This window comes from Barbus barbus, assembly GCF_936440315.1.
Source record: "Barbus barbus genome assembly, chromosome: 42".
Lineage (NCBI taxonomy): Eukaryota > Metazoa > Chordata > Actinopteri > Cypriniformes > Cyprinidae > Barbus > Barbus barbus.
Genome location: NC_136720.1, coordinates 2,214,701 through 2,503,058, shown reverse-complemented (window position 1 = coordinate 2,503,058; position 288,358 = coordinate 2,214,701). Strand labels below are relative to the sequence as shown.

General features: G+C 41.3%; 7 protein-coding genes across 9 annotated transcripts; 5 read left to right on the top strand and 2 right to left on the bottom strand.

Annotated features, from left to right (window-relative positions):
* Window positions 1-33,980: 33,980 nt before the first annotated feature.
* On the bottom strand, window positions 33,981-38,362 carry LOC306861453 (trypsin-like; the record flags this gene model as incomplete). Its single annotated transcript, XM_079403704.1, has 6 exons — window positions 33,981-34,262; window positions 34,766-34,917; window positions 35,017-35,285; window positions 35,365-35,542; window positions 35,624-35,644; window positions 38,308-38,362. 6 exons carry the CDS (start codon window positions 38,360-38,362, stop codon window positions 33,981-33,983), a joined length of 957 nt encoding a protein of 318 aa, XP_079259830.1.
* A 67,786-nt stretch (window positions 38,363-106,148) lies between these two features.
* Window positions 106,149-213,740, top strand: LOC306861604 (protein NLRC3-like). 2 transcript variants are annotated; one of them, XM_079403979.1, is made up of 9 exons: window positions 106,149-106,219; window positions 127,213-127,346; window positions 128,343-128,462; window positions 128,721-130,622; window positions 132,481-132,654; window positions 191,962-192,135; window positions 199,250-199,423; window positions 199,505-199,551; window positions 212,630-213,740. In XM_079403979.1, exons 2-9 carry the CDS (start codon window positions 127,234-127,236, stop codon window positions 213,166-213,168), a joined length of 3,243 nt encoding a protein of 1,080 aa, XP_079260105.1. In that variant the 5' UTR covers window positions 106,149-106,219; window positions 127,213-127,233; the 3' UTR covers window positions 213,169-213,740. The 2 variants fall into 2 exon arrangements, with proteins under 2 accessions (XP_079260105.1, XP_079260106.1); XM_079403980.1 differs by lacking the exons at window positions 191,962-192,135; window positions 199,250-199,423; window positions 199,505-199,551; window positions 212,630-213,740 and adding exons at window positions 133,533-133,706; window positions 136,179-136,352; window positions 137,650-137,823; window positions 138,224-141,548.
* On the bottom strand, window positions 115,772-116,927 carry LOC306861451 (piggyBac transposable element-derived protein 4-like; the record flags this gene model as incomplete). The annotated part of the gene is made up of 2 exons (XM_079403696.1): window positions 115,772-116,320; window positions 116,448-116,927. The coding sequence occupies 2 exons, from the start codon at window positions 116,925-116,927 to the stop codon at window positions 115,772-115,774; spliced, it is 1,029 nt and encodes a 342-aa protein (XP_079259822.1).
* On the top strand, window positions 172,420-181,719 carry LOC306861609 (NLR family CARD domain-containing protein 3-like; the record flags this gene model as incomplete). Its single annotated transcript, XM_079403986.1, has 4 exons — window positions 172,420-172,472; window positions 173,615-173,748; window positions 179,436-179,555; window positions 179,814-181,719. Exons 2-4 carry the CDS (start codon window positions 173,636-173,638, stop codon window positions 181,717-181,719), a joined length of 2,139 nt encoding a protein of 712 aa, XP_079260112.1. The 5' UTR covers window positions 172,420-172,472; window positions 173,615-173,635.
* Window positions 213,741-228,455: 14,715 nt separating the features above from the next.
* LOC306861653 (uncharacterized protein) lies at window positions 228,456-233,152 on the top strand. 2 transcript variants are annotated; one of them, XR_013783491.1, is made up of 15 exons: window positions 228,456-228,660; window positions 228,758-228,885; window positions 229,022-229,057; window positions 229,183-229,260; window positions 229,349-229,423; window positions 230,222-230,287; window positions 230,429-230,482; window positions 230,565-230,615; window positions 230,710-230,758; window positions 230,896-231,176; window positions 231,348-231,389; window positions 231,737-231,897; window positions 232,017-232,061; window positions 232,362-232,462; window positions 232,686-233,150. XR_013783491.1 is itself a non-coding variant. In XM_079404053.1 (14 exons), exons 3-14 carry the CDS (start codon window positions 229,245-229,247, stop codon window positions 232,808-232,810), a joined length of 1,086 nt encoding a protein of 361 aa, XP_079260179.1. In that variant the 5' UTR covers window positions 228,794-228,885; window positions 229,022-229,057; window positions 229,183-229,244; the 3' UTR covers window positions 232,811-233,152. The 2 variants fall into 2 exon arrangements, 1 of the variants encoding a protein (XP_079260179.1); XM_079404053.1 differs by lacking the exon at window positions 228,456-228,660 and having other exon boundaries at window positions 228,794-228,885; window positions 232,017-232,081; window positions 232,686-233,152.
* Window positions 233,153-243,392: 10,240 nt separating this feature from the next.
* Window positions 243,393-245,345, top strand: LOC306861614 (NLR family CARD domain-containing protein 3-like; the record flags this gene model as incomplete). The annotated part of the gene is made up of 1 exon (XM_079403993.1): window positions 243,393-245,345. The coding sequence occupies exon 1, from the start codon at window positions 243,402-243,404 to the stop codon at window positions 245,343-245,345; it is 1,944 nt and encodes a 647-aa protein (XP_079260119.1). The 5' UTR covers window positions 243,393-243,401.
* A 21,686-nt stretch (window positions 245,346-267,031) lies between these two features.
* LOC306861450 (stonustoxin subunit beta-like) lies at window positions 267,032-274,960 on the top strand (the record flags this gene model as incomplete). The annotated part of the gene is made up of 5 exons (XM_079403695.1): window positions 267,032-267,096; window positions 268,418-268,509; window positions 268,681-268,858; window positions 268,943-268,989; window positions 274,386-274,960. The coding sequence occupies 5 exons, from the start codon at window positions 267,032-267,034 to the stop codon at window positions 274,958-274,960; spliced, it is 957 nt and encodes a 318-aa protein (XP_079259821.1).
* Window positions 274,961-288,358: the final 13,398 nt, after the last annotated feature.

The window sequence follows — 288,358 nt, the reverse complement described above, 5'->3', positions numbered from 1 at the left end:
AACTTTCGCATGCCACTGTAAGAGGTGTCTGCAGCGCAGGGTTTAACAAACTCAAACACACTGGATAAAAGACATTTTGTTTAACTGATAGTTGTTGTCACTCTGTTGTGCATGATAGCTATAAACGCCAAACGTGTCAAAAGTGGAACAAAATAGCCGAATTCGTTTGAACCGCGCGCCACACTGACCTTTTATCCGCACGCCTCAAGCGCGAGCTATGCATTTATTACAGTGACCAGTCGCGATCACGCGCTAAACAACGCTGTGAAATCCAGTAAGAAGCACTTGAGTTCAGCGCACAGTTCTCCAGAACAAATCACCTCTCTTTCATTTAAACTAGTTTAAAGCCAAATAAATCAGAGCTGTCATTCTCATCAACACTGATGCAGAAACAGTGCAACAACGATCCAGAAGACGTTTCAATCCACAAATCACCCACATTTACTATAGTTTTACTGTAGTAACACTAACGCGAACAGTGGTACGGTGGCATAAAAGTAGGATATTCATATTGAATATTATTAATATACTAAATACACGCTAAAAAACTCTGGGTTAAAAACAACCCAAATTGGGTTGTTTTTAACCCAAGGGCTGGGTAAATATGTTAAAGGAGTAATGGAATATAATTACTTTATTTTGTTAATTCTATCAGTTGATGTGGATTTGTAATTGACTGAATGTCTTTAGGCTACTGTTTTTCAATGGAAACACCATAGAAACCATATAGTTAGGCTACTTTTTTACCATGGTAATGAGGTGCTGTACTTTTGGTTATGTATAAAAGATGAGGCTGTTACAGTTTTCACATCGATACTGTCAAATGTACATCTGCATCCCAACTCAAGCTCCTGCTCCTCTGAACTCAAGCTCCTGAGCTAATGTGCATTTCTAAGAGACCAAACTTGTAATATTACATGTTCAGTGCTACCAAATCAGGTGCTGGTGCAACTGCTCTTGAATGTTAGTCCAGAGCCCTGATAATATTAATTGCACTGTAAAATGTTACTGTAATTTGAAATTTTGTCTGTTTAATTGTAAATTAAATATACAGTATATAGCTTTAGTAAACCATTTTTTCTTATCTTTTTTCTTTTAGTTTTAGTATAACATTATTATACCATGCATCATTTTTTTTTTAACCTTTTTTTTGTTTAAAGAAGAAACCAATCCAATGTATAGTTGACATTTGAGCCTCAATGCTATAGAAAAACCATAAAAGTTCAGGAAGAGTTTTCAGACTTTTTTTTTTAAATATATATTTAATATAAATATATGGTATGTAGCTTCATACAATGGCATAAATCTGTTCAAAATAATTGTTATTAATAATCACAATTACAATCTCAAGGGAATAATCAACAATTATGATTTTTGTCATAATTGTGCAGCCCTACATCAAAGTACCGAGAGAGCGATAAGAAAGCAGATGGATCCTATGCATTCGAATTGCTCTCGCTGTACTTTTGTCATACAGTGATCATTCTGCGCAGCGCTACTTCCAAGTCAAACGTACCTGTTACATCACTGCATAGCTGCCGTTAGAAGCTCCGGTTCCTATAGAAACAGGCAGCGTTCGCAAATTTGCGCTCATGACTGCGCATTGGCTCCTCTATAGTCTCGCTTAGCCAGACCTTCAGACTGACCGCTGAAGGTTTGGAATGTATGGTAGCTTTCATTGGCCAAGGCCCGCCTATGAGGCCGTTTGAGCGACATGTCAAACAACCAATCACAGTTCGTTTCGTTTCAGTGTCACGTTTCGGGGTGTGGAAATGCCGTCATGCAAACCGTTGTGTAAAACTCTCGGACGCATTTTAAAAATTCTATTCTATGAACTTTAAATGTTTCACATACTTTTGAAAATCCAGCATTTATTTGATGCTGATAAGCGTTTGTCGTCACAGTTGTAAACACGACGGCTTTCTTCTTTCGTGAGGGGGTTTGGCACCCCAGCATCTTTGTTTGCAGGCGGAACTTTAAAGAACGCGACACACGTCTCCCAGAAATCCTGTATAATTCAACCAATCCGATGAAGACTTCGAAACTCCTGAAGTGTTTCCAGATAAGTGTGCCATATGCATCAGATATTTAGCTAACGTTCCGTGGGCGTGACGTCTGAGGCTGAGACTATGGCTCCTCTAGCCTAAAAAATAAATATTTTTTTTAAATCCTAATTTCAGCATAAGAATCAACAATTATGAGAGAGTTGTTGTCAGATTTCTTTGGTGATTTCCAGTGATGGCGTCATAAATAAACAGCGTTACTAACGGCGTTATTTTTTTCAGTAGCAAGTAATCAAACAAATGACTGTTTCCCCCATTGCAACAATGTTACCGTTACTGACATAAAAATGTGGTGTTGCTATAATTATAATATTATGATTTTTATTTAGTCCCCCCCTTCTTTTTTTTATAAAAACACTAACTCAGTGGCACCTGCAGGTGTATGGCTGTACGCACTGTACGTTAGGGATGGGCGATATGGCCTAAAAAATTTATCACGGTAATTTCAGGTATTTATTGCGATAACGATACAAATGACGATAATATATTTATATATTATAAATTATTTTCTTCTGTAAAATAGCAGATTATGTTATGTTTAAGTTGTGTTCCAGTGACTGTGCTGAAAAACATCACAACAACAATTACACAATAATTCAAATCAATTAGAAGTTTAAAATGTATTAAATGTGTAAAACACAGATTCTGTATTTCTTTATACTCTCATGGTGCAAACAGTGGCAAAAATAGTGCAAACAGCAAAAGTAACAATCACCAATCATGTCTTCAGTTGTTTCAAAATTACAACAGAGTACAACTGCAAATAAATCCTGATAAAGTAATAAACATGTTAAAGTAACCTGATAAAGTAAAGAAGTTCAGTGTGAAACAGTCAATGACACACTCTTAGAATGTAAATATAATACGTATGAATAATTCCATGCAAATGTCAACCTTACCATGAAAAAATTAAGTTTTTACCAAAAGAACAAAACCCTCTTTGAGTTGTGCGTTTAGGTCTGTATTTTACTGCATTAACGTGCTTCAATAGAAATCTGAAGGAAATCGCTATGTTTATCCACCACATATGAGGGGTGCACCTATAGTAAAAATACATTTTCATTCGACTGTATTTCATGTTTTGAAATGAGATATCAAAGACTGTCCATTTTTAAATTTATGTCAACAGTAAGTATTTTGTAGAAAGATGGAGGCCTGTCTGAAAAGTAAATACACTCACTTGGTCTAAACGGCGATGATTTTTGGATTTATAAGGGCTAGATTTATGATGTCAGGACGCTTCAGCGCTGTGTCACGTCCGTAACGTTTTAAAGCTTAAGTTTATTTCATAGAGTAATTAATGCAATTAAATTTAAACTTTCTGTACAAAGCCAACTTATGGCCATGCTAATTATGATCAACAGCTGATCTCCATTAATTGCTCTTATCAACCATAATAATGCGTTACGGACGCTTCATATTAAATCATATGCATACAGGCACGCATGTTTACCACGTTGCTGATGACTGAAAGCCTGTGTATGGCTATACTGCTGTGATCTGTTTCAGGCTTTCCATATCATAACATTTTAGAAATTAATTCATTGTAATATCTCAGAAATGGCATATTTAACGAGAACATCGCAGAGATTTAGACTGCTTTGCTGTTTGGGTCAGAAATGCACAGGCGGACTGAAGGAAAAATCGCCAAAACTATTTTAAATGTCATATAATGTTCATTGTTAATATTATTATCTTATTTAAACTTATGTGTTTCAAACAAACTTGTGTCACTATCTGCGTTGCATTCATGCAGAGAGCAAGATTTTGCGTGTTCGGCTCGCGCATGCTGAGTGCGACGCTCAAGAGATGTGGGCTACATCATTCTTATTTGTCTACATTTTCTTTTCTTCATTGCATATCTTGTTTGGTTTTATTTTGTATCATTGCATGTTAAAAATAATTCACTATGTTATGCAGATGCAAAATGCTAGACTGCGAATAAGATTCGCTACAGTTTCACATTTTATAAATATGAACAATATATTCAGCATATTTAACAACCTGTTTTGTATCTATATTTAATGCATAAGCGATTTATTAAAACAAGTTTATGAGGCTATGCTCTAGAGTCTAGACTAATATTCATATGCAAGTGTTTGTGCGGAAAAGAATGCGCATGCATGACAGTGAGGTGCTTGCGCGGATCACTTGCATTTTTTCCTGATAATTAAACAACTTAATAATAATAATAATAAAAAAAGAAAACTTAAAATTGGGGCTCCTCACATACATGAGAAATATATCTCAGGGCTCTACACTTACTTTTCTTTTTAGGAGCGCTTGTGCTCCTAATTTAAAATATTTAGGAGCACGGTCAAAAATTTAGCAGCACCTTCAAATCAATAATCAACAATTCTGATCAAAAATGAACCTTCCCATTACTAGGTGATATTTCACTCCTTAAAGTGATTTACAGGGAATTTTGTTTTTACCTTTGTAATGGCATTTTTCTAACTTTATTAAAAGTATGGCATCTTTTAAGTCAAATTCAAATTGGACGTGTTTGCAAACTTTTCATATTACGGTAGTTTGCTCCTCATCTGATTTTCTGTAACCAAACCAGTTCCAAATTGTGGAGGTAGCTCCTCGCTTAACAACAAGCTCCTCCTCCTTAGCCTTCCGCCATGCTTGTTTTCACTCCGCACGTGAACAGTGAATCGGGCGCACACAAAACTACGTCATCAACTAGACTTATCGTTATTATCGTGAGGAGACAAATGTTTATCGTGAGCAGAATTTTCAACGGTATATCGCAAACGATAAGATATCGCCCATCGGTTTCGTTGCTCGGTTAAAGTCGTGCAGGAAAAAGTCGCAGGTCTTTACACTCGTAGGGCTTCACATGAGGAGGCTGAACACGAGGGCTGGACGCTTCCGACTACATTTAAATACACAACTAACCCACTTCAGTGAAAACAGCTGTCAACGCCTTTCTAATTATCACAGCAAAGCCTATAGCACGCAAATGGCTCGAATCAAAACTAAGTGCGGTACAGTTTGTCAGTACTTAAGTGCAAATTAACAGGTAGCAAACAGTCTTTTTGTAATTTCTAGTTACAGCTAAGGGCAAACAACATGCACACTCAGCATAAACATTTTAAATAAAACAAGCAGTAAACTAATTCATCTTCCCACCTAGCAGATATTTACTTCAAAATAGACAGAAAAGTTGTATTAAGCAAAACACTTACGCACACTTGGTAGTATTTGATCACAAACTGTCGTCATCTGCCTTGTGAAGTTTGGATTTACTTTAATCAAAATGATCTGAAAAAATGTAATTACTTCTGATCAAATGAATTAGTGAAACTGATTTATCATAATATCACCACCACAATGAGAAATCATGTCAGCTGAGGAAAGATAGCTGTTCATCACTGCATTCACGACTGCAGGTAAGCGCAGCTGTACTCGAGTGAGCCGAGAAGAGACATCTGATAGTGAAATGATCTTGAGACATATGTAATGTTTCCTCGAGGGAGAGTAATAGAGTACACTAAGAAACTGTTCGCACACGTTATCTTTGTCAGCACGTAGTCTTATTGTTATCAGACTGAGGAACAAACTTTCACCCGAGCATGTGGATATTATTGTTTCTCTCAGAATTAACATGTGAAACAATGTGGTCTCATTTATCAATCTAACGTAGAAACGAGCGCACAAATCAATTTACGACAGAGTACACGTGTGAACGTGCAGAAATGTTTATTTCGGCACTGCACACTGATTTTACAGTGGACCTTGTAAATTGAGCAGTGTAACTTCTATGTTTGGTTGATTGCATTTTAGTTTGATTAATGGCTGAAATGTCAAGTTAGTAATGCTGAAATGTTGTGTGCTGCAGGTGCGTGATACGACGATGTGTGATTCCTCATGATCTGTTGTTTATGCTGCTATTTGCGCATATAAAGCTAAAGCACTGAAAGGGAAAAAAAAGCTTTGTTTGTCGGTTTAGGAAAATAATCTAAATGAACAAAATGCTGTCATTATACAATTGTCCGAAATTCTGTATGCTGCACGCAAGTTCAGGCTAACTCAAAATTTGCGTACACAAGCTCAGACCTGACGTGTGATTTGATCGTAGCCACTGCTCGTGCCCATATTGATAAATTCCAAGTTTTGCATAGAAACAACCGTATGCCCAATTTTAGGTCGTACGTTCGTTTCGTAAATGAGGCCCAATATATATTGTCTGACTCGAGTATATGTACGTTCTGTACTGTAATTGGCAGAGTCTGCTTGATTTTTCAGTTTGCTCTGCTTGATCTTGAATGCTTTTGTTTTTTTATATGCATTTTTTTTTTTTTTTTTGATTTACACGTTTTCAGGCAAAATAAACCTTGAGATATAGCGTAACATTCAGTCCCTCCAGGATTTCAAGGGACTTCTTTCTGATTTTTGCGGCCTAAAATGACTGATTTTGCTGCAGCTTTTCTCAAAATTTGCGGTGAGATTTGCTGCATTTCTTATTGTTTTGCAGTGAAAATATATCATGGACAACATTCTTCTAACATTGTTGTAACTTTTCTGACTCCGAGAACCATCGTAGGGCTCCAGACTAATATTTGAGGACACCAGTGCCGTTAAGTTACTACAGAAGGTGGCACCAGCACCTAACAGTAAAGCACTCACCCTAATCGCACATGTACATCTCGGAGATGTCTATTTGTTGTCTGCATTGACATATATGCAAGATGTATTTTTTAGGGTGTTTGCTTATCTGTAATACGTCTCTAAGACGTTTCCTGTCAGATGTTAAATACAAATTTATTAGAATGCATGTAAAACTGCTTCTGAGACGTTCATCAGATTACAAGGCAGATGTTTCCCAGATCTTTAGCAGACGTATTACAGATTTACTTGTGCTGTCTGGGTAGTTGAGATGCAGATAAAATTAACTTTTATTACTGTCATTCATAATGTCTAAATATAATTTGATAAATAAATTGAAAAATTAAGCAATTAAAAATATCTGCAAAAAAAATATTTGTGGTGTTTGTTCTGATATCCATAGCTTTAACAGAATTCTGAATGATTCTCACAAGATTTGACAGAGATGTTATTGATTCTGCTTTGAATTCGACTACTTTCTTCACTTTATAGCCCAGCGTTGTGACTAACGGTGTCGCGTGATCAAGAGCAGTACGCGGCTCCGGCCCGAGCAGTAAACGGTCTGCGCCATGTAGCCCAAACGAGTAGAGTGGATTCGTTCTGCTTTCGGTTCGTTTGTCCAATGTAGCTCTTATAAATCGGTCGTGATGAGAACGCAAAGCTGTTCATTCCATTTTTGGAATGGAGAAACAAGCTTGACATCACGTCACGGGACACGTCTAAGCCCAAATTCTGCGGCAATTATGAAAGTTTGTGAGCTCTTGCGAAAATTGCGGAGTTTGCTCGATTTTGAGATAAATTCAGCAATCGCAAAATCCTGGAGGGACTGAACATTGTTGTATAACATTGTTGTGTATAACTAATCATAAGCTTGTTCAGAAATCGTGACACAAACTTGATAATTAAAAATATCGTCCTTCTCATTAAACTTCATTTAAATAAACACATATCTGAATATAAATTTTTTATGAGCCCAAATATTCAAACGCATTATTTTTGGAAAAAGTCCATCCCTAGTTCGCACAAGTCATCTCTTGATGCGTCCTTGATAAAAGGGGCGGAGCAAGAACACAGATTTAGATTTAGTTGGTTGTAATAGAAGCAATCTTTAGTGCTGTTGAATAATATAGGTGGAGCAGCGAATAATAAGAGACACTTTTTTTCAACAAAATGTATGTTGGATAATAGTGTAGTTTATCAAACACATTTTGAAGATTTTAATGTACCTCGTTCATGAAACGTTTCAGGGAAGTATCAAAAAGAACAAAAGTTTGTATAGAAATGGTCTTTATTACACAAGGGTTCACTTCTATGTACTTTCACATTTCTGTTTTTTTGTTGTTGTTTTTTCAAGTAACTAAAATAAAAGCAAAAACAGTTTTTGTCAGTTTATTGAAGAAAGTGAGGCGAAAGAAGAATTGAGTGAAGATGAGGAGAAACATCATGTCTAAACTGGTGAAAAACCTTCGAGTTGCTCTCAAACCAAAGAGAAAGATTTAAAGAAAGGAGGAGCCAAGAAATATTTTACCTGCACTCAGTGTGGAAAGAGTTTGACAAGCAAATATAGTCTTAATGTTCATATGAGAGTTCATACTGGAGAGAAACCGTTCACTTGTTATCAGTGCGGGAACAGTTTCACACGATTGTTAAGCCTTAAGGTACACATGAACATCCACACTGGAGAGAAACCTTACAAGTGTTCACACTGTGACGAGATTAATTCGGTCAGGAGACCTGAAGAAACACAAGGTAGTCCACACTGGAGAGAAACCACACACGTGTGATCAGTGCGGGAAGAGTTTCACACAAAAAGAAAGCCTAATGGCACATAGGAGAGTTAATACTGGAGAGAAACCGTTCACATGTAATCAATGTGGAAAGAGTTTTGCACAATCGTCAAATCTTAAGGTACACATGAACAGCCACGCTGGAGAGAAACCTTATAAGTGTTCACACTGTGACAAGCGATTCAGTTAGTCATCAGCTCTGAAAACACATGAGAGGATCCACACTGGAGAGAAACCTTATAAGTGTTCACACTGTGACAAGCGATTCAGTTAGTCATCAGCTCTGAAAACACATGAGAGGATCCACACTGGAGAGAAACCATGTGGGAAGCATTTCACTCATTTATCTGCTCTAGTTTTCAAGATTCAGCTGAGATTCTGATCAAATCAAAGATGTCAAAATATTTTATTATTGTGCTTTATTTTACTAATTCTTCCACTTAAGATGTATTTAGAAAATGCTAATGCAAGATCTCCTGTCATGTACCTTTGCAACTAATCCTTATTTGCTCCTATTATAAGAAGGCATGGATGGGTACCAGAACCCAGTATTTAATGGACCATTTTTTTAGTGAGGAAAAGAATACCATTAAAGAACTGTACTGATGTGCAGTATTGTAAGAATAGTAATACCGTTAAAATCTTAACTTAACTTGCAGGTGAAGTGACATTCAGCCAAGTATGGTGACCCATACTCGGAATTTGTGCTCTGCATTTAACCCATCCAACGTGCACACACACAGCAGTAAACACACACACACAGCAGTGAACACACACACACACACACCATGAACATACACCCGGAGCAGTGGGCAGCCAACAAACAAAACACAATGTATATCAAAATATAGTTTTGTGGTAAACAAACACTTGCAAAATAAAAATTTAAATTACCACTGTAACCGGTAGATGGCAGCAGGTGAGCACTTATTGGCTTATTAGTCATTAATTTCTACTTTTTGCTCTATATATTGAAATTCTAAAATCACTATTATAAAATATCAAATCATCTAGAAATCAATATTATATACAATATTGCACTTTTTTGTGTATGTAGTAAAAAAGTCACAAAACACCAAACTTTTCTTCACTTCGCAACTGAATCGCTCTTCAATTATAATCACTGAAGTTGTTAGTATGTTCTGTATAATACTATAGAACAATAATGGTACATTTAGTAAGAGTAGAATCTATCAATTTTTCTATAAGAAAATGAGATTTTGCACATTACTGATATTAATAAAAATAAATTTTGTATGCCTCCAAACTCCAAACTTTACTGTCAAATGTGTATTACCAAGAAATAAACATGTAATATTATTTGCAACTGCACTATTAATGCAAACGGTAGTAATTTTATGATTAAACTATCTTTAATTTTGATACCCTACACACCAGCTCTCAGCGCTACCAAATCTGCTTCTGGCGCCATCGTCTGTAAAAGTTAGTGGCACTGCTCCCAAATGTTAAGTCTGGAGCCCTGCACTGTTACTTCAGGTTTCACTTTTATGTGCACATTTCTCAGCTTTTTACAAGACTTTTTTTTACTTTTATTTCAGAGTTGATTGAAGAAAACAAGGAGAATAAAGAATCGGATGAAGTTGAGGAGAAAAATCATGTCAAAACTGGAGAAAAACCTTCAAGTTGCTCTCAAACCAAACAGAAAGATTTAAAGAAAAGTAGAGCCAAGAAATCTTTCACCTGCACTCAGTGTGGAAAGAATTTCACGCTCAAAATAAGTCTTGAGCGTCACGTGAGAGTTCATACTGGAGAGAAATCATTCAGTGCGGGAAGAGTTTCACACAATCAGCAAACCTTAAGGATCACATGAACATCCACGCTGAAGAGAAGCTGCACACATGCGATCAATGTGGTAAAATGTTTTTATGGGCTTCAGTTCTAAAGAAACACCTGAAACTTCATTCAAAGGAGAAGCCACATTCATGCCATTTGTGTGGTAAGAGTTTTATCCATCTACAAAATTTGAAAGAACATCAGAAAATAAATAATGCTGTGAGAAAGTACATGTGCTTGGAGTGTGAAAAGACTTTTACTTCAGTAAAGTGTTTAAAACACACGAGAGGATTCACACTGGAGAGAAACCTTTTAAGTGTTCACACTGTGACAAGAGATTCAATCAGTCATCAAATCAGACAACACATGAGAGGATCCACACTGGAGAATAACCGTATCACTGCACTGCATGTGCGAAGCGCTTCAATCCTTCATCTGCTCTACACAGTCATACAAAAACCAATCACAGTAAGGCCCTGTACACACGGAGACGTGTTTATATGTAAAAATTGTGTATCATATTGGCATTTCGTCCAGACGGATCGGAAATTTTGGGAGCCTGAAAACGCTATTTTTTTGAAACCGGGTCCCAGAGTGGTTAAATCTGAAAACGACACTTTTGCGTTTTGTGTGTACAGCCAATCCTTATATATTTTGTGAAACGATGATGTCATCACCCCAAGTCTTTACCCTAGTCAGACACTCGCTACGTCACATAACAGCAAAAACAATGGCGGACTACATGCTTGTGTTCACGCTGCAGAAGCCTAATAGCTTTACTAGCTTTTCTTGTTGTGTTGGGTTTGTATACAGCGTGCAAGGTTTATGCACATGCTCCAAGTCCTCTTCTCTGTTTTTAGTGTATCTCTGTGGCAGAATTACAGCGCCACATTGCTGGTCTGGCATGAAGACTACTACATTTTGAGTCAGTTTCAGTGATTTTGTGTGTACGCAGATATTTCTTGAGAAAACGCTGTGTTTACGGAAGAACGAGAAAATAAAAGATTGGACAGGGACTCATCCACTCTAGCTTCGTGTGGATGAGTCCTAAGTAGATCCAGCATTTTCAGATCTGATGCTGCCTTCTCATCTAATGCTACACAATAATGCATCAAGCAGTAAAATATCATCTGGATAAATCTGTCCTGACCATAACAAGCGACATGACAAAGAAACATTGTCTAAAGTTCATCTTCATCTTCTAACTGTGAGATTCAGATCAACTCAAAGATGGACTTCCTTCCTATAGAACAATATCAAAAAGTTTTATTCTTGTATGCCATTTTGCTTCATGATAGAAACGATGATATTGTGTTTTCTTATGAATTTCATATTATGTTCAATTGTCTTACAATGTAAGTGTATCACTTGTAGTTGCTTTTTACAAACTGGTCACTTTTTTAATATTGTTCTTTGCTGTTGTTTTTAAAATGAGTTATTCTTCCACATAAGATGCATTTAGGAAATGCATATGCTAGATACACTGTCATGAAACTTTGCAACTGATCCTTCTGTGCTTCTCTTGTAAGTAGGAATGAATACCTGAACCTGGTATTAAATGAGCTCTGGGGCTAAATTACGAAAGAGTGTAGCATCAAAAAGCGAATGATAACTGTTCTTTTGGTGCTGGGTAAATTAAGGAAATACACTTACAGTTTATTCTTGCTACATAAGTATTATAAAGCTAACTGTATCTTGCCAACCGTTTCTACATGTAATAATAAACATTCATTACTGATGCGTTTTTGTTATTTTGCAATCCAGAAACGAGGTCTCTCTTGTACTTTAGGGCTGTGAGATTAATCAAATTTTTATTTTCGATTGTGTTTGACTTACAAGGATTATGAAAACAAGACTTAAAGCGATATATTAGAGAAAATATGATGTGTCGTGATGACTTTATGGCCGCTGCATGCATGTCTGTATTTACATTATATCACTACATTTTCTGATTTGCTGTTGATGAAATGATGCACAGAACATACAGGGCGTCATAATTTAATTTCAAAAGTTCTCACAAAAACGAGCACGTAGAGGGCAAGAACAATTCATTCTCTAACGAAATTCTGCATTAGAACGCTTCCTGATATTTTATTATGGAAATATGACCCACAGAACATGCCTTCCCAGGCAACTGTATTTGCTGACAAGTATAATGGGTGTCATAATTTGAGACTGTCCTCAAAGAAAATACGTCAACCTTATAGTCTTATATGACTATAGTCACCTTATACGACGTATTTTTACGTTTTAATGTTAAGCGCCCTCTAGCGGATAATTTTATTATTTCAAAAGGTCTGAAAAAATGAGATGGTGCGAAATAAGCACAGACATAGATGGCGCCAAAGGTTTTTCTATATAAGCAGTAGCCTAATATTTTCCTAAATCACACATATCCAACTTAATTACACTTAATGTCAATTTTCTGCAAACTCTTAGGTTCCATATTAATATAATTTACAAAATGACAGTCAAAGAAGATGGGATCATCTCTTTAAAGGTGCCATAGAATGCATTGATACAGTATTTTAAATTGTTCTCTGATATCTACACAGAAGGTATGTGGCTTAGGTAAGGGCAAAAAATCTCCAGAAACGATTTTACATGTCCATTTACAACCCTAGGATTTCTCCCTAGAATGAAACGGTCTGTTATTGGCTTATTTGGCAGGGTCATGAATAATAATGAGCTCTGCTCTGATTGGCTGTTTCACAGTACGGCTCATCAGCAAGAAGGAAGCACAGGGAGGAACATATATATTTAAATACTTTCTCTCGCAGTTATATCGTCGGGTAATTATTCTGTATATAAAACGCAGGCATCAGGGAGCCGTTATTAATATGCGAGGCATTGAAACTGCTTTTGAACGATCCATCGATCGCGTTATAGTTTCACTTTCAAGAGACGCGATCACACAAACTATGTTTACATTATGGAGCAACAGTACTTACCACACATTTCACAAGATCAGATGCTTGTCAGTGGTGCTCAGGATCTGTAAGTCATTCGCCATCATCCTCATCTCTCCTTACTGAGAGTGAAATCGTATGTACTGTACTGTACGTTATGTCCCCACTTTTCACAAAAACGAACGTGTGTGTGTGTAATAAAAATTTACTATATTGTAATATAGCTATTATTGGGGTGGTGATGGCGCAGTGGATAAGACACATGCCTTTGGTGTGAGAGACCCGGGTTCGAATCCACTGTGAGACACCAATGTGTCCCTGAGCAAGACACTTAACCCCTAGTTGCTCCAGAGGCGTGCGATCTCTGACATATATAGCAATTGTAAGTCGCTTTGGATAAAAGTGTCAGCTAAATGAATAAATGTAATATATATATATATATATTTATACTACGGGGCCGTTGAATGCTTGAATCTGATTGGCTGACGAACGTTCTGAGGTGTGCAATTATTTTCAGGGAAACGCACGGCGAACGTAGTTCCAGGCAGCTTTCTTGACCGCATTACAGTTCCATATCACTTCGCATCGTTGTCAGCGCTGCCCTGACGATTTTATCAGTTAGCCTAGTGTAGCAACTTAAAGGCTACACATGACATTTCTCACTAGCGAGGTAATAACAGCGCTGCATCTTAAAGCAGACTTACAGTTTAGAGACGGTGCTTCAGAACACTGTTGAGGGACACACAGAGGTAGCCTAATTCATACAAGCTCTCTCTCTCTCTCTCTCTCTGTGTCTCTGTCTCTCTCGCTCTCTTTCTAATAACTTCATTATTAACTGCATTAGTCTGCTATCAACGGCTCAAGCCTCCATTGCCAGCTTTAAAATGACGTTTTGGATGAGATGCGGAAGAAATAATCCTACTCACAATAGCGATTTAAGTAGAAAAACCGGACGAATCCCTTGAAATATATAATCTGATCGATGTCTTGAGGTGTGGCAACCGTAGTATAAGCGGAATAATTGACGACGGACCGTTGAATTATTAGAAAAATAATGCACACCCGAGGTGTAACGGCCACTCCACTTCGCGTCGTGGCCGCATCACCACCTCGGGTGTGCATTATTTTTCTAATAATTCAACGGCCCGTCGTCAATTATTCCTTACATATATATATATATATAAATAAATATATTGTTACAGGTACAAAGTATTTGGGAATGTAAGTACAATTCTTAATAGCATCACAGACACATATATAGATATTCATATATATTGATATTTTAAATGTTTATATATATATAATCATGTCTATATAAGTGTCATGACATTTTTTATATATATATATATATATTGTCACGAATCTGGTCCATGCTCTCCCTGTCAACCACCACTAGAGGTCACCCGTTCACCACAGTGACTTTTACACTCACAGCACATTGGACTCCATTTCCCACAATCCATTGCACAGATCACAGCTGTCACCATTCACACATCACACACACCTGATCACCATTTTCCAATCACCACCACACACCATATAAGCCTGGGACTTGCTCTTGCTCAGGGCCGAGTATTGTTAGCGTATATCACTCCCCAAGCGATAGCAACTCTACAGAGCCATTATCCTAGTCCTAGTCTTGCCTTGTTTTCCTGCCGTGTCTGACCCTGCCCGTGTTTCCTGGATTAACCCTTCGCCTTGCCGTCTGGACTCTGTTCGCTCCCCGTTTGGATTATTGCTCTCGACTCTGGATTCTCTCTCTCTGCCTTGCCCCTTTGGATACTGTTCGCTCATCGTTGACCCACGCTTGCTCCACGGATTGCTCTGTCTTGCCCTTGCCATACCTGTTTGCCGATCTCTGACCCTGCCTGTTGTCTGACCTTGTTTTTTAATAAAGCTTTGCACATGGATCCGCACGTCTCACGTCTCGTCAGCCCCGTAACAGAATACTCGGCCACACAAGGATCCAGCGGCTTTTCAAGAGAACACTGGCCAGGTATGGACTCTGCACGGCTGTTATTAACCCTCGAGCAGGGCTCGCGACCGCTCGAGGATTATATTCAGGAGTATTTAGACCTTGCCTATTTTTCTGATCTGCCGGACTACGCACTCATAGACTTTTTCTGTGAGGGCATTAATCAGCCGCTCAAGACTCAGTTAATCCGCGAGGGTCCCCGTTCATCTCTCAGTCAATTTATGGACTATGCCTTGCTGTGTGTGGGCTCTCCGTTCACTGTGGGTGTCGCGGAGGAATACAACACTGCACTCACTCACAAAATGGCGGCAACAACAACACCCCTTCACGTCGTCGCTGCCAAGCCAGTGTCTGCTCACGTCATGCCTGCCAAGCCAGTGTCTGCTCACGTCGCCGCTGTCAAGCCAGAGTCTGCTCACGTCGCCGCTGTCAAGCCAGAGTCTGCTCACGTCGTCGCTGTCAAGCCAGAGTCACACCACGTCACAGTGCTCCAGCCAGAGTCTGTCACACCCAAGGATTTAAGGTCAGTCCTTCAAGTTCCCTGTCTGATATCCAGTGTGATGGACCCACCACTGATGTCAGTGCGAGTAGCTGGCATTCCCAGGGCCTCAACCCTGTCTGTTACAGAGACTGTTCCCCTGACCTCAGTACTTCCCGTTATGGCGGTTGCCATTTTGAGTGTGTGGGCTGCACACTGTGCTCCTGAGGCCTCTCCTGTCCACGAGTCTGCTCCTGAGGCCTCTTCAGTCCACGAGTCTGCCCCAGAACTTCCAGAGGAGGCGGCGTCCACTGCAGAACCACCAGAGGTGGCAGCTTCCGCTGCAGAACCTCCCGAGGTGGTGGCGCCCACTCATGAACTCACTGTTTGCCCTGTCACGGCCACGGAGGCCGTCCCTGAACTCGCTGTTTGCCCTGTCACGGCCACGGAGGCCGTTCCTGTACTCCCTGTCTGCCCTGTCATGGCCACGGAGGCCGTTCCTGACCTCATGGTCTGCCCTGTCATGGCCACGGAGGCCGTTCCTGAACTTACGGTCTGCCCTGTCACGGCCACGGAGGCCGTTCCTGAACTCACTGTCTGCCCCGTCACGGCCATGGAGGCCGTTCCTGAATTCACTGTCTGCCCTGTCACGGCCATGGAGGCCGTTCCTGAATTCACTGTCTGCCCTGTCATGGCCATGGAGACCGTTCCTGAACTCACTGTCTGCCCTGTCACGGTCATGAAGGCCGCCCCTGAACTCACTGTCTGTCCTGTCACGGCCAAAGAGGCCGTCTGTGAGCTCACGCCCTGTTCTGTCACGGCCAAAGAGGCCGTCTGTGAGCTCACGCCCTGTTCTGTCACGGCCAAAGAGGCCGTCTGTGAGCTCTCGCCCTGTCCTGTCACGGCTAAAGAGGCCGTCTGTGAGCTCTCGCCCTGTCCTGTCACGGCTAAAGAGGCCGTCTGTGAGCTCTCGCCCTGTCCTGTCACGGCTAAAGAGGCCGTCTGTGAGCTCTCGCCCTGTCCTGTCACGGCTAAAGATGCCGTCTATGAATCCTCGTCCTGCCCTGCCACGCCCCCTGAGATCATGAATGCTCTCCCTGTATTGTCTGTCTCTGCTCTCCCTGTGTTGTCTGTCTCTGTTTCCCCCAGATCTCAGACTCTGCCATGGTTTCCTGCCCAGTCTGCTTCCTGGCGAGGGTCTTCTGCTCAGGTCTGGTGGTCCTCTGCCCCGCCATGGTGGTCTTCTGCTCGGGTCTGGTGGTCGTCTGCTCCGCCGTGGTGGTCTTCTACTCCGGTCTGGTGGGCTCCTGGTCCGTCTACTCCGCCCTGGTGGGCTCTAGCTCGGGTCTGGTGGTCGTCTGCCCCGCCATGGTGGTCTTCTGCTCGGGTCTGGTGGTCGTCTGCTCCGCCGTGGGGGTCTTCTGCTCGGGTCTGGTGGTCGTCTGCTCCGCCGTGGTGGTCTTCTACTCCGGTCTGGTGGTCATCTACTCCGCCCTGGTGGGCTCCTGGTCTGTCTGCTCCGCCCTGGTGGGCTCTTGCTCTGTCCTGGTCTCCGGTTCCGCCTGGGTGTCCTGCTCTGCCGGTTCTGCCTCAGTCCCCGGTCTTCCCACTTCCTCATGGACCTGGCCCTCCGTCCCTCCCCCTGTTCCGCCTCCGCTCCACCGCCCTCCTGGACTATATAAGAGCGTCTGGAAGCCGCTCCTTGGGGGGGGGCTATGTCACGAATCTGGTCCATGCTCTCCCTGTCAACCACCACTAGAGGTCACCCGTTCACCACAGTGACTTTTACACTCACAGCACATTGGACTCCATTTCCCACAATCCATTGCACAGATCACAGCTGTCACCATTCACACATCACACACACCTGATCACCATTTTCCAATCACCACCACACACCATATAAGCCTGGGACTTGCTCTTGCTCAGGGCCGAGTATTGTTAGCGTATATCACTCCCCAAGCGATAGCAACTCTACAGAGCCATTATCCTAGTCCTAGTCTTGCCTTGTTTTCCTGCCGTGTCTGACCCTGCCCGTGTTTCCTGGATTAACCCTTCGCCTTGCCGTCTGGACTCTGTTCGCTCCCCGTTTGGATTATTGCTCTCGACTCTGGATTCTCTCTCTCTGCCTTGCCCCTTTGGATACTGTTCGCTCATCGTTGACCCACGCTTGCTCCACGGATTGCTCTGTCTTGCCCTTGCCATACCTGTTTGCCGATCTCTGACCCTGCCTGTTGTCTGACCTTGTTTTTTAATAAAGCTTTGCACATGGATCCGCACGTCTCACGTCTCGTCAGCCCCGTAACAGAGATATATATATATATATATATATATATATATATATATATATATATATATAAATTTTGTAATATAATTTTTTTTTTACAGACTTTTTACAGACTGTTCGGTGCATAAATTTACAGGCTATATCTAGGCAAATTTTACATTTACAGTCTAAAGGAAAATGTATAAAAGAGTCCTATTACAGACACGAGTCATGGGGACTGTTATGTGCATCTCTGTCTGTACCAAACACAAGAAATAACAGAAGAAAGCTTCACCTAATAAATGCAAAACGTATTCAGGTAAACTCAAAGAAACACAAACACCAAGTCCCTTTTTAATACCTCTGAATTATGAATGCCATTAAAACTACTTTTTTAAAAAGTGTATACATTTAATCAAAGGGTGATTTAAAATTTGATTTGTAATGTCATATTATGTGGTAATTTTACAGGGAGAAACGTTGCCTGTAATAAGCACCACTGAAAATGAGGTTTGTTTTAATTGATTCATTCATTCATTCATTACAAAGAAATTTTGGTCCTTTCAGACAATTTTCAGTATAAAATATTCCTGGCAAATTTCATGTTCTGTGTGTCCTTTGTTTACTGCAGAAGGTTATTTAAGTTATATAAATTGCTTAAAAAAAACATAGTTATATGCTAATACTTAAACACAAACTCATATTTTTATTGGCATTTATTTAAGAATTTAGTCATTAACTTTTGTCCAAATTAAATGATTACTTTTCAAGGAAAAGTCTAATGAAGTACAAGGTGAATTAGAAGATAATGACACAACACAAGCAAAGGTAAGTGAGAGACCTGTGAGTATATACATTAAATATACAAGTATTTATGTAAAATAAAAAAAATAAAAATTTCATGGTTACTTTAAGAAACAATGTTGAAATGTCATGCTATGTTTACATTACAATACAGGGTCCACCATCCAGTGACTCCAGTGATGAGAAGGATGAGCAGCGTTATTGTGTCTGCAGACAGCCCAATAGCCCAGAAAAGCCCATGGCACAGTGCAGTCAATGCAAAGACTGGTTTCATCCCACATGTGTGGGATGTAAGGACATTGAGGACATTGCTGTCATTTCACCCTGGTTCTGTCCAAACTGCACAACGCGACAGACAGAAAAAACAACTGAAAAAGACTAAACTGTCTTTTATACAAAGAAACAATGATGGTGAACAAACAGGCCAAGACAATGTTGACAAAACACAACAAGTAACTGAGAATGAAGACACTCACCAAACAAAGCAATGTGATGAGCCTGAACACAAGCCCTTTCAATCTGTTTACAATAACACTAACCAGAAAGGAGTGGGAAATGATAAAGCCTAATGTAAGACAAGGGTTTAAGCGTCTTAGTCAAGGATGGACAGACATAATTTCTGAGAAAGAAGGTGAAAAAATGCCCTGTGTTTTGTCATTTAAAAACAACAGGGTAAGACCAGAAATATCCAGAAAGCAGAGGTCACTGTTCTGGCACGGAAAGGCGCATTGTAAGTTCCATGGTTGTGTATCCTTCAAGTTTTACATATGAAACCAACAACAGAACAACCCACAATATCAGTCTCTGTCATTGTGTCTGGAACAATTGATCATTCAGGTGCAGCATTTTTAAGGAGGCACACAAGTACTTTGGAGAGGGAAAACCTCAAACAGATGCTTGGTGAGCACACACCTATGCATTTACACACTAAAAAAAATGGCAGATGCAGATGAGGAAAAGCTGCTAATGGGCAATTCAAATGAGGTTCCCCCTGTTTCCGTTCTACAGAAAATTTCAAGCCAAAAAAACTTGGAAAATAGAATGGATATCAACCCATTCCTGGATTGTCAAAAAATTCAAGAATCGCAGGACTTAGACCAAACGTTTGAACCTCCGAAACACCAATATCTGCAGTACATTGCAATTTCACCTTTTACAAACACATGTACACCAATGAGCAGCTCCAACTCATGAAAGATTTACAAAAGGACCAAAACCTTTTATTGTACCTTGACGCCACTGGAAGTGTTGTTACAAAACCTCCAAGTTGTAAAATTGTTTTGTATTATGCACTTTGCTGCCCAGTTCGGTCCAATTCTGCAACAACTATTCCTGTAGCAGAAATGATGTCAACAGATCAGAGCACAGCAACAATTCAGAACTGGTTAACCTGCCTCTCCCGGGATTTCATGTACATGTACAAACATAGCCTCCAACCCCTGAAAGTAGAAGCTGATTTCAGCTGGGCAATCATACATGCAACCTTACATACGTTCTGTCAGTGTAACATACACATGTACCTGCAGAAATGTGTTAAGGTATGCCTGGAAGCAAAACAATGTACATTTACTGTTGTGCATGTATGTGCTGCACACATGATGAAATTGTTGAGCAGTAAAATCGCAAAGGTTAAGTGCACCAAAGAAACAAAAGCCTTGTTTCAGCATTCGTTTGCACTAGTGCAAAATGCCACCACACTGGCTGAAATCCAGTCTTTGTTGCAAGACATGTGCACAGTTTTTACCCAAAGAGATGCTTTGTCCATACTTGATGGTCTAAAGGTACTGCAGACACAAATACAAAACCAGCCTGTCTTTGCTGATGTTGATGCTGATTTCAGTGAAACCCCTCTGAAAGAACTAATTCCAGAAACAACTCCAAAGACAATTATTCATGACTCCCCATTTGCTAAACTGTTTGAGAAAACATTACTGGAGGCACAGAATGGACAAGACACTGGGGCAGCTCAAGTGAATCCCTATTACTGTCCAACCTTGATTGATATTTTCAAGCCATACTTGGCAACATTGCCATTATGGACTGGCATTATGTTAAGACATTTAGGAAACAAGAGATACAAATTCTCTGGTAGAAAATTGGTTCCGAACCACAAAGAGAATTATTCTCAGAAACAAACTCCACAGAAGAGCTGGAGATTTTGTACAAATTATGTATAAATTCATTTACGGGAGAATGCGTGGTGTGCGTGTTTATGCAGCACGCCAAAAGAGAATCATTGAAAATAAAACGGAAACCAGCAAGTCTGATCTACCCCTGAGCCAGGAGGAGAAATGGAACAAAGGCAGACAGAAAAAAAAGCAAAATACTACAACCCACCATCAAACATATCTGGCCTAGAAACCATTTACACTTCCCCGCCATGGTCTGGAAAGGGACAGATAGTGAGAAGAATCATAGCACTATCAAACACATGCACAATTGACAACCTGCTATATTTAATTTTTCTAGCTATGAAAAACAGACCTTCACTCTTGAGTGAAATTGAGAACAAACAGGCCCTTGATAAATGCTTCAAAGCATTACTGAAAGTGTATCAGCATTTCCTGCTACGACAGTGGTCCCAAGGAAAAATTTCTTGGCTGTGGGAAACATCTACATGTTTCCGTGAAAAACAGCAGCAGTGGGATCTGTATGGAACGGAAGCCGAGTTCATTACATCCCATGTGAAGTACTTACACAACACAACAAAACAGTTCATATGTGATGACCCTGACTGTCCCAACCCTGTAAAGGAGTACCAAGATGACACCGTTGCTGTCCTGTAAAGTGTCTACTTCAATTAAATTGTAAATGTACTGTTTACATTACTGTATCAACGGTTCTCGTTTAATAATTTATTTTCTTATTACAGCTGCAGTGACTTCTCCAAATTTCAAGAGTCCATAGAAAATTGGTGTTGGACAAGTCAGAGTTTTCCTTGCACAGAAATGAGGTAATATAAACTGAATTTTAGCTGTATAATTTTAAATAAAATATCATTCATTATTGTTTAGGAAACTCTAAATAATTCCTGTCAACATAAATGTGGTGAAAATAATATCTAGGAACATTTTCACAGGCAACACTCATTATGTCCAGGGAAAAGGACATACACACAGCGAATATTTAAAAATGGAACCCCTGCCTTCATGATTGTGGCTATAGATTGCACAGTGTTCTGTCATGACCATACAGAAATGCAGCCAACAGCGATACCATCAACCGTGTGTGTCAATGATAAATGGTAAGTCAGTATTTTCGGAAAATGCCAGTCTTTGGTGACCTTGATTTCCAATTTCTTCTAATTAGTAGTAAAATGTTCTACAAGCCGTTTTAGAAATGTTAATAGTTAAAGTTGCTGACCAAGGTTCTGAAACGCCATTTAGCCCACCAAGATTAGCTCAATAGGTTTGTAATTGTTTATAACTGTTTTATTATATATAATTGTTTATTATACATAATTTGTTTAATTCCAAAATCAAAAATGCTTCAGACCAGACAGATAGATGATAGATAGATAGATAGACAGATAGATAGATAGACAGACAGACACACAGATAGATAGACAGATAGATAGATAGACAGATAGATGATAGATAGACAGACAGATAGATAGATAGATAGATAGATAGATAGATAGATAGATAGATAACACACATTAAACGAATAAATAATTTTTTTGCACAGGTACAATCCTGTTGCTGTCACGTACCATCAGGCACAAAAAAGTCATTTTGTTGGGTTCCATCGACTCACTGATGGTAACTGGAGATTCTATGATGGAATAAACAAAAAATTCCATCCAGGCTCTGGTGATCAGATGCAACTGTGCAAGTAATGAGTACAATTGTTACGGGGCTGACGAGACGCGAGATGTGCGGATCCATATGCAAAGCTTTATTTTGAAACATGGTCAGAAAACAGGCAGGGTCAGAGATCGGCAAACAGGTATGGCAAGGGCAACACAGAGCAATCCGTGGAGCAAGCGTGGGTCGACGAACGGCGAACAGTATCCAAAGGGGCAAGGCAGAGAGATAATCCAGAGACGAGAGCAATAATCCAAACGGGGAGCGAACAGAGTCCAAACGGCAGAGGCTAAGGGTAAATCCAGGAAACACGGGCAGGGTCAGACACGGCAGGAAAACAAGGCAAGACTAAGGCTAAGAAAATGGCTCTGTAAAGTGCTATCGCTAGGTGGGTGATAAACGCTAACAATACTCGGCCCTGAGCAAGAGCAAGTCCCAGGCTTATATGGTGTGTGGTGGTGATTGAAATGATGATCAGGTGTGGGCGAGATAGTGAACATCTGTGCGTGTCGTCAGTGCAATGTATTGTGGGAACTGTAGTCCAGTGTGCTGTACGAGTCCATGTGGTGAGTGAGTGACATCTGGTGGCGAGTTAACGGAAGAGCATGGCCAGGATTCGTGACAACAATGTTCTCAACAGAACTTTGAAAATACAGCATTAAAAATGGTGTCATGTTGTACGTAAAATGTATACAAACTTATTGTGTTTATTGTATTTTGGAGAGTATATCAATCTATTTTTTTCAGCCCTGTCCAGATGAAGAACCATGTGGAACAGTCATGATGGTAAATTTTTCAAGTCAATAATTAAGGATCACAATTCAGTGCATGAACACATGCATATTTCAATATTTCACATGCATAAGTGGATTCGGCAGCTATGTAGCCACTGTTTGTGGCTGCTGCCACAGACTTTATATCTTATTATAAATATATACTTAAGCTCCCACTTGCCAATTCCTGTTGTTACACAATTCAAGGTATATTGTTTTTACTGTTGCTGGACCTTCCACGCAGTTTGTATCAGCTGGATGCTGACCCGTTACATTAAATACAACTAGATAAAAAAGTTCGTCAAGACAAACTTTAGGTTGGCTTGAGAAAGCCTAGCCTTAAAGTTTAAAAGTCTAAAAGCAGTTGTAAAAGCTTGAAGTTTGAAAATTTAGATGGATGGATTACATCGATATTGTTGCTAGCATGTTTTAGCATGATTTATCTTGAAACAGTTTAAAAGTTTAGATAGATAGTTACACAGATAGATAGATAGACAGATAGACAGTTACAGACATGATGTAAGTAAGATATTAATTTATAATTATTTTGTTTGTCATGTTACTATAATACATGTGTCTGTGTTGTGTAATGCGTAAGAAGCAATGAACTAATTCATGAGTGGTTAAACTGTGCATGCATGCAAGAATGAACTTAACATGATTAATGCATTATTTTGTTTCATTATTACAATACCATGAGCAATAATCAACAATAATTATCTTTTTTTTGTTGTTGTTGTAATATTGAAGTCTGTACTCTGTAATGAATTCTATTTTTAAATTTAATATTTTGTATATTTTTTGTAAACGTTTTAGGTTTCGTTAAATTTAACTCTTTGACAGAAAGGACAAACTTTAATTAGGTAATTATAAAAAATAAAAATAAAATATACCCTTAAAGCTGGAAAATTTGCCCGTCATTATCGCACGCTAATTTAGGCTGTTAAATTAGATGTAAGATGTAAGCCATCTTGTAAGATGTACAAGATGGCGCCGGTGAGATCGGCTGCCGTCACGACTGCTCCGACCAAACCTTGTCGTCTTTTGTTATTTTTTCGTATTGTAAACTATAAACACCGGTTTCTTTTTGTAAGATGGCCATTCTTACATACGACAGGGCTACTCTTATTTCTATTGGTGCACAATGCACTAACCTTTCGCCGTTTTTGAACCCGGACCCATCCTGGCCGAGCGAGATCCTGAGGATGAACAAAGGACGCGACCCGTACCGGCGTCCTCGAGGGAAACAAGCCGGCGTCAGGAACAGGCTGAGGGCACGCGCACACCGCGCTCCCTTACCAAGTGTCCTGCTCGCCAATGTCCAGTCGCTGGATAACAAACTCGATGACCTCAGGGCAAGAGTCAAATTCCAGAGGGACATTCGGGACTGCAACCTTCTCTGCTTCACCGAGACATGGCTGAACCCAGCGGTACCAGACCACACCATCCAGCCGGCCGAGTTCTTCTCGGTTTACCGCATGGACAGAACGCTGGACTCGGGGAAGACTAGGGGAGGTGGAGTATGTCTGATGGTGAACAAACACTGGTGCGACAGCGCGAGCATTGTTCCCCTCTCACGCTCCTGCACACCGAATCTTGAACTTCTGACCATCAAATGTCGCCCTTTTTATCTCCCTCGGGAATTTAGCTCGGTCATCGTCAGTGCCGTTTATATTCCACCTCAAGCGGACACGGACACTGCGATATGGGATTTACACGAAACACTACACCTTCACCAGACACAGCACCGGGATGCCGCATTCATTGTTTTGGGAGATTTCAACAGTGCCAACCTCAAGCGTGCACTGCCGAACTTCCATCAGCACATCGGCTGCCACACCAGGGGCAAAAGGACATTAGATCACTGTTACACCCCATACAAGAACAGCTACAAGGCACAGTCACAACCACCGTTTGGGAAATCGGACCATGCCGCCATCTTCCTCATGCCTGTTTACAAACAGAGGCTGAAACAGGAAGCCCCGGTGCAGAGGGAGGTCCAACGCTGGACGGACCAATCGGTGGCCGCTCTGCAGGACGCGCTAGATGACGCAGACTGGGACATGTTCCGGCGCAGCTCTGATGACGTCAGCTTGTTTACGGAAGCGGTTGTGGGATTTATAGAGAAACTAATGGATGATACGGTGCAGAAAACCATCATCAGGACGTTTCCCAACCAGAAGCCGTGGGTGGATAAAACCATCCGCGACGCCCTGAGATCCCGCTCCGCTGCCTACAACACAGGGCTCATCACCGGGAACATGGATGACTACAAGGCTGCATCTTACAGCGCGCGCAGAGCGGTGAAGGAGGCGAAGCAGCGCTACGGGAGGAAACTAGAGTCGCAATTCCAACATGGCGGTTCTAGGAGCCTGTGGCAGGGACTTAGAACCATCACGGACTATAAAACACCACCCTCCAGATCGGGGGAATGCGGACGCTTCTCTGGCTGACGAGCTGAACACTTTTTATGCTCGCTTCGAGGCTGCAGCTAATCATGCTAGCGGCGCTAGCAGTGCTAACTGCATGCACGCTGAGGAAGCCGGTGAGGACAACGTGTTCACCATCACAGAGCATGACGTGAGGAGGGCATTCAGGAGAGTGAACATCAGGAAGGCAGCAGGACCAGATGGCATCACAGGTCGGGTTCTGAAGGCCTGCGCTGACCAGCTAGCACCGGTGTTCACTGAGATCTTCAACCTCTCCCTGGAACAGTCCATAGTCCCCTCATGCTTTAAGCAGTCCACCATTGTTCCTGTCCCCAAGAAACCCCAGCCCACCTGCCTAAACGACTATCGCCCTGTAGCCCTCACATCAGTGGTGATGAAGTGCTTTGAGAGACTGGTCAGAGACTTCATCATTGCATCACTACCAGACACACTGGATCCACTACAGTTTGCATACAGGCATAACCGCTCCACGGAGGATGCCATCTCACACCTCCTCCACACCACAACAAGTCACCTGGACTGCAGAAAAGGGAATTATGTAAAAATGCTGTTTGTGGACTACAGTTCAGCGTTTAACACCATAATTCCCTCCACACTCACCTCCAAGTTGGATGTCCTTGGTCTCAGCACATACTTGTGCCAATGGATCTCCAGCTTCCTGAAGGACAGACAGCAAGCCGTACGGATGGGTAAACACACCTCATCCTCCATCACCCTAAGTACTGGAGCCCCTCAAGGTTGTGTTCTGAGCCCCCTGCTGTACTCACTGTACACTTATGACTGTGTGGCCACTTCCAACTCCACCACCATCATCAAGTTTGCTGATGACACTGTTGTGTTGGGCCTGATCTCAGACAACGACGAGACGGCCTACATACAGGAGATTAAGAACCTGGAGAGTTGGTGCCAGGTGAATAGTCTACACCTGAACATCAGCAAAACTAAGGAGCTGGTAGTGGACTTCAGTACGAAGCAGGAGCGGTCATACCAGCCGATCACGATCAACGGGACTCCAGTGGAGTCATCACGCAGGACTTGACTTGGTCCTGTCATACCAGCACCCTGGTGAAGAAGGCCAGGCAGCGTCTGTACCATCTGAGACGCTTAAGGGACTTTAGACTTCCCTTTTGGGTGCTTAAGACTTTTTACACCTGCACCATCGAGAGCGTCCTGACGGGCAGCATCACTTCCTGGTTCGGGAACTGCACTATGCAGGACAGACGAGCCCTCCAGAGGGTGGTGCGTTCAGCGGAACGTACCATCCACACCGAGCTCCCTGACCTGCAGGAGATCTACAGCAAGCGGTGCCTGACCAGGGCCAGGAAGATAGCGAAGGACCTCAGCCATCCCAACAATGGACTCTTTTCTCTGCTGCGTTCAGGGAGGCGCTTCCGCTCCATGAAGGCGAACACAGAGAGAATGAGGAGGAGCTTCTTCCCGCAGGCCATTCGGACTCTTAACCTCTCTCCACTCTAATCACATCACCCCACACTTCCTCTTTGCACATTTTCATTACAATCTGCACTAAATTGTAGAAGGTTACGTAAGGATAATATGAGTGGGATTTACATACCACTTGTCTTTAGTATTCCTTTTACTCACTTATACACTTTACTGCACTGCACAGCACACGGACACTTTATCACTGACATACACTTTACTTTTTATAGAATCTATATAGAATCATATTCTATTTTTATTCTTCATATCTATTTTTATTCTCATATCTATTTGTTATTTTATTTTATTGCTAGTTTATTTCTATATATATATATATATATATATATATATATATATATATATATATATATATATATATATGTTTACTGTACTTTTTCTATTTGTATTTTTGTAAACTTGAGGTTTTTCTTAATTTTGTTGGACAGTCGTACAATACATTTCACTACATGTCGTACTATGTATGTATATGTATGTGACAAATAAAATTTGAATTGAATTGAAATGGCACATTCTTGTTTTTGACCACCAGGTGTCACCAGCGCTTCTCTTTATTTAGAGAATTTTACGTGACAAGTATGAAATAAAAATGTGTGTGTGTGTGTAAATATATAAGTACACGTATTCTCTATATAGGTATTATGTGAATTTACAATAACTGTTATAATGTATTCTACATTAGTTAATGTTATGTAATGAATTACTGTAATAACACACTCATACACAATTATAATGTATTTGTTGAAATAAGATATTACAATTAAATATTTGTTTATAAAAAAAACACCCTAGCAACCACCCTGATTACCTTATAGCAACACCCTAGCAACCACCCTGGGGACCCTAGCAACGGCCCTAGCAACCATTCTGGGTACCCTAGCAACCGCATAGCAACACCCTAGCAACCACCCTGATTACCTTAGCAACCACATAGAAAAACCCTAGCAACCATCCTGGGTACCCTAGATATTCAGAATGGAAGATAGCCCTCTTTGGATTTTGGTTGCTAGGGTACTCTGTTTGGTTGCTAGGGAGTGGCTTGGCAGCTGCCAATGATGAAACTCCAAAGGCTGCTTGTCAGTATGAATGATATAATCCAACTCCCATGCCTCTGTGACATTCAGAATGGAAGATATCCCTCTTTGGATTTTGGTTGCTAGGGTACTCTGTTTGGTTGCTATGGAGTTGCATGATGAAACTGCAAAGGCTTCTTGTCACTATGAATGATATAAACCAACTCCCATGCCTCTGTGACATTCAGAATGGAAGATATCCCCCTTTGGATTTTGGTTGCTAGGGTACTCTGTTTGGTTGCTATGGAGTTGCATGATGAAACTGCAAAGGCTTCTTGTCACTATGAATGATATAAACCAACTCCCATGCCTCTGTGACATTCAGAATGGAAGATATCCCTCTTTGGATTTTGGTTGCTAGGGTACTCTATTTGATTGCTATGGAGTTGCTTGGCAGGATGAAATTCCAAAGGCTTCTTGTCAGTATGAATGATATAAGTAAAATGAGCCCGCCCCCTTGTCTCTATGACACTGTGATCCAGAGCTATGTTCAATACAAAATCCCTATGCAAGTTACCATAGTAGGTTAAACGCATGCATTTCATGGGCCGTCCTGCTCCATAGTAAGTCAATGGGGCAACTTTGGGGGGCTCTTGTGCCCCAGGGGTGCAACTTTTACCACATTGTGAGGTATGTTCTTACAGAGCCTGCCAGCCTCTTCAAATGTGGCAAATCACAAGTTTCTGCGAAATCCTCGCTCTGAGCTATGATTCGTCAAAGTTTGTCGCAATGTTAAGTCAATGGCATTTTTGGGCCAATTTTTCGCCCCTGGGGCGAACACCGTACCCCCGATCGCTTATAAAAGTCATAGCACACCATTCCCGAATAATCCGCACGATTTGACACCTCATTCATGGGTCTGTGACAAAAGCTGCGGGAGGAGTAGCCGCGCCGAAATAACGGCGGAATAAAGAAGAAGAAAATAATAATAAGTATGCCGAATGACAATAGTGAGTGCTTCAAAAAAGCACCCACTAATAATAATAAGTTTAAATAGAATTTCAGTAAGTTGGCTTTCCCAAGCCAACTTAATTAGCTTAAGTAGAAGATCAGTAGGTTGGCTTTCTCAAGCCGACCTAATTACAGTCTCGTTCAATAATTATTCAATAATGAATTTAAAACTCAATTTGGAGTTCAAAAAGCAACAGCAACAATAGCTCACCGTATAGAGACGGGTTCTTCCTGGCAGCCTGTAAAAGAGAGAGAAACAAGGCGAAAAAGCAGTTAGGACTTCTCTATAATAATCCGCTTTAATATTTCCCCTCAGAGAAACTGCTGGAAACGCATTAAGGTGTTAACATTCATTTTAAAAATCGCTAGCGTGACCGTTAGCTAAACAAGTTAGATGGAAATGAGGCACAGTCTCTTCACCTGTGCTGTAGCACACCGAGTGCCTTACTAGTACCCTTTAAGTGTCACAGAATTAACAAAATGGTATTTTTTTGTAATTTAGCTGAAGTGAAATCTTACCTGAAAGCCCCAGATTTCGCCGGGATGAGTCTCTTCTCTCTGTGGGTTTCTAAAGAAACCAATACTGGGCTCCAGCAAACAGATTAGCGCGGCATCTGCCTGCAGTCGGGAACCGACTCGGAGCCGATGATTGCAGAGCTGAGAAACAGAGCACTGACCGAATTATACCAGCCTACTCCTGGCCGATGATTTTTAGATGTTTCAGGTAGCGAGGCCGACGTTTCGATATTGGGCCGACGTCGGCCAGACGTACGTGTGCTGTCTGGGTACCTACCCAATTTTCCAAAAGGAGAGAATGCTGAAAGCTTGGAAAAACAAAGATTGCAAATAGTTGAGGAAGTGTCTAAGACAGAAAGAAACCATGGGCTGATAGAGAGATGCAAAGTACCTCATGCAAAGTACCTTTGCTCTGCATCGCAAACAAATAGTGGTTGATAACCCATCACAACCAGTGAAGTCATTTTTGGAAAAGTGGCCTGCTCTTCGTTTGGAATCTCAGGTAATTTTCTCAGTTACTTTTTTTCCATTCCATATTCCTTTTTTTTTGGTATGTGTGTTACTTTTGTTTTCTTGTTAAACATTAATGTTATGTGTTTGTATGTTTTCTTTCAGATTGCTGCAGAATTCCACAGAATTACTAATATCAGTTTGAAGAACAAGTTCTATGCAGAGCTGGACAAACATACCCCTCAATTGTTGAATGTTTACAGGCAGAAGGCTGCATGCACTGGCAAGGCAGCAGAAGCACTGAGAAGAATCTTTAGTGCCTATGATCGTCTGGTAAATTTTATGTTATTACATTTATAGTATAAGTTAATTGTTTAATGTGCATAAGTTTTATTTCATGAGCAGACACCGCTATCTGTGAATGGTTTAAAGCTGGGTTTGAATTCTCTCGTTTTAAATGTCTTTCCCTCTGTCATCGTTCCTTTATCTCGATTTGTTTCTCCTTTCTCATGCACCACTAAAACAGTTCTGTCTTTTTTCAGGACCCAAATGATATTAACAACAGAAACACCATCTCCTGGTTCTGGAGGGATCCACCACTGATTTGATTCTTGGGCGTCCATGGTTTGTGAAACACGATCCCATCATCTCCTGGAGTACTGGTGAGGTCCTGAAGTGGGGCGATAAATGTTTTCCTGACTGTTTCCCTCATGTCCCTCAGCCATCGTCTCTCCACTCCAAGACCCTTATCAACTCCACATCCATCAAAAGTCCTCTGGAAAAACAGTCAGTCGATATTCCATCCTGTTACGCCCCCCTTCAGCGACGTCTTCTGCCCGAAGAAAACCTCCCAGTTACCTCCACACCGGCCATGGGACTGTGCAATAGATATGATACCAGGTGAGTCAGTGCCCTGTGGAAAGATTTATCCACTTTCACTGGCCATGTATATAGAAGAGTCTTTATAACAAGGTTACAGCCGCCCTTCAACGTCCCCTGCTGCTTCGAGCTTCTTCTTCGTGGCAAAGAAGGATGGAGGCTTGCTGCCTTGTATCGATTTAACGGCACTCAACAAGATCACAGTGAAAATCCGTTATCCTCTCTCGTCCCAGCAGCACTTGAATATTTTCGCGGAGCCACTGTCTTCACCAAGTTGAACCTCCGCTGCTCATATAACCTCATCCGGATACGTGAGGGGGACGAGTGGAAGACAGCCTTTGTGACCCCAACTGGCCACTATGAATATCTGGTCATGCCTTATGGTCTAGTCAATACCCCTTCCGTATTCCAGGACTTTATGCATGAGGTTCTCTGGGAGTATCTCCATCGATTTGTCCCCGTCTATATTGATGATATTCTCATCTACTCCCGGTGCATGGCCGAACATCGCCACCATGTTGCGGAGGTCCTGAAACGCCTGCGAGTACCATCTGTTCCTCAAAGCTGAAAAATGCTCCTTCCATCAATCCTCAGTGCAGTTCCTTGGATTTAACATCGACAGCGGTGGCATCCAGATGGATGAGGGGAAGGTGGAAGCCATGAAGAACTGGCCCATTCCTACCACCATCAAGGAACTTCTACAGACGATTCATCCCTAATTACAGTACTATCACCAGTCCACTAACCAACCTGTTAAGAAACAAGCCCAAGTCTCTGTCCTGGACACCTGCTGCTACTGAAGTGTTCAACACTCAAGGAAGCATTCACCAGCGCTCCTCTCCTCATTCATCAGACCCAAATAAACCTTTCATTGTGGAAGTAGACACTTCAACCTCGGGAATAGGAGCAGTACTGTCTCAGCAGCAGGGGACTCTAGCTAAACTCCATCCATGTGCCATCTAATTGGCCTTGGAAGAGTGGAGGCATTGGTTGGAGTGTGCTCAACATCCATTTGTTGTACTCACTGTTCACAAAAAACTGCAGTATCTACGAGATGTCAAGAGACTCAATCCTCGCCAGGCTCAGTGGGCGCTCTTTTTCACTCGATTTAACTTTACCATCTCCTATCGTCCAGGCCCCAAGAACATGAAGGCTGATGCTCTGTCTTGATTTTATGCTCCTGAAGAGGTCCGTGAGGAACCAGAAACCATCATCCCTGAAAAAATAATTTTAAGCCCTATCCAGTGGAACCCCAATTAAGATACCTCCTCCAATGCTTCCACAGCCACTCCGCCGGGCTGTCCACCCGGTTTGCAATATGTCACTAGAACTCAACATACTCCTCTTATCCACTCTGTACACACATCTCTGGGCACTGACCACCCTGGGGCCAACAGCACCCTCTCGTTGCTGAAGGATCGCTTCTGGTGGCCCAGTATGGCCAGGGATGCGAGAAGGTTCGTCCAAGGCTGCGCAGACTGCGCCATCTCCAAGAACCCACGTCACTTACCACTCTTTCCGCTGCCCGTTCCCAACTGTCCCTGGTCACACCTAGGAGTTGATTTCATCACGGATTTGCCTGCCTCTGACGGTAACACGTGTTCTAGTGATCATTAATCGATTTTCCAAATCCTGTTGTCTTCTCCCCCTCAAGGGATTGCCTAGTGCAATGGAGAATGCTGAACTGATGTTCAATAACATATTCAGATACTATGGAATTCCTGAAGACATAGTCTCAGATCGAGGACCACAGTTCATCTCAAGGGTATGGAAAGCCTTTTTCTCTCTCCTAGGTGTGACCATAAGCCTGTTGTCTGGATACCATGCATCCAGACGTTGTGCTTCATCCATCAGATCCACGAGTTCCTGTAAAGTCAAGATTACTTTCATTACAACCATCATCTATCAACTGAACTGCATATCTGAACTGAATACTCACCTGCATCAGTTTCCCGTTGACTCAGCTGTTCTAATAAATTTACCTGTTGAAATCTTAATCCTCTGTTTGAGTCTGTTTCCATAACATTATGTACGTGTTTTGTTTAATTTTTAATAAATCTGCAAAGATTTCAAACTAATTTCTTTCATGTTGTCATTATGGGGTATTGTTTGTAGAATTGAGAAAAATAATGAATCCATTTTGGAATAAGACCGTAATATAACAAAATGTGGAAAAAGTGAAGTGCAAAAATATTAAGACAGAATGAAGAGGGAGACCGCGAGAGAACATTCCACAAGTCTGTTCCTTCTTTTGTGTTTATTCTGTTTAGATAATGACTAAAACATAGTAATTAATTACATTTTGAACAACCAGTATCCATGATTTCATTGCAGATCTCCAGACCCTATATCAGTTATGCTGGTTATCAGGTATATAAACCAAAATAATCTGTATTTATATATAAACATCAATATCAGTCCATCTCTACAGTATTTATGCAAAGACTGAAGCATGCTGAAATCTATTATGATATTGTAATGTCAATAAGTGAACTTTTCAAGAATAGTACATTTTAAAATGATGAAAAATGTCAACAAAAGTAAAAATGGTTGAGCTACAAATAGGAAAAAAGTCATTTTACTTCAGGTGCACAGAGCCAAATGAATGAAAAAGTAATTTTATAAGTATTTTTTTTATAAACGGCATCATGCAAAAATTGCTGGGTGCATGTGAATTAAAACCAGACAAACAAATAGTCTGTTTTTTTTATTCCCATGCACCCTGCACTTTTTGATTGATGCAATTAAAAAAATAATAATTACAAAAAGTCAGTGTGTGGCTAGCAACCTTTTTGCTCATTAGAAAAAGATAAAGAATGAATACAACGACAATAAAAGACAATATAACTGCTCTTTTGTCATATTTATGAGAGCATTGACAACACAACTGTCCTCTTCATCAAACAATCCTAAGAATTACTTTTCAAACAGTATTTAGGAAGTGAGAAAGAGGGCGAAAGGAATGAAGTAGAAAGTGAGAGAAAGGGGAAATAAGAGGAGGTTGGGAACGCTTCTGAAGTTGGAGGATGCTGCATTGAATGCAATAAATCCAGGTGGGTTGCTGCCCGTGTAAGACTTGATCCAGTCCTGGTACGGAGAGACTCTTGCGAACACAGTGGGAAATGTGGGGTCAGCACATTGCATACCAAAACTCACAATGCCGGACTGAATCCACAGGGAGCCTTTCCTACTGACCATTGGACCTCCAGAGTCTCCCTGTATTGACAGACATTCAGCAGTTATATCTCTGACAGTATCCAGTGAACAACTGTTATATATAGAAGTATGCAACTGTGTAGCCCTATGGTAAAAGTATGCCGGCCGTGTGTCTCTCAAAAGGTTTTGTTTGTTTGTTTGTTTGCTTGTTTTTTCTGTGGCCGGTAGTCGCAAGACTATTTTTGTGACTTAAATGAGAGTCCATTCAAGCAAGTGTGAACTCGACCAATCTAGCAAATCAGTCTTACTTTTTGTATGTAGCTGACTTTAAAAAGTGAATAGTCTTGAAACAAAACATTAGATGACTAAGCCGTTGCAGCAGGCTACATGTAGTGTATCAAAGAGCAGTCATAGAGTCAAGTTCATGATCAGTGCAGTAAAGACAGGGATTAATGGAGCAACTACACTGGAAGTGTAAAGTCTGTAGGTGACAAAACTGGTGAGTAATTTTTTGCAAATTGATTTGGATTAAAAAGGGTTCAAATGAATGACTGATTTCTTACCTGACATGCACCCTTTCCTCCCTGATTTAACAGTCCAGCACAAATCATATTGTTTGTGATGCTTATGTTGACCCCTCCATAAGCATTATTACAGTCGCTGTCTTTCACAACTGGTATCATCACCTCCTGCAGTACCTCAGGCAACTCTGTGCCTACGACACAAGTCAGAGGACAAATTTATGGCTTGTAAAAACATTTCTAGGTGAATTCTTGAGGTTTACAGTATAACTGGCAAGGAAATGTTCACTCACCATTAGGTTGCAGTCTGCCCCATCCAGTGACCCAGCTCTCTGTACCTGCAGCAAATGTACTATTAACAGCACCCAGACAGACTGGCCGAATGTAATCAGAGAAAGGCACAGAGGAGGAGAGCTGGATCAGTGCTATGTCATTGTCAAAAGTAGAAAAGTTAAAGTTAGGATGGTTGATGATTTGACTTGCTGTCCTGTTTGTCTCATAAGGGTTAGAGCCGGATTGGTTCAGACGCCCAAAGTACATCACAATGTAAGATGCATTGAACCTGTAAATAAAGTCTGCTTTAATTTCATTATTATCAATTTACAAAGATATCTTAAGCTTTATTTAAGCTTTCAACATACCACTGGAAGCAGTGAGCTGCAGACAAAACCCAGTCTTTAGTGATGAGAGTCCCGCCACAGAAATGGCCCAAGTCGAAGCCCTGAAAGGTAAGATGAATGCTGACCTGCCACGGCCAAACACCTGCCGTCGCATTCTCCCCTCCAACAATCCTGTTGCTGAGAGGGGCTCGACCACATACTGATGAGAGAAAGCAAGATTTCTTTCTTAAACTGCATCACTGACACACAAGAAACATTCTGAGTCATTGTGACAACTCACCATCTAACTGACAGAGGGAACCTGTGTGCACAGACAAAGACAAAGACACAGTAAGCAGAGTCATCCAGACAGAGCTGATAGACTGGTTTGTGTAGCCCACAATCACTGTTTCACCCGTTACATCAGTGCTGGTTTAAAATTACATGAAAACATGACCTTAATAAAAATGTTTATGGATTTTAGCCAACATACCTGTTAAATGATTTCATGTTCATGACGTGAATAAAGTAACTAACCTAAATAGTTACTTTAGTTACCATAGTTAACACTGTGCACGGCACAGCTGCGAACCACGTCCAGGTGGTTGTATTTGTTTTGAGTTTTGTGTGAACAAAAGAAGTATGTTTTTCTGTATGGCTGAAGGCATGCATACACTTTTGTGGATTACATTTTTTTGTTGTGGGGACTGTGGCAGCAAGTATAACGGACAGGTGGCGAGGTCGATATGACTCAGCGTCTCGGGGACACCTGCGCTGCAGTTGTGTATAGCAGAGGAGCCTTGCTTGAAATGAGACACACTCAGGGGCTCATAAAGGAGGGTGACTTAGATTTGGCACCAGGACTCCTAAACCAAATCCCCCGAGAGCTCATGCCGGCGAAAGAAGCGAGGAAGGAGAGGAGGAGTCCAGAGGTATACAAAGCCACCGCTTCCATCTAAAATCCTCACAAATTTGAGGTCAATAAAGAACAAAGTGGACGAGATCCGAGCCTATACAAAGTACTGTTCAGATTTTCGAGAGGCATCATTGTTATGTGTGACGGAAACCTGGTTACGTTCTTCAGTACCGGACTCCGCCTGTGAAATTGACGGCTTTACTATGGTGAGAGCGGACCGAGATCAGAGCTCTGGTAAAAGTAAAGGCGGTGGGATCTGTGTCTATATAAATGACCGGTGGTGTCGCCAGTTTAAAATGAATGGGAAGATTTGTGACACAGACGTTGAGATCGTGTATTTGACTTTGAGACCTTTCTACCTGCCCAGGGAATTTGGATGTGTACTGTTGGTGGCTGTTTATGTACCTCCCAGTGGCAAGGCAACGAGAGCTGCAGCTGCTGTAGCGAACTGTGTTCATCTGATGAAGCAGCAGCATCCAGAGGCCCCAGTTATTGTTGTTGGAGACATGTTGAACAATATTGTTGTTGGAGACATAAGTGTGCCTTTTATTTTGAGATCACAGATTAATTTTATGGTTTCAATTGCTATATGATTACTTTGCTTGTTTTGTAAGAGGATGGGTAAAAACCAGGAGATGCATTTTGCAACGTGAGCAGAATGGAACTTCTAGTTAACCCGAGCTTAGGGTGTTGTTCACACCTACTATAGGTGTGATATTGCGGTTTAAACATATATGCTCATAGCTCGCTTATGTTTTGTAAGGTTGTAACGCGCTGAGTTAGGTTGAATGTAAAGGATAGCTCGCCTAACTCAAGTTGCAGAAAATCAGTCGAAGCTCACACGGGTCACATTCCACATCCTGAGCTTTATTCCTCTGACAACAGTGTCACTTATTTGAAGGAAAACTTAAAATGAGCAACAGAAATGAAAATAAAACCATCGGACCCGCACACATGCGGTTCTCGTGGCACATGCGTCTGCAGACTACTCACAGAATGACGCACAGCTCTTAAAGGAGCCACATCTTATTTCACTCGTTACAAGGTGTTGCAATTTTTCTTATATTTTAAAATAGCAATAGGCATGCTTGCTATCTAGAGATGTTACAATTTTCCCTTCTGAACTTTTGACACTGTCTTGTGTAGCCTCTGTGACAAAAGTTGCGTTTCCTGCCTGCACAGGAGGGGGGGGGGGGCAGACACAGACAGGGGCAGAAGATAGGAGGTTTTTAATAAGATTAATGCAAATTATATGCAAGGCTATAAAATGCTTATGAAATGGACGAACGAGGCCGACATTCGTGGTGAAGATTTTTACTCGGTTATTTTTGCTATTTACTTGTGAGTTATTGTTTTTAATAAAACGAAACCATTTTAATGGTGATTCGTTAAACTTTTAAAACAAGTCTCTGAGTGATTAATCAATAGTAACCAGTTTTCAGAACCTGAATGAAATCTTGTTTCGAGCTTCAAGTTGTCTAAACTCGACTGAGCTAGGACAGACACCGGGAGAAAGGACTTGGAACTTTTGCCAACATCTATTTGTCTAAAAGGTAAACATATATCTGTTGATTATGAATTATTCATGGGTGTTATAGATGTGAATCATAGGTTTTAGCCCTTTAATCCGGTATACCAATACAACAGTGTGTGTGTGTGTGTGTGTGTGTGTGTGTGTGTGTGTGTCTTTGTGTGCATTTTCAAACAATGTTTGAGTAATTTGCTGATGGATTTGACAGTATATTACAAGTATTTTAAACATCGGGTTCTTCAAAGTCACTCAACTGCAGTCTGATTCTTGACATCCTGGAATTTACATGAATTACTCATCCATTGAAATACATAAATTCTGCGTTTGTAAAGAATTCCATACAACTGCAGAATTTGCTTATCTACAAAACCAATTTCAAGCAAGTCTTTAGATGACAACAACTCATGATTGTAAAAACCTTTGCAAGTGTGTTTGCAAAATTGAGTTAAATGCCTGGTCATTTAATACACAATTGAAACAAACATTATTAAATGTACGTCTAATTTTGTCACGATGTAGGCTTTTTGTAAGCTCTTACCTGCTATGTAGAGAAGTGTGACACCAGCAACACTCAAAGCGCTGTTGAACTTCATCCTTCTGTTCTGCTCTGTGATCTGACTGCTGTTTCTCCACTGTCAGGTATCTAATGAGATTGAAACCAAGTACCACTGCTTTTATCAAGAGTTCTCTGTCTCCACCCCCCTACTACATTAAACTCTGACACATTTTCAGAGAAATAAGCTTATCCTGAGCTTTTAATTTGTGTCTCTTGTGGATGTAGGTGGGATGTTATCACCACCTTTGGTCACACTTTATATTAGGTGGCCTTAACTACTATGTACTTACATCAAAAAAATAAGTACAATGTACTTATTGTGTTCATACAAAACACTTTTGCTGCTATTGAAGTGGGATATAATTTTTTTATTTCTGTTTTTTTATTTTTATTTTATTTACTACTATTATGTCTGTGGTGGGTCTGTGCTTTTTTTAATCGAGAATTTGTTCAAATTACTTTAATTTATTATTTTTCTTTAAGTTTCATAAATACCAATATCTGCTTAAATGCACAAAGTAGTGAAATTGTTTAAATTTCACCTGTGTTAACTTAATTTGGATATTGTGATAAAAAACACTGACTGAAATAAAATCTTGAATAAACTAAAAAAAAGATATACAGTATATATATATCTCAGATGCTATGCACTGACACTGTATTGAACTGTTTATTAGATAGCTGATGATGTGTTATATAATCAGAAAAAAAGACCTGCATGTACTTTAACCTACTTACAAAAGCACCTGCATATATATGGCCAAAAATGTGAGAAAACCAGTTTGTACAGTCAACCTTATTCATACTTACAATAGTAGAACAGTCCAACATGTTTAACGATTCTTTTGTTATCTGGACTTCAGGCCTGGAGGTATGCAGAAACAATAGAGGCATACAAATGAACTACATTATCAAGTCAACTTTATACAGCGTTTTAATACAATACAGATTGTCAAAGCAGATTTTCAGTGTTAAACAGGAAACTCAATTCCCCAAATCGTTCGGTTGGGGAATACTGTCAGAGTAGAAGGAATACATTTTTCTTTCAGGATAATCTTGTACGTGGCTTCACAAAGACAGATCTGCCTGACTTGGTTTTCAGCTTTGCCCAACACCTGCTCCTCTAATGGTTAGACAGAAATCTCATTTATAAAAGATGCATACACACAGATTTGATCTTAGTGTTTGCGCTAAAATCCATGCCAAAGTTCAGATTTAAAAACCCAGTCTTTGATGTATGAAAAGTGTTTAGTGCCACATCAGGGTCTGAGTAGACACACATTTCAGTGTTCGAGTACTGCAAGTATTTGGAAATTTAAGCAATTATTGCTGATTTGGACATTGACTGTTAATAAAATGTTAAAAATAAATATATATTATAGCACCAAAGTTCGGGAGGAGCACGTCAGATATTTAGCGTAATTTAACATAAGTGGCACGCAATGAAGTCAATCAACACACGGATATAAATACAGCTGACATACCTCCACTCATTCGACGGTCTATCAGCATTCGGTCCGCACCTCTTGCCATTACATCACAGACTCATCTTCTCCCATCCAAACAACGATCCTCCGGCCAATCTGCCGGCCCCAGGATCGGTCTTTCTCCACCAGACACGGCCGCCGAGCTCCAGGCTTCGTCGCGGCCACTGCTCTCTGCTCAACCAGCCACACGCTCTCCTCCACCGGCGTCTTATCATTCGGATAACAACCAACAATTCCTCCGATGGGAAAGTAGATCGTATTTAAGCCTGAGGCAAACGCTGATTAATTCCGACGCACCGTCCTCATGGAGGGTAAACAAAGCAGATTTACACAATCTTCCGTCACCCTGCAAACCAGAAACCCTCACTACTGTATTAATTTTAGAACTATTATTTTAATTTTAGCTCTTGGATGTCGGGTCGTATTGATTAGATATTTATGATTAATTGATATTAATCAAACGTCCAACTTATACCTTATTAACAATACCTTACGCCTTGTCCAGCAAGCATTAAAACCATATGTCTTAACAATTCAGATTATTCCCATGGCCACAGTAATACAGAATTGATTAGGTAATTTTCGAGCATAGGTAACGCAATCTTTTGGCAAATAGTTTCAGACTTGAAAATCACATAGCACCAGACAAAAGATCTCTTTATAAATCAAAGTTTATTTGCTACTCTATAATACTACTAAGCAACAATAGCACAAAACAGAATACGTACACACACAAACATTGCAGGCAATGAACTTGAAGAAAGCTTAAACTAGCACTCTTTTGCCAGTTACTGAAACTTGCCCTGAGGAAGTTTCAAGCAGAGAACTTGTCTATCTTTGCTCTTAAATTACTTCAACCAGTTTCCAGCAGAATTATGGAGAATTGTTTGATTACTTGCTTTAAGTTGAGTCTGACAGCTGGTCAGGTGTTTCCACACGGTCTCCGAGGGAACCTCCGACTGATTGGCTGCTGATGTGTCGTGGTCTGACGCGTTTCAACAGTGGTTGGTTGGCTTTTTTTGTAACGTGATGACGCTCGAAGTTCTTCCTTGAGTTCCTTTCGCGTTGCTTCAGACTTTCAAGGGTTTCTTCAGAAGTTTGACTAAGTATTGATGGTTGTTCAATGCTCGGCCAGATGTTAATGACTGGGAGTGCTTTGGCACGACTCAATGAGACGAAGACAAGGTTTTCAAACAGCACGCGAGCAAGCACTAGCAAAGCTGGGCGTCTGTCTTTAACGGGCTGATTTCAGTCCGCCCCTTTTGCTGTTTGATCCAATCACAAGTGTTTCTGTAGGGCGGAGCCCCGCCCCGCATGACTCAGTTTTCTGTGCGTAAATTAAGAATATATCCTAGCAGATCCCTATAAGTGTAATCATACATTATAATGAGAAAAGTCAACTTTCATCCACACCAAATGATTGCTGACGCACCTAGCCTTGTTATTCAAAATCAAACAACAGGTATTTAGTATACACAAAGTACATACCTTAATTTTATATACTACCTGGGTTAATGCATCGATTAACATCCTACCTTCTAAATAATCACACCAAGTATATGAAAGACATAAAATAAACATACAACCTCAATATATATTGTCTATATATATATATATATATATATATATATATATATATATATAGCTTTCTGTAGCAGCAGCAATTATTATTTGTCTTTCGGAACACCCATAAAGGTCCAATTTTCAATAAGAAGAAAAGGCGCGTTTCTCTGCTGGGGAGAAACGGGAGGTCATGGGAATGTCACTCCGAATGGAGATCTGGTGATTTTCTTAGCTCGGACGTCTGTTGTAAAACCATCATCTTTGTTGATACCATCATTGAATTACTGCATTAAACGATCAAGAGATATCAGGGAGGGTCTGTGCTGGAGCCTTTCCAGATGCCACATGCTTTGTACTGTTGATAATACAACTTTTATTTGTGGTAAACCGATCAGGAACAACATTGAAGGTTCTGTTCTAAATACATTCCAGATGTTCCCTCAAATTTATCCTGGTTTTTAGAGGCCTCCTGAGATAAGGAGATTTAGGGCAGGAAATCGGCCAGCCAGTCAAATGCAGATGCTGGGAGTGGAAGTCTTAACTCCTGCTAAGGAATGTGCTGTCTTGAAATTATTTTGTGTGTGTGCAAAATACAGAAAAACACCCAGCTATCTCAGAAAGTGCAATGGCACACTGACAATCCATATGCAAGAAGAAGAAATAGGATTGTTAATCAGTAATTCCATCCTTACGAAATTCATGAAACAGCGCCATGACATGACCAAAATGGATGCTCAAGACATTGAGGAATTCCTGATCACAGCAGGCCCTATCTCAATAGAGTACACCGAAGAAAACCAAATTACCAACCTTTCCAAAAGCAGCAACCCACAGTCAGATCACAACAGTGACGAAGAATTATGGTCAGCTACAACTGAACACATACCTGTTTGTTCAACAGCCATGGAACAAAGCAGTCCACAAGCACTGAAACACTTGGCATAAGAAAAGCTGCCGAACACAATGTGCGAACTGCCAGATAAACTGCAAAAATTGTCAAACAGTCTGAAAACTCCATCTTCTACTGAAACCAAACCCCCAGAAAACATCCAGTGCCTTTCCTGCCTTCAGAAAACACAAAGCAAGCAAAAAAAAAAAACAACTCACAAAAAATCTTCACAACCTTCAGGCTCTGGAGACAAAAAAAAACCCCTGATAACTTTCTGTGACGCATACGCAGACTATACCCTTCTCAAATGACTTTTCACAGGTATGTTCGACATTCACAAACACACACGCATACAAACATCATTACTCCTCACTACTAGAAATGTGCAAATGTGTTTTCTTTATTGCATTACTTTTTTAATTACTATATTAAATAATTAAGTAAAAATTAAATAATTACCAAATTCCATTAATTTTAATGGATTAAACAAACAAACAAACAAGAACAAATAAATAACTACCTGTAACGAGGAGTCAGTGGCGTTAGGATCCATGTGCAGCTTTATTTGAACAGAGTGCAAAGTAGACAAGCAAGGTTCAATCACAGGCTTCAAACACAACGTAGGCAATACAGAATCAGAGTCAGAGTTCAGGCGGTAGATCAGGGCAGGTGGCAAACAATCAGAATAATCCAGTAACAAGGCAGGTTGAATCACAATGGGCAGGCGGCAGAGAATTAAAGTCCAATAAACAGTCCAGGTCATACACGGGAAAAACGCTCGGAAATGTTTGCATGGCAGAACAAGACTTCGCAATGAGGGAATGGAGAGGACAGCTTAAATAGACCAGGACTAATGGGTGACACCTGTGCATGCAATCAGTCACAGGTACGGTGTGTGTGTGTGTGTGTCAATATTCTGGTGAAGGCACCCTCTGGTGGTGAGTGGAGGGAGCCACAGAGGCTGAGTTCATGACAGAGCCCCTACCCTGTGAGCGGCTCCTGACGCGAGGAGGCAAACGACGCCGGGGTCTACCTCGAGGTCTTGGGGCAGGTCTGTCCGGGTGGTCCCTATGGAAGTCTGTGGTGAGTGAAGGATCTAAGATGTCATCGGCACTGACCCAGGACCGTTCGTCCGGACCGTATCCCTCCCAGTCCACAAGATACTGGAGGAACCTGCCCCGACGACGAGAGTCCAGGATTTCATGGACCTGGTATGCCTCCTGGCCGTCGATGATGATGGAAGGGGTCCTCTGGTCACCAGCCTCGTCTAGGACCTCCTCTCCTCTCGAACCACCAGCGGGCTTGAGCAGAGAAACATGAGATACGGTAATGTGCAGGCAAAGCTAATCTGAATGAAACTGGACTGATTTGTCTAATGATTTTGAACGGACCCACATACCTGGGATTAAGCTTCTTGCAAGGTAACCGAAGCCGTATGTCACGGGTGGATAGCCAAACCCAATGCCCTGGCTGGTAGTTTGGGTTGGCTCGTCAATGTCGGTTGGCCTGTTTTCAGGTGCGACGGACTGCTCTTTGGAGATGTACGTGAGCGAGGTTCCATATCTCCTCACTGCGTTGTAGCCAAGTATTGACGGCAGGTAAGTCAGAGGGTTCTCCAGACCATGGGAACATTGGGGGTTGGAAGCCTAGTACACATTGGAAGGGGATGAGACCTGTGGCTGGCTTACGCCGGTTTCACACTGCAAGCGTAAGCAGGGCGTACGCAGCGCGCAAGCAGGATGGAAGCAGCGCAGAAGCAGCGCGTAGCCATTTTGCATTCACACCGGCAGCGTTTGCAGCGCGCACCTGAACCGCGGATTTTGTTCAGATTTCTCAATAATTTCTCAAAAATAAATTACGAAATATAAGTTTGTTTTCAACTTTCTTTTATGATTTGTTTGCGTGTAGTGAGAGTTGTTGACAGAAGGAAGGCAATCGCGCTATATATGTTGTTAAGAAGACTACGTAAAAGGATGAGACGCAGACTTTGGGTACACTCTATGAACCGACGAAGGAGAGAATGTGGTGCTTATTACCATCTTGTGGCTGAACTGTCCCTTGATCCTGACCGGCACCTTACCTACTTCAGGATGAGCTGTGAGCAAATGGATCACATTCTTTCCCTGATTGGAGAACATCTAAAAAGGCAAACAACTACCTACAGGCAGTCCATTGAACCTAAGCAGCGACTTGTAGTTACTTTGAGGTAAGATAAACATGTTATTATTCATGTAAATGTTTAATACAATAGTTTTTCTTTAAAGGAAATTCCTCTGAATTAAACCCTTTTCCACTAGTTCCAAAGTGTAAAGAAATAACGTTGACTAGGGTGCATCTACACAGAAAGGTTTATTAAATAATCTTAAATATAACAACAAAGTCATGCATTATGTTATTATAAGCATGTTTAACAATATGGTTATATGAACTGTATTACCACAAATAATCCTTTAAAGCACAATTAAACTGAAACGGATGAACTATTTACAACTTGGGGTTACATATAAAAAAAATAAAATAAAAAAAAAATGCTTGGTAATGGTAAACTGCAATACTACAGTTGATGGTACACATTGGAGGAATGCGGTTCAGGCATGGAGGACCTTGGGGGAGGTGCGATGTGGTGGGGGTGATGAGTTTGTTCCTCCTGGTAGGTGGGTGTGGGGTGAATAGGCTGAAATCCAGATGATTGTGGGTGCTGGCCACCTCTGCTAGGGAAAACAGTGTGGCCTGCTGTCGCATGTTGCCTCTGACCTTCATCTTCTACTTCGAGGTCAGCCAGGTAGGTCATTATTTGTATTTGTGCCCTGCTACGGTTTCTGGGAAGTAGCCTGTTTAGTTTTGGAACCAAACTAAGGGCAAAATAGTAAATTTCTTCCTCCTGTCTGGGGACATTCGGTTGCACAGGTGTAGTGGGTTGTGTTATTATGTCCAATAATTGTTGTTCGGTTGTAGATGGTGAAACTGACGATCTTCTCCGTTTCTGTCTGGGTTGTTCGCTGTCAGTCATCAGTGCTTGAATCCTGGGATGTATGGGGGGGTTAGGGGTGTTGGCTCTGTGAGCTGAAGTTTGTGATGTGGAGGTGCTAGGCAGTGGTGAGGGGGTAGCTGATCTTTCTCCAGCCATAGAGGGTGTTGCAGGCCTCTGTATGGCAGGAAAGGGACTGACAGGTGCAGTGAGTTCAGACAACTCTGGCTCGAATTCCTCCTCAGCAAGAGTCATGTCCACAGATTCCTTCTCACTCTGCAAAGTGTTTCTGGAACTAAATATTAATTAATGTAGACCTTAAAATACTGGTAATAAAAACATAATTACTGTTGTACATTACACAAAAGTAATTGTTTATTAATACTAACAGAAATAATACATTGTACTATTAGTATATTAAACAAAATAAGACCAAAAAATATGAAGGTACATTTTGAGGTCAACAACAATAACATACTAACCTTCTAGGCTGCATGTATGGTAACAGAAATGACATTACTCTGTCGTACTTCCATTCCCTGACTGTGCCACCTGCTGAACCACTGGGCAAATTTTTTTTTTGCCTCTTGTTTCTGACGAAAGCATCTCTCAGTAACTTCCATCTTCGTTTGCAGTCATTAACTGGAAAATACATCATTTTTGTTAATGTGATAACGTTTACATGTTATTACACATAAACAAAGTCTTATAACTGTTTTTGTCTTCCACAGATATCTGGCAACTGGAGAGAGTTTCACCAGCCTGGCCTTCCAGTACCGTCTAGGGATAAGCACCGTTGCTGAGTCTGTTCATATGACCTGTAGAGCTATTGAACAGCAAATGATGGCATCACAGTTCCCCAGACCCACAGAGGACATGTGGAGAGACATAGCATTGCAGTTTTTGGAAAAATGGAACTTCCCGAACTGCCTAGGTGCTATCGATGGGAAACATATTACCATTGTGTCGCCTGCACATTCTGGAAGCTTGTTTTTCAATTACAAGCTAAGTTTTTCTATAGTCCTACTAGCACTAGTAGATGCAGACTACAGATTTACTTTTGTCCAGGTTGGAGACTTTGGCAGAACAAGCGATGGTGGCGTATACAGTGGTTCTGCTCTTGGAAGAGCCATGGAGGCCAAAACTTTGTCTGTCCCTGCAGACTGTCCGTTGCCAGGATCTGGTGTCCAAGGCCCAATGCCATACACCATGGTGGGCGATGCTGCATTCCCACTAAAAACATATTTGATGAGACCTTTTCCAGGGAACAGAATTCCAAGATGGAGAAGAATCTTCAATTACAGACTGTCAAGGGCAAGGATGGTTGTGGAATGTGCCTTTGGCATTCTGTCTTCCAGGTGGAGGGTACTTTACACAAGGATGAATGTAAAGCCAGAGAATGCCGACTGTATAGTCACTGCAGCATGCATCCTTCACAACTACCTCACAACCCCTTCAGAAAGTCAGCGGTGGCTTGATGAGGCAGAAGAAAGAGGGGAAGTGCTACCAGCTGTTAGAAACATGGGTGGAAATAGGGGATGCAGAGAAGCTTATGATGTGCGTGAAAAGCTTTGCACTTTCTTCTGCTCCCCTGAAGGTAGCGTGTCATGGCAAGACAACATGGTGTAGTGCTTAATAGCCAAGAAATGTTCAAAAGTGGACATGATCAAAAACAATACAGTTTACACACAATGCAAGATGAAGGAAGAATAGCCTACCTTCCTCCTCAACTTGAAACATTTAATTTTATGTATCTCATATTTCTTATATATGTGTGATTATTGTGTGAAAAGTATCAATTTTTAAATAAATGTTTTTATTTCATCAGTGTTGTTTCTTTACTGATTGTAATACTTCAAAAACTGTACTGATTGGATTTGCATGGCTGAGGCCAACACAATGCTTTATCATGAACATTACATTGTAGTATTGACAGTGCTTTTGAGGTTGTCATTAACCTTGCACAGTAATTGCTTTTACATATTTTATATATGTGTAGAATAATTTAAATGCTAATATTTTGATATATGAATTATGGTATAAATTACCTATTTCATTACAAAAATAACATTACTAAGAAAATCATTTGTAGTTTTTATCTATCTTATAAACAGAAAATTTACATACATTACCCATCAAAAACATATAGAAAATCCAAAAATGTCTAATAAATAACCTTAATCTTCTTAATAGACACGTTTTTAATGATCAATTTATTGAGAATTAAGTCTAAAATAGACATACAGTAGTCTACAGCGTAGATGTATGTAGCATGTGTGACCTTATTCTGTCTATTGTATTTAGTTAATTAGCTATTAAGTTGTTCGTACGTGGGCATGCTAAAAATTGAAAACAAAAAAGTAAGAAAGGTTACTTACTTTCTGCACCGAGTGCTGATGCAACTTCCTCCCATGCTTTTTCCTTCGACTGCAAGTCTTTATATAGTACATTATGAGGATCATAAATAACTGTATGCTTCTCAACCTCCACGATTAGACGAGTGTTGTCCATGATTGTCTTCTTTGCATTAGCACTAGTAGCCTACCGTCATCATGATGTCAACATGACACCTGTTCTTACGGCAACTTACTATATAGTTATAACACATATATAGGCTAATATAATTAATACAATTAACCAGTGACTTAAGCTGAAATAACAGTATAAATTATTTAAACAAATTTTAGTGATTAGAGCAAAAACTTTATTTTATTTAGTTTTTTGTAATAGCCTATATAGCTAGTATTATTTTATTTTTTTTACTGAAGTTTATACTCAATTTACAACATAGTAGATGTCATTAATTTACATTCTGGGGAACAATTTCACTTTTTCGTGTGTATTTTGTCCATAATCAATGTTTTGTCACTTTAATTGAGCGTAAGCAGCGCAGCAAAAATAGACTCAGCGCCGAAACGATCGCGGCACTGCCGCTCCTGCTCTGCTACGCGCTGCCCCTGCGTGCTGTGTGAACGCTCTCATCCGTTAACATGGGCGCCGAAAAAAATACGCTCTGCTTACGCTTGCAGTGTGAAACCGGCGTTACGGAGCGAGTTCTGAGCGTATTCGGCCCACATCAGATAGCGGCTCCAGTCAGCTTGATTCTCCTGACAGTATGAGCGAAGGAAGCGGGTGAGTTCTTGGTTAAGTCGTTCCACTTGTCTGTTAGCTTGGGAATGATAACCGGAGGTGAGACTGACATTGATGTTCAGCTGTTGGCAGAAGGCTGACCAGACGCAAGGAGGTGAATTGTGGACCCCGATCGGAGACCACATCCTCTGGTAGACCGTAGAACCTGAATACATAATTGCATAGGACTTCCGCTGTTTCTCGGGCAGTGGGAAGTTTGGGAAGTGGTATTAGTCTACAGGCCTTGGAGAAACGATCAATTACCGTGAGGATGGTAGTGTGGCCCTGAGATGGTGGTAAATCCGTCACAAAGTCAATATGGGACCAAGGTTATTGTAATGGATGAAGGAGCTAAGCGGGTAATTGACGTGGGGATTTGGAGGTGTTGCAAACGGAACAGTTCTGGATGAAGGTGATAGTGTCAGTTCGGAAGGTGGACCACCAGAATTTGTTATTGAGGAGTTGCAAAGTGGCGGTGATACCAGGGTGACCGGAACTTGGGGTAGAGTGGACCAGTTGTAGCACTCTCTGTTTCCTCTGGTGGTGGATCAGTGATTTGTGCCTCAGTAATTTAAGTCATAATGTCCCACTGTACGGGAGCGAGAATAATGGTGGATGGAATAATGGGTTCTTGATCTGGGGAAGAGAGGTCAGACTCATGGAGTCGGGAAAGAGCATCCTCCTTGGTATTTTGAGAACCGGGACGATAAGTGACTTTGAAATTGAATCTGGTGAAGAAGAGGGACCATCTAGCTTGTCGGTGATCTAGTCTTTTGGCTGATTTCAGGTACTCTAGGTTACGGTGATCAGTGATGACCGTGAATGGGTGTCTAGCCCCCTCTAGCCAGTGCCGCCACTCCTCGAATGCTGCCTTCATTGTGAGGAGTTTGCGATTGCCCACATCATAGTTCTGTTCCATAGCGTTCAGCTTGCGGGAGAAGAACGCACAGGGGAAGAGTTTAGGGGGATCACCCTGGCGTTGGGAAAGAACTGCTCCAATGCCCGTACTGGAAGTGTCTACCTCTACAATGAACTCCCGTTCAGGGTCGGGATGGTGCAGAATGGGAGCGGTTGTGAATTTCTCTTTCAATGAGCGGAACGCTGCCACAGCCGCCGAGGACCAGGTGAGACGTTGCGTTCCCTTCTTGACCATGGATGTCAGGGGAGCAGCGATTGAACTGAAGTTTCGGATGAACCGCCGATAGAAATTGGCAAATCCTAGGAAGCGTTGAAGCTCCTTGAGAGTGTTAGGTTGGGACCATTGAACTACCGCCCTCACCTTCTGCTCATCCATGGCGACCCCTCCAGAACTGATCACATATCCAAGGAAGGAGATTGTCTCTTGGTGGAACTCACACTTCTCTGCCTTGGCATACAGTTGATGTTGTATTAGGTGTTTTAGGACTGCCCTGACGTGTTTGACGTGTGCCTCATAGCTTTCGGAGTAAATCAAGATGTCATCAATGTAGACGATTACCCACTGACTCAGCATGTCCCGGAAGACGTCATTAATGAATGCCTGAAACACTGAAGGACTATTGGACAGGCCGAACGGCATAACCAGATACTCATTGTGCCCCGTGGTAGTGGAGAATGCCGTCTTCCATTCATCCCCATCACGAATGCGAATGAGGTTGTAGGCACAACGAAGGTCCAGTTTAGTGAAATATCTAGCTCGTCTGAGTTGTTCCAGTGCAGCAGGGACGAGAGGTAGTGGATAACGGAACTTGACGGTGATATCATTGAGGGATCGGTAATCGATACAGGGACGAAGGCCTCCATCCTTCTTTACAAAGAAGAATCCCGCTGATGCAGGTGACGTGGATGAACGGATGAAACCTTTGGCAAGCTCCTCTTGAATGTAGGATTTCATAGCCTCTGCTTCGGTTTGTGACAGTGGGAAAACTCTGCCTTTGGGAGGTTGTGATCCTGGGAGGAGGTTTATGGCGAAGTCTTCTGTAACGAGGAGTCAGTGGCGTTAGGATCCATGTGCAGCTTTATTTGAACAGAGTGCAAAGTAGACAAGCAAGGTTCAATCACGGGCTTCAAACACAACGTAGGCAATACAGAGTCAGAGTTCAGGCGGTAGATCAGGGCAGGTGGCAAACAATCAGAACAATCCAGTAACAAGGCAGGTTGAATCACAATGGGCAGGCGGCAGAGAATCAAAGTCCAATAAACAGTCCAGGTCATACACGGGAAATCAAACATGGGAAAACCGCTCGGAAATGTTTGCATGGCAGAACAAGACTTCGCAATGAGGGAATGGAGAGGACAGCTTAAATAGACCAGGACTAATGGGTGACACCTGTGCATGCAATCAGTCATGAAACAGGTGTGTGTGTGTGTGTGTGTGTGTGTGTGTCAATATTCTGGTGAAGGCGTCCTCTGGTGGTGAGTGGAGGGAGCCACAGAGGCTGAGTTCGTGACACTACCAAAGTCAATGTACAGCTTTTATAGCTATAGGCTATAGCTATATAGCTTTGCTTTGTTTGTTTGTTTAATGCATTAAAATTAACTGAATTTGGTTTTTAATAAATTTTTTAAATCACACATTCAGTAAGAGAACCGTCCCAGTGTTTTTTTTTTTTTTAGGGGTGGCACACTTCCAGTGGCTTGCTTTGGGTGGGCTTTGGTCGGCAGTCCACTTGTTCAATAATAATAATACTAATAATAATGTTGCTAATAAAATTGTAATTGCATTTTTAATGAATACCTGTTGCTAATAAAACTGTAACTGAAACTAATTGTAAACTATACATTTTGCAGATCTTTTGTACTGTAATAAAAATAGCCTAAATAATTTTTTGTGTAATTGTATTGCTCGTTTATATTCTACATTTAGCAAAAATATAAACCAAAATACTTATAATGTCTATCACTAATGGTGTAAAAAGTAATAACAAGGAACTTATAGGGGTAGGCTCTAGGAGCTAATAATATGGGAGACCAGGGAAAACACAAATTTGATATTATTTTCACCAATATTGAAATAATAATAATAAATACTATAAATAATGACATGCATTTTGGTCAGTTTGATGAGTAGGCTACCTGTTGCTATTAAAACTAACAAATTAATTCTAAACTGTATGTTTGATCTATTGTGCTGTAATAAAATGTATATGTGCGTATATGTTGTTTCATTGTCATGATCAAGTCAGGTTGTTCTTTGTTTTTTTTGTTGTTGTTTTTTTTTGTATTTGTTCATGTTTTTCTTGAATAAATCTGCACATGGGTTCACTTCAACTTGCCTCCAGTAACTTTAGGGTGCTTTCTCACCTGCCTCATTTAGTTCGGTTGAATCGCACTAGAGTTCGTTTTCCCTCTTGGTGCGGTTCATTTGGGCAGGTGAGAAAGCAGCAATCGCACTAGGGTGCGCACCAAAAGCGGACCAAACAAGCGTACCGAGACCTCCTTGAAGAGGTGGTCTCGGTACTCTTTCAAACGAACCCAGGAGCGGTTCGTTTGTGGTGAGAACGCCATCCGACCACAAACAGACCCAACCGCAAAAAGAACTGCGCATTTTTGGACTAAACCAGCTGCCGTAGTCAGCTGCGCTGTGCATTATAGGATGAGGAAGTGTTTGTTGACAGTTTGCAGTTTGGCATGGCAGGTCGCGGACAAACTCGGGGTTGTGAGTAGGTGCGGAGCCTCAGAAATTTGTAATAATAATGTAATAGCAGTGTGCTGTCTGCTGCATTTTACTCCTGTCTTTGTTTACTTCCGGGAGCACCGTTGGAATTTTCCCGCATGCTCTTTCTGACCAATCAAAAAGCAGTTTAGCGAATGCGTTCAAAGACACATCTAGCCAACAAGTGAAGCGGATGTTGTCACGTGACTGCATTTTGGTTCGTTTCAGCTGGTTCGGACCAGAGCAAACAGTGTGGTGTGAAAAGGAACCAAAACAGCTAAAAAATAGCTACAATGTATAATTTTTTGCTTTTTGTCCAGACCAAATGAACCGAACTACAGATGTGAAAGCACCCTTAGTTACATCAAATCATGCCACATCAACAATATCAATGATAATAATAATAGTGATGATAATGATGATTATGATAATAATAACACTAATTTATTATTATTGTTGTGATATAATAAAAAAATCCCTTCACCTATAACAGCATAATATTTCTGTCTGTGTGTGATTTGATGTTTTTTTTTTTTTTGTACACTTTGTATAGCTTCATCCCAAAAAATAGAATGTTTCAGGTTGTAACAAAGTGCTTACACAAAGTCTTCTCTTTTTTGACACTATTTTCAGGTTTGTAATCATAATGTGGCATAACTGGGGGGGAGGGGGATTATAATAGAGGTTTTGTAAATAATATAATTATAAATGATAAATAAAATATAACATAAATATAAAATCCAAAAAATAAACCCAAAAGAAAAACTATCAGTGAGTGGAATGAGCCAATAAGTGGTCCTCTGTTACCATCTTCTGGTTATGAAAAAAAGTCATAGAAAATATTATTATTACTAATATTTATTTAGTTAATAATAATTATAAAATTATTTTATTAGCTACAAAAAACAAAAAAACAGTAACTGCGTTTTTTTTTTTTTGGCAGGGAGATAACATAAGGTATAATTCTTGGATGATACAATTTTATTTATTTAAAAAAACAACAACTTTATTTTACACCTCACGTGCAAAGCACGCGAAAGAACCAGAGGGTATATAAGCTGGTGTATGTGCCCATCGCGCGCAGCTGGACTCCCTTTTGAATGTGGTCATCGCTGGACTGAGAGTTTTTCTGAGGTAAAGTATTTTTTTTTATAGGTAAGTATAAAATTCAAGGACTGTCTTTTAAACGTACCACATCTAGTCCTACTGTTCACATAAACAATGGCTTTCTTGCCTTTTTTCCCCCTACGATACACTCTTCAGCACCGCTAATTACCGTTGATACCATTATATCCCTCTGACGTCATTTGAGCCATAGGCTATATGGAGCAGATCTACTAGAACTGAGAAAACCTATTTCGTTTTAGATTTATGTTGGTCAAGGAAGGCAACGTTAGTTTAAAAAATATATTTTACAATTATTATTTATATTTTTAGTCTGAGGCAGCGTTATTTCGGTGCATCTTTGGCTTTGTAAGTAAAAAAATAACATACAGTAAAAAAAAAAAAAAAACGGTGGGGCGTGGTTATGACTCCGAACTAGGCGCACGCTTTTCTGTGAGCTCCTGGCGTTGTTCGTTTAAAATCCTGTAATCTATCCTGTTTATTCACCGACACGATTTGAATTTGGTTTATGATCTGAGAATCAAGATGCCATCAAACAAACGGAAAGATAAGCCAAAACTGGACTCTTCTCCAGCCCGGGAACTTGACGCTGAAGAGGATGCTAGTAGCACTAGCTCATCAGATACCATATGCAGCATACTTCAGGGAGGGACAACCAATGTCAGCGCTTCCCAAAAGTTGGATATAATTCAAAAACTTGATCTAATTAGAAGTGATTTCGCCACAAAGCTAGATGGAGTTCTGAACGCGATACAAGAGGTCAAAAAGGATATAAGAGACTTTTCCGGGCGCATGGATATGGCCGAAGAGCGCATTAGCAACGTAGAAGACGCGGTTAATTCGGAAAAAAGCAAGATGGAAGAAGCAGCTAAGCACATTGCTTTTCTTACACGCAAGATTACAATCTTGAAAACCGTTCGCGAAGATCGAACCTCAGATTGGTTAATCTTCCCAAAAAAGTGGAGAATCCAGATGCAGTTGCCTTCCTGGAAAAATGTTTTTTTGAATCGCTGGGTCCCGAAACCTTCCCATCTCCGCCTATTATAGAGAGAGCGCACAGGCTACCTGGTAGGCCACAATCCAATCGATCATCTCCAAGAGTGCTGATCATGAAATTTCTGAACTTTCCGGGTTCCCAGGTCTGCGGGCTGACAGTGTGCGACGCACTGCCTCCTCACTCTCACCCGAGACCCATATTGCCAGTGGCCAAGAGAGTGCGGTCTGGGGGCGCGATGCCTCCCCGCGCACCTCTAGCCAGTCCCCCCAGGGACTTAGGGAGTTTTGTGGGGATGAGTCAGAACGCACTGCCTTCTGTTCCATCCAACCTTACTCCCCCTCGCTGCACCACTGCGGGCACGTCGATTGTGCCTTTGGTGCCGCTTGTACAGTATCTGGGGGCGTGGCTTGGGGTTCGACTCGGCTATGCGATTCAGTTCGCCAGGCGGCCGCCCAGGTTCAGCGGCATCCTCGAGACTTCGGTGGCAGTCCGAGATGCACCTGTCCTGCGCGAGGAGATTGCTGTCCTTCTGGCAAAGGGTGCAATCGAGCCGGTCCCTCCAGCCGAGATGAGGCAAGGGTTTTACAGCCCCTACTTCATCGTGCCCAAGAAAGGCGGTGGCCTCCGGCAAATCCTGGACCTGCGAGTCTTGAATCGGGCCCTACACAAGCTCCCGTTCAAGATGTTGACACAGAAGCGCATCATCAAATGCGTTCAGTCCGCGGATTGGTTTGCAGCGATCGACCTGAAGGACGCTTACTTTCATGTCTCGATTCTCCCTTGACACAGGCCGTTCCTACAGTTTGCGTTTGAGGGGCGGGCATGGCAGTACAGGGTCCTCCCCTTCGGGCTCGCCCTGTCTCCCCGTGCCTTCATGAAGGTGGCGGAGGGCGCCCTTGCCCCGTTACGGGAAGTGGGCGTCAGGATCCTCAACTATCTCGACGATTGGCTCATCTTGGCCCGGTCGCGAGAACAGTTGTGTGGTCACAGGGACCTGGTGCTCCGGCACCTCAGCCAGTTGGGGCTTCGGGTCAACTGGGAAAATAGCAAGCTCTCCCCTGTGCAGAGAATCTCTTTTCTCGGTGTGGAGTTAGACTCCGTGAGTATGACGGCACGTCTCTCGGACGAGCGTGCCCAATCAGTGCTGAACTGCCTGAGTTCCTTCAGAGGCAGGACAGTGGTTCCGCTGAAACAGTTTCAGCAGCTCCTGGGGCATATGGCATCCGTAGCCGCAGTCACGCCGCTTGGGTTGCTTCATATGAGACCACTTCAGCACTGGTTACACTCACGGGTCTCGAGATGGGCATGGCGCCGCGGGACACGTCGTGTGACCATCACGCAATCGTGTCGCCGTTCTTTCAGCCCCTGGTCGGACCTTGCCTTCCTACGGGCCGGGGTGCCCTTAGGACAAGTGTCCCGGCATGTTGTCACAACAGATGCCTCCAGCATGGGCTGGGGCGCTACATGCAACGGGCAGGCAGCCTCGGGGCTCTGGACGGGGCCTCGACTGCTTTGGCACATCAACTGCCTAGAGCTGTTGGCAGTGCATCTGGCCTTAAAGCAGTTCCGGCCACTGCTCTTAGGCCAGCACGTGTTGGTCCGCACGGACAACACTGCGGCTGTTTCGTACATCAACCGGCAGGGAGGTCTACGATCACACCGCATGTCACAGCTCGCCCGCCATCTCCTCCTCTGGAGTCAGTCACAGCTCAAATCGCTGCGCGCCGTCCACATTCCGGGGGAGCTCAATCGTGCAGCCGACGCGCTCTCACGACAGCTCACGTTCCCCAGAGAATGGCGACTCCATCCCGAGACGATCCGGCTGATTTGGAGTCGATTCGGGGAAGCCCAGGTAGACCTGTTTGATTCCCGCGAGTCCTCCCACTGTCAGCTGTATTTCTCCCTGGCCGAGGCCCCCCTCGGCACGGACGCACTGGCACACAGCTGGCCTCGGGCTCTGCGCAAGTATGCGTTTCCCCCAGTGAGCCTGATCGCACAGACACTGTGCAAGGTCAGGGAGGACGAGGAGCAGGTCTTGTTGGTTGCGCCATATTGGCCCACCCGGACCTGGTTTCCGGAACTCACCCTCCTCGCGACAGCCCCTCCCTGGCGCATCCCTCTGAGGAAGGACCTTCTTTCTCAGGGGCTCGGCACCATATGGCACCCGCGTCCAGATCTGTGGAACCTCCATGTGTGGCTCCTGGATGGGATGCGGCAGACTTGAGTGGCCTGCCACAGGCTGAAGTGGAGTCTGTTCGCGGACTGGTGTTCTTCTCGTCGGGAGGACCCCCGAAGATGCACGATTGGAGTGGTGCTTTCTTTCCTGCAAGAGAGGTTGGAGCGCAGGCTGTCGCCCTCCACCTTGAAAGTGTACGTGGCTGCTATTGCGGCCCATCACGATGCAGTGGACGGCCGGTCCCTGGGGAAGCACGATCTCATCGTGAGGTTCCTGAGGGGTGCCAGAAGGTTAAATCCTCCTAGGCCACCCCTGATGCCCTCCTGGGATCTCTCTATTGTCCTGGCTGGACTTCAGAGGGGTCCCTTTGAGCCGCTGGACTCAGTCGAGCTGAAATTCCTGTCGGCTAAGACAGCGTTCCTGACCGCGCTCACTTCCATCAAGAGGGTCGGGGACCTCCAAGCATTTTCGGTAAGCGAAGAGTGCCTTGTGTTTGGGCCGGCCTACTCTCACGTTGTCCTGAGACCCCGGCCTGGATACGTGTCTAAGGTTCCCACCACGCCCTTCCGCGATCAGGTGGTGAACCTGCAAGCACTGCCCTCGGAGGAGGCAGACCCAGCCTTGGCGTTGCTGTGTCCCGTGAGAGCACTTCACATATACGTGGACCGCACCCGGAGCTTCAGAAGCTCTGAGCAGCTCTTTGTCTGCCACGGAGGTCAGCAGAAAGGGAAGGCTGTCTCCAAGCAGAGGTTGACCCACTGGATAGTGGATGCCATCGCCTTGGCGTACCAATCCCAAGGCGAGCCGTGCCCCCTCAGGGTGAGGGCTCACTCCACACGGAGTGTTGCCTCATCCTATGCGTTGGTGCACGGCGCCTCTTTGGCAGACATCTGTAGAGCTGCGGGCTGGGCGACACCGAACACCTTCGCGAGATTTTACAGTCACCGCGTTGAGCCAGTCTCTTCCCGTGTGTTGGGTAACAGGTAAGTGGCGGGAAGAGTTGGCCGGTGTCACGCTTGCTGCGCCATTCCCCCTTACCCGGGGATATGAGCGCCTGTTTCTCTCCTCCAGTTAGTTCCCCGGACGGCGAACCCTGGCGGAGTTCCTCCAGCACCCCCGCCAGTCAGACTGGGCAGAGCAGCCTGACGCCAGGCCCAGTACCGGTGTTAGCTTGCCCGGGTCTCCGGTCAGCCCCTGTACTCGGCTAGGTGCCCGTGTGGCCTGATTCCCCTCGGGTGATCCCACACGTGTATTCATCCACGGTACGGTTTCCCTCACGGTAAACCCGTGTCTTCCCTTTGACAGAGCTCTGTCAGACTCTGCTGGCAGCCCTCCTCCCTTCTCCTAGGTAGGATCTGCCCCAGGGTCCAGGCGTATGTAGCACTGCCCCAGGCTTGGGCCAGTCCATACCAGTGCCTCCACACGTTACCTCCCTTCGGGCAGGGTGTGGCCTCCGTAGCGCCCTTCTCCGGAAGGCTCGCTTCCCCGTCGTTACTGCCGGGCTGTAACAACAAACAGGAAAGACTTGAAGCAGTCTTTCATAGAAGGTCGAAATCCCTTCCGATTTCTGGGGAAAGGAACAGCGGCTTGGCTATCTCCAGCAGCAATGTACTCAGTGGTCCCTGCGGGCGCCAAGGTTAGCGAATTTGCGCTGGGGCGACGGGAAGGTTGCGACCTTCGCATCGCATTTGTCTGTCACGCGCTAGCTTGTCAACATCTGCATGCCATAAGGTCGTGATGGGGTTCAGGTTGTGGCGTTTTCCATAGACCCCTAATGTCGTCACGACATAACTCGTAGTGACCGACAGATAGGGAACGTCTCGGTTATGTACGTAACCCTCGTTCCCTGATGGAGGGAACGGAGACGTTATGTCCCCATGCCACAATCTTGAACCATCGCTGGTTGCCAGGGACACGTTCTCGGCTCCTCAGCGGAAAACCTGATGAGTGGATGCACCTGTCGCCCTTTTATACCCGTATGTACGGGGAGTGGCTCAGGTATGCAAAATCCACTAGCCAAATTTCATTGGCGTTTTCTCTTATCAGAGGCAGTCGGGGCTCCCAAGTAAATCCCCTAATGTCGTCACGACATAACGTCTCCGTTCCCTCCATCAGGGAACGAGGGTTACGTACGTAACCGAGACGTTTCTCTCCTATCTGGGGAAATGATCATTTCAGCCCAGCTATAAAGGACATGGGGTTCAAATTATGGATGAATAAGGGCGTAATTAGATTGAAAGATTTATATGAAGACAATATATTAGTCATTTGACAATCTTGTCAATATTGGAAACATTTACATTGCAAGATTGCTACAGTAAAGGGCGGATTACCCAGTTATATAACATATTAAGAGGAAATCATAAAGAAAGCTCTGAAAATAAAAGACAAGCATGGATACAGGATCTAAATATGGATATTTCATTAGATGATTGGAATACAATTTGTTTAAATGCACAAACACAGACTTTGAACTCTCGGTTGAGACTCTTACAATATAATTGGGTAATGAGAACTTATATAACCCCAGTAAAATTAAATAAATTTAACCCTAATATCCCTGATCTGTGTTTCAAATGCAATAAGTATCAAGGTACATTTTACCATTGTATTTGGGAATGTGAGGAAGTGCAGAAGTTTTGGGTAGCGGTGACTCAATACGTTTCTCAATTTACTTCCTCTCCAATACCTCTAAACCCTATATTGTGTGTATTGAGTATATATGAAGATGATTTCTCTTTGCCCAATAAGGAAAGAAAGTTGGTGGATTTGTGTCTATTACAAGCAAGACGTTCCATTGCCCTTTGCTGGAAAAATACCATTTGCCCTTCCATTGGACTTTGGCTGAGAAACTTAATAACATGTTTGGCTCTTGAAAAACTTACATATGCAATAAGAAAGAAACCTGTTGAATTTTTGTATATTTGGGAGGTGTTTTTAGACTTTGTCAAAAATGGAGATATTGAAGATGCTTTAGATGTGTGAAGTTACGGAATGTAAGAAGTGTATGTTATTCCAATTTATCTCCCTTTTTTTTTTTTTAACTGACTGACTTATTTATATATATATATATATATATATATATATATATATATATATATATATATATATATATATATATTATTTTTTTTTTAATTACTATTATTTATTTTTTTATAACCTGTCTGGGTATGTTGTGGGGTAAGATGCTGTATGGTTTTGTTTTGGAAAAATATGCAAAAAACGTAACAAAGATATGTTATACAAAAAAAAAAAAACCAAGTTATATATATATATATATATATACTTTAATTATGTAATTACAAAATATATGATGTGAATTAAGTGTAAAGTGCCCCCCCCCTTTCATGTTTTTGTGATTGTTTTTTTTTTTTTTTAGCTTTTTGTAATCTAGATTAGTCAACGATCATCTGGAACGTGTTCATCTGTTCCATGTAAGTAATTGAATCTTACATTTTACTATAGAGTATATATATGAGTAAATATATGGTTTCTTTTAGGGTACTGAAATCAGATGGGCTGGGGCATATTATTTTAAGATTAGTTTTTTTGCACTGTTTGAGTGGTCAAGTAGAGCCAGTAGTACTAAGGATTGATAAAACATTGAAAACCAATGTAGCAGCACTGCCTGTATTAGGGCTAAAAATAACAATTATATTAATTTTAGGTTATTTCAGGATCTGAATTTCAGTGTGGATATTCAGTGCGCATAATTTTAACAATTCCTGCATCTTCCAATCTTCTTAATCACTATAGTATGTAGGCTGAATAAGTAAACTAATCCACACAAATGGATCAAATTACTGCGAAAAAGCTAAAATCTTGAAAAAAGTCTGCACACTCCCAAACATAAAAAAATCATAAGCAAGATGATGTCAGGGTTCTGTCGTGTCTGTCATGTGTTCCCGCCTCATGTTTCCTTATTTGGTTTGTTTCCTGTCCTTGTTTCATGTGATTTATTAGTTCATTCTGTTCAGGTGTGTTTGTGTCATTAGCGTGTGTATTTAAGTTCCTGTCTGTTGAGTTTCGTGCTGTCTGGTCTACTCGTTACTCCCCGGTGTTTGATGTCTGTGTCTTGCCCTGCCTTGATGTCAGTAAAGTATGTTATTTGAGTTTATATCCTCATCTGCGTGTTCCTGGTTCCTCCCTCGTGTGTGCACCGTGACAGATGAAAGTAACATGAGCAATTTACTGAATAAAGGTATTATTCAGAAAAAGCAAAAAGCTTGAAAAAAGTGTAATGGGACATGGGTGGGGCACTACAAGTCCCATCAGCCCTAGCGCTATATAAGGAAGTAGTGAGGTTTGTTTGCTCTCTCTCGCTTCCTGTTCTTGACTATGAGTTGTGGATGTCGCGGCACATCTAAAACTTCAACTGCTGGTAGGTAGAGAGATTAGTTTGCTCTCTCGCTTCCTCTTTTCTGCATTGCTTGTGAGTCATGTGTAAATGCTGTCGTGGCAGATTGATCACTTCAGAAGAAGAGTAGCGGACGAGCAGTTATGTTAAATGCTGGTACAGCGTTATTGAGAGTTGAATATGTGATACACACCGTGAAGGAGGTAGTAGTTTTATAATTTTATGAAATTGTTTTTAGGATTACGTTTTAATGATTTTATTTTCTTTTGTTTTTAGTGTCTTTGCTGGATTATTGCCTGACTGATTGTTGCCTGAGTAGCAGTCAAAATAACGGATGTTAGAGGTATTGTTTAATTTGAAGGGAACCTTTGAATGTTTTTATTATGTGTAGCATGTATTTTTAATGTTTTATTTTATTGATGTGTCTTTTATATTGTAAATAATTCTTTGTTGTAATTAACTGTTTCCCCTTGCAGGGATGCACGGTTACCGTTTACTTTAGATTTAATTTTCTTGGGTTTATTTATTGCTTTTGGAGGATGTTGGACCATAATTGTATAGGGAAAACCTAGGCCATAAAAGGGTGGTTTCATTGTACTGACTGGTCTGCTCTACTTGCATTACCCACTGTTAATTAGTTTTTCTTCCTTTTTGTAGATTTCCCTTTTAAACCAACGATGGCTTCTGGGTTACCCTCACTGTGTGGATGGCGGTGGTGAGGTGGCTGGGAACGTGTGGTGGTTTGGTCACTTTATTTGTGTTTCTTCCTTTTTTTAGGTTTGCAGTGTGATTTGCTGTGAGCGTTGTTGTGGTGAGAGCATGTTGAATGCCACTCTGTCTTCACGATATAGGTAACCCGTGGCTATCTGTCGGTTGATTTTGTTTTGTTTCTTTTCATTTTCTTTGTGGGTATTTGCATTGACGATCTGTTATCTTTTTAACATGCTGAAGCATTTGAATAAAAAATGTGCCTGTTGATTAAAGTTGCACTACCGCCTTGCACCTGGTTATTTACCCCATGTGGGTCTTAAAGTTACAAAAGTTTGCTCATGCATTCACAAATCACAAGCGAGATGGAAGCAAAACAAGCAATTTACTGAATATATTTATTCAAAAACTTTGATAGTTGTTAACATGATGGCTTTCTTCTTCGATTGAAAGAGTTTGGCATCACAAATTTGTTTCTAGGCAGACCATTAAATAGCACACACACCTCCTAGAAATCCTGTATAATTCAAATCAATTCATAGTTTTGAACCTCCCAAAGTGTTTCCAGTTTTGTGTGCCTTGAGCATCAGATTTTCTGAGCGTGACGTTTGTGATTGAGACTAGCTCCAACTATTTAAAATGTATTTAGTTACCACTTGTAGTGCTCTTGAACACGTCTTTTATACACTAGTACACTCAAGTGTATAAACATTTTTAATACAGAGGTAGTAAAAGCACATTTTAGTTCATATTCAAGGTGTCTCAAAATAGCACAGTTGAGTACATTTAGATGTTCTCAAGATTATCTTAAGACATACTAAAGAATATTTTTAGTATATTAAGTACAAAATTAGTTTGTGAAAATAGAGCACTTTAAAGTGCACTTTTTCCAACCTGGGTAGGTCTGTCACAATTACGTTTTGGAGGACAATTAATTGTTCCAGAAGTAATTGTGATCAATGTCATTATCATTTTAATATTATTTTATGTCTCTGATATAATAATAATATAACAAAATAATGGGAGTACACCTTTTCAAAGTGCACTCAACTTTTACTTGTTAATGCACTGGAATATAAACAAGCAAACAAATAAATAAAAGTTAAAAATTTGTGTTAGTCCAGCATTGTGGTAGCCCAGAAATTTTGCATTTGTACATTTATTTATTTTAAAAAAATTTTTGCACCTTTTGGCCATAATGACTGAGCGTTATTCTGAGTACATAAGTACCTTAAATCTACGAAGGAAGGCAAGAGTTACAGTCAAAGCACGTCTAGAGTCAATCTACACAAGTGTCTCAATAGATGAAGCTACTGATCCTGCTGAAAGTCAACTTCCTGAACAAATTATTGACTGTAGTGATCATGTTGCCGAGTATGGTGGTCGAGCTGAAATTGGTGATCTTAGTGAGCAGGACTTGGAGACAATCATTGAAACTGAATGCACAGCAGAGGCGTATCCTTGGACAGTGGGTGAAAGTGGAAAGAGGGATGACAGCGATGAAGAAATTGAACAGTTGTGAATTCTCTCGTGTATTTTCAGGTATCCTGAGTGACTGAATCTCTTGTCACAGTGTGAACACTTGTAAGGCTTCTCTCCAGTGTGGATCCTCTCATGCTGTTTTAAATTGCTCGCTCAAGTAAAAGTCTTTTCACACACAAAGCACATGTACTCTCTCACACCAGTGTGTATTTTCTGATGTTTTTTCAGATGTTGTAGTAATGAAAAACTCTTTCCACACAAATAACATGAATGTGGCTTCTCTTTTGAATGAACTGTTAGGTGTTTCTTCAGGTCTGAAGCCCTCAAAAATGTTTTGTCGCATTGATCACATGCATACAGCTTCTCTCCAGTGTGGATGTTCATGTGCTCCTTAAGGTTTGCTGATCGTGTGAAACTCTTTCCACATTGACCACAAGTAAACAGCTTCTCTCCAGTATGAACTTTTATATGTGCTGTAAGGTGTCCTTTTAGTGTGAAACTCGTCCCACACTGATCACATGCATACAGTTTCTCTCCAGTGTGAATTATCATATGCTCCATAAGTTTTCCTTTTTGTGTGAAACTCCTCCCGCACTGATCACATGTGTTCGGCCTCTCTCCAGTGTGAACACTGATGTGACGATCGAGATGATGTTTGTTTGAAAATCTCTTCCCGCACCGATCACATGTGAATGGCTTCTCTCCAGTGTGAACTCTCATGTGAACACCAAGGTTAGATTTGCTTGTCAAACTCTTCCCACACTGAGGGCAGGTGAAAGATTGTTTGTCTCTTTTCCTTAAATCTTTCTGTTTGGTTTGAGAGCAACGCAAATGTTTTTCTCCAGTTTTAACATGAATTTTCTCCTCACCTTCACTAAAATTCTCCATTCTCCTAATTTTCTTCAATCAACTCTGAAATAAAAGTAAACCGAGAAATATGAAGAAAAAAGAAACGATAAAAGTGAATCATGATGTAACCATGGACAGTAGACAACTGAGATATTAAATGTTGATCATTGTGATGCGTTTTTAAAAATATGTCCCTGAAACTATAAAAAACATTGGCACAAATCCCGTGTTTCTATAGGGAGAACTATTAAACATGTTTGATCAACTACACAATTATCTAACATACATTTTGAAAAAAAGTACCCAGTTCATAGAAAGTAAATTAATATTTGATGCTTCAGCTAGATTATTCAGCAGCTCTAAATATGTTCCCTATTGCAACAAATCTAAAACTAAACCACTTGAAACTTTATCATCTTCAGCAATCTTCATCTTCAATGAAGAATCAAGATTAAACACCAACCTTTGTTCTTCAGTATCTTCAATGCGTTTCATTCGGCAGGATTTATGGGAGGAGCTTCAGAATTTATATCTGGAAGTGTAGAATATTTTTAATTCAGCAAAATATGAATTAATCAAATATAATCAATGTGAATATAGCCACTTATGTACAAGTTATTCTACTATTATAATCATGTATTTGCCCGTGTATAGAGGCCTGTTTGAGAATGGAATGTGCTGACATTATAAAAATACATTGAAGCTGCACATCCTGTTTGGACATTAGACTATATATATATATATATATATATATATATATGATGATGGGGCCTCCTCGTTTCACTTCAAATTGAGGCTTCCTGTCTACTTCCTAAAAACAGACTGGAGGCACAGTTAAAAAAGAAACAATAAAGACTATTGGCCAATAACAATAACGCTCTTTTGGTGTTAAAATTGTACTGTCAGGTTTTAAGACGCGCAGTGATAAATGAGCGCTGAAAAGGCATGTACACAGTTATGTTTGCGCTTGTCCTTATTGAATATGCATTTGTAGGAGTTTCCCTTTCAGATGCAAAATTTACGGGAGGAGAGTACAGGACCACTCTGTTTGATTAAGTTTGTTGTAGAGGTCCTGAACATTATTTTGGCAGCAGGATTTGCTCTGAAGGGTTCAGATTCTGAGCTGTCCACAAGCAAACCTCACTGAGGTTTGAAACCCCCGATGACTAATGCAATTACCATTTTTTTTACAGATATAAAATTCCATGCAGAAGTGATACAGGTCTGTAAATGAGACTGAACAAGATTAAGCAATGACTAGCTGATAGTTGATTTCTGTGGACTAATTTACCACAAAATGAACTAAAGAATTTGCCTTTGTGTTACCATTTATTTACAATTCAACACTACTCAAATACTCAATTTGGGTGAATTCAATTTCAACCAGAGATTCATTGCTGCAGTTACTTTTGTGGTGCTAATCATCAAGTTTATTTTTTGACATAACTCACTGTCCCACAGCAATAAGACAAGAGACCAAACCAAATTCCACCCCTTACTAAACTCACAAATTAATGTGTATGTTTGATGTTACACCACACTTTTGAAATGTTTTTTTTTTTTTTTCATTATTTGTGGCATTTCTTGTTTTTTTTGCAGTGAAAATATACCACAGATAAAAAAAATTCAAGATTTTTTAAGCATTTGTTGATCTCAAGAAACAGTGGGCTCCGATAATTTATAAAAGAGATCAATGAGAGAAACAAAAATAGAAACGTAATAATCAGAAGAAAAAAAAAAGAAACCAAAAGATTGGTTTCCTCCCAAAATGTCGCACATCTGATTGTGGTCTGGATTGACCACATCTTCACACCACAGACACCATTTGATAAAATTTTACATCTAAACATTTTTATTTATTTTATTTTTTTCATAGATTTCAAGAAAGCATTTGATTCAGTCTGGCATGATGGTTACATCTGAAACTAATTGACAGTGGTATGGGGGAAATTCTATAATTTGTTCAAATCAATATACACAGAAAGTCAATGTAGAGTCAAAATTGTAAACACAAGAAGTGAAGTGAAGTGACATGTGGCCAAGTATGGTGACCCATACTCGGAATTTGTGCTCTGCATTTAACCCATCCAAGTGCACACACACAGCAGTGAACACACACACCGTGAACACACACCCGGAGCAGTGGGCAGCCATTTATGTTGCTGCGCCCGGGGAGCAGTTGGGGGTTCGGTGCCTTGCTCAAGGGTCTCACCTCAGTCGTGGTATTGAGGGTGGAGAGAGCGCTGGACATTCACTCCCCCCACCTACAATTCCTGCCAGACCTGAGACTCGAAGTCTAACCATAAGGCCACGACTTCCCCTAAATTTGTTCTTCAGAGGCGTGGAGTGAGACAGGGCTGCAGTTTAAGCCAAACCCTCTTCAACATTCACATCAATCAATCGACTGATACACTAGCACACTCTCCTACTCAAGGTCTCACTCTTCATGACACAGAAATAAAGTGACTCTTCTATGCAGACAAGCTGCTTCTCCTGTCAACATCCAGTCATGATCTTCCAGAACCGCTCCAGACCTCAGGGACTAACACACACATTCACACGATCACACAGAACCACTGAAACCACAAAAACACACACTTACCTCGGCCTAAAAATCAGCTAAATCTATTAAAATTGACATTCCAGTCCAAATCTGGCACAAACTTTTCAAATCAATAACTGAACCAATTGTACTATATGGCAGTGAGGTGTGGGGTTCATCTGTAAGATTTGACTGTAAATTGAGAAAAATATCCAGCTGAAATTCTACATCTAGATTTCTGTTAAAGAACACTAAAATTCCGAAAAAAACACCAAATAACAGATGCAGGGCAGAATTTGGCAAATTTCCTGTCCTTCTAAACATCCAAAAAGAGCCCTTAAACTCTGGAAAAACCTACTATCCCAAAATAAACTAAATATTTCCCCGATTTAATAATTGCACCCCCACTGAAAAACTTCCCTTCATCAGTGAAAAAGCTGAATGTGCAAATATAGCTGCAATATTTATAGCATTCTGTCAACTCCTGAGGCACAGAAACCAATATCCAGTGAATATATGGCTCACTCACACCAAATCAATGTGTATCTTTGTTCTTATATTTTAATAACAAAGACAGAATTATGACAAAAGATTTTGGTCAAAATATCTGCCATTCTAATTATTTTATAATAATAATTCATTACATGTATATAACTCTTTTCTGGGCACTCAAAGTGCTCTACATTGTGAGGGGTCTCTCCTCATCCAGCAGCAGTGTGCAGCATCATGATGAGACGACGACAGGCATACTGCTCCTGAACACACACACACACACACACACTGTTACGGGGCAAATGAGACGTGCGGATCCATATGCAAGGCTTTATTTACAAAGTCGAGGTCAAGAAAGAGGCAAGGGCTAGATAACACAGGTAAATCACAGACAAGGTAAAGAATATTCCTAGGGCTAGCGTGGGTCTACGATCGGCGAACAATATCCAGAGGGCTTGACATGAGGGGTAATCCAATAACACGAACAATAGTCCAGGCGAGGTTTAAACAGAGTCCGAAACAGCAGGCAAAGGGTTAATCCAAGATACACAGGCAGAAGATCAGGAAACAGACAACAAGGCAACACGAAATTACAAGACAGACTAGAAACTTGGAATGGCTCCATAATGCTAGAAGACACACACACACACACACACACGTTTGTTTTTGTGAAAAGTGGGTTCAACCCATAGGCGTAATGGTTTTTATACTGTACAAACTGTATGCTATTGCCCTACACCTAAACTTAGCCCTCACAGGAGACATTTCTACTTTCCCCAAAAAAAACTCACTCTGTATGATTTATAAGGGTTTTGAAAAGTGGGGACATGGGTCAATGTCCTGAAAAGTCACCTTCACCTTGTAATACCCGTCATACCTGTGTTATTATACACATTTATGTCCTCATTTATCACAAAACCGCACACACTCATACTCACACACACTCTCTCTCTCACGCACATGCACACACACACACACACACACAGATGTCTAAATCATACCTCGGCTACATATTGGCCACATAGTGAAGAGTGAGTGAGTTAAGAACAAGATAATCATACTGATTTAAAAAAAAAAAAAACTAGTTTCTCCAGAGTTATACTGGAGGCAACGCAATAAAACAGAAACACTTTTCACAGCAGCTATTGCAAGCGGTCCATTATTGCTGTAGCAACCAGCAACATTTATTATAAAACAGCATCCCAACTGCAGAAACAAACAAAAAAACACGTGAAAACATCCGGGTCCCGGAACTGATGCCCTAACAACATTTTGCTTTTAACAATTCTTGCTAAAATCAAAGAGGGCTTTATAATGCCTTAAACGCAAATTGATTTAACAGCATATAAATGTATAGAAAAATCTGTCCTACCGACTCTGTTGTCTTTTCAAAGCAGTAATTCTGTTATTAATATAAAACTTAATAGCAGACCACTCTCTGTTTTTCAGTGCCTGAGGTTCGGCCAAAAGGCATGAGACACAGTCCATCTTCCCAGGCACTCGACGGCTGCGTATGAAATGCATCATATGCTTTTCAACCGCTCCAACCTCTTCCTCCGACCACTTCCTTTTGACACTAACTTTTGTGCCTAATAATGAAAACAAAACAAAAAAACATTAAATTAAATGTAATTCCTAAAATACAAGGTGAATCAGTCAAAGCCAGAGAGAACAAAGACCCATAAAATATTGTTACATACCAGTGCTATATAGTAATACTCTGTTTTTGAGAGCGCCATATCTCAAAGGGCTCAAGATACTGTATACATCTATAAATGTGATGCCTCTACAGCAAGTTAGTTCAGCAACAACTCCCTTTCCACCAAATTACTGAAGTCTAAATCATACATATTGGCCCCATGGTAAAGAGTGAGTCCTGAGCTACACACACATACACTGATGTCTAAATTATACCTACATATTGGAACCATGGTGAAGAGTGAGTCCTAAACTAATCTCCTAATAAAGCATGGTTACCTTGTTTGAGATGGGCATCGTCCAGGTCTACCATGGAGGGGGATTTAGGTCTACCCACATGTGCTTTCTGGGAGCCTATAATGAAGCATTTCAATAACCAATTATTAAAGTCTTTACCTGAATAATAAGAACATGCCAATGCTTTATTGTGCTACTTTGCAAGGCTATGTTAATTCTCTTAATATTGCACTCCAGTATCTTTACAATAAATGTGGTATTCTTATGACTTTAACTTAAAAAGCAGACAAAGATTAGCAGAGGCCCAGACTTTAGTCAAGTGAGTTACTATACGTTTTCTTATACTCTGGTTGGCCTTTTTTTTTTTTTTAAAGATACTTTTGAGTTCCTCATCTTGCAGGTTGCCTGCTGATAGTGGGAAAAAAACGAGCAACAATCTAAAGTACAACACAGTGACTCATGTAATCGCTGAAATGTACACTTCCTATCCAGCGTAATTATCCAGAGTAATGGAGTAAAGGCAGACCTGGAGGAATAATAATGTATAGAACTGGAATAAACACATATACCATTCACATGATCCTCATACTCTTGACTTCTGCAGCTTGAAGTTTGCGGTTCTGCCTCATCACTGGAACTGTTGCTGGACACATCCATTTCATCTGATTAAGACCAAAGCATAAAGCTGTTGAATGCCACTATCACACCATTTCACGAGTTCACACTTACATATATTTAGCACGAGTTACGTAATGCGTAAGTATGGTAAAACGTAGTTGGCGTGCTGTCCTGGGGAAGGGCTCTGAGCTCGGGAATGGCCCAAACCCAGAGTATCCCCCCGTGGTATGGTGAGAACTTAGTGATATTGGTGGAGAAGGGGTGGTGGAGGGATGCTGATAGACCGTCAAATGAGTGGAGGTATGTCAGCTGTATTTATGTCCGTGAGTTGATTGACTTGATTGCGTACCACTTGTGTTTAATTAGGCTAAGTATCTGACGTGCTCCTCCCGAACTTTGTTAATAAAACATAATTTCTACTTCATTTTCTCTCGATGTGGCCTATTTCACAAATCTGTGAAGTTAAACTTATATTACATTGCTTCTGTATTAAATTACCTGCCAATGTTTGATATTTTAGGAAATATTGGCAATGCTCCTAATACTCTACAGAATATACATTATTATGAAATACAACTAATCATGATTACCGATTGTGTTAAATGCATATTACACAATTATATTTACCTTGTGGATCTATTGTTATACCATCTAATCCTTTACCCTGGAGTTCGGGCAGTTTCCCTTTTTCCATTGCAATGAGGAGTTTACTAATCTTTGCGAGCTGTAAAGTGCTTTCAGGGAAGCGGCAGAACTCCCGATGAACTCTGATATCATGGCCAAGGAAGTTGGCCAGTTGATCCATCTCATTGTCTTTTAGGTGTAATACTGTGGACAATGTAGCTACTTGCTTACATAGCTTTGTTGAGCAAAGGGCATCTGGATGCTTTGCTCCACTGGCTTGGGCGTACTCGCGAATGCAGTCTCCACCACGATAATGAGACAGAGCACCAGGACGAGCAAACAAATGCTGGTTTTCAAAAGGAACTTGACACTTTTCTCTCATGTTTACAAGGAGATCCATGGCCACAACCATATTAGGGGTCAGCAACACTGGTACCATCCTCCCCCTCTTACCACATATTTCCACCCTTTGAAAGTACCCACAAAGCTTCTTCTCAAAGTCCCTGAGTCCCACAGCAATATCTTTGTGCATTGGTGCCTGGTCTCTAGACGTGTAAGATTGAATATTCATCTTGGAAACTTCACCCTCTCTTCGTCTATTACAAATAATGATCTGTGTTAGCATGACTTTGCAAAGATTGGCAAAGTTTTTGCCATTTGGATTTTCTTGTAGGGCATCCACATACTCCTGCTGTTTTGAATTCAAAAATGAGTGCAGTGTTTTGACATCCTCTGTAAATGGTAGGACTTGTGGCTTATTCCATGTAGCTTCACTCACAGTAGTCAGTGCAGCTGCAGACACTACCTCATTCCATTTGCTTTCATACAAGCGTCTGAAATTTCGTGCAGACTCTGCAGCCGTGTCGCGTCCTGACATCAGTGCATTGCATTCCACGGAGTTGGCAATCTTCACCAAGCTGTGTCCAAGCTTCAGTGCCAATGATGGAATCTTGTAGGTGTTTGTCTCTTCATTGAATCCTGCCACTGCTCTTACTGCTTTTATAACGTGAGGAAAGTTGCAGGGTCGGATGAAGTCCTCCATATTATGAATGGGTGTCAGTGATCTGGCGGTGATGAGCAGCCTTGCTACTTCCCTCATTTTCTGCTTAATTTGGTCATTTCTTCCTGAATGTGACTTCAGCCTGTTGTACATCTGCTCCCCTAAAAGAAGAATGTATCGATCATTTCTGACAACATTTGAAACTTCATCATTTACCATCTCACAAGCAATGGTCCATAGACTTTTGCTAACATCCACTGGTGGAGGAAGGGTCAAGCTGTTGATTGACTGAACTCTCTTCTGACCAATTGAGCGGTTTTCATTTTTGGGGTTCTGGGGGCATGTTCGGATGTGTCTCCATAGTGTCTTTCTGTTGTACAGACCTTGACAGTGGATACAGTGTGTGAAGTCGTAGGTAGATTTTATTTCTTTGGGCCGTCTGCAAGCAACCATTTCCCCATTTCCGGCTTTTGAAACCGCAGCATTATGGGCAAAGTTCCCTCTACTTTTCAAAAGGCATAATCTCACTCTTCTTTCCTTTGACCTTTTATCGAAGCTGAATGCCTTAGCTACCTCAAGTTCATTGCGATGAACAAACTCCAGGTGCCTTGCGATTTTAGAGTATGGCTTCTGACAATAGGCGCAATATTGTATCTTCTTGTATCTATTTTTTTGCACTTTAGTAGGCATCGGTGTCACAGATGTGGAACTGTGATAGGATGAGCTTGTACTCGTATCTTTTGTACTCTTAAACTCTTCAGCAGCTCCCTTCACTGGCTCAGCATGACAGATATGTAGATCTTTACTTTCACAACTGTTTGATGAGCTACCGTCTGTATCAGGGACACATTCTTTGTCAGTGTAGTCAAAAAAGGAGGATTCCTCATAAGACATCTGTGGGGAAAACATTATTGTATTAAATGCCCCTATGAGGTATATTAAGCATATGAATACTGAAAGCCATTTCCATGCCCCCACCAACAAAAAAACTAGCACATACCTCAGATTCATCATTCTGTGAGTAATCAGTCACCCCTCTTTCAGTTTCAAGTCTTCTTATTGACAGTTGTTCATTGCGTTGAGCACATTTGTCATGATGTTCTTTTAGTCGGTTTACCCGGGGAAACCTATATAGTACCTGTGGTTCATAAATAGGTCGTTCAGAACTTGGAAGTATGTTTAAATAAAAAAACAAATTAAAAAAACTGGCCAAATGATTATTTAATTGGTGCTTGGTTAAGGTAACACACGGCATTACTTGTTCAGTTGGCTTCTTGTTCATTTTGGAAGAAAGGCATATATCTTCCTCCAAAGGTGTGTTCACCTCACAGCGAGGGACTGCTCTGTTCACCTGTAAAGAGAGAACAGCATCCACTGTGAAAAACTAACCATATTTATTTCATACTGGAGAAACATCAGGACATGCACACCTGGCACATTTCACACCACATCAATGTCAGTACAGTGGACAGGCTCTCATCACACACTCATGGAATCCTCAAACAACATCACAGTTTAAAAATGAGGGCAAAATATAGAATGTGAACATTATATGATATACTAATATAAAACTAAACACTTATATCACAGCATAGAGTTCTCTAGAAGGGGAACTACAGTATACACTGACCAAAATTATAAACGCAACACTTTTGTTTTTGCCCCCATTTTTCATGAGCTGAACTCAAAGATTTAAGACTTTTTCTATGTACACAAAAGGCCTATTTCTCTCAAATATTGTTCACAAATCTGTCTAAATCTGTGTTAGTGAGCACTTCTCCTTTGCCGAGATAATCCATCCACCTCACAGGTGTGGCATATCAAGATGCTGATTAGACAGCATGATTATTGCACAGGTTTGCGTTAGGCTGGCCACAATAAAAGGCCACTATAAAATGTGCAGTCTTAGATCGTTGAGTTCAGCTCATGAAAAATGGGGGCAAAAACAAAACTTTTGCGTTTATAATTTTGGTCAGTGTATGAATACTCAAAAGACCCATAAAATGAATGCGGTTGAATAAAGTACAAGTCAAAACAGTGTTAAGAACATTTAGGGATGATTGGCTGTACTGTGTTGAGTTCAGTGATTGGTGTTGATATGGGCAACCAATGGTTGTCTCAATTTGGTCAGTGCTTTTGCCATCAATCCATGTGACAAATGTTTAATGCAAGAGATCTAACCTGAGAATGGTTCTGCATCGTTTCAGAAGCTGTGGATGAATTGTCACTGTTGCGGTCAGTGCATTGGTCACTATTTGAAGGCCTGGGTTCAGACAAATGACTCCCAATCTGATTAAATAACATATTAGATCAGGGCAGAAACAAACAGTTACAAAGATAATCAACAGCAAATGGATCTCTAACTCTCTTTACAGTCATATCAATCTTTAATCGATAATTTCTGACAACATTTGAAACTTCATCATTTACCATCTCACAAGCAATGGTCCATAGACTTTTGCTAACATCCACTGGTGGAGGAAGGGTCAAGCTGTTGATTGACTGAACTCTCTTCTGACCAATTGAGCGGTTTTCATTTTTGGGGTTCTGGGGGCATGTTCGGATGTGTCTCCATAGTGTCTTTCTGTTGTACAGACCTTGACAGTGGATACAGTGTGTGAAGTCGTAGGTAGATTTTACTTCTTTGGGCCGTCTGCAAGCAACCATTTCCCCATTTCCGGCTTTTGAAACCGCAGCATTATGGGCAAAGTTCCCTCTACTTTTCAAAAGGCGTAATCTCACTCTTCTTTCCTTTGACCTTTTATCGAAGCTGAATGCCTTAGCTACCTCAAGTTCATTGCGATGAACAAACTCCAGGTGCCTTGCGATTTTAGAGTATGGCTTCTGACAATAGGCGCAATATTGTATCTTCTTGTATCTATTTTTTTGCACTTTAGTAGGCATCGGTGTCACAGATGTGGAACTGTGATAGGATGAGCTTGTACTCGTATCTTTTGTACTCTTAAACTCTTCAGCAGCTCCCTTCACTGGCTCAGCATGACAGATATGTAGATCTTTACTTTCACAACTGTTTGATGAGCTACCGTCTGTATCAGGGACACATTCTTTGTCAGTGTAGTCAAAAAAGGAGGATTCCTCACAAGACATCTGTGGGGAAAACATTATTGTATTAAATGCCCCTATGAGGTATATTAAGCATATGAATACTGAAAGCCCTTTCCATGCCCCCACCAACAAAAAAACTAGCACATACCTCAGATTCATCATTCTGTGAGTAATCAGTCACCCCTCTTTCAGTTTCAAGTCTTCTTATTGACAGTTGTTCATTGCGTTGAGCACATTTGTCATGATGTTCTTTTAGTCTGTTTACCCGGGGAAACCTATATAGTACCTGTGGTTCATAAATAGGTCGTTCAGAACTTGAAGTAAATGGAAAAAAAAAAAAAAAAAAAAAAAAAACTGGCCAAATGATTATTTAATTGGTGCTTGGTTAATGTAACACATGGCATTACTTGTTCAGTTGGCTTCTTGCTCATTTTGGAAGAAAGGCATATATCTTCCTCCAAAGGTGTGTTCACCTCACAGCGAGGGACTGCTCTGTTCACCTGTAAAGAGAGAACAGCATCCACTGTGAAAAACTAACCATTTTTATTTCTTACTAGTCGGACTTGTAACCCAAAGCTTGCGGGTTTGAGTCTCAGGGGGAGTGAATGTACAGCGCTCTCTTCCACCCTCAATACCACGACTGAGGTGAGACCCTTGAGCAAGGCACCGAACCCCCAACTGCTCCCCGGGTGCCGCTGCATTGACTGCCCACTGCTCCCGCCCCCACCTCGGGTACTCAGACCACATCACTGTTATGCTAATCCCAGCATATAGACCACTTCTCAAACTCACCAAACCGGTTGAAAAGCAGATCACAGTATGGCCAGACAATGCCACCTCAGCACTGCAGGACTGCTTCCAGGACACAGACTGGAATATGTTTAAAGAGGCAGCCACCTACAACAACCACACAGACCTGAATGAGTACACTGAAACTGTGACTGCTTACATCAAAAAGTGCACTGATGATGTGACAGTCACCAAAACCATCACCACACGTGCAAACCAGAAGCCATGGATGACAGCAGAGGTTCGTGGGCTGCTAAAGACCAGAGATGAAGCATTCAGATCAGGAGATAAAGCAGCCCTCAAAACAGCAAGAGCCAATCTGTCTTGTGGCATCAAAAAAGCAAAACGGTCATATGCCCAAAAAATCAACAACCACTTCACAGACAGCAGAGACACACGGAGCCTGTGGCAAGCCATTCAGACCATCACTGACTACAAGCCCCCGCCACAGGCCTGTGATGAGGACACATCCCTCCCCGATGCACTCAACCACTTTTATTCACGGTTTGAAATGCAGAATGACACACCTGCACAAAAACTGCCCACACCTCCCAACGACCGGGCGCTCTGTCTGTCCCCAGCCGACGTAAGGAAGACCCTATCTAGGATTAACCCACGCAAGGCTGCGGGTCCTGACAACATACCTGGCCATGTTCTGAGAGACTGTGCTGCACAGCTGACAGATGTCCTAACAGATATCTTCAACACCTCGCTGAGTCAGGCAGTCGTCCCCACGTGTTTCAAATCCACAACAATCATACCGGTACCAAAGAAATCACCTGTGTCCTGTCTCAATGACTACCGTCCCATAGCACTGACTCCAATCATGATGAAGTGCTTTGAGAAGCTAGTCATGCATAACATCAAAACCAGCCTCCCCAACACACTTGACCCGCTCCAGTTTGCATACCGTCCAAACCGCTCTACGGACGATGCAATTTCCTCCACCCTCCACCTGGCTCTTACCCACCTAGAAAATAAAGACTCCTATGTTAGAATGCTGTTCATTGACTTCAGCTCGGCATTCAACACAATAATCCCACAACAGCTCATAAATAAGCTAAACCTGCTGGGCCTTAACAATTCCCTCTGTAACTGGATCCTGGACTTTCTAACTGGAAGACCTCAGTCAGTCCGTGTCGGCAACAACACCTCGAGCACTACAACACTGAGCACAGGTGCCCCACAAGGCTGTGTGCTCAGCCCGCTGCTCTTCACACTGCTGACCCACGACTGCACTGCCAAGTTCAGCTCCAACCACATCATCAAGTTTGCTGATGACACAACAGTGGTAGGTCTCATCAGCAACAACGATGAAACGCACTACAGAGAGGAAGTGGCACAGCTGGCTGAATGGTGTGGCACAAACAACCTGTCCCTCAATGTGGAGAAGACAAAGGAGGTTGTGATGGACTTCAGGAGAAACTCCGTTGACCACCCCCCACTGACCATCGACAGCTCGACTGTGGAGAGAGTCAGCAGCACTAAATTCCTGGGGGTGCACATCACAGAGGATCTCACCTGGACCACCAACACCATGTCACTCTCCAAAAAGGCACAACAGCGCCTACACTTTCTCCGCCGGCTGAAAAGAGCAAGTCTCCCTCCACCTATCCTCACCACATTCTACAGAGGCACCATTGAGAGTGTGCTGACCAGCTGCATCACTGTCTGGTACGGGAACTGCAGTGCTGCTGACCGCAAGACCCTCCAGCGGACAGTGAACACAGCTGCAAAGATCATCGGTGCCCCTCTCCCCTCCATCCTGGACATCTTCCTTACACGATGCTCCAGCAAAACCAACAGCATCGTGAAGGACTCCACCCATCCCTCCCACAGTCTCTTCCAGCTCCTACCATCAGGAAGACGGTACCGGAGCATCAGAGCCCGCTCCGCCAGACTGCTCAACAGCTTTTTCCCCCAGGCTGTGAGAGCCCTGAACTCAAACCACCCCGCCCCCCTCTGAAACCTCATGCAAACCCCTACCTCCTGAACATGGACCACCCCCCACCCCAAACCTTACCACACCAAAGAAAAACTGTATGGAACTTTTATATATTTTTTTATTTATTTTATTCTTATTTTTCTTTACACTATGGACACTCTCCTCTATGTGCACTATGGACACTTTACACTATGGACACTCACACTTTACACTATGTGCACTATGGACACTTACACTTTACACTATGTGCACTATGGACACTTTACACTATGGACACTCACACTCTACACTAGGTGCACTATGGACACTTACACACACTGCTGCGTGTGCACAATCTCACAAAAAACTCAGCAATATATGTATGTTATGTTTACATGCTCTTGCACTACAAATCATCCTGCACTGTTCCCCAACCAGCTGCTGACTCAAATGTCTCTCTTTGCACATGTACAGTTTGTATTTTTCGTCTTCTATTTTTTAGTTTGTATAGGATAATATTTATGTGAAGCATTCGTATAGTTGTATTTTTTATCCTTTATTCTTTTAGTTTGTATAGGGTAAATACTTATATATAGTATACTTATAGTTAAATCTGTTAGTAGTGTATAGGTTTATAGTGTTTTTTCTTACTTCATTGTTGTATGTCTGTATTTATGTAGCACCGTGGTCCTGCGAGACACGACATTTCGTTCCACTGCATGTCCCCACATGTAGCGGAATGACAATAAAGCTCAACTTGAACTTGAACTTGAAGTATGGGACACCATACTTGGCCACACGTGGCACATTTCACACCACATCAATGCTAGTAGATCACACACTCATGGAATCCTCAAACAACGTCACAGTTTAAAAATGTGGAATGTGAACATTATATGGTATAAAAAGCTAGACAATTTTGTAAAGAGAGGACAGAATTCACTTAGTAAACTGAAAACTACAATATACGAATACTCAAAAGACCCATAAAATTAATGTGGTTGCATAAAGTACAAGTCAAAACAGTGTTAAGATCATATAGGGATGATTGTATTTGATCAATATCCCGTCAAAAGTATTGCAGTCACGGATCAAAAAATAAGCGTGAATCAAACACTTAAAAACACATGTAAAAATAAATTGCACAAACTGAAAAAAAAATTATGCAAAATGATCAGAATAGCAAACAATGTGGTCACGGATCAAAATAAAATGAGAGTGAATCAAAAATGAACAAGCATGAATAAAAATTTTAAACACATTAAAAATGATATTGCACAAAACTTAAACTTATGTTCATGTTTTCTTAAAAGTTATGTTTTCCTTGGTTTTATTACTCTGTACTTTGTTCTCTCTTACATGTTCTGCCTATATTTTACTCTTTTGTACGCTTGTGCTGTTGTTCTCTTCGCTCTTCTTTCCACGTTCTGTGCTTGCTTTTCCAAATGTTGCAGTTTAAGTTTCATGTAAATTAGGGTGGGCTTAAGAGTCACCCTTGGTCCACTAGTTCTAGATTCTCGCTCCCCTCTCTAGCCAATAAATCGAAGAGGCGAGTTGACGCCACTCCAATGCGACTCATGGTTGGCTAATGATGCTCACTTGTACAAGAGAAGACAACAGTTTAATTTGAAACTTTACAAGGACTTTCAAGCTGTAAAGAAAAAAATGTAATTCCTCTTTTTTGAGATATATGAAAATTATAATGTGCACTCTTGTAATTGGTGTTAAATAATATTACTTGGCTCACGATGTTAATATGCTAGGCTGCTTTAAGTGAAACACCCTGCAGTTTTGAAACACTACATTTCTTTGCAAAAATTAAGTTAAAAACTGCCATGGTACCCGTCTGAAGACTTTAGGACTTTTGACCCATCACCGCTACACAGTACGCACAGCCTACCTTTTTTTATATTTATATTTTATTTAAGCCGGGTGCACACTGTGTGATTCATAATAATCCTTTATAGGGCTGGGCGATTTTTCAGATTTTATTGATTAATTCGAATTTAATGTTTTGCCACGATTACATTTTTTAGAACTTGGATCGGCACTGCCCTGAGGAACAATTCCACTCATTCTCTACTAGGGCTGTCAAAATGACTGAAAAACTAAATTTGAATTTTCTACTTAAAATGTTATCAAAATTCGAATTATATTCGAATTTAAAAAGCATAATTTCAGTTAGGGGGGAACAAAGCTTTTGGTTTCTCTCCTGAAGCCACAAGAGTGCGCATCGAGCAAAATATTATGCATGTTTCTTCAAAGCGTAATAAAACAACAAGACTATCTTTGAAAAAAGTGCATTGTTTGAAATAGTTTATAAACAATATATAATTAATAAAGTTGCTTAATTAAAAAAAAAAAACAGCACCATGAATGTATGTATAGTTTAATACAAAGGACCGAAAACCAATCACAGAGTAGGATACTTTCTTCATTTAAGAACTTGACATGCAGTGGGATGGGGAAAAACTGCCATAAAGTCTCGAGACATGTTTTTTAAAAGTTGAACTTGCATTAATTTTACATGGCTTTCTAAACATCTCTCTCTCTCTTGTGCGAGACTCGAGAGCAACAGTGATATATGTCCCTCTAGAAAATGCCATAAATATGCATTCTGTGTAAACGGCTTGCTTTTAGTTTTGACGTAAACAACATCTTCTCCACATTGATGCTCTCGTTATATGTTATATAATATTTTTAATGATAACGTAGCAGCGCCGCATCCAGTGGTTTCAGCTGGATCGGCTAACAAAAGCATTAAAATGCAACACTTACATCGTCGTCGCATTTCGTGCTCCACTGATAAGGCTGCCTGACACCTAAAATTCGAATGCAATGTTTTGCATTCGATTGTGGAGTTTTTTTTTTTTAATTCGACGAATATTTGAAATTAATATTATTGAAATTGCACTTTTTCGGAGTGCAAATAGCCGTCTTGTTGGCAAAGGCTATTTACAGTAACTCCGCCCACTTATGTGAGATTGAGTTTGTCAACACTAAAACAAGACGCCAATTCAGCATCAGTTTTGAGATGGTCCTCACTGCACAACAAAAAATCCAGGGAGCGTGGTTGGATCTAGATCCAACTCCTCTCATCTTACATATACCTAAACCTACCCGTCTCCACCCCCTCATCCAACTGAACTAAGATCCAGGTCAGGCTTGGGTTTTATCCATATCTGATGGTTTCAAAGCGTTTTGTGATACTTATAATCTTTTTCAATTAGTAGATTCACCAACAAGACCTAACTTGATGTTTCCAGAAAAATCCACATTATTAGATCTTGTTCTCACAAATGCCCCTCATAAATATTCTCTAGCTTCTGTATTTGCAAATGATATTAGTGATCATTGTGTTGTTGCAGTATCAAGAGATATAAAAATGTCTAAGCAGAAACCACAAATTATCACCAAACGTTGCATGAAACATTTTAATATACAAGGTTTTTTATTCGACCTTGCTCAATTTGACTGGGAAAACATTACGTTAATCCCAGATATTGAAAGTACTTGGAAATATTTTTATGATAATTTTATTTTGACTATTAATAAGCACGCTCCTTTAAAAAAAATTGAGTTAAATGCCAGGATAATCTGTGGTTTTCAACTGCAAATCTGACCTTATTCATGAGCGGGACACTGCATGGGCTAAGACCAGACAAACCAACTTAAATCCTGATTGGTTATATTTTAAACAGCTTTGTAACAAATGTACAGTTATGATTAGAAAGGCAAAAGCAGAGTATTTTCTTGATAAAATGAAAAAATCAGAAAATGCAAGTGTTACGGGGCGAACAAGACGTGAGGCGTGTGGATCCATGTGCAAGCTTTTATTAGTAAATGGTCAGTTCACAGGCAGGGTCAAACAACGGCAAACAGGTATAGAGAGGGCAAAACACAAGAGTAATCCTAGGGCAAGCAGCAGCGCCTGACTTTAAAACTGCAGCGCTTACCTTTATTCTGTGAAATCACAACCTTTTGAAGTCCTACATTTCACTGCTGGTTATACCCTGTATAATTGTGTATGTGACGAATAAAAATCTTGAATCTTTAATCAACATATTAATCTACATAGCAATTCTTGTCGTTTTGTCCCCTCTGAAAGACTTTTCATACCATTTAAGAGTTTCCATGGCCTTAAATTTAAACAATTAAACCCGCGGAAACCCTAAGAACAGGAACCCCCTAAAAACCCACAGATCAGATAAATCGCGCTATTCGCGCGTAGTTGGACGCTTGAACATTTTGACTTTACTCGCTTCATTCGCATGTGAAATTCGCTTCACAACAGATGTGAATTCAACTGCAAATCTGACCTTATTCATGAGCGGGACACTGCATGGGCTAAGACCAGACAAACCAACTTAAATCCTGATTGGTTATATTTTAAACAGCTTTGTAACAAATGTACAGTTATGATTAGAAAGGCAAAAGCAGAGTATTTTCTTGATAAAATGAAAAAATCAGAAAATGCAAGTGTTACGGGGCGAACAAGACGTGAGGCGTGTGGATCCATGTGCAAGCTTTTATTAGTAAATGGTCAGTTCACAGGCAGGGTCAAACAACGGCAAACAGGTATAGAGAGGGCAAAACACAAGAGTAATCCTAGGGCAAGCAGCAGCGCCTGACTTTAAAACTGCAGCGCTTACCTTTATTCTGTGAAATCACAACCTTTTGAAGTCCTACATTTCACTGCTGGTTATACCCTGTATAATTGTGTATGTGACGAATAAAAATCTTGAATCTTTAATCGACATATTAATCTACATAGCAATTCTTGTCGTTTTGTCCCCTCTGAAAGACTTTTCATACCATTTAAGAGTTTCCATGGCCTTAAATTTAAACAATTAAACCCGCGGAAACCCTAAGAACAGGAACCCCCTAAAAACCCACAGATCAGATAAATCGCGCTATTCGCGCGTAGTTGGACGCTTGAACATTTTGACTTTACTCGCTTCATTCGCATGTGAAATTCGCTTCACAACAGATGTGAATTCGCGTCATGGGATGGGTTTCTGCCAGACGGCTCCAGTCTCGTTGCGAAATGGCTGACATGGATTTTGTTGAGAGGGTAGTTGTACTTTATGTGCAACTTATGGAAACACAGGACGCGTGTATTTCAGGCGAAAATGTAGTTGTTTAAAACTCAAATCTGCGGTTTATTTATAAAAACAGTGCCTATTTGAAAATGTGCTTTGCTGATTTCGGAGCCGTGAGCTCCAGGCGATCACCGGGTGCTCGTGCTCATGTATCCCGAAGAGAGGAGCATAACCTCGGCTAGTCCTTCTGACATTTGCCGCTGGCTCTGATGTCTCTGTAGTGGATAAACATAAGATATCATTTGTTTTGGGTAAATCTAACAGATAATCTTTGGTCTTTGATCGTACAGCTCCGGGTATCCACATACAGGACGATGATTTTGTCCTCTATTGTTGTTTTGATTTCTGCCTCCGCTCATAATCATGTCACTACTAGAGCAAGCTCCTGATTGGTTAACGCGGAAATATCCGCCAAAGTTCAGATTTTTCAACTTGCGCGATTCGCGCGTCAACCGTTCAATTCGCGCCGTAGGATGTCTATTCGCGTCTTTGCATTGACTTAACATGTAAATCACTCGCGCTTAACGCTTCATTCGCGTCTGATGTGAACGCACCATAACAGGTAATCTTTGGTCTATGGTACAGCTCCGGATATCCACATACAGCGACAATGATTTTGTCCTCTATTGCGGTTTCGGATTTCTGCCTCCGCTCCTAATCACGTCACTACCAGAGCAAGCTCCTGATTGGTTAGCGCGGCGCGAATATCCGCCAAAGTTCAGATTTTTCAATTTGAGAGAATCACGTGTTATTCGTGCCACCTCATTCGCGCGAATCACGCTGCAGGATGTCTAATCGCGTCTGCATTGAAGTGACATACATACTGCCAAGTATGGTGACCCATACTCTGAATTCGTGCTCTGCATTTAACCCATCCAACGTACACGCGCACACACACACACACACACAGCAGTGAACATACACCCGGAGCAGTGGGCAGCCATTTATGCTGCGGCGCCCGGGGAGCAGTTGGGGGTTCGGTGCCTTGCTCAAGGGCACCTCAGTCGTGGTATTGAGGGTGGAGAGAGCGCTGGACATTCACTCCCCCCACCTACAATCCCTGCTGGACCTGAGACTCGAACCCGCAACCTTTGGATTACGAGTCTGACTCTCTAACCATTAGGTAACGACTTCCTACCGCATTGACTTAACATGTAAATCAATCGCGCTTAACACTTCATTCGTGTCTGGTGTGAACGCACCATAAAAGACACTGGACTCCATGACTCACTCTGTATGATTTATAAGCGTTTCGAAATATGGGGACACGAGGAAATGTCCTCTTAAGTCACCTTCTCCTTTTAATACCTGTCAAACCTGTCATTATGCAAATTTATATCCTCATATGTCACACACACACACACACATCCACCTCTCTGCTTCATGAGCACACATACACTCACCCTCCCCTCCTCACTCAACCACACACAAACACCTCAGACACACGTTTGTTTTTGTGAAAAGTGGGTTCATCCCATAGGCGTAATTAGGGCTGGGTATCGTTCAAAAAATTTCGATACCGGTACCGATACCGGTTCCTGAACGATACTTTTTTCGATACCAGTTTTATGAAATCAGTTTTAATAAGATTACATTATCTCAAAAAACTATTTTTTTATGTTGATATTTATACAGACTCAAAGCCTCATCTCCTGAGCCACTGCACAAAGGAACAAAATATATCCAACACAATAAATAAATAATTTTAATAAAGTTCAAATAGTTTTCAGTTTACACATCTGTTAGGCTACGTTTACATTAGTGCGTGTTCATTTTAAAACACATCATCATTTCTAGGTTGTTAAAGACTTCAAGAAATTTTAAATCTTCATCCACTTTCATTGGCACTCCACATCAGCTCAAATCCCTCCTCTGTCACCAGCATCTCCTTTTGTGGCCAGATCCTTCCCCTCTCTTCCTCTGTTACCAACCTAGGAATTAAATTTGACCCCCACCTCTCTTTTGAACACCACATCCATCAACTCTCTAAAACTGCTTTTTTTCCATCTCAGGAAGGAACATTCCCAAACTCCGCCCCCTTCTCTCTCTCTGGCTGTTTTCCTACGAGGCTCCCGATGAGCAGCTTAGTGATGCACTGAAGAGAATGGAAGTTTCTTTTTTCAATGCAGTTGTTGATGTGTGCATTTCATCTCTAAGAGAGAGAACAGAAATGATGGGTGACATTGCTAGCAAGTTTAGTGTTCTCACAAACTTCCCTGATCTCCCAGCTGATGAGCTTGTGAAGCAAGCTAAAGAACTGACTCACACCTTGACCTTTGGAGATAAATCAGACTTAGATGCGGAAGAACTGATTGTGGAGATGCAATATTTTCCAACTTGGCCGAAACCCAAAATGACAACGCTTGAACTGCTGGTGTTTCTTGAGGAGAAAAACCTTAAGGAAGCATATCCCAATCTATGGATAGCACTGAGAATTGCCGTCACCACTCCAGTGACTGTGGCATCTGCTGAGAGAAGCTTCTCCAAACTCAAGCTAATAAAAACATATTTATGATCCATAATGTCTCAGGAATGTCTCAGTGGACTGGCATTAATAAGCATCAATCAGGAAGTGTCAAAACAAATTTCATTTGATGAAACCATACATGCCTTTGCTGCTAGGAAGTCCAGACGAGTTAAGTTTTGAATGACATTGGAAAGTGTTTGAGTTTGAGATTATCTCTTTTTGTAAATAGCCCACAATCTTTTCTAACTTTGCCAAACCTAAAATAAAAACACTATAACTTCTTTTCCTTGAGGTGAGATCTTAATGCTTCTCTATTGTTTTCTACTGTATCCTTCAGGTTGTTGCTTTTAAAGAGTTGTTGTGTGAACATTTAAAACAAAAAATGAATAACTAAGGAATAAGTGTGGAGTTGCTTTTTCCAAAGGGGGGGGGCACTCTCGCCTTGGGCACCAAATAACCTAGAGCCGGCCCTGGATATGACGCAAGTTTTACTCGAATCAAACTAAAATACTCATTAATTGACTCTCACAGCAGTTCTGGAGATGTTGTTCATGTGTTTATGTCCTCATTTAGTGAAATCACCATGAGCGTCACGCGAGCTTCAGTCTGTGTATAATAAACAAACCGCGCGATATAGAGAGAAGACTGCTCCCCGTGCGCTTTCGAAACGCTCTCGCGGATGTCAAACACTGATATCAGCGCCGCGCCGCTTCTAGTCAAACACACCTAGTGCTGCAGGATTATTGGCTCACTGACGGTGATGAGATTAACCCCTTAGGTATAGAAATTTGGTACCGAACGACAAGACGTTTTTCGGTCGGTGCCTAAAAAGTATCGAACTCGATACCCAGCCCTAGGCGTAATGGTTTTTATACTGAACAAACTGTATGTGCTATTGCCCTACACCTACCCTACACCTAAACTTAGCTCTCACAGGAGACTGTGCATTTCTACTTTCCCCCAAAAAAACTCACTCTGTATGATTTATAAGCGTTTTGAAAAGTGGGGACATGGGTCAATGTCCTGAAAAGTCACCTTCACACACACACACACACACACACACATTTCCTCACCATTTTTCCTCCTCTCTGCCTCTCAGGCACACACACACCCTCCCCTCTTCTGTTCCTCTCTCGTTCTCTCTCTCAAGACACACACACACACAAAAAACTCACTCTGTATGATTTATAAGCGTTTTGAAATATGGGGGTATGGGGTTATATACTCATAAATCACCTTCTCCTTGTAATACCTGTCATACCTGTGTAATTATAAAAATGTATGTCCTCATATGTCACACACACACACACACACACACACACACACACACACACACACACACACACACACACATCCACCTCTCTGCTTCATGAGCACACATACACTCACCCTCCCCTCCTCACTCAACCACACACAAACACCTCAGACACACACACACACACACACACACACGTTTGTTTTTGTGAAAAGTGGGTTCATCCCATAGGCGTAATGGTTTTTATACTGTACAAACTGTATGTGCTATTGCCCTACAACTAAACTTAGCTCTCACAGGAGACTGTGCATTTCTACTTTCCCCAAAAAACCTCACTCTGTATGATTTATAAGCGTTTTGAAAAATGGGGACATGGGTCAATGTCCTGAAAAGTCACCTTCACACACACACACACACACACAAACATTTCCTCACCATTTTCCCTCCTCTCTGCCTCTCACGCACACACACACCCTCCCCTCTTCTGTTCCTCTCTCGTTCTCTCTCTCAGACACACACACACAAAAAACTCACTCTGTATGATTTATAAGCGATTTGAAGTATGGGGACATGGGGTTATGTACTCATAAATCACCTTCTCCTTGTAATACCTGTCATACCTGTGTCATTATAAAAATTTGTGTCCTCATAAATCACAAAGCTATAATCATTTCCTATTTTTATTTTTTAACTATAAAATCTTTAGTCAAAGGAAATAGTACCAGTTTTTGTGAAATCAGAGTGTGATTTTTCCATTGTTTTTCTAGTAAACGTGCTCGATGGACAGCTTTGACCAGTACGCTCGCTTCTTCTACAGCATCTCACATATGACACGCTGCTCTAAACATGCATTTCAGTTCAAATCATTTACATTTTTTTTTAAATGCATCTCCGCTCTTTAGTTTTTTTTGCTAAACACAAAAAAACCAGCCCCAAGAATGTCACTCGACTTTGCAAAAACCTGCGGTCTCTCAATCATAACTGCACACATAAACACACTTGAAGTCTGCAATGAAATTATCAATATGATTTCAAACATTTTTGATTCAATTATTAAAGTTCAGACAATCGGATCTGAGCTATCTACATTAATTTTGTAGCACTGTACTCAACAATTGTCAACAATTGTCTTGTAAATTTTCATTTGTACATTTTTATTTGTCTTTTGGATTATTAGAGGCATATTAGACAAAGTTAATATCTCGATTAAACATAAATCCATTAAGTCTCCTAAACTGTGAAAGAACAAACCTCTGAGCAACAAAAACTTCCTCAGAATCAGCTCAGAGTTCATTGAAAACCCCTCCGTTCAGGTTTTTCTTTCAAACTGCTTCAGGTTTTACTGTCCTCAGACAGACATTTGGGCCCATAATGTTTAGGCACAACCTCTTCCAAAGACTCTGTCACATTTATGGCGCTTTTCCACTGTGTGGTACGACTCGGCTCGCCACAGTTCAGAAAGGCTCGGGTTGTGTTTCCACTGCAGTTTAGTACTGCTTTAGAGTGGATGGGATTCTTCACGTGCCGTTATAGTTGCACGCCTCTACTGCCGTGACTCCATCACGCTCTCGCTGGATCCACTCCTCGGCTATCAACGAGAGGAACGTCTGTACTTCCTCAAGACAACGAAACAGCCAAGAAAGATGCGCTCATTCAAAACAGTTGCATTCGATCCTTCGTTGCCTGTGCTGATTTAAATCTAGCGGGTCTGGTTTTTGTTTTGAAGAATGATTGAACATTACAACATTTTTTAAATCTAGCGAGTCTGTTGTGTCTTGTGCCGCAAATTCAATGACGCAGGCAGTAATGATGTTCTTCGGCCAATCAGTGATCAGCAGAGTTTACACGTTTTGGTAACGGTACGGCTCGCTTGGAACCTCAGCCGAGGTGGTACTAAAAAAGGACCGGGTACCAGGTACTGTTCCCAGTGGAAACCCCCCAAAAGTGAGCCGTACTTAACAGTGCCGTACCATGCAGTGGAAAAGCGCCAATACACACCTTTATCTACTGTCACATACAATCACACACTCATTCTGTCTCACACTTTCACTCTCAAACACTCTTCACGCTTACACACACACACACGTTTGTTTTTGTGAAAAGTGGGTTCATCCCATAGGCGTAATGGTTTTTATACTGTACAAACTGTGTGTGCTATTGCCCTACAACTAAACTTAGCTCTCACAGGAGACTGTGCATTTCTACTTTCCCCCAAAAAACCTCACTCTGTATGATTTATAAGGGTTTTGAAAAATGGGGGCATGGGTTAATGTCCTGAAAAGTCACCTTCACCTTGTAATACCTGTCATACCTGTGTCATTATACACATTTATGTCCTCATTTATCACAAAAACGCACACACATGTTGGGTTTGCATGGTTTATGGGGACATTAAACAAACTGTATTTTCTATCCCCTAACCCTAAATCTTCCCCTCACACAAAACTACTGCCAGTTTTAGATTTAAAAAAAAAAATAAAGTAAAAAAAAAAAATTCCGTAACAAGCTAATTGAAATGTCCCCACAAGGTCGAAAATGACTCGTATTACTATCCTTGTAGGGACATTTGATCCCCATAATACAGGGAATACCAGGTACACACACACACTGTACTGGCTCCTTTCTCTCATGCTCTGCTCTCTCCCTCCTCCCCTCTGCGCTCACACACACACACACACACACCTGATTCCAGTCACAACAGAGAAATAACATTATTTATAAAGAACAACTTAACTTCATATCTGAATAAATAAAAAATTTATTTGGCTTTGATTACAAATTTTTTTACCTATAACTATTTTAAAAACTTTAGTGATTATAATTTTGTGGTAACAGAAAAGTGCTATTAATTCTGAGCTTTACAGTGAGCGTCATGTCTGTAAATGTGAGTTTTTTCTGGCGTGTGTTCAGTCCTCACCGGTGTGCTGCTCTCTCCGTTGCTGTCCAGCGGCGGCGGCTCCCGGTTATCATCGCTCTCCGTCTCTGTGGCTGTGTCCCAAACACGTCTCCGAAGCGCACGAGATGCTCCGGGTGTTTCTCAAACGGAAGGCTGCATCCTTCCTGGTTCAGTCCTTCAGAGTCTTGTAGGCTAGACTCCTCCTTGGCATTAACCGCGAGAATGAGACAGTAGCCCCTCACTCAAGTAGATATCGCTGCAGCCCAGAGACCTGCAAGTGGGAGGAGCTTACGCCAAGAACAGCAAGTAAACTGGATTTCATCATAGTTTAAAATTATATAAATATAATGCATTTTCATAGTAGTTTAAACTGAAATTCTTAGTTTTGTCATTATTGTTTGTATCCAATACCACTGTCAACTGTCACTGTCAACATTGAAATCATGTCTTTACACCTTTTGTTCCCTTGACAAAAGAAAGTTCACTCCTGACCACTTTCTTTTAAGTGAAAGTTTTTTAAAGTGAAGTGACATTCAGCCAAGTATGGTGACCCATACTCGGAATTCGTGCTCTGCATTTAACCCATCCAACGTGCACACACACAGCAGTGAACACACACACACCGTGAACACACACCCGGAGCAGTGTGTGTTCACGGTGTGTACGCTTTTGGCCAGTATGCTTTTAACTGGCTACCGTTTGGAATTTCGTCGGCCCCGGAACACTTCCAGCGCCATATGACACAGATGCTGGAGGGCTGCACAGGAGTAGTCTGTCATGCTGATGATATTGTGGTGTATGGGGAAAACCTACAGCAACATAATGAAAGATTGCATCAGGTTCTGAGTAGACTTGAAGAGAAAGGACTAACCCTGAATGAGAAATGTGTCTTTGCCAAGGACAACCTGCACAAAAACTGCCCACACCTCCCAATGACCGGGCGCTCTGTCTGTCTCCAGCCGACGTAAGGAAGACCCTATCTAGGATTAACCCACGCAAGGCTGCGGGTCCTGACAACATACCTGGCCGTGTTCTGAGAGACTGTGCTGCACAGCTGACAGATGTCCTAACAGATATCTTCAACACCTCGCTGAGCCAGGCAGTCGTCCCCACGTGTTTCAAATCCACAACAATCATACCGGTACCAAAGAAATCACCTGTGTCCTGTCTCAATGACTACCATCCCATAGCACTGACTCCAATCATGATGAAGTGCTTTGAGAGGCTAGTCATGCATAACATCAAACCAGCCTCCCCAACACACTCGACCCGCTCCAGTTTGCATACCGTCCAAACCGCTCTACGGACGATGCAATTTCCTCCACCTGGCTCTTACCCACCTAGAAAATAAAGACTCCTATGTTAGAATGCTGTTCATTGACTTCAGGTCGGCATTCAACACAATAATCCCACAACAGCTCATAAATAAGCTAAACCTGCTGGGCCTTAACAATTCCCTTTGTAACTGGATCCTGGACTTTCTAACTGGAAGACCTCAGTCAGTCCGTGTCGGCAACAACACCTCGAGCACTACAACACTGAGCACAGGTGCCCCACAAGGCTGTGTGCTTAGCCCACTGCTCTTCACACTGCTGACCCACGACTGCACTGCCAAGTTCAGCTCCAACCACATCATCAAGTTTGCTGATGACACAACAGTGGTCACAACAGCAAGACCCTCCAGCGGACAGTGAACACAGCTGCAAAGATCATCGGTGCCCCTCTCCCCTCCATCCTGGACATCTTCCTTACACGATGCTCCAGCAAAACCAACAGCATCGTGAAGGACCCAACCCATCCCTCCCACAGTCTCTTCCAGCTCCTACCATCAGGAAGACGGTACCGGAGCATCAGAGCCCGCTCCGCCAGACTGCTCAACAGCTTTTTCCCTCAGGCTGTGAGAGCCCTGAACTCAAACCACCCCACCCCCCTCTGAAACCCCATGCAAACCCCTACCTCCTGAACATGGACCACCCCCCACCCCAAACCTTACCACACCAAAGAAAAAACTGTATGGAACTTAATTTTTTTTTTATTTATTTTATTTTTATTTTTTGTGCAATTCAAGTGTGCTACAGACAGGTGAGTGGGCCTGTACAAACCACCTGTAGTAACACACTCTCCTCTATGTGCACTATGGACACTTTACACTATGGACACTCTCCTCTATGTGCACTATGGACACTTTACACTATGGACACTTACACTTTACACTATGGACACTTACACACACTGCTGCGTGTGCACAATCTCACAAAAGACTCAGCAATATATGTATGTTTACATGCTCATGCACTACAAATCATCCTGCACTGTTCCCCAACCAGCTGCTGACTCAAATGTCTCTCTTTGCATGTACAGTATTTGTGAAGCATTCGTATAGTTTGTATTTTTTATCTTCGATTTTTTAGTTTGTATAGGGTAATATTTATGTGAAGCATTCGTATAATTGTATTTTATAGTGTTTTTTACTTCATTGTTGTATGTCTGTATTTATGTAGCACCGTGGTCCTGCGAGACACGACATTTCGTTCCACTATATGTCCCCACATGTAGCGGAATGACAATAAAGCTCAACTTGAACTTGAACTTGAACTTGGACAAGATAATGTTTGTTGGACACAGTGTTACTTCAGATGGAATTCCACCTGATCCTAACAAGGTGAGAGCAATTATGGCAATGCCAGAGCCCAGCTGTGTCGCTGATGTTAGGAGAGTTATGGGCATGGCAAATTATCTGGGCAAATTTGTGCCGCACCTGGCTTCATTCTCGTGTCCATTGAAAGATCTGTTGTCAGAAAAGAATGAATGGTGTTGGAACACACCCCAGCAAGAAGCCTTTCTGAAACTGAAGAGAGAGCTCAGTTCAACTCCAGTGTTGGCCCAATACTCCCCGACATATGAGACTAGAATGTCAGCAGACGCTTCATCATTTGGGTTAGGAGGAGTGCTGACCCAAAAACAACCCGAGGATGGACGATGGAAGCCGGTGGTCTACATTTCCCGAGTATTGTCAGAAGCGGAAAAACACTACGCACAGATAGAGAAGGAAGCATTAGCTGCGACGTGGGCTTGCAAACGTCTTTCTTCTTATCTGTTGGGGTTAAAGTTCACCCTAGAAACGGATCACAAGCCTCTAGTCTCTTTGCTGAGCACTAAAGCATTGGACCAACTCCCTCCTCCTGTCTTAAGATTTCGTCTGAGACTGAAGCGCTTTGATATTCACCAGCACAGCTGCTTATGGGAAGGCAACTTCGCACTACGTTACCTCAGCTTTCGAAAAACTTGTCTCCATGCTGGCTAGCAATGAGAAAGTTCCGGGGCTATGAAACAATAGGAAGGAGAAAACAGCAGCAGTACTACAACAGGCGTCACAGGGCCCGACCCCTCTCAGTTTTGCAGCCAGGAATAAATGTGTGGTTGCCGTTGGAGAAAATGCAGGGATCTGTGGTGTCTCAGACGTCAGCCCCAAGAACTTATCTGATTGGCACAGAAGATGGAGTGATTCGAAGAAATTGGGCTCATCTACGGCCGATTCCTCAGTCAGAACAAGTGCCGCCATCGGATACTGAGTTTGAGAGTAACAGGCAGCCCATGTCTGTTGCAGAACAAACTGACGAACATTCTTATGTGACCCATTCAGGAAGAGTGTCACACCCACCTAAGAGATCATTGTTTAAAGCCGGTGGTTACCCGGACATATGTGTAGGCTGAACAGACCGGAAGTCAAGTTTGCTATGAGGTTCCCTGTGTCCCGTCTCATGGTTACCGTTAACATAACTCACACTACTAATACTCCAATGACTGCTAGTTGACATGTAGTTGCAGAGTTACTTACAGCTGTCTAAAGGGTACCATCAAAATAATCAAACTGATATTAAAATAAAAATAGTTCAAAGCAATCTGATCTGATATCTGATCTTATGGCTGTTAGAGAGAAAAACAATATTACTATTATTATTACTATACTTATAAGTGGTCATTGATGGATTTAAGTAAAGTAGCATAAGAAAGTGGGAATATATGTGACTTATAATACATTTTAACTATGAAAAATATAATCCATTGTAACTTAAGCAGATGCAAATTACAAATCATCATACTCTAAAAGCTATAACCAGAAATAAGTAAATATTATAATACATTAAAACTGTTCTTATGAATATTCATAAGATGATATAACATATACTATTTTTAATGCATTATGCATTCATTATTATGTCTTAAAAATACCCTTATAATGTATTATAAATATGGGCTTCGTAGAAAGTGTTACCAAAATTACAATGCCATGCAATTACATTACCTGCTTATTGTCTTCGGTATCCATAACCTGGAGAGCAAATTAGTTGTTTGTAGAAAAAAAAAAAGATATTGTCAGGCACATTACAGATTGTAAGCTGTCTGTGGTTCTTTTCACAGCTTGTAATACTTTTTACAAAACAAATAAAAATTGTACAAAGTTTGTGGGTGATTGAAGGTCGCAGAGTATACATCCCATGCATCCTTCAAATTCAGCTTCTAAGGATCCTTTCGATTGAGATGCCGTGGCAGCCGAGAAATGCAGCTTTCCGTTAGAGAAACAATAGTTCATCTGCCATCAGTGGTTCAATCTGACTGTTATGAAGCGACTAGAATACTTTTTATACGCAAAGAAAATAAAAATAACATTTATTCAACAATTCGTCTCTTCTCTGTCTCCCTGTGTTTTGGAGAGCATCCGATGGACACAAAGTGCGTACGCTATTCTCTGTCATCAGTAACGCATGGATATACTGTTTCTGTTCAAATCAGCGTGAATAAATGTACAATACATATCCATGCATTGCTGATGACAGATGGACTATCCTGAACATTGTATTTCATCCTAGCTGATGGTGGATATCCATGTCTTGAACAACCCCTGGCACTTATCATACCATATAAGAGGCCAGTAAGAGGCATGGCAGAGGAAAGGTTTAATCAGCATCACTCAATCATAGAGCGTGCCTTTGGAATTATGAAAACATGCTTCAGGTGCATCTTTTTAGAAACACTTGAAGTACATACACATTTTGTCCCCAAGGTGATTAATCATGCTGTATTACACATCAAATGATGCTGTATTACATAGCTGAGACAGTTAATATTGTTATAATGTATGAAACTATAAAAACAGTCTCTTTTTTCCATTCACACCACTGGCGTACGTTATACAGAGTATGCACGTGCATGTGGGCCTAGGGCTGACTTGCTACACCTGATTTACAATATTGCTACTCATTCTTTTCTCATTTTAGCAGCATGTGCAATGTTGCACAACATATGCATTGGAGTAGGTGACCTCCTGGAAGAGACGGATGGAGACGTTCCACAGAACAATGATCAGCCTCTCCAAGAAAATGCTGATAGCCAGAGCGGAGCTGCATGGCATGAAATCTGGCAGCCGAAATTTCAACACTCCTTGAACCACCAGTCGATCATGACTACTTTTTCCAGAAAAACTTTTACAGTACTTTTTTGCGTGTTGCTTCATTGATGTGTGCAAATCATAAAATTGCTATATTGATTAACTGCTTAGCATTTGTTAACTCACTTTTTTTGCCTCTGTCTCCAGCCCTGAATCCTGATACAGAGACTTTTTTATGGAGTGAAAGTGACCTGTGACTCTGTTCAGTTAATATTAAAGTGTATTTGTAATAATTGCTGCATGATTTCTATTATCATAAACTGTACATTTCTGAAATGTGCATCATTTTCACACAGCCACCTCTGATAACAGATCATTCTAAATTGTGAGGATGTGTGTTTTCTGTAAAGTGGCTTTGAAACAATATGTATTTTGAAAAGCACTATATAAATAAATGTGAATCTACATGGTTTTAATCTGTTTATTTCATTTTGAATTAATGTGTTTATGTAATAAAGTAAGATGTATATTTTAAAGGCTGAAGAAACAAATGTTTCACAGCTGAGCTTGGTCCTGCCTTCTCTTCTTGGATGGAGGAAATTAGGACTGAAGCAGATTTCCCTAATACCTCATCCATTAGCACAAACCAGGGCCAGGTCGCTGCAGTTGGTTTCCCGTCATCGGTATGTTGGCATGACATGGCATGTTGTGATGTTTCAGTTTGGGTCCCCAAACTCGGTTCTGGAGGGCCGGCGGGGTCCTGCAGAGTTTAGCTCCAACTTGCCTCAACACACCTGTCTTGAAGTTTCGTAAATAAAAAAAAAACAGTAGATTACTGGCAACCACAGCAGCCGGTATTTCACTGTAAAATCAAGAAAAAAAAAAAACAGCAAAATACTGTAAAGCCTAACAGTCAACTTCCTGTTGTGTTTTGTGGGTCACCATTGTGCTGGAGAGTACAGCCTGTGTTTAAGTCAAGGACGGACAGAGAAACACTGATGTTATGTTGCATGTTGCTTTATTTAAAGGAAGTAACTATGTCGTTTCTGATGCAGTGAGAATCTCTTTGCTAATTTAAATCACACATGTATGCGTGCTGCTGTTATCTGCCAGCGATTTGAGTTTAACTGATGCTTTTAATGACTTTGCATAAATCAGTAGGTTTTTCTACATGTACTTAATCAAAATAGCTCTCAATACCCTTATGCTCAATTTACTTAAACATTAGAAATATTACGAATGGCAGTTGGACAATTTAAGTGCAGTCGGTTTCTGCAAATAAAAGGAGTTAACTGAAAAGTTTGTATATTAACATTGTATCAGTTAATGAAATACGGGTTTTCACTGTAAATTTAAACAGTTCTGTAAATCCTAAAATGTTGCTACCGTATTTTTCACGGTAAGATTCTGGCAACCACAGCTGCCGGTATTTTACCGTAAATTTAACAGATTTTTTTTTTTTACAGTGCATCTTCTCTAAGATAAAAAAATATCAAAATGTCTGTCCCATTGTGCACCTAAAACCTCCCCCCTGTGAAGAGACTGTCCTTTCCGGCTCGGAGACGTATGAAGGTCGCTGTTCTTTGGTCCCTGTCAATAACACACTGCTTGTTGAACTGTCACTACACTGCATGACTACAGATAAATGAATGAATGTACACAGAGCAACCCCTACTGTTAATAATATCAGTCCTGCTTAAATTAGCTGAAAATGTAACATTTAGCTAGCATTACTTAATGGATTAACTAACATTAACAATCACCAATACATGTCATATACTATTTATGAATCCTACCTTGGTAACATTAATTACATACAACTGTTCCTTGATAGATCACGCTCAGATTCATTAAACAGAAACTCTTCATTCTAATAAGACAGAAATGGTATTTATGTTATGGTAATTACTACACTCTAATATGTTCTATGGCAAACGTCTGTGGTCTCACAGTGCTTTATAGCATGTGTGGTTTACCAGCAAGTGATACATTTACAACACAACATAAGAAAACAAGTCCTTTCATCTCTGAAAACATTTTTGTCTTACATTTCATTACAAACTCAGACGTGCTCGATGCCGACTCACTTCCCGGCATGTTTCCGAAATGCGTGCAGAGGATTCTGGGTACTTGAAGGACGCGAGGAAGGATACACTTGATCCATCCTTAAGAACAGGCCGAATGAAGGGAGAAAAAGTTTTTTGTTTTGGTATAAATTAATTGATTGTCAGTCACTGTATTACATTAAAAGCCAGTTATTATAAAGAGTTTTAATACAAAAACGTACTTCAAAATTCAGTTTTTGACGTGACATAGCCACACTCACTTACTAGACAGCATTTAATGCTGAGAAGGACACTAGTCTACAAGCCTCAGAAGGACTGAACTAGGAAGGATGCAGTCTTGTGTTTGAGAAGCACTCATTAGGTGTGTTCGACTTGAAGCGGCGCTGAGCAGAACGATCAGTGTAGGACATCAAAGAGAGTGACCCTTACAAAAAATAACTGCAGTAAATTGAAGAAAAACTGCAGTACAATGAAGTGTAGATTTGCAGTATAATGAAGTACAGATACAATATAACTGCAGTTCAGTGATACGCTGAAATGCAGGAGAAGATTTCAGATGCAAAAACTTCTAAGTCTGTCTGATTAAATTTATTTAATTGTATTTATTTTTATAAGCATTTAAAAAAAAATAAAGCTCATATGATTAGACTCAGTCATTTAACTTTAATGGCAATGAGGTTCTTTTCATTGCCAATAAAGTCTTCTTATACAGGCCCTATACTGCAGTTATGCTGTATTGTGCAACATGTAGCAAGTGTCGTGGTTACAGTAGACTTGGCAAGTGTTTTTTTTTTGTAATGTAGAATCCCTATAAAATATTCGTACAAAACTATTTTTGTACAAAAACTATTCGCCTATGGAATATTTCACCTGCATAGATTAAAGGATTAGTTCACTTTTAAAAAAACGTTTGCTGATAATTTACTCACCCCCATGTCATCCAAGATGTCCATGTCTTTCTTTCTTCAGTCGAAAAGAAATTAAGGTTTTTGATGAAAACATTTCTCCATATAATGGACTTCAATGGGACCCAAACGGTTCAAGGTCCAAATGACAGTTTCAGTGCAGCTTCAAAGGGCTTTAAACGATACCAGACGATGAATAAGGGTCTTATCTAGCGAAACGATCGGTCATTTCAAAAATAAATAAAAAAGTTTAAGTTTTATAAGCACAAATGCTCGCCTTGCTCTGTTCTGTGATGCGCGTTCGTGACGTCACGTAATACGCAATTACGTAGAAGAGGTCAGTATATGCGATATATGCTATATACTGCATTCTAATAATATATTTAAATTATAACTTGTATATTTATAAATTATGTTCCCTTTCAGTCGCTCACGTTCGACGTAACGTCGACGTGACGACGTAATTGGGATCACTTCAGAGAGCCCTATCCACTTCGAGTATCTACAGAACAAGCCAATGAACGTTGGCGTGTGTGAACGCGTCACGCGCCCCCGCCCCGCCGCGCGGGTATAAACCGGAAGCGGGCGCACGCACACATTGTCTTTCGCTTCGGAGCCGAGCTTTGCTTCACTCTACAGAAGACTGCCTAAAGAAGAGGACTCTCCTTGGTGTTGGTGTGACGGCGCGATCAGCGGTGGCCGCGAGCATTGCAGCTCACAACTGCTGTTTTCACAGCACTATCGTGCTGTGTGTGTGTGTGTCGGTCCGGTGGGCGTTTCCCCGTGTGTTCACACCGCGGCTACCCCTGGGTGCCTCAGCACTAGAGAGTTATTTACTATTTTTTTGTTTTCACTAAAAGAGCAACACAAGCGTGACCCTGCGTCTTTTTCAAGATGTCATTCCGCTTGTGCGTTTCTGGATGCAGTCGTTCCCTGGCGCCAGCAGATGGCCACAGGAGTTGCCTCTCGTGTTTGGGCATTCAACACGCTGAGGCGGCTTTTGTGGATAGTTCGTGTTCCCATTGCGGGAATATGACTATCTCAGCGCTTAGATCGAGACTCGCTTACCTCAAGGGAGGTGCAGTCCCCTCGCCTATGCCCCGATCTAGTGTTTATTCTGCCCCGCAGTATAGACCTACTTCGGTGCATGACCAGGGTGATCTGAGGATTACCGTGAGGGCTTCCCCGTCGAGTCAACCTCCGCGGGCCCCTCATGCCTCACAAGCGCTGCCGCCATTGGAGTCCCTTAGCGAGCGTCTTGGTCCTTCTCCGGAACGACCGGCCGTTTCCTTTGGGGCTCCTCCTGACGACCAGATGTCGATCGCAGCATCGGAGGGGGAGCTTCAGTCCTCTGGAGATGATGACTCGGCTGCGTTACCCCCCTCGGGGCGTGTGGCGTCCGAGCCGGATCCAGAATGGGCAGCTATGCTTTCCCGGGCCGCCGAGAAGGTTGGGCTTGTGTGGAACCCTCCACCACGTCCCGAACCTTCTCGGTTGGACGATTGGTTTCTCGGGGCGGGCCGTGCTGGTTCTCAGTGCGCCGCCCCGGTACCTTTCTTTCCGGAGGTGCATAAGGAGCTCTCTAGGACGTGGAAGGCACCGTATAGTGCCCGAAGCCGTCCTAGTGGCTCCTCCCCCCTCGCCACCCTCGACGGCGGGGCAGCTGAGGGGTATGTGGATATCCCTCCAGTGGAGCGGGCCGTCGCGATGCAACTGTGTCCGGCGTCCGCTTCCTCTTGGCGGGGTAATCCGCGCCTCCCGTCCAGGGCCTGTAGGTTCTCGTCCGGTCTAACGGCGAGGGCTTACAAGGCCTGTGGACAGGCTGCTTCCGCCCTCCATGCCATGGCGCTCTTGCAGGTCCACCAGGCCCAGGCGCTCATGGACATGAACGAGGGTGGTTCTGACCCAGAGCTCCTTCGGGAGCTCCGTGTGGCAACCGACCTCGCCCTCCGGGCGACGAAGGAAACTGCACGTTCAGTCGGTCAGGCGATGTCCACCTTGGTGGTCCAGGAGCGCCACCTTTGGCTCAACCTGGCGGATATGAGGGACGCCGATAAATATCGGTTCCTGGATGCCCCTCTTTCCCAGGTTGGGTTGTTCGGCGACGCGGTCGAGAGCTTTGCCCAACAGTTCTCGGCCGCACAGAAGCAGACGGAGGCCATCCGGCACATCCTGCCCCGGCGGACCGCTGCTGCTTCCTCCCGTCCGCCGGCCGCAGATCCTCCGTCTACTCGTCGCCGAGGTCGGCCTTCTGCGGCGTCCTCCGCTCCCGCTAAGCCCCAGCAGCAGCAACCATCCAGGCCTCAGCGCGGAGCAAGCCGTAGGAAGCCGACCCCGCCCGTCCAGGCCGCTGCCAAACCAGGGGGCAAGCGACGGTGCAAACGTCCCTGAGACGGGCGGCCCAGAGGTGGATCAAGTTGCTCTTCAGGAGATGGCGAAGGCGCCACTCCTTCCCCCGGTGGAGGGCCGGGTGGAGAATCTTTTGTTTCCTTTTCCTTTTGTTCACACATTCTCAAAGAAAGAGCAATTTCTGAAACCTCTGGGCCCCAAGAGGGCGCGCTTGGCAGTCGACGACGCCACCATGCCTTGTCACTCCCGAGCCCCTCTTTCATCGCCAGCGGGCAGCAGTGGCCGTGTCCTGGACGCACTGACGCCTCCGCACACTCTCTCTGCCCTTCGACGGAAACAGGTATGTGCTGCACCACACACTCAGACCCCACTTCGGGCCGCTGTGCCGTCCGAGTCGGGTCCCTGCATTCCGCCGCGCTGCCCCACCCCGGGTACGTCTGTGGTGCCCTTGGTCCCGCTTGCTCGGTCCCTGGGAGCGTGGGTAGCGCTTCCCAGCCCGTCTCGCTGGCTCATCCGTACCATCAGACTCGGCTATGCGATTCAGTTCGCCCGGCGCCCCCCTGCTTTCAGGGGCATTCTGTTCACCCGTGTTCTGGCAGACAGTGCCCCTGTGCTCAGGGCAGAGATCGCAGTCCTACTGGCGAAGGACGCGATCGAGCCGGTCCCTCCAGCCGATATGAAGACCGGCTTCTACAGCCCGTACTTCATTGTACCCAAGAAAGGTGGTGGGTTACGGCCAATCCTGGACCTGCGCGTCCTGAACCGGTCCCTGCACAGGCTACCGTTCAAGATGCTTACGCAGAAACGCATTTTCAAATGCATCCGTCCCCAGGATTGGTTTGCAGCGATCGACCTGAAGGACGCGTACTTTCATGTCTCGATTCTCCCTCGACACAGACCGTTTCTTCGTTTTGCGTTCGAGGGACGGGCATATCAGTACAAGGTCTTACCCTTCGGGCTTGCCCTGTCGCCCCGCGTCTTCACGAAAGTCGCGGAGGCGGCCATTGCTCCCTTGTGCGAGCGGGGTGTTCGCGTTCTCAACTACCTCGACGACTGGCTTATTCTAGCCCAGTCGAGAGAGCAGTTGTGCGAACACAGGGACATGGTGCTCAGCCACCTCAGCCACCTAGGGCTTCGGGTCAACTGGGAAAAGAGCAAACTCACCCCCGGGCAGAGGATCTCTTTTCTCGGTATGGAGTTGGACTCGGTCAACATGACAGCGCGCCTCACCGAGGCCCGTGTCCAGTCAGTGTTGAGCTGTGTGAGCACGCTCAGACGCAGAACAGCGGCACCACTGAAACTCTTTCAGAGGCTCCTGGGGCATATGGCATCTGTAGCCGCGGTTACGCCGCTCGGATTGCTTCATATGAGGCCGCTCCAACACTGGCTCCACGATCGAGTCCCGAGATGGGCGTGGCAGAGTGGCTCGTGCCGGGTTCAAGTGACTCCGCACTGTCGCCAAACTCTCAGCTTGTGGTCGGACCCTTCATTCCTGCGGGTAGGGGTTCCCCTGGAACAAGTGTCCAGGCACTCTGTGGTCTCCACGGATGCCTCTGCCACCGGCTGGGGGGCCACGTTCGACGGGCATGCAGCTTCAGGTCTGTGGACGGGACCTCAACTGCATTGGCACATCAACTGCCTCGAGTTGTTAGCAGTACGTCTTGCGCTGAGCCGCTTCAAACCGCTGCTACTAGGCAAGCACGTACTAGTCCGTTCGGACAGCACTGCGACCGTTGCGTACATCAACCGCCAAGGTGGTCTACGCTCCCGCCGCATGTCACAACTCGCCCGCCATCTCCTCCTCTGGAGTCAGAAGCATCTGAGGTCGCTTCGTGCCGTTTTTATTCCGGGCCTGCTCAACCGTGCAGCCGACGAGCTCTCACGGCAGCAGGTGCTACCGGGAGAATGGCGACTCCATCCCCAGGTGGTCCAGCTGATGTTCAGGCGCTTCGGGACCGCACAGGTAGATCTGTTTGCCACCCCGGACACGTCTCATTCCCAGTTGTTCTATTCTCTGACCGAGGGGACCCTCGGCACGGATGCTCTGGCACACAGCTGGCCCCGGGGCCTACGCAAGTATGCGTTCCCCCCAGTGAGCCTTCTTGCACAGGCCTTGTGCAAAGTCAGGGAGGACGAGGAGCAGGTCTTGCTAGTTGCGCCGTATTGGCCCAACCGGACCTGGTTCCCGGAACTAGTGCTCCTCGCGACAGCCCCTCCCTGGCCCATTCCTCTGAGAGAAGACCTACTCTCTCAGAGACGGGGCACCCTGTGGCACCCGCGCCCAGACCTCTGGAAACTCCATGTCTGGTCCCTGGACGGGACGCGGAGGTTCTAGATGACCTACCCCCTGCGGTAGTTGACACCATCACTTCCGCTAGAGCCCCCTCTACGAGGCGCCTCTATGCGTTGAAGTGGAACCTGTTCGTTGACTGGTGCTCCTCTCACAAGGAGAACCCCCGATCTTGCTCCATCAGAGCCGTGCTTTCCTTCCTGCAAGAGGGGCTGGAGCGAAGGCTGTCTCCCTCCACCCTTAAAGTGTATGTGGCCTCCATTGCTGCACATCACGATGCAGTTAAAGGTAAGTCTCTTGGGAAGCACGACCTGATCGTCAGGTTCCTGAGGGGAGCGAGGAGACTGAATCCTCCTCGCCCACTCTCTATACCCTCTTGGGATTTGTCTCTGGTCCTTTCGGCACTTCAGAGACCACCCTTTGAGCCTCTGCAGTCAGCTGAGTTAAAAATTCTGTCCTGTAAGACAGTACTCCTGGTTGCATTGGCCTCTATCAAGAGGGTAGGGGACCTGCATGCATTTTCGGTCGACGAGTCGTGCCTAGAATTCGGCCCGGGTAACTCTCACGTCATCCTGAGACCCCGGCCCGGATACGTGCCCAAGGTTCCTACCACTCCCTTCCGGGACCAGGTAGTGAACCTGCAAGCGCTGCCTTCGGAGGAGGCAGATCCAGCCCTGGCTTTTCTCTGTCCCATTCGCGCTCTGCGTCTGTACGTGGACAGAACGCAAAGCCTCAGGACCTCAGATCAGCTCTTCGTCTGTTACGGAGGCCAGCAGAAAGGGAAGGCTGTCTCCAAGCAGAGGATGGCCCACTGGATAGTGGATGCCATCGCCTTGGCTTACGGAGTCCAAGGCGTGCCCTGCCCACCTGGGTTGAAAGCCCACTCCACTAGGGGTGTCGCTTCTTCCTGGGCGCTGGCACACGGCGCCTCTCTGACAGACATCTGTAGAGCTGCGGGCTGGACGACACCTAACACGTTCGCTAAGTTTTATAGCTTACGTGTTGAGCCGGTTTCTTCCTGTGTGCTCGCTTCTTCTAGACGGTAACACCGAAGCTCCCGCTTAGTGTCGGCTTGCTGCGCCACTCCCTTCCTAGGAATGGATATGTGCGCTTTTTTACTCCAGTCGAGTTCCCCACTTGGCGAACCCTGTGAGTTCCTCCGCACCCCTTCGGCAGTCGGACGTTGCGGAACGTCCGGCGCCAGGCCTAGTGCTCGTATGCTTGTGTAACTTGGGCTAGGCCGGGTTCCATATGTGCGTTCCCTGCGGCGATCCCATATGTGTATTCCTCCATGACCAGCTCCCTGCGGTGAGCCCGTGTCTTCCCTTGGCAGAGTCTGCTCTGCCGTCACTGTCCGGTGTGTCTCCCCCCCCCTTCGGGTGGAGCCACCCCAGTGACATTCCATATGTTGCACTGCCCCCTCGGCCAGTCCATATGTGTATTCTCCACATGTTACCTCCCTTCGGGCAGGATGTGGCTCCGCAGCGTCCTTTTCCCTGGAAGGGTACGCTTTCCCAGTGTTATTAAGAGTTCACTGTGTGGGGGGTAATGGAACAGCAGTTGAGCTCCCTCTACGCAGGTCTTCCGCCCCAGCAGTTGGGGGGCTGAGAGTCTTGCGTAGGGCGCTGGATGTGGCAGCAACCGTGGCGTTTTCCATGGGATCCCAATTACGTCGTCACGTCGACGTTACGTCGAACGTGAGCGACTGAAAGGGAACGTCTCGGTTACTGATGTAACCCTCGTTCCCTGAAGGAGGGAACGGGAGACGTAACGTCCCGTCGCCACTGTTGCTGACCATCGCTGCATGGCCGTCACTATCTCGGCTCCTCAGCGAAAAACAATGTGTGCGTGCGCCCGCTTCCGGTTTATACCCGCGCGGCGGGGCGGGGGCGCGTGACGCGTTCACGCACGCCAACGTTCATTGGCTTGTTCTGTAGATACTCGAAGTGGATAGGGCTCTCTGAAGTGATCCCAATTACGTCGTCACGTCGACGTTACGTCTCCCGTTCCCTCCTTCAGGGAACGAGGGTTACATCAGTAACCGAGACGTTTTTTTCTATTATTATTATTGTTATTATTATTTTTAATGTAAGGTTAGAATTTTGAACGAAAAACCAAAATGATAAAGAGGGCATATAATTGTGGAGGACTCTGTACAGTATTTAAACATGATTGTGTCTATGCTTTTTCCCAGAAATGCATGTTATTGTGTAAGGGGTAGTTGCACGGACTATCAATGGAGAAAAAGAAAGCTCTAAGATTTCATTATAAAGATCTTAATTTGTGTTCTGAAGATGAACAAAAGACTTGCGGGTTTGGAACGACACGAGGGTGAGTAATTGATGACAGAATTTTCATTTCTGGGTGAACCAACCCTTTAACTTCTTTTACCTGGAGTGTTCAAAGACATTGTTAATGCTGACCAATATGGCATAAGAAATGAACTAGGAGTAGTATGAATACTTTTCACAAACACGTGGTGACATCACAATTCGGGATTTATTTTAAGCATACTAAATATGCCTGTAATGAAAAGAGTAACTGAAACTTGAGAATTTCTGATTTTTTTTTTTTTCCAGACTACATCCAAAATAGTGTTTCCACATCTGAGATAAAGACAGTCATAAGAACCAAGCAGAACGATGAGGATAAACTCTTCAAAGAATTAAACCTGCCTGAATAATAGAGATGGGGAGTCGACTCCAAAAGAGTCGATTCCTCGACTCTCACTAGCCCTAGTGTCGGAATCGACTCCAGGTCAGGAATCGACTCCCAGTGTCGAGTGTTTTTTTCAAGTTCAACACAGCAACAGTTCATTATAACGAAAAGATTATAATGAATGTAAAGATACAGAAATTAAAACAAAAAGATAAAGAAATGAGAGGAAAAAATAAGTAATGCCAGGAAAACAAAGAACAATAATGTATAGATAGTTTTTTTCTGTTGGGTCTGTTTTGCGGCTCAATCAATCATGATGTGGTTCAATACAGTCAATTGGTTGTGATTGGCACAAAACACTGCAGTAGGTTTTACGAACCAATCATGTACCAATCCTCAGGATGAGAGTGGGACATGCCCATAATTGGCAAGTGGTGGTTGATTGAGTGATACTGTTGAGTGATGACTGTTTTTGAATCCAGTAACGTTAACTTATAATGGCAACCCTGACCTCAACCGTGTGGAAATATTTCAACCAGACCGAAGACAAAACTAAAGTTCGTTGTGATATTTGTAAACGTTGTTTAAAATTCAACAGTTCAACGTCGTGCATGTGGAAACACTTGAAAGCGTTTCATCGAACAGAACTCGCAAGTCTTCAACGGCCAAGCACCACTGCCAGTCAAGATGAGATGGATGAGGTAAACGCTGTAACGCTAGTTATATGAGGAAACGAGGAAGCATATTGAGACGCACCTTCTGAATCCTGACCCTATTTTAATTCAAAGTAAATGGAGTCGAGGAGTCGATTCCACCGACTCCAAAATTAGGAGTCGGGAGTCGGAGTCGACTCCAAAAAAACCGGAACCGAACACCCCTACTGAATAACGAGGGAAGAAATGTGCATGATTCCATGATTTGTAAATAAACACTAAATACATTTAGTGTAACTCTCAGCCTGTTCATTTAAGTTTAAAGAAAAGTAAAATCATTTATTGTTGCATTGCTGTTTGAGACATTCACTGTTGTTTTGTACCTTAATTCATTATATTGCAGATGTCTGCAAATAAAATATGTTATTCTGAATATTCTGGTTGCATTTCAGTGTTACTGTACAGCATTTTATTAGTATTGCACTTCGGTAGTATTGAATTGTACTTCAGTTACTTTTACTTTACTTTACTTTTTAGTCATTTAGCAGACGCTTTTATCCAAAGCGACTTACAAATAAGAAAAACGAAAAGTTAAAACTCTGTAAATACTATATACACACATTTAAGAAAATACAGAAATTAAATAAAACTGACAAATGCATACAACAACATTTCAATAGTAAACATATAAATGAAAAAAATAAAAAGCGATACTTATATCCTTTGCCGGTGTCCCAGCCCCCAGTTGTATTATATATCGCAGTGCTACAGCAGTTTTATTGCAGTATAACAGTAGTACTACATCTCTGAATTATAAACTGGTTTTAATGTGGTATTAGTGGTTTAGTTTATCATATATACTGTTATTTGTAGTTTATTTGATAGGGACAGTGTACAATAAAAAATGGCTAATCTTACCCCACTCTCCCATATAAGTATTAGACATTTAATTTAATATTTTACAGCATAAATCTATATTATACACTAAGAAACAACTCATTTAGAACATTTATATTATTTTTAAACTATTTACAGTCCTACTATTAATATGTTTTCAATAAAATATGATATGATATAGATTACTAGTATCAAGACAAGTGATTATAAATGGGGAAATATACTTAATTACAAGAATTAAAATGTGAGAAACTGCTAAATATTGTATCTGATGATTGAGCTGCTGGCTTGCTGGAGCTTAGTTATACTCATTGTTCACATTGTTTTGAGTGAAGAACGTGCTGAGATTTGAATGTGGTTCAGTGAGGATCGTTCTTCAAGCTCTAGCTTCATTTATTTACTATTATATCATTTAAAATCATTATATTTACATGGTTAAGACACATGTACAGTGAGTTAGTGTGTCTTCTAATCAGGCACTGAATGGAGAGCACATTAAAGGTCCTGCAGAGCGACATTCCCAAAGCCACAGGAAGCTCAGAGAGTTCAGACATCCGGTAGAACCGAGAAGACCCCGGAAGTTAAAAACCTTCATGAAGGATCATATTTGACGGTAAGTTCAGTGATCAGGTATGATTTTCTGGGTATTTATAAGATCGTAACTCTGCTGTTGTTCACCGAAAAGAACAGAAACTGACGCTTATGAAAGTGAAAGTAAATATAACGGAACAGCATTAACCGCACAAATACCACAGAAACCCTTAGATTTTACCATGGTATTGAGCTCCTGTGTGTGCTTTTCATCATCTAATTATGTGATGGATCATTTCAATAAAAGTAGAGTCTTAACAATATTTTAGGAGGGAAAACATAAATTAAAAGACTATAACAATAACATGTTTGCATAAGCGTGCAGAACTGAACATTTTCCGATATTAAATATTGGCCAGTTTGTCTTTCTCTCTCACTCTGTCTCTTCCCAGCTCAGAATTTTGAGTTCTAAGAACGTTTTAAAAACTTTTATTTGGTTATGGTTTTGGGTATGGGAACATTCTATATGTCCAGTTTTCTTAATGTTAGTGGAATGTTTTTTTTAAGGTCAGTATTGATGTTCCTGAAACGTTCTTTGAACTTAATTTTCATTAATTACTCAGCATTGTAGGCGGTGTTGTATCCGAGTCCAGTGCCGAGTCCTAGTTTTTAATCAATTGAGCAGAGGTGGGACTTTCAAAGAGTTAAAGAGTTCAAGTTAATGAGATAATTAAGTGAGTAATTAAATGATGATTGTGCATTAGTGATGAACACCTGCTGTTATTGAGAATCACAGAGGATTAGATGTTGGTGTTGGTGTCCATCATGGAGATCAGTGTTTGCTTTAGTTGGGCTCTTGACCCTTTTACTGATTCAAAGTAATTTGTTCCTAAGCAATAGCAGTGTTGTTTCACAACAAATATTTGTACGTTGCTGAATCAAACCTTGAAGTAGCAGATTAAGAACTGATGACATTTTAGTCTAGTTTTAGTCAGTGAAAATTGTATTTGAATCTCCTTTTAGTACTGCAATTCTATTAAACCCAGTCAATATAGTATAAGTACCTAGTAGCAGGGGCGTCGTAAGGGGGGGGGGGGTTAGGACGATTCTGAGGGCCCGACGATGGGGGGAGGCCCCGAGGGGGAAACGTGATTTCTACTGAGAGGAACGCTAGAGCCCCGACTTTTTTACACCTCTAGGGCCGGGCTTTGGGCCAATTTTCACGTCATAGTTCAGACCGGGACCGGGCCTCGGGCCTGTTTTAGGCCTCTCCTTATTTGTATATTTTAGACATCCATCAATTAGTGATGAAAAAAATTTCCGCGCTGGTGGAAACGACATGAGACCGTGCCGCGTCTGTGAAGAGCGACTCGATGGTGTTTAGCAGCAGCAGAGTGCTGTCAGTGCAGATGAAGAGTTCTGCGTTTAAATACACCAATAGGCTGAAGCTTGCTGCAAAGCCCCAGCAAAATTAATTACCACGAATGTGGGGGGGGGGGGGGGGGTAGTAAGGATATATTTGAATTATTTACTAAAAAACTTGTGTTTTCTGTGTCAGTGAAAAGATGAAGATGATGATCCTGATTCGCCATCTCCTCATTAGACGCACCTTTAGAGAGAAGTGCATCTTCACGGATTATGATTATAATGAAACAGTTTTCGTTTTTATTTATTTCGTTAAGTAGTAATTTAAAGCTTTCTGTAGATATATTTATCATGTCTGTGAGGCATGATTTCACTGACTTTCGGTTAATTTTTGTGAAGCGGTCCTGTTCAAGACGAGACTGCGTGTCTTTTTTTTTTATTTATTTTATAAAATTATTTTATATATTTTATAAAAAGTTTTGTTAATTGATATTGTGAGTGCACACAAATAAAAGTAGACCCTTTACAGTTCCGAATGATGTATTAGTCTTACTTTTATGAGCAAAAATTACGGCGTAAATTGTTTCCATTGAAAAAAATGAGCTTCCACTCTCCACACAAACTACTGGATGCAGCGCACATTTATCTAGGTTTAATGTTTAAACATTGTTAAGTGCTCAAACTGTTTTAGTATATATATTGATTTTATTTTAGGCAAGTCGTGATGATTTAAGAAGGATAAATTGATCAAACATGGCTATGATCAGCCTGCCGGTCTGCCGCTGGCTGCTTGGTCGTTACTTTAAGAAAGAAGAAAACTTATTTAACGACCAAAAAAATGCTCCAAACGTTTTTCTAAATTAAATTAATTAAAAAAAACGAAACGAAATATAATCACTTTGCCATTACATACAAAACTGAACTACTTTAATAGCTGAAACAGTATAACCTGATTTGGGAGAAGAGGAAAAAGACGGCTCGGGACGGACTCTGGCTGGTAATTCTGTTAAACTCTCATATTGTTACCTTATAGACTCAAGAATACATCCATTCCAGACACGGAAGACGCTCTGATTTGAATTTACAACATTTATTTTACCAACCAAACATGTTAGAAGTAGCCTACACACATCTCCCAAAGACGAACCCCGGCCGACCATCGGTCTCTTTCTCTGTGTCAGACTTAACTTTGTTTGTTGTCGTCTTCTAAAAAATGGCGCGAGTGGGACCCTCAAGTGAGACACAGGAAACAGAAATACTGCAAAATAATAATGAGACGAAATAACGTTATAACATTTAGTTTCGTCTCGTTTTGAAGAGACATTTTAGCATAGTTTTTATTTTGTAAACCACATTTAGTCTCGTTTTTATTCGTCAACGATATTGCATTATACATTTAGTTATAGTCATCGTCACATGACCAGCATTTACGTTGCGTCTCGTTTTCGTCACTTGATAAATTTTTGTTGACGACGATATTTAGTCATAATTTTCATTGACGAAAGCAACACTACACTAATGCATCATTTAATTAGTCACTTAATTATCTCATTAACTTGAACTATTTGAAAGTCCCACCTCTGCTCAATTGATTAAAAACTATGACTCGACACTGGAAAAATTAAGTTGAAATGACGTTTCAGGAACATCAATACTGACCTTAAAAATACGTTCCACTAACATTAAGAAAACTGGACATATAGAACGTTCCCATATCCAAAACCATAACCAAAAAAATGTTTTTAAAACATTCTTAGAACTCAAAATTGTTAGCCGGGTACATAGGCCTGCAACTCTTCATTCTAATAAGACAGAAATGGTATTAATGTTATGATAATCACTACACTCTAATATGTTCTATGGCAAACGTCTGTGGTCTCACAGTGCTTTATAGCATGTGTGGTTTACCAGCAAGTGATACATTTATAACACACACAAAAAAAAATGTGTGCAGAGGATTCTGCATTAAAAGCCAGTTATTATAAAGATTTTTAAATACAAAAACGTACTTCTTTAAAATTCAGTTTTTGACGTGACGTAGCAGTGGCCACTGCTGGTCTTTCAAAAAGGGGAAGCTCATTTTCGGCCTACATCATAAAAATTGTCCATTTATTTATACGTAAATTCTTTTCAAGAAAATGCTCTGTGACCCTGTTGTACCAACTAGGCGTCTTTTCCAGTGACTTGACCAGTGTCCTCTCACTGGCCAGCAGAGCTAGGTTGCTTAAACAGCCTTGGCCCATTGTGTTACGGGTGTAGGACTTGAGCCGCTTTAAACAGGAGAAGCTCCTTTCTGCATCTGCAGATGTAGCTCCAATTGTTGCCACTAATGAGAACAGTTTGTAAAGCTGAGGCATTGCACTGTCCAACTCCATGTCTTTAACCCTCTGGGGTCTGAGGGTGTTTTGGGGGCCTGGAGAAGTTTTGACATGCCCTGACATTTGTGCTTTTTTCAGTTGCTTATAAATATATAAATGGTTAAAGTCTAATAACACTGTAAACAGCAAAACAGAGCTACAATATGTCAGCAGCATTTATGTACATGATTGTGTTTTTGGAGTCTTTCGACAGATCCTCCAATCATCACATAGAAGCCCGGAGTCCAGCCCCGCCCACTCCTCCATTCACCTCCAGAGACGCTGAGCATCCGGGGGTGGGACATAATCGCAGCATTTATCCAATGACCGTCTAGTTTCGAAGCACTGAAAAAAACTGTTCAAAGCAGCCCCATTGAAGTCAATGGACGCTAAGCTTCAACAGGGAAATACACTGAGAAGAAAATCGAGTCAGCCGACCTGCTATATGTAGTTGATTCTGAACGAACTCGTCTTCGAGATGAACGTGTTCTAACGCAATTTTAATCAATAAAATGTTAACACAATAGTATATATTTGACCATTAATTTTTTGACATCATAGGGGAAGCCGAGCTTCCCTTGCAGTCTTAAAGAAATCCCCACTGTGACGTAGCCACGCTCACTTACTAGACAGCATTTAATGCTGAGAAGGACACTAGTCTACAAGCCTCCGAAGGACTGAACTAGGAAGGATGCAGTCTTGTGTTTGAGAAGCACTCATTAGGTGTGTTCGACTTGAAGCGGCACTGCACAGAGCAATCAATGTGTGACATCAAAGTGAGCGAGAGCGACTGAAAGCATCAGGATTCATCGGCTCTCTGATCGCTCTCGCGGTACTTTGATGTCACACATTGATTGCTCTGTGCAGTGCCGCTTCAAGTCGAACACACCTATTTTGAGCGGCAGTGGCCCAAACCAAAAAAAGGGGCACTAGGAGGCTTCATTTTAACCAATAAAACATTAACATCTGATCCTCTGTGATTCTCAGTAACATCAGGTGTTCATCACTAATGCACAATCATCATTTAATTAGTCACTTAGTTATCTCATTAACTTTAACTCTTTAACTCTTTGAAAGTCCCACCTCTGCTCAATTGATTAAAAACTAGGACTCGACACTGGACTCGGATACAACACTAGTTTCACCCATTATTATGAGAACGTTTAAAATAACCTTCTACAAACAACGTGTAAATAACATTTTTGTCTAACCATTTGAGAACATTATTAAAAACCAATTAACTTTGAACAAACGTTATATCAAGTCAAGTCAAGTTGAGCTTTATTGTCATTCTGCTACATGTGTGGACATATAGTGGAACGAAATGTCGTGTTTCGCAGGACACGGTGCTACATACTAATTAAACATAAGATAAACATACAACAATGCAAGAAAGAAAAACAATAGAGCATCTGACTATAGACAAAAATAGACCATCTGACTATACATATACTATAAATCGAGCGTTAGCGTTAATTCTGGCAGGTCACGTGAGTCAAGCTTGCATCAGCTGATTCTCAGCCGATCACATCTACCTATAGGAATACGACACCTATTGCGGCATTCCTATATAAGCTCTATTCAGTATGAATCGGAAGCTTTTCCCGCTTGCTCAGGAGCAAATTAGACAGCAAATTCCAATCTCTATGGGAAAGCTTCAATCAGGAATTTTCATGGGTTCATTTCTCACAGAGTTCTCACCAGATTCAAGTTTGTGAACTTGAACGCGAATTCGCCGTGATTGATATAAGCTGATAGACTTGGAAGTGACCTGAGCAAGCACTGCTTCTCACAAAGATATATCATGACATAGACTCTTGCCTGCAATGCCCGCAATTCGCTGAAGTTGTGCTAATGTGACTGCATCAACAACACTTTTACAAGAGATCTACTTTCCCTGCTGGAAGAAGCAAAGATATCACGGAGGGTTAAAGCATACGTAACAACTGAACATTTAACCCTTTATTCATCTCACTCTGAATGTCAGCTACGCGTTCTTTTTCATTCTCATTGCCTGATGCTATGTTGGCAATTATGCTATCAAATATTGCTCGTTGTTTAAGGCAGTTGTTCAGTAACATGTTTGGTTGCTAGGCATGCTGTTGCTTTAGGCTCATTGGTGTATCTTGACACACTGGTAACATTACCCAGTTAAACTTACCACAGCCAGGCTATTTTTAATCTGTTTAAGGCTATCTGATATGAAACAGGCTTGCTGCTTAAGGCTCATCTAGTATTGGGAATTATGTTTCATTAAACTTATCCTACCATTATTTTATAAGTTAGTGATATGCTGTTGCTTTAATTAGTGTACCTGTAACATGCTTGATACTAATGGGCAGTATGTAGATTTTGCTACCAAAGGTTATTAATGCTAATGGTTATCTGGATAAGGGCTACATGGTGTTGCCTAAACTTCGGCTATTGACCATATGCTGTACTGCAATAAAGGGGCATGCTGCTCTTCTCAGCTGCTTATTAAAGAAGAGCACCCCTTCGCTGCTTCTCTTCTTAAAGGGCGTGCTGCCCCAGTCTATGCTATTTCAGAAGGTATTTGCTTTAAAGCTGTTAGGGTATAGGGATTTCGCTTGCTTTTAGGGCTTATCTAGTGCTCAGTATCATGTTTGTTGCTAGACCTGCTTGTTGCTTTAAACTATTGGTGTTACTGCAAGTGCTGGTACTTCGTTAAAGTTGCAACAGCAAGAAGCTAATGTTTTGCTGTTGTTTAGACCATCTGATTGTTCTCGAAATATGCTTGTTGCTTATGGCTCATCTAGTATTGGGACTGCTATTTCCTTAAGTTGCTTGACTACTGCATCATGCTGTGATTTAAGCAAGCAACATGCTTGCTGCAAGCTATCGAGTGTATTGGTAAGGATTTTTGTCTTCGCTCATGTGGGTTGTCAAGATTGAGGACACGTAACACAACGAGCACAATGTCAGTGGGAGACGACACACTTGTAAACTGATGAGTTGATTTGAGTTGTTATATGCTGTTTTATAGAGTTTTTAAATGGATGCTGAATCTTTTAGGCCGAGTAGAACCGGCGATCTCTTGAACCATTCATGTTTGCTCATATGGCTGCAGTCGCTGTGTTTGGTGCAGATTAGGTTGCCAATTTTAGTGCGTTTTCTGCATCTTTTTCAGGTATTGCATTAAAGGGGCTTGCTGCTCTTCTTAGCTGCTTATAAAGAAGAGCACCCCTTTGCTGCTACTCTCCTCCGGTAAGGGGCTGCTGCTCTTCTTAACTGCTTATAAAGAAGAGCACCCCTTCACTGCCTTCTCCTTTAAGGGGCTGCTGCCCCAGTCTCTGCTATTTTAAGAAGGCTATGCTTCTTTCAGAATGCCATCAGTTGTGGTTTGGGCGGTTCTGGCCTATCGTTGTGTTGGGGGTTCTGGCCTTTCGTTTGTGTTGGGGGGGTTATTATTATTATTATTGCTGCTCTCCCTGCTCATTCATGACAGGCTGCATGGATGGACAGGGAGTTTTGCCCAGAACAGAACCATACCGCCAAACCAAACTTTATGCTGAGTATCTATCATTTTGACGATAGTGGTCCTGACAGAAATACTATAAATACTATACCTAGTTGCCTAGGCATACACAAACTGAGACTGTACAACAACTTTACATCAAGTCAAGTCAAGTCTGCTTTATTGTCAATTCGTTCACATGTACATACAGAGAATTGAAATTGCGTTACTCTCAGACCGTTGTTTAAAATACTTACAGTAGACGTTCAAATACAAATAAATACAGTTTAAACATATGTACATACAATTATACAGATATACAATATACACATATATACTGTACATGAAATTGTGCAAAAACAAATAGAAAAAAATATATATTTCTTGCATTAAATTGTTGTGCAGATTAAAGAGAGATTTTGTGGGAAGCAGCGCATAGTGCAAAAAGATTTGTAGTGCAATGCTCAAGTAAACATTATTTTGTAGTGCAATGCTCAAGTAAACATTTTCTTATTGAGTCTTTGTAGCAGGGAGTGTTTATAGAAAGTGTCTAGTGTGCATATAGTGGGATGAGTGCGTTACTACAGGTGGTTTGTATAGCCCACTCACCTGTGTGTAGCACACTCAGAATTGCACTTAGGAAAAGTTGTCACAGTATTAATGAGTTGGGGGGGGGGGGGGGGGGGGGGTCAGAGGGGGACAGGGAGATTGCAGTTAAGAGCTCTCACAGCCTGGGGAAAAAAGCTGTTGAGCAATCTGACAGAGCGAGCTTTGATACTCCGATACCTTCTACCTGATGGTAGGAGCTGGAAGAGGTTGTGGGAGGGGTGGGCAGTCTTTCACGATGCTGGAGAACTTGCTGGAGCATTGTGCAAGGAAAATGTCCAGGATGGAGGGGAGAGGGGCACCGATGATCTTTGCGGCAGTGTTCACTGTCCGTTGTAGGGTCTTACGGTCAGCAGCACTGCAGTTTCCTTACCAAACAGTGATGCGGGTGGTCAGCACACTCTCAATGGTGCCCCTGTAGAAAGTGGTGAGGATGGGTGGCGGGAGACTTGCCCTTTTCAGCTGGCGGAGAAAGTGGAGGCGCTGTTGTCCCTTCTTGTTGAGCGACGTGACGTTGGTGGTCCAGGTGAGATCCTCTGTGATGTGCACCCCCAGGAATTTGGTGCTGCCGACTCTCTCCACGGTTGAGCCGTCGATGGTCAGTGGGGGGTGGTCAACAGAGTTTCTCCTGAAGTCCATCACAACCTCTTTTGTTTTACTCACATTGAGGGACAGGTTGTTAGCACCACACCATTTTGCCAGCTGTGCCACTTTCTCTCTGTAGTGCGTTTCATCGTTGTTGCTGATGAGGCCTACCACAGTTGTGTCATCAGCAAACTTGATGATGTGGTTGGAGCTGGACTTGGCAGTGCAGTCGTGAGTCAGCAGTGTGAAGAGCAGCGGGCTGAGCACACAGCCTTGTGGGGCACCTGTGCTCAGTGTGGTAGTGCTGGAGGAGTTGCGGTCGACATGGACTGACTGATTGTCTTGCAGATGTAGGATATCAGAGACTGAATCAGACAATTTTAAGATGCATCAGAACATTGAAACCTGAGGAGCTGGAATGCAGAGAGGCCTTAAGGAAACAGGACATCATAAATCTAGTTTGAAGCAAGCAATCCTAACTTAGCAAGCCTCTTTCACCAAACAGCTTACAACCTGGAGACAAAATAACACTTACTGATAATTCCAATTCAAGAAGGAGACTGTAAAATTTGTTGCAAATAATCAAGACTGATTGTCAAAGAGATGGCCAACACGTGTTCCACGATTGAATTCACAAGGTTCCTTAGACTGACTTCTCCCCCACATAGAAGACAGTCCAAACCAACATTCCTTTGTCTAAAGAACATGCCTTCGTTCTCCATAGAACTTTAATTTTAAATTTTAATTAAACTAATAATTTCTATGCATAACTGCATATTTTGTATGTAACCCATTTGAACATTTGAATATCCTTGTTTTAATCACTCATTGTGTATGTCTTGCTTTTAATAAGTATTGAATAGCTGAAGGATTAATGTTCATGTTTAGTATGTACGAGTTTGAAAATTCATGCTTTAACACTAGAAGTCCCAGAGAGCAGCCATTTGGCTTTTCTACCTATAAAACCCGCAGGACAGCCGATGGGCTGGAAGGCTTTAGGCTAATATCCTTAATCAGCTGTGAACAGTTGCTTTTGTTATGTAAACAATGTGGGGCCATGCTGAGCCACTTCAAGGAAACTTGTGTTTCACAGCCATCTTAGGGAGAAATCAACACACATGTTTTTTTTCCCTTTGTTGCTGAGATTTATTGATAAAAACAGTACAAAATAAAATAAAAAAGAAACCAACCATTTGTACACATATTTACAAATAATATTAAAAAGTGAGTGAGTACATTCCAGCAATCACTCACAATCCTGGCACTGCCATGGTATCTCCCGTCTGCATTTACCACATGTGTATCTGTAGCAGTGAACACATCGCACAGTGGCATGATTGTTCTTGCATTGGTGTTTGACCTGACACATGGCTCTTTTTCCAGGGCTAGGTGTGGAGGGTTGTGTCCGAAGCAATTGTTCTTTTCTTGCCTTCTTCGCACACATATGAGAGTTAGCCAACTCTCTTGCAAGCTCCACCAGGAAGTCCACCCGTCTTTCCTGCCTTCCGGTGCATGCTTGATACAGCACATGTGCATTCAGTGCTGCCTTGTCAATCATGTTATAGAACACGGCAACTGGCCAGCGCCGTGTCCCTGTGCGGACAGTGTACTCCCGCACCATCTGGTCCATCACATCCACGCCGCACTTTGTGGTGTTGTAAAGGGTGACAGTGTTTGGCTTCCTTTTGGTGGTATTATCAGTCTGAATCACGCTGTGCATGCTGCTAAGAATGTAGACGGTCTTCTTCCGTTTGGGCGCATACGCCGTCAGCGTAGCAGCAGTGGTTGAAAACACCTAATAAATAAGATAAATTGTTATTTTCATAGCACTTTTACACACAATGACACAATGACACTTGGCGGTGTTGATTCTAAAAATTAGAAACACATAAACATAGAACCACAAAAGACCTGCAACATACCTGAGTGGTGAATTCATTGCGATCTGTGTGTCTAGCGGATTGAGGGATTTCCCGGCGAATCTTGTTGACTGTGCCGAGGATGGTGGTTTTCCGGCTAAGAAGTTTATGCGCAAGTGACAGCGATGTGAAGAAATTGTCCGTGGTAACATTTCTGCCCTTGTCTAGGAATGGTTCCATCAGCCTCATCACTACATTTTCAGACAGTCTCTCTCCACTGGGACGACTAGGGTCCTTGCCAAGATATGGGAGGACATTACAAATGTACTTGGATTTTAGGTCGCAAGCCACCCAAAACTTGATCCCAAACTTGTCAGGTTTAGTTGCAATATACTGCAGGAAACAGCAGCGAGTCTTTGACGGGAAAAGCTGTTCATCAACGGTGATATGTAGACCAGGGTTGTAGGACGTGATGCAATTGGTGACAAATGATCCCCACACACTGGAAATTGCAGCAAACTTATCAGTGAGTCTTCTCTGCATTTTCTTTTCTTGGAGAGGAGGTTCGTACACCACAGAATTCTTGAGTTGAAATCAAGTTCTCTGCTTTTAGCAGCCCTCCCTCCCCCACACATACAAACAAGCCACCAGCAACCATTCACACACACACCCCCAACCCCCCTGCAGATTGCTCAGGTAATGACCACATTTACACATGAATTGATGCTAATGATAGCCAAAGACTAGCCAGTTAGCATCCACTTGGCTAAAGGAGGGTTACAAATCTCTGGGACTTCTAGTGTTAAATGTTTCTTCCAATCAATTCTTTGTCAAATGTATCATAGTCTTGTTATAGAAATCAATGTTCAAAAGGTATACTTTGCACGAGCCTGTAAAGTTCGGACCTCTGACTGAACAGATAACAAGTTGATTTATGATTTGGTGGAGGAACAGAGCAACACCCCAAGCAAGGACAGTATCTAATTGGTCAAGACGTCCAGAGGGGACGGTCTGGAAGCCGAGTTTAAAAACTCAGGACATCGTAAAATTCTCTCTCTTAGTACTCTCGTCCCTCTCTCTTCTTCTCTTTTGCCACCGCGTGCTGCTCTTTGAGCGTGCTCTGGCCCACGTGCCATAATGAGAATGAAAACAACTTAGTCTCGTTACATCCTTTTATTTTTATTCTTTTACCTTAGTTTCTTTTCTTTTCTTTCCGTGGAGTTTCGTGTTCTAATGTAAGTTTGCTACAAAGTCCAGCTCCTACTGCACTCGCTTCAAACTTCAACCAGACCAACTCCGCATCCTCAGCCAACGCCCAAGACGTCACTTCAAAGACTAATGAACTCTCAACCCATCAGACACTTCGGGGAACCCCTGTCTGCAACGACGACACAACCCCGTTACACAGGCAAAGCAAGCAAGCAAGTACACCTCCAGATTCTAACTGAATCAGGTGCAGTTAATATAAATCTTAGCCTCATTGAGAAACTCAAAACGAGGGTTAAATAAGTGATTGATGGTTGTTCAGGTCAATGCAATTGAACATATTGCTGTAAACTTGGGATATCACATTTCCATTCTCTTAAACTCATCCTTTCCTCACTTTCTCTCTTCCTGCAACGTGTGAATGTGTGAATGCTTGTGTTCATGTGTTAGATTAGTTTATGTCTTAGGTTTATATAAATAAAATCTGATTTATATTGAAAGAGAAGTATCTTGTGTTTTCTGCTCATAAGTTAATGTCTTAATCTGCCGATCTAGTTACAATGCTGTTTAAAAGTGTTTTCACTATATTTGGATTTTAATATCCAGTGCAGAGTTTGTTATACGGCTCTTTCAGTGAATCGCCGTAACACTGATTCTGTTCAAATCCCTATAAAATCATAAATGATTCCCTTTGAGCTAAATTAAACTATTTCTTTAAATTACATATTAATATAAAATGTAATACCCCTACACAGTTAAAAAGTCTAGGATCCAATTACAGAGGGAGGTGTTAAGGCCCAGCAAGTTTAGTTTGTGGATGAGCTGTTGTGGGATTATAGTGTTGAATGCTGAGCTGAAGTCGATGAACAGCATTCTTACATAAGACTCTTTCTGTTCCAGGTGAGTAAGAGCTAGGTGGAGAGTGGTGGATATTGCATCGTCCGTGGAACGGTTTGGACGGTATGCAAACTGGAATGGGTCCAGTGTGATTGGGAGACTGGATTTTATGTGATGCATGACTAACCTCTCAAAGCACTTCATCGTGATTCGGGTCAGTGCTATGGGACGATAGTAATTCAGACAGGACAGGGGTGACTTCTTTGGTACTGGAATTATGGAGGTGGATTTGAGACACGTGGGGACGACTGCCTGGCTCAGCGAGGTGTTGAAGATGTCTGTTAGGACATCCGTCAGCTGTGCAGCACAGTCTCTCAGTACACGTCCAGGTATGTTATCAGGGCCTGCAGCCTTTCGTGGGTTAATCCGGGACAGGGTCTTCCTTACGTCGACTGGAGAGAGACAGAGTACCTGGTCGTTTAGAGATGTGAGTAGTTTCAGTGCAGGTGTGTCGTTCTGTATCTCAAATCGTGAGTAGAAGTGGTTGAGTGCATCTGGTAAGGATGTGTCATCGTCACTGGCCTGTGGCGGGGGCTTGTAGTCAGTGATGGTCTGAATGGCTTGCCACAGGGACCGAGTGTCTTTACTGTCTGTGAACTTGTTGTTGATTTTTTTTAGCATATTAATGTTTAGCCTTCTTTATGCCATGAGACAGATTGGTTCTTGCTGTTTTGAGGGCTGCTTTGTCTCCTGATCTGAATGCTTCATCTCTGGTCTTTAGCAGCCCACAAACCTCTGCTGTCATCCATGGCTTCTGGTTGGCACGTGTGGTAATGGTCTTGGTGACTGTCACATCATCTATGCACTTTTTGATGTAAGCAGTCACAGTTTCAGTGTACTCCTGCAGGTCTGTGTGGTTGTTGTAAGTGGCTGCCTCTTTAAACATGTTCCAGTCTGTGTCCTGGAAGCAGTCCTGCAGTGCTGAGGTGGCATTGTCTGGCCATACTGTGATCTGCTTTTGAACCGGTTTGGCGAGTTTGAGAAGTGGTCTGTATGTTGGTATTAGCATAACAGAGATGTGGTCCGAGTACCCGAGGGGGGGGCGGAGTTCAGCTTTGTATGCGTTTTTCTCTGTTGTATAAACGAAGTCCAGTGTGTTGTTTCCCCTTGTTGCAAAGTTCACATGATGGTAGAACTTTGGTAAAACTGTCTTTAAGTTTGCATGGTTGAAGTTTAACAGGCTCCCTCACTGCTATATGAGCACAAAACTTCTCTAGAGTTTGAAGCTACGCAACAGTTTTAATATCATGGACCAGATCAGAAGACTAGATTTACTCGTGAGCCAGCATTGCAACAAGACAAGGGAAATAACCACCAACACCAGATTGTAGTCACCAAAAGGTTAAGGGTTTTCCTTATTTGCATTTGATTTCATACAACGAACAAATAAAGTTACAATATAAACAATTCACGAGATACTTTTTTTCTTTAAAGGAAATGCTTGGTCAAGCTCAGCTATAAAACCTTTGATTTATCTTGTTTCTATTCTTTTGTTGTAAGTTATTTACCCAATTACACTCTGTATTATGAAATATAACTTGAATCAACCCCTTGAGTTGCTTCTTTTCAGAACACCAAATTAAACTGAATAACAGAATAAACAACAACAACAATACAATTGAATATGGGTAGATTAACCAAAAGAAATACAATTTCAAGACCCTTCAATGAAATATACTTAAGGTAAATTGACTTGCAAATGTAAATCAGTTCAAGGTCCTTTTATGAAATGCAAATCCACATAGGAAAAGGAAATCGATCCTGTCTTCCACAACAATGTCCAAGGGAAACGTATGAAATGATCCTACCACTTCGATGCTCTACAACAATTGTCCAAGTTCCGGAAACGGTCTGGCTCGCCAGTCTCTGCCAGCGTTGTGCTCCTTGCAGATGGCAGAAACAACACGCGTATTAAGAAGTCCAGGATACCTCTCATCCAACACCCGAGATTAATTCAGGTACAGGAACTCGAATAAGGTGGAAGGAAAAGGAAAAAAAACAACAACAAAAAAAAACCAACCAAGAAAAGAGTGATATTAGTTAGAAATAATCCCTGATGCACCACAGAAAGGCTGTTTTACACGGATTTCATCAGACGAATTTGCTCAGCTCCCCGATTATATTCTCTCTCTAGTCGTTTCCCCACTAGAATTGCAAAAGGAGGTGAAGCATCGCTATATCCGCCATTACTTCTCTCACCAGGTGAAAAAGGGAAAAAAAACACTTGCGTTGATCGAACGATTGCGATGATGCAATCGGCAGTGGGCGGAGCTACATTCGGTTAATCAGTTCTATATATTTACATATATATTTGTAATCTCTTAAGTGTGATATTTTCTGTTGCTCTATCATCATATTTAATCCCTCAAAATGTAAAATAAAATAAAATGTTTTTTCTTTTTCTTTTTTTTCTTTTTACAGACACACATCTTAATATCTCTAGCATCCTGGGCTACAGAAGTCACCGGTTATGATGAAAAAGCCGTTAGGGTTATTTGTTTGTTGTTTGCTGATGGCCCTATACAGTTCACAAAGCGCATCTTTAGCGTTTGCACACGGGGGAATGTAAACCACGACAATAACAATGGCCGTGAACTCCCGCGGCATATAGAACGGTCAACACTTCACAAACATAAACTCCACCAGTGATGAACAGTGTTTTGATAATACACCATTGTTACACCAGTCTTTGTTGATATACACACACAAGCAGGGCCGTAGCCAGGATTTTTCAAATACCGAGGTCATTTTTTCTAACCCCACACACACACACACACACACACACCCACCGGTGCGGTGGCTTCACTTTTATGACGTCATGAGCTATCCAGTTCTCTATTATAGATCAGTGGATTCTAATGACAAATTAAACTTAGCGCTTGACAGTGCTGAACAGTCTGCCACTGACACACACAGGCTCACCTTCTCTCCTACTCTTTCCCTGCCCTTCTGTTGTTGGCTTTTTAAAACTTAATTTAGTTTGATGCAAGTTCCTCTTCATGTCTGCATTTCGCTCAAGACCACACTACGATCGATGTACTAGCTTACGTGAAAAAACATACGGCTTTCCCGCCTCTCTGAATCTGTAGCCTAGGTAACGTGACGTCAAGTGCCGCTGCCTGCAAAGACAGATAGAGGCGGAGATTTCACCTGAGAGATTAGACGGAGAATGTGAATTTAATTGGGAGAAAATACAGACGACATATATGGATTCGGACACGGACCGGGTTCTGTGTTTGGCATTGATCATCACTGCTGGATTGACTAATTAGAAATTTCGGGAAAAAATACAGAGGACATGACCTCGGTGTCCTCAATGGTAGATACGGCACTGCACACAAGCCACCTCCGTGGGTCTTACCAGACAGTGATGAATCTCTGTCTGCTCGGTTGCAGTTTAGCCCGTGCTGCTGAATGGCGGAGTCCGGGATGTTGTCGTTTAGCCATGTTTCGGTGAAAACAAACACACAACAATCCCTTGCCTCATGCTGTGTAGACCGACTGAGTTGAATTAAGTCCAGTTTGTTTTCCAGAGAGCGAACGTTTGAGAGCATGAGTGTTGGAAGAGCCAGTCTTGTGGGGTTAGCTCTTAGCCTAGCTCGTATACCTCCGCGCTTACCGCGCTTCCGTCCTCTCTCACACCGCTTGCGACGCCGCCTTGTGCGGGTAGCGTCAGTAGGCGAGGTCCGGCTCCAGCAGTAAACAAAGGCCTCATAGCTTATCAGTAGCCACTGGCAAGAGTTGGTGTTTGTATGCGTTGCCGATATTCAAAAGACTTTGGCGATCATAGATGTGTTTTGGAGTGATTTCCTTATGAGTTAGTGGTAAACTGACACTATTTGGAGACGACCAGATGACATTAAAAGACATAAAAGCACCGTTTTTGGGACCCGGAGTAGCCGCTGTGTCTGACCGCACCGCCATCTTGGATCTTCTTCCAACATTCTTCCTCCAGATATTAACATTACTGGAGGAATATTTGTTTATAAGCTTGAAAGAACCATGAGAGAATGTTAGCCAAGTTCTGAGAACGTTCCCTGTTAGCTGGGATTCCAGTTCTGATACTGAATCATGACATACACTCACCTAAAGGATTATTAGGAACACCATACTAATACTGTGTTTGACCCCCTTTCGCCTTCAGAACTGCCTTAATTCTACGTGGCATTGATTCAACAAGGTGCTGAAAGCATTCTTTAGAAATGTTGGCCCATATTGATAGGATAGCATCTTGCAGTTGATGGAGATTTGTGGGATGCACATCCAGGGCACGAAGCTCCCGTTCCACCACATCCCAAAGATGCTCTATTGGGTTGAGATCTGGTGACTGTGGGGGCCATTTTAGTACAGTAAACTCATTGTCATGTTCAAGAAACCAATTTGAAATGATTCGAGCTTTGTGACATGGTGCATTATCCTGCTGGAAGTAGCCATCAGAGGATGGGTACATGGTGGTCATAAAGGGATGGACATGGTCAGAAACAATGCTCAGGTAGGCCGTGGCATTTAAACGATGCCCAATTGGCACTAAGGGGCCTAAAGTGTGCCAAGAAAACATCCCCCACACCATTACACCACCACCACCAGCCTGCACAGTGGTAACAAGGCATGATGGATCCATGTTCTCATTCTGTTTACGCCAAATTCTGACTCTACCATCTGAATGTCTCAACAGAAATCGAGACTCATCAGACCAGGCAACATTTTTCCAGTCTTCAACCGTCCAATTTTGGTGAGCTTGTGCAAATTGTAGCCTCTTTTTCCTATTTGTAGTGGAGATGAGTGGTACCCGGTGGGGTCTTCTGCTGTTGTAGCCCATCCGCCTCAAGGTTGTGCGTGTTGTGGCTTCACAAATGCTTTGCTGCATACCTCGGTTGTAACGAGTGGTTATTTCAGTCAAAGTTGCTCTTCTATCAGCTTGAATCAGTCGGCCCATTCTCCTCTGACCTCTAGCATCAACAAGGCATTTTCGCCCACAGGACTGCCGCATACTGGATGTTTTTCCCTTTTCACACCATTCTTTGTAAACCCTAGAAATGGTTGTGTGTGAAAATCCCAGTAACTGAGCAGATTGTGAAATACTCAGACCGGCCCGTCTGGCACCAACAACCATGCCACGCTCAAAATTGCTTAAATCACCTTTCTTTCCCATTCTGACATTCAGTTTGGAGTTCAGGAGATTGTCTTGACCAGGACCACACCCCTAAATGCATTGAAGCAACTGCCATGTGATTGGTTGATTAGATAATTGCATTAATGAGAAATTGAACAGGTGTTCCTAATAATCGTTTAGGTGAGTGTATATGAATCTCTTCATGCAGTTATTCAGAACCTCTGTTAGTTCAGTTTAATTATCACATGACAATCATTATATGACAAGAGATGAACTGAAACAGAATCAGCACTGATTCAGAATTAATGTGTGACTCGGGTTTTCAACAAATCTTCATTATGGGGGGGTAGTCGTGGCCTAACGGTTAGAGAGTCGGATTTGTAATCCAAAGGTTGTGGATTTGAGTCTCGGGCCGGCAGGAATTGTCTGTGGGGGGAGTGAAGGTACAGTGCTTTCTCCACCCTCAATGCCACGACTGAGGTGCCTTTGAGCAAGGCACCGAACCCCCAACTGCTCCCCGGGCACCGCAGCATTAATGGCTGCCCACTGCTCCGGGTGTGTGTTTACTGCTGTGTGTGTGTGTGCACTTTGGATGGGTTAAATGCAGACCACGAATTCTGAGTATGGGTCACCATACTTGGCCGAATGTCACATCACTTTCATTATTAGCTGCTGGTGACATAAATCTAAGGTCTGGGAAATAATTTTGCTTTTTCATGGTTTGTTTAAACCTGATGTACATTGATTTTTTTTGGCCTGTAAATAATAAATGTTTAGGGTGTGATATCTCAAGCATTATAGAAATGACTTGTTTATCTACATCTATCTATAATAATATGAATTAGGGATGCACAATATGAAAAATTTTAACCGATACCGATAACCGATAATTAAGTTCTTCTCATGGCCGATACCGATAAGTTCATATTTTTATATTAGAATTTTCATATAATCTGCAGTTTGTGCACCCAGGAGAATACAAAATCTAAGATTCACTGATTAAACTGATATTTTAGTAGCTCTGGCCTAACTATATCTGGCCTAACTATCTGTCCTGACTCTGTTTTTTAATTTTTTGTGTAAGGCACCACAATACTTTGTAACAGAAATGGTTTAACAGAATTATGACAGAACTATGGTTTATCTGCAATTAACAACTCATTAACAACAAATTTATATTCAAATATTTCATAAAGAAATGCATCTATTCAACGTTTTTAGTGCACGAGGATGAGAAAGTTATATAGTCTTTAAGCAGTGTTGGGAGTAAGGCGTTACAAAAGTAATGCATTACAGTAACGTATTACTTTTTGCTGTAACACAGTAGTATAAGGCATTACTAATCAATTTTCAGTAATATTTTACTCGGTACATGTTCAGTAACGCTTGCATTACAACACACTTTTAGCACCAAATTATTATTATTATTATTTTAAATTTAATTAAAATTCACGTCATAGTTCAGACGCGGGCCGGGCCTCGGGCCTGTTTTAGGCTTCTCCTTATCTTTATATTTTAGACAACCATCAATTATTGATTAAAAAAATTGCCGCGCTGGTGGAAACAACATGAGTCTATGCTGCCGCGTCTGAGAGCGACTCGACGGTGTTTAGTGTCCCAGCAGCGAGCCGTCAGCACAGATGAAGAGTTCTGCTTCAAATACACACAATAAAGCAGAAGCCCCAGCAAAAGTAATTACCATGAATGTGTCCGGCGGGAAATAGTAAAGATTCGCCATCTCCTTATTAGATGCGCTTTTAGAGAGAAGTGCATCTTCACGGATAACGATTGTATTAAATAGTTTTCGTTTTTATTTATTTCGTTAAGTAGCAATTTAAAGCATTCTTTAGATATATTTATCATGTCTGTGAGGCATGTATTTCAGTTCATTTTTGTGAACGAACGACAGTTGCGCATCAGATCAGATTTCATTTATCACCTGAGGAGAGTGAGGTGAGGTGAAAAAGACAAGACGATGGCAGAAGAGTTTCAAAACGAAATGTAAAAGCGCCTGTTTTAAAATTATTTTTGGATTTTGAAAAGCCTGTTGACCTGCCATTTATATAAGGTGATATCAGAAGGTCTATTTATTTATTTATTTTTTAAACATTCGTTTCTCATTTAGCCTATTTGGTTCCACAGTATTTGCTGATTTTTATTTTATTTAAACTGTGATATTTTCCCCATTATTTTACATCAAGGTGTATGCAGTCCGTGCCTCAAAACTTTCCATCTCACTAATAAACGTTCTACGTTTTATAATTATTTGTTCCTCAGTCTTTACTGATTTTCAGTTTTGTATAGGCCTACCATTCGTATTTAAAATTTGTAAGTTATTTGTAAGTTATTTTATATTAGGCATATAGCATGATGCATTTTTATTCGTTTTGTTAATAAAAGTTAGCTATATGTTCTATGTTGTATTTTGTAATTGATGCCGAATTGCCGTTAATTTAAAAGTGAAAATAAAATACGCACAGTGCTTTTACAAGCTATTTAAGCAAAGGAAAGTGAGAAAACTCAAGCGAACTAAAAACAAACAACTGCTTGACGCCGAATTGCCACTAATTTAAAAGTGAAAATAAAGCGCGCACAGAGCTTACAAGCTATTTAAAACCGAAGGAAAGCGAGGAACAGAGGGAAGACTCAAACGACCCCCCCATCCACCGAGGTGATACCGGTAAGGTGTTGACACACGTCGATAAACCAGTGGGAACATTTCCTCACTGTCACAACCCTACTTTATGCCTTTTTTTCCTCCTTTCGGAATCCTTGCTGAACATGCGTTGGAAATAGCAATGGCATTGTCCTCCTCTGCCACCGAGAAAAACTTCCAGACCGGCGAAGACATGTTCGCTAATGATGACGTAATGAGCACAACACATGCTGAGAGTCACTGCAGTTTAAAGCTGCAATCACTTGCACTCGGAAAGAAGATGAATCTCAGATAAATCAGACTGATTGATTGATTTACCAGCAAGCATACTTTATCGGATCTAGTTATCGGATTTAATTTATTTATCGGAGCAATAAAAATGATGTCATTTTCTCTCATATCGGTTGATAATTTATCGGTCCGATAAATATCGTGCATCCCTAATATGAATGCAGTGAGATTTGTGTGAAGGTGATTTGTATGATCTTGTTTGTTTGATGGAAACAGTGAAACTCATTGTGGAGGAAGAGCAGCTATCACACATTTGAGAATGTCTGCTGCATGTCTGAGATTTGAGGGGTTTTCAGCAGCGCTTCAACAATGAAACATCAGCTCTAAAATAATCCTCATCAGATGTCATGATCAGTTAGTTGATATGTGTTACAGCAGCAGAAACACATCAAGCTCTGAGCAGATTGATGCTTTTCTCCTGCTGCTGAAGTCAAATATGTTCAGTAAGACACAAGAGCATCAGTGAGCTCAGATACTGACGATGCTCATGAGGATCACTCTTCTTCACTACAGTCAGTAAAGCATCACTTTATGGATTCAGAAGAAAAGGATCCTGCTGCAGCTCCACATTCTCTTCAATCTCATTGTGTGTGTAACGTTAAGATTTACTGCAATAATAATCACAATATTATGTGTCATTTGTTCTCTTATGTTTCTATATGCAGGTGTGAAGTCAGTTTATCATTATGGAGAACAGAGAGAGATCTTCATCTCCTGATCACAGCTGTGTGTCTCTGAAGAGTGATGGATCTCTGCCTCTTCCTCCTGACAGTAATGATCCAGTGACCTCTGACCCCAGGTGAGATATAATCCAGTGTTAAGGTCAACTGATGCTGCACTGATAAACACTGAGCAGCGTGAACAATCACCAGATCACAGTTCATCATTTCTCAGACGCTCCACGAGTCGACAAGTGCTGCTTCAACATGCTCAATCAGAGAAAACACACACTGAGCAACAGCAGCAGATTCAGACAGGAGTCACACACTGATCCACAAACCAGACCAAGAGTGTGTTTCCACTGTTAGTGAACCACACACTGACTCACAATTAGAGCTGACCATAACCAGCGGTTCAGAACTGACTCATCTGAGAATTATTTAATGTTTATATATGTTTTTTAAATTAAAAAGTAAACATGTTGTTCCTCATTTTGTGCAACAAAGGGTAAAAATATAAGCATTACATTCTAAACAAAAAAATTACTGATTGCTTACCCTTAAAAGCAGAAGATAAATGACTAAATGAAAAATGATAAACAAAAGCACAACATATTAACTTGTACAAGGTTTGAGAGACACACATTCACTCATTTGATCGTAGAAATGATTCTGCTGCTCCATCAGTCTCTGTTACTGCTCAAATAACACATTACACACTCCAAACCTACATTTAATTTCTAATGAAATATTCTGAGGAGAACACGTCTCTAAAGCATTAAACAGCAGACGCGTCTGTCAAAGCACAGCAGGACAAACCGCAGTAAACGCTTGTGCTTTCGTCTGAAGAGCTGAATATAAAGCGCTCTGATGTTTCAGACGACTTGCTCCTGCATCTTTCCCACAGCAGCTGTTTTCCATGTGTTTATCCAGAAATGTGTTATTCACTGATATCAAGTGATGTGACTGACGGATGATTTCTGAGCACAGCGTTCAGACCAGACTAATCCATAATCACACTCACTGACCATTATTATTATTATTATTGATTTGATCAGTTATTGTTGCAGCCCTGCTTATAATAAATGAAACAGCAGACAGAACTAAAGGAAGAATGATTTCTGTGTGTTTATCAGGATCTTCAGGAAGAGGAAGAGATCTTCATCACCAGATCACAGCTGTGTGTCTCTGAAGAGTGATGAATCCATGCATCATCCTCCTGACCTCAGTGATGATCCAGTGACCTCTGACCCCAGGTGAGGATAAGTGTGTAGTGATGATTGAACTGATTTATGGGAGTCACAAACACACTCAGTGCACACAGACAGGACTTGACACAATAAACACGTGCTCCTACATTTACTAATATTATATTATTATACAATAAATATTACTTCACAGATAAACTGAAAATATGCTGAAAATACTAGACTGACATCTCTATCGATTTACATTTCTATTTATACAGCCTTTATAGTTAGATATTTTAATCAGTTTTTCTTGTGATATTTCAGCAGAGCAGATGGAGAGCGAAGGATCTCTGGAGGAGCCTCTGTCTTCTGTCTGAACAACACGAGCGTTACAGCGTCTCTGAATAAACATGATCAACCAGTGAATGATGAACTACAGAGAGTCAAAGAGCAGCTCAAATCCAGCATGAAGAACAAGTATGAGAGATTATTTGAGGGACTGAAACTCCAGGAGAATGAAAGCCTCCTGAACAGGATCTACACACAGCTCTACATCATAGAGGGAGAGAGTGAAGGAGTGAATGAAGAACATGAGGTTTTACAGATGGAGAAAACCACCAGAACACAACACTCACGAGACACACAGATCTACTGCAATGACATCTTTAAAGCCTCAGCTGAACCAGGATATAAGAAGAAGAAGAAGATCAAGACTGTTCTTACTAAAGGCATCGCTGGAATCGGAAAAACCGTCTCTGTGCAGAAGTTCATTCTGGACTGGGCCGAGGGAAAAGCCAATCAGGATGTAGATTTCATGTTTGTGCTTCCATTTCGAGAGCTGAACTTGATCCGAGATCATCAGTACAGTCTTCACAGACTTCTGCTGGACTTTCATCCTGAACTTCAAGATCTGGACTCAAAGATTTATGAGGAGTGTAAAGTTGTGTTCATCTTTGATGGTCTGGATGAAAGCAGAATCACACTGATGTTTTCAGATGATCAGAAAGTTTGTGATGTGACTGAGACTTCATCAGTGGATGTGTTGATGTCAAAGCTCATGAAAGGAGAGCTGCTTCCCTCTGCTCTCATCTGGATCACCTCCAGACCAGCAGCAGCCAATCAGATCCCCTCCAAATACATCAACCGTCTGACAGAAATTCAGGGATTCAATGAGCCTCAGAAGGAGGAATATTTCAGGAAGAGAATCAGTGACCAGCATCAAGCCAGCATAATCATCTCACACATCAGAAGAGCAAGAAGTCTCCACATCATGTGCCACATCCCCGTCTTCTGCTGGATCTCATCCACTGTGCTTCAGAAGCTCCTGGAAGAAGATCTGAGTTCAGAAATCCCTCAAACTCTGACTGAAATGTACATCCACTTCCTGCTGATTCAGATCAACATGAGGAACCAGAAGTATGAAGAGAGAGATCCAGAGAAACTCCTGCAGTCCAACAGAGAAGTGATTGTGAAACTTGCTGAAGTGGCTTTCAAACAGCTGATGAAAGGCAATGTGATGTTCTATGAGGAGGACCTGATTGAGAGCGGCATATATGTCACTGATGCCTCAGTGTATTCTGGGATTTTCACTGAGATCTTTAAGGAGGAATCTGTGATTCAACAGAGGAAAGTCTACAGCTTCATTCATCTAAGCATTCAGGAGTTTCTCGCTGCTTTCTATGTGTTTTACTGCTATTTAACAAAGAACATGGAGCCACTGCGTGAATTCAGATCTCACAGCTTTGATAAAGACTCTCTGTATAATCTACTAAAATCAGCAGTATGTAAAGCTCTTGAGAGTAAGAATGGACAGCTAGATCTGTTCCTGTGGTTCCTGCTGGGCGTCTCACTGGAGTCCAATCAGAGACTCTTACAGGATCTACTGACACACACAGAGAACAGCTCAGAGAGCATCAGAAAAACCACACAGTACATTAAAGAGAGGATCAAACATAATAGTTATCATCTCTCAGCTGGTCAGTCCATCAATCTGTTCCTCTGTCTGCTGGAAGTGAAAGATCAGACTCTGTCCAGAGAGATTCAGGAGTTTGTGAAATCAGACAAACACTCAGAAAAGAAACTATCTCCTGCTCACAGCTCAACAATCTCCTACATGCTTCAGATGTCAGAGGAGCCGCTGGATGAGCTGGACCTCAAGAAATACAACACATCAGCTGAGGGGAGAAGAAGACTGATTCCAGCTGTGATCAACTGCAGAAAAGCTCTGTGAGTGTTTCATCATTAACTAAACTATCATATTTAATAATGAATCTGACACCTTTATAATAAATGTTCCTGAATGAGAGATTTTCTCCTAAATAACAGGCCAGAATCTTAAAGAAGTCTTGACAGGTCTTTTTAATACAGTAGATAGTGGAGTAAAAGGTCTGTTATCACCGCGGTAAACACAACCCAGTCACATGAGAAACTCGTTCATTAAATCAGCAGCAGGTGCAGCAAAGGGACGGTCGACACCATTGATCAGTAAAGCTGCAATTCAGACATTTTCACTGTGAATGAAGATAAAATAATGACATACATTACTGGTAATATTAACAGCAATAATAATATAGCATTATCACATTTAATCTTCAGTAATTATTGATCATAAATGCTTATTGTTCCAGCTGTTTGACTGCGGTTACAGTGAACTATTACAGTGAAGGCAGTGCTTGAAGTGTGTTTACTCTTTACTGTACAGCACTAGCCAGTATTTTACATTATTATACATTTAAAGATAAATATTAGAAAACATATTCTGCCAGAAGTTTTTTTTTTTCCTTTTTACCTTGGAAGAAGCGATGAGGTCCTTTAAAGTGGTGCTGAATGTATGGCGGCAGCGCAGATTTTATTATGCTTTCTTGGTAATAGTGTCGGTCCATAATTCCTGTAAATTTGCAAGTCAAAATTCTATTGGTCCTGGTCCCTGACGGGATATGGCCCCCCAAACATGAAGTTTAATGGGATGTTTTGCCTTCAGTTTTGCAACGTGCCGACCTTTTTTTTTATAGCACATCAAAGCAAAGCACTCCAAAGCAACGGTTGTTTCGTCAGCAAATATTACATTGTCAAAGGTCTCCTCAACATCCATCCACTGCTGCACTTGGCTAAGGCGCAGTGCCTTGTTGATGTCCCTGATCATAGGGTCGGTCCTGTGAAAATATTTCACTTTGTAAAAAATGCGTAAGTATTGAAAATTAGTCATTGTACAGTATAGCTATGATTATAGATGCTTGCCAGGCTTTGACATAAGTCCATCCAAGTTTCTTTATGGACCTTCTGATGGTGAAGATAAATTTAGCGAGAACAGTCGGGTCGGGAAGAAAATTATTCAAAGCAGACAGCACAGCGGGTGAACAAAGAGTGAATATATAGCGGGACCGGGTGGGTGCTGAATATAACCTCGCGGGAGTGGGACTGAAAAAACAGTCCTGCGCAGACCTCTACTTCACATTTCCACTTTACTGAACAAGTGTGTGAACCGTCCCTTTGCGCCACCTGGTGGTGTTTTCGCGAACGACTTTCACATCTGAGTGAATTGTATTTGCCGCTGCGGCATTACCACGACGGTAATAGGCATTCTGGTTGACTACCTACTGTATACAAACATTCACTCTTATCTCAAGTCTGCTGAAAACTGCTACGTTAATGTTTCTATGTAGGCCACATTGTGACGAATAACGTAAATGGCATTAAAGTCAGAGTAATTCGAAAAGGCCAGTAGTTTACATCCCTGAAAATTAATGCCTGTCGTTTAACATTTTTTATGGTAAACTTGGTTAATATTGCTGAATTGTCTCATCATGTTCAGCTGCTTATCTTACCTCAGCTCGCATTCAAGTGCAGCGCAGCTAAGCTTCTGTGAACAGTAGGCTAAATCCCACCTTCTTCAATTTGATTGGCTATTGCAAGCATTTTGACATTGACGAGCGCTTTTGAACCGCTGCACTGAGCCAGAACACGCTAAATTAATTTGAATGTTCGACTCAAGTGGGATGTTGGCATGTGGCATTTTATTTAATCTCTGTCTGTAGATGATCTATCTGTTTGTGTTAATTCTTAAAATGTATTTAATCTATTCCAGATTTTCTGGCTGTGATCTCTCAGATCAGCATTGTGAAATTGTATCTTCAGCTCTTCAATACTCAAACTCTGTCCTGAGAGAGCTGGATCTGAGTAACAATCACCTGCAGGACTCTGGTGTAAAGTTTATTTCTGATGGACTGAAGAGTCCAAACTGTCAGCTGCAGATACTGAGGTATTAACAACATATAAGAGATAATTTACAGTCAACTGGTCACAATGTTGATGTGTGTCTGTAAAACATCTGGCTGTGTGTGTCCGTAGATGATCTGTCTGTGTGTCTGTAGATGATCTGATTGTCTGTGTGTGTGTAGATGACCTGTCTGTGTGTGTCTGTAGATGATCTGACGGTGTGTCTGTAGATGATATATCTGTCTGTTTGTGTCTGTGGATGATCTGTCTGTGTGTGTCTGTAGATGATCTGACTGTGTGTCTGTAGATGATCTGGCTGTGTGTCTGTAGATGATCTGACTGTGTCTGTAGATGATCTGTCCGTGTGTCTGTAGATGATCTGACTGTGTGTGTCTGTAGATGATCTGACTGTGTGTGTCTGTAGATGATCTGTCTGTGTGTGTCTGTATATGATCTGACTGTGTGTCTGTAGATGATCTGTATGTGTGTGTCCGTAGATGATCTGACTATGTGTGTCTGTAGATGATCTGTCTGTGTGTGTCTGTAGATGATCTGTCTGTGTGTGTCTGTATATGATCTGACTGTGTATCTGTAGATGATCTATCTGTCTGTGTCTGTAGATGATCTGACTGTGTGTCTGTAGATGATCTGTCTGGTTGTCTGTAGATGATATGTCTGTGTGTGTCTGTATATGATCTGTCTGTGTGTCTGTAGATGATCTGACTGTGTGTCTGTAGATGATCTGTCTGTGTGTCTGTAGATGATCTGTCTTTGTGTGTCTGTAGATGATCTGTCTGTGTGTTTGTAGATGATCTTACTATGTGTGTCCGTAGATGATCTGACTGTGTGTGTCTGTAGATGATTTGTCTGTGTGTCTGTAGATGATCTGACTGTTGATGTGTGTGTTCTGCTCTCTTTCAGTCTTGCTGTCTGTAATCTCACTTCTCAGTGTTGTGAAGGTTTGTCTTCAGCTCTTCAATCCTCAAACTCTGTCCTGAGAGAGCTGGATCTGAGTAACAATGACCTGCAGGACTCTGGTGTAAAGTTTATTTCTGATGGACTGAAGAATCCAAACTGTCAGCTGCAAATACTGAGGTATTAACAACATATAAGAGATCATTTACAGTCAACTGGTCGCAATGTTAATTTGTGTCTGTAGATGATCTGACTGTGTGTCTGTAGATGATCTGACTGTGTGTCTGTAGATGATCTGTCTTTGTGTGTCTGTATATGATCTGTCTGTGTGTCTGTAGATGATATGTCTGTGTGTCTGTAGATGATCTGACTGTGTGTGTCCGTGTCACGAGTCCGGGCCCTGCGCTTCTCCCTGTCGCCACCATCTCCCTTCCTCCCGGACTCACCTCACGTAATCACAAACACCTGCCACATCACGTACACCTGCCACATCACACGCACCATTACACACACCTGTCACACTCATCACACTCCCAGCTGTTCTCCATTTGACGGACTATATAGTCTCCCCTCTCTCACCACTCTGCCTGGGTTCGTTAATTGTTATTTCATGTATATGCTTGGTGTGTTTCTAGTGTTTGCTCTGGGCTGGGATACATGCATTGTGGTGCCGTCTCATATCCCAGTCCTTTTCTGTTTTGTTTTGTGCCGTGTTGGCCTTTTTGTTTTGAATTAAAAGAGCCTTACCTGCACTTGGACGCTGACCTCGTCTTTCCACGGCGCTCCTCTTAGCGTTTCGTGACAGAACGAACCCAGCAAGGATGGGTCCAGCAGGGAGGTTCCTCCACATCCGCCAGGGAGACCGGAGCATGGAGGATTATGCCAGGGACTTCATTAGAGGAGCTCGTCAGTCGGCGACGGAGAAGACCTGCCTCATGGTCTTCTTCTGGGGAGGCCTGGCTGAGCCCTTCAAGTCCCTGGTACCATACTGGGACCCCGGGGAGTCGCTGGAGGACTACATCAACCTGGCTCTGCAGGTGAGCGGCTCAGCCTTCAGGTTGGAGTTAGCTGCGGAGCCCGTTCACAGTACTCCCGAGGCGGCGACCCGGGGGCCCAGTGCCTCGCACCTGCTTCCGGAGCGTCCTGGTCTGATGCGCAACGTGCGGGAACCCTCGCTGATGTCGGTGCGAGCGGCGTTGGCTGCTCACATTCCTCCCGAGACAGCTGTGCTCGCTCACGTTCCTCCCGAGACAGCTGTGCTCGCTCACGTTCCTTCGGAGGCGTTGGTGTTTGCTCACGAAGCTCCCGAGAGAGCGGTGTTCGCTCGCGAAGCCTCCGAGAGAGCGGTGTTCGCTCACGAGGCCCCCGAGAGAGCGTTGTTCGCTCACGAAGCCCCCGAGAGAGCGGTGTTCGCTCACGAAGCCCGCGAGACAGCGGTGCCCGCCCACGTTCCTCCCGAGAGAGCGGTGTTCGCTCACGAAGCCCCCGAGAGAGCGGTGTTCGCTCACGAGGCCGTGGAGCTCACTTCATGCCTTCTCGAAGCGGCGGTGTCTGCTCACGAGCCTCCCAAAGTGGCTGCGTCCGCTCACAGTTCCCTCGAGGCGGATGGGTCCGCTGATGTTCCCCACCCTGATGTGCCCCCCGAAGCGGTGGAGCCCACCATTGCCCGCTCCAGGGTGGCAGCTCCACACTCACCGCGGTGGTGGCCGCCGGTTCTGCCCTGGGTCTCCATCCCGCCGGCGCTGCCTCAGAGCCCAGGTTCCCTTCCACTACACGGGCCTGGCCCACCATCCCTCCCCCTGTTCCACCTCCCTCTGGACTTTTGGGGGGGTTTTGTGGAATGTCTGGAAGCCGTTCCTTAAATGAGGGGTCATGTCACGAGTCCGGGCCCTGCACTTCTCCCTGTCGCCACCAGAGGTCACCATTTCCCTTCCTCCCGGACTCACCTCACGTAATCACGTACACCTGCCACATCACACGAACCATTACACACACCTGTCACACTCATCACACTCCCAGCTGTTCTCCATTTGACGGATTATATAGTCTCCCCTCTCTCACCACTCTGCCTGGGTTCGTTAATTGTTATTTCATGTATATGCTTGGTGTGTTTCTAGTGTTTGCTCTGGGCTGGGATACATGCATTGTGGTGCCGTCTCGTATCCCAGTCCTTTTCTGTTTTGTTTTGTGCCGTGTTGGCCTTTTTGTTTTGAATTAAAAGAGCCTTACCTGCACTTGGACCCTGACCTCGTCTTTCCACGGCGCTCCTCTTAGCGTTTCGTGACAGTCCGTAGATGATCTGAGTGTGTGTGTCCGTAGATAATCTGTCTGTGTGTGTCCGTAGATTATCTATCTGTCTGTGTATCTGTAGATTATATATTTGTCTGTCTGTATATGATATATCTGACTGTGTGTGTCTGTAGATGATCTGACTGTGTAAATGATCTGACTGTGTGTCTGTAGATGATCTGACTGTGTCTGTAGATGATCTGACTGTGTGTGCCGTAGATGATCTGTATGTGTGTGTCCGTAGATGATGTGACTGTCTGTGTGTCTGTAGATGATCTATCTGTCTGTGTGTGTCTGTAGATGATTTGTCTGTGTGTCTGTAGATGATCTGACTGTTGATGTGTGTGTTCTGCTCTCTTTCAGTCTTGCTGTCTGTAATCTCACTTCTCAGTGTTGTGAAGGTTTGTCTTCAGCTCTTCAGTCCTCAAACTCTGTCCTGAGAGAGCTGGATCTGAGTAACAATGACCTGCAGGACTCTGGTGTAAAGTTTATTTCTGATGGACTGAAGAATCCAAACTGTCAGCTGCAGATACTGAGGTACAGACCTGCAAACTCATCAGAGAAAAAAAGGTGACAGTGTTTTGGGTGGGGAGGGGCAGAAGGGGCGACGCCGACACTGTGAACGCATTAGCCTTGCACGTTCGCCAGATTCTAAATAGACATTGTTTACAAGTAATGCGGCATCCAATGCAACAAGACGTCAAATTGCTTTGTTACACTGTATTACTCTCGCATCAGCTGTTGTCTAAACAGTCACATCTACCCACATCAACACATAAAAAACGCTTTAAAAGTAGGGCTACATCCAGCTGACTTGAATTACTGCTGCGCACACGACAACCTCCATAACGTGTCGTTAATCAGGGTAGCTCAGAATTGGAGTAGTAGCCAGAACTCAGGGCAGAGCACCTGGCTTAAGTTAGGGGCTAATGATAAGTTTGCAACATAAGTTGGCAATCTGTAATACTATATACTTACGTAGCAAGCTAAATGGTTAACTTTAGTTAGCAAGACGGTCAGACAATGCAGGAATTAACATTACAACTAGCTAACAATGTTCGATGGCTAGAAAATTTGCTATCTTGCTAACGGAAATTCCAGCATTGGATCCGCTTGTATTGCTTGCTATTAAGCATTTTGCTCGAAGCATAGGCTAACTGTATGAAAAAAAACCGCTAACTTAGCTGACGTTATTTCACTTAAGCAAACAAATATCTGTTGTTTAGCTCCAAAAAGACTGATTTACCTTGAATTCAATTTCCATCAGAGTTTCCACATTAGGTCAGGTGTCTCTTGACAGGTGCGAACACAGATGGCAGTGTGTTTCAAGATCCTGAACCAAGCGCTGAGATTCCGATTTGTAAGAATTGTCCAATAATGGCCTACATGGTACGCAAGCCCACCCCCACCTCCCTCTCTTGACAGGCGCGAGCTCAGTAGAGATTCCGATCGGCCCAGATGTCAATTAACGCAAGACCCCCCCCCAAAAAAAAAACCTCTCCGGTTCTACACGATTCACGTGAATGACCCAATTGACAATAAAAGCGGCGATTGTCGCAGAAAAGCGACAAGTTTGGAGGTATGGAGGTATTAACAACATATAAGAGATCATTTACAGTCAACTGGTCACAATGTTGATGTGTGTCTGTAAAACATCTGACTGTGTGTGTCTGTAGATGATCTGACTGTCTGTGTGTCCGTAGATGACCTGACTGTCTGTGTGTGTGTAGATGACCTGTCTGTGTGTGTCTGTAGATGATCTGACTGTCTGTGTGTCCGTAGATGACCTGACTGTCTGTGTGTGTGTAGATGACCTGTCTGTGTGTGTCTGTAGGTTGTCTGGCTGTATGGTGTCAGAGGAAGGCTGTGGTTATTTGTCTTCAGCTCTGAGTTCAAACCCCTCACGCCTGAGAGAGCTGGATCTGAGCTACAATCACCCAGGACAATCAGGAGTCCAGCTGCTCAAACACAAACTGCAGGATCCAAACTATAAACTGCAGATACTCAAGTATGTCAAACACTAATACTGACATACTGAACGTGTGTGTGCATGTTTATGTGGTTTATGAGGACACAAATTTGTATAATGACATGGGTATGACAGAGGTATTACAATATGAAGGTGGTTTATGAGGACACTGCCTATGTCCCCGTAATTCAAAAGGCTTAAAAAACATAATAAATGGTGTTTTTTGAAAATCTAAAAATGCACAAAGTCTGCTGTGAGGGCTAAGTTTAGCTGTAGGGTTGGTGTAGGGCAATAGCACACACAGTTTGTTCAGTATAAAAACCATTACACCTATGGAGAGACCCCATAAACCACAAAAACCAACGTGTGTGTGTGTGTGTGTGTGTGTGTGTGTGTGAATGATGCAGATCTACATTAATGTGTGTTTGTGTGTTTATAGTGTGGATCATGGAGGAGACATCATGATGACAGCAGGACTGCGAAAGTGTAGGAATATTAACACACTTACACACACACACACACACACACACACACACACTCACTCTCTCTCACAGACACACACACACACACACACTCTCACAGACACACACAGATTGTTGTTTGACTGTATCACTGATCTTATCTCATAGATATTCATTGCTCTCAAAGATGATTTAAGAAGCAAATCCCTACATAATGTAAACAGAACAGTAATATGTGGATTCAGCTTTAGAGTCACGTGGAAATATCTTTCTATAAATAAGGATTTATATTTATTTAATTACTGTTTTGGACTCAGACATCATGTATTGACGGTAATGACGTGTCTTGACACATTACTTTTAATACAGATCCATTTGAAAAAGTCATTTTCATTTTAAAACGCTCTCTGTCCACACTAGAGTTTACAAGTGTTTTCCAAAAGCTTATCATCCACACTGAAACATCAGAAACACTAAACTCACCTTACTGCACATGTGTGAAACTATAAACTCTCACTGAGATGATACAGATGAATAGATATAATAAAGTTTTCATGCTATACTTCTGACAGGACCGTCTTATTTAGTAAATGATCTCAGCTCTCAGCATTTACTGATGTGTCCCGGTCGCACTCAATCATCATTATATATTTGGTCTTAAATGCAGCTGTGCTCATGTTTTGCTGCAGGATATTGATGTCTGGTTTGTGAACAAATCGTTCGATTTAACCAGATTTTCTTAGTGAATCGGTTGAACCAGTTCACCAAATCGAACTGAATAGTTTTAAATGGCGTGTCTCCAGTAAGCACTAATCCACAAATTACTAAAGTTATTCACTTTTTAACGTGCCTGACACTCCCTCTGTCTCGAAATAAACCAATATCCCGGAGTTATTAATATACTGAAGCAATACACTGAGTGAACTGCTGTGAAGAGAGAACTGATGAACACGAGCAGAGCAGCATGTGAGCAGCGGGTAACGAACGAACACGCCACTGCTAGAACGGTTCTCGTTCTCGAGTCAAGAACCGGTTGCAGCGGTTTTCAGATCACCAGACACTGAACCCAGAACCGTTTCTTTCGGACACGAAAGCTGATGGTACTGCGCATGTGTGATTCAGCGAACAGTGCCTACTATGACTGACACACGTCTGAACCAAACTAGTTCTTTTGGACTGATTATGTGCTAATGCTATATGGCGCGGGTAAACCGAGGACCTGAATGAGGGCGAAACATAAGTTTATTTAATAAAACGCAACGGATTATGTATAGTAAGTGGATTATTGTTTCTGTGCTGATGACAACTAATTTATTCACTTTATATCTTCAAGACTTATATCCTTGTATGCACATGCCTGTACCTGTATTTGGGTGCTTGCAAAACTTGATTGTAAACTTTAAAGATTGTGATTTATGATGTTTTAACTGACTGAAGTTATGATTACTGACTTTATATATTTGAATGTGTATTTTCATCCCGGCCCGGGACGATAGATTATATCATTGTCATCGCGAATGACGTCATTAAGTTAGGGCGTAAAAGAACCGATGATCTGGTTTTTTGAACCGATTCATTGAAACGAACTGTCCAAAAGAACCGGTTCGCAGAAAAGATATTATTAGACATTACATTATATTACACCTTATTCTACTGGGTGGAGACTTCAATCAAACCATAAATAATACTTTGGACAGATCACCACCTAGACTGTCTGATTCATCAGGTCTTTGTGGTTTGATCTCCCGATTTGGCCTAATTGACATTTGGCGAGAAAAACATCCTCATCCTCATCCTCATCTCATAACCCATCTTCTTACTCAAGAACATATAATTCATTCTGGAAACATAACTCTGTTTAAGTTTTTCCCTCTGCTTCTGGTTTATGTCTTAATATCCATAAATGTGAACTTCTATCTATAAAAGATTCCATTGATGTTAGAATTTGTGACGTCCCAGTCAAATCTGAAGTCAAATATCTAGGTATAATTATATGTAAAGATCAGAAAAAAAGATCAAAGCTTAATTTTGAACCTCTTATACTCTTTATCCGACGCAAATTAAATTCTTGGTTCCAGCGTGATCTGTCAATAACAGGTAGAGTGTTGCTTTCTAAAGCAGATGGGTTATCTCGGCTTATCTATCCTGCAATGGTACTGGATGTTTCTGTGGAAACTTGTAGAGCGCTGGACAACATTATAGTTGACTTTGTTTGGAAGCTAAAACTCACTTTTAGTCAGTTAACTTTCAGATGATCGGGGTGTCCTTTTTACTTATGAACAATTTGTGCAAGCATTCTCTTTTCCAGTCCCCCCGAGAGAATATGCCATTGTCTTTGGTGCATTTCCTGATTGTATTATACCTTCTCAATACCACGTCAAACAAAGACATTCGTTCAATTATTAATAGATCTCAGATTTCTTTACCTGCTTGTATGAGTTTCTGGAATAACATATTTAGTGATATAGAATGGGAAGAGTTTGGGCTTCTTCAACAAAAATTCTTCTTATCTAATAAAGTAGTTTAAAGTCTCTATCAAAATGATCCATAACTGCTATCCAGTAAACTACAAACTTGCTAAATTTAACAATAGTATTCCCCCAATTGTTCTTTTTGCCTTCGGTCTGAAGAAACAATCAATCATTTGTTTTGGGACTGTGTTTATTGTAAAGTGTTTTGGGTTGACTTTTGCAATTTTGTTAAATATTCATTTTTCATCAACATACAGATGAGAAATGTTTTCATCTGTATGTTGATGAACAAACAAGTAATGCTGCTCTCCAGAGTCCAGACCTGCAGTGACAGTGCAAAATATTTATTAATTTATCAATCCATCATAAGCACCTGCATGATAAAATGTGGAAAATAGAAGAAAAAAAAGATATCAGAACTTCAGATTAGCTGATTGATGAGTTTCAGTTGGTACTGTGAGGAAAAAGAAATAATGTACCTTTTGTGTTATTGTTTTGCAGCAGGTTGGTCCTGTTTCTTCTGACTTCCACTTTTCAACACTGTGATAAACCGGTGGTAAAGTGCTCTCTGAGGTAGATGAACATCTACAACAACCAAGAATAATAGAATAATACAGCAAAACAAATAATTATATTTTACTATACTATAACTATAACACCAAATACTTGCCGTTATCCACAGAAAAAACGGAAACATCTCCATCAGCTGCTTCTCTCTTTGTTCTTCTTGGTGTTAATTCATGTTTATAGGCAGTGTGACGGTGATTTGACCGAAACTTTGTTTCATATTTTCCTATAATGTTAACTATAGGTCCAATACAATCTACAGGGCAAAAAACAAATAAAATAAAATAGAAATGACGTTAGACTATATCATGAACTCTCGCCAGCATTATTAATCAATTCACAACAGTTTTTATCAAGATACTTTGGGATTCATGTTAAAAATGACAAACCTCCCGGCGGAGAATTGCGCAGGCCTGGACAACGCGATAAACCACCTTTCTTCTTTTAGCTTCTTGAAATAAACGTGTAACTTTAGGCTAACTAAAAATGACAGGGGTTTAGGTAAAAGTAATTAAAATAAGCTCAAATAAGTTAATTTTCTCACTTACCAATGTAACCGTCGTTCTTCTGAGCGCTGAGCGCACCGTGAACCTTTGAAGTTTAAACAGCAGCGAAAAATCTTTCTCCTTATATAGAACCTTTTTGGCATAAAGCGTTCTTTGGAGTTGAGTATAGAACCCTAGGGTTCCATATAGAACCCCAAAGAACCTTTTTTTCTAAGAGTGTATGCTCACATCAGACAGAGGGATGAAACTCTAAAAGTGCTGAACTTCTTAGCTGGTAAAACATCTCTGTGTTGAATCACCCAATAATAAAATGTGACATTCTGTAGTTTTGTCTCATATTCATCTTTTAATCATATTTATAAATGTCTTGACTCCACAGCCAACAGAGCAATTTTGTCTTTAGTGTTCCAAAACTTTTTGACTTTTTTTAATATTCTGTCTTTGATCAACTTTTTCTTAAACTTTTACTTTAACTGTTGTGACGAGTCGGCTGCCTCCCCCCTTTCTATCATCACCGTCCCGTATTCGCCGCCCTTCACCAGGCTCCCGACGGGAGTGGGTGTGCGAAAGAGGAGGGGCGCTGGATAGCCACGGCTGGCGGCGTGTGATGAGGCGCACCTGATGTGAATGGAGCCTCATCACCGCCGCCGTTTAAATGCCGAGCGCGCCTCTCCTCGGGAGACCGGTCTCTTCCCCGTGCATGCACGCTGGTGTCCTCGTGGGTCCAGGAAGGGAGCGTCGAGGAGGACTGCCACACTCGTTAGGCGGCTGACGGACCAGGATGCCGGGCTGTCGAATCCCCCAGAAGCGCCAGGAATCCAGGAGATGGACGAAGCCGCGCAAGAGACGCCGCCGCCACTCGCTCCCGGCCCCGAGAGGGGAGAGCATGCGGCCACCGGACTCCGCCCCTTCACTGGACCCTTCCCTGACGAACACTGCCCTTCTTCACAAGCCCCGCAGCACAACGAGGACACCAGATTCCCCGTTTATTTGGACACTTTTCCCCTTTGGACACTTTATTTTCCCTTTTTATTGTTTAATAAAAACCTCTCCGAGGCTTGACGCCACACCCACTGTGTCTGTCGTTTGCTCCTCCCGCCACACTGTGTAGCATTAAATAATTTCAGATGTTTGATAAAATAGTTGGATGAAATAAAATGTACACAAACCTTTATTTTACCGAAGAATGCATCAATTCGATGGTGCTTAGAACTGCTCTCCTGTGAAGAGAAGATGCAAAATCCCCGCCATAAATAACTCAACCGCTGGGTTACGTCTGACCCAGGATCTGAGTTCTACAAAAACTACCCAAACACTGAAAAAATAACGAAAAAAAAAAATGGCCCAAAAGGCTCAGCCCAGCATTTGGATTAAAATTATTACCCAGGATTCTTTAGAGTGTATATAAGACAGAAGGTCATGTGACTGAAAGATACTGAATGGGGTTCAGAGTTTTCTTCTTGAATCTGCACTATTTTTATATTTTGCTTAAAACAAACATAATCAAGACACTCTCATCATGAGCAGAAAACAAAGATAACTAGTCATTTCAAACTGATGTCTTTCCTTGCCATCTACAAATCATTTCCCCAATTTGAACAATTATATGTTTATTTTTAAATGCTCTTAAAATACTGATTAATAATGCTCAATGTAGATGATAAAAATGTCGTGTCACAAACCTGGTTTGAATGGTCAGAAATAACTATATTTGCAGCCTTGTTGTTTTCCGCAGTGTTTTAGTAAAAGTATGGATCTATTTTGCTGCTCCGTGTTTCTGGTTCTGTTTTTAAAATAACTGCGTCTTTCAAAGCTATTAATGATGCTTTCGTGTCTTTATATGGAAGCAACACACACGAGATGAGCTTGAATGCGTGTTTGACTCTAAATATATATAAATATATATTTAAAATATATAGGAAACCAAGCCGAGGTCCGGACCTAAAGTTTGCATATTTAGAGAATTATTTATTTTTGTATTTTCTTGAATAATCCATATTTCTCATGCTTTAGTTTCCTCAGTAAATCACACATCTGAAAAATGATTTCATTATAGTTTTTCTGACCGATAGATGGTGCAGAGCATCACTGTCAAAATATGCATTTAATTTCACTTGTAGTTATTTTTTTTTATGCTTACACATAATCTCTGAAACTATAAAAACATGTGTTTTCATAGTAACTCTACACACCATCATCTAATGATCATCCATACACACAGCAAACTCCACACAGATGTGAGGAATGTAAAACAGCACTATCTTGTGTGTTCAGTGTTCAGTGGAGATTGTGTATGAGCACAAATACAGTCTGTCTGCACAACTGATGAACTTTACACTTACTGAACTGAACTGAATCAACACTGAACTGACTTGAGCTCTAGAATCACACTATTGGCTTGTTAGAGCTGCTTTACAGCACAATCTCAATCTGTTACTGCTCTGAAACAATCTGTACTGTAGAAAGCGTTCTAGAAATAAAGCTGACTTGACTTGTGTGCATGATAAACCCACAACCGCTGCTTTTGTCGTGGCACGCCGAGGTTGTCTCGTCTGGATCTCAGTTGGTGCAATTAGAAAGGCTCAAAACAGCAGAGTTTCAAATGTGAAAGAAAAGACTTTATTATAACAAAACAATAAAGCCGAGAGCACAGCCGCCACATCAACTGTCTCTGAGCTCTCAGTGTTGGTACATCTTCATATATACACTTTTTATTGCCCAAATTTGGTAGTTCCTGTTTTTCTTATTGGTTATGTCTGTTTGATTTACCACAATTAATTACTAGCCTACCTAGTCCAATTTTTAATGGTGGCCAGATCCGCCATTTTTTTAAAAAGTAAAAAGTTCTTTATTCCATCACTCCCATTGGTTGGCAGTGATCCCAGAAGACATACATCATAGTTGTTTACATGTATCTGTCATATTCTGGAAATCACCCAAAGTTCCTCGGGTTATTCTAAGTTCACACACCTGCATCCGACCAGTGCATGGCCCTTAAAGACTTATAATCAGTATGGCCAGTAGATGGCACTCCAAGACCCATAATCAGTATTTAGACATCCAGTATAATAGTAATTAATATTAGGATATCACACTTTGCATAGTTTACATGGATTATGTTCTTAAACATGTCTAACATTTTGAATAAGATAATGCTATAGTGAGTAAACAAAAATATACAATATATTCCCCTCTTTGAGACTTACTAAGTCTCACCATCACGTCCATTACCTAGAGTGCAGTTCCATAAGTCCACCCCTCCTTTTATACCTTCTTTCAGCCAATGTATGGCCTCTCATAACCTCTTATCAAATGGTTTCTTCATGATATCGCACTCCAGAGGAAGCCAGACCCAAACATCTCTCCTCACCCTTGACTAGAGGAGAGTAAAAGAATCTGTCTTCCCATCTAAACATACTTTTGGGGATCAACAATTCAATCATCAATGTGTGTGTAAGCATGTGCACAAAATGTTCAAGCCTTGCCCATGGTTGTCATGGTCATGTAGAATATATGAGTGATTAATCAACACATCTAGAAAATTGATTTAAAACACTGGTTTGTCCCACGCAGCCAGAGGAACTCTAGGCATTTCCGGTAGCCTAGAGCGCTATCTGGTGATGTTATCCTTCGTTGCCAGAGGAGCTTCCTCTGGCCCTATCTGGTGTTGGAGTAGATGGTGGGTTTTTAAACCCCCAGTTGAATCTACTCGTGTTGCTAAGCACTGAGGTGCTCGTCGATCCTTCCTTCTTTCTTTCTGACGACATTTCCCAGTGTATACAGCAATAATTGTTATAGTAACCAATGGAATGTTAGTGTAATAGCATAAAAAATAAGTATAGAAAAAATACATATTGATCTCTGAAGGCTGGGCTAAATGAATAAACACTGTTATTGCACTCCTGTCTTGGGTCAGACCCTCAATCACCTTTCAGATACCAATTAATCCTTCTTTGTCATTCCCTTTTTCTGGTTGCAATGCCTCATAACATGGACAATGACCTGCTTCAGACCCTTATCGTCCCCTTTTTCTTTCATTAATCACATTATACATTTAGGATTAGTAAATTAATTTCAATATAAATGATATAAGGAGTAAATGACTTCAGGAAGGGGCATATGCCAATAGGAAAATACATAATACCCCTACCTGTCGCCCTACACTATCCAAATTCTCTAATATTTCTACGAAAGGTTAAAATAAAAAATTATAAAAAATTAAACGGCACCCCTTCCCTACCACTCCATTGTTATTCAGGAAGGGTTTACACAACGTCGTCCAGGTCAAAGTCATCCAATTCGTCCAGTCCAGGTCCCACAGTGTATCCGTGAGCATATCCAATGTCAACTCCGGTTGGTCTTACTGATATGCTTAGCATCTGTTTGACTGCAGCACTGGCCAGCATGGATCTGATGAAAGGTACAACACAACAAAACAGTACAAAAAACACAACAATAGCAATAGCTATTACGATGCCCACCTTAACCAACCACTCCCTCCATGACCCAAAAATTGAATTTAACCAGTTTCCAATCTGCTTATCTTCCAATCCATTCTTAGCCACTTCCTCTCTCAGATTTTTTCAGTTTCTCCATTGCTTGGGTGAATGATCCATCCGGTGCTGTATTATTTGGGATATAGGTACAACAGTCAGAACCAAACATCACACAAACTCCTCCTTTCTCGGCTTCTACTTGCTCATTTCCTTCCCCTACTTGCTCATTTCCTTCTTCTTCATCATTTCTCGCTTTAAATTCTCCTGGTATCCCTCTAGTTTGGCCAATTGCATCCAAATACACATTTGGGTCTGTTTTATAAGCTCTTTTTTCCCTATTTCTTTTTGGTTGGGAGTCCTTCACCCCATCTATATCATCTTCAATTATTGTTATTCCTTGCATCAATCTTACTCTAGTACAGATACCTTTCCAATCTTTTGGAAGTGTGGCTCGCAATCTTTTTCCCCCACATACCCATATCTGCCACTGCTTCTGATTGTTCGTCCATAATGATAATTAGGGGAAAGCTATATGGTAGCTTCTGTGCAATTATCCTTAACCGTTATGATTGTCATGTTTGTCTTTATAGTCTGATTTAAACACTTCTGGGTCTTGATACATTTCTTTATTTAAATGCCAAATAACTACACAATTTCCCTTGAATTTTCCCATGTAATTTTTCCCTTTTGTCTTGTTGAAGCACTCAACGTCTAATGTGCAATCAATTACATAAGCTACGGGGGGTTCAGATAGATACTTGACCAGTATTCCCTGCAAATAACGAGACCAAAAACCTTAGTGCTTTACCTTTCTAATCACTTTCCCCCTCGCGCATTGGTCAAAACCATGCGCGTCAGAGATCAGGAATATATTGGAACAGCACATAAAACATTAGTTAACAGCGTATGTGGATTTGGAACCTCAGCAGGCCAGTCCTCCACATTTACTGCTCTCAGATCATGTACCAGACGCCATGTTAATTTAATTTTAATAATTTAATAATCTGCTTTAGCTACTGGCAATATTGGAGTGTTACTATGGCTATTAGTTTCAATGAGTATTCTTGCTGCCATTACTCCCTCAATTGTCTTTTTTTTTTTTATTTGTATTCCCTCTATTGCTTCTGGTTTCAAAGGGTACTGTATTTTCCTGGGTATTTTAGCTCCAGGTCTAAGTGTTATTCTTATTGGATTAGCTGATTTTACTAACCCTACATCTGTATCATGTTGTGACCGTAATTCTAATGGCGGTTGTTTCTCTATTTCTTTTATTAATTCAGTCTGTTTTGTTTGATGTTCCTCAACCTTTGGTTTGTTTTCTGTATTTACAATCATTCTAGGACCTCCCATCATTGGAGTTGCACATAAAATTTTAAGATACAGGTTATCTGCTGATTGAAATATTAGAGGATTTTCTGTAGCTTCCCATTCACTTTTTCCTGCTTCTTGCATCATGGGGCCTAAGTTTTTAGAAACACAATCTTTATTTACATACAAAGTAACATGGGGAACTGAATTGGACACCTCAAACCATTCATCAATGAATTTTTCTCTATCTATCTGCAGAGCTGCGCCTTTTGGTCCTATCACTATATATTGTGACATCATAGTGATTGTCAGTCCGTTTGTGTCTTCCAGCCATCTTTTTTCAAAATCTGGGTCTTCGCTTTCATCATATTTCATAGTACAATGAAGTTCAGTTTTTGGTAGACTTGGTTCACAAAGTTGTTCTCGTATGTATCTTCCCCATTTGCTAAGTGTTTTTTCTACATCTTCCTTCAAATCTCCTAACCAATATATGTTAGCACATGGCTCTTGTGTTTGTTGTAATTCTGTAAGATTAATTTGTCTCACTGCCCTATCATTTATATAAATTCCATCTGGAGTACACCATATTTGCATTTTCAATTTACATATAGCATCCCTACCTAACAAATTGACAGGTGTATGTTCTGAAACTAAAATTGGTAATCTTATTTCAGTGTCTTCTAAGCTTATGCTTACAGGGGCCGTCATAGGAAGTAGCTGAGTTACCCCCGAGAATCCTACTGTCTTTATATATTTTCCAGACATGGGGAGGTGCAAGGCATATCTTAGATTCAAACAGGAATACGAGGCCCCCGTGTCAAGCATGAGAGTTATTGGCTTTCCTTCGATATTAACTCGCAACATTGGTTCTTGATCGGCATCAGAAGATATCATTGGCAGCTGATTCCTCCCCTCAGGATTCTCTGGGCAGCCCTAGTAACCTTGATTAGGACCACGCCACGGGTTGACAGGGCCCTGAGCTTGAGTCTGCACTGTTTGTTGTCCATAATTGACTTCTGGTGTCATTGGCAGGTTCTGTGGCCAAGGATTGATGTGACACTCGCTTCTGAGGTGCCCAGGCTGATTGCACCCCCAACATATTCCTGGTTTCTGTTGGTTGTTGTTGAACTTGCCTCTACCACGTCCTCCTTGTTGTTGTTTGTTCCAGTTCCTGCTGTTTGCTTGCTCTGGTTTGAGATATATGACCACTGGTGGTTGTCCTTGTGGTACATTGCTTGGTCCAGCAGGTGGCGCCTGTGCTGTCACAATCTGATTTGCTGGTGCAGCCATATTCATTGGTGCTGGTGGATTGACTGGCACTGAAGTATTGACAGGTCATATTCTTCTCTTGTCATGTTGATAGCTTGCTTGATCTTTTCTCTTGTCCTGTTGCATCTCTCCTCCATCTGTGCCAGTTCTTCCCGGAGTGAGTCAGCAGAGGGCGCTCCTCCTTCAGATGATTCATCAGACTCTCCTTCTTCACAGCTCTCCCTGCCTCTACCAGCTGATGTCACTTGCCTGTGGCATTCTGCCAATTCTTCTAGCATTGCTGACAGATGATAATGTGTGAGAGGCTCACCTGATTTCTTTTTTTTTTTTTTCTTTGTAGTTCTTGGTCCCCCTTCTTTCAATCCTTGGCTCCTCCCTGTAGGTTGTTTTCTCTTCCTCTCGTCTGGATTGTGGCAATGGTGTGGATGTCCACTGCCCCTCCTCCTGTGGCTCCAGCCCCTCCTTCACTGCCCTGTGAGCATACTTTTCCTCCCTATTGTCTGATGGCATTAGTTCTGTGCAGCTCTGCTCATCTATTTCTTCTTCTGGATTTGTGTCATGTACATACCCCTCAAATTCTATGGGCCCTTTTATATCTATTTTTCCCTGTAATAAAGACATCTGGTTAACAACCTGGTCACAGCAAGGAGCATATGGAGGTGGTCTTTCTTCTTTTAGTTCATTCTTTTTATTTTCCCTTTCCAATTTTAATAATTTGATCCCATATTGTTTGAATAAAGTCAACACCCCTAATTCTTGTTCCCTTTTGTCATTTCGCTTTTTGGATTTATCATTGGTCTTGTGATTTTTAATCAGAACCTCAATTTCTCTATACATAGCCACATTAAATGTTCCCTCCACCGGCCGCTTAGTAGCCAGTTTCTTTGTTCTCTCTGCCCATCTCTTTGAGAGCTCCCTTATTATTTCTTTACATGCTGGATTCTCAGAGGCCAATACCTCTACTAGAGCAGACACTGTGGCATTTTTATCTATCAATTTGGTTGGTAAATTGTTTTAACTTAACTATTTCTCTCTTTATTAGGTGATTTACCTCTCTAATCCCAGTTATTTAAATTTAATAGCTAATCTTCACCAAGCTCATCAGACGAGGACCACTAAAAGTATCCGACCCCTGATTACACCTGGACTTTTACTGGGCTGAGGACTTATCACCTTATTTATAGAATCCGATTAGTTTGCCTCAAATATTTCAAAATAATCCCAATATGTTTTCTGGTTAATAACTTAAAGGGTAACCCAATGCCTTTTGGTTCTTTTATCTGAAGATTGTTTTTTGTCCAAATGATGTGTTTCCCCAAGCTGAAAGCTTCAAAACTCCACAGTCTCCTCTCATGTAAGTGAGAGATGACATTAATTTTATGCAAAACCCTTTTATCTTGAATATACTAATGTTCAATTCGTCTCTTGTACACCACATTGGGTTCAAGGGTTCCATATAATCAATCAATAACCTTTTTTCCCGCATTATTAGAAGTTTTCTACCTCTTTTTTTTTTTTTTTAATTAATTGACTATCGTTAATGTCATTTACATTTAATTTATTTTCCAATTGGGAAGATGCTGAAGCACAGAGCCTAAATAAATTAGTTGTCAATTGTCAAATTGTTATATGTTTGTACACCACATCTTCCCAGGGTATTCCTGGCCATTCAATTGATTTTTCTCTCAAATTTGTAATTGCAATCAATTTCCTAAGAAAATTATTTTACTTGAATTCTGTCAACTTTTGTACCTGTCCATCCAAATCAACAAAACTTGATTCCAACCAAAAATGGTTGTGGATACCTTGTGTTCTTACCAAAGCATCCTGAAACTGATTTTCTCTTTCACTGTCACATTCATTTGGTTCAAGGTGTTTCTTTTTCTCTGTTCGTTTCATACTACTTCGGATGAGACAGGCACAAAATAATGGCAAATCTCCCTTTTATTCCTTCCTCCTTAGCTCTTCCTTGCTTCTCACACACACTTGCACTCTGCCCGGGCACATACGCACACACACAGTCAGTTTATGTATCCTTTCACACACACAATGAGCTCATATACTCTCACACACACACACTCACACACACACACACACACAGACACAGCCGGCCCCCACCTTTGGCGCTCTCCCTCTCCCCTGCTCAAATAACCGTGCAATTGCAATTTCAGACAAACATATATTGCTCAAGTGTACCAACACTCACATATAACATATAACGAACAAAGACTAACGGTTTCGTTTGGAAACAACCTGTCCGAGCAGCACCCTCTCTCCCAGGGCCGGTAACCACAGGTTCATCAAAATGCCCCTCTTTACTAGGCATTTGCCGGCATTTGGCGCCCCTCTTAACTAGACGCCACAGTTGCCCTTCTTAACTAGGCTTTCACTTTTTCTACTAATTCAATTGGCACCATCTGTGCTCTTTTAACTAATGGGCGTATTCTTTAACACTTGAAACTCATCAATCTTATACGCACCTTTTTTACTTTAATATTCTTAAATTCGTTGATTGGTGAGGCCCTATCCCAGACTACCATCACAGGCGCCACCCTAGTCAACCACGCAAACAATCTTATATCCAATATATATAAGCAAAACTTGCTTACCTGAGGCCTCTTTTTAATTTTGGATTGTTTGCGTGTCAACCCAGGTCTCCCGCCTGCAACGGCCCTTCAGGACGCCGGGCCCCCAGTCCAATCCTGTTCGTGACGCCAAGCTCTGTCGTGGCACGCCGAGGTTGTCTCGTCTGGATCTCAGTTGGTGCAATTAGAAAGGCTCAAAACAGCAGAGTTTCAAATGTGAAAGAAAAGACTTTATTATAACAAAACAATAAAGCCGAGAGCACAGCCGCCACATCAACTGTCTCTGAGCTCTCAGTATTGGTACATCTTCATATATACACTTTTTATTGCCCAAATTTGGTAGTTCCTGTTTTTCTTATTGGTTATGTCTGTTTGATTTACCACAATTAATTACTAGCCTACCTAGTCCAATTTTTAATGGTGGCCAGATCCGCCATTTTTTTAAAAAGTAAAAAGTTCTTTATTCCATCACTCCCATTGGTTGGCAGTGATCCCAGAAGACATACATCACAGTTGTATCACTCCCATTGGTTGGCAGTGATCCCAGAAGACATACATCATAGTTGTTTACATGTATCTGTCATATTCTGGAAATCACCCAAAGTTCCTCGGGTTATTCTAAGTTCACACACCTGCATCCGACCAGTGCATGGCCCTTAAAGACTTATAATCAGTATGGCCAGTAGATGGCACTCCAAGACCCATAATCAGTATTTAGACATCCAGTATAATAGTAATTAATATTAGGATATCACACTTTGCATAGTTTACATGGATTATGTTCTTAAACATGTCTAACATTTTGAATAAGATAATGCTATAGTGAGTAAACAAAATTCTACAATACTTTACACAACACTAGTCTGCACTGTTTTAGGCCTGACGGGGTTTTTCACAGAGTTTTGTTTGGGCTCCAGAAGTCTAGGACCAGCACTGCTAGTGAGATCTGAATCACTAGTCGCTCTTCAACAGCTTTCACTATATTAGTGAACACATTTGTGAAGAGTGAGGACAGTTTGGACTTTAGCTGTAAACACACACAGACATCTTCACTGTTGTGTTGTTCTTGATGTTTCTCTCTTCTTGTGTTCAGATGCCTGTGATCTCACAATGGATCCAAACACAGCAAACACTCAACTCATTCTGTCTGATCAGAACAAGAAGATCACAGGTGTGAGAGATCATCAGCCGTATCCTGATCATCCAGAGAGATTTGATGTGGTTCCTCAGGTTCTGAGTGTTAAGAGTCTGACTGGACGCTGTTACTGGGAGACTGAATGGAGCGGATATGGTGCTGATATATCAGTGTCATATAAAGGAATCAGCAGGAAAGGACGGAGAGACTGTATGTTTGGATGGAATGACAAATCCTGGAGTCTGATCTGCTCTAATAACAGATTCTATGTCCGTCACAATAATAACAGAACTGATATACCTGGTGTCCGTTCATCCTCTAAGAGAGTAGGAGTGTATGTGGACGTGTCGACCGGCTCTCTGTCCTTCTACAGCGTCTCTGACACACACACACTCACACACTTACACACATTCAACACCACATTCACTGAACCCCTCTGTGCTGGATTTGGGGTTTATCATGATTCCTCAGTGTCTCTGTGTGATATTAAACAGCCTCCTGTGAGAATCGTCAGTGATCCACACGTCAGCCGGTGAGTGAAATATACTGTGTGTCTTAATGACAGATTTTCCAGACTGTGGCTAATAGTTCAGGGCTCTGTTCTTCATACATCACTGAATACGGCTCAGTTAATGTGAGACCAGATCTTCTAATCATAATTATTCTAGCAAATTTAGTTTTTTAAGTGCTTGCACATATTTGATTTGTATATTTGCTTGTAGTTACTGTTTTTACTAAAAAAACACATTGATACTAGAAACCAGGGGTAGAGTCTCGATTTAGTCTAGTTACTAATATTAGTCCACATTCTGTAGATTGAGGCTTTCACACAGTAAAGCTAGCGTGTGGAGTTTGGTGGAGGATAGCAATAGCAAGCTAGCTTCGAAAAGATCCCACCCTTCTTTCAGAGCGCCTCCTTCAAATAGGGCTGATCTATATCGTCTGCGATAATATCGTAATTACTGTTTTAACAATGTGCAATTTGACATTATTGAGTATTTTGCAAAAACCCATTCAAAACACCGCTACAGCGAGCATGCTTATATTATGTGAAGTCTAGACGAGTGCGTGTGCTTTCATGGCATGATTCAATCTATTAAAATACATTTAGAATGATCACAAATTCAAGACATGGGGGCAGAAAATGTATATATTTATACCACTTCATATAGTTAATCAATTTCACTCAAAGAGTGTCGGTTTTCTCCAAAAATTACCATAATTACAAATGTGATATTGATTTTTACAACAGCTTAATAAACAATAAGTTAATTAAGAGACTTATGTTTTGCCTGTTTTCACCATATTGCCTGTTTTTGCTCTATTTCGCCAACAAAAATAATTCCAAACACAGCTACAGCACAGTTTTGTGTCTCTGAGCAACATGACGGTGTTTCGTTCCTGAATGAATCAACTGTTTAAATGATTCGGTTCAGTCGCAATGACTCACTTATAAACAGAGACTTGCTGCCACCTACTGACTCTTTTTAATGTTTTAAATCATTTCAAATATCAGTATTCAATGTTTTATGTTTAATATATCCAAGCGTTATTTATGCATATTGCAGGTTAAATGCATTCATGTCAGCCCAAATGTCTTATTATTCTAATTCACTGGTAAAATGGAAGAATTTGACTCAAAAGATAATGGACACTTTTAGAAAAATGGCTTTATAAAGGTAAAAATGCCCATAAAATGTAAAACTTTAGTTTAGTTTAAAATTTACCAGCACAATAACACACTCACCAAAATATCATCTAATCATCGCTATCCATAAAATCCCAGAAAATATCGAGATATTATTTATTGTCAATATCGCACACCCTTACCTCCAGATCACATGACCACACAGACAGAGTCAGAGCCAGTTCTCACTATTAACAAATCATTAAGTGCAGCTTTTGCTCCACTAAACTCATAATTTGCTGCTTATTAATAGTTAGTGCGGTAGTTGTTGAGTTTAGGCACTGGGTAGGATCAGGGATGTAGAATATGTGCTTTGAGCAGGAAGTGCTAATAACTGCCAATATGTTAATAATAGGCTTGCTAATAATCAACTAGTTAATAGTAAGAATTGGTCGCTATACTAAAGTGTTATCATATAGATCACTTTACTAATTGATTGCTCTCAGGCTGTGAAGAGACCAGTGTAACACAGTTACTGTAAAAATCTGTATCAGCAACTGATTGAATTTTTTATTTTTCTAATCAAAGTGTTTTAAAAAGAGCTTGCAGTCTAACCCAGAATTCAAGAGTTCATTGATTATAACTCAGTGATGATTGAATAATGTTTGACTTGTCCAACACTGATTTATAACTTATTGTTAGAGAATATAGAGTTTGTGTAGGTTAAATATTGCCTGTATTAAACATAACTTCTTGTCACAATGACAACGGTGAATGGATTAAAAAATATATATATACTGACCTTTTCTTACCCATCTTTACACTAGGTTTGTATATAAACTATAGTACTAAAATGCATGATTGTTTATAAATGTGTATTAGTGATGAAAACACTAACACTTTTTCAGTATTTCTTCTGTTGTGTTATTAATGATGGACGTCACAGGTGTAATTTATACTAGCTAGCTTCCCTTTCTCTGGGAAACTCCCTGTCACAAAAATATGACTTTAATATGTTTTAATGTGGTTTTAGATCTGCTGAATATACACAGTTCTGTCTATTTTACAGAGTCTTCTGACGGTGAATTTTACACAAAGGCAGAAATTGTTAGATGTGTCGATTGTGACGTTTTATTTTTCAGTTTTAGCTGTAGTTGTTTTTAGACAGTTTGTGTGTTGATGAAGTGTTTGCTTTCTTTCATCACTGAGGACCAGACTCTTATTCTTTCAGTTTGTTCTTTATAAAGTCACCGGCCAACTGGCAAATTGTATTTATTAGTTAATTAATTAATGTTGTACCCAACAATCATCTCTCTCTTTCATTCTGTCTTCAGGTCCTGTAACCTCAGATCTTCTGGGCTCAGTATTGAGCCTCTGCTGAAGTGTCAGGCTTGTGTTCATATAGCAGATCCAGATCAGTGGGTTCTGATTAAGCCGTCGGTCTGTACAGATGAAGGAGGGTCAATGCTCAGGGTCAGCACTCGACCAGGCCGTTACGAGTGTGTCAGGACCAGGATGAGATGGGTCTGTGATTGTGACGTCACTCTTCAGTATCAAACTGTAGACGGTCAGTTCCTCAACGCAGAGCTGGAGAGACTGCAGAGCAACCGAATCGCTCCAGTGATGGACGTGACGGTGATCTCAGGGAAACTAGAGGAAGTTCATCTGCCACATTACATCTGTTTAGGAGAGCCTGAAGCTTCCCTCAGAGATGCTGTGAAAGTCCTCAGCGTAGAAGAAGAGGGAATAACTGTAGAACCGGTTCAGCTGACACGATTCCATGCCAAGATACTCCAACCATCCTTCTCTATTAAAACATTAATTATAAGCTGGATAATGGGATGGGACGAACACTGCGACCTTCTTCTCTACATGCGCTCTAAAGCTCCTCTGATTCTACATGCCTACTTTTTTCCATTTGATGATGATGCGAAAGAAAAAGTTAAGAAGGAGGAAGAGTCTAATGTTTTGATCCCACATCCCAGACCTGACAGACCGTTTCGGATGAAAACGCCACACATTCTTGATGTTCCTAGTCCCTCTTCTGTCCATCCCAAAGAAGGGATCACACTCAGAAGAGAAACTGACCCAAACTTCTTCAAGATCAAGACACGTCTGGAGAACGATTTCAAAATGACTCTCATCAGAGAGGAGGACAAGAAGATCGTCTGGACTGCAATAATTGAGAAAGATGAACTTGATCAGATTCATCTACAGAGAGACGAGTCACGTCTGAAGAGTGAGGCAGATAAAGCAAGATATTTTGATGAACACTGGTCAGATCTCATTCAGAGAGTTAAAAATTTTAAGATCATTGCAGATAAACTTCTTCAGCAAAACCTGATTCATAAGGAACAATATTCAGAAATCACACAGAGTGTAACCAGTCAGGACGGCATGAGAAAGATCTGTGACATTATAAGTAATCACAATGATGCTGTGAAAGCTAAACTCATCTCAATTCTTCAGGAAGAGAATCTTTTCCACATTTAAACACTGGTCTGATTCTACATTCAGAGCTCAAGGAGCATCTTTTTAAACTCTTTCAAAACAGCAGCTTCAGACTGAAAGTTATCCTCTAGATACAAAAAAGACTGCTTTATCAAAATATACTTGGTCAGATTCATCCACAGAGACAAAATATAAGTCTTTTCAAATATTAAGTGATAGAAACATAACAAATAAATCTATTTTTGTATGTCTATGCAAATGTTCTTTGTGTCTGGTAAATCAGTTCACTGTTAAAGCAAATTTAGAGCAAGAATGTTATTTGTATTTGTCTAATTGTGTATTTCATGCTTGTTCATGCTTTTATACATCAGCAGCTCAACTGATGTTTAGTTTCAAGTTAAACTAAATAATGGAATGAAAATGAGAAATGTTGCCATGGGAATTGGCTGAATTTATATTTTTTATGTATTATTTTTTATTTTATATATATTTTATTTCAAGTAACAAAATGCTTAATGATTTCAATTTTCGGCTTAGTTAACTATAAGAACAATAATTAATGTCGTACTCTGTTCAGTCTAATAAATGTTCTTTTTTAACTTTACTTTGCTGTTCATGACTTTAACCATTTTTGTATATTTCACTGATGTTTCACACATTATGTCTTTATGCCTGCATTGCTTCTGTCACTTCCACACAGACGGGAAAACAGCGTAGAACCTTCTGGGACAGTCCTCAAATTCATTCTTAGAAGAAATCATTTATGATAAAAAAAAAAAATTCAAATTAAAAAACAAAAACCCAATGTCATTGATGTCCACTTAGAGGCGGCGCACTAACAAGGAGGATAAAGACTGCAGCCACTCAGTGTTGCCAACTTAGCAATTTTGCTGCTAAATTTAGCAACTTTTCTTCCAAAAGCACCTAGCAACAAATTTAGATTTTTAAAAAAATGTATTTGGCAAATTTTGATAAGTGACTCAAATGATAAAAAGGAACATTTACATTTGAAATGACACAAAAAGAGAAAACCAAAGATGCCTAGTAGTGCACACATAACGTGAATTAAGTTAGCTGCTATTTGCAATTGTTTAATTTAATAATAATAGTAAAATGGAAAAGGTAGTAATTTTCCAAGATATTATTCGTTATTCATTATCTGCTGTAACCCGAAAACACAAAATACAATGCAACGTAATTAAAAATGCAGGTAAAAAACCTGTGGAAAAATCAATTCAGAGAATTCCTTCATATTAACACAGTAGATTGTATTTTACAGACTTCTCTTAGAGTGTAGCTCACTAACTAACTACTAACACACTGCTTAAAACTATAACCAGTGGTGGAAATGGGGGGGGACGGAGTCCGGGGAGTGAATTTCGAGGGGGGACGGCGTTTCATTTCCAACTGGTTAGATTTATTTGAAAATTAAAATGATTTCTATATTATATCCATTCAAAAGACTACAAAAGCGATCCCAGTTCTGCATAAACCGTAGTGCAGTGCAGACTAAACAAAATGTAGCGGGATATTTGTGTCTATGGTTTGCTGGGCAATGCCGTCTTTGATTGGCCATCAAGAGCAGACTGCAGCCAATGGAAATGCTTCTCTATTGCTGCGCGTGCTGCTCCTCACAGCACAGATCGTGAAAGCAGACTGCAGTTTGTCATTCATTCTAACAAAGTGTAGAAATAATAGATTCAGTTTGCTGTGTAGAGAGCTTCATTCACTAAAATAGAAGTTTGTGAGATCGCGATGAATTTAATGATTATAAAGAGTTTGCAAATGTGAAATTTAATTAACACAACAGATTTATACATTATTGATTTTATTCAAAAGTTAATATAAAGCGACTTACATTTTAGGAACACTTGTCTGATCTGTTGAGAACTATTTTCTTGATAAAATAAAGTCACAGCTGAGCCACTGCGCATCTCCAAGCAAACAGCGCTGTTTCAATTATGAACGAATCTTTGTTTTTGAACAAATCTAGTGAGTCGATGATTCTATGATCCATTCATAAAGAGAGTCACTTGCTTCATTCCTTAATGAATCAGCCGTTTGAACGAATCGATTAGATGAATGATTCAGTGACAGACAGTGACTTGCTGCCACCTACTGGGAGTTTCATTTTTAAAGTATACATTTTAATTGTTTAATGTTTCTGTATTCAATCTCATAACATTGTTTTTATTAAATGTATTAATGCCACCTCTGAGTCTCGTTAGAAAGTCTGTAAATATTCCACATTTGTGCTCTTCTGTTCCGTGCAAAGATTAATTGTTGCTCATTTCAGGTCTTCCTGATTGTATCTTATTATTTTCAATAAATTTATTGTTTAATAATTTATTTATTTTTTACAAAAAGTTAATAAATCTAATTTTGGCACAACATATGACATACATTTAATAAAGATAAAAATGGCATTACAAAGGTTAAAAAAATACTTTGAGTCAAACATCATCTTATAATAGTAAGTTTAATTTCTGTCATTGATCAGAAGGTGTTCCTAATTTCTTTCTTTATTTTTTTAAGTAGAAGCACTAGTGCTCCTGAAAAGAAACGTAAGTGTAGAGTCCTTAAGAATGTAATGTTACCTTTTAAAACTAATTGAAAAGGTTTTTGCAAAGTGTAAACTATTAAATATAATCTACAAATCATGCAATACTGTACCGCTAAATAAGACGTGTTTTGAGGGCTTAATCAGGCCAGTGAGAGACAATCATTCTAATATTTTATGAAATCATTAGTTCATTTCACTAATCAATGTTTTTTTGTTTGTTTTTTATTAAACACAAGAGGTCATTAATAATAATTATATTATAAGATGCACAAATTCAAACACAACGCATCTTTAATTTGGGCAGAATTGCAGGTGCCTGTCTTAATGTACAAGAAGGTTTAGAGAAAATATGACATAAGTTCTTAATAAATGTTTTCATAGATTATAAATGTTTTTATGATAAAATACATCCGAAAGGTAATCTAAAATTACCATTGTTAACCCCCCCTCCAAATTAGAGTCCCCCCAGTAAATATCGGCCATTTCCACCACTGACTATAACTGTTCAGAATGTGTATTTTTTACTAGTTTACAAAAAAAATAGTAATTGTTCAAAAATGTGTGCTTCCCAAACACGGTGAAAATAAAGCCAAACTTCAGTTATCTTGGAGTAGGGGTCTTGTGGGCTGATAGAGGGGAAGAAGGGTTAATATTACTTCTTACTCTGGGAGCTACCGTGTACATTATTAAACTCCAGAGCCTCGATCCTCATCAGTCACTGATACAGAAGACTAAAGCATACTCAGCAAGGCAGATAAAGACATACTTAAATAAGTACAGGAATTAAATGTACTAGGGGTTGAAGACCTAGATCTGGTCATTTCTCTAGTCGTCCACGATACATTGCAGAACATAATCTTACTCCTACGTTGTAGTCAAATTTCCTGCTACACAGGAAAAGAGCTAAGAAAGAGATCATACTGAGGTCCAAGGAGCTTGGTTGAATGGAAAGACAAGGCCGCAAAGGCCTGGCACAAAAAAGTTATAGCTCCGATCCTCTTAGGATCTAACAAAACCGCAGACTGCTTGGGCATCTCTGAAGTGAGAGCTTATCTGCTATAGAGGTCACACCTCTGGGGAATCAAATACCCAATGGAGTCCTGGATTTTTGGAGGGAAAGTTTTACGACTCTTTGTCTCTGAACATGGTAATTTGCATAGGTATTTCAGCTGGGTTAATGCACAAACTAATAAAGATTCTTAGCACATTAATATGTCGCATAGATATCGACATGTAATATTCACTCTCAATTAGATCATCCGAAGACGAATTGATAGAGACCAAACATGATGCAGCTAAAGTGATATTAACTAGTGATCTATCATAAGCATGCAGAAAACAGTGTAAAATACACAACAACATATACAAGAACAGTAATAATATACGCAATGACCTGAAGATATGTGTGTTCATTCCAAGAAGGGTTTTCTATGAATTAAGTAGAGAAGAGTCCATTTTTATGGTGTAATGTGTCTTTCCTAAGAGGAAGTGTTATCAGATGGGTTGCCATGGAACTAGAGACCTGGAGTCGTTGACAGACACAACAGCACCAGTATGTGTATTAGGTGGTGGGGTCTGTGACCATTTGTTAATCTAATAAATAATAGATTTGTTAAATCAAATGCAAAATTGTGTGTCTGATTGGTCAAAATGCTACAGTCAGAGACACATCAGTCTTGTGCTGGTCAAACATCTTGGACTAAAGGTGCTATTTACTAAGCATTGGAAGTATTATGGTAACCATTAAATGCTCAACGTGCAATATTATTTATGTAAGGTATAACTTACTAAATAAGCTGTTTTAAACATTAACATTATGAATGTCTGTAAAGTTGCTTTGAAACTATGTATATTGTATACAAATCAAATTGACTTGATCTCACATTATTGGGGTTGTCTTCAAAAACACAAAACTAAAACAATTGCCACAAAAACAGGCAATTAAAGTGATTCTGGTTTTGATTCTGATGAAAAAGCAGCTGCATCTGCTTCAAAAGGAAGGGTAAATAGCGGTAGGGGAGAAACTCATCCTCAGATAGCTTCCTGTAGGGTGTATCACTGTATAGACCCTTTTTCTGGGAGTAAACATTGTGAGGTTTTTCTGTGGGCGGGTCTTAGCTGGAGGCGGAAAGATTCCACTGACCCCTTCACTAACGCTAGCTATGAAGTCTGTTACCTTGTTTTTTTAACAATGATATATGATATATGCACTGGGCAGGACCATGATTGTTATATAAGTTAACTTTAACGGAGGAAATCAGATTGGTCGACCCTACGCTCATGGATGGATGATCTGACAGGATTACCTCCGTCTGAGTGACTCGAGTCGCATATAGAGGAACCTAACGTTTAGTAAAGAGAAACTCACCTGTGTCTATGTAGTCATGAAGATGGATATATATTTCAATTTCAGCAGGCAACTATTTTTACAGCTAACGTTGAGACATGAGAGTGAACTGAGCCAAAACAAGTTAAACATGCAATGTGATGGATATATTATTATAAGATGTATATCATGTAATGGCCAAATAATTATTTTTAAGTATATACATCCTGTAAATTATGTAAGTTACATTTACAGTGACATTTACAACACTTTACATACAGTACAGTACGATTCTTGCACCCAACATCACAACAAGATGATATTTTAAGCTCCTTATGTAGCCGAATCTGTGCTGGTTTAAATGGGCCGCTTTGTTTTGCCTCCAGCTAGTGCTGTGACGTAATCGTGACGTCGGCGCAAAAAGGGTCTATAGGCTACCTGGCAATTGTGTTTGGTTGCTTGCTTGTTTGATTCATTGTGTTGACCCATGGATCCAGACATTTACAAACAAATTACAAGTTACAAACCTCAGGAAAATACCCTGATGCTCTAACAAAAATATATTTATTTTCAAGTGTTGAGAAGTTTATTTATTGTATATTTCTGTAAACCTATTAGAGTTATCGTTCTGTTTCTGACCAGCTCATTGGACATCCTAATACAAACGAGAGACAGACATCAACTTTGCAGATGCAGTAAAATAAGCATTTTTCTGTAGCTGACACGTGTCGATAACAGGGTGGCCTGTGATCAGTGCAATGACATTTTCATTCAGTGGTAGCAAATAAAAACATTCCTGAATGATTCATCATTTATGTATTTTACATGCATTTATGTATTTTATCACCAAAATTCAGTTAAACATAAAGTGTGCCTCATCAGATTGCAAAGCTGTATATAAAGTAGGTAGATGTTGGGACAGACACCAACTGATTTGCCCACTTCAGTTGACTAGGCAGCCAGTGATCATCTCTGGAAAATATCAGTCAGAAGGAACTCAAAGTGATAAAAGTACTGCCGCAGAGTTAAGAATAATCTATGTAGGCTACAGAATTAGGTCGAACGTATTAGGCTTATTGGACTGCGTATAGTAGTAAATAATAAACACTGCACAATGGGAATAAATGTAATAATATTTTAATAATTTAAATAATAATAACATTTTAAACTAATACATAATATATTTTACATAATATTTTAATCCAATCTTATCCTGTATTGCTTAAACTGTCGAAGCCTGCAGTAATCAACGGTTTTTAGAAAACCCTGAATATCTCTGTAAACAAACTAAAAATAAAACAGCCGCATCGACGTCATCAACTGAGAAGAATAGCTTCAAACCAGTGTTTCTTTGTCTTTTATTTCAGACTCGATCAGCTGTAGATGTATTATGGTAATATTTGGTGTAAGCCTCTTTGCTTTTCACATAAAGATACATCGAGAGTATTTTCATTAAGACTGAGTGATATGGCCAAAACAAAAATATCACAATATTTGTGCGGTATTTTTCAAATGGTTTATTTATCACAATATTAATTTACCATTAATGGGGAAGGAAATACATTCTAAATCCAGCTGCTCAAGCCCTGGATCCTACAGCTAAAGTCACTGTCCCCGATCATCTCTCCTTCACTGTCTGCCTCCATCAGTCTCATGACCCATTCAGACTCTGGTGAGGCGGAGCAATGCAGCGCTTTTCTACTCCAGTATTTCTATGAGATGCCTATAACTCACCTACACAATCTCACTCCTATCAGATCGATCAACTCTTCTGGCTGCAAGACGAACCCTCAGTGAGTGAGTATGCTCTTTAATGAAACTGCACTCATAACTGCATTCCAACAAGGGCTAAATCCTAACATTCGTCTCCAAATGGCCATATATGATGATACTGTGGGGCTGGAGAATTTCATCCAACGGGCCACAAGGACAGTTGGTGTAAGTTTGGAAGAACACTCTGCACCTTTTTTAGTAATAAATTAATGACACTGCAGAGGTTAAAAAAATAGGATCAGTTGTGTCCATACATATTTATCCGTGTAGTGGCTTTTCCAGAGCATCCCTGGCAGGTAATAAATGCAGTGGACACCGCAGATGAGGACAATGATATTGTGCAGTTGCTTTGACACAATCTGTATTGTTAAAATCGCTATATAAATAAAGGTGACTTGACTTGACTTGACTTGACTGAAAACCAGTAGAAGTTCAGTCTCCATACTCTCCTTCAGATCTCCAGCATAAAATACTCATCACCCAACAAACAACTGTTAAAGGATTAATTCAACCGTTCAAAGGTAAGATGACTTCTGTAATGGTTAATGAGTAACATTATGTTCTTACAAATGATGTACATAAACAAATGGGATCAACTTTGATTTATTTCTGTCTATATTATGAAGTGTCCTGTCTGCAGAAATTTGGTCTGGTTTCAGGAATATGAGAGTGGGTTTCACAACTAAAATAAGAGTTTTTCTATCAATCCCTTTATGCTCTCTTCTGACAGCTGGTGTTTCGGTAAGTATGCACAAATTTGGGATATTTAGAGGTCATGTTTCAAGATTTCTCAACAGCTATGCCTAAATCAGTTGATGATCAATCGAGTAAAACCTTTATTATGTACTTTCCACAGAATCATATTGCTGTGGGTCACCTGTTCAGAGAAATCGAATCTCATTCATCTCATTGAGTCACCACTGAAAAGCTATTACTTATGATGTAGAAACTTTAATTTTCTGTAAAGCTGCTTTGCAGCTATTTGCATTGTGAAAAGTGCTATACAAATAAACTTGAACTGAATTGAATGGAGTTGAATTCAAGAATCGCTCTACCAATCCACATGCTAAAGCCCAGAGTTTGTTTCTCGTGTTGAATCGCGAGTGATAACTCTGATTGGATGCTCAGTTTAGGAACGCATCAGTGCTCGAGAATTAAAGCAAAAGTGATGAAAACTAGTAAGTAAATGAAGGCAGCACAGACAGAAGGCTGTTCTAACATTACATGATCTTAAAAGTTGCATTTGATAAACCAGCTGAGTGTAAAACCCTCTGATCTGTGAATGATCTTCACAAAATGTATGGATTCAACATAACACACATTCACATACAATTTGCCACCGCCTGTTTTACCCTATAATTTCCAGTCAATCTCATGAGACGGCCGGACATTGAGAACATCGACCTCCAGGACGCCCTCGTTAATGTGAGAGCAAGATGGAGATCATTGACACTGGATTTTGTGATGGTATCCATGGAGATAGTTTCAGTTAATTAACACTCTAATGATTATAATGGTAGCAGTTTTAGCAATACTTTGCAGTTTAACATATTATTTGTATTCTTGTAGCAGTGGAGCCAAAATTAACTGATTTTAACTGAATTATTCTAAAAAAATTATATTCCTCAGATTCATCCCACAATCCTTTCTCAAGTCCACGGACGTATTCTGCATTTGCTCCTTGGACTGGAAACAAACACACCAGAGTCAATGACAACCTAACAAACACTGAAGTTTTCAAAGGTCTCTCTCAAAGTGAAAGCTCTGTTTGCGGTCAAAGCCAGGAAGATGATGAAGACCAGATTTTACAAATACTAGACTCTAGGTCGGTAAGTATTTATACTTCACATTAGCATGCAATGTGTTGCTATGAACATTTCTCCATAAACAGAAGTAATAGATAGTAATTTCTCCAGAGCTCAAAACACAAGACCTGCTGAACGCATGCAACTGTCTTGAAGTGTCAACAGCTGGCTCACACACAGACCTTATAAACAGACTGGAGGAACAGAGTCAGTGTCATAGACATTCTTTAGTGTAGGCAAATGTTCTTACTTTTCTTGTTTAATTTCCATCATCTGTGCAGAAAGCATGTGTGTAATTTGTGATTCTTGTCACTGTGACACAGGTGCAGTATTACAGGCTGTTGTGTATTATGTATCATCATAATGATGGCAGGAATCTGCACGGGATGCTCTCCTAAGCTTGAAGTGTGTGCATCTCAGACAATGCTGGACATGTTGCCAGGCGTGTTAATAATCATTCGTAGCAGAGATGTTCCCACCCAGATGATGGAAGGGTGTGAGCACCAACAGACAGCAACATATCACAGGAGAGTTCAGAGTAAATCTGGAGTGAATGAAGAACATCAGGAGGAAACCAGAAGAACCCAAAGAAACGGACTAATTCTCATCTCCAAACCTTGAGACTAGGACATCAGACCTGTGCTCACTGTACCACAGATTTCACCAAAAGTACCCTGAAGAGAGACTGCATCATGAGGACAGAATGGCAGAGCTGTTGCTGTTGAGAAGAGAGAGCACAATGTGATCGCTAGAATCTCTCGCTACGCCTCGCTGGAACCACATGATCTGAACAGACTGTGCTCAGACGATCTCTTGAAAAACACCAGCACACGATTAATGCCATGGCTATACGATAATGTGCACCAATTACATTACCTAATGATTTTAATTCTTAGTTGCTATTTAATTTACTAGATGACTTAGCTGTCACATATAGATAACTGTCACCTTATATAAGATATAGAAGTACTATAGATACTGAAATACATGACATATCTCAATACATTTTCTCATTATGTATCTTCATATTTAGCTTTAAAGACTGTAAATTGACGGGTTGGTCAAATTTAATCAGAAACCCAGAATATAAATAACTGCTTCAGAATCTGTACTTTTCTTACACTAGTTTTAATCATATTCATAAACAAACAACATCCTGTTTCTGCATCCCATGAATGTCAGAAAAGCCTCAGGATCATGTTTTATATTTCTTTCACTTCAGAAAATACTTCTACAAGAATTGCTGGCGCGGATGAGACACGAGACGCCTCTTCATTCTGTGAGTGAGTACAACTCTAGTAACGCTCATTACATGAGATTATACAGTATATAGATGTGCTTCATCTGCAATGTTATTATAGACAAGTCTATTTTACATTTGTGACTGCTTTAAAATGGATCTTTATTGAATTTCTTTCACACAATTATTTGACAAAATATTTAATGACTTGGGTGCAGTCTGCTTTAAGTCTGTTTGGTTAAAGGTGAATATTGAGCTATTGTGTGAACCGTTTGGGATAGTCGCTGTATTCAGGGTAAAAATGACTGAATGTTGTATAGTGTAAGGTGCTGAAGAACAGAATGAGAGCAGGGTTTCTCTATCGTTCGTTCACATGCATCTGTCCGATTGGCCTTCAGCGGAGGCAGGTTTTATGACAGCAAACACTCTGTTTCTGTCACTGATTAAAGGTTTGGGGTTATTTAAGGTTTAAGTGTTCTCCTTGTTTCTAGAAATGACCATCCTAATGTTAAATGGACTGACAGTGATATTCAAAGACACAAACTACTGCTCATCTTTGGTGAATTTCTCTAAAGCTGGACAAACTCAGAGAGTAAACACATCCACCACTGGTCTCATACATGGTGGATGACCCTGCAGCACATGAGAAGAAGTTCAACTACTTTTTACCACTTTTTTGGATTTGATTTAGTTCTAAATCCTCCTTTATCATTCATTTTGTGATTGATGTGTAGTCATTTGGATGGTTTGTGGCAGAGGATTGAGAAACTGAAGGGTGATATTTGGTGGATTGAGTTGGGCCTGCTTGTGGTAGTGGAGCCATCTTCCTCTACCAGCTCCAGCCTTCCAGCCATTATCACCAGGCCGGCTCCAGGCTTCCAGCCACCGCTAACAGGCTGGCTCCAGGCTTCTAGCCTACACCACCAGGCCGGCTCCAGGCTTCCAGCCACCGCTAACAGGCTGGCTCCAGGCTTCTAGCCTACACCACCAGGCCGGCTCCAGGCTTCCAGCCACCGCTAACAGGCTGGCTCCAGGCTTCTAGCCTACACCACCAGGCCGGTTTCAGGCTTCCAGCCACCACCACCAGGCCAGCTCCAAGTTTCTAGCCACCACCACCAGGCCGGCTCCAGGCTTCCAGCCACCGCTAACAGGCCAGCTCCAAGTTTCTAGCCACCACCACCAGGCCGGCTCCAGGCTTCCAGCCTACACTACCAGGCCGGCTCTAGGCTTTCAGCCACCACCACCAGGCCGGCTCCAGGCTTCCAGCCACCAGGCCGGCTCCAGGCTTTCCAGCTTCCAGGGCTAGCAGAACATGGCTCCTCCAAAGTTGAGGAACACAGAGGAGGAATATGCAACCATCATTCAGGTAAATGAACTGCTACAACAGCAGAAAGATATGTTCATGGCTCTGCTACAGCAACAACAGGAAATGTTCAAGGACTTTGTTAAAATTATTATGGACTCAGTGAATGCCAGAATGGATAATGTTTCCAAAGAATTACAAGAGCTAAAAGTAAGTTTACAATATACACAGAAGGACGTAGATGAACTTAAAGTCACTCAAGCTAAACAGTCTGAGCATGGAAAAATTATAGAAACTGATATAGTGAAACTGTGTGAGAGTCTGCAAGTTATGATTGACAAACAAGAATATCTCGAAGGTCAATCAAGGAGAAATAATATTGTGATTGATGGAGTTCCTGAATCCACTGGTGAATCCTGGGCAGACTCTGAAGAAAAAGTGAAGGACATTTTCAGGCAAAAACTACAACTACAGAGAGACATGGAGATAGAGCGTGCACACCGAATAGGAAAACCTGAAGCTGCTAGAAATAGACCAAGATCTATTGTTGTCAAATTTCTGAACTTGAAGGACAAAGTTGCGGTTATGCAAAGAACAAAGAACCTCAAGAGCACAAAATTTTTTATTAATGATGATTACACTGATGCTGTGCGGTTAAAAAGAAAGGAATTGATGCCAAAGCTGAAAGAAGCACGTGACAAAGGAGACATTGCCTATCTCAGATACGACAAACTCATCATCCATTCCCGCACTAGCACTCCTAAGTAATCTCTGCGCAACTTTGAAGGTATGACAGCACATAAAACTCATGTACTCATTACCAAGAAAAGGCTTACGACTAGCACATATTAATATAAACAGTCTCAGGAATAAAATCAATGAAGTTGCTGAACTGCTAAATGAGTATAAAATACACATTCTTGCTATCTCTGGGACTCACCTGGACTCTTCCTTTGATGACACAGAACTATTTATTGAAGGTTACAACATATACAGAAATGACAGAAATGGTTTTGGTGGTGGAGTAGCTTTTTATATTCAAAATCACTTGCCAGTAAAAATAAGAACTGATTTAATGAGTTTTAACATCGAAATATTATGGTTGCAAGTGCATCTACCTCATCGAAAGTCGATACTTTTGTGCTGCTGTTACCGGTCACCAAGTGCCAACTGTGAATATCTTGACACTATCTGTAAAATGCTGGATATAAATACTAATGTAAGTCAGGACATATATTTTATGGGTGACTTAAACATTGACTGGTTCTCTAAAGACTGCCACTTGAAAAAGAAATTGTTAACTACTGCAAATGCATGTGGACTTACTCAACTTATAAATAAGCCTACAAGAACATGTTTTAAGAGCGACGGCTCCAGAACATCTACCTGTATAGATCATATTTTTACAAACCGCCCTGAACTGTGTAAAAAGGTACTGTCTATTCCTACTGGTAGCAGTGATCATAATCTGATCATTTCTGTGTTAATAACCAAGCTGAGTGGATCTGGAACCGTAGTCTTATTTAAAAGATCTTATAAATTGTTTAAAAATGATAAGTTTATTGAAGATGTTCAAGCTATATGTTGGTCTGATGTGTTGGCAGCTAGTAATCCAGAAATCGCTCTCTTTAAATTTAACAATTTATTCTTGCCATTGATTGAGAAACATGCGCCTTTAAAGAAGTTTACTGTCAGGAACAACATCACACCTTGGTTGGATGATGAACTGAAAAATTCTATGAAAATAAGAGATCAAATGAAAAGAATAGCAGTTACTACAGGAAATAAATGTGATTGGGACCTATATCGTAAAATGAGAAACTCTGTTACTAAATTTAACAAAAAGAAGAAGAAAATCTATTTTGACAATCATGTTAAAAACATAGGTAATGATAGTAGGAAGTTATGGAATGTTTTAAATCAACTGACTGGTAAGAAAAATAAAATAATTCCATCTTTTCTGGAAACAGGGGATAAATTTATAACTAAGTCAATAGATATTGCAAATTATTTTAATGATTATTTTATAAGTAAATTAGATAAACTAAGAGAAAATATGTCTAATCTAAGTAATGATATATCTCATCTATTAATAAGAAATGAACTGATGAAAAATAAAAATTCAAGGTTTAAATTAGAAAGTGTAAATATAGATCAAGTAAAGAATCTTTTAAAATCCTGTAAAAACAAGCCACCGGGTGTTGACGGTCTTGACAGCAGGCTTCTTAAACTAGCTGCTGACTCTTTTGCCCCTGTTCTAACCCACATTATCAACCTCAGTTTTATCTGCTGTACCTGCCCATATGCATGGAAGCAGGCTAAAATAGTTCTTCTACCCAAAGATAAAAAACTGCCTTTCTCTGGTCCCAACAGTCGCCCGATAAGTATATTACCTGTATTATCTAAAATAATGGAATCTATAGTATATGATCAAATTAACAATTATTTTTATACAAATGATTTATTAACAGATTTTCAGCATGCATACAGAAAAAGTCACTCCACTGCCACTGCACTGACTCACATGTCTGATGATTGGCTTAGAGGGATTGAAAATAGAAATATTGTAGGTGCTGTATTTTTAGATTTTACTGCTGCCTTTGACATCATAGATCACGAACTGTTATTAACAAAATTATCTTGTTATGGTTTTGAGCAGTCAGCAATCACATGGATGTATAGTTATCTGTCAAATAGAACACAGACAGTGTTTTTTAATGGCAGTTTTTCAGGTATCAGAAATATCACATGTGGAGTACCCCAAGGCAGTTGTCTGGGTCCATTATTATTTAATATTTTTACTAATGATTTACCGTATATTTTACATAAGGCTAATATTGTCATGTATGCTGACGATTCAACTATATATATATCAGCAAGTACACAAATGGAACTAGAAACTGTTTTAAATATAGAATTACAAGATGTAGTAGATTGGATCAAATTAAATAAATTGGCACTAAACGCAGTAAAAACTAACTGTATGATTTTAGGTTCTAATTATAACATTAATCAAAATCCTGTAATTAATATTAAAATTAATAACGCAACCATTAAACAAGTGCACGAGACCAAACTGCTGGGTGTAATAGTAGACTCTAGATTATCATGGAAAAAATATATTAATAATATTATTGCAAAAATGGGAAGAGGTATATCTATTATGAGAAGACATGCACATTTTTTAACTTCAAATATTATGAATTATGCGATGAAAGTACTAATATTGACATACCTCGACTATTGCCCAGCAGTTTGGTCAAACGCCACTGGTGAATATATGAATAAATTACAACTTATACAGAATAGAGCTGCTCGTGTAGCACTTAGGTGCAGCTATAGGAGAAATATTATACTAATGCACAAAGATCTTAACTGGTTGCTGGTCAAAGATAGACTGTTGTATTCACTATTAATTTTCATAAGAAACATTTCCATTTCAAAACTGCCTTTTGTTTTGTTCAAGCATCTTTTTTTCAGTGTAGACAATCATCAGTACAGTACCAGACATGCAACTAATGGCAACTTTACCTTACCCATAGCAAGAACAAATGCCGTAAAGAACACTGTTATGTTTAGAGGTATGAAGGAATGGAATAAACTGCCAAAGCATATCATACTTACTAATAATGTCAATAAATTTAAATTATATGTAAAACAGCATTTATCAAAATAATACATCTGACTGTTTATATTTATATATGTGTGTGAATATGTGTGTACATGCACATGTGTGGGTATATTTATATGCGTGTGTATGAATACGTTTTCATATGTGTGTATTTTCATGCCCGTATGAGGGTACATATGTACGTTGATATGTGTACATATATGTCTGTACGTAGGTGTATGCATATGTGTGTATGTATTGTAAAATACTTTTTACTTTATTTGCTTTACTTATTATTGTATTTTTATCTTTTTCATTTATTTTTTTCTGTATTTGTAATGATTTTTTTTGTTTATGTATATTTTTCTAGGACCCCAGGAAGAATAGCTGCAGCATGGCTGTAGCTAATGGGGATCCTTTCAATAAAACTAAAACTAAAACTAAAACACTAGAAAGACAGTCACATCACTCCTGTGCTACATCACAAGTCTTCTGAGTCCATACCAGAGACATCGGTCATATTTGAGCTGATTTTATGGCAGACTGTAGCTCTGGTTTATTGATATTAAATTGTCCCTGTATGGAAAGAGCTGTGTAAAATTCTTCAAAAGTGCTGATCAACTATCTTCAGTTCTGCTGCTGGTTTCTATCATCACTCCTTTACAGCATTTCACATCCTTCTATTTCAGCTGCATTTAGATTGAAGCCTGAGGGCCGCTGCTGTGTTAATAATGCTGTCTATTTCAGCATACTAGACTTATGAGTATTAATGCCATATTGATATTGATTACAGCACACAAGTGACAGTTTTGTGCATTTATGATTGTACTATTGCCTAGTATTGTCATTAAAGTTCATAAATGTGCATGTTTCACAGAACAAAGCTGAAAATAATGATTCAGTGACGCAGACAGAGATTGTGCTGTAAACAGCTCTAAAGAGACAACAGTGTCATTATTCAGCTGAAGTCAGTTCAGTTCATTACTGGTGGAACGAGCAGAATTCATCATTAAAACAGCTCTGGTTTGAGCAGCTCTCGTCCAATAGCGTCAAACCTCTTCCAGGTGTGTCACGTGATTTCGGGAACGCGCTCTGCAGGTAGAACAGGTAACTCTTGTTTCTGCTTCAGGAAACTCTTCAGATCAAAACAACAGCGATGAGAAGAAGACACCATTAAACATCACACTTCACGGTCAGTTCAGTTATTTTATTCTGATATCGTGTCATATTATTGTTTGTGTTCATTATATTCCTGTAACTCTCAGTCTCTCCGAGAAAGAAAGCATTCATCAGTTCTCCATCTGTCTTATTTTCCACAAAAAACATCAACTCAGTGAGGAAAACCAGTATTACTGATCAATTCTGAGCCCAGACTGACTGATCGATATGTGTTTAACTGAACTGCTGCTGAATTTCATCAGAAAATGAGCAGAAACCTGTCGTCAGATTATATAACGAAAATGAAAGTAAAGCACCAATATCAGCCCTATTTGAGCGACAGGGTTATATTTGATATTTCTGATCTCTACAGATATATGTTTTTATTATTATTATTGTTATGTTAAAGTTATATCTGTTTGCGTCCGAGAGAAGAAACAGATGTTTATTGGCTGGAGATTTCAAGATGATGATGATAATAAAGTTCTGTATTTAAAGCTGAATATAATGTATATAGGGCAGAATATTTGCTTTTCCTTATAAAGCCTGATTTTACCAGCAGATTTAAAGAAGTACATTGATTCACTGGATATGCTCGTTTTGAATAAAAGTGAAAGTATCTTCAGATGAAATGTAATCTGATCCTGGCATGCAGAAACATGACCATTGTGTGACTGAAATGAGTTTCATAAGAGTTTGGATTCACTGTCAGTGCAGTAGAAAGGTGAAATTACTCTTGAAATCAGTGTGACATGAGAAGAGAAAACAGAGAGAAAGTGCTGTAGTTCACTTTGCCCAGAAAGATAGAGAAACTTCAACACCCATAATACACTGGGATCACTGTCTTGAGGCTCCTCTGTTAATCTGACTGTTAGTTAGCAGGATAGGAAAAGTACAATCTTGTAGTTTGAACAACTTCTGAGTTTTGAATTCAGCTGAAACGTTCTCCTATCTCTCAGAGGAACAGACGTCATGACACAAAACACACATTGATCGCCTGAAACACTCAGACCGTGCTTGAAGTGCAGAAGTGATTATTTATTATCTTTCTCATCACTATTCTCTGAATTCTCAATTATCTGTCTGTTCTTATAGTGTAAGGGATATACTGTTAAATAATTGAAGAAATAGTGGATGTTTTGTCATGTATAATTTGTTTTGTGTTTTCATATACAGGCCTCATATCAGTCTGTCATTATGGAGATAAGAGAGAGATCTTCATCTCCAGAACCCATCCGAGAGTCTCTGAAGAGAGACAGATCCTTGAATCCTCCTGAATCCAGTGACGATCCAGTGACCTCTGACCCCTGGTGAGACCGTGATGGGCAGATCAGCTCTAAAGTTACTGTTAAAAAATGAACCATCCATTCAAGTCAAGTCAAGTCAAGTCAAGTCAAGTTGAGCTTTATTGTCATTCCGCTACATGTGGGGACATAAAGTGGAACGAAATGTCGTGACTCACAGGACCACGGTGCTACATAAATACAGACATACAACAATGAAGTAAAAAAAACACTATAAACCTATACACAACTAACCTACTGACAGATTTAACTACAAGTATACTATATATAAGTATTTACCCTATACAAACTAAAAGAATAAAGGATAAAAAATACAAACTATACGAATGCTTCACATAAATATTTACCCTATACAAACTAAAAAAATAGAGGATAAAAAATACAAACTATACGAATGCTTCACAAATACTGTACATGTGCAAAGAGAGACATTTGAGTCAGCAGCTGGTTGTGGAACAGTGCAGGATGATTTGTAGTGCATGAGCATGTAAACATACATATATTGCTGAGTCTTTTTTGGGATTGTGCACACGCAACAGTGTGTGTAAAGTGTCCATAGTGTAAAGTGTCCATAGTGCACATAGAGGAGAGTGTGGTACTACAGGTGGTTTGTACAGGCCCACTCACCTGTGTGTAGCACACTTCGGATTGCACATGGGGGTCCATGTTTCAGGAGGTAGGGGTTTCAGAGGGGGGCGGGGTGATTTGAGTTCAGGGCTCTCACAGCCTGGGGGAAAAAGCTGTTGAGCAGTCTGGCGGAGCGGGCTCTGATGCTCCGGTACCGTCTTCCTGATGGTAGGAGCTGGAAGAGACTGTGGGAGGGATGGGTGGAGTCCTTCACGATGCTGTTGGTTTTGCTGGAGCATCATGTAAGGAAAATGTCCAGGATGGAGGGGAGAGGGGCACGATGATCTTTGCAGCTGTGTTCACTGTCCGCTGGAGGGTCTTGCGGTCAGCAGCACTGCAGTTCCCGTACCAGACAGTGATGCAGCTGGTCAGCACACTCTCAATGGGGCCTCTGTAGAAGGTGGTGAGGATGGGTGGAGGGAGACTTGCTCTTTTCAGCCGGCGGAGAAAGTGTAGGCGCTGTTGTGCCTTTTTGGAGAGTGACATGGTGTTGGTGGTCCAGGTGAGATCCTCTGTGATGTGCACCCCCAGGAATTTAGTGCTGCTGACTCTCTCCACAGTCAAGCTGTCGATGGTCAGTGGGGGGTGGTCAACGGAGTTTCTTCTGAAGTCCATCACAACCTCCTTTGTCTTCTCCACATTGAGGGACAGATTGTTTGTGCCACACCACTCAGCCAGCTGTACCACTTCCTCTCTGTAGTGTGTTTCATCGTTGTTGCTGATGAGACCTACCACTGTTGTGTCATCAGCAAACTTGATGATGTGGTTGGAGCTGAACTTGGCAGTACAGTCATGGGTCAGCAGTGTGAAGAGCAGCGGGCTGAGCACACAGCCTTGTGGGGCACCTGTGCTCAGTGTGGTAGTGCTCAAGGTGTTGTTGCCGACACGGACTGACTGAGGTCTTCCAGTTAGAAAGTCCAGGATCCAGTTACACAGGGAATTGTTAAGGCCCAGCAGGTTTAGTTTATTTATGAGCTGTTGTGGGATTATTGTGTTGAATGCCGAGCTGAAGTCAATGAACAGCATTCTAACATAGGAGTCTTTATTTTCTAGGTGGGTAAGAGCCAGGTGGAGGGTGGAGGAAATTGCATCGTCCGTAGAGCAGTTTGGACGGTATGCAAACTGGAGCGGGTCGAGTGTGTTGGGGAGGCTGGTTTGATGTTATGCATGACTAGCCTCTCAAAGCACTTCATCATTATTGGAGTCAGTGCTATGGGACGGTAGTCATTGAGACAGGACACAGGTGATTTCTTTGGTACCGGTATGATTGTTGTGGATTTGAGACATGTGGGGACGACTGCCTGGCTCAGCGAGGTGTTGAAGATATCTGTTAGGACATCTGTCAGCTGTGCAGCACAGTCTCTCAGAACACGGCCAGGTATGTTGTCAGGACCCGCAGCCTTGCGTGGGTTAATCCTAGATAGGGTCTTCCTTACGTCGGCTGGAGACAGACAGAGCGCCCGGTCGTTGGGAGGTAGTTTTTGTGCAGGTGTGTCATTCTGCATTTCAAACCGTGAATAAAAGTGGTTGAGTACATCGGGGAGGGATGTGTCCTCATCACAGGCCTGTGGCGGGGGCTTGTAGTCAGTGATGGTCTGAATGGCTTGCCACAGGCTCCGTGTGTCTCTGCTGTCTGTGAAGTGGTTGTTGATTTTTTGGGCATATGACCGTTTTGCATTTTTGATGCCACAGGACAGATTGGCTCTTGCTGTTTTGAAGGCTGCTTTATCTCCTGATCTGAATGCTTCATCTCTGGTCTTTAGCAGCCCACGAGCCTCTGCTGTCATCCATGGCTTCTGGTTGGCACGTGTGGTGATGGTCTTGGTGACTGTCACATCATCAGTGCACTTTTTGATGTAAGCAGTCACAGTTTCAGTGTACTCATTCAGGTATGTGTGGTTGTTGTAGGTGGCTGCTTCTTTAAACATGTTCCAGTCTGTGTCCTGGAAGCAGTCCTGCAGTGCTGAGGTTGCATTGTCTGGCCATACTGTGATCTGCTTCTGAACCGGTTTGGTGAGTTTGAGAAGTGGTCTATATGCTGGGATTAGCATAACAGTGATGTGGTCGGAGTACCCGAGGTGGGGGCGGGGTTCAGCCTTGATTCAGCGTTCTTAACTGTTGTGTAAACAAAGTCCAGTGTGTTGTTTCCCCTTGTTGCAAAGTTCACATGTTGGTAGAAATTTGGCAAAACTGTCTTTAAGTTTGCGTGGTTGAAGTCACCGGCTATGATGAAAAAGCCGTCGGGGTTATTTGTTTGTTGTTCACTGATGGCGCTGTACAGTTCACAAAGCGCGTCCTTACTGTTTGCACACGGGGGGATGTATACCGCTACAATAACAATGGCCGTGAACTCCCGCGGCAGATAGACGGTCGACACTTCACAACCATAAACTCCACCAGCGATGAACAGTGTTTTGATAATACATTGTTACACCAGTCTTTGTTGATATACACACACAAGCCACCTCCATGGGTCTTACCAGACAGTGATGAATCTCTGTCCGCTCGGAAGTTGGTTAGCCCGTGCAGTTGAATGGCGGAGTCCGGGATGTTGTCGTTTAGCCATGTTTCGGTGAGAACAAACACACAACAGTCCCTTGCCTCATGCTGTGTAGACTGAGTTGAATTAAGTCCAGTTTGTTTTCCAGAGAGCGAACGTTTGAGAGCATGAGTGTTGGAAGAGCTGGTCTTGTTGGGTTAGCTCTTAGCCTAGCTCGTATACCTCCGCGCTTACCGCGCTTCCGTCCTCTCTCACACCGTTTGCGATGCTGCCTTGTGCGGGTAGCGTCAGTAGGCGAGGACGCGGTCTCGAGGTCCGGCTACAGCAGTAAACAAAGGCCTCGTAGCTTCTCAGTAGCCGCCGGCGAGAGTTGATGTTCGTATGCATTGCTGATATCCAAAAGACTTTGGCGATCATAGATGAGTTCTGGGGTGATTTCCTTAAGAGTTAGCGGTAAACTGACACTATTTGGAGACGAACAAACGACATTAAAAGACATAAAATCACCGTCTTTGGGACCCGGAGTAGCCGCTGCGTCTGACCGCGCCGCCATCTTGGATCTTTTTCAAGATCCAAGATGAATGGATCTTGATTCATCGTATCATCATGCAAAACATACACAACATAAAGCTAATTTTTCATTGTTTCTCGAAACGTCATAGCATTTCCACACCGGCGATGACTTGCAGCATAGCATCATATACGTCATCACGCGTTGACGTCATCAAATTGCGATCGGTTCGTGAGATCGGCCAAATGTATGAGTACCGATCGAGTCATAAAGTGTGATTATCGGCCGATACCGATCTTTTCGCTTGTGTTTGAGAAGCAAGGTTACTGGGGTAGTACTATACCAGCTTATCTTTGTATGTGGAGGTTTTTGTGTTTTTCTCAGTTTTGTTTATTCAGCAATACCAATGCTTGTACTGAACTAGTCACTCAGTTTATCCTATGGTTTATCTCTCACTGCAGTTTGATGAGCCCCCCTATGAAACAGTTGAATATTTTGAGCTGGAATGTGTGTGGTTTAAACAATATTGTTAAGTCTTTGCACATTTAAATTCTTTACAAGCAGATATATTGTTTCTAAAGGAGACTCACATTAATCATTTCAGTGCTCACAGAGTTAACTGCAGATGGATATGCCAGATGTACTCTTTTCCAAAGCCCGTGGGGTGTCTATACTAATACATAAGAATATTCCCTTTCAACATTTGAACACTAAACAAGATATTAATGGTCATTATCTTATTGTGACTGGTACTATTCTAGAGAAACGTCACATTTGTGAATTTCTACACTTTTTTATTTATTTACTGTATTTAATGCTACTATTTTATACACAGTGTGAAACCATTAATAATAAAAATAATAATGTGACAAAAATAATCCATAATGTGGGACTTTAAATATAAACAAACAGAAATCCAGCAGATTCGTATTTTGATGTGTTACAATATCCACACCATAAAGTACAAACTGTCATAATTCATCAGCCGTCAATCACAAGCAGGTGTATGCAATATGACAATTTTTAATGGTGGATGATAAAAATGTCTCCACGATCTGCTTTTGAAGAAATATTGTAGTATCGTGCTACAGCACACATGCTATCAGCTGCAGTTCTGACGTCTTGCTGTGCCAAATTTCGTCTGTCTGCCAGAATTCGACTGCACTCCGCGTCAATGAATTTAATATGTTTGTGTTGCCCTTTCATTTTCATTTAATTCTTATAATCGCATAATTTTATGTAGTTATTGCATATTTATGTGGATAAACATTATTTGTTAAATGGACTGAAATCATACTGATTTTTTTGTTATTTTATTCAATTTTTTAAAGGTGACAAAATAAATTTAAAATATTTATTTGCTCTTGAAAGCTTTTTGAAACCAGTCTTTTTCACCCAAGTTACAGCACAACATTACTGAACATTCAGGTCTTCTGATTTTTTGATAAACCAACAGGTTATGAGCTATAGGTCTTGTCTTCTATTAATGTCTGCAAATAACTGGATCAGTGTGTAGTAGGCCTATATGCAAAATAAGTAAAAACCGAGCACAGTGAAGAAATGTCAGCCTGAAAACTTGAGTAATGGTTCTTCAGGAATTGTGAGCAAATCATTTTTAAATATTGTTGAATTGTTGAATAAAGTCGTTATTTTTATATGTAAGCACTTCGCTGAGGAGAACACGTCTCTAAAGCATTAAACAGCAGACGCGTCTGTCAAAGCACAGCAGGACAAACCGCAGTAAACGCTTGTGCTTTCGTCTGAAGAGCTGAATATAAAGCGCTCTGATGTTTCAGACGACTTGCTCCTGCATCTTTCCCACAGCAGCTGTTTTCCATGTGTTTATCCAGAGAAATGTGTTATTCACTGATATCAAGTGATGTGACTGACGGATGATTTCTGAGCACAGCGTTCAGACCAGACTAATCCATAATCACACTCACTGACCATTATTATTATTATTATTGATTTGATCAGTTATTGTTGCAGCCCTGCTTATAATAAATGAAACAGCAGACAGAACTAAAGGAAGAATGATTTCTGTGTGTTTATCAGGATCTTCAGGACGAGGAAGAGATCTTCATCACCAGATCACAGCTGTGTGTCTCTGAAGAGTGACGGATCCATGCAGTATCCTCCTAACCTCAGTGATGATCCAGTGACCTCTGACCCCAGGTGAGGATAAGTGTGTAGTGATGATTGAACTGATTTATGGGAGTCACAAACACACTCAGTGCACACAGACAGGACTCGACACAATAAACACGTGCTCCTACATTTACTAATATTATATTATATACAATAAATATTACTTCACAGATAAACTGAAAATATGCTGAAAATACTAGACTGACATCTCTATCGATTTACATTTCAATTTATACATCATTTATTTTCAGATGTGTTTAATCAGTTCTTCTTGTGATATTTCAGCAGAGCAGATGGAGAGCGAAGCATCTCTGGAGGAGCCTCTGTCTTCTGTCTGAACAACACGAGCGTTACAGCGTCTCTGAATAAACATGATCAACCAGTGAATGATGAACTACAGAGAGTCAAAGAGCAGCTCAAATCCAGCATGAAGAACAAGTATGAGAGATTATTTGAGGGACTGAAACTCCAGGAGAATGAAAGCCTCCTGAACAGGATCTACACACAGCTCTACATCATAGAGGGAGAGAGTGAAGGAGTGAATGAAGAACATGAGGTTTTACAGATGGAGAAAACCGCCAGAACACAACACTCACAAGACACACAGATCTACTGCAATGACATCTTTAAAGCCTCAGCTGAACCAGGATGTGAGGAGAAAGACCAGATCAAGACTGTTCTTACTAAAGGCATCGCTGGAATCGGAAAAACCGTCTCGGTGCAGAAGTTCATTCTGGACTGGGCCGAGGGAAAAGCCAATCAGGATGTAGATTTCATGTTTGTGCTTCCATTTCGAGAGCTGAACTTGATCCGAGATCATCAGTACAGTCTTCACAGACTTCTGCTGGACTTTCATCCTGAACTTCAAGATCTGGACTCAAAGATTTATGAGGAGTGTAAAGTTGTGTTCATCTTTGATGGTCTGGATGAAAGCAGAATCACACTGATGTTTTCAGACGATCAGAAAGTTTGTGATGTGACTGAGACTTCATCAGTGGATGTGTTGATGTCAAAGCTCATGAAAGGAGAGCTGCTTCCCTCTGCTCTCATCTGGATCACCTCCAGACCAGCAGCAGCCAATCAGATCCCCTCCAAATACATCAACCGTCTGACAGAAATTCAGGGATTCAATGAGCCTCAGAAGGAGGAATATTTCAGGAAGAGAATCGGTGACCAGCATCAAGCCAGCATAATCATCTCACACATCAGAAGAGCAAGAAGCCTCCACATCATGTGCTACATCCCCGTCTTCTGCTGGATCTCATCCACTGTGTTTCAGAAGCTCCTGGAAGAAGATCTGAGTGCAGAAATCCCTCAAACTCTGACTGAAATGTACATCCACTTCCTGCTGATTCAGATCAACATGAGGAACCAGAAGTATGAAGAGAGAGATCCAGAGAAACTCCTGCAGTCCAACAGAGAAGTGATTGTGAAACTTGCTGAAGTGGCTTTCAAACAGCTGATGAAGGGCAATGTGATGTTCTATGAGGAGGACCTGATTGAGAACGGCATAGACGTCACTGACGCCTCAGTGTATTCTGGGATTTGCACTGAGATCTTTAAGGAGGAATCTGTGATTCATCAGAGGAAAGTCTACAGCTTCATTCATCTGAGCATTCAGGAGTTTCTCGCTGCTTTCTATGTGTTTTACTGCTATTTAACAAAGAACATGGAGCCACTGCATGACTTCATATTTTACGGTTTTGATGAAGACTGTCTGTATAATCTACTATCATCCGCAGTAATTAAAGCACTCAAGAGTAAGAATGGACAGCTAGATCTGTTCCTGCGGTTCCTGCTGGGCGTCTCACTGGAGTCCAATCAGAGACTCTTACAGGATCTACTGACACACACAGAGAACAGCTCAAAGACCATCAGAGAAACCACACAGTACATTAAAGAGAGGATCAAAGGTATATATCCTAATCTCTTAGCTGGTGAATCCATCAATCTGTTCCTCTGTCTGCTGGAGGTGAAAGATCAGACTCTGTCCAGAGAGATTCAGGAGTTTGTGAAATCAGATAAAAACTCAGAGAAGAAACTATCTCCTGCTCACTGCTCTACAATCTCCTACATGCTTCAGATGTCAGAGGAGCCGCTGGATGAGTTTGAGCTCAAGAAATACAACACATCATATGAGGGGAGAAGAAGACTGATACCAGCTGTGATCAACTGCAGAAAAGCTCTGTGAGTGTTTCATCTTTAACTAAACTATCATATTTAATAATGAATCTGACACCTTTATAATAAATGTTCCTGAATGAGAGATTTTCTCCTAAATAACAGGCCAGAATCTTAAAGGAGTCTCGACAGGTCTTTTTAATACAGTAGATAGTGGAGTAAAATGTCTGTTATCACCGCGGTAAACACAACCCAGTCACATGAGAAACTCGTTCATTAAATCAGCAGCAGGTGCAGCAAAGGGACGGTCGGCTCCATTGATCAGTAAAGCTGCAATTCAGACATTTTCACTGTGAATGAAGATAAAATAATGACATACATTACTGGTCATATTAACAGCAATAATAATATAGCATTATCACATTTAATCTTCAGTAATTATTGATCATAAATGCTTAATGTTCCAGCTGTTTGACTGCGGTTACAGTGAACTATTACAGTGAAGGCAGTGCTTGAAGTGTGTTTACTCTTTACTGTACAGCACTAGCCAGTATTTTACATTATTATACATTTAAAGATGTGTCCATTATGCCATAAAATAAATAAAACAATAGAAAATGTGGATTACTGTGAATGGGAATATTGTGAGTGATATAGGTCTAGTTTTTTTTAACTCATATTTACTCTGTCAGCTTTGTGATCAAATTAATTTCACAAATGCTCGCACTTGTCCTGCTCCACTTCACCGTTGTCGAGTGAAAGGAGAGTTTTATAATGACAGGACATGCATTTATACAAGACTTTATTGAAAATGAAGAAAAGCTGGTTCCGTGCGTCATCACGCTATTTCTGCATCATTGCACATTCGCAGTCCTTTCAGTTTAAATTTTCAATCCGATCAAGTGTGTTTACATGCACTCTCAATCATATTAGAAAAGCAATAAACCACCCCTCTAATCCGATCAAAATTTAATTCTGATCGAGCTCAGTCAGATCGATTGTGTTTACATGATGGCTTTTCAGTCTGAGCTGTCAATCTGATTACAAACAGATTATTTGGTTCCATGTAAACGTAGCCAGTGTGATATAGTTTTGAACGTATGTGAAGTGAACAGAATTCGGTGTTCTACAGCTCGTGCATCTGTATGGCTCTCACTGTGTCTACACCGGACACAAGCGGCGGAGAGCGACGTGACAAAATACAATAAAACCCATTATAATCAGTGATGCTGTCTTCACTGGATGCAGCGCAACACGACAAATCCTGACAGTAAACTGATGCCTCGCTCTATTTATGAAGTTCAAATGATTTGCAGCGGTCTCTTTGTCGCGTCCAGTGTAGACAGACTTTGGGCCCGTAGCCACTTTCATCTGTGGCCCACCCAATGAGAAGTTCTGTTGGTATAATTTTCCAAATGGATGTAATTTATAAAACGATTATAATAAACGTCTTATTTCACTGTAATTTAATATATTTTGACATGGTGTCTGTGTGTGAGCAAAGAAAACAATCAGTTTAAATTTAACGATCAGTAGCCTATACTGAACATCGCACATCACGATATCGATGCTGAAACAATATATCGTGAAGCCCTACACAGTAATAATGCAGATAGTTAAATACAGCAGTGAGCATAACAGTTAAGAAGAACAGTTAAAACTGATCTTTGATCATTAAAATTACACATTATAAACAAAGTATGTTTGTGACGTTAAAATTAGGACTGTCAGTTGATTAACATTTTTAATCTAATTAATTACACGATGTTTAGATTAATTAATCGCAATTAATTGCTAAATAAATTTGACTGTGAAAATACCCACAAAAGATTATTTAAACAGCTATTTTTGTGTTAAATGAGAAAGTATCAAGTAGACATTATAAATTGTAGCTTTAGAAATATTTGATTTGATTCAACATAAAGTTTATTACACACAATCATTTAGGCTTAAACAGTTCATCAGATTTTTAGCTTCACGTTTCAAAGCCAAGATTATCTCAAAACGGGAGAAAAGCGCTAATAAACCCTCACCAGACGTACCTCTCCTCTCCACAGCGCCGCTGATCGTTCTTCATTATCTATAACTTTTCTTTTCATAATCAAATTGCTAAGTTTGAGAATAATTTTTTAGAGTTTTCTGAAACATTTACTTAGATATGTGAAATTACGGAAGAAAGCCTGGATAGATAAAGATGGTACTCATCCAGAATAAATACTTCTACCAAAATTAAAAATGTGTATTTGCTGCCTTTTACCGCTAAGTGGTGCTTTAACCACAGACTTTGAAAAGTAAGAATATGAACGCGTTGGAGCATATTCCCTCATGTTTTGCATTGCACTCTGCCGAAATTGGTTGCAGTTGGTCTATAATATACGATAAAGTAGTTAAAATAATTCATTTTCACAGAAGCAAATTTAGTTCTTTAGTGCGTTTGTTATTCGAACGTGTTACACGCTACACTATATTTTAAATTTACAAATTTAACAGGTGTTCAGTATTTATATTATTGAATGATATGTTACATTACCATGAAATAAAGAAAAGGTAGTTTACTTTCTATTGGAGCATTAAAAGTGAAGCATATTCAATGTGGATATGCTAATGTCAGTGTCACATTACTTAATATTTTTTCACAAATACAAATGTTTGAAATTTACATTTAATAATTCCTACCATAAACGTTACAATTTTTACTCTGTCACTGATCGACAACCGGCCTGTTCTGTCTGAGGCCCGTATATTCACCATCAGTACAGCCTGCTCTGAGCATCGCTGCGCACAGACCCGCCAAATAAAATACATGATGCAGAAAGCATGCGTGCAGCGCGTGCATAACAGTCCTGAGTGCAGGCTGTACTGGTGGTCAATAAGTGCAGATATGCTGTTCTGAATGGACGCCGGGAACGGGATATTGTTAGACCTCCTGCTCCTGTTCAGATTACACTGCGTTGTATTCAGGAATTTAATGCAGACCTCTACTTTGCAGCCCCACGATGGAGCTCAACTTTCCCAAACTCCAACCCCCTCCAACTGGAATTACACAAATGAAAATTTGTCACACTGCTGGAGGCTATTTTTTGGCTAACGTAATATAGATATGTTCTATCTAAAACAAAAATAATTATGGTGTAACATTAAGCAGTGTGTTTTCAGCTGCAGAATACACACACATTTCTGATAAAGATCTAATATTTCAAGTTTTTCTGTGCCATTGATCCTGCTGACCACAACTGGACTACGAATTAACTTTGCTCTTTGTGTCCGCAAAGCAAGAGAATGGTTAGTTATTAATTTCACTTCATAATCATAAAGGCGTCATGCACCTCAAAAAATTTAGTTTATGCCTATATGTAACCATAACAATTATTGTGTGTAACATTAAGTCAATGTTTAAAGATTTAGAATATAAAGTTAATGTGTAAGTACTAACTCACTTGGTTCTATTCACCCAGCAGCTAGGCTAAAAATTACCCAAATTCAACCCAATGATTTTTAGATTGTCAATATATTAACTGAAACCTTAACATTGAAATACAGTTCATCAAACTAAATGATTGTAAAATAAACGTTTTCTGTATTTTCTATTAACGGGCCTTAGCCAAAAGTTTGTGTTTTTGCATTCTTCTTTGTGTACTGAAGAGATGAAACACAGCAGGCTATTATGATCAGCAATTTTCTTTAATAAATAATGAAAAAAGATCAATAAATATACATTTCTACATTCCGGTAGAACCACCGCTGGCAAAACCTTGTGAAGGTGATCAATGTATTTATCGCAGGTCGTTTTTGTCAGGCGATCTGTCCAGAAGGTCACAATGGCCTGGAGAAGCTCAGCTTTGTTCTGTGGTTTAGCCTCACGTCTGACAATCTCCTTCAATGCGTGCCAAACCAGCTCGATGGGGCTGAGATCTGGTGATCTGCCAGCAAGAGGCAAGTTAGAGGAAATTTGCTTTTGCTCATTTCATGAACGAGTTTGTCTAACATAAAGCAACCAAGAACAAAAAGACACATACTCGGCTGGTGTTTTCACCCAGTTGATGCCCTCCTCAGCAATACACTGTCTTGACGCTGTATGTTTTGGATCATTATCTGTATTATAAACAAAGATAAATATTAGAAAACATTCTTCCAGAAATTATAAAAAAAGCGATGAGGTCCTTTAAAGTGGTGCTGAATGTATGGCGCAGCGCAGATATTATCATGCTTTCTTGGTAATAGTGTCGGTCCATAATTCCTGTAAATTTGCAAGTCAAAATTCAGCAATATTTAGAAACTATTCAAGATGCTGTTAAAATTTAAGCTGTACAGTATTTTTGAACTAACCTTCGAAGACAACTATTGGTCCTGGTCCCTGACGGGATATGGCCCCCCAAACTTGAAGTTTAATGGGATGTTTTGCCTTCAGTTTTGCAACGTGCCGACCCTTTTTTTTTATAGCACATCAAAGCAAAGCACTCCAAAGCAACAGTTGTTTCGTCAGCAAATATTACATTGTCAAAGGTCTCCTCAACATCCATCCACTGCTGCACTTGGCTAAGGCGCAGGGCCTTGTTGTTGTCCCTGATCATAGGGTCGGTCCTGTGAAAATATATTCTGTGAAAATTAGTCACTGTACAGTATAGCTATGATTATTATTCTTCAAAATATCTTATTTTGGGTTCAGCACAAGAAAGTAATACAGGTTTGGGACAACATGTGAGTGAGTAAATAATGAAAAAATTTAATTTTAGGGTGAACTATGCCTTTAATGACAGTCCACCGCATGTTTAGTGTCCTGTACCTTTAAGACCGGCACGCATCCGTTTCTCTCAACAATTTACTTTCATTTTAGACATAACCAACTGAGTCTGTATGTAAACCTTGTGTGTTTCGACAGTATTAGCGCAAAAGATAAGTTAGTTGAGTAATCAGGCACTGTTTGACAGACTTTTTAGTGTGTGTGCTTCAGGTGTATGCGCGCAGCAAATTGGTACAATGGAAATGGTATAATGACTATCTCAGAGTTTTTATTAGAATACAACCAAAAAATACAGGAAATTTATAGGCAGTATTAAAACAAAATGGTGGCCTAAGACTTCTGCACAGTACTGTAAGTGCAAAGACATTAACGTTCAGCATCAACATCCGAAACCGTCCAATTACTTTCTATAAGAAAAATTATTATTACTTATAAAAAATTTAAAATCTAAATTAAGGCAAAAACATTTGTATGGTCATAACAATTTTTATGATTTGTAATAACACCCGAATGCAAACTGATGCAGATTTATATAAGGCAGAAACTCCTGTTTGCATGATAAATGTTAAATATTGTTGTAATAATTGTATTTTATGTATTGTTAAACGTACAACAGCCTTATTGTTTACTCTTCAAGTCGAGATCTGTCCCAGGCTAACATACCTTATTTACACAAGCTTCTGTTATTTTAGCCATTTGACCTCATCATTGTAATCTTCCTGTATGAGCACATGGCCCGGTGCCAAACTTTGCAGTTTAACTATGAGCTTTTTTAGTGTCTTTTACTTTAAGAAGGTGTTGGGAACACCAAGACATACAGCATTATCCTTTAGGCATTGGCGCCAGAAATAAGAGGAAAAACATGGCGCGATCTGAGTATAATGTCTAAACGAGACAAAAATCCATGGGGGATGGGAATTGCGGAATGAAATCTCGCGGGATCCACCCTGCATGCAGATCGAGGCAGGGCTGCATCTCGAGGTAGTTTGATGTCGTGGTGGATGGGATCTCACGAGAAAGTTGTCAGCACAATTAAAGTGGCTACTTTTTTTTTTTTTTTGCGAAATGTCAGTGGAAAATTGGTTAGAAATGCATGAGTGTTGGAATCATAGACTGTAAAAAAAAAAAAAAAAAAAAAAGTCATCGTACTCATCCTGTACAAATCGCAAAACACAGCAAATCATACAGGGAATAAAACACTGAATCCATATGAAATTTGCAATATGTTTAACTGTCCCCAGACTTTAGGCCTACAAGGTAGGCTAAATAATAAATAATAAATCCATAAAATATGTGTAGGCTATTGATGTTTTACAGGAAATGTACAGTGGGTACGGAATGTATTCAGATTTTTCACTCTTTGTTATATTGCACTCATTTGCTAAAATCATTTGTTCATTTTTTTTCCTCATTAATGTACACACAGCACCCCATATTGACAGAAAAACACAGAATTGTTGACATTTTTGCAGATTTATTAAAAAAGAAAAACTGAAATATCACATGGTCCTAAGTATTCAGACCCTTTGCTCAGTATTTCGTAGAAGCACCCTTTTGATCTAACACAGCCAAGAGTCTTTTTGGGAAAGTTGCAACAAGCTTTTCACACCTGGATTTGGGGATCCTCTGCCATTCCTCCTTGCAGATCTTCTCCAGTTCTGTCAGGTTGGATGGTAAACGTTGGTGGACAGCCATTTTTAGGTCTCTCCAGAGATGCTCAATTGGGTTTAAGTCAGGGCTCTGGCTGGGCCATTCAAGAACAGTCACGGAGTTGTTGTGAAGCCATTCCTTCGTTATTTCAGCTGTGTGCTTAGGGTCATTGTCTTGTTGGAAGGTAAACCTTCAGCCCAGTCTGAGGTCCTGAGCACTCTGGAGAAGGTTTTCGTCCAGGATATCCCTGTACTTGGCCGCATTCATCTTTCCCTCGATTGCAACCAGTTGTCCTGTCCCTGCAGCTGAAAAACACCCCCACAGCATGATGCTGCCACCACCATGCCTCACTGTTGGGACTGTATTGGACAGGTGATGAGCAGTGCCTGGTTTTCTCCACACATACCGCTTAGAATTAAGGCCAAAAAGTTCTATCTTGGTCTCATCAAACCAGAGAATATTCAGGTGTTTTTTAGCAAACTCCATGCGGGCTTTCATGTGTCTTGCACTGAGGAGAGGCTTCTGTCGGGCCACTCTGCCATAAAGCCCCGACTGGTGGAGGGCTGCAGTGATGGTTGACTTTCTACAACTTTCTCCCATCTCCCGACTGCATCTCTGGAGCTCAGCCACAGTGATCTTTGGGTTCTTCTTTACCTCTCTCACCAAGGCTCTTCTCCCCCAATAGCTCAGTTTGGCTGGACGGCCAGCTCTAGGAAGAGTTCTGGTCGTCCCAAACGTCTTCCATTTAAGGATTATGGAGGCCACTGTGCTCTTAGGAACCTTAAGTGCAGCAGAAAAGTTTCCTTTGACCTCATGATTCTCATTTGCTCTGACATGCACTGTGATCTGTAAGGTCTTATATAGACAGGTTTGTAGCTTTCCTAATCAAGTCCAGTCAGTATAATCAAACACAGCTGGACTCAAATGAAGGTGTAGAACCATCTCAAGGATGATCCGAAGAAATGGACAGCACCTGAGTTAAATATATGAGTGTCACAGCAAAGGGTCTGAATACTTAGGACCATGTGATGTTTTTCTGTCAATATGGGGTGCTGTGTGTACATTAACGAGGTAAAAAATGAACTTAAATGATTTTAGCAAATGGGTGCAATATAACAAAGAGTGAAAAATTTAAGGGGGTCTGAATACTTTCCGTACCCACTGTATGTAAAAGTATAGGCTACATTTCAAATTAATGAATTTATAATTAAAAAAAATCCATCATGTCTGTAAAAGTATACTGTACATTATAATGGACAATGCCTAGGCAGAAAATGACCAGTACTTTTTCAGCTCTCTCTCTCTCTCTCTCTCTCTCATTTTAATAAATCAATTCATTAATATGTTTACTCATTTTTTACAGTGTACATTGAAAATGCAGGCCAGTCCTCTGGCCGAACTTCATTAGCGGTCTGCATGCCCACGGCGCAACCACAGGACCCGAGTAGATTTCTTGCGCCGCGGGATTAAATTCCCGAATACAACGCGGGTAGCGGTCGGTAACTCTGGTGTAATCTGAACGCGAGTGGGAGACAATCATTGTTTAATGTTCAGAAATTATTATTTCAAGACATGGAAAGCATTTTGGCTCATTTATATGGGCCGCCCCAGGCATGTTTGCATGTTTGTCAAACTCAAAAATCTGATAACTTTTCATTATTAAAAAATCCCATTATTTTATTTAAAATAAACACTTATTTTATTGACAAACAGTGAATACATAGCGGGAGCGGAATATAACCTCGCGGGAGTGGGACTGAAAAAACAGTCCCACGCAGACCTCTACTTCACATTTCCACTTTATTGAACAAGTGTGTGAACCGTGTCTTTGCGCCACCTGGTGTATATATATTTACGCAATGGGCCGGCCCACATTGTACAGAGGCCCACTGGGAAAAGTCCCAGTGCTCCAGATGGCCAGTCACACAATGAAATAATCTACATTGGCAAATTCCTGAGAATGAGAGCTTTCTTGTGATATATGACTTGATTGTATTTTGCAAAATATAAAAAAATACACATTCTTAGGAAAAATTCTTCACAATCGTTTGGCAGAAATTTGTGTGTGGGACGGAAACATTTCTAAGCTTAATTTTACTGCTTTATCTATCATAAAACCAAAAGTTATTCTTTGTAAAGAAGAGACTCTTAAGCTTTCAAGTGATACCATATATGGGCTGATACCATATAAGGAAGGCTTTGAAAATTAAGCATAAACATTTTTAACACAAATTCTTTAACACATATGTGTGTCTGTAGATGATCTATCTGTTTGTGTTAATTCTTAAAATATATTTAATCTATTCCAGATTTTCTGGCTGTAATCTCACTGCTCAGTGCTGTGAGAGTTTGACTTCAGCTCTACAATCCTCAAACTCTGTCCTGAGAGAGCTGGATCTGAGTAACAGTCACCTGCAGGACTCTGGTATGATGTTTATTTCTGATGGACTGAAGAGTACAAACTGTCAGCTGCAGATACTGAGGTATTAACAACATATAAGAGATAATTTATAGTCAACTGGTCACAATGTTGATTTGTGTCTGTAAAAGATCTGACTGTGTGTCTGTAGATGATCCGTCTGTGTGTCTGTAGATGATCTGACTGTTTGTGTCTGTAGATGATCTGTCTGTGTGTGTGTGTGTGTGTGTGTAGGTGATCTGTCTGTGTGTGTCTGTAGATGATCTGTCTGTGTGTGTCTGTAGATGATCTGTCTGTGTGTCTGTAGATTATCTGTGTGTCTGTAGATGATCTGTCTGTGTGTCTGTAGATGATCTGTTTGTCTGTGTGTGTCTGTAGATGATCTGTCTGTGTGTCTGTAAAAGATCTGACTGTGTGTCTGTAGATGATCCGTCTGTGTGTGCCTGTAGGTTATCGGTCTGTGTGTGTCTGTAGATGATCTGTCTGTGTGTGTCTGTAGATGTTCTGTCTGTGTGTGTCTGTAGATGATCTGACTGTGTGTGTGTCTGTATATGATCTGTCTGTGTGTGTCTGTAGATGATCTGTCTGTGTGTGTGTGTGTAGGTGATCTGTCTGTGTGTGTCTGTAGATGATCTGTCTGTGTGTGTATGTAGATGATCTGTCTGTGTGTGTCTGTAGATGATCTGTCTGTGTGTCTGTAGATTATCTGTGTGTCTGTAGATGATCTGTCTGTGTGTCTGTAGATGATCTGTCTGTCTGTGTGTGTCTGTAGATGTTTCAACTGTTGAAGTTTGTGTTCTGCTCTCTTTCAGTCTTGCTGGCTGTAATCTCACTGCTCAGTGTTGTAAGAGTTTGTCATCAGCTCTTCAATCTTCTGTCCTGAGAGAGCTGGATCTAAATAACAATCACCTGCAGGACTCTGGTGTAAAGTTTATTTCTGATGGACTGAAGAGTACAAACTGTCAGCTGCAGATACTGAGGTATTAACAACATATAAGAGATAATTTACAGTCAACTGGTCACAATGTTGATTTGTGTCTGTAAAAGATCTGACTGTGTGTCTGTAGATGAACTGTCTGTGTGTGTGTATGTGGATGATCTGTATGTGTGTCTGTAGATTATCTGTCTGTGTGTCTGTAGATATTCTGACTGTGACTGTCTGTAGATGATCTGACTGTGTGTGTATGTGGATGATCTGACTGTTGATCTGTGTGTTCTGCTCTCTTTCAGTCTTGTTGGCTGTAATCTCACTGCTCAGTGTTGTGAGAGTTTGTCATCAGCTCTTCAATCTTCTGTCCTGAGAGAGCTGGTTCTGGGTAACAATGACCTGCAGGACTCTGGTATGAAGTTTATTTCTGATGCACTGAAGAGTCCAAACTGTCAGCTGCAGAAACTGAGGTATTAACAACATATAAGAGATAATTTATAGTCAACTGGTCACAATGTTGATGTGTGTCTGTAGATGTTTCGACTGTTTATGTGTGTCTTCTGTTCTCTTTCAGTCTTGCTGGCTGTGATCTCATCGCTCAGTGTTGTGAGAGTTTGTCTTCAGCTCTACAATCCTCAAACCCTGTCCTGAGAGAGCTGGATCTGAGTAACAATGACCTGCAGGACTCTGGTGTAAAGTTTATTTCTGATGGACTGAAGAGTACAAACTGCCAGCTGCAGACACTGAGGTATTAACAACATATAAGAGATAATTTACAGTCAACTGGTCACAATGTTGATTTGTGTCTGTAGTTGATCTGACTGTGTGTGTCTGTAGATGATCTGACCATGTTTGTCTGTAGATGATCTGACTGTGTGTGTCTGTAGATGATCTGACTGTGTGTGTCTGTAGATGATTTGACTGTGTGTCTGTAGATGATCTGACTGTGTGTGTCTGTAGATGAACTGTCTGTGTGTCTGTAGATGATCTGACTGTGTGTGTCTGTAGATGATCTGACTGTGTCTGTAGATGATCTGACTGTGTGTAGATGATCTGTCTGTGTGTGTCTGTATATCAGTGGTTCCCAACCTGGGGGTCGCGACCCCCACTAGGAGTCGGTAAAGATTTACAAGGGGTCACCAAGCTCACTCTAGTTTGACCACAAGATGAAATTTCCAACAGTTATTGCTACCGTTTAATATTTTGTATTATCATTAAAACCATGTTTACCAGGATTATAAAAACTCACCTAAATACTGTCCAACATTAGCATTAATGTTACCCATTAGCAAAGGTAGTAACAATCTCACACAGTCGCAGCATAGGTTTCGTTTTGCTTGAAAATATGGCGTAAAGCAGTGAAAGGTTTTACAGAGGGAAATTATATGAATTAAAATATGAATGAATTAGGCGTGTGCAATATGATGATTTTTGATCGAGGACTCTCTCCACGATCTGCTTTTGAAGTAATATTGTAGTATCGTGCTACAGAACATATTCTATCAATTACAGTTCTGGCGCCTCCGTCTCTATATACTGTACAACACGACATACAGCGATAGAGTTACTCTGACAGGACACTGCACTTATTCACGATCGCAAAAGTACATTATTTGCATACAAGTCTTGCCTTGCCATTATTTGCATTACAAGTGCTGGTCTGACATCCGTTTTTCTGAGCGCATACGTGCACTGACATCTTTTGCACTAATACTGTCAAAACACACAAGGTTTACATATAGACTCAGTTGGCTATGTCTAAAATGAAAGTAAACCGTTGAGAGAAAAATGGATACCTGTCTGTAGATGCATGCAGGTCTTAAAGGGACAGTACTGAACATGCTACCACTGTCATTAAAGGGATAGTTCACCCTACAATTTAATTTCTGTCATTATTTACTCACTCACATGTTGTCCCAAACCTGTATTAATTTCTTTCTTGTGCTGAACAAAAAAGAAGATATTTAGAAGAATGAGGGTAACCAAACAGTTGCTGGTCCACATTGAATTTGATAGTAGGAAAAAATCATATGGAAGTCAATGGGGACCAACAGCTGTTTGGTTCCCTTTCAGGAACGTCGAGCTGCGTCCGAAGACGCTATGGGAACGCTCTCAGCGTCATTCCGCTCTGAATATCGTATGCAATCAGTCCAATAGAAGGGCGAAGCATCACGGGCGGGGTGACGTCACGACCAGGAAGTATATAAACACGTGAGGCGGCGCCCGCGTTAGCTTTCTGTCATTCAGCAAGCGCTCTGTGTGTGTGTCAGTCCAATCTGTCTTGTGAGTCTTATTTACTGTTGTCTGTCCTTAGAAAGAAGTAGACATGCCAAAAGCTAAGACAAAGACAGGGGGTGATCTCAGATCACGTTATAGGTTGTGTGTTAGTCCTTGCCCGCGCTACATTACGGGTGAGGACACACATGATCTGTGCGTGGTCTGCCTGGGTGCGGAGCATGCGGCAGCGGCTCTCGAGGGAGCCGTTTGCCCGCACTGTGAGCGGCTCTCGCTGCGCACACTCCGCACCCGGAGGGCTCTCTTTGAGAAGGGAGCCTTTGTGAGCGTCCCACGCGGTGCTGGCCCCGCTTTTGCCGAGGCAGAGCGGCGGCTGCACTCGTGGGGTTCACAGGCTGATTTGGCGGACGAGAGTGAGACGGGAATTTCCCTATCTCCTCCCGTAACCGCCAGATCTGGTGCCCCGTCTCTTGAGGGAGCGGTTCCTTCCTCTCGAGACGAGGGCTCGGAGCTCCGTCTCTCGTCCTCTGAGGAGGCTGAGGCGTCGAGCGCCGACGAGGGTTCGCCGCCTACACCCCAGTACGAGGAGCTTTTAGAGGTGGTTACTAGGGCAGTGGCCAAGCTGGACATCAGTTGGCCCCCCGAAAAATCAACAAAGCCGCAGCCAAGCCTATTAGATGAGCGTTTTCTGCGCTCGCGGCAACCACCTCACCGCAGGAGCCTTCCATTTTTCCCCGATCTCCACGCTGAGGTGTCGAGATCGTGGTTGAGACCGTTCTCGTCCCGCCCGTTCGTCCCCGCGTCATATTATTATGGAAATGTGCGGGACCTGGACGCGTGCGGGTACAGGACGATGCCACGGGTTGAACGGACGCTTGCGAGCTATCTGTCCCCGCTCACGGCGTCGTCCTTGAAGGCTCCTACCCTGCCTACTAAGCCACTGCGCACGACTTCATCCTTAGTGGGCAGGGGGTATGCGGCAGCAGGCCAGGCCGGCGCGTGTCTGCACACCATGGCGGTGTTACAGGCGTACCAGGCCGAACTGCTGAGAGAGTTAGATGAGGGCGGCGAGGTTAGGCCAGAAGATATTTCTGAGCTGAGGAAGACCGCTGATCTTGCCCTCCGCGCTACCAAGGAGTCGGCCCGTGCCATCGGCCGCTCCATGGCAGCTATGGTGGCGACGGAGAGGCACCTGTGGCTGAACCTGTCTGAAATTCAGGTGAAAGACAGGTTCTGCCTCATGGACGCCCCGCTTCAGCCTTCTGGTCTGTTCGGCGACGCAGTCAGCTTGGTCGTCGACAGATTTCAGGAGGCTCGTAAGCAGACGGAGGCGTTTCAGCGGTTTCTCCCTCGCCGATCTCTAACTCGGGGGACTGCTGGGGCGCACCGACAGCACGGCAGTAGTCTCTTATATCAACCACCAAGGAGGTCTGAGGTCGCGCCCCTTGTACAAGCTGGCGCACCAGATCCTGGTGTGGGCCCAGGGCAAGCTCCTATCCTTTAGAGCTATTCACATCCCTGGGCATCTCAATGTGGGAGCAGACATTCTGTCGAGGCAGGGGCTGAGGCCCGGGGAATGGATGCTTCACCCAGAGGTGGTGAAGCAGATCTGGAAGGTCTTTGGCCAGGCACAGGTGGACCTCTTCGCCACTCGAGAGTCAGCGCAATGTCCCCTCTGGTTCTCTCTAGCTCCGCCAGCCCCGCTGGGTCTGGATGCTATGGTACAGACGTGGCCGAGGCTGCGTCTGTACGCCTTCCCCCCGATCGCTCTGCGCCCGGGAGTTCTGGGGAGAGTGCGCCGGGACGCGGTCAGTCTACTGCTAGTAGCACCGTTCTGGCCGGGCCGAGTATGGTTCTCGGACCTGACTGCTCTTCTCGACGGCCCCCCGTGGCCGGTGCCTGTCAGAAGAGATCTCCTCTCACAGGCAGGCGGCACCATTGTGCACCCCCGCCCGGAGCTATGGAAGCTGTGGGTATGGCCTCTGAGGGGGCGCAACTCGTAGCTTCCGGTCTGTCAACTGAGGTTGTTGAGACCCTCCTTCAATCCAGAGCTCCCTCTACGAGGAAACTGTATGCCCTGAAGTGGAAACTCTTCACTTCCTGGTGCGGAGACCGCCAATTTGACCCAGTTAACTGCCCAGTTGGTACAGTGCTGGAGTTCCTGCAGGCCCGGTTCTCCGCAGGGTTAACCCACTCCACGGTTAAGGTCTACGTGGCTGCTATTTCGTCATACCACGCCCTTATCGATGACCAGTCAGTGGGCAGACAACCCCTGGTGATACGTTTCCTCCGCGGTGCGCTGAGGCTGAGGCCTCCGGTGCGACCACGAGTCCCTATGTGGGACTTGGCTGTGGTATTGGAGGCTCTGAGTAGGGCGCCGTTTGAGCCTCTTGAGGAGATAACTGATAGACTCCTCACTATTAAGACTGTCTTCCTGTTGGCCATCACCTCTCTGAGGAGGGTGGGGGACCTTCAGGCTCTTTCTTCGGCCCCTTCTCACATTGACTTTGCGCCCGGCATGGCAAAAGTATTTCTCTACCCCCGTCCGGGGTATCTTCCTAAAGTCCCGACAGTCGTACCACAGCCGGTCGTACTGCAGGCCTTCTGTCCTCCTCCCTTCTGGGAACCTGACCAGGAGAAGCACCACTGTGTGTGCCCAGTGCGAGCACTGGGCGCATACATCCACAGAGCTGCCCTGTGGAGAAAGACGGACCAGTTGCTGGTATGCTATGGTCCGCCTAAGAGGGGTCTTCCTGCTACGAAGCCCACTCTTAGTAGGTGGATTGTGGATGCTGTTAACCTTGCTTACGAGGCCTCTGGGCTTGCGCAGAGCGCACTCAACCAGAGGTATGGCGGCCTCAAAGGCCCTTTGGGCAGGTGTCCCAATACGGGACATCTGCGACACTGCGGGATGGTCCACGCCCCTGACCTTTGCGAGGTTTTACAACCTTGATGTCCGAGCCACTCCGGGCTCCTCGGTCCTCTTGTCCTGACACAGACAGGGACTTGTCAGTATGGAGGCATTGGTATAGCGTTCCCATAGCGTCTTCGGACGCAGCTCGACGTTCCTGAAAGGGAACGACCTAGGTTACGTATGTAACCCAGGTTCCCTAAGGGAACGAGAGCTGCGTCTCGCAGCCATACTTCCGGCATCCCTGCCAGGGCTTGCTTCATGACATGGAGCTAACGTGGGCGCTGCCTCACGTGCTTATATACTTCCTGGTCGTGACGTCACCCCGCCCGTGACGCTTCGCCCTTCTATTGGACTGATTGCATACGATATTCAGAGCGGAATGACGCTGAGAGCGTTCCCATAGCGTCTTCGGACGCAGCTCTCGTTCCCTTAGGGAACCTGGGTTACATACGTAACCTAGGTCGTTTTCCATGTTCTTCAAAATAACATTTATGTTCAGCAGTAGAAAGAAACTCACTCAGGATTAAAACAACTTTTGTGTAAATGATGGTATAAAAATAAAACATTATGACAGAATTTACAGACAGATGACAGAATTTTTATTATTGGGGGAACTATTCCTTTAACGTTAATAAAACAAAACGCAAAGAGAAAAATCACTCTCTAGCCTACTCTTGACTGAAAAACTTGAATACAGTTGCTTTAGGAATCAGTCTATGTAGTGTTTTATTTTTATATTTGTACTCCTGCGAAATACACTTATTGTACCTGAAAATAAAGCACTGTTTGTTTTATTTGTATATTATGTGTATTTGTAATGTGTATCTTTGTTCTTATTTTTTAATAAGAAAGATAAAATAATGACAAAGATTTTTATCTTTGCCCACTTTGCCCGTTATTATTCAAATCAACGCAAAAATCAGACCAATTTTTTTATGCACAGTTGTAAAATTTAACCAGTTGATGAAAATTACCTAATGTTCTAAAAATCTGATAAAATAATATAATCACCTATTATCATTCATCATTTTGACTCATCTCTTTTCTTATAAATGGTTTTAAGTATGCAAGGTTAATCATTTTAAAACTTTTTTTGTCAAACTTTTTTTTTTAATGTCATACATGTTATGGGGGTCGGTGAAAAACAGTTTGTGTTAAAATAGGGGTCCCCTGAAAAAAGGGTGGGAACCACTGCTGTATATGATCTGTCTGTCTGTGTCTGTAGATGATCTGTCTGTGTGTCTGTATATGATTTGACTGTGTGTATGTAGATGATCTGTCTGTGTGTGTCTGTAGATGATCTGTCTGTGTGTCTGTAGATGATCTGTCTGTGTGTGTCTGTATATGATCTGTCTGTGTGTCTGTAGATCTGTCTGTGTCTGTAGATGATCTGACTGTGTGTCTGTAGATGATCTGCCTGTGTCTGTAGATGATCTGTCTGTGTCTGTAGATGATCTGACTGTGTGTCTGTATATGATCTGTCTGTGTGTCTGTAGATGATCTGACTGTCTGTATATTGTGGCGGGAGGAGCCAAGGACAGACACAGTGGGTGTGGCGTCAAGCCTCGGAGAGGTTTTTATTAAACAATAAAAAGGAAAATAAAGTGTCCAAAGGGGCAAAGTGTCCAAATAAACAGGGAATCTGGTGTCCTCGTTGTGCTGCGGGGCTTGTGCCGGAGGGTAGTGTTCGTCAGGGAAGGGTCCAGGGAAGGGGCGGAGTCCGGTGGCCGCACGCGCTCCCCTCTCGGGGCCGGGAGCGTGTGGCGGCGGCGTCTCTTGCGCGGCTTCGTCCATCTCCTGGGTTCCCGGCGCTTCTGGGGGATTCGGCGGCCCGGCATCCTGGCCCGTCAGCCGCCTAACGGGTGCGGCAGTCCTCCTCGACGCACCCTTCCTGGACCCACGAGGACACCAGCGTGCATGCACGGGGAAGAGACCCGAGGAGAGGCGCGCTCGGCGTTTAAACGGCGGCGGTGATGAGGCTCTATTCACATCAGGTGCGCCTCATCACACGCCGCCAGCCCTAGGTGTTCAGCGCCCCTCCTCTCTCACACACCCACTCCCGTCGGGAGCCTGGTGAAGGGCGGCGAATACGGGACGGGGTGGTGATGATGGACAGGGGGGAGGCAGCCGACTCGTCACAATATGATCTGACTGTGTGTGTGTGTGTGTGTCTGTAGATGATCTGACTGTGTGTGTCTGTAGATGATCTGTGTGTCTGTAGATGATCTGACTGTGTGTCTGTAGATGATCTGACTGTGTGTGTCTGTAGATGATCTGACTGTGTGTATGTAGATGATCTGTCTGTGTGTGTCTGTAGATGATCTGTCTGTGTGTCTGTAGATGATCTGTCTGTGTGTGTCTGTATATGATCTGTCTGTGTGTCTGTAGATGATCTGTCTGTGTCTGTAGATGATCTGACTGTGTGTCTGTATATGATCAGTCTGTGTGTCTGTATATGATCTGTCTGTGTGTCTGTAGATAATCTGACTGTCTGTATATGATCTGACTGTGTGTGTGTGTGTGTGTGTGTGTCTGTAGATGATCTGACTGTGTGTGTCTGTAGATGATCTGACTGTGTGTCTGTAGATTATATGACTGTGTGTGTCTGTAGATGATCTGACTTTGTGTCTGTAGATGATATGACTGTGTGTGTCTGTAGATGATCTGTCTCTGTCTGTGTGTCTGTAGATGATCTGTTTATGTGTGTTTGTAGGTTGTCTGGCTGTATGGTGTCAGAGGAAGGCTGTGGTTATTTGTCTTCAGCTCTCAGTTCAAACCCCTCACACCTGAGAGAGCTGGATCTGAGCTACAATCACCCAGGACAATCAGGAGTCCAGCTGCTCAAACACAAACTGCAGGATCCAAACTATAAACTGCAGATACTCAAGTATGTCAAACACTAATACTGACATACTGAATGTGTGTGGATGATACAGATCTACATTAATGTGTGTCTGTGTGTTTATAGTGTGGCTCATGGAGGAGAGATCATGATGACAGCAGGACTGCGAAAGTGTAGGAATATAAAAACACACACACTCACAGACACACACACACACAGATTGTTGTTTGAGTGTACCACTGATCTCATCTCATAGACATTCATTGTTTTTCTATCAGGTTAATAAGGTCTATAAGGTTTTTTAACTAGTTAGCAGATGATTTAAGAAGCAAATTCCTACATAATGTAAACATAACAGTAATATGAGGATTCAGCTTTGGAGTCACGTGGAAATATATTTATTTTAATAAATAAGGATTTATATTTATTTAATAAATGTTGTGTCATCATGCATTGACGGTAATGACGTGTCTTTACACATGACTATTAATTCAGATCCATTTGAAAAAGTCATTTTCATTTTAAAATGCTCTCTGTCCACACTAGAGTTTACAAGTGTTTTCCAAAAGCTTCTCATCCACACTGAAACATCAGAAACACTAAATTCACCTTACTGCACATGCGTGAAACTATAAAACCTCACTGAGATGATACAGACGAACAGATATAATATATTTCCACGCTGTTCTTCTGACAGGATCATCTTATTTAGTAAATTATCTCAGCTCTCAGCATTTACTGATGTGTCCCGATCGCACTCAATCATCATTATATATTTGGTCTTAAACGTAGCTGCGCTCATGTTTTGCTGCAGGATAGTGATGTCTGGTTCGTGAACGAATCGTTCGATTTAACCAGATTTTCTTAGTGAATCGGTTGAACCACTTCACCAAATCATTTAAATGGTTTGTGTCTCCAGTAAGCACTAATCCACAAATTACTAAAGTTATTTACTTTTTAACGTGCCTGACACTCCCTCTGTCTCGAAATCCCGGAGTTATTAATATACTGAAACAATACACTGAGTGAACTGCTGTGAAGAGAGAACTGATGAACACGAGCAGAGCAGCATGTGAGCAGCGGGTAAGGAACGAACACGCCACTGTTAGAACGGTTCTCGTTCTCGAGTCAAGAACCGGTTGCAGCGGTTTTCAGATCACCAGTACACTGAACCCAGAACCGTTTCTTTCGGACACGTCCGATTTGAGAACCGATGAGCTGATGATACTGCGCATGTGTGATTCAGCGAACAGTGCCTACTATGACTGACACACGTCTGAACCAAACTAGTTCTTTTGGACTGATTCTGTGCTAATGCTATATGGCGCGGGTAAACCGAGGACCTGAATGAGGGCGAAACATACGTTTATTTAATAAAACGCAATGGATTATGTATAGTAAGTGGATTATGGTTTCTGTGCTGATGACAACTAATTTATTCACTTTATATCTTCAAGACTTATATCCTTGTATGCACATGCCTGTACCTGTATTTGGGTGCTTGCAAAACTTAATTGTAAACTTTAAAGATCATGATTATGATGTTTTAACTGACTGAAGTTATGATTACTGACTTTATATATTTGAATGTGTATTTTCATCCCGGCCCGGGACAATAGATTATATCATTATGTCATCGCGAATGACGTCATTACGTTAGGGCGTAAAAGAACCGATGATCTGTTTTTTTTAACCGATTCATTGAAACAAACTGTCCAAAAGAACCGGACTTCCCGTCACTACTGCAGGACAGCAGCTGTGAGTGAATTTTCTGTCATCTTTGCAGGACTGTGAAATAAAGAGTGAGCAAAGTAACATATCTTTAGCAACAGTGTGAAAGTGAAGTACATAACAGATAAACACAGATATCTATCAGTACAATACGCGTCACACGACTAAACATGCGTCACGGTTTACATTTTTAAAAAAACTTGATATGACTTCAGAGTCCATGAGTTGATATAATTTGTCTTTTCTGGTGTATATTATTACCAATATTATCAGTCCATATGACACGATGCTCCGGTATTGTCTAGAAGACTTGAATAGTGCAGAATGTGGACAGTTTTTATGGTGCCTTTCTATTGGTCATATACAGTATGACATCTATCATTTTAAGGAATAGAGCTCCAATTGTGGAAAAGAGTATACAGATTATTTTGATAATGAAAAAAAACAGTAAACAGTACTGTGAAATATATAATGTTACAATGTAAAATAGGTGTCTTCTATGTGAATATATAATAAAATATTATTGATTGCTGTGATCAAAGCTGAATTTCCAGTCTTCAGTGTCACATGATCTTCAGAAATCATTCTAATATGCTGATTTGCTGCTCAAGAAACATTTCTGATTATTATCAATGTTAAAAACTGTTATGCTGCTTAATTGTTTTGTGGAAAATGTGATACCATTCAGTCTTGGGTAAGATTAAAAAATATAAATTTATATTTTTCTTCAACAATGTAGAATACAAAAAGGGACTTTGATTAAATTGATTTAAGTGACAGTAAAGATATTAAGACTTATTACAAAGTACTTCAATTTCAAATAAATGCTGTTCTTTAACTGAGAACCATTATACCAATAATAAAACTATTATTAATAATTGATCACAAATAATAACTGATAATAAAAAATAAAAAAAAGCCTTAATTATTTCAAACTTTTAACCACCAGTGTGTATATAAAATAGGCTAATGCATATGAATTAATAAGCAAATTATATTTTTATTCGGCCTATAATATAAATAACTTTCCTATGCACAGCACTCAAAAGCTAAAGTCTTCAGATTTACAATGTTCTAGAGTAAGATTGAGAACGATTTTTTAGATTTTTAACACGTGAAATCACGGAAGAAAGCAGATTTTACTCTTATCTCATGTCTGCTGAAACTGCATTATAGCCTACATTGTGACGATTCAAATAACGGCATTAAAATCTGAGAAATGTGAAAAGGCCAGTAGTAGTTTGCATTCCTGAAAATTAATGTCTGTCGTTTAACTAAACGGTTGGCAAATATTGCTGAATTGTCTCGTCATGTTTAGCTGCTTACATCTTACCTTAGTTGTTTCAAGTCGTGCGCAGCTCAGCGTCTGTGAACAGTAAACCCCGCCTTCTACACTCTGATTGGCTGTTTCAAACATTTTGACATTGACGAGCACTTTTGAGCCGCTGCGCTGTGCCGAGCACGCTATATTAATTACAATTTTTGAATGAAGTGGGCCGTGCGAGCCATTCGTCTGGGTCGATGGAAGGATATATGTACATTTACTAATAATCCATGTTTTATATATATTACGCAAAGAGCCGGAGAAAACTCCCGGTGCTCCAGATGGCCAGTCCGCCACTGCATCTAGCGCATAATTACATAGAAAAACTAATTAAAAAGCAGCGGAGCTTTGTAAACAGCTCAGAGTATAATCATGTGCTCTCCATCAGAACGATATGATTGTAGAACATATTTAGCAGGATTGTTTTAAAGGGGAATACATAGCTAGATCTTAAACAGTGGATCGTTTAGCATTGTTATATATCACAATATTGTCCAGTAAATCTGCTCAGTGTAAAGAATGAAGCCATTATAGAGGTAACAGAACAAGCTGCTTTGAAACCATGTGTATTGTGGATGCTCTGCAAATAAATAATGAACCAAGTTGAAGATTCCTTACTATTAGAGACGCCGAACAATGATAAACGATCAAATAAATGAATGAATGAAACTTAATCTTTACAAACAAGTGGCTGGAGATCAAAGAGCTGCCACAGATAATATTTCCATATATGAGTTTCTTTGATTTGTAGTGTGAGGACTTACAGTTTAATGCGAATCACTGTATATATTAAATCTGCAGAGATCAATTATTAAGATATATCTTATTTGAGTTGTTACCGAGTTTCAGTTTAACTTTCATCCGAGTTCTGTAGTGAATGTAGACATTTTATAGGCTATTATTTTATGTTTATGTGATTCAACTTAAGATCGCGTTGAATGATTAACGCTTACTGTATCAACATAGGGTTAATCAAAAGCAGAGGTATTTCATGCAGATATTGATAAGGGCTATGGCATCTGTTCACACAAGAGCTCTTAATGGTAACTTGCCGGTATTTTACCAGTAAAGACTGAGAACTGCTTAACGTTCATCTGGGAAACATCGTGGATTATCTCCACAACCTTATAACCTTATTATACATCAATACAATAGAATACATCAACCTATTTATAAATATGCCATTTATTGTACATCACGATTTCAAAATAAAGGTTTCTGAGTTTGCATGTGGCTGAATATAAAAATTTAATGGATTTAAACATAGTTTAATCGCGCTGTAAAGTGAAACGTCAGGCCGGTGGCGCCCCTGCAGGTATTTGTTATAATACATTATATACTTAAGTTGGTTATGTTCATATTATGTATAGGCATATTACATTATATATTTTAACAGTGTTGTTCAATAAAACCATGCAGTTACTTGGTTTTGATACTTTATTTGAGCCAATTATTATTGTCTCATCATTAGTTTATATATAAATAGTAAATAGTCATAGTAAAGCCTGGTTTACACTTAGACCTGTTTGTGTTACTAAAAATATCAGATTACTCCATTGTCAAAATAATCAGTAGATTACTTTATTACCAAAATAATCATTAGTTACAGCCCTAGATTAGTTCAAATATTTATTTTTGTAATTAAAAAAATATATTTTGTTATTGAAAATTTCTTAAAAATAGTATTAAAATATTGTCTCATTCTAGTGAACCAAGTATCTGTATTTTGTCTGAAGTGTTTTGTCACACTCCTAGTGTCGATAAGCGGTGATATAGCTCATTATTTTACAAGTGTATGATATAGCTTTCATTCTTCAGGTCAATCGTATATTCACGAGAAAAAAATAAATAAAATCAGTTTGAATAAGGAAAGCAATAACTGCCATAGTATCCTTTCAGATGTTTAATTTGCCAGTCATTGCATGCTTTGCATGTGCTGCCCCCCGGCCCACCCCCGGATAAATGTTCAGCCTCAGGACGAGTGTTTTTTGATGATAATGTTATTATTATTAGACTAGAACACATGGATATGTTGTCATTCTTACACTATATTTTTATTATAGATTTTTTGTGTGAAATTGTTTACATTAATCGATTAATTGATCAATTCGTTGATAGATTAACCCAAATAAAAATAGTTGTTAGTGGCAGCCTTAATATCTATATATAATCTCTCAGTTGTTGCACTTTATTCATAAATTATGAAAATTAAGTATTTTTTGTTTACCCTGAAAAAAGCTTGGAGAAGCATCCTCAAACTTCATCCTGAACTTGACCAAACAATAACCAATCAATAATATTTATTTAAAATATGTTTTCTTAAACTTTTTGTTTAACTGTGTAGCATTAAATAATTTCAGATGTTTGCTAAAAGAGTTGGATGTGGTTCAGTCCTGCCTAGAAAATGTCCCAGCAGCCGTCACTGATGTATTTTAATGTGTAAGAAATTAGTATATTTCTGTTCAGTCCTGAAGCTGTGCTTTATGTAATACGCAAAATTGATAATCCAAAGGGGATATATATATATATTTATACTCATTTCCAGCTGGGCAGCAGTAATGCTCTGTAAAAAATAAAAAGCAGCAATAGTCGGGATATTGGGTCCTCAGAGCTAAAGACCAGTGGCTTCTTTTCTTTAAAAATATTTAAAAAATTAGGTTGAGCCCAATTAGATATGAATATTAATAGAGAGGATCATATGTTTTATCAAGCTATTATTATTTCTGATATTTAGATACATATGTAAGGATACTTTGTTGTCTTTCTGTACTGCTCTCTTTGTGTGTTTCCATATATGTGAACACAATTCAGCAGCAAGCCAAACTCCATTCAAATAAAGACTGGAGCCAGGGTATAGTTTCCAAAACTCCTTTTACTCCAATGTGCATTGAATGAGAGTGAAACTATCAAAAACGATACAGAAATAAAGTGGTATTAGTAAACAGAATGCAAAACATATTCACATAAAAAGCCTGAAAAGGCTAAATTAACTGTTTAAGCATTTAAAAGAATTAGTGTATATAATAACTCTTAATTGTTACAAATACAGCATAGTTTCCTAAAGAAAATGTTCTCAATTGACATTTTATCAAAACTCACTTACTGACAATGCTTTCAAAGGCATGAACATTACAGAAAACTGTAGCAGCAGTCACATGTAGTGTAATTCTTGAGAGAGCTGAGAAAACTGAACTAAGATGGCTGCTCTCTTGATTAGTCAGGTAATTTTCAAAATAAGAGTCCCAAGCAAAAACTCAGAGTAAATAACTCAATGGGCGGAACACTCCCCGCCTGACATCTATAAAGATGTCATATGTAACAACTGTTCAAAGGCATTTTCTTATTTTCTTAGCAGGAGAATGATTTCAGATACAGGCCTTAGGAAAGTTTTGCTGGACCCTTCTTTAGTCACTTTAAGTTCAACCTTGCGAACATTTCCGTCTTGACCAGGGAAAACACTTGTGACTAGTGCCATGGGCCATTCGTTTCTGACTACTTGTTTGTCCTTTAGTAGTACTATGTCACCCTCCTGAATGTTTGGGTGTGGTTCCTGCCATTTGCGACGCACTTGTAGTGTTTGAAGGTATTCCTGTTTCCAGCGACGCCAGAATTGGTTGGCTAGGCTCTGTACTTGTCGCCACTGGTGTTTGTAAATGTCTTTCTCTGAGAAGCTTCCTGCTGGGGGTGGTGCACTTGCTTTTTGTGTTAAAAGCATTGCGGGAGTAAGTATCAGGGGTGAGTCTGCATCCATGGAGACCGGTACTAGAGGTCTATTGTTGACAATTGCTGACACTTCCGCCATGAGAGTACAAAGTACTTCATCGGAAAGGTTGGAAAGTCCTTCGCGCATCAACATGGAGTTGAGAATTTTGCGAGCCAGACCAATCATGCGCTCCCATGCACCTCCCATATGGGAGGAGTGTGGTGGATTGAAGACCCATGTGCATCCCTGGTCATTGATGTACCTTTGCACTTTTGATTCTTTTGCCACTTTGTTGAATCCAAGCTCATTGCAGGCGCCGATGAAGTTAGTTCCGCAGTCAGAGTGCAGCTGTTTTGCAGGACCGCAGATTGCAAAAAACCTGCGAAGTGCATTGATGCAACTCGAGGAGTCCATAGACATAATGACTTCGATGTGGACTGCACGAGTGCTCATGCAGGTGAAAAGCACCGCCCAGCGTTTATTGTGAGCTTGACCCCCCCTTGTGCGGCGAGCTACTACTGTCCAGGGGCCGAAGACATCTAAACCAGTGTAAGTAAAGGGTGGTGATACACTCAACCGTTCTGGTGGCAAGTCTGACATTTTTTGCCACTCTAGTTTGCCACGAAGTTTTCGACAGGTTACACATGAATGAAGAATACTGCTTATGCATCGCTTGCCTCCAATAAGCCATATTCCAGCAGCACGAATGGCCCCCTCTGTGAATATGCGGCCTTGGTGCTCTACACGTTCATGGTAGTGGCGTATGAGTAAAGCAGAGACGTGATGCTTGCCAGGTAAGATGACTGGGTTTTTCTCTGGGTAGCTTAAATCTGCCCGTTTTAATCTGCCTCCGACTCTGAGCAGGCCATCCTCATCTAAGAAGGGATTCAGTTTTGAGAGTGGAATTTTACTACTTATGTTTCCTCCCTTAGAGAGAGTTTCAATGGTCTTGTTGAATGATTCCCTTTGCATAGAACGGATTATCACGTTCTTCGCTTTTAATAGCTCACTTACACTGTATGGTTTTGAACACAAATGCCATCCGCTGCATGTGTTGAATCCATTGGTAGATCCAAAAGAGTGAGCTACATGAATGAGTGATGTAATAGCTCTTTGTAAGGATTTCCAAGAGGAGAATCTCCGAAACCTGTCGGAAGTGAGTTCTTCATCCTTCGTTCCTGTGGTACAAGCTGTCACAGTTGGCCTGATATCCATATCTGAATCTGGATCCACAAGTGCGAAATTGCCTGTCACAAAGTCATCTTCGCGTGGCTTACGCAGGAATTCTGGACCTGTAAGCCAGGTAGACTCCGCAAGCTTTGATGCATGAATGGACCTCGAAGCAATGTCCGCAGGATTATGGTCTGTGGGTATGTATCGCCATTGTTTCGGTTTTGAAAATTGTCTGATTCTCTGTACCCTGTTGTGGACGTAGACATAGAAGCGTTTAGTTTCATTGTAGATGTAGCCAAGCACAATTTTGCTGTCGCAGTAGAAGATGATAGCATCCAGTTTGAAGTCAATCTCCTGGACAATGAGTTCTGCTACCTCCACTGCTAAGACTGCTGCACAAAGCTCTAATCTGGGTATGGTTGGCTCATTTTTTGGTGTCAGTTTTGTTTTTCCTAAAATGAAGCCAATGTTAATCTGACCATCTCCATCCACCGTTCTGAGATAGGCTACAACTCCTATCGCTTTTGTTGATGCATCCGAGAAAACACAGATTTCTTTGTGGCTTGCTTTTGAAGGGGAGTTGGGCGTGTAAGGACGTGGAATGTGAAGGTGTTGCAAGTTTTTTAATGAATCTCTCCACGATTCCCACTCACCATATTTCTCTTGTGGCAGTGGTGCGTCCCAATCTGTTCCTTCAATAGATAGCTTTCGAAGTAGAAACCTTCCCTGTACGGTGACAGGAGCCACAAAGCCAAGAGGATCAAAGAGACTATTGATTATGGATAGGACACCGCGGCGTGTGAATGGTTTGTTGTTGACTGATACTTTAAAGGTGAATGAGTCAGTTGCAGTTTCCCAATTCAAGCCAAGGCTGCGTTGTGTAGGCATGATTGTTGCATTGAGATCAAGGTCTTTGATGTCTCTTGCGTAGTCTTCAGTTGGGAATGCTTTGAGTACTTGTACACTATTAGATATAATCTTGTGCAGCCGCAGGTTTGATTCAGAGAGGGATGCTTGCATTCTCTTTAACAGATCTATTGTTTTCTCTTCAGTTGGTAAGGAAATTAATGCATCATCCACATAGAACTCACGTTCTACGAATAGTCTGGTGTCTGGGCCATATTGTTGTGCACCTTTCTCTGCTGCTCGTCTTAGGCAGTAAATTGCTACTGCCGGGGAAGGGCTGTTGCCAAACACATGGACTTTCATCCTGTATTCAACGATGTCCTTTTTGAGGTCGTTATCGCGGTGCCATAGAAAACGTAGGTAATCTCTATGATCTTCTCTCACAACAAAACAATGAAACATATGTTGTATGTCTGCCGTCACTGCTATGCGCTCTTTCCTGAAACGCATCAGAACACCAATGAGGCTGTTATTGAGATCTGGTCCACTGAGGAGTACGTTATTGAGAGAGATACCTTCATGCTGTGCACTGGAGTCGAATACTGCCCTGATTTGATCAGGTTTTTTTGGGTGATAAACTCCGAATAGAGGTAAGTACCAGCACTCTTTTCCCTCTGGTAGTGGAGCTGCACGTTCTGCATGATCGTTGTCAAACAGTTTTTGCATGAATGTTACAAACTGTTCTTTCATATCTGGCTTCCGTTCTAGGGTACGTCGCAAGGAAGAGAGGCGGCTTAAAGCTTGATCTCTGTTGTTTGGAAGAACTGGCCTTGGAGACCTAAAAGGAAGAGGTGCCACCCAACTGTTGGAATCATCCTGGAAAACCTCCCTCTCCATAGTCTTTAGAAAGACTTCATCCTCGATGGAGAGTGCAAGCTTACTGTCGTTCTCTGTTCTTTTAAATAGAGTCTTGCCTAGGTCGTCTTTACTTATATTCCAGTGAATTTCGTAGTCGTGAGCTGCATACAGAGTTGTTAAGTTGCTATTGACCTTTTCTTTGACATGTACATGACTTGTGCAAGGAATAAACAGTGAGGGTCTTCCATTTTCCAAAATATGTGTCTTGAAACTGGAAACAGTAGGCTTGTGCACATCTCCTAAGCATACTTCACCAACCAGAACCCATCCTAGATCTAATTTTTGGCCAAAAGGCGTGTTGTGTGGGCCATTAATCTGTTTTCTCACCTTATGAGCTCTGAGTATGTCTCGCCCAAGCAGGAGGAGGATGTGGGCTTCAGAGTCCAGAGCTGGAATTTCAGATGCAATATGCTTGAGGTGAGGTTGATGGAGAGCAGCTTCGGGTGTTGGAATTTCATCACGGTTGTCGGGTATTTCATCACATTCAATTAACGTTGGAAGTGCGAGACTAATTCCACCATTTGCTGCCTCGATCCGATAGCCGGTTGCTTTTCTTCCATAACAATCAATCAATCCAGCACATGTCTTTAGGCTGTAAGGAGATGCTTTGCTATTGATGTTGAAGAAATCGAAAAACTTTGACCTGGCCAGAGATCTGTTGCTCTGATCATCAAGCATAGCATACATCTTAACAGCCTTCTCGGGTTTTCCCTCGGGAAACACTTTGACGAGACATATTTTAGCACAAGATCTCATTGAAAGACCATGGCACACTTCAGTGCAAAGAGAGCTCACCTCTTGAGTTTCTGGAAATTCTTCGTCCTCCCCGCCATGCTGTAATGAAAAACTTTGAATTTTGTGCATCCATGAGGGTGGACTGGGATGCAGAGCTGAATTATGACTGTTGCTGTTGCACTCATCACACTTTAGAATAGCTTTGCAATCACGAGCAAAATGTGATGATGATGAGCAGCACCTGAAGCAGATCCCTTGCTCTTTCAAGTAAGCTTTTCGTTCATCGATTGTCTTCAGTCTGAAGCCTCTACATTTCCTTAAAGGGTGGGGTTTATTGTGGATAGGACAATATTTTGCTGGGTCATCTTTAGAAGGCATTTTGTCTTGAGGCGCATCGTGTGAGATTTCAGTTTTGTGTACCAATACTGGTGTCTTGAGATTAGTGTGTCTTTGAGGGAGTCTTTCATACTGTGTATGACAACTACTGGAAAAAACAAAGCTGGGATCGTTGCGTGTTTTGGCGTGATTGCAAATGAACTGAGTAAAGAATGAGAAAGGAGGGTAAGAAACACCAAACTCTTCTTTGTACCTTGAGCCTTGAGAAATCCATTTCTCTTGTAAAGTATATGGCAGTTTTTCGACTATTGGCCTGATGCCTCGAGCAGTGTCTAAATAGGCTAAGCCTGGCAGATAACCATCTTCTTTAGCTGAGAGCATCTCCATTAAAAGATCCCCGAGCTCTCTTAGTTTGAGGTTATCTTTACCTGAAATCCTGGGAAAACTGTCTAATTTCTTAAACAGCGCACTTTCGATAACTTCGGGTGAACTATAACATTCATCAAGTCTATTCCAGACCATTTTTAAAGCTGCTTCTGGGTTTCCTATGTGAACTGCCCTGAGACGTCTCACATATTCAGAAGACTCTCTGCCGAGCCACTTTGACAACAAGTCTAACTCCTCACCAACTGTAAGACCCAAGTCTTTTGTTGTATTGATGAATGAGGACCTCCAGGCTCTGTAACTTTCAGGGCGATCATCAAAGCGTGTTAAACCACTGCTGACAAGCTCACGGCGCGCTAGATATTTCACTAGGTCCATCATGCCTGTAGTGTCTGTGTGTTGTGGCAAAGAGCTTGATACACCACTGAACTGGGGCTGTTGCTGCCATTTATTACTGACTAGTCTTTCTGTTGACTCCTCTTTTATGTTTCTTGGGAGTTTTACCTTTTGCATTTTTGTCTCTCTTAGAGATGAAGAGGAGGAACATGCATCAAGTATGACATACTGGCTATCATTCACATGCACTATATTTTGTTCCGTTACTTGGTCTGGTTCAGATTTGCAATCCTGAGCTTGATCTAAGTCAGCCTGATCGCTGAAATATGTAACTTGATCCTTGATGTAATCACAAACACGCTTCTCTGTGGTTCGTGCTGATGAAGAGTGACTTTTCCTGTCATACAGCTCTTCATCCTCAAACTCTGCTGCCGCTTCTAGTATCTCTGCTTCTGCACTAGCAGCTGCAGCCTCTTTTTCTAGATGAAGAGCTTCCAAGTTAGCCTGTAGTCGTGCTTTATCCACCTTAATTGCGATTTCTCTCTCTGCAAAGGTAGCTCGAGCTCGTGCAGCCTCTGCCTTAGCTCTAGCGTGTGCTGCAGCAACACCAACTGAAGATCTCGAGGATCTTGAAGTTCTTATGGAACTTTTAGAGGCTGTGTCAGATGTTCTGTTACTTTTACTTTGTATCTTTCCTCGTGTGTTGTCTTTTGGATACCTTTCAGCCATGATGCTTGCTACTGTATGATCCTGCCAGGGTGTTCAGCCAGCCAGTTTATGTCATTTCACTGTACTGCTCTCTTTGTGTGTTTCCATATATGTGAACACAATTCAGCAGCAAGCCAAACTCCATTCAAATAAAGACTGGAGCCAGGGTATAGTTTCCAAAACTCCTTTTACTCCAATGTGCATTGAATGAGAGTGAAACTATCAAAAACGATACAGAAATAAAGTGGTATTAGTAAACAGAATGCAAAACATATTCACATAAAAAGCCTGAAAAGGCTAAATTAACTGTTTAAGCATTTAAAAGAATTAGTGTATATAATAACTCTTAATTGTTACAAATACAGCATAGTTTCCTAAAGAAAATGTTCTCAATTGACATTTTATCAAAACTCACTTACTGACAATGCTTTCAAAGGCATGAACATTACAGAAAACTGTAGCAGCAGTCACATGTAGTGTAATTCTTGAGAGAGCTGAGAAAACTGAACTAAGATGGCTGCTCTCTTGATTAGTCAGGTAATTTTCAAAATAAGAGTCCCAAGCAAAAACTCAGAGTAAATAACTCAATGGGCGGAACACTTTCCTTGCCATCTACAAATCATTTCCCCAATTTTAACAATTATATGTTTATTTTTAAATGCTCTTAAAATGCTGATTGATAATGCTCAATGTAGATGATAAAAATGTTGCATCACAAACCTGGTTTACTGCTTTGAAACAATCTGTACTGTAGAAAGCGTTATAGAAATAAAGCTGACTTGACTTGTGTGCATGATAAACCCACAACCGCTGCTTTACACAACACTAGTCTGCACTGTTTTAGGCCTGACAGGGTTTTTCACAGAGTTTTGTTTGGGCTCCAGAAGTCTAGGACCAGCACTGCTAGTGAGATCTGAATCACTAGTCGCTCTTCAACAGCTTTCACTATATTAGTGAACACATTTGTGAAGAGTGAGGACAGTTTGGACTTTAGCTGTAAACACACACAGACATCTTCACTGTTGTGTTCTTGATGTTTCTCTCTTCTTGTGTTCAGATGCCTGTGATCTCACACTGGATCCAAACACAGCACACACTGAACTCATTCTGTCTGATCAGAACAAGATGATCACACGTGTGGAAGATCATCAGCCGTATCCTGATCATCCAGAGAGATTTAATGTGGTTCCTCAGGTTCTGAGTGTTGAGAGTCTGACTGGACGCTGTTACTGGGAGACTGAATGGAGCGGAGATAATGCTGATATATCAGTGTCATATAAAGGAATCAGAAGGAAAGGATGGAGTAATGACTGTATGTTTGGATACAATGACAAATCCTGGAGTCTGTTCTGCTCTAATAACAGATTCACTGTCTGGCACAATAATAACTTCACTGATATACCTGCTGTCCATTCATCCTCTAAGAGAGTAAGAGTGTATGTGGACGTGTCGACCGGCTCTCTGTCCTTCTACAGCGTCTCTGACACACACACACTCACACACTTACACACATTCAACACCACATTCACTGAACCCCTCTGTGCTGGATTTGGGGTTGATTGTGGTTCCTCAGTGTCTCTGTGTGATATTAAATGATAGAGAGACTCTCTGTAAATCCTCTTTCTGATGTTCACATGCACACAAACTCATCAAATCTCACATCATTACATTTGTATTAATTCATAATTAAATAGTTTTTCATTCTTCATCTAGAAGTTATAAATCTAGATCAGACACATACTGTTCTGAATCTTAAACAGATGAATAAGTTTGCTTTAATATCTATATTGTAAACTGATGATCAGATGTAATAAAAGTGTATTAGTGACTGATTTAATGATTAAGTGAATACATTTTTGTCATATCTTTATGTAAACACACTTTACTAGCCTTTTGTTTTGGAGCTTTGATGCAGTCATCATCTTCTCAAGATTCTGCTCTGGTCATGTGACAATCTGCACTAATCATGTGACACTGCACATATTTAACTGAGACCCTTTATTTGTTCCATATTTGCAGGAAGTGCACTAAAACATCAGTCAGTAAGGTTTTTAGGTTGTTGTTTTTTTACGGTCACTATTGTGGGATTAAATGGGTTAAATTGTTTATATTCATATTACATTATGCATTTTAACAGTTTTGTTCAATAAAACCATGTAATTACTTGGATTTGATTCTTTATTTGAACCAATTATGATTGCCTCATCGTTAGTTTATATATAAATATAGTTATATTAAATCCTGTGTTTCACTTATTTTTCAGTTTATTTTTATTTAAAAAAATGATCAGATTACTCAATTGTCAAAATAATCAGTAGATTTCTTGATTACCAAAATAATTGTTAGTTATGGCCCTAGATTAGTTCAAACATTTCAAAATACAACTGCATTGTTTTGTGATTTAAAGACAAATGTTTTGCAATTGAAAATATCTTAAAAATAGTATTAAAATATTCTCTGATTCTAGTGAAGCAAGTCTCTGTATTTTGTCTCATCTCATGAGCTAAGTTTATTGTCACACCCCTAGCGTCTACAAGCATGATATAGCTCATATTTTTCCAAGTGTATGATATAGCTTTCATTCTTCAGGTCAATCGTGTATTCATAAAATAAAAGGAAAGTGTACTTTGCCATAGTATAGTTTTAAATGTTAAAGTGGCCACAGTCACTGCATGCTTTGCTTGAGCTGCACTTTATGTGTACCATTGTTTTATTAGTTTATGTATTATAATTTGAAAGATAATAACAGTATTGTTTGATTTAGTCCTTGAAAACCAAAACAATTGTGCTTGAAAAGTCCTTGAAAGAATTTAATTTTGCAATTTCTGTATGAACCCTGGACAGGGCTGGCTTTAGTTCACGACTGACTATATTAAAAGAATCTCATTAAAACCTCAGTATATAAGTCTGCAATAGTGCACTGTTCTCTACAGCCTTGTAATGCATTGTATTTTTCAAAAATATCATCATTTCCAGTTCAGTGCTAATACAGTAGCCTAAGTGTTGCTTCACAGTGAAGATTTATTACAAAAGTTAATAACAGCATTCTTTACAAGAACACAATGTAATGTTTAACAGAATCAGAATCTATTTTCTATAAGAATTAGTGTTCATAAATGCACAAACCTTGAAATATCAAATAAATCCAAATTTTAATAAATAAATGTATTGCATGTTCTAATGACACTATCATCTCTTTTTCCTTTGCATAAGTCAAGAAAACAGCTGCTTTACAACTTCAAATAGATGTTTGTCTCAAGTGATACGTAACGTCTCGGTCACGTACGTAACCCTCGTTCCCTGATGAAGGGAACAGAGACGTTATGTCGTGACGACATAGGGGATTTACTTGGAAGCCCCAATCATCTCTGACTTAAGAGAAAACGCCAATGAATATTGGCTAGTGGATTTTGCATACCTGAGCCACTCCCCGTGCATATGGATATAAAGGGCAACAGGTGCATCCACTCATTAGGTTTTCCACTGAGGAGCCAAGAACGAGTACTAGGCAACCAGCGATGGTTCAAGATTGTGGCATGGGGACATAATGTCTCCGTTCTCTCCATCAGGGAACGAGGGTTACGTACGTAACTGAGACGTTCCCTATCTGTCGTTCACTACGAGTTATGTCGTGACGACCTTGTGGCATGCAGATGCTGAGAAGCGAGTGCGTGACAGACAAATGCCATGCGAAAGGTCGCAAACTTCCCATTGCCCCAGCGAAATTCACTAATCTTGGTGCCCGCAGGGACCACTGAGTACATTGCTGCTGGAAACCCAGGCGAGCTAGCACCAGTATTGGGCCTGGCGTCAGACTGCTCCGCCCAGTCTGACTGCCGGGGGTGCTGGAGGAACTCCACCAGGGTTCGCCGTCCGGGGAACTGAACTGGAGGAGGAAAAAGGCGCTCGTATCCCCGGGTGAGGGGGAATGGCGCAGCAAGCGTGACACCTGCCAACTCTTCCCGCCACTTACCTGTTACCCAACACACGGGAAGAAACTGGCTCAACGTGGAGACTGTAAAATCTCACGAAGGTGTTCGGTGTCGCCCAGCCCGCAGCTCTACAGATGTCTGCCAACGCATAGGAGGAGGCAACACTCCGTGTGGAGTGAGCCCTCACCCCGAGGGGGCACGGTTCGCCTTGGGATTGGTACGCCAAGGCGATGGCATCCACTATCCAGTGGCCCAACCTCTGCTTGGAGACAGCCTTCCCTTTCTGCTGACCTCCATGGCAGACAAAGAGCTACTCAGAGCTTCTGAAGCTCCAAGTGCGGTCCACATATATGCGCAACGCTCTTACGGGACATAGCAACGCCAAAGCTGGATCTACCTCCTCCGAAGGCAGTGCTTGCAGGTTCACCACCTGATCGCGGAAAGGCATGGTGGGAACCTTGGGCACGTATCCAGGCCGGGGTCTCAGGACAACGTGAGAGTTGGCCGGCCCAAACACAAGGCACTCTTCACTCACCGAAAACGCTTGGAGGTCCCCGGCCCCGGAACGCTGTCTTAGTCAGGAATTTCAGCTCAACCGAGTCTAGTGGCTCAAAGGGACCCCTCTGAAGTCCAGCCAGGATGATAGAGAGGTCCCAGGAGGGCATCAGGGGTGACCTAGGGGGATTCAACCTCCTGGCACCCCTCAGGAACCTCACGATGAGATCATGCTTTCCCAGGGACCGGCCTTCCACTGCATCGAGATGGGCTGCGATAGCAGCCACATACACTTTCAAGGTGGAGGGTGACAGCCTACGCTCCAACCTTTCTTGCAGGAAAGAAAGCACTACTCCAATCGTGCATCTTCGGGGGTCTTCCCGGCGAGAAGAACACCAGTTCGCGAACAGACTCCACTTCAGTGCATAGGCTTGCCTTGTTGAAGGAGCTCTAGCCTGAGTGATGGTCTCTACTACAGCCTGTGGTAGACCACTTAAGTCTGCCGCGTCCCGTCCAGGAGCCACACATGAAGGTTCCACAGATCTGGACGCAGGTGCCATATGGTGGCGAGCCCCTGAGAAAGGAGTTCCTACCTCAGAGGAATGCGCCAGGGAGGGGCTGTTGCGAGGAGTTCGGGAAACCAGGTCCGGGTGGGCCAATACGGCGCGACCAAAAGGACCTGTTTCTTGTCCTCCCTGACCTTGCACAGTGTCTGAGTGAGCAGGCTCACTGGGGGAAATGCATACTTGCGTAAAGTCCGAGGCCAGGGATACAGCTGGCAGTGGGTGGACTTGCGGGAAGCAAACAGGTCTACCTAAGTTTCCCCGAATCGACTCCAGATCAGCCGGATCGTCTCGGGATGGAGTCGCAGCTCCTGCATCAACCCCAGGTCGGAACTACTCTAGTCTCGTGCAATCGTTTGAGTGCCTTGGCTTGGTGTACCTGCAGGATAGCCATGGCATGCAGGGCAGAGGCTGCCTGGCCCGCAGCACTATAAGCCTTGGCCGCGAGAGCAGCCGTCAGCTTACAGGCTTTGGACGGGAGACGCAGACGATTCCTCCATGTGGCGGCGTTTCACGGGCACAAGTGCACCGCGACCGCTCTCTCCACCTGGGGAATGCCTGCGTACCCCCTCGCAGCCCTGCCATCAAGGGTAGTGAGGACGGAGGACGCAGACGAGCGGCTTCTGGCCGTGAAAGGGGCCATCCACGACTTCATCAGCTCCTCATGCACCTCCGGGAAGAAAGGCACTGGAGTAGAACACGGTTGTGAGCCGCGCCCTGCTCCGAGAAACCAATCATCCAGCCGGGAGGGCTCGGGACTGGGCGGTCTGTTTACCTCCAACCCGATGCTCACGGCTGCCCGGGCAAGCATGGCTGTCAGCTCTGGGTCCGGCGCAGCGGTGGCGACAACACACGAAGGGGGCAGCCCCGCCGAACCTTCATCCTCAGAGGATGTAAGCCCATCCCCCGATGCTGCGATTGACATCCTATCCTCGGGCGGCGCACCGAACGAAATGCCAGCAAAATCACCCGGGAGCTGGACGGGACATTCGCTGCATGAGGAGTAAGAGGTCCGTGGGGACGTACCCGGCGGAAAGGCTCTTACTGTGATCCTCAGATCTCCCAGAGCGCCAGCCGCGGTCCTCTGCTCGAGCCAGAGAGACCGGAACGGGTGGCGGCAGAGGGTGCCAATCCTTTCAGAAAGGAAAGGCGAGATCGCAGCGATGTCATGCTCATATGCCCACAACAGGCGCATGAGTCATCCACGAACACAGCTTCAGCATGCTGGAGACCCAGACACTGAAGACAACGATCGTGTCCGTCATCCGCAGACAGAGAAAACGACCGCAACCAAGAGGACACGGACGAAACGGCGTCTTGAAAAAGGCACTATCGTCCATGATTTGCTCTTTTAGAATTTGCTCTTTCAGTTGAAGTGCCCAGGGGAATCGCTGGTGAAAGGGACTCCGCTGACTGCACCGTGACGCCAACCAGGAACAAAATAAAGATGAAGGCTTTGTGGAGATCAGCAAACTTCTCATCCACTTGGCGCCGAAGCAAAAATCTAATGAGTGGATGCCCCTGTCGCCCTTTATACCCATATGCATGGGGAGTGGCTCAGGTATGCAAAATCCACTAGCCAATATTATTGGCGTTTTCTCTTAAGTCAGAGATGATTGGGGCTTCCAAGTAAATCCCCTTTGTCGTCACGACATAACTCGTAGTGACCGACAGATAGGGAACTAATGTTTACTTGCATCAGATGCGAAAAAAGGGGGAGTGACAGATGGGAGTTTTATTTGCTAACACTGGGTGTGTGTTTTCTGTATTTGTATATGTTTCTGCTTGTTTTGCAGTGCATTTTTGTTGAGAAATGTATGTTATATCTGTGGGTAACTCTTGTTAGCTGTTTAGGCTTACTAGATTAAGAGTCCAAAGATATTAATAAAGACACAACACACAAGAACTGTTCACACCGACTGTGTTTCTTATTCTGATCATGTTCTGTTCCAGGATACTTGAATACAGGGTACCACCTAAGAACCAGCATACATCACAGTATTTGACATTATATTTGAGTTATAAAAGTCTTAAAGGTGCACTAAGTGAATTTTGGCAAATGATAATGATATCTGAAAGCACCGAATCAAACAGACTCGTACTGATGGAGGAATCTGATAGCCGGTTACTATGGTAACTCAGGTCCAATGTGTTTGGTAGTAGTGTGTGTTTTACAATGGTAATTAATTTATTTATTGTTCTACTTGTTTTTACCTGTTTAGATGTGCTTGTTGTACATCAAAGCAAACGTGTACACATTCATCTAAACTGATATCTGATCTTATGGCTGTTTCAGAAAAAAAAAAATTTTTATTACTTATAAGTGGTCTTTGTCTACTTTAAAGTAACATAGTAACGTGGCAAGATATGAGACTTATAATACATTATAACTATGAGAAATATAATCCATTGTAATTTAAGCAGATGGATCGTGTTCATTGTGTGTTATAAATCATCATACTCTAAAAGCTATAACCACAAATAATAACTATTATAATACATTAAAACTCCACAGCACTTCACTGTACAGAAGGAAGGCAGAATGAATGATGTGTGATATATGAACAGATTCACAGTCAGCTCTGGAAAGTTTAGAAAGTGGTGTATCCTCAGAAAGACAACATATAGAAAATGAAATTTGACAAGTAGATTTCAGAATGAAACGATTAGGAAGAAAGGTTTGTTTTCTGTGGGTCCGGCACATATTGGAGTGAAAGAGAATGAAGTCGATGATAAACTGGCAAAGGAGGCATTAAAGCATCATGATATTGATATTAGAGTAAAGTTGAGTAAAGCAGAAGTCAAGGAGATAATTGAAGCTGAAGGGAAAAAGCAGTGGCAGATGAAATGGGAAAATTAAATAAAGGGAAGGCATTTGCACAATATACAAGGAGAAACGTAAGAATAATAAAAAGATGTGATATTGACAAGATTGTGACTCAGACATTCAGCATTAAATCATAATCTGTATAAAATAGGGAAACATGAAACCGGTAATTGTGAAATATGTGGACATTCAGAAACAGTGAATCATGTATTATTAGAGAACACGACATATAACAGAGAGAGAATGAAATTAATCCAGTCATTAAAAGATGCTGCTGTATACTCCAATAATTATTAGGTGAGAGACCAACACTGAATCAACATTGAATTAATGTTGATGCATCAATCAAATTATCATTGAATCAATGTTGAAGTTTAACATAGATTTTTCATCAGGTTTGCACCCTGAAATAATGTTGTTTCAATTATGAAAATTAGACCAAGATGGTCATAAAATCAACATTTATTCAACTTAAATTAAATCACTTATTTAACATTGAATCAACATTGAAACATTATCAAATCAATCTTGCTTTTTCCTCCTTTCAATTAGAGAACATGCAGGACTGCAATTAATATGGTTTTCAATCAAAAAGTCAACAACATCCTTCAGTTTACATGCAAATATATTTATTTTTGCCCCAAACTATTTGAACAAGAAAATAACATTACATTCAGGTAAAACAAGTGATTCTTTAAAAAAAAAAAAAAAAAAACTTTGTGGTGATTTGAAATCATATTCCCGGATTCACAGACTTGGTTTATCTTAATCCAGGACTAGGCCTTAGTTAAATTAGGATATTTAAACAGCTTTTATAAAAATGCCATAAAAAAATAACTGGTGTGCATCTTGAGACAAAGCAATGGCAATGACTTTTATTTTCAATTAAGACGGCTCAAACATGCATTTTAGTCTGGGACTAGCCTTGTGAAACTGATCTTAAAATACAATGTACATATAGAATATGATTAAATGAAAGACAAAGTGACTTAAACAAATAGTGGAACAGTTCATTCTGAATTTATAAAGCAAATGCCAGGAGAAGAGCCTGTAAAACTTAAAACAAATTCAACCTGCATCTGCAAACTGGAAGTAAATGCAAATGAAACTCATCATCAAAGGCAGAAACACTAACGTACTACAGACTGAAACATTACCAGTTTGCTGTTCGGGACTTGAAGCTTTTCACGGATTGAAGCTACTTTTCTGATTCAAAAAAAGATGTCTTTAGACAGAGTCAGACTCGTAATCAAAAGGTTGCAGGTTCGAGTCTCGGACCGGCAGGGATTGTAGGTGGGGGGAGTGAATGTCCAGCGCTCTCTCCACCCTCAATACCACGACTGAGGTGCCCTTGAGCAAGGCACCGAACCCCCAACTGCTCCCCGGGCGCCGCAGCATAAATGGCTGCCCACTTCTCTGGGTGTGTGTTCACGGTGTGTGTGTGTTCACTGCTGTGTGTGTGCACGGTGTGTGTGTGTTCACTGCTGTGTGTGTGCACGTTGGATGGGTTAAATGCAGAGCACGAATTCCGAGTATGGGTCACCATACTTGGCTGTATGTCACGTCACTTTCACTTTCACTTTCATTTCAGAAGAAGCAATGGGAAAGCGGTTTGAGGGGGAAAAAAACAGAGTATATCAACATCTTCTACACAGCCTTAATTTTTCATAACCCTCAGTGTAGCGTTTCTCAGCACCAGTCCTCAGGCCCCCTCCCAGAATGCTCCAGCTGAACCAGGTGTTTTAATTAGTGAGACATCTAAAACATTCTGGGAGGGGACCTGAGGACTGGAGATCATGAGACTATGCCTCTTTTACTAATTACTGCTGCAGCTTACCTCCCTTTACAAAATTAACATTAAGATGCTTTAAGATATGTATTTTGTACATTTATTAATTACTTGCCTTTTATAATCTACATTGATCCATGAGATTCCATCCTCTGACCTAGATTTAAAAAGCAAAGTAAAAATGAAGAGCATGCAACACCTGTCACAGGTAACAATCAGCAGAAATTCATTCTTACCTGATGTGAGCAAACCAAGGAAATGTCCCTCTGATGGGCCTACAAAAAGGGAAAAATGAAGTATGAAAAACATAGCTATTAGGTTAACCTGATATTAACCTGATATTGGTTGCAATTGGTTTTGTGAGGTACTGACTTAACCCTCTAAGCGCCAAAGTCGCAAAATTGCGACAAGACGTCATACTTCATGAAATGGGCTGTAGTTCCTAATCTGGTGTAATGGCTCATTTGTATTCCCTTCCACTAGATGGCAGACATGTAGTACTTCGATTCTAGACCAAAATTGTTCGAGGAAATAGCAGAGTAAGCGAGCTATCGTGTCATTGATGCGGAAGCAATTCAGTTCATAGCATCTGAGTAAATTGTGAGATTTGTGAGAGAAAATCGCCAAACGGCTAATAAAAAGTTGTACTGTGAGGATGTGTTGCAAATGTCATTCACCGATTCTGACTCTGAAGGGGAATATTTGCCTTTTGGAAATGACGATCGGCCGTCTAATGATCGTGCTTCTCCCGGTACATCTTTTCCGCGCAATGGTGCGATTGGAACGAGGCGCGAACGTTCACAAAGCACAAACAAGTGGTCATTTCAACACTTTGCCCAACGGGGATGGGGGTGGCAGGGGTGGACGTGGTCTTAGTGTCCATAGGAGAGCTGTTGCTCTCTGATAATCGGCCAGATTGCGCTGTTTGTTCTGATCGCGCGCGCTCCAAGGGCCGCCGGCAGACAGTACAGGTGCAGCCAGTTTGGGGCAGGTCTGTGCACTGTGCCATGCAATGAGAGCTACCATACTCTCAAGAACTATAAACTGTCACATAGATACCTGATTGGGCAGATAGCTGGTCAACTGAGCAAAAAATAGGCACATGTATTTTACTATGGCACAGTAATATAGTAATAATTTACTACTTTCTCCAGTTTTACTGTTGATTTCCTCTTTTCCTGATCATTTGGAATGAGGATAAAAAGACAAAAAATAACAACAACATGCAAATAAGTTCAAACATCCATTCAATATCTATTATTTCCTGAATATTACTGATGAACTGATCAAAAAGTAGGCTACTGTTCACATGCGTTTTACTACTATATAGAATAGTAATATAGTAATAATTTAGTACTTTCTCCTGTTTTATTGTTGGTTTCCTCTTTTCTGATTATTTGGAATGAGGAGAAAAAGACAAAAAAAACAAACAAAAAAATCAAACATCAATTCAATATCTACTATTTCCTAAATATTATGAAATTCAAGAGGGCCGCCCCTGATGACGTCATAATATGCAAATTAGATGAGTATATTTACACCCCACATAAACTTTCGGTCATGCCCAACATTTTTCTAATTTACAGTAGATCTCTATCTTTAAGCCATTAAGCCACAAGCTTTTGAAATCTTGATGTCAAAATCCAGCATTTTTTCCAAAAAACCCTAGCGCCTAAAGGGTTAAGGTGAGTAAAACAAAATAATATATAAAACTGGTCACATAACAAAAAAATTACATAAAATCAAACAATGCAAGGTTTACCCTACTTATTAAAGTCAAAATAGGAGCGAAGTGAAATCCAAATCAGGTCGACGGCACGAATAAGAAGTTTCAAAAAATATTTATTAGGCTACATTAATATTTTTAATATTATTATTTTGTTTCAGGAAGGAAAGTCAAAATCGCGATCAGTCTGAGTGTGCGGTCACACACTGTGTTCAAACTCAAACATTACTCTCTCTCTATAGTGTCTGGTAGGGTTTGCTCAAACATTACTCTCTCTCTATAGTGTCTGGTAGGGTTTGCTCAAACATTACTCTCTCTCTATAGTGTCTGGTAGGGTTTGCTCAAACATTACTCTCTCTCTATAGTGTCTGGTAGAGTTTGCTCAAACATTACTCTCTCTCTATAGTGTCTGGTAGGGTTTGCTCAAACATTACTCTCTCTCTATAGTGTTTGGTAGGGTTTGCTCAAACATTACTCTCTCTCTATAGTGTCTGGTAGAGTTTTCTCAAACATTACTCTCTCTCTATAGTGTCTGGTAGGGTTTGCTCAAACATTACTCTCTCTCTCTATAGTGTTTGGTAGAGTTTGCTCAAACATTACTCTCTCTCTATAGTGTTTGGTAGAGTTTTCTCAAACATTACTCTCTCTCTATAGTGTTTGGTAAGGTTTGCTCAAACATTACTCTCTCTCTATAGTGTTTGGTAAGGTTTGCTCAAACATTACTCTCTCTCTATAGTGTCTGGTAGGGTTTGCTCAAACATTACCCACTAAACATTAGACGTCTGACGGACGTGCAGATTATGTCTATATTGCGTCCGTCGGTCCAAGACCAATTCTGCACTTCTACACGACGTGCAAACTAGGTCCGCTATTTGGACGTCTAACCGAGACCCCATTTGGACGTCAATATGCAGTTCAACATTTGAACGTCGGACTAGGTAACTTTTTTGGACGTCTAAGACACGTGCAGGAAATTTACATGAATGTAATATTTATTTTATTTAAGACAAATATCAACATTGTTGTTATCAACATGGTTAATGCATATCAATATAGGTTTATTTGTGATGTAACATTATTTGTTATTTAATTATTTATTTATTGAGTACATGTTTATTTTACTGTTTTTCCTCTAACTTAACGTTACTTGTTTATTTTAATTGTCTCTGGACCGGTTATTACATATACAATGGATTTTATTTGTCATATCGTCTCCGACTGTGTTTAACATAACAGGCAAACACTGTAGTTCGAAAATTAAATAAACACCACTCTGATTGGCGGAGGCATCACGTCATCATGACCCAACCAGTAAACGCCACTCTGATTGGCCGAGCCAACAAGCATTCGGCGCGAACTGCTGAAACAAGTGGCTGCTCGGCTTTGTTCGGCTTCCATCAAAATTATAGTTTTCTACTCCGTTGAAGGTAAGTTCGGTTCGCTTAGTAGATTTTATGTATTTATAGTGATAGCTGTTTTAATTAGCTTTGTTGTCTTAACTATATCTGCAGTGGCTAAGTTACAATTAGCATTGCATCTCTCTGTGATTAACAACACGACTGTATTCCCTTCCAAGTCAAAGAACTAGCATTTCAAAACGAGTTATAACTTGTTTTAAAAATGACTGAATCTAATATTTGCCATATTCTGCAACTCCGTCTGTGTTTTCCTCATCAGGGAAACCATACACTGGTAAAACTGATGTTCGATTTACTTAAAATATATATGCACCATTTTTGCATCATACTTTTTAAGTAAACCCAACTTGTTTATTTTAAGTAAAATAACAAAGATAATTTTTGTTATATGAACTTAAATATTTGAGTTCACTCAACATTCTTTACTTAAAACATGCAATATGATATAATCTACGAAGTAATTTCAAGTTGTGTTAACTTAACATTTAAACTCATTTATATTAAAAATATAATTAATTGAGTTGAACCAAAATAAAATTGTAACTTCTTTTAGATCTTCTTACTGCACTGCTACATTTCACTCAGTCACTATTAAAATGACTTAATGTAGCATTGGATAATAACATGCTATTAAAACATGTGGTTCACTTGCTAACATGATCATAAGTAGACAGCTTGTAATCTTTTTTAAATATGTCCACTCAAAACAATTATTACCCAAAATAACACAGAGACCTCAATACTTGGTTCACCATGACCATACACAATGATGGTGACAATCAGTGGATAGTGTTTGAGTATGAATGGGTCATTTATGAATAGAGAATGAACTCCAGATGTCAGAAAACAGTAAGTTACTAAACTTAACAACAAAAGCAACCATAAAACAGTGAAAAGTTTTACCTTTTTAATTATTCATGCACCAGTGCATGATGGGGAAAATGGGACCATAACTTAAAGAATCCTTGTAAACATAACAATTCTAAGTAAATTATACTTATAAGTTCAAACTTTAATTTCTACAAGCTTAAATTGAGTAATATTATAGAATTTAATATTTTTTATAATTATTGCCTGAACTAAATTATTTAATGTAGAAATTACATTTGTTTTTATGTAGTATTTACTTCACCACAAAATAATTTTTCTCCGTGTAGTTCTGTTTGTTAACAACAAGTGTTAATTCACCTCTTCTTTATCTCAATTAACTTGAACACTTCATAGTGTTACTTGTTTAACACTGATCTTCAGTGTATATATAATCCACACCATCTCAATACTATTGAGTATTGTAAAGCTTTAGTTTGGTGTTTCCTTTGTCTTTCTGTCAGGTGGCGTGCGGTGTCTCCTTCATTTTGGACGTGGAGTGAGGTGTTCTGCCCTTTAGGAGCACCTACGTTAAACCACCTAAACAAGGTGCTATGATTTCATCCTCCTTTTCTTTGCACTGGCCCCAGTCAAATAAACAGTACAAGTAAACTTAACTTGGGCTCACATCTGTGTTTACAGATGGCTAAAAGGATGAGAGAATGGCGAAAACGCCAAAGAGAACTCAATCAACTTCTATGTTATTCTGACAGCGATGATGAACATTGTGGCATTAAAAAAAAATGTGACCGTGCGCCTGGGACTCCAAATAGTGCTAGCAGTGACAATGTGCCTGGGACTTCACATAGTTTCATCAGTGACCCTGTTCCTGGGACATCAGATAGTTTTGACTTTGACACTGATGTGGACTATTGGTCTACTGACTCAGAAAAGGAACCAAATGATGAAGCTGAGATGACCAGCAGCTTTGAAGATGACCTAAGACAGTGGGCCTTGGAGCACAAATTGACACACAGATCGCTTAATGGATTATTGTCCATATTAAGAAAGCAAGGGCACCTATTGCCTGTGGATTGCCGGACATTCCTTGCTACACCAAAGTGTAACACAACAGAGCACAAGTGTGGTGGGCATTACAGATACTATGGCTTAGAAAAGGGGATCTGCTGTTATTTAAGTCAGATGGAGAGTAATGATGTGCACCTCAGTGTAAACATTGATGGCATCCCACTTTTTAGAAGTAGTGGTGTGCAATTCTGGCCAATACTGGTGAAGTGTGGCCAATTTGATCCATTTATTGTAGCTATGTTTAGTGGACAACATAAGCCAAGTCCACTTGGGGAGTATCTTAAAGACTTTGTGACCGAGTACAAACATCTCAAACAAAATGGTGTAGTTTATAAAGGCCAGACTTACACTGTCAATATTGATGCTCTGATCTGTGATGCACCAGCAAGGGCATATCTAAAATGTATTAAGGGTCATACGTCCTACGAGAGTTGTGAAAGATGTTTAATCAGAGGTGCTCGTGTTGAGGGAAGAATAGTTTTCAGTGAACAGGAATGCACTTCTCGAACAGATGACAGTTTCTCCAGAGTAGAGTACAGGAACCACCAAACTGATGTCAGCCCCTTCATTGCGGTAGGAATTCCTTGTGTTAGCTCATTTGTGTTAGATTATATGCATATGGTCTGCTTGGGAGTAGTTAGACGCCTGTTAATTTACTTGACCCGTGGCCCAAAAATCTGTCGTTTATCTGTGAAGCAAAAGGATGCAATTTCTCAAAAACTAATTGCACTGAGAGGGAGGATGCCGAGTGAGTTTGCTAGGCAACCGCGGGGTTTACATGAAATAGACAGGTGGAAAGCCACTGAACTACGGCAGTTTTTGCTATACACCGGACCTGTTGCATTGAAAACTGTGTTGTCCCCTGAAAGATACAAACATTTCCTGTCCTTGACAGTAGCCATGTCGATTTTGCTGGAGTCGGATGACAGGATTCGAAATGCCTATCTCCAATATGCTCATGAACTAATGAAACACTTTGTCATGTCCTGTGCTGACCTGTATGGCAAGACCTTTCCTGTATACAACGTACATGGATTACTTCATCTCCATGAAGATGCCATCCACTTCAACTGTTCCTTAAATGACATTTCCTGTTTTCCATTTGAAAACTACCTGCAACAAATCAAGAAACACGTGAGGAGCGGGAGAAGTCCCCTGGAACAAGTTACCAGGCGTCTGTCAGAAATGGAACATTCAGAAGTGAACAAGAGCAAAATGCACTCTAAAGTGTTTTCTTCTGTTAAAGAAAGGGACAGTTGTTTTCTCTTGAGAGATGACAGATTTGCTTTTGTTCGACAGAAAAATGCTGACGGTACCTTTGCTTGTGAAATCCTGCACCAGCGTCACACTTCACCATTATTTCACCAACCATGTAGCTCTGGACTTCTGAATATAGTCTGCATAGCAAATGGTCAGGTCAGGATGAAAAATGGATTACTGCATGAAAGGGATCTGTTCCGCAAGGTGGCCTGCCTCCCACAAGAAACTGGTGGTTCTGTCCTCATACCCCTTCGCCATGGTCTGGAACACTAATATTAAAGGTTGAATTATTTTATTCTTTTAGCTATATCCCAGCAGGGGTTATCATAGCTGATCACCTGTTTCCATCTGTTTTTTTTCTGCATCAACCTCAGTGACTCCTGCCACCTGCCTGTCCTTACTCACGCATCCATAAACCTCTCCTTGCCTCCCTCTCTCCTCATGCCACAATATCCTACTCCCAATTTAACCCTCATCCCTCTTCCGCACGTCACAACCCTCTCAACCTCACCTTTCTTGCTTTATCCACTAACTTAACCTGGGCTGACCCTCTAATGTAGTCATTAGTGATCTTATCACTCCTAATGAGAATCGTCGCATATTCATTTCTGCCACCTCCAGCTCAGAGTTGTCTCTTCTAACATGACAATTGGGGATTTGTTGAATAGGGTTCAAGTCATTTTCTATGCCATTGCACCTGCAATTCGCTTTGTATAAGATTGTCTGCTACAGTGGTTCTCAAAGGGTTCTATGGACCCTCTGGATTCCTTAATTGGGTTCTAAGTTGGACTCTTATAGGTCTGCAAAGTTGAGAGTGAACAAATGGAACCTAATGGAACCGTAAGGGTCCATTTGGTTCCAGTTGTTTGTTCAAAGTTATGAGGGACTTTGAAATTAAAAAGTTGGCGAACCACTGGTCTACTCAATGCGTAATGACAATATTACTTCTATTAACATTCATATGCTGTCCTTTCCAGGTCATGTACGCGAGGGCTGTTTGGAAAGAGGGTGAACGAGAGGAGGAGGGTGTAGTTCCTGACAATTGGATCGACAGGAACAAGAGAACTGTTAGATGGCCACGTAATATGAGCAGCACAAAAACAGAAAGAGCTCTAAAGGACAGAATTAACCCCCAGGAAGACTGGATGGTTTTCCCTTTAATCAAAATAAAAATGACTTCAGGCAAGTTTTGCTTTGAAGAATCGAATATTTAATATTTATATCAAAGTCAAAATTGTTGAAGAATTTTTTTTTTAAGGTTGAATTGTCTAACTTCTAGCTAAGCGTCGTGAATGTGACAACTACAACCTGACCAGTCAGGCAGAGGAGGAGGAGGAGGATGATGATGAGGAGGTGGCGATTAGATCAACGAGGAACCGCACTAAAAAAGGACTTCCAGAGGATTTTGTAAGAAATGGTATATTTGTCATTCTCAAGTAATTTATACTTTTTTTTTTTTTATTTATTTTTTTTTTATTATACACGTTGCCACAAATTGGGCCTCAAATTTTAGACATCAATGTTTATGAAGATTTTTTTGCAGAATTTACAGATTCAGATGAGGAGGAGAGCATCAGGGGTAATGATTTTCTATTATGAATTTATAATTTCAGTTTCAAAATGAATAAAATTCTTAAATAACTTTTTTATGGGGGGGAGGGGGGGTGCATATGCTTATTTTTACTTTATATTGCCTCTTTATAGGTGTCAAGCTACCCGATTACCCTACTGCACCAAAGAAGCTGCAGCCCATTCAGGACACCAACATGTTACACAATGCTTGTGAGTACTGATGGCAACTTATAAAGCATGTTAATGTGTTGTCGTGGAAACACAACATGATAGTTACAGGCTGATTCATGTGTTTCAGCCTCTGAAGATGAAGCCATGGCTGTCCAAGCGGAGTGTGCAGACAGATCTGGGGCCAGTGAAATGTCCACTCGTCGTGAGTATTTACTTTTCCCTTTGCACCAACCATCCCATTGCACAAAGTTAAAGTCCATTCAAGATGAGTAGTTTCTCACTGCTTGAGAATTAAGCATGGTAATGACTTAAGTATTCACAACATTGTAGTTACAGGCTGTTTCACGTGTGGTAGGCAAGCTGGAGAGGGGCGGGGATGACCGCTAGGAATCTCAGCAAATCATGTCATTCGGGACAAATGAAATGATTGGTCAGGCGTTTCTCTGAGCCATATGAGAATATAATATTGATGAGTTTCAAGACCTGGTGAATTTCTCTTAAATTTTTATGTGCTTTTAGCTTATTAAGAGCATTTTAAGTTAACAAAAGAAACGTCTAAAATTGCCAGAAATGTAAGTAGTGTTTTAAGTAAGGGGAAGTCGGGGCCTAATGGTTAGAGTCGGACTCGTAATCCAAAGGTTGTGGGTTCGAGTCTCGGGCCAGCAGGGATTGTAGGTGGGGGGAGTGAATGTCCAGCGCGCTCTCCACCCTCAATACCACGACTGAGGTGCCCTTGAGCAAGGCACCGAACCCCCAACTGCTCCCCGGGCGCCGCAGCATAAATGCTGCCCACTGCTCCGGGTGTGTGTTCACGGTGTGGGTGTGTTCACTGCTGTGTGTGTATGTTCACGGTGTGTGTGTGCACGTTGGATGGGTTAAATGCAAGCATGAATTTCGAGTATGGGTCACCATACTTGGCAGTATGTCACTTCAATTTCACTAAATATTAATTTGGTATATACTACATGAAAGTACTTATAGGCTGACTCATGTGTTTCAGACTCTGTAAATCAAACCTTGGATGGCCTTGTGGAAGCTGCAGGATCTCGGTGCAGGGAAATGTCCCGTGAGTATTCACTTTATCCATTGCAACAACAATTGCAAAAGTCTATTCAGGACAAAGTGTTACTCTCTGCTTGAGAATCAAGTATTGAATTGATTTCTTTACACACAAGACAGTAGTTACAGGCTCAATCACATGTTTCAGACTTGTCTGGCCTGATGGAGCGTGCCAATGCAGGAAGGGAAACGTCGACACCCAGTAAGTATCCATCACAACTAATGCTCACCTTTTTTGTTTCATTTCAATAATGCATCTTTGAATAATCTTTGTCTTTTTTCAGGCTCTCTAAATGCAAGCACAACCCCTCTGCGAAGAGAGCTTTCAAGACCCAGTGAGTATTCATCTCATCACACTTTAAACAGTCACTTTTTACATTTTTTTTTTCAGGCCTTGTGAAATTGAAGAACATTCTTTGTGTTTTTCAGGATCTGGACATGTAGCAAGAGGTTGGGACAGGGATGACTATCGCTCAAGGTAAAGAAACTGGATAAGGCACAGCGTCAGTAGCAACTGTCCTCTACTGGTCTCCAGCCCTTGTTGTTGGCCAACCAGTAGGGGTATGTCAGATAAAGAAATGTCCAAGTGATTAAAATAAATTTAAATGATACTAGGTCCAGCGGTGGATCCAGCATCAGGTCCAGACATAGTGATGTCTCCAGATACAGGTCCAGGTCCAAGTCCTGGCACAGTGATGGTTTGAGACATGCCGGCAAGTCCAGACATGATGTGTCACGACACAGGTCCAGACATGAACTATCACGCCATAGTGACACCTCCAGATCCAATGACAGACACCGTAGTGATGCCTCCAGGCCCCCCTCCAGGTCAAGTCATGATGAAAGATCACGGCACTGTGATCTCACCAGCCCCCCTTATGAAAGGCCAAGGCATGGTGAGTTGTGTAAGACCACAAATTTCATCTAAGCATTTTGCAATTCAGTGAGTAGTGTCGATGCACCCCTAATCATTACAATATTAAATTTAGTATTTTCTCTTCTAATGCGACCAAATCTATTGAAAGTTGTCATTTGGTAATTTCTAAAACGGACTTTCTGTGGTGCAGATGCCGAGAACGGAAGATGGACATTCCCATTGCCTTGGGATGGTAAGTATTGATCTATTGGCAGTGTGAGACGACAGGACACTGAGCAAGAGAGAGAGACTGAAACTTCTTATAGTACCACTGTCTCTCTTTCTCTACTATTCCCTCTGTCCTCACAAACTGCTTTTGAATTATAGCAGTGGCTTGGTTTTCTACCGTCAATTGTAGGGTGGTTTCTATCATGAGACATTTTGTCTGAGCCTTTTTTTTTTTTTTTTTTTTTTAACTCCAACTCTACCTACTGTATTAATAACAAACACTGAAGCTGATTACAAAAACAATTGTGAACCAGCTAGCTAGCCTTGCTATTCTAATTGGAGACAACCATCGTAATCAAATGTTTATTTCAGTGTACCAGAAAAAGGTCTTAAACATGCTGGTTGACCTCCGCAACTGCTATAAACAAGCACAACCTGCCACTTCAGCCATGCACATTGAAAGGATGGAGACCTTAGAGGATTTTGAGAGAGAGGAGCAACGCCTCAGTGATGCACAAGCCTTTGATACCCTGGTAGGTTTTACAATTCTGGAAGTAATTGATAGCTTAGCATAACACAATACAGTGCACTCGTACACTGTTAGGTTCCTCTGGTGAGTACCAGTCAATTTTATCATAATTTATTCCAACAGGTGCTACAGATTTCAAGAATTGGAGGGAAGAACACCAAGGACTGTGTCCACAAAGTCCTGGACAGGCATGTTTCTACATACAGTATGAAGTGTGTGTGTGATAGGGTGGTGTTCAATGTTTTTTTGGGTGTGGACCAGACTGCAAGTGTTCATTTGCCTTTTCCTTGCTTAACCCTTGTGTACCTTCACAACACAATGCATCGTCAGCTTATAGACCAGCTGTTCTTGACAAGATTTGTTGTAGAGGGTTAAAAGGAGGGATGTAGTATAAAGGTTTTATGTGATGCGTAATGTTATTCATACGTATAATTTGTTGATTTATAAATGTAATTTATTTTTCTTTAGGCTCTTCACTAATGCCCTGATGGCGCAATTCAATATGAAGGGGAAGGGGAAAAAGGGAAAGAAATCTTTGGAGAAGTCACAGGTTTATAGAGCAATAAAAGGTAAGCCTGTGTTTCATGTTGACCAAGGAAATATAATTGGCTCCTGCCAGTCTGAATAATGACTTGATTGGACAAAACAGTTGATGATGTGGTTTTGTATTAATCCAGTATTTGTAATGGATGCATAGTAAACATGTTTTTGCTTACAAATATGGGGACTTGGTGTATGACTGCAGATTGCCTTTGCATACTTCTAATCATTTGTCTTTTTCTACTTGAGCAGATGCAGTCATGAAATTTGATGTCACCGCAACAGAGGACTTCATAAGGATAACCGCTTCAGAGCATCTGAAGCATGCACCGCAAAGAAGTGGAGGTGGAGGACACGCAGCAGTCACTCAGGACTGATTATCCATTGTGGAGAATCTTTTGTACATTGTCCTTTCCTGTTTTAATATAGTTGGTTATGGTTCAATTTTACCACACAACACATTTGGTTTAACACTTTATTTTTTATTATTGTACATTTGTTGTGGTACAGACCCACGCAAGGTGGGCTGTGAAACTTTTATTTTTTGTACCACCTGTTGATTTTACAAATTGTTTAGGTTACGATGCACAACATTGTATGCAAGCCATTCAATTATTTTCCTTGATTTTAATGGTAGTTGGCAGGAAATTTAACTAGTCAAAACATGTTAGTGACGTTTGTGCCAGTTAAAAACAATAAAGATGGAAATAAGTGAGTGGTAATTGAGTTGTGATTTATTTGTAAACCTGTTTATAACTGTAGTCCCATGTTTCCAGAAGGTGAAGGACCTTTTTCCTGTAGCTTTGTTTGGCTCAGCTGCAGGATTGAATTGGAAGTGCACTACACCTTTGTATGCTTTTCCATTTATCATGTGCTGCTGAGACCATCAAATGAAGCTATAGGAAAATGAACTTGAACAGTATGCCACCTTCTGAAATGGGACTACAGTTATGTACAGAGCATATAAGCAATATAAATTGATGTCTAAAATGAGTTGAAGTATTATGTAGAAAAGACGTCCACAACGACCACATTTGGCCTACATTTAGCCCTTATACGGAGGTCCTGTGGACGTCAATATTGGACGTTCGGTAGACGTTGGAAAAAAGACGTCATCTGGCGTCACAGTCTGCACCTTCAGGGGACCAAAATTGGACGTTCAAAAATGACGTACAAAAGACGTCGTTTGGACGTGTCTTTGCGCAGTGGGTACTCTCTCTCTATAGTGTCTGGTAGGGTTTGCTCAAACATTACTCTCTCTCTATAGTGTTTGGTAGAGTTTGCTCAAACATTACTCTCTCTCTATAGTGTTTGGTAGAGTTTGCTCAAACATTACTCTCTCTCTATAGTGTTTGGTAAGGTTTGCTCAAACATTACTCTCTCTCTATAGTGTCTGGTAGGGTTTGCTCAAACATTACTGTCTCTCTATAGTGTTTGGTAGGGTTCGCTCAAGCATTACTCTCTCTCTATAGTGTTTGGTAGAGTTCGCTCAAGCATTACTCTCTCTCTATAGTGTTTGGTAGAGTTTGCTCAAACATTACTCTCTCTCTATAGTGTTTGGTAGAGTTTGCTCAAACATTACTCTCTCTCTATAGTGTTTGGTAGAGTTTGCTCAAACATTACTCTCTCTCTATAGTGTTTGGTAAGGTTTGCTCAAACATTACTCTCTCTCTATAGTGTCTGGTAGGGTTTGCTCAAACATTACTGTCTCTCTATAGTGTTTGGTAGGGTTCGCTCAAGCATTACTCTCTCTCTATAGTGTTTGGTAGAGTTTGCTCAAACATTACTCTCTCTCTCTATAGTGTTTGGTAAGGTTTGCTCAAACATTACTCTCTCTCTATAGTGTCTGGTAGGGTTTGCTCAAACATTACTCTCTCTCTATAGTGTCTGGTAGGGTTTGCTCTAACATTAATCTCTCTCTATAGTGTCTGGTAGGGTTTGCTCAAACATTACTCTCAGTCTATTGTGTCTGGTAGGGTTTGCTCAAACATTACTCTCTCTCTATGGTGTCTGGTAGGGTTTGCTCAAACATTACTCTCTCTCTATAGTGTCTGGTAGGGTTTGCTCAAACATTACTCTCTCTCTATAGTGTTTGGTAAGGTTTGCTCAAACATTACTCTCTCTCTATAGTGTCTGGTAGGGTTTGCTCAAACATTACTGTCTCTCTATAGTGTTTGGTAGGGTTCGCTCAAGCATTACTCTCTCTCTATAGTGTCTGGTAGGGTTTGCTCAAACATTACTCTCTCTATATAGTGTTTGGTAGGGTTTGCTCAAACATTACTCTCTCTCTATAGTGTTTGGTAGGGTTTGCTCAAACATTACTCTCTCTCTATAGTGTCTGGTAGGGTTTGCTCAAACATTACACTCTCTCTATTGTGTTTGGTAGGGTTTGCTCAAACATTACTCTCTCTCTCTATAGTGTCTGGTAGGGTTTGCTCAAACATTACTCTCTCTCTATAGTGTTTGGTAGGGTTTGCTCAAACATTACTCTCTCTCTATAGTGTCTGGTAGGGTTTGCTCTAACATTAATCTCTCTCTATAGTGTCTGGTAGGGTTTGCTCAAACATTACTCTCAGTCTATAGTGTCTGGTAGGGTTTGCTCAAACATTACTCTCTCTCTATAGTGTCTGGTAGGGTTTGCTCAAACATTACTCTCTCTCTATAGTGTCTGGTAGGGTTTGCTCAAACATTACTCTCTCTCTATAGTGTCTGGTAGGGTTTGCTCAAACATTACTCTCTCTCTATAGTGTCTGGTAGGGTTTGCTCAAACATTACTCTCTCTCTATTGTGTCTGGTAGGGTTTGCTCAAACATTACTCTCTCTCTATTGTGTCTGGTAGGGTTTGCTCAAACATTACTCCCTCTCTATAGTGTCTGGTAGGGTTTGGTGGAAAAACAAAGCGAAATTGAATATATTTAATGATAATTCTTTCCTTGGCCGTTCATTGGTCTGGACGGCGCGCGTTCATGTGACTCGGACTTGTTCAGAAAAACACAGAAGTTGTAAGAAAGACGTATAAAAACAGTCCACGTCTTCTTTTCTCTGAGGTGAATGCGTTGTGTTCGTATAGCTGAGTAAAGAATCGACATCTGTCAACTGTCGTCAAATAAAGGGAAATCTCTGGAAAGAAAGTAAGTTAAGTTACACGGATTTTTCTAGGCGTTATATTTTATGTCAAGTATTTTATTTTATTGTTATTTTTTTATTATTATTTTTTTTAATCTTTTATTACTTACCTCTAAAAAACAGTTTATCTTTGCCCTTTAGCCTGATCTCCGTCCGTTTCGCTCTGATTTGATTGGCTGTTGGCAGCTTTACGGTCTCCTAATGGACTGGATTGTGGCGCATGACAAAACCCTCTGAATTTCTTCATTAAATGTATGTACATTCACAATGGTTTAAATTTAATAATTATATTGAACATATGAATCATAAATAATATAAATGATAATTATAATTTAAATATTTAATTATAATTTAAAAGTATTTTGATTTAAATAATGTTTAATTGAAATGAATGATATAACTGGATGACCACAAGATAAGGACTTTGTGACATTCATTTAGTCATTATCAGTCTCTGGCTGAATGTGCTTCTCTAGCGAGCTGAAAACAGCTAATCAAACACATTAATTACTAAAACTGCTGCTGCTGCAAATAATAATAATATCCATCTGAGTTCTATCCAATGGTCACAGTTTTTTGTTAATCCACACGATCAGCAGACAATTTTATTTATTTATTGGTGCTGATAGTGGTGGCAGTTCACAAAATTAACATAATTAATTGTTTGATGAGCATGTGCTCACTACATTTCAGGAAAATGTACCATATTTAAGTGTTGAATGAGGGAATGACAGTGAAATGCTGACCAGAAATCAACATCGATTCAATATTTGTCTTTTCAACACTGAAAAGCATTGAATTATCAACATTGATCCAATATTATTTAGCATTGAATTTTCAACCTCAACCAAAATGATGATTCTGATGGAATTTCAACATTGAATCAATGTCACCTTGCTATCTGGGGATGGAATATATTATAGAATTCAAAGTGAAGTATTTCTATAATAATAATCCAAAAGCTGAAAATAAAGTATTGGATAGGGTTATAACAGTATGCAATAATAACGTACTCAGTGTTAATTATCATTTTAATTCAAATTATTAAATGGATGCCCCTTATTGGTACAATAAAGCCCTCCCTACTCCTACCCGATACTTTATTTTCAACTTTTGAATTATTTCCTTAATTGTGATTGAAAATAAATGCCTTTCCGTCTGCGCCACTGAAGCTGATGCTGTAGTCAACTCTGCTGTTCTTCTTCTGGTTCTTCTTGTATCTTGATTGACAGATGTCTCGTCCAGTCAGCGGTGAGTAATCTATTCCCAAACCAATGGCGCTGTCTCAAACTATACCTGCCTCCTCCGGTTTGTCTGATTTGTCGTTGTGTTTTCTGACTTGTTGTTTTGTTTTCTGAATTGTTATTTTGTTTTTTAGATTTGCATTTGCGTTTGTAATTTGTTATTTTGTTTTCAGAATCGTGATTTGTTTTGCACTTCTCGGCCACCATAGGTTTTGTTAGTGAATCGGCTTTCTCCAAGTTTATCTCCACACTCCAGTCCAGTAGGTGGCGGTGAAGCAGCTCACGGTAGTTTTGCTGACCGCCAGGTAAACAGCAGAAGAAGAGAAGAATTCTTCACCTGTGACTTCCTTGTATTGATAACAAAAGCAAACTCGAAAGAAAAATGGATTAAAACCCATCATAAACATCACATGAAGGTAAATTGATGATCAGCTTCTGATATAAGTTCATATTATTGTAGATCGCTGTCTGTAAACATTAACAGCATTAATGCAGTTGTGTCGCTTGTAAAAGTGATGAATCATCTTCAGGATTATAATGATATCGAGCTCTAGAGATTCTGCTTTTAGTTCAGATTCATTTCTTTAAACAGAAAACATGAGCTTCTGTAGATCAGATTGACAGACGATCAGTTTTAGTTGGGTTTGATTCTGACATACAGTGATCTGTGCTGGAAAAATTAGTCTGAATCCACACCATTAATAAAGTAATAACCTAAACTAACCTGAAAACAAGAGAAACATGTCAATGTTGGTCCAATTCACAAAAAGGAGTTCATTAGGCCCTCATCTAGAGATCTCAGTGCTCCACACAGCAATTAAACATCTACAATTATCTTTATTTGTGTGTGTTCTGAGAGGAGTACCTTCCTAAATCTGTCCTTTATTTGAAACAGTTGTGTTTGTCCGTATGGAAGAACAGTTTAGGCTGCTTTTAGCTGTTTATCTGTTTGTTTGTTTGGTTGGGTTTGTTTTTCTCCAGCAGATGTTCAGGTTTCTGGTTTGTGCAGGAATGAGAAAAGAAAGTGCAGGACTTGTTTCAGGAGGTAGGGGTTTGCATGGGGTTTCAGAGGGGTGCGGGGTGGTGTGAGTTCAGGGCTGGGGGAAAAAGCTGTTGAGCAGTCTGGCGGAGCGGGCTCTGATGCTCCGGTACCGTCTTCCTGATGGTAGGAGCTGGAAGAGACTGTGGGAGGGATGGGTGGAGTCCTTCACGATGCTGTTGGTTTTGCTGGAGCATCGTGTAAGGAAGATGTCCAGGATGGAGGGGAGAGGGGCACCGATGATCTTTGCAGCTGTGTTCACTGTCCGCTGGAGGGTCTTGCGGTCAGCAGCACTGCAGTTCCCGTACCAGACAGTGATGCAGCTGGTCAGCACACTCTCGATGGTGCCCCTGTAGAATGTGGTGAGGATGGGTGGAGGGAGACTTGCTCTTTTCAGCCGGCAGAGAAAGTGTAGGTGCTGTTGTGCCTTTTTGGAGAGTGACATGGTGTTGGTGGTCCAGGTGAGATCCTCTGTGATGTGCACCCCCAGGAATTTAGTGCTGCTGACTCTCTCCACAGTCGAGCTGTCGATGGTCAGTGGGGGGTGGTCAACGGAGTTTCTCCTGAAGTCCATCACAACCTCCTTTGTCTTCTCCACATTGAGGGACAGATTGTTAAACCAGATTGTAAAAACCCCAGAACTGCATTTTTATAAGATACTGGACCGTAAAAGCCAGTCTTTAAGGAGACAAAAGTGGACCCAGACAATAAGACATGATGCATCAGCAGAAGATTGGGTAAAACATTAGTTTCTCCATATATCTCCTCATATAAGCCTACACATAGATCCTTTACTTGCAGCCAAATAACAGAATACAAGACCTGAGCCTCATACTCTGTTGTTGTGTGAAGAAATGCAGACACTTGATGATGTTGTGGTGTAACCTGGGTGAAAAAGATTGGTTTCAGAAAGCTTTCAAGAGCAAACAGTGCAGAACTTGATGTATTTTATTCATCATTTAAAAAAAAAAATGGTTTAAAAACGATTTAGTATGTTATCAATATATTTAACAAACAATGTTTATCCACACAAGGATGGAATAACTACATAAAGTAAAGTTAAATTAAATGAAAGGGCAACACAAACATGTATTAAATTCATTGAGCGCAGTCACTACAGTCACTCAAGCATCACTTTATGGATTCAGAAGAAAAGGATCCTGCTGCAGCTCCACATTCTCTTCAATCTCATTTTGTGCGTAGCGTTAAGATTTACTGCAATAATAATCACAATATTATGTGTCATTTGTTCTCTTATGTTTCCATTTGCAGGTGTGAAGTCAGTTTATCATTATGGAGAACAGAGAGAGATCTTCATCTCCTGATCACAGCTGTGTGTCTCTGAAGAGTGATGGATCTCTGCTTCTTCCTCCTGACCTCTGTAATGATCCAGTGACCTCTGACCCCAGGTGAGATATAATCCAGTGTTAAGGTCAACTGATGCTGCACTGATAAACACTGACCAGCGTGAACAATCACCGGATCACAGTTCATCATTTCTCAGACGCTCCACGAGTCGACAAGTGCTGCTTCAACATGTTCAATCAGAGAAAACACACACTGAGCAACAGCAGCAGATTCAGACAGGAGTCACACACTGATCCACAAACCAGACCAAGAGTGTGTTTCCACTGTTAGTGAACCACACACTGACTCACAATTAGAGCTGACGATAACCAGCGGTTCAGAACTGACTCAAGTTCAAGTTCAGTTTTATTTCTAGAGCACATTTAAGCACAAGACAAGGCTGACCAAAGTGCTGCACAACAAATAATAATAAATGAGGAAGAGAAAATAGTAAACAAATTAACACCATTTTGGGCCATTTAGGGACCCAATACAACAACCAAACCAAGTTAAAACCATTTAAGCACACATACTACGTGTTAAAAGCCAGAGAGAAAAGATGTGTTTTAAGATATGACTTGAACTCAGATAAAGTGGAAGCCATTCTAATTTGAACTGATAAGTTGTTCCAGAGGGTAGGGCCAGCCACTTCAAATGCTCTAGATCCTCTGGTTTTTAAGTGAGGTCTAGGGGTCTGGAGGAGAAGTTTACCCTCTGATTTTAGAGCCCTCGTCGGAGTGTAGGGGTGGAGTAGATCAGACAAATAGGACGGTGCTTGATTGTGAAGATATTTGTAGACAAGTAGCAGGATTTTAAACTCAATCTGATAGTGTACTGGCAGCCAATGCAAAGATCGCAAGAGGGGAGATACATGATCAAACTTTTTACACCCCTTCAAGAATCTAGCTGCTGAATTTTGAACTACTTGTAACCGCAAGATTTGAGACTTTGATATACCAAAGTAGAGGGAGTTGCAATAATCCAGCCGAGATGTAATAAAGGCATGGATAGCAACCGCTAGAGAGCTTTTTGAGAGAAATGGCTTGATTTTAGAAAGCGAACGAAGATGGAAAAAACTAGAACCTACTACAGCACTAATTTGTTTATCAAATTTTAAATAATTATCAAACACCACACCCAGATTCCGAACATGGGGAGAGATAAAGGAATTTAAGTTTCCGAGGTTGGGTTGGATACTTGCCCCACGTTCAGATGGACTAAAAACAATAACTTCGGTTTTACCTGGGTTCAAGAACAGAAAGTTTTTAGAAAGCCATGATTTGACATCAGCAAGACAAGCAGTAAGGGCATCAAAGGCAGAATTTGTTTTCTTAGCCATAGGCAAGTGAATTTGTAGGTCATCGGCATAACAATGAAAGGAGATGTTGTGTTTCCTGAAAATAGACCCCAGAGGAAGAAGATGGAAGAAGTGCCGCAGATAAAATAGAACCCTGAGGAACTCCACAGGTTAGGTTGCCTGGGGTCGAGAAATAAGTTCCAGTTTTTACCACAAATCTCCTATTTGTTAAGAATGATCTAAACCAATTTAAGACCACTCCCCCCCAGTCCCACATGGGATGCCAAACGAGAAATGAGATGACAAGTCTAGCATCACTAACACAGCAGAAACACCAGAATCAGTAGTCATTAAAATGTCATTTAAAACTTTTACAAGGGCGGTTTCAGTGCTGTGGAGTGGTTTGAATCCTGATTTAAATTTTTAGAAGATGTGATTATCATTTAAAAGAGACTGAAGTTGTAGGAGCACAATTTTTTCCATTACTTTTGATATAAACGGTAAGGTGGATATAGGCCGGTAATTATCTAAAACAGAGGCATCAAGAGAGGACTTCTTGAGAACCGGGGTAACCAAAGCCATTTTCAAGTCGTCCGGAATAGATCCGGAATTCAAACATTTATTTAACAGTAATACCAGCCCCGGACCAACGGTATCGATAATTTGCCTCAAAAAGCGAGGGTGTATTAAATCAAGGGGACAGAAAGAGGGTTTTAATTTTGTAATCACCTCCTTGACTGTTTGTAAGGATACCGGATTGAATGTAGTTCAGGGAGGTGCTGGGTTTGTAGGTAGCAACTCAACGTAATCAGTTACCTGTATCTGAGCCCTCAAATTTGTAACTTCGTCACCGAAGTGTCTCAAGAAGTCCTCAGAAAGTGCAAAGGAAGAGTTTTGAAAAGAATTAGTAGGAGGATTTAAAGCAGAGTTAATAACAGAGAATAGTATTTTAGGAGAACAATGACTTATTTTCAATAAGGTTAGAAAAATAGGTGTTCTTGGCTTTCTTGACAGCTCTCTGATATGAAGACAAACAAATTCTTCAGGATATCAAAAGAGATTTGTAGTTTGTCTTTTTTCCATTTTCTTTCCGCCTTTCTGCAGGATTGTCTCAGGGAACGAATGTTATTATCAGTCCAAGGTTCGGATTTGGGTTTTAGTTTAAAACACTTGACAGGTGCAATGGAGTTTAAAATGTCTGTCCAAACTGTATTTAAAAAATTTAAATGTTGTTCAGTATCAAGATTAGCGAGAGTCAACTCAACCGACAAGGACGAGCCAACTTTACTATAAAGCTCCGTAAAATCCTCGCAAAAATGCGACGAGTATACGCAAGTTTGTCTTGTATCAGAAGACGTCACCTGGGGAATGTCAGGAAGACACAACATAAACACAATAGGAAAGTGGTTGGATATGAGGGATTCAATCACTTCAACATCAGTAATAGCCAAACCAAAAGTCAATATTAAGTCCAATGTGTGTCCTAAAAGATGTGTGGGACGGTTTAGCCATTGCAGCATATTAAAAGAGTCAATGGTGTTCAGGAATTCCGTGGATAACTGTTTAGAGGGACAACACACATGGACATTGAAGTCACCAACTAAAAGAAACCGGTCATATTTAGCAACCAGGTACCCTATAAACTCAGAAAATTCTGCTATAAAGCCATTTCCAGAGTGCGGTGGCCGATATATCAAAACTAGGACAATTGGTTCAGACCAGTCAAGCAGTAAAAGCTAGTATACGAGGCAGAGGATAATAACCGACAATGTGAATAATACTCATCTGAGGATTATTATTTTTTTTATTCATTGGATGAAAAAGTTTAAAATGACTCATTATTAAAATGTATAATTTCTTAAATTAAAAAGTAGCCTAATTAATTTTAATCATTACTTTAAAAAATGTTTTACCTGGCCAATGTTGTCCTCCAATCAATGTGCAATATATAAAGACTATGAAAACAAATATAGTCAATGTATCTGTGTAGGATATTCTGTTCATTATGTGCAAAAGAAGATTAATAAAAACATTACTTTCTAAACAAAAAAATAACTGATTGCTTACTATTAAAAGCAGAAGAGAAATTACTAAATTAAAAATGATAAACCTACATTTTCTACTTTTATTTATGCTTTGATTTGAACGAAAACAGTGTATCCTTGTGGTGCGGCTGACACAGAAGAGCGTACGCTGTTTGCGTTCAGAGGATACTCTCCAAAACGTGGAGGAGACGAATAGTTGAATAAATTCGTTATTTTTATATGTAAGCTCTTCGCTGAGGAGAACACGTCTCTAAAGCATTAAACAGCAGACGCGTCTGTCAAAGCACAGCAGGAAAAACCGCAGTAAACGCTTGTGCTTTCGTCTGAAGAGCTGAATATAAAGCACTCTGATGTTTCAGACGACTTGCTCCTGCAAGGAAGAATGATTTCTGTGTGTTTATCAGGATCTTCAGGACGAGGAAGAGATCTTCATCACCAGATCACAGCTGTGTGTCTCTGAAGAGTGACAGATACATGCCGTATCCTCCTGACCTCAGTGATAATCCAGTGACCTCTGACCCCAGGTGAGGATAAGTGTGTAGTGATGATTGAACTGATTTATGGGAGTCACAAACACACAGACAGGACTCGACACAATAAACACATGTGCTCTTACATTTACTAATATTACATTATATACAATAAATATTACTTCACAGATAAACTGAAAATATACTGAAAATACTAGACTGACATCTCTATCGATTTAGATTTCAATTTATACATCATTTATTTTCAGATGTGTTTAATCAGTTCTTCTTGTGATATTTCAGCAGAGCAGATGGAGAGCGAAGGATCTCTGGAGGAGCCTCTGTCTTCTGTCTGAACAACACGAGCATTACAGCGTCTCTGAATAAACATGATCAACCAATGAATGATGAACTACAGAGAGTCAAAGAGCAGCTCAAATCCAGCATGAAGAACAAGTATGAGAGATTATTTGAGGGGCTGAAACTCCAGGAGAATGAAAGCCTCCTGAACAGGATCTACACACAGCTCTACATCATAGAGGGAGAGAGTGAAGGAGTGAATGAAGAACATGAGGTTTTACAGATGGAGAAAACCGCCAGAACACAACACTCACGAGACACACAGATCTACTGCAATGACGTCTTTAAAGCCTCAGCTGAACCAGGATGTGAGGAGAAAGACCAGATCAAGACTGTTCTTACTAAAGGCATCGCTGGAATCGGAAAAACCGTCTCTGTGCAGAAGTTCATTCTGGACTGGGCCGAGGGAAAAGCCAATCAGGATGTAGATTTCATGTTTGTGCTTCCATTTCGAGAGCTGAACTTGATCCGAGATCATCAGTACAGTCTTCACAGACTTCTGCTGGACTTTCATCCTGAACTTCAAGATCTGGACTCAAAGATTTATGAGGAGTGTAAAGTTGTGTTCATCTTTGATGGTCTGGATGAAAGCAGAATCACACTGATGTTTTCAGACGATCAGAAAGTTTGTGACGTGACTGAGACTTCATCAGTGGATGTGTTGATGTCAAAGCTCATGAAAGGAGAGCTGCTTCCCTCTGCTCTCATCTGGATCACCTCCAGACCAGCAGCAGCCAATCAGATCCCTTCCAAATACATCAACCGTCTGACAGAAATTCAGGGATTCAATGAGCCTCAGAAGGAGGAATATTTCAGGAAGAGAATCAGTGACCAGCATCGAGCCAGCAGAATCATCTCACACATCAGAAGAGCAAGAAGCCTCCACATGATGTGCCACATCCCCGTCTTCTGCTGGATCTCATCCACTGTGCTTCAGAAGCTCCTGGAAGAAGATCTGAGTTCAGAAATCCCTCAAACTCTGACTGAAATGTACATCCACTTCCTGCTGATTCAGATCAACATGAGGAACCAGAAGTATGAAGAGAGCGATCCAGAGAAACTCCTGCAGTCCAACAGAGAAGTGATTGTGAAACTTGCTGAAGTGGCTTTCAAACAGCTGATGAAGGGCAATGTGATGTTCTATGAGGAGGACCTGATTGAGAACGGCATAGACGTCACTGACGCCTCAGTGTATTCTGGGATTTGCACAGAGATCTTTAAGGAGGAATCTGTGATTCATCAGAGGAAAGTCTACAGCTTCATTCATCTAAGCATTCAGGAGTTTCTCGCTGCTTTCTATGTGTTTTACTGCTATTTAACAAAGAACAAGAAACTACTTCATGAATTTAGAATACATAGCATTGATAAAGACCCTCTATATAGTTTAAGAAAGAGCATGGAGCCACTGCAGTTTGTGAAAATAAAATATATACTTGGCCATGAATATGACTTTGAAAGTGTCTCTGACAGTGAATATGGATATGATTTGTCTGATAAAGTCTCTCTGTATAATCTACTAACATCAGCAGTAGATAAAGCTCTTGAGAGTAAGAATGGTGGTCTGGATCTGTTCCTGCGGTTCCTGCTGGGCGTCTCACTGGAGTCCAATCAGAGACTCTTACAGGATCTACTGTCACACACAGAGAACAGCTCAAAGACCATCAGAGAAACCACACAGAGCATTAAAGAGAGGATCAAAGATACACATAATAGTTATCATCTCTCAGCTGATCAGTCCATCAATCTGTTCCTCTGTCTGCTGGAAGTGAAAGATCAGACTCTGTCCAGAGAGATTCAGGAGTTTGTGAAATCAGATAAAAACTCAGAGACGAAACTATCTCCAGCTCACTGCTCAACAATCTCCTACATGCTTCAGATGTCAGAGGAGACGCTGGATGAGCTGAACACCATGAAATACAACACATCAGATGAGGGGAGAAGACGACTGATACCAGCTGTGATCAACTGCAGAAAAGCTCTGTGAGTGTTTCATCTTTAACTAAACTATCATATTTAATAATGAATCTGACACCTTTATAATAAATGTTCCTGAATGAGAGATTTTCTCCTAAATAACAGACCAGAATCTTAAAGGAGTCTCGACAGGTCTTTTTAATACAGTAGATAGTGGAGTAAAATCTCTGTTATCACCGCGGTAAACTCAACCCAGTCACATGAGAAACTGGTTCATTAAATCAGCAGCAGGTGCAGCAAAGGGACGGTCGACACCATTGATCAGTAAAGCTGCAATTCAGACATTTTCACTGTGAATGAAGATAAAATAATGACATACATTACTGGTAATATTAACAGCAATAATAATATAGCATTATCACATTTAATCTTCAGTAATTATTGATCATAAATGCATAATTTTTCAGCTGTTTGACTGCTGTTACAGTGAACTATTATAGTGAAGGCAGTGCTTGAAGTGTGTTTACTCTTTACTGTACAGCACTAGCCAGTGTTTTACATTATTATACATTTAAAGAGGTCTGCATTATGCCATAAAATAAATAAAACTATAGGAAAGGTGGATTACTGTGAATGGGAATATTATGAGTGATATAGGTCTAGTTTTGTTTTAACTCATATTTACTCTGTCAGCTTTGTGATCAAATTAATTTCACAAATGCTCGCACTTGTCCTGCTCCACTTCACCGTTGTCGAGTGAAAGGAGAGTTTTATAATGACAGGACAATCATTTATACAAGACTTTATTGAAAATGAAGAACAGCTGGTTCCTGCGCAGTCCTTTCAGTTTCAGTTTTCAATCTGATCGAGTGTTTACAGGCACTCTCAATCATATTAGAAAAGCATTAAACCACCCCTCTAATCCGATCAAAATTTAATTCTGATCGAGCTCAATCGCATTCCGCTCGGGAGCTTGTGCTTTCGTGAAGTCTGCCGTTGCTAAGCATCCGTGACCTGCGCTCTCCTCGACGACGCAGAAGCTTCAATGAAGGATAAATGTATTTCCAGCACTGAAAATCACTTGCAGTAGCTCTGCTACTAAACTTATTTAAAATGTCTCTCTCTCTGTACAGCTGTCACGTCCGGTGCAGACACGGGTGGGTTGCACCAACAAGGATTAAGCTTAAATCTAGATTAAATCAAGGTTTGTCTAATAATTCTGTTGCACCAAACTTTAAACCTTGTTTAAAAATAAGCAGGTTTACATTTAAACCATCAGTTTGATCCTGGATTTATTTGATATGTGAAATAGATTAACTTTAATCCTGTTGCTCCATAACGTTAAACTCAGATTTAAATCTCAATTAAGGATTAAATTAAAATTTACAGGTGATGAGGTTTAAATACAATAACGTGCACTTACTGTTACAGTATGTGGCTGATTGAACGAAGACCGAAACAGTGGGTGTGTTGTTCATTCATTCGGTAACGAAGCAACATGCTGTAGTTAAATATACAGTATATATTGTCACGGGCTGAAGAGTCACACAACCATGCCAGGTGAGAAATTCCCCGGAGGGTGGATTTATTGAATCCTCCCCCCCCCCTAAGTGTCGCCCTGGTCCCTTGGGTTAGGGGGAGGTCGGGGCTGGAGGAGGAAGCTTCATTGACAAACCTGAGAAAGCTATCCCCAGGAGGGAGAGTCCATCTGCATTGGCGTGAGCGGTGCTGACCCGATGGCGCATGTCAAAGTGGAAGTCCTGGAGCGTCAGAAACCACCGTGTCACCCGCGCATTCGTCTCCTTGGCTCGAGCCATCCACTGAAGGGGGGCATGGTCGGTGACCAACGTGAAGGACCGTCCCAGGAGATAGTATTTCAGCTCCAGGACTGCCCACTTGACAGCCAGCGCCTCCCTCTCGACCGCTGCATAGCGCTGTTCGGCAGGGGACAGCTTCCCGCTGATGTAGACCACTGGGTGTTCCTCACCGCCCACGGCTCCCAACCCGGTCTCGGAGGCGTCGGTCTGCAACAAGAAGGGGCAGTTAAAATCGGGAGCTCGCAGCACTGGTTCTGAGGTGAGCGCCGCTTTGATCCGCTGGAACGACTCTTCCTCTCTGGAACCCCACCTCACCGTCTCCGGCTGCCCCTTCTTGGTCAGGTCTGTCAATGGGGTTGCTAAGGAGGAGAAGTTAGGAATAAAGCATCTATAATATCCCGCCAACCCCAAAAAGGCCCGTACCTGCTTCTTGGAGACGGGCCGGGGAGCTGTGCGGATTGCTGCCACCTTATTCTCCTGTGGACGGACCAGGCCCCGGCCCAGCCGGTAGCCGAGATATTTGGTTTCGGGCAGGGCCAGATGACATTTCTTAGGGTTGGCGGTGAGCCCTGCCTGGCGCAGTTCCCCGAGCACCCTCCGGAGCCGCTCCAGATGGTCCTCCCAGGTCTCAGAGTGTATCACCACGTCGTCGATATAGGCGGCTGCGTACTCCTGGAAAGTGGCTGGGGCCCCGTGCAGTCCGAAGGGGAGAACCCGGTATTGCCAGTGGCCACTGGGGGTAGAGAAAGCAGTTTTTGGCTTAGCCTGGTCAGTTAACGGTACTTGCCAGTAACCTTTGGTGAGGTCGAGGGTCGAGATGAACCGGGCTCTCCCCAGCCGGTCCAGGAGTTCATCGACGCGTGGCATCGGGTATCCGTCAAACTCGGAGACCTCGTTTAGGCGGCGGAAGTCGTTACAGAACCGGAGGGTGCCGTCCGGCTTTGGGACCATCACGATGGGGCTAGAGCAGGGGCTGCGGGAGGGCTCAATTACTCCTAACCTCCGCATCTCCTGGACCTCCTCCTCGACAGCATGTCTCCGGGCCTCCGGGATTCTCGGCCAGCTCGACAGCCTCCACCACCTCTCCCACGGTACCGCATTCCGGCCGCTTGCCGAAGAGAGCGTGGAATGCTCGCAGGAACCGGTCCACGACGACGCGCTCTGCCACTTGCGCGGTGCTGGGGTTTCCCGCGAGGAGCCAGTGCTGTGCGAGGCGGGAGAGTTCGGCGACCTGGGCGCGGGCTGGCACTTTCCCATTGTACTCCCACCCGTGAAACCGCTGGGCCGCTGCGATGGGAGACAAACCCACTCGGGCCAGGATCTCATTCCGGAGGTCTTCGTATGAATCCATTGAATCGGCCGGCATGGAAAAGTAAGCCTGCTGGGGCTCACCAGTCAGCAAGGGTGCCAGGATCCGCGCCCAGTCATCTCGTGGCCATCCTTCACGTTCTGCGATGGTCTCAAACATTTTTAGGTAATGTTCGGCGTCGTCGTGACCGGTCATCTTCGGCAGTAGTTGGGTTGCCTGTACTCGGGGATCGGTCGGCGGAACCCGCAGGGCAGCAGCGCCGCGTAGCGTGGCGATTTCTCGCTCTGCCTCTCCTTGACGGGCCGCCATATGCTCCACAATTTGATGCTGCCGTATGCTGACCTCGGTCAGATGTTTTAGGAGCTCCTCCATGGCTGGGGAGAAGCCACCGCCTGAAACCAGAAGAAAGGGAGAGAGAAAAAAAAAACGTTACGGGGTTGGTGTGGTTGGTGGTGACTTGCCCGCATTCTCCACAAGAATGGTCAGTAATTTGCCCGCATTCTCCACCAGTGTCACGGGCTGAAGAGTCACACAACCATGCCAGGTGAGATAAATTCCCCGGAGGGTGGATTTATTGAACAAAACCAAGGTGCAGACAATCGTGGAGAACGTGCGGTGTGTGTGTAGTCCCTCTTCGGCCCGGTGCTCTTCTTCCCTTTTTTGCCTTCTCCGAATGCCGTGCTCGGTGATTTGGTCTGGGTGGCGGGCTGCTCGGTCAGCCGGTGCTGTCTGGGGAGGACAAAGAAACACGCACATTAGCAGTCTGTTCTCTGGAGGCATTGCTCACCCGCTTCTGTCTTCCCGCGGCTTTTGTAGAGCTCCCTTTAGCCGCTTCAGCTGGGACCGATCAGCCCGCAGTGATGAGGAACAGGTGTCTCTCCTCCGTTGCCAGGGCGACGCTGATTGGTCCCCGGGGCATGCGTCACAATATATACAGTCAGGTCCATAAATATTGGGACATTGACACAATTCTAACATTTTTGGCTCTATACACCACCACAATGGATTTCAAATGAAACGAACAAGATGTGCTTTAACTGCAGACTGTCAGCTTTAATTTGAGGGTATTTACATCCAAATCAGGTGAACGGTGTAGGAATTACAACAGTTTGCATATGTGCCTCCCACTTGTTAAGGGACCAAAAGTAATGGGACAGAATAATAATCATAAATCAAACTTTCACTTTTTAATACTTGGTTGCAAATCCTTTGCAGTCAATTACAGCCTGAAGTCTGGAACGCATAGACATCACCAGACGCTGGGTTTCATCCCTGGTGATGCTCTGCCAGGCCTCTACTGCAACCGTCTTCAGTTCCTGCTTGTTCTTGGGGCATTTTCCCTTCAGTTTTGTCTTCAGCAAGTGAAATGCATGCTCAATCGGATTCAGGTCAGGTGATTGACTTGGCCATTGCATAACAGTCCACTTCTTTCCCTTCAAAAACTCTTTGGTTGCTTTTGCAGTATGCTTTGGGTCATTGTCCATCTGCACTGTGAAGCGCCGTCCAGTGAGTTCTGAAGCATTTGGCTGAATATGAGCAGATAATATTGCCCAAAACACTTCAGAAATCATCCTGCTGCTTTTGTCAGCAGTCACATCATCAATAAATACAAGAGAACCAGTTCCACTAGCAGCCATAGATGCCCACGCCATGACACTACCACCACCATTCTTCACTGATGAGGTGGTATGCTTAGGATCATGAGCAGTTCCTTTCCTTCTCCATACTCTTCTCTTCCCATCACTCTGGTACAAGTTGATCTTGGTCTCATCTGTCCATAGGATGTTGTTCCAGAACTGTGAAAGCTTTTTTAGATGTCGTTTGGCAAACTCTAATCTGGCCTTCCTGTTTTTGAGGCTCACCAATGGTTTACATCTTGTGGTGAACCCTCTGTATTCACTCTGGTGAAGTCTTCTCTTGATTGTTGACTTTGACACACATACACCTACCTCCTGGAGAGTGTTCTTGATCTGGCCAACTGTTGTGAAGGGTGTTTTCTTCACAGGGAAAGAATTCTTCGGTCATCCACCACAGCTGTTTTCCGTGGTCTTCCGGGTCTTTTGGTGTTGCTGATGTCACCGGTGCGTTCCTTCTTTTTAAGAATGTTCCAAAGAGTTGTTTTGGCCACACCTAATGTTTTTGCTATCTCTCTGATGGGTTTGTTGTGTTTTTTCAGCCTAATGATGGCTTGCTTCACTGATAGTGACAGCTCTTTGGATCTCATCTTGACAGATGACAGCAACAGATTCCAAATGCAAATAGCACACTTGAAATGAACTCTGGACCTTTTATCTGCTCATTGTAATTGGGATTATGAGGGAATAACACACACCTGGCCATGGGACAGCTGAGAAGCCAATTGTCCCATTACTTTTGGTCCCTTAACAAGTGGGAGGTACATATGTAAACTGTTGTAATTCCTACACCGTTCGCCTGATTTGGATGTAAATACCCTCAAATTAAAGCTGACAGTCTGCAGTTAAAGCACATCTTGTTCGTTTCATTTGAAATCCATTGTGGTGGTGTATAGAGCCAAAAATGTTAGAACTGTGTCGATGTCCCAATATTTATGGACCTGACTGTGTATGTGTGTGTATATATATATATATATATATATATATATATATATATATATATATATATATATATATATATATATATATATATATATATATATATATATATTAGTTGCTAAAGCAGCATATTCAGCAGGCATCCTATCATACGCTCGCTGCTTGTGTTTGACTGTGAAAGATGAGGGAAGCTGATTGGTTGCTGATATCATGTATTTGACCGTTTACGACACTCCCCTTTTCCTGTTTTTACATCAGAAGCGGCCACAGATTCACAGACACAGATTTCCACAGATGATGTTTTTGTCCTGTTCATTGCTGTTTAGCACTATATCAGTCATTGTAATATCAAGAGTGAATCCTGCAGATGTCATTCCTGAAACTATCATGTATTCATGTTTCAGTAGGTAGGGCTTTGCATGGGGTTTCAGAGGGGGGCAGGGTGATTTGAGTTCAGGGCTCTCACAGCCTGGGGGAAAAAGCTGTTGAGCAGTCTGGCGGAGCAGGCTCTGATGCTCCGGTACCGTCTTCCTGATGGTAGGAGCTGGAAGAGACTGTGGGAGGGATGGGTGGAGTCCTTCACGTTGCTGTTGGTTTTGCTGGAGCATCGTGTAAGGAAAATGTCCAGGATGGAGGGGAGAGGGGCACCGATGATCTTTGCAGCTGTGTTCACTGTCCGCTGGAGGGTCTTGCGGTCAGCAGCACTGCAGTTCCCGTACCAGACAGTTAGGGATGTAACGATTACCAGTTTGACGATAAATCATGATAAAATTCCCCACGGTTCGTATTACCGTTTCATATTTTAATTATCATTAAAACCGTATTCGATTACCGCGATCTGAACAACTCACGATAAATAAATACTGTCCAGCATAAAGCAGAGTGTAACAGTCTCATGAGCGCACGGCAGCAGAGTAGTTTCATTCTGAGTGAAAACAGGCCGGAAAAGCTGGGAGGTTTTAAAAGAGTGCTGAGGGAATTATACAAATGAATATATCAGTGAATTAATTGTATGAATGTACCTCTGAAGGATCTGACTGTCTTCAGAAACGATTCGATGGCATTTTGTTTTCATCTTCGCTCCATGTAATACCTAAAGGAAGTGTCCTTAAACACAATACTGCTTCGTTCGCGGAGTTCACGGGAATCAGCTGTAATTCAGCTTTTCCATATAAAGCACCACCTGCTGTCAGAGAGTGGATTTACAGACACTTATTTACATTCAGCCTGTGTGCAGTTTCTGTCTGGCCAAAAAACGGACCAAATTTGCATGACCTGCTGTAAATTTTAACCGGTTGATGAAAAACAAGCTTATATGGATTCTACACATTTAAACATTCAGATAAGCTATATAGAATTATTTATGGAGCAGATAAGTGGACAGAGAGTTGGACTTGTAACCTGAAGGTCGTGGGTTTGAGTCTCAGGTCCGGCAGGGATTGTAGGTGGGGGAGTGAATAATCAACACTCTCTCCATCCTCAATAACACGACTGAGCTGAGACCCTTGAGCAAGGCACCGACCCCCCAACTGCTCCCCGGGCTGCCCACTGCTCCGGGTGTATGTTCACTACTGTGTGTACACTTAGATGGGCTAAATGCAGAGCACAAATTCTGAGTATGGGTCACCATACATGGCCACACACCACTTCCCCCCTCCCCTTCCCCTTATTTCATCAATTATCATTTTCACTTAACTCTTTCTTTAAAGGCTGAAATGTGAGGTTTACCTTTATATGAAACTTTTTCAAAGCTTTATTTGAACATTTACATTATTTATTTGAACATGCTATTAAACTGTTGTCAGTCAAGTTGTCATTTAAAATCCAGACCTCATTGGTAATGTTATTGTTTTAGTGATTATGCAAACAAAAAGTTTTTATTTGCTGTTTGTTGATTTTTAAGAATAAAACTTGAAGTGATTTATGTGTCGGTACTTTTTGAACATCTCCAGCACATTTTAACAATACCGTGATAATACTGATAACCGTGATAATTTTGGTCACTATTATCGTGATGAGAAATTTTCATACCGTTACATCCCTACTCTCAATCGTGCCTCTGTAGAATGTGGTGAGGATGGGTAGAGGGAGACTTGCTCTTTTCAGCCGGCGGAGAAAGTGTAGGCGCTGTTGTGCCTTTTTGGAGAGTGACATGGTGTTGGTGGTCCAGGTGAGATCCTCTGTGATGTTCACCCTCAGGAATTTAGTGCTGCTGACTCTCTCCGCAGTCGAGCTGTCGATGGTCAGTGGGGGGTGGTCAACGGAGTTTCTCCTGAAGTCCATCACAACCTCCTTTGTCTTCTCCACATTGAGGGACAGATTGTTAGTGCCGTTAGACCTCTTAGCAGCATGAAAAACAAGAGTTTATACAAATTCTGAATGGATTATATCCAGCCTAGAAAGCAGACAAAGAGTGCTCCCTTTAGAATCACTAAAAAGCTGTAACTCACTTCAGTTAATCACGATCTCACAAACTTCTGTAATAATCAGTGAAGCTTTACACAATCAATCTCTTATTTACATCACGTGTTGATTATAATGAGAGAACTACTGAGTTTAAACATGAGGACGTTTTATTAGTCCTTTCCTTCTTTTTAGTTCCAGTGTTTTAGCTAAATTGTGGCCATACTTTATTTATTCTTTTTTTAATTTTTTTATTAAATAATGGAAGCATTTTTTTAATATTTATTTCCTCCTTTTCCATTTTGAATTTACCTGTACTTTTACTTTCAATACTTAAGTAGCTTTGATATATTAAAAAAAATCATACTTGAGTACAATTAATATCACATACATACTAATATTCTACCTAAACTTCTACCAAAGTAGTTTTCTGGTAAGATATCTGTAGTTTTACTTAAGTGTGGCTTTCAGGTACTTTATCCACCACTGCGAATAACAAAGTATGTCCGTGACATGTTAAAATTAGGGCTGACACCGTGCTATTCTCTCCTTCAAAACAGTCATAAAAACTACAAATCCCAGGCGCAACACAGCTTCAGCGCTGTCCTGGAACCTCTCTCTACCCATCCGCTCACCCGCCCCTCTGCTGACCCACAGGTGTCAAGCTTCACTCCTCTGAATGGGCGCTGGGATAGACAGACATGTAATCTGACCTGCTGTAGCTCACTGAGCAGCACAGAGTTGTAGAAGATAAGAGAAGCTGGCCTGAGCTCTTATGTTTTGGAGAGCGTGTGTTTGGCAAAAAGTGTGTTTTTTGCTCTAGTGTGTGTCTGCTACAAACAATGATTTCTCAGCGATGCAAGCACACAGAAACGTGAAAATGGTCTACATCATGATTCTATTGAAGATCATTTAATCTGTGATCAGCTATTACACATATTGTGAATAAATCTATTGATGAGAGTATCTTCCCCAGTGTCTTTAAAACAGCAGTTATAACCCCAATTTATAAATCTGGAAGCAAAAATGAAATAAGTAACTACAGGCCTATTAGTATATTACCTGTAGCATCTAAAATTCTTGAGAAAGCCATTATAGAGCAGCTAACCGATCATTTAGATTGTAATAATTTGTTGCACTCCATGCAGGTCGGTTTTAGACGCAACCATTCCACCGACGCAGCCTGCTGCTATTTGATAGAAAACATAAAGGCTAACTTGGACAGAGGGGACACGGTGGGTGCAGTGTTTTTGGACTTGCGAAAAGCCTTCGACACGGTAAACCACCATGTCCTTCTGTCTAAGCTCCCTAAGTATAACCTATCCATGGAGACATTGCATTGGATACAATCGTATCTCTCAAATCGGATGCAATGTGTGAGGGTAAATAATGCATTGTCCTCTCTGAAGCCCGGCACAACTGGGGTCCCGCAAGGATCAATTCTGGGACCATTGTTGTTCAGTATTTACATCAATGATCTTCCGGCTGTGTGCAAAGGCATAGACATCATCATGTACGCAGATGATGCCGTCATCTACGTACATGGGAGGGATAAGGAGCAAGTAGCCATTAAATTGTCCTCAGCCATGGACAAAATAAGTAATTGGCTTAAATCTCCTTGCTTAACACTAAATATTGAAAAAACTGTGGTAATGTATTTCGCTAAGTCCAATAAAGTTAAAGATATGCCTAACATCTATGTTAATGGACATAAAATCAATATCGTGACAGAGATAAAATACCTAGGTGTCCATTTGGATCAAACTTTGAGTTTTAAAAAACCTATTTAAAGAATGTGCAACTATAATATTTCCACCTTTAGCCATATTAGGAATAGTTTGACAACTGAAGCATCTTTCATGTATTTTAATGCCATGATTTCTCCACACATCACTTATTGTTTGTCCTGTTGGTCTCAGGCCAATGAGACCACACTTAAACCGCTCAGATCGGTCTATAATGAGGCGTTAAAGGTGCTTGATAGAAAAGCCCCTCGTTATCATCACTGCAATATTCTCAGTAAATATTAAATATTAAGTTTTGACTCTCTAATTCGATATACAAATCTAAGAACCGTTTTCAAAATTGTTAATAATATTGCTCCACCCTCATTGAAAAAAATCATAAAACTTTATTCTGAACAAACGAATCGAACCTCTCGCTCTACTGCTCACAGAAACCGTGCTGTCCAGAAAAGATCCTCTGCCTTTGCACAGACAGCCTTCTCATTTAAAACCATTAAACAATGGAATCATCTTCCAGACAGTTTAAAGTTGCCTGTAGATCTGAATAATTTCTCTCGAAACTTAAAGAAATACATCCTTGATTACCAGTTGTGTCAGCATCAGTACACTTAAAGTTTACAAATGTAATATTGAAGTAAATGTTTTTTGACTATGTTGTACATATTTTAGGCTGTGATGGCTTTTTTTTATTAGTTTTTCATTTAAATATTTGATTAGTTTTAGATGATCACTGTTCAACTAATATTGCATGTATTTGGTAGTGCTATTAATAGCTATTTGTAATGTAATGTTTTAATATTATGTGTACCTGCCTGGGGACTGCAGATGGAAATTAGCATTTGCTAACTCTGGTACAAAGCATCTTTTCGTAAGATTAATGTATTTTGTACATTGTCCCTGACAAATAAACTACTAAAATAAATAAATAAATAAGGGGCAAACTGGGGCTAAAAAGTGGCCCTGGACTTTCTGGCTCAGAGCGGCCCACCACACCTGGTCCACAACACCATAAACCCACCAGCTCATTATGCACAGAGCAATTTTTAACACCACTTACTAACATAAAAATATAACGTAATACAGAAATATAAATGCTTTCTATATTTTTAATTGAAATCATTATCATTGACATTAATGAATGGCTGGCATACTACTTTACATTAGAATTTGTCTTTCCTGGTATATGGCAAATAATAAATAATTATCTAGCTCTTTTAGGGACAGTTTAATATCACCAATGTGAACCTACTAAAATATCAGTCCATATAACAATGCTCTGCTTTGGTCTGAAAGACTTGGAATGTAGTGCAGAATGTGGACTGTTTTTATGGTGCCTTTCTATTGGTCTTATGTTTGTCCTTTTGGAGGATCTTGACATCTCCTGTCATTTTATTGAATAGAGCTCCAGTTGTGGAAAAGAATATAAAAATTCTTACAAAGAAGAAAAATACAGTAAATAGTAATATTGTGAAATCTATAATGTTACAGTTTAAAATGGCTTTTTTCTATGAGAATACATGGTCAAATATAATTTATTCCTGTGATGCAGCGCTGAATTTTCAGCATCATTACTCCAGTCTTCAGGGTCCTTCAGAAATCATTATAATATGCTGATTTGCTCCTCAATAAATATTTCTGAATATAATCAATGTTAAAAACAGTTGTGCTGCCCAATATTTTTGTGGAAAATGTGATACATTACTGTTGTCTATTTTAAGATTAAAAAATATATTAATTAATTATTTTATTCAACAAGGTTGCATTAAATTGATTTAAGTGACAGTAAGAGAATTATAATCATTACAAATTATTTATATTTCAAATAAATGCTGTTCTTTAACTTTGTATTCATCAAACAATCCTGAAAAAGTTAAAATATGACAGCTTCCAAAAAAAGGGAAGTTTTCAGCACTGATAATAATAACCATTATTAATATAATTGAGCACAAATAATAACTGATAATAATTAAGCAGCAAATCAGCATTAGAATGATTTCTAAAGGATCATGTGACACTGACTGGAATATCCTGAAAATTCAGCTTTGATCACAGAAATAAATTACATTTTAAAATATCTTTAAAAATACTTAAATATAATATTTCATAATAGTGTTTTTACTGTCTTTTTGATCAGATAAATTCAGCCTTTCAAAAAAGAAATAAAAAGTTTTAATTATTTCAAACTTTCGACTGCCAGTATGTATATAAAATAATGTATGTGAACTAATTAGCAAATAATATTTGTTTATTATAATATACAGTGCCCTCCAAAAGTATTGGAACAGTAAGGCCAATTCCTTTATTTTTGCTTTAGACTGTAGATTTCAGCTTTTATTTACAGGTATTTTCATCTGGATCTGATACACAACTTACAAGATAGCAGCTTTTGTTTGAACCCACCCATTTTTCATGTTACCAAAAGTATTGGAACAGATAGAATTAACATAGATTAATGAAAAATACTTAATATTTAGTTGCAATATTCCTTTGCTTTCAATAACTGCATCAAGCCTGTGACCCACTGACATCACCAAACTTTTGCATTCTTCTTTTGTGATGCTTTTCCAGGCTTTCACCGCAGCCTCTTTCAGTTTTGGGGGTTACTCCCTTCAGTCTCTTCTTTAGCAGGTAAAATGCATACTCTACAGGATTTAAGTGTGGAGATTGACTTGGCCAGTCTAAAACCTTCCACTTCTTGCTCCTGATGAACTCCTTTGTTGTTTTGGCACTATGTTTTGGGTCATTATCTTGCTGCATGATGAAGGATCTCCCAATCAGTTTGGTTGCATCTTTCTGTAAACTGTCAGACAAAATATTTCTGAAGAGTTAATTTTGCTGCTGCCATCATGTGTTACATCATTAATGAAGATTAATGAGCCTGTCCCAGAATAAGCGATGAAAGCCCAAGCCATTACATTACTTGTGTAATATGTACTATAATGTACACCTGTATACACTGTGTTTCAGATGAGCTTGTATGTTTGGGATCATGAGCAGATCCTTTCTTTCTCCAAACTTTAGCTTTTCCATCACTTTGGTCCATAAAACCACTCCATAAAACCTTGTCCCAGAATCTTTGAGGCTCGTCTCCTACTAATGAGTGGTTTGCATCTTCTGGTGTAGCCTCTGTTCTTTTGTTCATGAAGTCTTCTGCGAACAGTAGATCGTGATTCCTTCACTCCTGCCCTCTGGAGGTTGTTGCTGATGTCACTAACAGTTGTTTTATGGTCTTTCTTTACAGCTGTCACAATGTTTCTATCATCAACTGCAGATGTTTTCCTTGATCTACCCATTTGAGGTGTGTTACTTAGTACACCAGTGGTTTCTTTTTTCCTCAGGAGATTCCAAATGGTTGTATTTGCTATTGCCAGTGTTTGTGCAATGGTATGATTGATTCGTCATCTTCTCTCAGCTTCACAATTGCTCGTTTTTCACCCATTTTCATGTTGGTTACACGTCTAACTAACTATAAATGCAGTCTGCACGGATCTGAAACTGAGCGCAGACATTCAATGCTATTTATTGTTTGAATAATCAATTAATAGGACACACCAGGGCAACAAAACACACCTGTCAGTCACATGTTCCAATATTTTGGTAACATGAAAAATGGGTGGGTTCAAACAAAAGGTGCTATCTTCTAAGTTGTGTATCAGATCCAGATGAAAATACCTGTAAATAAAAGCTGAAATGTTAATCTCTCATCTCATATTCATCTTTTGATGTCAAACCCATATGTTTACAGTCTACAGCAAAAATAAAAGAATTGGCCTTACTGTTCCAATACTTTTGGAGGGCACTGTATATTCTAATCACGGCAATTGCAAACGAAAATCTTGAGATTTACAATGTTCTTGTGTAAGTTTGAGAATAATATTTTAGAGTTTCTGAAACATTTCTGAAACATTTTCTTAGACGTGAAATTACAGAAGAAAGCCTGGATAGATAAACAAAACATTCACTCTTATCTCAAGTCTGCTGAAAATTGTTACGTTAATGTTTCTATGTAGGCCACATTGTGACGAATAACGTAAATGGCATTAAAATCAGAGTAATTCGAAAAGGCCAGTAGTTTACATCCCTGAAAATTAATGTCTGTTGTTTAACATTTTTTATCGTAAACTTGGTAAATATTGCTGAATTGTCTCGTCATGTTCAGCTGCTTATCTTACCTCAGCTCGCATTCAAGTGCAGCGCAGCTAAGCTTCTGTGAACAGTAGGCTAAATCCCGCCTTCTTCGATTTGATTGGCTATTTCAAACATGTTGACATTGACGAGCGCTTTTGAGCCGCTGCACTGAGCCAGAACACGCTAAATTAATTAGAATGTTCGACTCAAGTGGGACGTGCGGGCCGTTTGTCTGGGCCGATGGATATAGGCTACGTACATCTACTATCATTCTTTATATATATTTACACAATGAGCCGGCCCACATTGTACAGCGGCCCACCCGGTGCTCCAGATGGCCAGTCACACAATGAAACAATCTACATAGGCAAATTCCTGAGAATGAGAGCTTTCTTGTGATATATGACTTGACTGTATTGGGAAAAATATAAAAAAAATACACATTCTTAGGAACAATTCTTCGCAATCGTTTGGCGGAAATTCGTGTGTGGGACGGAAACATTTATAAGATTAATTTTTCTGCTTTATGTATTATAAAACCAAAAGTTATTCTTTGTAAAGAAGAGACTCTAAGCTTTCAAGTGATACCATATATGGGCTGATACCATATAAGAAGGCTTTGAAAATTAAGCATAAACATTTCTAACACAAATTCCTAAATTTTATTTAATCTGTGTCCGTATATGATCTATCTGTTTGTGTTAATTCTTAAAATGTATTTAATCTCTTCCAGATTTTCTGGCTGTGATCTCTCAGATCAGCATTGTGAAATTGTATCTTCAGCTCTACAATCCTCAAACTGTGTCCTGAGAGAGCTGGATCTGAGTAACAATCACCTGCAGGACTCGGGTGTAAAGTTTATTTCTGATGGACTGAAGAGTCTAAACTGTCAGCTGCAGAAACTGAGGTATTAACAACATATAAGAAATCATTTACAGTCAACTGGTCACAATGTTGATTTGTGTCTGTAAAAGATCTGACTGTGTGTGTCTGTAGATGATCTGACTGTGTGTGTCTGTAGATGATATGTGTCTTTGTCTGTAGATTATCTGCCTGTTGATGTGTGTGTTCTGCTCTCTTTCAGTCTTGCTGGCTGTAATCTCACTCCTCAGTGTTGTGATAGTTTGTCATCAGCTCTACAATCCTCAAACTGTGTCCTGAGAGAGCTGGATCTGAGTAACAATAATCTGCAGGACTCTGGTGTAGTATTTATTTCTGATGGACTGAAGAGTCCAAACTGTCAGCTGCAGAAACTAAGGTATTAACAACATATAAGAGATAATTTACAGTAAATTGGTCACAATGTTGTTTTGTGTCTGTAAAAGATCTGACTGTGTGTGTCTGTAGATGATCTGACTGTGTTTGTCTGTAGATTATCTGACTGTGTGTCTGTAGATGATCTGACTGTGTGTCTGTAGATGATCTGACTGTGTGTGTCTGTAGATTATTTGACTTTGTGTGTGTCTGTAGATGATCTGACTGTGTGTGTGTGTGTGTGTGTGTGTGTGTGTGTAGATGATCTGACTGTGTTTGTCTGTAGATTATCTAACTGTGTGTCTGTAGATGATCTGACTGTGTGTGTAGATGATCTGACTGTGTGTGTAGATTATCTGACTGTGTGTGTGTGTGTGTGTGTGTGTGTAGATTATCTGACTGTGTCTGTAGATGATCTGACTGTGTGTGTGTCTGTAGATTATTTGACTGTGTGTGTCTGTAGATGATCTGACTGTGTGTGTGTGTGTGTGTGTGTGTGTGTGTGTGTGTGTGTGTGTGTGTGTCTGTAGATTATTTGACTGTGTCTGTAGATTATCTGACTCTGTGTGTGTCTGTAGATTATTTTACTGTGTGTGTCTGTAGATGATCTGACTGTGTGTGTCTGTAGATGATCTGACTGTGTGTGTGTGTGTGTGTGTTTGTGTGTGTCTGTAGATGATCTGACTGTGTGTGTCTGTAGATGATCTGACTGTGTGTGTGTGTGTGTGTGTGTGTGTGTGTCTGTAGATGATCTGACTGTGTGTTTGTGTGTGTGTGTGTGTTACGACCGTCTAGGGGTCTGTGTCGTAACTAAAAAAAATGAAATGAGTCTCACTACCAGAGAGATTAGGAAAACGTATTTACCTTTATTTGCGGGCAAAAGGAAACAAATTCGAACTTCAGAGGATGACAAGGCCAAAATAATAAACAAAATCCCCTTCGTGTTAAATAAACTAAATTCCTAAACCAAAAGAAAAGAAAATGAAATACACAATCCTTCCCTAACTCCCTAAATAAAAAAACAGAGTGCAAGATATGTACATCAAAAGAAATGGCGTCAAACCTCCTACAGCCCTTAATACGTTGGCAGTACAAATCACCCAATATTTACATAAGGTAATTTAAATAATACAAATTCATATCAATAGCAAGACATAGCATTAGACGAACTCTTTCTCTCTGGCAAGATACTCAATCCTACGAAGAATGAATTAAAAGACAGCGACGCAAGCATGCGGTGGCACAAACAAGGCCCTTGGCAGGTGTCTGGGGTGATCCTTTTATTCTGGTTGGTTGTGGAGACGAACCAATCGCCGCGTCCGATGAATTATCTGGAGGAACACCCATCTGAAAAGCAAGCAAATACCCAGAAGGAACACCAGAGGGCAGAATAACACACAAACTCCTAACACCCCCATCCATAAAATAAAACATGTTTTAAATACTAATTAACACGGGATAGAGAATCAGCTACCACATTGTCGGTACCCTTTTTATGACAGATGTTCAAACTGTAACCTTGACAAATTAACGACCAGCGCATGAGACGATGGTTAGCATTGGACATGCGTTGGAGAAATATTAATGGGTTATGGTCAGTGTAAACATTCACTGGTTGTACAGAGGAACCGATGTACACTTCAAAATGTTGCAAAGCAAAAATTAAAGCAAGGGCCTCCTTTTCAATGGTACTGTAGCTTAGCTGATGTTTCAGGAACTTCTTTGAAAAAAAACTAATAGGATGATTTAAACCATCCTTCCCAACCTGTAATAATACAGCACCAGCACCACTACCACTAGCGTCAACTTCCAACAAAAATGGTTTTTCAAAGTCAGGGGCAATGAGCACAGGGTTTGTACACAGCAACATTTTTAGAGCGTTAAATGCAGCTTCACATTCAGCAGACCATTTAAATGAGACTGCTTTCCGAAGTAGTCCTGTTAGGGGACCCGCAACTATGGAGAAATTCCTACAGAAACAGCGGTAATACCCGATCATTCCTAGAAATCGTCGCAGCTCTCTTTTGTTCTCAGGAACCGGGAAATGAAGGATTGCTTCCACCTTCGAATTCAAAGGATGAACTTTACCACTTCCAACCTCTTTCCCTAAATAGGTGACGGTAGCACATCCAAATTCACACTTGGCTAAGTTCAGAGTGAGGTTAGCAGCTTTAAGTCGCTCAAAGACTCCACGCAAGGTTTTCAGATGATCTTCCCATGTATTTCCATAACACACAACATCGTCTAAATAAGCCTCACAATTAGACATGTTGGACAACACGACAGACATAAGCCGTTGAAAAGTGGCACCAGAGTTTCGAAGTCCGAAAGGCATTACCCGATATTGTAAAAACACATCAGGGGTGGCGAACGCCGAAATTTCAGATGCACGCGCCGTAAGGGGCACCTGCCAATATCCTTTTAGCAAGTCTAATTTCGTCACAAACTTTGCGTTCCCGACACGGTCAACACAATCTTCCATGCGTGGCATGGGGAAAGAATCAGCTTTTGTCACCGAATTTACCTTCCTGTAATCGGTACAAAAACGTGACGACCCGTCTGATTTGGGCACTATAAGACATGGAGAACACCAAGGACTAGAACTTGGGACAGCCAAACTATGTTCAAGTAAATACCGTGTTTCTTGTCTCATAAGTTCCCTCTTAACTGGATTTACCCGATAAGCATTTTGTTTAATAGGCACGTGTGAACTGACATCAATGTCATGCGTTAACACTTGTGTCATCGAAGGAAAATCACCAAACAAGGTTTGATAACTCTGAATCAAGGTTCTAATATCAGCTTGGTTAGAAACTGATAAGTGAGATAACTTAGAAGAAAGATTCGACAAGGTTTCTGAGTTAGACAAACGGGCAGTAGTGAAAGCAGCGCTATTCATCATTAAATCATCCCTTTCTGGAGAGTATTCTGCCAGGGACTCCACTGCTGGTGCAACAGTGACAACAGGAGACTTCTTCACAGAATCATGCCGGGTCACATAGGTCTTAATCATATTGACATGACAGACCCGTGACTTCTTCCTACGCTCAGGAGTGGAAACAACATAGTTAGTATCACTCAACTTTTCGCTAATTTCATAGGGACCAGTGAATTTAGCTCTCAGTACTGCACCAGGCACAGGTAGTAAGACTAAAACTTTATCTCCGACACAAAATGAACGTTGGACAGCTTTTTGATCATAACGACACTTCATGTGGTCTTGTGCCGAGTCAAGCGATCGCTTTGCCAGTTTCCACATCTCGTGTAGTTTTTCGCGAAAAGAACTGACATATTCTGGGACATTTTTCACGGGAGCTTGGAGAGTAGGAGACAAAAACTGCTCCTGCAAAATTTTCAAAGGACCGCGCACCGTGTGTCCAAAGATCAGCTCTGACGGACTAAATCCGAGTGACGCTTGAGTTGTAGTTCGAATGGCAAACAACAAAAGGGGAATTTCCTCATCCCATTCCTTTGGTTGTTCAACGCAAAAGGTTCGGAGCATAGACTTAAGTGTTTGGTGAAACCTTTCAAGAGCACCTTGCGACTGTGGATGAAATGCACTAGATACCTGATGCCTGATGTTCAACTTTTTTATTGCCTTAGCGAACACTTTAGACATGAAGTTGGTTCCTTGATCCGACTGAATACATTTAGGTACCCCAAAAGTCGTAAAGAATTTAATAATTGCCTTAACCACTGCATGAGCTTTAAGTGAACGGAGAGGAATCGCCTCAGGATATCTAGTCGATGCACACATTAAAGTTAACAGATACAAATTTCCAGATTTAGTTTTAGGCAATGGCCCGACACAGTCGATTATAATCCGCTCAAACGGTTCACCAATCACTGGTATCGGTTTCAATGGGGCTGGGGGAATCACCTGGTTGGGCTTGCCAGCCATTTGACAAGCATGGCACGATTTACAGAATTTTGCTACGTCAGATTTCATTGATGGCCAAAAGAAATACTTCAATAGATAATCATAGGTCTTTCGAATACCTAGGTGGCCGGAAAGTTCATGGTCATGTGCCACACTCAACACCTGTTCTCTAAAAGTTTTTGGAATCACCACCTGAAAAACAGTGCCCCAGTCATCTCTGACACGATTTGGTGACCACTTTCGCATCAGCACGCCTTTTTCAACAAAATAGGCAACGGGGTGTTCTGGCAAAACAGTCTGCTCGACAGCTGCTGCAAAACAGTGAGAGAGAGTTTGATCGGTACATTGTGCCTCAATTAACGTAGCCCGCTCACACGGTAAATCAACATTAGGAATTGCGTACATTTTCAGCTCTACCACATCAGATTCCTCGGAATTATCCTCACTCAAAAAGGTTTCCGACAGGTCAACAATGTCTTTACACTTTTGAGCCTGTGCTCGAGTTACTACACATGTGCTAAACACATTCGGAAATTCTTTCTGCAAATCGTCATAATCATCGTACGTAACCGGAACATCTACCACTTCTGGTAAACAAAAAACTTTGTCACCCGCCAAGTCATTTCCTAATATGAGCGATACACCTTTAACTGGTAACTCTGCACGCACAGCCAGTTTAACTTTCCCCGACACAATACCAGAGCGCATATGTACATGGTGCAGAGGAACTCTAACAACTGACAAACCAAGACCTTGCAGCAATACACTCGAACCGCAGCTTGACTGCTCTGAAAACGGCAACACACTTTCTAAGATTAAGGATTGGCTTGCACCAGTATCACGGAGGATACGAACAGTTTTCATTTCCGAGTCTTCCGTAAGTGACACAACACCGTCAACAATAAACGGCTCAAACCCTGCGTCAGTACCTGCTGACCCAATAGTAACTAGGGAACGTTCAACCAAAGCAACGCCCTTCGGCGCATATGTTTTCCTGCCCGCTTTACGCTTGAGAGAGGGACAGACAGCGATGAGATGTCCCACTTCATGACAGTAAAAACACTCACGAATTTCATCCTTAACAGCCCCTAACACCTTCTTTGATACAACTGTGGTATCTCTAGGACTAACGTTACGATCACGATCAAAAACCTTTCGTCTCGTGGGAGACGAATACACGACTCTATGAGTCAGCACAAACTCATCTGCAAACACCGCTGCTTCAGAAAGAAAAGAAACTTTCTGCTCATTTAGGTAAATCACGATTTTCTCGGGAAGACAATTCTTAAATTCTTCCAACAGCATCAATTCCTTTAACTGTTCAAACGTAGTAACTTTGCTCGCTGCGCACCACTTCTCGAACAAATTTGCTTTATCACGTGCGAATTCTACAAACGTTTGACTAGTGGTTTTCACTTGATGACGAAATCTCTGCCGGTAGGCTTCAGGCACCAACTCATAAGCGCGTAAGACAGCATTCTTCATCTCATCATAATTTAAACTCTGTTCGAGCGTTAAAGCAGAACAGACTTCTTGCGCTTTTCCAACCAATTTACATTGTAACAAAAGTGGCCAGACAGTACGCGGCCATTTCAACGTAGCTGCGATACGCTCAAATACATTAAAATATGTATCCACCTCGCTCTCACGGAACAACGGGACTAAAGCAATTTGTCTACTAATATCAAATTCACTTACTTGAAAAGGCGATCGTGGTGCAGGAACGGGACTCGGAGTGGAAGCATCAACAGGAGCTGAAACTGGCACATTCACGCTGGGCGCCCCATCAACGGGGAAGTGAGCTGGTTGTTGTTGGGCTTTTAGACCCAAATCTAGTTCCTTGAGCCTGATTGCTCGCTGAGTCTCAATTTCAACTGCCCGCACCTGCAACAGCTGATTCTGATACTGTTGTCTACTCAGCTCTATCTCCAGCTCTTTCAATCTGATTGCCAGCAAAGGATCTCTAGGAGACGGAAAATTAGCAGGATCTATGCTCATCAGCTCCGTGGGTTTGGGTTCCTCCGCCCCCTCGCCCCCGGAAGCCGACATGTCAAATGCAACACCTGCTTCACGTTCCTGAGATAAAACCCCCTGCTCAATCAAATGCTTATGAATCACTCCTTTCATTTCTGCTTTCCTCGCACCACGAATAACCTGAATCTGATACAAATCCGCAATAGCCAACAAATCATCTTTGCGACAAGTATCTAATTGCTGTGCTGATGGCTGAATGGCAAAGTGATCTAATTCGAATTTAGAAGTCATTTCCAATTCCCTCCTCCTTAAAATGAAAACCACTAGGGAAACGCAAACATACAAAGCTAATTTCATTAGTTTTCTCTTCCCAAAAGAAGATCCCGGACGAGCCCCCAATTTGTTACGACCGTCTAGGGGTCTGTGTCGTAACTAAAAAAAATGAAATGAGTCTCACTACCAGAGAGATTAGGAAAACGTATTTACCTTTATTTGCGGGCAAAAGGAAACAAATTCCAACTTCAGAGGATGACAAGGCCAAAATAATAAACAAAATCCCCTTCGTGTTAAATAAACTAAATTCCTAAACCAAAAGAAAAGAAAATGAAATACACAATCCTTCCCTAACTCCCTAAATAAAAAAACAGAGTGCAAGATATGTACATCAAAAGAAATGGCGTCAAACCTCCTACAGCCCTTAATACGTTGGCAGTACAAATCACCCAATATTTACATAAGGTAATTTAAATAATACAAATTCATATCAATAGCAAGACATAGCATTAGACGAACTCTTTCTCTCTGGCAAGATACTCAATCCTACGAAGAATGAATTAAAAGACAGCGACGCAAGCATGCGGTGGCACAAACAAGGCCCTTGGCAGGTGTCTGGGGTGATCCTTTTATTCTGGTTGGTTGTGGAGACGAACCAATCGCCGCGTCCGATGAATTATCTGGAGGAACACCCATCTGAAAAGCAAGCAAATACCCAGAAGGAACACCAGAGGGCAGAATAACACACAAACTCCTAACAGTGTGTGTGTGTGTAGATTATTTGACTGTGTGTCTGTAGATTATCTGACTGTGTGTGTCTGTAGATGATCTGACTGTGTGTGTGTGTGTGTGTGTGTGTGTGTGTGTGTGTGTGTGTGTGTGTGTAGATTATTTGGCTGTGTGTGTCTGTAGATTATCTGTCTGTGTGTCTGTAGATTATCTGACTGTGTCTGTAGATTATCTGACTGTGTGTGTGTAGATTATTTGACTGTGTGTGTCTGTAGATGATCTGACTGTGTTTGTCTGTAGATGATTTGACTGTGTCTGTAGATGATCTGACTATGTGTGTCTGAAGATGATCTGACTGTTTGTCTGTAGATGATCTGACTATGTGTGTCTGTACATGATCTGACTATGTGTATCTGTAGATGATATGACTGTGTGTGTGTGTCTGTAGATTATCTGACTGTGTGTTTGTGTGTCTGTAGATTATCTGACTGTGTGTGTGTAGATTATTTGACTGTGTGTGTCTGTAGATGATCTGACTGTGTTTGTCTGTAGATGATCTGGCTGTGTGTGTCTGTAGATTATCTGACTGTGTATCTGTAGATGATCTGACTGTGTGTGTGTCTGTAGATTTTTGACTGTGTGTCTAGATGATCTGACTGTGTGTCTGTAGATTATCTGACTGTGTGTGTCTGTAGATGATTTGACTGTGTGTGTGTGTGTGTGTGTGTGTAGATGATCTGGCTGTGTGTGTCTGTAGATGATCTGACTGTGTTTGTCTTTAGATGATCTGGTTGTGTGTGTCTGTAGATGATCTGACTGTGTTTGTCTGTAGATTATCTGACTGTGTGTCTGTAGATTATCTGACTGTGTGTGTGTGTGTCTGAAGATGATCTGGCTGTGTGTGTCTGTAGATGATCTGACTGTGTGTCTGTAGATGATCTGACTGTGTGTGTCTGTAGATGATCTGGCTGTGTGTGTGTGTGTGTGTCTGTAGATGATCTGACTGTGTGTCTGTAGATGATCTGACTGTTGATGTGTGTGTTCTGCTCTCTTTCAGTCTTGCTGGCTGTAATCTCGGTGCTCAGTGTTGTGAGAGTTTGTCTTCAGCTCTTCAATCCTCAAACTCTGTCCTGAGAGAGCTGGATCTGAGTAACAATGACCTGCAGGACTCTGGTTTAAAGTTTATTTCTGATGGACTGAAGAGTCTAAACTGTCAGCTGCAAATACTGAGGTATTAACAACATATAAGAAATAATTTACAGTCAACTGGTCACAATGTTGATGTGTGTCTGTAGATGATCTGTCTGTGTGTGTTTGTAGGTTGTCTGTCTGGCTGTATGGTGTCAGAGGAAGGTTGTGGTTATTTGTCTTCAGCTCTGAGTTCAAACCCCTCACACCTGAGAGAGCTGGATCTGAGCTACAATCACCCAGGACAATCAGGAGTCCAGCTGCTCAAACACAAACTGCAGGATCCAAACTATAAACTGCAGATACTCAAGTATGTCAAACACTAATACTGACATACTGAATGTGTGTGTGTGAGTGAATGATGCAGATCTACATTAATGTGTGTTTTTTATAGTGTGGATCATGGAGGAGAGATCATGATGACAGCAGGACTGCAAAAGTGTAGGAATATAAACACACACACACACACACACTCACACTCACAGACAGACACACACACACACACACACACACACACACACACACACACACACACACACACACACACACACACACACACACACACACACACACACACACACACACACACACACACACACAGACAGACACACACACACACTCACAGACACACACACAGATTGTTGTTTGACTGTATCACTGATCTCATCTCAAAGACATTCATTGTTTTTCTATCAGGTTAAAGGATTAGTTCACTTTTAAAAAAACTTTTGCTGATAATTTACTCACCCCCATGTCATCCAAGATGTCCATGTCTTTCTTTCTTCAGTCGAAAAGAAATTAAGGTTTTTGATGAAAACATTTCTCCATAAAATGGACTTCATTGGGACCCAAACGGTTCAAGGTCCAAATGACACTTTCAGTGCAGCTTCAAAGGGCTTTAAACGATACCAGACGATGAATAAGGGTCTTATCTAGCAAAATGATCAGTCATTTCAAAAATAAATCAAAAAGTTTAAGTTTTATAAGCACAAATGCTCGCCTTGCTCTGTTCTGTGATGCGTGTTTGTGACGTCACGTAGACACGCAGTCCTTCAAGCTTTTCAGTTTGACCCAGAATCTGATCCGGATTAAGAAGTTGCAACTACATCAGGACGTCTCCTAATGGTTAGTTTAAAATATTGTGTCTGGATACGGTCAGTGTTTCCCACACATAGACTTTACCTGGGCGGACCGCAACAATATCCACCGCCCGCTGCCATCAGCTCCCGCGTCTCACACACACGAGTGTGACTTTAGCACAATATTTAGTAACTTTCAGACCCTTTTGGCGGCTTTTTTCCCCATAACAGGTACATACTAACAAACCTAGTGACTTTAAAAAAACAAAAAAAAACAACCTATCATTCAGTTGGAAGATGTCTCCAGTACTGCCCCGCGAGCGCGAGGTCTCTCTCCCGGCGCAGTGTCGCCTCTCTCGGCGTCTGTTCTGAGCAGTGAGCGGCAGAGAAGCAGCGCTTTAAGTTTGTTGTAACGCAGCAAAATCATCAATAAATCATTTACAAAACAGCGTTTCCAAGCACTTGTCGCTTACTGACTGTTTGGACTTTTAAATATGAACATAATTTGTCTGTTAATATGCGCAGTTCCTTATTCAGACGCAAAACAGTAATATAGCAAAAAACACTGAATATAGTCGCTTTTTAGTGTAAGTTAGATGTATATTGATTTTATCAGACGATGTTGCGATTATAAATCAGGATTTAAGGAGTATAGTGAGAGTGATTCAGGGTTAACATATTATTAATAGGTCGTGTTTACTATTTATACTTGTTTTATGTATGACAACAGAAATATGTAAATATGAACAGCTTTATTGGGCATTCAGTTGTATTTTGTTTGTGACAGTTCATAGAGTAGAACAGATCTGAAGTGCCAAAAAACAATGCTTCGCTCGTTTGCAAGCCATGATGTCTCTCGAGGAAAAAAAAATATTGCGCTCGCCTCGCACGGTCGTAGCTCATTTTCTCATGGGCGGGCAAAGCAGAGAAAGGGCAGGTAACCTTTCCCCGTATGACGACATAAAGGGAAGATTCCAGATCGGGCCATCTGAGCTTTCATTTTCTCAAAGGCGAAGCAGGATACCCAGGGCTCGGTTTACACCTATCGCCATTTCTAGCCACTGGGGGACTATAGGCAGGCTAGGGGAATTCATATTAATGTTAAAAAACCTCATAAAGTGAAATTTTCATGCCATGGGACCTTTAAAACAAACAATCAAAACACTATCATCATGAGCAGAAAACAAAGATAACCAGTCATTTCGAACTTTATGTTGTCTTTCCTTGCCATCTACAAATAATTTCCCCAATTTTAAAAATTATATGTTTATTTTTAAATGCTCTTAAAATATTGATTGATAATGCTCAATTTAGATAATAAAAATGTCCTGTCACAAACCTGATTTGAACGGTCAGAAATAACTATATCAGAATCAGAATGTGCTTTATTGGCCAAGTACGTTTACACATACGAGGAATTTGTTTTAGTGACAGAAGCTCCACAGTGCAACAGAAGGACAGCAACAGGACAGGACACAGATAATAAAAGAATAATATACAAATATTCAAATAGGCAATGTACAAAGCAGCAAAAACACAATATATAATATAGACAATTATGTGTGTACAGGTCTGATATGTGCAAATTTGAAATGAAAAAATTAGATAAATAAAAAAGTAAGCAACTGTGGTGAATAAATAATAGAGTTGTGTGTTCCACGTTATATTGTCAAGTGTTCATGAGATGGATTGCCTGAGGGAAGAAACTGTTTCTGTGTCTGGTCGTTCTGGTGCTCAGAGCTCTGTAGCAGCGACTAGACGGTAACAGTTCAAAGAGGGAGTGTGCTGGATGTGAGGGGTCCAGAGTGATTTTACCAGCCCTTTTGCTCGCTCTGGATAAGTACAGTTCTTGGAGAGTGGGGAGGGTTGTACCAATGATTCGCTCAGCAGTCCAGACTACTCTCCGTAGTCTTCTGAGGTCAGATTTGGTAGCTGAGCTGAACCAGACAGTTATTGAAGTGCAGAGGACGGATTCAATGATGGCGGAGTAGAACTGTTTCACCAGCTCCTGTGGCAGGTTGAACTTCCTCAGCTGGCGAAGGAAGTACAACCTCTGCTGGGCCTTTTTCACAATAGAGTCAATGTGAATATCCCACTTCAGGTCCTGAGAAATGGTGGTGCCCAGGAATCTGAATGACTCCACTGCAGTCACAGTGTTGTTCATGATGGTGAGTGGGGGGAGAGCAGGGGGGTTTCTCCTGAAGTCCACGATCATCTCCACAGTTTTGAGCGTGTTCGGCTCCAAGAGTGCACCATACAGCCAGCTCCTTAACCTCCTGTCTGTAAGCAGACTTGTCACCATCCTGAATGAGGCCGATCAGTGTGGTGTCATCTGCAAACTTCAGGAGCTTGACAGAGAGGTCTTTAGATGTGCAGTCCTTGGTGTAGAGGGAGAACAGCAGTGGGGAGAGAACGCAGCCCTGAGGAGCTCCAGGGCTGATGGTGCGGGTGCTGGATGTGGATTTACCAAGCTTTACTAACTGCTGTCTGTCAGGAAGCTTGTGATCCAACAGATGGAGGTGGGGACGGAGAGCTGAGACAGTTTATTCTGAAGGTTGTCCGTGATAATGGTGTTAAAAGCGGAGCTGAAGTCCACAAACAGGATCCTCACATAAGTCCCTGGTCTTTCCAGATGCTGCAGGATGTAGTGCAGTCCTATGTTGACTGCATCATCCATAGACCTGTTTGCTCTGTAGGCAAACTGCAGGGGGTCTATTAAGGGTCCATTGATGTCCTTCAGATAAGCCAAAACCAGTCTTTCAAATGATTTCATGGCTACAGACGTTAGAGCCACAGGTCTGTAGTCATTAAGTCCAGTAATTTTGGTTTCTTAAATTTGGTTTCTTTGGGACAGGGATGATGGTGGAGCGTTTGAAGCAGGAGGGGACTTCACACAGCTCCAGTGATCTGTTGAAGATATGTGTGAAGATGGGGGCCAGCTGGTCAGCACAGGTTTTTAGGCAGGCTGGTGACAAAACGTCTGGGCCTGGTGCTTTCCTTCTTTTGTTCTTCCTGAAGACCTAGCGCACATCTTCTGCGCTGATTTGAATTGTAGGTGTGGGGGAGAGGAGGGTTGCTGGAGGTGTTAATGGTTGTGTGGAGAGGTGTTCAGGGTGGGTGTGGGGTGATCTTTCAAACCTACAGTAAAAGACATTCAAATAGTCTGCCAGTTGTTGATTGTCCAGAGCGCTTGGGGATGGTGACATGTAACTGGTGATATCTTTCATACCTTTCCACACTGAAACAGGATCACTGGAAGAGAATTTGTTCCTTAGCTTGACAGAATAATTCCTCTTTGCCACTCTGATCTCCTTTTCCAGTGTGCATTTGGCCTGTTTGTACAAGACTTTATCCCCCTTTCTGTGAGCATCTTCTTTGGCCTGACGGAGCTGTCTGAGTTTTGCAGTGAACCATGGTTTGTCATTGTTGTAGATTAGATGAGTCTTGGTATGAGTCTTGGTAGGAATGCACATATCCTCACAGAAACTGATATAAGATGTCACAGTCTCTGTGAGCTTGTCCAGATCGTTGGTAGCATTTTCAAACAGTCCAATCAGCGAGAGAGAAAAACAGGCTTGTAAATCTTGTAAATAAAAACAGGCTTGTAAATATTTGCAGCATTGTTTTTTTCTGCAGTGTTTTAGCAAAAGTATGGATCTATTTTGCTGCTCGCTGTGTTTCTGCTTCTGTTTTTAAAATAACTGCATCTTTCAAAGCTCATAATTATGCTTTAGTATCTTTATATGGAAGCAACACACACAAGAAGAGCTTGAATGAAGTGTGTTTGACTCTAAATATATATATATAAATACAAATGGAAAATATATATTTAAAATGTATAGGGAACCAAGCCGAGGTCCGGACCTAAAGTTTGCATATTTAGAGAATTATGTATTTTTCTATTTTACTTCTCGAGTGATCTATATTTCTCATGCTTTAGTTTCCTCAGTAAATCACACATCTGAAAAATAATTTAATTATAGTTTTTCTGACAGATAGATGGTGCAGAGCATCACTGTCAAAACATGCATTTAATTTCACTTGTAGTTATTTTTTTATGCTTATACATAATCTCTGAAACTATGGCTTCTTTTCTCTAATCTCTACACAAAAGCTACTTTCAGAACTGTTTTAACTCTTATAAAAACATGTGTTTTCATAGTAACTCTACACACCATCATCTAATGATCATCCATACACACAGCAAACGCCACACAGATGTGAGGAATGTAAAACAGCACTATCTTGTGTGTTTTGTGTGTTCAGTGTTCAGTGGAGATTGTGTATGAGCACAAATACAGTCTGTCTGCACAACTGATGAACTTTACACTTACTGAACTGAACTGAATCAACACTGAACTGACTTGAGCTCTAGAATCACACTATTGGCTTGTTAGAGCTGCTTTACAGCACAATCTCAATCTGTTACTGCTCTGAAACAAGCTGTACTGTAGAAAGCGTTCTAGAAATAAAGCTGACTTGACTTGTGTGCATGATAAACCCACAACCGCTGCTTTACACAACACTAGTCTGCACTGTTTTAGGCCTGACAGGGTTTTTCAGAGTTTTGTTTGGGCTCCAGAAGTCTAGGACCAGCACTGCTAGTGAGATCTGAATCACTAGTCGCTCTTCAACAGCTTTCACTATATTAGTGAACACATTTGTGAAGAGTGAGGACAGTTTGGACTTTAGCTGTAAACACACACAGACATCTTCACTGTTGTGTTGTTCTTGATGTTTCTCTCTTCTTGTGTTCAGATGCCTGTGATCTCACACTGGATCCAAACACAGCACACACTGAACTCATTCTGTCTGATCAGAACAAGAAGATCACATGTGTGTATAAGCGTCAGCCGTATCCTGATCATCCAGAGAGATTTGATGAGTGTGAACAGGTTCTGTGTGTTGAGAGTCTGACTGGACGCTGTTACTGGGAGACTGAATGGAGCGGATATGCAGTTGTATCGGTGTCATATAAAGGAATCTGCAGGAAAGGAGGGAGAGACTGTGTGTTTGGATGGAATGACAAATCCTGGAGTCTGATCTGCTCTAATAACAGATTCACTGTCCTTCACAATAATAACATCACTGATATACCTGCTGTCCGTTCATCCTCTAAGAGAGTAGGAGTGTATGTGGACGTGTCGACCGGCTCTCTGTCCTTCTACAGCGTCTCTGACACACACACACTCACACACTTACACACACTCAACACTACATTCACTGAACCCCTCTGTGCTGGATTTGGGGTTTATCATGATTCCTCAGTGTCTCTGTGTGATATTAAACAGCCTCCTGTGAGAATCATCAGTGATCCACACGTCAGCCGGTGAGTGAAATATACTGTGTCTTACTGACAGATTTTACTTACTTACTTTTACTTTTGTCATTTAGCAGACGCTTTTGTCCAAAGCGACTTACAAATAAGAAAAAGTAACTAAAACTAAAAAGTTACAACTCTATAAATACTATCTACCCACATATTTAAGAAAATAAAGAAATTAAATAAAATTGACACATGCATATAACAACATTTCAATAATAAACATATAAATGAAAAAATTAAATAAAAAGCGATACTACTATCCCTTGCCGGTGTCCCTGCCCGGTGGAGTCGCACGGCAGAGTCGATGGTCTTTACACTAAGAGGGCTTCACACGACGACTGCCGCGACCGCTGCCGGGGTATAATAACCTTTTTTATACCAATCCAACAAATCGTCATTTCAATTCAGCTGGACCCACTTTCCTGTTTATCAACTACAAATGGCCAAGCAAGTGCTCACACTGACACTTTTCCAGACTGTGGCTAATAGTTCAGGGCTCTGTTCTTCATACATCACTGAATACGGCCCAGTTAATGTGAGACCAGATCTTCTAATCGTGATAATTATTCTAGCAAATTTATTTTTTTAAGTGCTTGCACATATTTGATTTGTAGGTTTGCTTGTATTTACTGTTTTTACTAAAAAAAACACACATATTGATACTAGGAACCAGGGGTTGAGTCTTTAGTCTAGTTATTATTATTATTATTATTAGTCCACATTCTGTAGATTGAGGCTTTCATGCAGTGTAGCGAATCGGCTCAAAGGGGAAATAAGAATAATCAGTCATAACTAGTTATGATTAACTATAAATATTTAGGTCCACTGTCAGTATTTACTTGACATCTCCTTGTCAACTGTCTGTCAATTCTAAGAACGTTACTTTCCTGTTTAAGGAAAATAACTTTCTTACTGTTCAATACTACTATCCAAAATTCTGCAAGATTAGGGACTCCAGTTATGAGCAAACAATAAACAACCTCAAGTGTGATACAAGTAAGACTTTATTAACTCTGTAAACGCTTATATAAATACACACATGCAAAAAGTTGGCATAGGAAACCGTTTTAAAGATTAAGCTGTAAAGAGAAAATAAATAAAGCATGACGTTAAATTGTGATATTCAGCAGATCTACAGTCTGAAGGAAACATCAGTTCTTAGTTCAAACACACCTTTGTAAAAGGACTTAATGTATCAATTAATAAGACTAAGTTTGATCCTTGCACGTTTGTCTGAAAGAGAGTCCTTCAAGATTTTTATTTGTCACATACACAATTATACAGAGTATAACCAGCAGTGAAATGTAAGTCAGGTCCGCTCCAAGGAAAGTGCAATTATATAGAATACAAATATTAAGAAAAAGAAAAGTAGAAAAAATAAAAGAATAAAATAAAATAAAGTGAGTGAAGTGACATACAGCCAAATATGGTGACCCATAGAATTTGTGCTCTGCATTTAACCCATCCAACGTGCACACACACAGCAGTGAACACACACACACACACACAGCAGTGAACACACACACACACCGTGAACACACACCCGGAGCAGTGGGCAGCCATTTATGCTGCGGCACCCGGGGAGCAGTTGGGGGTTCGGTGCCTTGCTCAAGGGCACCTCAGTCGTGGTATTGAGGGTGGAGAGAGTGCTGGACATTCACTCCCGCCAACTACAATCCCTGCCGGACCGAGACTCAAACTCGTGTAGCGTGTCTGGACCCGTCACTCGTCGCACAATAACCACACAACCACTCAGCAATGAGATCCAGTGACTTTTAATCTGAGAGAAATGAAGAGAGATCATCAGTGGATCGATAGTGCATCGGCTTCTCTCACTCTGGTCACACACAGAGGTATTCACGGAGAGAAGCGATCAACCCATGCGCTCGTCAGCTTCACATATATCAGACTGTTAATGATTGCACAATCAATAAACAAAAAGATACAATATTTAAATAATAATAAAAAAAAAATAATTCAAAACACATTACATACATGTCTTGTCTTCCTTATAATACATTACGATTTATATATATTTTGGTATGCTACATTATTAACATATGCAATAGTTCAAATATTTATACTTTGTAACATAACACGATAAGGGAAATAATCAATTATAAAACTATTTGTAAATATAAATCCATATTTCTTCACATTATGTATCAAAAATCAAATGAAACATTGAATATAATTAGCACTTTAACGTGTGCAGGTGACACCACGTGCATCACGGATTATTAAATCACACTCTACGTGCAATATATTTTCATTAACCTACTGGACCTCTTTCCTTTATGAAACAGAACTTTTTTTTAACAACATACCTGAGAGAAATGAAGAGAGATCATCAGTGGATCGATAGTGCATCGGCTTCTCTCACTCTGGTCACACACTAAGCACAAAATGCTAACTAGTTAGCACCATGATGATTTGCACAAAATCCGAATTAAAAGTTAACTCACATCATCACAACTAACACAATCTGGTTCTGCTATTGCTCAGTCAGGCTTACAGAGTGAAGATCGTATATATTTTCAAACAAATGACGACATACCAGAGGTATTCACGGAGAGAAGCGATCAACCCATGCGCTCGTCAGCTTCACATATATCAGACTGACGATATCGCACGCACACACGCAAGGGGGAAACTCAGGAAGTGTTCCACTAATGACGCTCCCTCAGGAACAAAACATCCAAGAAAAGTTTGGCTGCATTAATACTTATAACTCGTGAATATTAACAGGAACAAAGTTTTGTGAAGATCATTAACTCACTCCTATTACAAAACAGTAAAATTACAACATTATATAATAAAATAAATAATACAATATAAAAGAAAAAAACGAATCAGATTAAATCAATGCATTTTTCACACCAGTTACATCCTTCCCCCTGAACTTCACAAAACTTGACTATTACAGGGACAGTATATGCTGGTGTACACAAATAGACCAACTGTTACCCAGAACCTTGTGCAACAAAATATGTTTCCCACACACAGGGAAGGTGAGAACGGCAGGTTGATCAGGCCCACTGCTATCACCCGCAAAAAGTGCCTTAAACACCATTCATCTCAGATGAAACTTCATCTTAGATCTGGGACAACATGTGCTGAAACATTGCACATTGACTCACAGATGCTTAATTCTACAACTTAAACAAAAAAATAATAATACAATACTCTAATACAATGCATTCTTATTTCAATAAAGATCTTACAACCCCACCAACCGGACTTAGAGTTTTGAGGGATTGAGTCATGTTCTCTATCAGTCTGTTGACAGGTTTCACCATCCTACCCACTCTAGTACGAACTCCCATGTCCCCTTGGGCAGGAGGTGGCTCAATCACTCCAACAGGTGAAACACAATGGTCCTCAGGGAGAACGGTCTCGGAAAACAAATTACGAGAATCACAACTCAGTTCTTCATCTGGACTGTCTACAGTGCTGTTCCCCTTGATACAATCATCCGTTGACAGTAATTGTTCCTGTCCCAACGACTCAGGAATTACATCCAGTGATGCAGGACTATCAGACCTGCAGGACAACCTCTGCTGAGGATCCTCAGAAGCTGCAGTTTTTTCCACCCAACTAGCAACTCGCTCGGACGTGGAACACAACTCAGCTTCGGGACAACCGACATCATCCATGGATATACTCCTACTGCAAATGACAGATTCACCACCAGTCTCAGATGATTCAGATTCTCCAGTTTCTCCCAATTCCAGGGGCAGGAAATTCGCTTGTAACAACAAATTACGATGAACAGTTTTCTCCTGGCCAGTTCTGGTGTTACGTATGCGATAAATATGACACTGGGGGTTCAACGCTACAACCCTATAGGGCGTGGACTCCCACCTGTCCGCCAATTTTCTCTTCCCCCGTTCACCTTTGTTGGCCAGCAGAACTTGATCGCCCAGCTCAATGTTACAGCCCTTCATCTTCTGATTGTACAACTCGGTCTGACGTTGCTGACTGGCATCAACGTTCCTCTGAGCGATGGTCAGAGCCTCTTTCAGGTCATCCTTCAACCTCCTTACGTATTTGTCGTAATCAACGACATCACAGTCTCTCTCAACATTGCCAAACATCACATCCACGGGTAGCTTCGGGATCCTACCAAACATCAGGTAGAACGGAGCATAACCCGTGGATTCGTGTGCGGTACAGTTATACGCAAAGGTCAGGGTCTGGAGCAACTGTGACCACTTCTCCTTTGACCTAGGCGGGAGTGCTCTGATCATGCTGCCCAAGGTTCTATTGAACCGCTCAACAAGGCCGTTTCCCATGGGATGGTAAGCAGTGGTTCGTGACTTTTTCACTCCGGCGACCTGCAGCAACTCTCGGATCAGATGGCTCTCAAAATTAGCCCCCTGATCAGAGTGTATCCTGCCAGGGAAGCCATACACGCAAAAATATCGGTCCCACAACTGCCGTGCTACCTGCTTTGCTGACTGGTCACGACATGGGAAGGCATGAGCCATGCGGGAAAAATGGTCAGTCACGACCAACACATCCACATTGCGGCCTTTGGAGCTTTCCGCAGTCCAAAAATCGATGCATACTAGCTCCATTGGACTCGACGTTTTCACGCTCTCTAGAGGGGCTCTGCCTTCGGGTTCGGGTGTTTTACTGACGACGCAGCGCTTGCAACACTTCACATACCTGCGAATGTCAGGTTCCATCCCAACCCAAAAGAACCTTTGTCTTGCCAGGTGCATAGATCTACTTTGGCCCTGGTGCCCAGCTTCGTCGTGGATGCCAGTCATGACCTGGGTGACTAAGGAAGATGGTACAACGTACTGTAACCGTTTCTTTCCCGTCAGGTTATCTTTGTTTACACGGTACAGAACACCATCGAGTATTTTCAACTTGTCCCATTGCTTCAAGACTCTAAGTACCTTGTACGTCTCGCCAGCACGCTCACGACGAGAGGCTCTCTTCGCTCTATTGACATAAAAAAGGACCCTTGCCAGACAAGGATCATTCTGTTGTCTATCTCTTAGTTCGTCCAATGAAAAGACTGGTAATGGGCATTGCCCAGGAGGCAACAATTGCTGGGTGTCTTGGACAATCCAGGAGATCGCTCTTGATTCAGCTCCTGCTTCCCAGTCACGATGACCCTCTAACACTGCAGACACCTCAGCACTAGAAAGTAGACAATGGCTTGGTGTTACACAAGGAGGACCTTCAACACTCTGAATTCCAGAACTAAGCCTAAATGCATCCTGCACTGTGTCTCTTTCAAACTGTTCCGCTTCCTCGAGCAGTGCACTGTAGGGCTCATTCAACAGCCTCTGGCTGACCCGATCATGGACAAAGGGTTGACGACTTAAAGCATCGGCCACAATGTTCTTACTGCCAGGTATATACTTGATGCTGAACTGGTAGGGCGCCAACTTGGAAACCCATCTCTGCTCACACGCATCGAGTTTAGGCTTTGTAAGAATGTAAGTTAAAGGATTGTTATCTGTCCATACGACAAAATCGTGGCCTTTCAGCCAATGGCTGAATTTGTCGCAAACGGACCATTTCAAAGCCAAAAACTCTAGGCGGTGAGCAGGATACTTGGCCTGAGCACGCGTAAGGGCTTTGCTAGCGAAAGCGATTGGCCGAGCCCTAGTCTCACCCTCTGCGACCTGTGATAACACGGCGCCCAACCCATCCAAGGATGCATCAGTGGACAAAATAAATGGGCGGCTAAAATCAGGATGTGTCAGGACAACAGAATTCATCAGAGCAGCCTTTAGCTGCTGGAAGGCCCTACTGTGCTCCTCCTTCCAGTCCCCAGGACTCAACTTCCTGAATGCAGCAGCACCCTTCTCTAGAGCTTTCTTGCCCCTTGGCGCAGCTGTCAAAGCAAACAGGGGTTTTGCGATGGTGGAGCAGTTTTGGATGAACCTCTGGTAATACAACACCATCCCAAGGAATGATTTAATCTTCCTTTGAGACGGGGTTTCCCCATCCTCCATCATCAAATCAGACTCTGTCACCGCTCCAATAGCGCTAACTTTGTCCGGGTCGGTTGCTACCCCTGAACTGTCAATGACGTGCCCCAAAAAGCGCACGCTCCTCCGGAGGAAATGACACTTTTTAGGGGCTAACTTTAGCCCGTGCTCTCGAAGCCTACTGAACACCATCTCGAGTCTCTTGATGGCCTCACCTTCGTCTGGGGCGTACACAAGTAGATCATCAAGATAGCAAAGCAACGTCAAGAAATTTTGATCACCAAAGATGTTTGTCATCAGGCGCATGAAGCTAGCAGGGCTATTACACAAGCCCTGTGGTAAGCGGTTAAACTCGTAAAGGCCCATTGGTGTTGTGAAAGCCGTAAGTTTTTTGTCCTCCTCAGCCATTGAGATATTATAAAAGCCAGAGGTAAGATCCATTGCGCTAAAGACTGCATTCCCACCCAAGGCCGCCAAGCAGTCTGCTTGGTGAGGCAAGGGGTGAGCATCCTTGATGGTCCGGGCATTAAGCCAGCGGTAATCAACGCAGACGCGAAGATCACCACTTTTCTTCCATACCAGGACCAGTGGGGACGCCCACTCACTGCAAGACTTCCGAATGATCTCTTGCTCTTCCATTTCTGAGAGCACTTTTCTCAGTTTCTGATACTGAGCCGGGGGGACACGCCGATACGGAAGTCTAAACGGGCGGTTATCTGATAAATGAATCCTGTGAACAAACTCTTTGGCCGTACCACAATCTAGCTTGTGTTTAGAAAACACGTCTTGGTGTCTCTGGATCAACTGCAAAAGCTGGTCTTTCCAGTACGGAGTCACCTCGCAGGATTCAATGTCAAGATCACTGAGACCAAGTTTCTGCAGTGCATCGCGCATGCCAGAGGGAGAACTACCCCCACGGTCTGTGTTAGAGTAGACAGTCTGGCTCTGTACGCTCATAGTCTCCCCATGACTATGTCCGGGTTGTAAGTCCAGGTCTTCAACCACTAAAACAGGAGACACATCTGCTATTTTAGCATTCCGCCGCAGTGTGACTGGTTTATTGGATGGGTTGATCACTTTAACCGGCACCCATCTGTCACCGGGTAATGTGACTATAGCACGTCCAACAAGAACAGCTTTCTTATGAGTTTGTGCTTTAGACGGCTCAACCAACACGGTGCTTCCCACAGAAACAGGAGAACTGGTGGGGAGTCTGCCCCACACAAGGTGCTCTTGCTGGGGTAATAGCGTGACAGCTTGAGTAAGCTTAACAGTTCCGACAAAATTTGGGATGCTACCACCTTCCCATCTATCGTGCCCAGACAGCATACTCAAGAACTGCTGAATCTCTGGTTCTCCGGTAGAATTTGGCTGGTTCATCACATGCCAATAGCACTGGGACTGTTTAAATTGACTGAGAATGTGCTTGATGACGTTAGAACCAACAATTAACTGATCCTTTTGCCCTGGTACAACCAAGGTAGGCACGATAACCGAATGTCCATACACGCACATCTTTAGCTGGTAGATACACTTGGGCTTGACATGAACACCACCACAACCAACAAGCAAAACATCGGCATGGGGCTGGTCAGGCTCAAGGGTCCCGCATGCATCCAGCAGCTTGTACTCTGTCTCCTCATTAATTGTGCATGCCATAGAACCGGTGTCTAGAAGGCCTTGGCAAGTGACCATATCATTCACCAGTACATCTGTATAAAACAAACTGTCAGCTTTTTCCAGCTTTGCGATGTCCTGAAACAAAATGATACTGCCACTTGATTCAGCCTGACAATAATTGCCGTAGATGACCATGGGATCTTCTTCACTGGTGAGGGGCTGACTAGCTCCACTCACATCGCCCCCTCCTCGACGTGAGTGAACTAGTTTCCCTGATCATACGTGTCAGGAAACTGGGCCACAGCTTGGCCAACAACCTTGTGACAGGCCTTGCGCTGATGCCCAATCTCTAGGCATGCGAGACATCTTTTTTCCCTCATACAGTGGGAACGAGTCGAATGAGATCGATCTCCACAGACATCGCATGGGGAAGCTCGATACCAGGGTGACACCCGAGGCTTCGGTTCTGACGCGGGCAAAGTCGTGCGCTCGAGCACTCTTTCTAACATTTTCAGCACACGCTCCAAAGTGCCCGACTCACTGACTTCATTTGCTTTAGTGTGAGTGCCTGTGATACATGCTGGTGAGGCTACACCCACACTTTCGCCTTCTGTGGCTACCTGAGTTCCAACTGCTCTCTCGGTAACAACAGCCTGATTTGCTACAACCTTAGGCACAGGTGGGACTAGCTTCCAGGACTTACAGTCCCTCTCATACTCATCGATGGCCTCTTGGACTTCCTCAGCTGACCATCTGCTTATGGGCTTACACCTAAAGACACTGGAAAGGTCAGAATTAGGGCAGTTTCTGATAAACATCATTGCGACCTCTGAGCTCATGTTTTCCATCTTGCCACCGCATCTTTTCAAGTGAGCGTCTGCTAGCTCGGCTGCCTCATTCAACCTGACCCAATAATCAACAGGGCGCTCACTTTTCTTCGGCTGCGTTGCATAAAAGTCGGCCAACGGCTGGCACGAGCCAGGGCTCTCGCTAAAATAGCGCCGCAGTACCTCATAGACAACTTCAGGACAGAGTACAGCAGCCGGGCTACTTTTCAGCTTAACCTTGACAATGCTCTTTGCTCGGCCACAGAGATGGTTTAATATCTCTTCCACACTGTTGGTTTTGTCGCAACCTTTTTTAGACAAATACACCTCCATCTGTTCAATCCACTCCAGGATGGAACATTTGTCGCTACCATCCCCTCTGAACATTTGTGGTTCTCTAATGTCAGCTTTGACTATCAGATTTAACTTGGACAGATCGAAGCTTGTAGACAAGGGTAAGGCCCCGGAAGATTTATACTCAACTGATGAAGCTGAATCAGGTAATGCAGAATTCTGATTGGTTAACAACCGTGAAACAATTGAATCACCTATCTGGGTTCCAAGCTCGCCAATGAGGTCGCGCAATTGCTGTGTAACGGTTTCACTACCTGCATTGGCAGGAGTAGAGGAAGTTGGCTTATTAATTCCATCAGTGTGCGGTCTAACTGGAGCAGCCACAGAATCGTATGTCAATACACGCGGTACACCAACTACAGACTCACCTACTCCCAATAGCCCTCGACCTCTGCCAATGTGTGGTGTCACCAAATCTTCATTCCACCCCCCTTCTGCCATGTTACAAATGGTAGATGATAACAATGAGAAACATACAAGAAAAATCAACTTCACAGAATGCTTCTACAAAGATAAAGAAAACAACAACAAAAAAAGTAAAAGTTCAGTCCAATGTGCGCATAGTGTGTGAAGCGAGAGTTCAGTTCAGTTACTGTCAATGTCCAGACACTGCCACCAAAACGTCAGTAATGAAGATTCTCCGGTCACCGACTTCAGAAGCGTTGTGATCCCGCGTTGTCAAACCCCAGCGATCAGCTGCAGCAGATCTGGTGCATCCGGGTCACGGCACCAATTTTATGTAGCGTGTCTGGACCCGTCACTCGTCGCACAATAACCACACAACCACTCAGCAATGAGATCCAGTGACTTTTAATCTGAGAGAAATGAAGAGAGATCATCAGTGGATCGATAGTGCATCGGCTTCTCTCACTCTGGTCACACACAGAGGTATTCACGGAGAGAAGCGATCAACCCATGCGCTCGTCAGCTTCACATATATCAGACTGTTAATGATTGCACAATCAATAAACAAAAAGATACAATATTTAAATAATAATAAAAAAAAAATAATTCAAAACACATTACATACATGTCTTGTCTTCCTTATAATACATTACGATTTATATATATTTTGGTATGCTACATTATTAACATATGCAATAGTTCAAATATTTATACTTTGTAACATAACACGATAAGGGAAATAATCAATTATAAAACTATTTGTAAATATAAATCCATATTTCTTCACATTATGTATCAAAAATCAAATGAAACATTGAATATAATTAGCACTTTAACGTGTGCAGGTGACACCACGTGCATCACGGATTATTAAATCACACTCTACGTGCAATATATTTTCATTAACCTACTGGACCTCTTTCCTTTATGAAACAGAACTTTTTATTAACAACATACCTGAGAGAAATGAAGAGAGATCATCAGTGGATCGATAGTGCATCGGCTTCTCTCACTCTGGTCACACACTAAGCACAAAATGCTAACTAGTTAGCACCATGATGATTTGCACAAAATCCGAATTAAAAGTTAACTCACATCATCACAACTAACACAATCTGGTTCTGCTATTGCTCAGTCAGGCTTACAGAGTGAAGATCGTATATATTTTCAAACAAATGACGACATACCAGAGGTATTCACGGAGAGAAGCGATCAACCCATGCGCTCGTCAGCTTCACATATATCAGACTGACGATATCGCACGCACACACGCAAGGGGGAAACTCAGGAAGTGTTCCACTAATGACGCTCCCTCAGGAACAAAACATCCAAGAAACGTTTGGCTGCATTAATACTTATAACTCGTGAATATTAACAGGAACAAAGTTTTGTGAAGATCATTAACTCACTCCTATTACAAAACAGTAAAATTACAACATTATATAATAAAATAAATAATACAATATAAAAGAAAAAAACGAATCAGATTAAATCAATGCATTTTTCACACCAGTTACACTCGCAACCTTTGGATTACGAGTCCAACTCTCTAAACATTAGGCCACAACTTCTTAATAAAAGATAAGATAAAAAATATAAATATAAATGTACAGGTCAGTATGTTGTTGACTTAAATAGTTGTACAGTACAGGGTATTTAAATAGCAGCAATATGAGGTAGAGAAAAAGTATGAATAGCTTATTGATATGGTGATATTTACATGGAGTCAAGTGATGTTATGACACAAAGTTAGAGTTTAGGAGCCTGATGGCCTGGGGGAAGAAGCTCCTCCTAAGTCTCTCAGACTTTGCCATCAGGCTACGGAAGCGCTTACCAGATGGTAGCAGAGTGAATAGACGGTTACCACGGTGATTAGAGTCCTTGATGATCATTTCCTGATGCAGTCTGAAGGCTCAAGTTGATCTTTTGCTGGAGTTGGTTGATGAAAAAGAACCAGTTTGAGTCGGAGGATCTTGAAGACTAGGCCGACGCCTGGCACAAGCTTAGGTTGGGTTCTTGAGGACTCTTAGCTCTGCATCTTGTCCTGGAGTTTCTGCATCTGAAATCTTCTTCTGAATAACTCTGATGGTATGATCTTTTAAACTGTGAGGATGTCCCACCCTTCAGGAGGCGAGTGAGCCAATGAGAACGTGTACCTTCTGAGGGAAAGTTTACGACTCTTTGTCTCACGTATGGTGTTCTGCATATGGACTTTGATTGGATGTTGATGAAGAAACTATTAAAGATTCTGGTAACACTAATACCTTCCATAGGTATCAACATATAATATAAATGAACATTTAGATCTTTAAAAATGCAGGCGAAAGATACCAAACACGGCATACCTGTGATCTCTGTTAACGATAGTATGCAATTCTAAAATGTTCATTTAAAAGAGTTGGTATCAATACTTAAGCAAAACACTATAAGAAGAAAAATAATGAGATGGGGTAAATTGGGTCCAGAATCTGAATCAGAATTAGCTTTATTGGCCAAGTATGTTTACACATACAAGGAATTTGTTGTAGTGACACAAGCCCCACAGTGCAACAGAAAGACAGCAAAAGGACAGGACACAGATAATAAAAGAATAACAACAATGTAAGTAATCTTTAGAATCATTGTTCTAACTTTAGCTTTTAGGGAATCACTCTTAAGATTATATATTTATATGATTAATTGAGATTAATCAGAATGTCCAACTTATACCTTGTTAACGATACCTTATTAACGACTTGTCCAGCAAGCATTAAAATCAGCACGTTATCTCTTAACAATTTGATTTATCTTATTCGCGGCCAACGATAAAACAAACCATTTAGTTAGTTATCAAGCTCATGAGCGCAGGTAACGCGATCTTTTGGCAAGTAATTTCAAGACTTGGAAAATCACATAGCAACAGACATGAGATTTCTTAATAGAATCAAAATTTATTTCACTGGTGGAAATTCCATCAAATCCCAAACTCTCCTCTTGCACCATCTAAATACACCCCAATTTGGAATAACCCAGATTTTACAGCTAACAAGAAGCCACTCAATTTACGCACATGGGCAGAAAAGGGAATCACACAACTTCAGCATATCTTTCATAATAATAACCTGGTACCATTCTCCCACTTGGTTCAGAGATCCGGCATTGGGAGCAATTGTTTTTTGGAATACTCACAAATCAAATCATCAATTCAATCAAAAATTGACACTAGGACAATTAATCTAGACCTCCCCCTCCCAATATCAGCGCTATTAAATATTTCTTCTTCTAAAAAACTACTCTCCAAAATATACAGAATTATATCAAAATCGGACAATACATTAGGTATACCAAATGTTAAATGGGAATCAGAATTATCTATTGCCCCTGATGCCACTTTCTGGACACAAATCTGCAAAAACATTTACTTCATGACGAAAAATGCCAATCTTCAACTTATACAATATAAAGTACTTCATAGATTTCACCTTACTGGACGAAAATTATTTAAAATGGGTTTTACTTCAGAAACATGCTCACACTGTACACAAAACACCCCAGACACCTATCTTCACGCCTTGTGGCATTGCACCCCAGTTAAAGAATTTTGGGAAAATGTTACTGAGTCACTATCCAACCATATGGGATGTCACATCCCATTGTCTCCTTCCCTCTGTATATTAGGTGACACATCCATAATCAACTCAAACGATACAGATAGTAAATTACTCTTAGTAGCTCTAACTATCGCCAAGAAAACTATCCTCATGAACTGGAAATCAAGGAATAACAAACATATTTAATCTTGGAAAAACTTAATAACAGACTACATCTCCATGGAAAACCTATCAACTTCCACTCAAAATAATACAACAGAATTGAACCCCTCTTTGTTATCTCTCATAAACTTCCATCAATCATGAATCCGTTGACCGTCTCTGTCTGAAGCCACCCTCAACAACACACCATTCATCAATATCTACATAAGATTTTGGGGGAGGGGGGTTAGGAAGAGGTAGCAACAAAGGCTAATATCAAACTAAATCAAAAACTTAAAATATTTTTCTATTATTAATATTATTATTATTATTTTTTTTTATCTTTCTCTATCCTTTCTTACGGTCGCTTTCTGCTCTCTGCACTTTTTTTTTCTTTTTTTTTTTCTTTTCTTTTCTCTCTTTCTCTTTTCACGCCTCTGGGCCTCGGTTGGCTGTGGCCCTGTGTGGTTGGGTTTAGTGGTTGGTGGGTGTGCTGTGGGGCCGGGGGCCTTGT

What these genes read in the sequence shown, in the direction of transcription:
- LOC306861604 (XM_079403979.1), top strand. Translation starts at nt 127,234, where the DNA reads ATGGAGAACAGAGAGAGATCTTCATCTCCTGATCACAGCTGTGTGTCT. An exon ending in CCAGTGACCTCTGACCCCAG is followed by an intron (nt 128,463 to 128,720) that starts GTGAGGATAAGT and finishes GTGATATTTCAG; the next exon opens with CAGAGCAGATGGAGAGCGAA. An exon ending in ATCAACTGCAGAAAAGCTCT is followed by an intron (nt 130,623 to 132,480) that starts GTGAGTGTTTCA and finishes AATCTATTCCAG; the next exon opens with ATTTTCTGGCTGTGATCTCT.
- LOC306861653 (XM_079404053.1), top strand. An exon ending in ATTCCCATTGCCTTGGGATG is followed by an intron (nt 231,390 to 231,736) that starts GTAAGTATTGAT and finishes TGTTTATTTCAG; the next exon opens with TGTACCAGAAAAAGGTCTTA. An exon ending in GTCCACAAAGTCCTGGACAG is followed by an intron (nt 232,082 to 232,361) that starts GCATGTTTCTAC and finishes ATTTTTCTTTAG; the next exon opens with GCTCTTCACTAATGCCCTGA.